At 39.3% G+C, this 270,000-nt stretch overlaps 14 protein-coding genes and 4 pseudogenes across 36 annotated transcripts in view; 1 reads left to right on the top strand and 17 right to left on the bottom strand.

Annotated features, from left to right (window-relative positions):
• LOC145478807 (uncharacterized) overlaps positions 1–10,136 on the bottom strand; it is a 17,773-nt gene extending 7,637 nt beyond the window's left edge. The window contains exons 1-5 of one of the 2 annotated variants that reach the window (XM_081456981.1): positions 9,808–10,136; positions 8,858–8,914; positions 1,245–1,622; positions 349–591; positions 1–85 (exon numbers count right to left, since the gene is read on the bottom strand). The exon at positions 1–85 is cut by the window's left edge and continues 179 nt beyond it. In XM_081456981.1, the coding sequence (XP_081313107.1) occupies positions 1–85; positions 349–591; positions 1,245–1,622; positions 8,858–8,914; positions 9,808–10,075 (1,031 nt within the window). In that variant the 5' untranslated portion in view covers positions 10,076–10,136. The remainder of the gene's footprint in view (positions 86–348; positions 592–1,244; positions 1,623–8,857; positions 8,915–9,807) is intronic. The other variant, XM_081456982.1, reaches the window with a different exon arrangement.
• Positions 10,137–14,278: 4,142 nt separating this feature from the next.
• LOC145480113 (uncharacterized) lies at positions 14,279–23,542 on the bottom strand (annotated as a pseudogene). The gene is made up of 8 exons (XR_014048509.1): positions 22,588–23,542; positions 19,906–20,052; positions 19,515–19,537; positions 19,088–19,279; positions 17,893–18,040; positions 16,907–17,707; positions 14,839–16,285; positions 14,279–14,552 (listed from the first exon to the last, which is right to left on the bottom strand). The product of XR_014048509.1 is annotated as an uncharacterized LOC145480113 (transcript).
• LOC145478846 (uncharacterized) lies at positions 19,934–20,986 on the bottom strand. Its single transcript, XM_081457029.1, has 2 exons — positions 20,915–20,986; positions 19,934–20,443 (listed from the first exon to the last, which is right to left on the bottom strand). Exons 1-2 carry the CDS (start codon positions 20,984–20,986, stop codon positions 20,069–20,071), a joined length of 447 nt encoding a protein of 148 aa, XP_081313155.1. The 3' UTR covers positions 19,934–20,068.
• A 7,601-nt stretch (positions 23,543–31,143) lies between the features above and the next one.
• On the bottom strand, positions 31,144–57,008 carry LOC145478793 (uncharacterized). Of its 2 annotated transcripts, none has more exons than XM_081456957.1 (8): positions 56,000–57,008; positions 54,809–54,856; positions 54,001–54,375; positions 53,400–53,603; positions 51,311–51,526; positions 50,309–50,518; positions 32,691–33,491; positions 31,144–31,701 (listed from the first exon to the last, which is right to left on the bottom strand). In XM_081456957.1, the coding sequence occupies exons 1-8, from the start codon at positions 56,574–56,576 to the stop codon at positions 31,313–31,315; spliced, it is 2,820 nt and encodes a 939-aa protein (XP_081313083.1). In that variant the 5' UTR covers positions 56,577–57,008; the 3' UTR covers positions 31,144–31,312. The 2 variants fall into 2 exon arrangements, with proteins under 2 accessions (XP_081313083.1, XP_081313082.1); XM_081456956.1 differs by lacking the exons at positions 31,144–31,701; positions 32,691–33,491 and adding exons at positions 47,136–48,520; positions 49,321–50,124.
• LOC145478823 (uncharacterized) lies at positions 35,611–43,757 on the bottom strand. Its single transcript, XM_081457001.1, has 5 exons — positions 43,180–43,757; positions 40,775–40,822; positions 38,614–38,976; positions 37,976–38,218; positions 35,611–35,837 (listed from the first exon to the last, which is right to left on the bottom strand). Exons 1-5 carry the CDS (start codon positions 43,733–43,735, stop codon positions 35,611–35,613), a joined length of 1,437 nt encoding a protein of 478 aa, XP_081313127.1. The 5' UTR covers positions 43,736–43,757.
• A 4,172-nt stretch (positions 57,009–61,180) lies between the features above and the next one.
• LOC145478797 (uncharacterized) lies at positions 61,181–75,587 on the bottom strand. Of its 2 annotated transcripts, XM_081456966.1 has the most exons (8): positions 75,513–75,587; positions 73,360–73,823; positions 71,212–71,259; positions 69,480–69,842; positions 66,387–66,602; positions 65,385–65,594; positions 63,908–64,729; positions 61,181–63,273 (listed from the first exon to the last, which is right to left on the bottom strand). In XM_081456966.1, the coding sequence occupies exons 2-8, from the start codon at positions 73,718–73,720 to the stop codon at positions 62,873–62,875; spliced, it is 2,421 nt and encodes an 806-aa protein (XP_081313092.1). In that variant the 5' UTR covers positions 73,721–73,823; positions 75,513–75,587; the 3' UTR covers positions 61,181–62,872. The 2 variants fall into 2 exon arrangements, with proteins under 2 accessions (XP_081313092.1, XP_081313091.1); XM_081456965.1 differs by lacking the exon at positions 75,513–75,587 and having other exon boundaries at positions 73,360–74,009.
• An 8,086-nt stretch (positions 75,588–83,673) lies between these two features.
• On the bottom strand, positions 83,674–121,073 carry LOC145478798 (uncharacterized). Of its 2 annotated transcripts, XM_081456968.1 has the most exons (8): positions 120,865–121,073; positions 118,177–118,224; positions 104,506–104,880; positions 103,905–104,108; positions 87,509–87,724; positions 86,513–86,722; positions 85,525–86,328; positions 83,674–84,721 (listed from the first exon to the last, which is right to left on the bottom strand). In XM_081456968.1, the coding sequence occupies exons 2-8, from the start codon at positions 118,181–118,183 to the stop codon at positions 84,336–84,338; spliced, it is 2,202 nt and encodes a 733-aa protein (XP_081313094.1). In that variant the 5' UTR covers positions 118,184–118,224; positions 120,865–121,073; the 3' UTR covers positions 83,674–84,335. The 2 variants fall into 2 exon arrangements, with proteins under 2 accessions (XP_081313094.1, XP_081313093.1); XM_081456967.1 differs by lacking the exons at positions 103,905–104,108; positions 104,506–104,880; positions 118,177–118,224; positions 120,865–121,073 and adding exons at positions 90,499–90,861; positions 92,655–92,702; positions 93,554–94,424.
• On the bottom strand, positions 105,986–106,865 carry LOC145480112 (uncharacterized; annotated as a pseudogene).
• On the bottom strand, positions 108,516–179,589 carry LOC145478788 (uncharacterized). 6 transcript variants are annotated; one of them, XM_081456949.1, is made up of 9 exons: positions 178,926–179,589; positions 177,733–177,780; positions 176,897–177,259; positions 176,229–176,468; positions 171,796–172,011; positions 170,802–171,011; positions 158,262–159,092; positions 154,246–154,419; positions 108,516–110,253 (listed from the first exon to the last, which is right to left on the bottom strand). In XM_081456949.1, the coding sequence occupies exons 1-9, from the start codon at positions 179,500–179,502 to the stop codon at positions 110,033–110,035; spliced, it is 2,880 nt and encodes a 959-aa protein (XP_081313075.1). In that variant the 5' UTR covers positions 179,503–179,589; the 3' UTR covers positions 108,516–110,032. The 6 variants fall into 6 exon arrangements, with proteins under 6 accessions (XP_081313075.1, XP_081313077.1, XP_081313076.1 ...); XM_081456951.1 differs by lacking the exon at positions 108,516–110,253 and adding an exon at positions 145,286–145,376 and having other exon boundaries at positions 154,117–154,419; XM_081456950.1 differs by lacking the exons at positions 108,516–110,253; positions 158,262–159,092 and adding an exon at positions 169,360–170,148 and having other exon boundaries at positions 153,138–154,419.
• Positions 111,064–117,533, bottom strand: LOC145480111 (uncharacterized). Its single transcript, XM_081458572.1, has 4 exons — positions 117,433–117,533; positions 113,504–113,648; positions 112,511–112,720; positions 111,064–111,857 (listed from the first exon to the last, which is right to left on the bottom strand). Exons 1-4 carry the CDS (start codon positions 117,442–117,444, stop codon positions 111,064–111,066), a joined length of 1,161 nt encoding a protein of 386 aa, XP_081314698.1. The 5' UTR covers positions 117,445–117,533.
• LOC145478790 (uncharacterized) lies at positions 124,968–167,391 on the bottom strand (annotated as a pseudogene). Its single transcript, XR_014048330.1, has 10 exons — positions 166,745–167,391; positions 134,381–138,927; positions 133,373–133,414; positions 132,569–132,943; positions 131,909–132,148; positions 128,667–128,882; positions 128,116–128,145; positions 127,449–127,637; positions 125,985–126,800; positions 124,968–125,368 (listed from the first exon to the last, which is right to left on the bottom strand). The product of XR_014048330.1 is annotated as an uncharacterized LOC145478790 (transcript).
• LOC145480110 (uncharacterized) lies at positions 142,844–145,062 on the bottom strand (annotated as a pseudogene).
• Positions 179,590–183,412: 3,823 nt separating the features above from the next.
• LOC145478819 (glutamate dehydrogenase, mitochondrial-like) lies at positions 183,413–216,168 on the bottom strand. Of its 2 annotated transcripts, none has more exons than XM_081456994.1 (16): positions 215,628–216,168; positions 213,282–213,416; positions 210,468–210,604; positions 209,883–210,033; positions 209,229–209,317; positions 208,972–209,008; positions 208,021–208,082; positions 207,379–207,516; positions 207,168–207,206; positions 206,693–206,794; positions 206,534–206,614; positions 206,231–206,354; positions 205,590–205,672; positions 204,984–205,046; positions 204,080–204,170; positions 183,413–183,788 (listed from the first exon to the last, which is right to left on the bottom strand). In XM_081456994.1, the coding sequence occupies exons 1-16, from the start codon at positions 215,875–215,877 to the stop codon at positions 183,760–183,762; spliced, it is 1,611 nt and encodes a 536-aa protein (XP_081313120.1). In that variant the 5' UTR covers positions 215,878–216,168; the 3' UTR covers positions 183,413–183,759. The 2 variants fall into 2 exon arrangements, with proteins under 2 accessions (XP_081313120.1, XP_081313121.1); XM_081456995.1 differs by lacking the exon at positions 183,413–183,788 and having other exon boundaries at positions 203,226–204,170; positions 215,628–215,829; positions 215,862–216,168.
• On the bottom strand, positions 183,779–189,689 carry LOC145478840 (glutamate dehydrogenase, mitochondrial-like). Of its 2 annotated transcripts, XM_081457022.1 has the most exons (8): positions 189,659–189,689; positions 187,980–188,018; positions 187,499–187,600; positions 186,665–186,745; positions 186,360–186,489; positions 185,695–185,777; positions 185,087–185,149; positions 183,779–184,011 (listed from the first exon to the last, which is right to left on the bottom strand). In XM_081457022.1, the coding sequence occupies exons 3-8, from the start codon at positions 187,598–187,600 to the stop codon at positions 183,838–183,840; spliced, it is 633 nt and encodes a 210-aa protein (XP_081313148.1). In that variant the 5' UTR covers positions 187,980–188,018; positions 189,659–189,689; the 3' UTR covers positions 183,779–183,837. The 2 variants fall into 2 exon arrangements, with proteins under 2 accessions (XP_081313148.1, XP_081313147.1); XM_081457021.1 differs by lacking the exon at positions 189,659–189,689 and having other exon boundaries at positions 187,980–188,982.
• LOC145478843 (uncharacterized) lies at positions 188,980–191,189 on the bottom strand. Its single transcript, XM_081457024.1, has 2 exons — positions 190,528–191,189; positions 188,980–189,706 (listed from the first exon to the last, which is right to left on the bottom strand). Exons 1-2 carry the CDS (start codon positions 190,997–190,999, stop codon positions 189,630–189,632), a joined length of 549 nt encoding a protein of 182 aa, XP_081313150.1. The 5' UTR covers positions 191,000–191,189; the 3' UTR covers positions 188,980–189,629.
• Positions 193,656–203,086, bottom strand: LOC145478796 (uncharacterized). The gene is made up of 7 exons (XM_081456963.1): positions 201,924–203,086; positions 200,724–200,771; positions 199,880–200,254; positions 199,215–199,454; positions 197,739–197,939; positions 196,749–197,567; positions 193,656–195,808 (listed from the first exon to the last, which is right to left on the bottom strand). The coding sequence occupies exons 1-7, from the start codon at positions 202,498–202,500 to the stop codon at positions 195,339–195,341; spliced, it is 2,730 nt and encodes a 909-aa protein (XP_081313089.1). The 5' UTR covers positions 202,501–203,086; the 3' UTR covers positions 193,656–195,338.
• Positions 216,169–218,111: 1,943 nt separating the features above from the next.
• Positions 218,112–260,559, bottom strand: LOC145478785 (zinc finger MIZ domain-containing protein 1-like). 8 transcript variants are annotated; one of them, XM_081456938.1, is made up of 20 exons: positions 255,567–260,559; positions 248,205–248,277; positions 233,877–234,061; positions 233,703–233,748; positions 233,195–233,254; positions 231,338–231,509; positions 229,874–230,103; positions 229,063–229,365; positions 228,524–228,843; positions 227,110–227,677; positions 225,453–225,600; positions 225,078–225,192; positions 224,563–224,661; positions 224,343–224,448; positions 224,073–224,221; positions 223,648–223,715; positions 223,210–223,278; positions 222,606–222,958; positions 221,391–221,671; positions 218,112–220,803 (listed from the first exon to the last, which is right to left on the bottom strand). In XM_081456938.1, exons 2-20 carry the CDS (start codon positions 248,251–248,253, stop codon positions 220,711–220,713), a joined length of 3,414 nt encoding a protein of 1,137 aa, XP_081313064.1. In that variant the 5' UTR covers positions 248,254–248,277; positions 255,567–260,559; the 3' UTR covers positions 218,112–220,710. The 8 variants fall into 8 exon arrangements, with proteins under 8 accessions (XP_081313064.1, XP_081313067.1, XP_081313066.1 ...); XM_081456941.1 differs by having other exon boundaries at positions 259,477–260,559; XM_081456940.1 differs by lacking the exon at positions 255,567–260,559 and adding an exon at positions 250,566–250,807.
• Positions 251,168–270,000, top strand: part of LOC145478803 (uncharacterized) — a 25,049-nt gene continuing 6,216 nt past the window's right edge. The window contains exons 1-3 of one of the 3 annotated variants that reach the window (XM_081456976.1): positions 251,168–253,551; positions 267,775–267,839; positions 269,857–269,998. In XM_081456976.1, coding sequence (XP_081313102.1) covers positions 269,868–269,998 — 131 coding nt within the window. In that variant the 5' untranslated portion in view covers positions 251,168–253,551; positions 267,775–267,839; positions 269,857–269,867. Of the gene's footprint in view, positions 253,552–260,559; positions 267,840–269,856; positions 269,999–270,000 lie in introns of those variants that run through there. The other 2 variants (XM_081456974.1, XM_081456975.1) reach the window with 2 other exon arrangements.

Genomic DNA, 270,000 nt, shown 5'->3' with positions numbered 1-270,000 from the left:
TCATCCCTCGCTTTGCAATACAAACTAGAATCAGAATTTCTTCGACGTCTTTTTCTGGGTCTTTCAAGGTCTTCAGTTGCTTGAGCTGTAAAAGATAACGGCATCCTGTTCCTTTTAATGTTGTAATTGATGTGTATGATAGTTAAGTTCAACCATGTTTTTATTCTTGTAGTGTTGTTCAACTATCATCATCCAAGTTCTCATTTTTTATGTCACAGGCAAAACTGATTCGGAGTTTTGTTGGAGGGGAACGTCTTGCCTTCAGCAATGTCAGAATTGACAATTGGGGCAACGTAGACTCCAGAGACCACATACAAATAAAACAGAGAAAATAATTCTTACACTTACCACTCTCTCCATCTTGACAGAACAATCTCCTCTGTACATTTTCTGCCACTGCAATCTCCGCTCTTAGTTTCTTGTTTTCTTCTTCTAGAAATTGCCTTCTCTGCCTTTCCAAATTCCATTTGTTTTCTGCGTGTTTCATTTTCATCAAAGTCACGTCATTCTCATTGGGCTTGAGGCAAAGAAAAGAGTCCGAGTTCCTGCGACGTCTTCCTCCAAGTCGTTCCTCTACTGCTACATCTGACTCTATAAGGAGTTAAATACATGTAAACAGTGATCAAATACGATTAGATTCTTCCTAGTTTACGGCTTACCAGACTTTCGCAGTTAATCGATCTTAGCAACACAGCAAAACCTTTCAGATGGGAATAATGATTACTTGTCGCAGAAGAAACCTGATTACAGCCCCGATAAATGAGCTTCCATCAACAACACTCGTAGGTAACGGATAGGAATAAGGAACTATTCGGCCATTCAGGGAGTGCAATTTCCTCTCGTATCCCCCACTTATGTCCAGGATTGAACGCAAGTATTGTTTAATTAGTACTTCATATTTTGCAAGGTTACTTGACATTTTCATATTACTTCATATTTGACAGAATTGGGTGTGTTTTGGTGACGTTTTACCAATGAGGACACTTTGTGATGCTTGTCATAAGGAATATGAATCTCATTAGCAATATGAATCTCATTAGCGTTCAATCCTGAACATATCTCGTATCCCCTCTCCCCGTCCATCTCTCCACTATCTGCAAACTCTTAATATGCATATACTTTTGACAATTCCACATATTTATGCACATTTCATTAAAATTCCCAGTAGGCATATCATTTACTTTCCCTCAAACTAGACTGATAGCGGCTGATAGCTGAAAGCTATTAGTGTTTTAACACTTAACCTTCTTTTTGTAGGAGCATTAGATCAACATAGGCTGCCTTATACTCCTGCTCATCAATATACACTGTCACCTCGACCTCGTCTCCGCTCGCCAGCTGTTTGATTTCATCAGTGACTAGGAATTCTTGAAGGTGATTCTGCAATGTTCCACTTTTGTACATGTCCCATAATTCCTTCAAGGCTGAGGATGTCTCTGCTTGCACTGTGAAGCAAAGGGAGCCCTCGCTGATCTCAATCAGTTTGGAATATGAAACCAAAACAACTTTGTTGAAGGCCTCTACGAATTCGTCGAGACTGGAGCATTTGCGTAGGGCCATACCACTGCTAACCACCAAAAGACCTCCAGCGATGGTACGTAAATTACAAACCAGCTTAATCGCTGCAAAAACAATTCCCACTATAGGTAAGTCTAAGGGTGCGCTTGATGGTACAACAGAGGAACCAATGAATCCACTCTGGGAAGAGATTCATAGGTTCCTAGCTTTGATGCACCATGAACTGGGTGATCTTGGATCATTCATCTTGATCCGGATCCCAAAGGAACTAATGCGCCATAAGAAATACAAGGTACAAATGACATAATTAACACTGTAGTTATTCCGAATGCTGAAAATAAACCATGAATTTCCTTATCCCTGGTTAAGGACTATACACCACTATATACAAGAGGGAAATTGGGAACCAACAAAGAGGGAGAGGCAAATCGAAGACATCACAAGGGGCGCTCAAAGCTAAATTTATAGTCATGTCACTCGAGATAGAGATAGGAGGAAGTCGCTTTATTTCAAATTTGTTCCCGGTCTAATAACGGCATATTAATTTGGAACATCGAGTCCGTCTAAATTCATTATATTTAACTGCTAGACTAAACACGGATACTATTGATACTCTAGGGTAAAATCAGGACAAAAATAATCAAAACAATAACCTGTAATACAGATTATAATATAATAGTAAAGTCCCTCGAGGTTTAAATATATAAACTTCACATTTACTAACGGAGATACTTGACATTTATTACAAATAGAAAACATGTGCCATGTTTCTATAGGAATACGAGTGGACATTTGGGAGGACGAGAAATGCTGTGGGAGAACGAGGCGACAGGCAAGTGTTTCCATAGAAGTTTCGAGTTCTCCCAAACTTCCACATGTGTTTCTATAACGCGACAGAAACACGCAGAACATGTTTGTTTACTTTGATCATCAAAATGTAAATTCTCTCTGCTCGCGCCATTATTACGTCAACAGCTCGTGCTAGTTCTGTGTTTCTATCGAGTATAAATCAACTAGCGTTCTATCACGAATGCTGCTCTCTGATTGCCTACGCTACCCACTATCTATTCTGTTGTAGATAGTGAGTAGCGTAACAGTGTATGCTTATTGACAAAATGACGGCCGATTCTTCGCGTTTTCGAGGTGTCTGTAAAGAGGATTTAGATAAAGTTTTAAACGGCTAGTAGATTTATACTGAAACAATTAGATTATTCACTCCCAATTTCATTGCGTGATAGTTGACGAGGGCGCAGCCCGAGTCAACTATCAAATATCGAGATCATAATCTAAATAGAAACACGATTTTCAACCAAGCAGCGCGCATATTTTCTTTGGGCTATTTCCTAATATCGTTTCATTCACGAGCCCTTTATTAAATGATTGATGGTTGTAAACAAATTAAAGCAGTCGAGTTTCAACTGACTTGCATGTTCAATCCATGGCAATGTTATTATGCAGTGCAATATAGTAAAGACTTGTTAAAATGAGGACACTTAAACTGTGGACACTTTGACCTATTTCGTACTTTTTTAGTGACTTTAGAATAAAGGCCTTTCCTATTAACAAGAATATTTTAAATCTTATACATTATATAAAGAGCCTTTATCCTATAGTCACCAAAAAAATATCCTTCACTTGCTGTGCATCTTCTCCAAAGCGAGCTCTCCATGCTGCAGATCATACAAACAATTTATGTCCCCTTTAGAGGCGAATTTCTCAAACTCATTAATAATTCATAAGGTTAAAACAAAGAACACCACAACCGTGAAAGAGGTTTGGATACCCGGTCTTAATTAGCATAGATTTTGACGATTTTAGTTCTCCCTTTACTCCTTAGTTTTTGTTTCGATTGAGAATATGTATAATATGCAAAAAAATGTGACCCCCTCTTTGTTGTATCAAATTTATGGTGACCCTCCCTTTTTTGGGTGGGTAGAGAATTAATATAATAACCCTCCCCTGAATTCCTCTAGCCCACCCCTCTTTCTAGAAAATGTATGCTCCCTATTTGAGACTAGTCACTTTCAAGGGGTCCTCCTCCCAAGAATCTAAAAACACATGCTTTTTTTCCTTCTCTCTTCTTCCAAAGATTCAAAGTAACATTCTCTTTTCTTCCTTCTATCTCCAGCTAACTTCTTCTTTCTAAGCTAGTGTGGATTTCCACTTTGAAATAACATTATAGATAATTTTTTAGTGTTCAGTGACTTAATTAATGTTCAGCTCAGCTTAGAAATTAACCCTCGGAAGGGGGAGGGGTGGATGCCCCCCCCCCCCCCAATAAGGTTTCTTCAAAGTTTTGAAAAGACGATTTACTCTAAGGAGCTGAAACTTTCAGTACCTGTTCATTCATTTTCTGCAGAAATTTTGATATGTCAATTGTGTGTCTGTCATTTTTGACATTGCCATGGCAACCACAAATTTCATGTACCTTAAGTCAAGAATCAACTTTTTTGACATAATTCTGTAGTTTTTTCTAGTTTTCTTCATCAAATTGCAGAAATTCATGAACCTAACCCGAACCCTAACCCAACAAAAATGGTATCTACTTGTAGAACAAGCTCAGGGCTGTCTAACCAATGTAAGGTTAGTTTCCTGTGTCTTAACAAAAGGAAAACCCAAGAGGGGTTCCATCAAACCCACCCCCCCCCCCCCTTGTATCATGGTGGGGGTATGAGTTAGCTTGTATGTCCGAGGGTTAAAAGGGACTTTGGTGGGACTCAAACCCACAATGTCATGTTCAGTTTGGCTTAGTTAAGAGCTTATAGAGTAATGATAATTGCCCCTCAGAGGACTCCCATACAAAAAGGATGGGGGTGTTTATCAGAAATTTTGACAAGAACCCCAAAGAGCTACCAAGATCCTGTTTTGTGGGTGTCGCTTAATTAATGTTCAGCTCAGCTTAGATATTAAAAGGGACCTAGGGACTCAAAACCACAATGTCTTCCTCCAGTATCTGGTCTCACAGGTCAGCTTAGTTTGAAGTTTTATAGAGCAATGGTCGTCCCCAGGGAGACTGCCATATACAAAGCATGGGGGTGCATGTCGGAAATTTTGACAAGAACCCCTAAGAGATACCAAGATCATGTTTTGTAGGTGTGGCTTGAAATTTTTTTCAACCCCAAGAGGAACCAATTCAAAAACAACACATCAATGGAAACTCTCATAATTGAAAATTGCTTCGAGTACCTTCTACTTCTAAACATAGGCTTGCAAGGCATGGAAGTAGCAGCACTTGGTGAACTCTTGACAGCTATGATGAAGGTAACTCATTCATGTATACTGGTCCCAGATTCCATGCAATGTCATTATAGGGTTTAATATCCTTGTCCAAACTTTGATGATTGTTATCCCTAAATATTCCACAACAATTCTTCAGAATGACTCTTTTCCTACACTTATTAAGCGTACTATGTGCCCTTTTTTCTTCTTCTTTTTCTCCTTTTTAGCCGATATCCCAATGAAATTCTTGAAACAGACGTGCTCCTTTTGAATACTACTTTTTCTGAACTTGTAACAACCTTGGAACAGCCCCGAACAATTTCTTGAAGGTTCTCAACATCTAAGCTTACGTCTTTCAGTCATCCTTTTGCATCCTCCGCTACACACGGAAATACAATATCTCGCTCTTACACCTTTTAAATCATTTGCAGAGCATCTTGTTCCCTCCAAATAATTATTGTAATCAATCGAACACGAACTTGAAATCCCTAGCTTTTGCACACAATCTTTCACTTGTTTCACATTTAGGAAACACTGCTCTTCCTCTAAATTTCAATTAACTAACGCTTCGAATCTTTGTTGATAAATCTTCGCACACATACTCATAAACAATAGTATCTGCAGCTCTATCAATATCCATGTCTCGCTGATCACCTACAATTGTTTCCTGTGATCCTCTTTCTTACATGCCACTACCATGGCAAAAATCTTGTATGACACCACACCTACCATACGAAATATTCCCAACCAACTTCGAGACAAAGTAAGCCATGATGAGATTTCTTACCATTTCTGCAACTCTTTGTAATAACCACAGATTGATATAACTTCATGGTAACAATAATATTGACGTGCACTTTCTATAATTTTCACTTCGGACAGCAAAACTAGCCCATCCAAAATGAACGCTCGAATGACAATTTCGTGTTGGGCCTTTTGCTGACAGCATGTGCATTGTAAGCAGCTGAGAGTCACACAAAATACTTTTCACATGCAATTCTCCCTCCATAAACCTAAATCGATGACATGTAAAATGTTTGACTGAACAAACTGCAGTAACCTGGTACATCTCCAGATTAATGTAGATACCATCATATTTTCTGGCAATTTGATTCTCTGTTTGATACAACCCACACTGTGATTGGTGTGACGTACACACAGGCATGACTGACCACATAGCCCTTCCAACCCCTAAGAGGAATTTTTGCTTAAAAATACTCAAGTAAAGAGAACTTTCCTTGTTTTAAAGGAGTTTAACTCTTACACAACGCAACAACACTATGCCACAAAAAATAGCAAGAAAGAGAAAGAACCTCTCTGACTGATTTAATTAATTTGTAGTTTAACTTGGCGCCATGCAGTCTTCAAAAAGACATTTGAACAGTTTTCGTACTCTTGTACCTAAAAAAACAGATCTCAGACTAAAATATCCTGGGAACAAGAGGCGATAAGTTGCCGGCTTTAATTAAATTTACTCCCATGTGAAAAACAAAGGTGTTGAGTTACCATTTGGAACTAAAAATAGCAATATCTTGTTTTGTTTGTTCAAACATCTTGTGGGAACAAGTGGTGACGATCTGTTAGCTCTAATTGAATTTAATCCCTTATGGAAAACAAGAGTGTCAAATTACCCTTTGTAGCTAAAAAATAGAAAAATCTCGTTATATGTGCATGCAACAAGAACAAAACAATTGTTTACTGAACTTACTATTATTAAAACGTTAGAACTGTTTCAAATCTAAATAGTCTCATTTCCTCTAAAACATGTCCTAACAACTAGAAGCATTGTTTAAATTTACTCTTTGTAAAAAACAAAAGTATCAAGGTACCCTTTGTAACTAAATATAGAAATATCTTGCCATTTGCATACTACTAAATCATGAACTGCTTCAAAACTCAAGACTCATCTCGTTCATAACTAGCCACCATTAGACTAAAAATAGTGCACCCTAAAACAACCCAAACTACTGGTATGTAACAGTCACACTCCCCTCCAAACCAGAATTCTGAACTGTATTCAGATCAAATCTTCTCACATACCATTTACCTTTACAACAAGAAATTTGATTGGCTGTTCATAGTAGATCCAGTCTGATTGGTGTGACATACATACATCTCTCACTCACTCACCTACTCACTCACTCACCTACTCACTCACTCACTCATCCATTGACCCGTCCATAACATACCCCAGACATGCCAACTAAGAGGTAATATTTTTTTACAAAAAAATAACTCAAAAATGATTGTCAAATACCTCCTGTCCTATTTTTTTGGCCAAATATCCTAAAAGGTAATGTGAAAGTTCCCACTGTAGGCCTTTTAAGGCTGAACACCCTAAGAAGTACCATAACTGCTTTTTTTCAACTCCTAACAGTTATGACAAGCACCCCTATCCTTATTATATGGGAGTTTCCCCCCTCCCCATCCCCCACATGAGTAGTTGTCTATATATGACAAAATCTGGAAGCTACAGTCTACAGATCAAAAGAACATCCCCTTATTCAGCTTTATGTGGAATCAATTCTTCCAGCTTGGTGTTTGACATTTGCAGACTGCAGACTGCAGACTGGAGAGACTGGAGAGACTCAAGAAGGCCCTGGACGAAACTCTACGAGAGGAGCAGGTAGGTTTTCGCCAAGACAGATCCTGCACAGACCACATCGCCACCCTGCGAATTATCATCAAGCAGGCCCTGGAATGGCAGACCCCACTGTACTCAGTATTCATCGACTTCCAAAAGGCATTTGACAGAGTGGATCGAGGCGTCATCTGGAGGCTCATGCAACATTACAGCTTCCCCCCCAAATTCATTTCCATCATACAGCAACTGTACGACAACTCCAGCTGCCAAGTCATACACGATGGGAAGTTGACGGATACATTCCAGGTACAGACCAGTGTTCGTCAAGGCTGCTTACTGTTGCCGACCATCTTCCTTTTGTTAGTCGACTGGATTATGAAGCAGGCAACATCAGACAAAAAGACCGGCATGCAGTGGACTTTCACCAAACAGCTGGAGGACCTGGACTTCGCTGATGACATTAGCCTCCTCTCACACAGACACCAGGACGCACAGGAGAGGCTGTCTTGCCTCGCCGAAGAAGCTGAGAAGACGGGCCTCAATATCAACACCAAGAAGACGGAGGTGATGCAAATAAACAACAAGAAACAAGACCCCATCACGCTCCACGACAAAAACCTGAATGAGGTGGAGAAGTTTGTCTACCTGGGCAGTGTCGTCAACAAAGATGGAGGAACAGACAAAGACACCAAGAGCCGGATCAACAAGGCCAGACATGCATTCAACACCCTCCGCCCCATTTGGAACTCTTCAGCCCTCTCCCTCGACAACAAGATCAGAATCTTCAACACCAGCATCAAGTCTGTCCTACTGTATGGCTGCGAAACATGGAGAACTACCAAGTCAAACACCCACAAGCTGCAGACCTTTATCAATAGATGCCTCAGAAACATCATCAACATCAGATGGCCAGACGTCATTTCCAACACCGACATCTAGGACAAGACTGGTCAAAGCCCCATTGAAGTGGAGATCAGAAAAAGGAAATGGGGGTGGATCGGCCACACACTCAGGAAGTCCCCTTCAAATGTCACCAAGCAAGCCCTTGACTGGAATCCACCAGGAAAGCAAAAAGTAGGAAGACTGAAACAGACTTGGCGCAGGAGCACTGACGCAGAGGTGAAGGCCATCAGAACGACATGGACACAGCTGAGTAAGACCTCACAGAACTGAGTGCATTGAAGGAGTGTTGTTGCGGTCCTATGTTCCTCAGGGAATCAAAAGGCTTAAGCAGACTGCAGACTACAGAGGTCTGAGGACTACATTTGGGCCAAAATAGTGCTCTTGTTAGCCTGCCAGAATATCAGTCAGGTTAGCCTGAATAGTGCTCAGGTTAGCCTGTTTACTCTTAGCTCTCGGGAATGGAAATGGGTATACTGTAGAATACGATATAAAGTTGATAATTCTGCATTCTGTGGTCTGCAGTCTGCAGATAGATCAACATTGTGTTGCGATTGTACCCTTCAAATCTAAAAGATCGCTAGTGATTTTAACTAAACATTGTCATCAATGTCGTACATTTTCTTTTTGACTCACCTCCTTTTATACATGTTGCCATGCGCTTCAACGAAGAAATTATACCAACTGACTGGGCTGAAATAAATGGCAATAATGATTAATAATCCCTTTCATCTAATTAAATGTCACATATCCTGTAAAGGGTTAGCATAAAAGCTCCTCTAGAACAGCCTTCAAGTTCTAATCTTTTACCACCACTTTAATAAAGGACATTTAAAAAGAAGCTTAAGGTGGGACTTAACCTAAAAACACACCATGTTTCAAACATTTTCTCGTGGCCAAGAGTTAACTCCAAACCATGGCAAAGTATACATTTTTAAAAAGCTCAAGGAGCAAAGATTATGAAAAAGATATTTGTGTACCCTATAACTGTATTGTAACCTGACACTGGCTGATTAAATCTGCCACCTGCTGGGGAATGCCAGGGCTTACTTGAGAAAAGATAACTCCTACAAGAACTGATCAAAAGGAATAATTTTTACATTTTTCAAAAGAAGACAAACAGCTTGCTGGGATAAGCATAGAGATTTTTGAAAAGTTAAAAACACGTGAAATGATGACCAGTTAAATCTGATACAGAAAATCTAGCATACGTTTCAATACATAACTTTGACAGAATGCACTGGATGGAAAAGTTCTATGCTTATCCCACAGAACGTACTCAAAACAACAAATCCTGAAAATTTTAGTTCAATTGAATGAATCCTTCTCAAGATATCTTTTCTAGAAGGCGAAAATAACACGTTTTGAGAAAACGAGCTTTAAACTTACAGTAACAGTACTTGTCAAAATAAAACTTCAATACCTTAAGATTCGAGTTCCGTAAATTCGAATTTCTTTCAGAGTTTTAGGTTAAGTCCCGCCAAAAAATGATATTTAAGACTCACTTCCGGCATCACTAGTTAAGATAATTTACATGAACGTAACCTTACGTTCTGTGATTGTAATAAACACATTAATTTGAATACCTTTTCTTCTTCTCTCGAACTCCTCCACTTTCTTAAGCAACGACCTCTTCTTCATCTGTTTCAATATTTCTTTTAAAGTGTCCAGCCGATCAATTCCAAGGCGATTCCGTTTTTCTAGTTCTTTAAATAACGCGAGCACGTCTCGAACGTTCTCCTCGCTACTTTCCGCTATCTCTTCTCTGCACATGAAAATCAGTCTTGGAAGTTCGTTTTCGTCAAGTTTCTTGCTGATCTCATAAAGAAGATCATTATACTCAATTTTTGACATGTTGGCTGTAGGAAGCTGTCCTTAGTGAAAGGAGGCCTTCACGTCAAGTAAGTGTCATAACTCAACATGTAAATCCAACATGGCGAATACTGAAGTTCGAAACATTGCGTGACAATAAAAGTGTGTCCTTGACGAAATGTCACGCGAACGAGCAAACAGGCAGAAAACCTGGAACTACCAGTCCCTGAAATCCGGAAATTTTCTGGGGTGAATGGAACTAAACTTTCCGGTAGACTGCACCAGAGTGGAAAGCGAGAACTCGCACTTTTGTTGACTTCGAGGTTTAAATCGCAAATATAGAAGCGAACAGAACGCAAGGGACTTTACGATATGGTACGGCTAGGCTGTGGTACGGCTGTAGTACGGCGGCAGATGGTGAAGATCGCTTCCGGTGACGTCATGACGCGCGTACTAGTGCGGCTTTCCTGCCGTAGCCTTGCTTTCTACTACGGGAAAGTGCCTGGTTTCACGTACTCTTCACTACAACCTGTCCGTGTTGAAATCGAGCTTTTTTATATCAGAGTTTATATTTTGTTGTGTGGTTAAAATTACAGGCGGTTCTATCAAGTTCTAAAAGGCAAATCTGAGTTCTGGGAGATGTAAGACGGATACAAGAGAAGAAAATCATTGTCATTTATCAAGCCTATTTCTTACGAAAGTAGAACAATCTCTGGTTTCCTTGAAAGTAGCATTATTGTAAAGACACGTAGAGACTGCACATACCGTTGCCGTAAAGCAAAATCTTAATCATTTGAGTTTGGCGGGTAAAACACCGTTGTCAGCCTAGTCCCTCACGGCCAAAGTAGCCGTAGTAGCACCTCACCGTAGCGTATCTTAAAGTCCCTACTGATACGTCTGTGACGGCAGGGACCTTATGCAAACCACAAAACGTCGCAAAACAAAGGGTTTAATGAGTGATACAATGGCTCTGCACGCATTACTAGTCTCTGTACATTTCATAGACAACCTATGCTAAACAAACAAGTACCCCACGGGGAAGTATTTATCGAGAGAAAAGTTACAAGTAAAATATTAACCCATTTTCGAATACACGTCGCCGTCATCTTTGTCTGGGATGATCGTGGTGATTGCGGGCAAAAGAACTAGCGAAGCGAAATTTCCGTTCCATTTGATTTTCATTATGGAATTTTCGATATTTTCGGTTGTATGGTTCGCTTTTTGGAAATTCAACAATTTCCGGATTTTCTGGAACTTCGGTGCCATCTGTCCCCGTTTCGGAATTTTTTGGTTAAGTGGAAGCGCCCCATCGACACAAAATGTCCGGAAATTCCGGTTGGAACGTCAATGGAACACGACTTTTTGGTTCGTTCCACTGCAGGAAAATTTCCGAAAGAGAAAGAATTTATTAAAAGGTAGTCCTGTTTTCCCCGTTGTAAACTTTCCCGATGGAAATTTGTTCCATCTACTATCCCAAGCCTTTCACGGTCATTTTCGCAGCCAGGCTCCTTCTGCAGGCCTGCAGACAATTCCTGACAATTTGTAGGAGTGTTCTGTTCGCCACTGTCTGGCATATGATTTGCAAAAATAATTTACTTTATCATGATTGTGCCACATATTTAAACGGTAGGTGAAATCTGTCTTTGAGCAAGTGTTTCCCATCGTAAAAATTCTGTCTCGCAAAAGGTGTCTGTTTAAGCTTGAATTTGCTCTGGTTTTTGTTGTAATTCTTTTATCTCAGCTATCATTTCAACCGTTTCAAGTGGGCTCCCGGCAGGTGCAACCAACCGCGATGATGCGGAGGGTCCACTAGAATCGTCTGCAATTCTAGAACGATGGGAAGATCGATAGAGAAGATACTGATGTAAGGAGTTCTCATAACAACATACGCAGATACCAAGCACGCGTTTCGCGGGAAATCGACGACGAAAGAGGTGTTCAAGAAAATAGCACTAGAGTTTCTTCTCTGCATAACGCTTTCACGGTGGCTCTTGCCATTCTGAAATGACTTTTAAATGCATGGATCGAATCGAATATGCCTGAGAAGAGAAGCCTGCGAACGAATAAGACTTGCATTCAATAAAACACGCTCCTTACGATGGAAATGTTTTGTAAATGGTTAACTTCCCCTTTGAATGCACTCGTGCAAATCTACCTCTTTTTAAGTAACATGCAACCCAGCCCCCTGCCCTCTCCCCTAATATACGTGTAGTTGTTCGAAACAACCAAACATCATTCATGCTGCTAGAGAAGCAAAGAAACATTCCCTCTCTCTCCTTTGACATTATTCCACAGATCCGGGTACTCATTGCGTGTGGTCAGCTTTATACCCAGCCAAGCATCCCAGAGCACCCTTAAAAACCGATAAACTTAAATTGTGATAAAAATACATTGTTTCTGGCGTAACAGTTTTTAAAGGTTCTAATTCTCAAATTGCAACATTTTGGGGGTGTTTCCCCGATTTATTCTGCAACCCTAAGGTATCAGGTACCAGCCACCCCCTTTGAAACTTCCTGTATCCACCCCTGCTCAAACTGTGACAGGATCAGCCAGGCCAGAGAAGCATTTTTTAATTTTGAAAGCAAAAAAACTTTAATCAATCTCTCATCTATATTTTTTTTTCCAACGGATATGCCTCCTTTTTTGTGCACAAAGACAAAAACAGACCCAAGAAGAGATCCCGTGGGAGAGTTTAAACGTCTCACCTTACGTCCAGGGAATATCTTATGTCCAGGGAGTCTCTCCGCTGCTCCTTGAACAGCAAGGAATTCGCACCGTCTTCAAGTCCGACACGACACTTCGGTCAGACATCTGGTGATCTTTGGTGCGACCAAAATACACCAGCTTAACAAGATGGTCTATCGACCGAGTTACGACGAAAACCATTATAAAGGGGGAACTTTCTTCAAGAGAACATCCTCTCCACTTTGATCGGTCATGTTTAAAACTCGTATAACTGCTGAAGATTGATTTTAAGTGTAGATTATATAGGTCTCTCCCTTTAGAAAGTTAAAATCAACTTGCCGTTTTCAAAACATATTTTCCTAGTCTTTGCCTGATGTACAATACCACCTAACCACCACATGCAAATCAAAAAATTAAAATCGATCTCTAACCCCTCGCTAAAAAAAACTCACAACAGTAATGGAGGTATAACAGCAGGGTGGCCAGGAACTTCTACCCATACATGTACAGTCGACCACGGCCACCTACACTATTAAGCGGTCACCCCCTATTAGGCGGCCAGATATCAAAGTCCCAAACTTATTGTCGGTAAAATCCTGTAAATAAAAACCACCTATACTGAGTCGCCGCGGCCATCGTTTGGCCGTCCCGATGAGGGTTTTTTATTGGCAACCCAAAATTTTATACGCATATAAAGCTCACATAGTTTGGCTTTGTTTTGGAAAAGGTAATGACTGATAACAGTCCGAAACTGAAAGTCAAGACTGATAAGAACATTGAAACACACGTTTATTATGATCATTTGGCGTGGTTCCATGTAAACAAAGCAATTAACCCAAAGATGAAAAAAAATAACTTCAGTGTAGAGTGCGTATGGTATTTTTTTGACAAGTGAATCAGGAAAAGAGTGATCGGTAGTCTTATCATGTGCAACAGTGGTCACAAGTCTTCAGGCATGTTTGTAATTGAATTAATTGACGCTTCAATTAAGTTTTGTGCCAATTCCTCACGAACCCAACTCAACCCCTATGTTAAGTGGCCACGTACCACGCATTTCCCCGAGAGTGGCCACTTAAATGGGGTTCGAAAAGAATTCCTCGCTCATTTAAATTTGAATTAACGAAACTTGGAAGAATGGTATAATTCGGAAGTACACGCACGGCAATTCAATCCTGGTGCACATATCACTCAATCAGCATTTCCCGCGTGATCTCTGCCGTTTCTGCTTGAATGTTAAGCAGCAAAGAGGAGCAGCAGCTCTGGGAGAGAGTCGTGCATTTACTTCGGTCTAAGTTCTCTTAATCCATCTGTGTTCATATTTTATGTTCTGAGTGTGAATATTCTCCAGAGTATCATCTAAAATGGGGCAATAAGAAAACGAAGTTTGCAAGAGTTGATACACCAATTCTTGATTTTCCATGTTGGAATGCATTATGTGTCTTCTAACATGGCCGCCACGCCTTTGTCATTTCACTCAAGTTCTTGGTTGCAAACTATCAATGTTAAATCATTTGTCTCCTTTATCAAATTCCGTTTTCAGAGAAATAACTAGCTAAAAAATAATAATTTCTATAACTTTGCACAGTGATAAAAAAAAGCCTGTCTGCTTTATGAAACGGGTTCCAAGTGAGGACTTCCAGGGAGAATATATGTTCCCCTAATCCCGTGACAATTTCGCATTTTCTACCATTAACAAATACATTGTTCGCCAAAATTTTTAGCCGAAGTTCCGATCAATATTAGATGAGTCCCTTGCTCCCTCAAATGAATCAAAACAATTTACTTGGTTCCCTTGAAATAATAAATGATCATGCTCATTTGTTTCGCAAAATCCCTGGGAGGCCCTCACTCATTCTCGTCCCCAGAGCCTCCGTTTCTTTTGGTCACGTGGTCGGAGAAACGGAGGGAGCTACTCGTCAACGACATTTTAAGACGAGTAGCACTGGGGACGAGAATGAGGTGCCGCCATCTGGGCCGGAAGTAAAATGGAATGCGTAGAGGTTTGTAATTTTCATTTCTGCTGCGCATTCATTTTTTGTCAGCCAATGAAAAAATTCGAATTTTTGGGTGCGTCCAGAGCTACTCGTCAACGACATTTTAAGACGAGTAGCACTGGGGACGAGAATGGCCCTCACTAAGAAAAGCGCGTGCTCAGAGGATTTAACTGAACGTAAGACAGGTAAGAAATAGCAGACTAAAAATGATCTAGAACATATCAATGGCATTGTTGGCTTCTACCCTGACTTGGAAAGACCGAAAAATTAAAAATTTGCGGGGACGGCAACAAAAAACGGGAAAGACCTAACCGCGAGGCATGTCACTATAAGAGGTCCAGTCAGCCGGTCAAGTGACAAACCGGTAAACATGGCCGTAAATGACCTGGATTTCTTTTTCCAAGTTTTCAAGCCTAACAAAGTAAACGCGCACGGAGTTCGAAAAAACCTAATTTATTTATCATAGACTCTCACAAAGGATAGGCTTAACTATAATTCACTCATTGTGCGTGTTACGAAAGCAAAAGTACACGTCACAGAATGCAGCTTGTTTGACTGAGTCTAACAACATGACAGTGAGCACTAAATATATAGTAATCCGCTCATAACAACTAAACCAGTATACTAAGAGCGGTTTTCAATTGAGAGTCAAACAACAAAACGAATCCAATAAACGATGCTAAGTGCAATCAGCACAAACAATGCAATGAACCACTGATAGCAAGAATCAAATACAAGTAACGCCAATGAAAACGCGGGAAATCTAATATATCCAAAATCGGCTTTGACCTTTCTCATGTCCGGTCCAGTAAAAACGAATTTTGTAAGCCAATCACAGGGCGAAGTGAGGCAAACAGAATTAATAAAAAAAAATTCTGAATAAGACTCAATTGAAAACCGTTCTGAATTCCGCTGTATTTAGATTACTGAAAATTAGACGACTAACTTTGTAAAGTGAAGGTTCACCGGGAGCTAAAAAACGCTTTGATAGCCTGTACTGTGGAAACGTGTAGGGTTTGCGTAAATTACTGACGAAAAATAAGAAAGAGGGCGCTGGCAGTGACTAAACCTGTAAACAATTGCAGAACTTGCTAGCTTAGAATCAGTCGGTAACCAAGCGCTAAACACACGGTACATGTCATTTAAGAGGAATGCTCCTCTTCTTTTTTCTGAAATGTCGGAAGGCTAGACAAACTATCGCCCTTGATAGACATGCAAGGACCCCCATAAAACCTACTCTGAAAATCCTTGACTCTGAAAATCTTTGACCGATAAGCTGTGGCTTCAGATCTTTTTAATTCTTGCATCATGGAAATAAGATCCAATGTTTGCCAACGCTTGTTGAAAATCTCAATCATCCGAGTGAGGACTGGTACTACTCCGCGATCACGATACACTACATGAAGAGTTTCAGGAACTTCAACACTGCTTTTCCATGTGGCGCGAGGGCTAACCACGAGTTTGGCATGATCTGGAATTAATGCCAACTTCTCAACAACACATTCTTCCAAAACTGCTCCAGTGTACAACTCGTCTTCACTGATTGTAAATACCGCAACACAGGTGAATTTCTCTATAGAAAAAAAAAATTAAAAAAAAATCAAAGGTCATCTTAGTCAAGCAAAAACACCAAGAACATAGGGAAGTAATAGATACATCACTATTGACCACGGCTAACAGATTGCAAAAAATGGTTCAATATAGAAGAAATGATAACAAACCTTAAATGAGATTGAACAATAATGAAACAGACTGTGGAAAGCACAACTTGATTTTCGTCGAGGCACAGATATCAAGTTTTACTCAGTTTGAATCAGTGGCTTTGTCATACTTGGAAATCATCTTTATTCGCTGCGTACGTTAAACATGCTCATGAAACTGATATGAACTTTCCTTTAAATCAACTAGAATCTACTGTTTTAAAGATTCGTTTTTCGTTAGAGTAACTGGTGATTGGAACAGTTTACCTAAGAGCATTGTTGAAGCGGGAAGCCTCGAACTCTTTAAATTAAGACTCGGATAATTTTTAAAATTGTAATTTACCAAACAGATTTTTTTTGCTCGGTCAATAACTTTTAATGTAATTTTAATTGTAACTTTTATTCTTTTTAGGAGAGTTATATTAAAACTCCCTTTTCGGATTAATTTGAATAAACATGTATGTCATGTATATATGTATATGAAGTCAACTAACCTTGATTGTGAATCCATTTGTTCATAGCCGTTGATATAGCTTTCGTATTCTCCTTCTCTAGCTCTTTCAGCTTTTCGATATCCCTTTTCACTTTTGCAACGTTTTCCAGTTCACCTCTAAGCCACAGCTCTTCCTCTTTAACCTCACTCAGTTCCAGTTCCGGTCTCCGCCTTTGTTTACGCCCTTTCTCCATCTGCATTACTTCCTCTAATTCCTTCTCTAAATGCGCCTGCCTTTGAAGTACACTCTCGAGGTTTTCCTCTCTCAAACGGTAGTATCTTATTCCGCGGTTTCTCTCTTTTAGCTCCCTCAGAAACTCACGGGTCTCTTGTGAACTAGCCAATGATATTATCGTTACTTCGTTCCGCGAATTCAGAAAAAATGTTTCAATCTTTTCTGCGTTTTCCCTGATATCCTCTTGGCCGACAGTATAATTGACAACCAAGACTGCCACATCACTGTGATACTTTGTGGGCCGCTCATCTGCTCTCCGCAATTTTCCTATTTGTTCTGGGGAAACAGCAGGACGAAGGGAACGTGGTTTCACTTTTTCCAGAATCTCAACGAGATCGTACAACCGCAGGACCTCAAAACACTCTTTCAACACGCTGACTGTAGTGTCGGGAAACATTTTTTTAATTTCTTTTAATAGGAATCTGCCTTTTAACGGATACTGGACTCCCATTTTGAGCCCAAAAAATTGATAGAATTTTTCCAACGCAGCCTCATCAGCTTGTAGCCTTTGAATCAATTTATGGGTGACATCATCGCTCAGATCTTTCAAGCAGAGTTTACTGCTAACTGCAAAGAAAATAATCAACATATTAAAATATAATTTAATTATTCCATAACTTGCAAAGTTTTCCATAATTGCAATTTTTACTCAATTCATGGTTCTAACACTAACGGGACAATTGGAAAAATTTCACATTAAAATATGAGTTTAACTTGAGTAAGTGAACAATAAAATAACATTACAAGTTTACCGTTTATCTCTTCGGTTCCAAGTTCAGATGCTGCAGTGTGTGTTGCCAAACCACTGTCACTTGCCTCTGTCGTCATGCTACGACCGTCTTGGACATCTTCTAATTACTTCTGAACAAAAGCAAGCTTTCCTGGATCCATTGATTTAACCTAATGCCGTTGAGATATTTCCAGCTCCTCAGTTCCTTCATCTGTCTCTGCACCTTCGAATGCTTTGTAAAATAATAATTACTAAATATCAAAATTCTTCTATGGAAGCATCATACGTGATTTATTTTTTTGGATGGATTCGGACGAAAGTAAGAGGAATAAGAGAGCCGCCCATTGTACAGGCTACTATCCAAAAATTTCTCCCGGCCTCCTCTTTTATCTTTGGTTAAAAATACAACAACAGTAAATATATAACAAATGTAACTACAACGTGTTTATAGGATCTGATTGTGTTGCAACTGAACTTATGACGGCAACTGAAGATTTAAAGGAGCCTTTAAAAGATAATGGAAGGACCAAACTTATATAATCATAAATGAAATTTACGTCACAGGCGAAATCATTTGCATCTTTACGCAGCGTCAATTTGCGATTTTATGCGAACTGGGGACCAGTTTAACTCACTGAATCCCTGTACAAATCTCGTACAGCTGTCGAAAACTCTGGGGCTGCCAACGAGCAGGCTCGCGTTTGAGCACACGCGCAAGTGTCTCAGCGACTTTGGCGCCACGCGTTCGCTGGTTCACCCCCAAGGCTTTGTCCCTTTCCCGTGTGACTCAAACGTAAGCCTGCCCACAGGGTTGCAAAAAAGGGTTCTGGAGCATGCAGATGAAAGTGAAGAATGATCATGGCAGTTAATTTTCCAATTTAAGCAATTGGAAAGAAGAAGCCTGAAAAAATCAGGGCTTCATCTACAACCGCAGTTCATATATGAATTATTTCATATAAACTTCACATCATTTCACTCCTCACGGGAAGATATGAACTCAACTAATTGACCTCGCTTCCAATATGTGGCTTCATAGCTCAGTTGGTAGAGCATCGCACAGGTATCGCGGAGGTCACGGGTTCGAATCCCGTTGAAGCCCTGATTTTTTCAGGCTTCTTCTTTCCAATTGCTTAAATTGGAAAATTAACTGCGATGATCATTCTTCACTTTCATCTACAACCGCAGTTCATATATGAATTATTTCATATAAACTTCACGTCATTAGTTGCTTTTTCTTCAGGACTGCAATCTTCTAGAATCTCAGGAGGCAATTGCTGGATTTTTCTCTCTAGAACTGCTATTCTCTCGTTCATGGTCTTTAACACTGGCGTTTCTCCCTTAGGTCGAAAAAATACAGCTGAATCAGAGTTTCCCACGTAGCCTTTCTCCGTCACCAATTCTTGCAGTTTCTAAAACAAAACAAAAAAACATAAAAAAGGTAAGAGATTGTATAGATTATATAAATCCTGCCAAGAAACCAGTGCGACAAGGAGACCAGGAGTCTTCTTTTGAAAACTATCGTTTCTCCGTTCTTTGACGTCAACGGTGAATATTAGGGAACAAAGAAATCTATCAGTTAAAAGCAAGAGAGAAAAAGCGACATTTTTGAGGGATCGCCCCACCCCCTCCACCCCGCACACACACACACACACACACACCCTGGAAAACTATTATACATACATACATGATATTTTTCAATAGCCAAATTGATACAGAAAATGTCTGGCAATTTCTTCAATTGATCGATAAACTGATCGATTGATCAAGTCAAGCAAGTACTTTTGAGGTAAATCTGTTTTTTCTTCTACATAGTCTCCTTCATGCTACCGCTACAACCATCAAACCCATCACAGTTCAAGTTAGGAAGTTCTGTGAGAGATTTCTGGGTTTTTAGGTTTCATCGTTAGAGTCTCTCAATTTTGCACTGTACTTCTCCTGCCGTTAGCTACAGGTTGACAGGTCCATAGATTATTTTAACCAAAAAAAGAACATAATTTCTTGCTGATTTAGTGGGAAGTTAACGAAATCGACTTACCTTGGACCTCACTGATCAACTCGTGACTGGCTTTATCGTATTCTTCTTCCTCGATGCTCACATTCACTTCAACTGTTTCTCCAGCTGCACGTTCTTTTACTTTACAGGTCGACAGGTGTTTTCGATCAATCGGAAGAAACGTTTTTGCTGATTTAATTTGAGGTTACAAAATTGACTTACCTTGAGCTTCACTGATCAACTCTAAACGAGCTTTGTTGTATTCTTCTTCCTCGATGCTCACATTCACTTCAACTATCTCTCCACCTGCTCGTTCTTTTACTTCGTCGGTCACAAAGAAGTCGTACAGCCTCCTCTCCAACGTCCCATCTTGGTATAAATTCCACAAGGCAGTAAGAGCTGATAGAGTTTCAGCTTGAACTGTGAGGCACACACAGCCATTAGTTAGATTCACCAGACGGGTTCCAGCAGGAAGAACGTGGGTATTTATGGCGGTGATTAGCTGGCGAAACGTGGACCAACGACTCATGAGCTCCACGAGAGAGACTACTACAACTTTGCATACTACCTTGATATCCAGCTCTGAGGAAAAGCAAAGAAAGGCCACGTGTAATCATGGAGTTCAAGATAGGATGGCCGACTACTATAAGTAGATCGGTAGCTTCAGCATCAGAAAACTCGAAAGGAAACGCCCACCACATTAGCAAATGTTTCCCTAAACTTGTCTCCCAATAAGTCACAGTTATGGTAAGGTGAGTGCCGTGATCCATTTATCCGTGTAATCATCAGGGGAAGCCACACTGAAATTATTCATAAAGGGAGCACGCTTTCGGATCATGTAAATGAATGATCTTTCATGTATGAAAGATCATATATTTATGACCAACACAGTTGACAGAATGCAAGTAAATATATGAAAGGTCACACATTTAGAAAGAAAGCGGCATACAAATTTAATATAATAAGCTGCAGTGTAAATCAGATCATATAGCTAGCCCAAAAATCAAACAGCCATTTTACAAGCAACAAAGAACAACTCTCACAGCTTAACACCTATCAACTTATGTCCAATGTATGAAGCAACAGCAATTGCTCGTGCTGAAACAAAAAGACAGAACGTCATGCACACAAACCTACTGTGTTACAAAGGTCAGAATGCTTTGGAGACAGTGCAATATGGTTCCCTACTGCCATATAGCGGGAGCTCAAACAAGCTCCCTCATATGCAAAGAATGATTAAATTTAAAGTAAAACTTATTACAGTCTGTATCTACTGGTAACAGTAACCAGCTGAAACCCGGCGGCTAAAAACGAATAAGCACAAGTTGCACTAACAGGAGATGGCCAAATAAACACAGCATGTTACCCTCTCGTTCCTATCAACAAACCAAACGGCTTCTTCAAATGAAGTCTGCTGGTTTATATTTTACTTTATTTAACTTTATTTTACTTTATTCTACTTTGACAGATCAATAATCCACTGTTTATTTTGTAATGCTTCTTTGTTGATATTACATAAATGCCTAGCCCTTCATGAACCAATTGTCATAATCTTTGTGGCCTAATAGGTTACCATAGCAAAGGTTAAACCTGTTAAACTGAATGCTTTAATTAATGGTTTATATCCCAATAACGAGCTCGGTGACCCCTATTTTTGTTATCGAAATATGCAAACCATGATAAGATGCAACTTCTTGCAAAGTTCACATAAATTATTCTACGGAGGGAGTTCAGAGCCCAAAATATGTGGTTAACTGAAAACTGAGCTGCTGGAAAAGAAATGCAAATTGTTGCCAGACACCTTAATTTTATTATTCAAGTTTAAGCCCTCTGAAAACAAATTAAGAAGTTAGGGAAGAGGGGAGAGGAATAAATAAGCTACCTGCAATTCTGAAGCCAATAGCATTTTTGTCACCCCTTATTACTGTTTGGACCTGGCGTTTGAGCACACACGAAAATCTCAGTTCAACTCCGATTACATGAGTGCCTTGCTTTCTATTTCCTATTCCGAGAAAAAAAAATGTATTCGTGCGGAGTGATGTAAGATTAGGAAGTTTAAGCAACGACAACGGCGACGCCGAGGACGACGCCTATTCAAAAATGAATTCATATTTTACCAGCGGATGGCAAAGAAATGTACAAAGATTTATAATGCACGGGCACAGCTAGCTATTGTTTTGCTCAGTGATTAAACCATTTGTCTGGTGACGCTCACGTTCCCGTCGTGGTGGTTTGGAAGTGGATTTTCATCAAGATCAGAAAGAAATTCAAATCCAGGAATCACAGCAAAGATCGCCATAGGCTTTGAGCATTTAGAGGCACAAAACCCGCTCCAACAAAAATAGTCAAGCTAGACAACATTCCGAAAAGCCGATTTGAGTTTCCTTTTAATGAAATCCAGCGGCCGAACATATAACTGCGCGAATTTGTAGAATTTGTTTATTAATGTTGTTCAGTTCTTCGAGTTTGCTGTTGTAGGAATGAATTGAAATGTCATTTGATCTTTCCAGTGATTTCTTTTGCTTCTAACCAGGGGCCACATAAATCCTGATGTACATTTTTCAAAAACGTTTACAAACTTTGCTTCAAAACTTTCAAAGACACGTTGTAGGGCGTACCGAATCATTTTGCTTGCATCTGTTTGAGTACAATATAAACACGGCAAAATTTCTCCCGCTCTTAAAGTCTGTCTCTGTGCCTGCTTCTATGGATAAAAAAACAAACAAACAAACAAACAAATACCTTTCGTCCTATTAAAACCTTCCTCTTTCCTTCTGAGTTCATCCTCATGCTTTCTTCGTTCTTCAAACTCCTTCACCTTCTTGAGGAGATCATGATTCTCTGTTTCTGTCAGAATCTCCTTCAAAATGGCCAAACGGTGAATTCCTAAGTTGCTTTTGCTTTCAAGTTCTTTAAATAAGGAGCGAACATCTCGAATTTGGTCTTCGCTTTCTTCCGATATCTTTCCTCTGCACATCGCGATGAGTCGTTCCAGTTCATTGAGCTCGTCGAGTACTGGAATGATCTGTTGAAGTAATCGGTTAAATTCTAGTTTTTTTTCTCTCGAACTTTTCAAATTTTCTGTTGAGAGACCATTCCTTGACACCTTTTAGCAACTCTTTCATTTCTTCCAGGTGATCAACTCCATGATTATCCTGATCTTCCAGTTCTTTGAACAACGACAGCGCATTCTGGATGTTGTCTTCGCTACCAGACGCAATCTTCCCTCTGCACATAAACAATAAACTACCGAGTATGTTCCGTTCGTCCAGTCTCTCACTTATTTCAAGGATTAGGCTCTTGTACTCGATTTCAGGCATTGTAACTGCGAATAAAAGGCCTCTCTTCACTCATTCGGATCAGCGTCATGTTAAAATGTCTCAATGTTTCAGTCCAACATGGCGGGCTGAAAGCAACAGCTCAGCTCGATGTTCGTTTCTCTCCACTGGTCACGCGAAGTGTTTCCGAGAAAAGTCGGGTTTCTTAGAATTTTGTCTCAACTTCAAGTTATAAAACAATAGGGCCGAATATGATAAAGGTTCTGTTTCCGAGGCCACCGTGAGTTTGCAAACTTGACAGGTCTTGGCAATGATTGACGAACACACACCAGCGGGGGAGGGAAAGTTACGGAGAAATCGATATGACACATAGCAGAAGCGACTTGACTTGACTGTGTGTTGCTCTGTCTATCACAATGCGAAGAGTAGGCGAACCGGAGTAGGAGTTATTCGGAATTTTAAGCACTTTCGTAGTAGTTATCAAGCCTTGAAATAACTTTAGACCACTGTATTTACAGTGGAAAGCCTCTGGTGTCTCATAGCCAGTGGGGATTGCGAATGCCAAATAAAGCTTGTTAGAGAAAACTTGCTTGTTTGTTGAAAAAGCATGTATTATAGCATCTAACGTACTTAAGGGAGGGTTTCACGGTTCGGCGCATGTCTGTATCATTTATGCGCCTGTACACGCTTTTTGGCACACGCCCAGTTTTTCATTGTTTATAAACCAATCGTAAGCAGGTTACCTAATTTCGCATTCAAATAGCTGTAAAATCATCTACATCTACATTATGGGGGTCTTGCAAAGGGAGGCATGTTCCCATCACTGCAAGACATCAATTTATTCTACGTCAACTGTAGAATAAATTGTACGGGTCAAAATTCAACGGTCGACGGCGTCGGTAACATGATCCACTGAAATCTCCTGAGAATTTTGGTCATCCGTCATTCTGCCACGACTAACCATGGCATGTGATTGCTGAACTACATCTGATCGAGTGGGGTTTTTACATGTGTAAAGTAATAACATTGATAAGAAGCGAACAACCATGCGCCGAACCTCGGAACCCTCCCTTTAAACAAGGACAGTGCATCTTGAATGATGTCTTCGCTTCCAGACGCTAACTTCCCTCTGAAAATAAAGAGTAAACGATCGAGAACGTTCTGCTCGTCAAGTCTCCGACTTACTTCAAAGAGTAAATCGTTGTACTCGATTTCAGACATTTTAAACAGAAAATTAAGTGTCTCTCTCCACTTATTTTGATCTCCACCTAATGCTGAAAGTGCTCAATTTGTCAGTCCAGCATGGCGGCTTGAAAAGAACGTTCCAAACGTCCAGACGTTCGTTTCACAAGTCACGGAAATGAAAAGTCACGCCAGAAAGGAGAAACATGATCATGAAAAAAATTGACTGAATACTTCAATAGGCCCTTTGCAGCTAAGCCATCACGTGACCTACTTTTCATAAAATTATGGGCTATAACTTAACGAATGCCAGAAATGGAACAAGCATGTCGAAAATATCAAAATGGCCAAGTTTGAGGCCCCCATCATCAGAGAATGAGATTTTATGATGGTCTGAATTTTTGCAAGAATAAGAAGATTTGTATGGGAAAATGTTGCTGGAGAGCAAGACCTTGCTCTCCAGCAACATTTTCCATACGAATCCTCTAAATTTTCCGAAAATTCAAACTAAGGTATAAACTTACTCGTTTTTTCCTGGGGCCGCAAACTTGGCCTCTTTGGTATTTTCGATGCGCTCTTTCCATTTCTGGCATTCTTTAAGTTATAGCCCATAATACAAAAATTTTTTAGGAAAAATTTGGTCACGTGACCCCAGCTGCAAAGGGCCTATTGCGGATGTCATCGTGAAGTTGCAAAAGAATGATAGCCCAGCTGACCCATTAAGCAACAGACCGACGAGGACAGTCAGATCTTTTGAAAGGTTTTGGATCATAGCAGTCACTCCTTACGTCAAATAGAAGGTAAAACAGAAACAACATGAAAAACGTAAAAAATAAGATAAAATAAAAGAAAGTTAAAACTTAAGGGTAAATAGACCATTTTGCAGCTGTCTGCTCAGTGACCTGGCCTTTGTATGGCAGCGAAGCTAGAGTTGACCTTGTTTTGATACAGACCTCACTGCTTCTGTTGTGTAAAACAAGTTGTTCTGATGCTAACTAGGTGCATTTACATGACAAACGCAGTGAGGTCTGTATCGAAACAAGGTCAGCTCTAGCCTCGCTGCCATACAAAGGCCAGGTCACTGAGCAGACAACTGTAAAATGGTCTATTATGGACATTTGCCCAACGCCACATTTCCCTTTGTAAAACAAGGAAGGGAATTGTTTTGGTCTTGTTTTGGGAAATGTAAGTCATGTTCCCACTCTTTATTCGTTTGTCTAACTTTTTTCGCAAGAGTGGAGAGGGAGGTTTCTGGTTTTAATAATGCTTTATTTACCTTCGAGCTTTACCCTGGAGCCCACCAATAAGCATGAAGCCTTGAAGCTTTGAAAGTGAGCAAGGTTCGTTACGGCTGTCTGCTCCAGCGCGATAAAGTATCGACGGGGTAGAGGCGGCATCAGAGTAAACTGGACTTTCTCTTGCCAGTAACTAAGCAATGAAATAGTTTTTAATTGTTTCTTTGTTTAGTTTCACATTGGGCGCAGGAAACGAAAGGGGAAACTCTCCAACACTAAATACGCGGTTGATCTGCAACCGTTTTCATTTGAACTTCTCTTTCCTCTCTTGTTCTTAGGGTTAAAGGAATTGTTCGTGTTCTTCATCTATTGCTTCGTTTGGCATTGCAAAAGGTGCAGGTCGCCCTTAAATAGTCAGATCGCGTATTTCGGTGTATTTTTGGTAGAGGCCAGTTTGACACATCCTTTGCCTTTTTCTAAGATCAAAATTTTCAAAGCTAATGTCATCTCGGTGTTGCTGTATGGTTGTGAATGCTGGCGAATGACCAAAACAAATGAGAAAAACTGGATACGTTCTTACATAAGAGCCTTCGTCGGATATTAAAGATCTACTGGCCAATGCGGATAACAAACGAGGAGATTAGAGCAAGAGCAGGAATGGAGACAATAAGCAAGCAAGTGGCAAGGAGGAGATGGACGTGGCTGGGTCACGTCCTCAGAATGGATCACCACTCACATCCACGAATTGCTCTCACATGGGTACCTGAAGGCAAACGGAAACGGGGTCGACCGCGCGAGACTTTGAGAAGGACTGTCGAAAGGGAGCTGGAAAAGGAAGGTTTAAGATCATGGGCAGCAGCAGCATCGGCTGCGGAGGACAGACCAGCCTGGAGGCAGAGAGCTTACGGCCCAATTCTCTCCACTTGGAGAACGGATAAATGATGATGAAACTCGCCGTCTTCGAATCAAGCATTTTTCGAGTCTTTGTTTGATGTACCATACCACTTCACTACTGCTTGCAAATCAAACAAAATTAATTTCCAACCGCTCGCAAAAAAAAAAAAAAAAACCCGCAACAACAAGCAGGTATATCGGCAGGGTAACCAAGAGCTTCTATTCATGCATAGTTCTCCATACAAGAAGAAATTCCTCACACATTTAAAGTGAGGTTAACGCAACTTGCATTTTGGATGGAAGGAATAATTCGGAAATACGAGTACGACTGTTTAATCCTGCTTTGCATACCCTAAAATCATCATTTGTCACGTGATCTCTGCTGTTTCTGCTTAGGTCTGATCGCAGGTTAAGCAGCAAAGATGAACAACAGCTCTGAAAGCAACATTGTACTCGTAATCATGCCTTCATTTCGATCAGAGTTCCCTTATTCCATTTGAGTTTGGTTTCAAGTCCGTGCGAGTGATTTTCAATGGTAATTAATTTGTCCTTGCTGGGCAATTACAAATTAACATTCACAGTTAAACAAACTTTTATTTGATGTATATTTTTAAAACAATTTATAACTTTCAGAAAAGTCCTTCGTCTTGTTATTCAGTACCCGCCAGTACCTCTCGCGACTTTGCCTCCAGCTCAAACTCATGAGGTCGACTTGTGACAAGCCTAAGACACGTCTAAGAACAATTCTACAATTTTCAAAATGGGAAACGTCCACTAACCTAATTTAAAACCCACTTGAATAAAAATTGCACCCAGTGCAATTTTTAAACATATAACATAACAACTGCTAATTATACCAGTGAAGTTACATGTAAATTACCTACGAAAAAGTTAAGCAATTTAAATACTTGTTTTTAGTTACCTTGCCCGAATGGGCCCTTTCGCAATACGTGAAAAAGTAATCTAAAAGAATAAATATTTTTTAGAATAACATTGTCTAAAATAGACCAACACACAAACGAAGCTTAGAAGAGGTAATGCGCCTATTCTTGGTTTTCCTGTGACGGTTCATCGCCGCCATTTTAGAATGCCTTGACAGAAGAATGCTTCCTCTGTTCTGTCGTTTGTGTCTCTCAACATGGCCGCCATGCCTTTGTCATATCAAGTTACTCAGGTTTATAGTTGCAAGCCATTTATGATACATTGTTTGGCTTCTTTATTTTTAATTGTACAAGAACTTCCTTTTGAGAGTAGCAACTAACTAAAAAGCTAAATTCCTATGACTTTGCACACTGAAAAAGAACACCTGTCTCCTTCATAAAACTGGCTGTTAAGAAGGCCTCTTTAGGGAAAAGGTGTAAGTTCCCCTCATTCCTTAAAAAAAAGTTTGCATTTTGTCCCTGTCCCTCATTAACAAATATATTGTCACCCTTAAAACAAATTTCGCCGAAAGTCCCGTCAACAATAGAGATATCTCTTGTTCCCCAAATTAATTTTAAAAATTTCCCTTATTCCCTTCAAATAAAATATCACGTTCTCTTGTCTCGCAAAATCCCAGGGAGGCGCTCACTAACAAAAGCGTGAACTGAACTTAAGACAAGTAAGCAACAGCTGACTAAAATTGATAATCCAAAACATATCAATCCTTGAATGTCATTAATAACTTTGCAAGGACAATAGAAACCAAGAAAAACCTAACCGTGAGGCACTGAAATCTGACGTTACTATATAAGAGATCCATTCAGTGAAGTGACCAACCAGTAAACATGACCGCAAATGACCTGCATATTTCTTTCTCCAGGTCTTCCAAAACCCTATGAAGTGACGAATTTTCTGCTGTCTGTTAGTTAAGAGGGGCACTAAAAATCGCATTGTTCTTTATTTTAACTTACAAAAGTTCACTGACCTTCACTGTCTTTCGACGAAACGGAATTTATTTATAGACCCTAATTAAAAACGGATAGTTACAACTATAATTGCACGCGTTACGATGGCAAAAGTACACGTCACAGAATGCAGCTTGTTTGACTGAGTCTAAGAACAAGAGAGTCAGCATTAAATATATAATCCGCTCATAACAATTAAACCAGTATACTAAGAACGGTTTTCAGCAATTGAGTGTCACAAAACGAAACGAAACCAATCACGATGCTAAGTGCAGTCAGCACAAAGCAACGAGCCGTTGATGGCAAAAAACCAAATACAAGTAAAGCCAATGGAAGCGCAGGAAATGGAATATGGCTTTACGCACGACTGGTTAAGCGGTTAAAGGAAATTTCGTAAGCCAAACACAGGGAGAAGTGAGGTAAAAAGAGATAATAAAACCAATTGTGAATCGATAGACTTACTTGAAAACCGTTCTAGTTTGCGTTGTATTTAGATTACTGAAAATTTGACGACTAACTTTGTAAAGTAAAAGCTCAGTGGACACTCTTTCTTCCTACAGCCTCTCAAAATAACGATTCGATGGCCTGTACTGTGGAAACGTGTAGGGTTTCCTTAAATTACGGACAAAAAAATAGGAAAGAGGGGGCTGGGCGTGACTAGTAAGTCACATTATCTATCACCTAAACCTGTAAACAATCAAAGAACTTGTTCAGACGACGATCGAATAGTATCCCATGATGCATCTGGTTTAGGCTTATATTATCACTGCGTACGTGACGTCATCATTTCTTCCACGCTCTCGCGATGAAGCCATGGCGTGCTTTCACAATTGTCTGGAATCCGTGGCTTCTGCTTTTAAGAATACCGAGTTAGTTTATATTCACTGCGTTTCAAAGGAGAATTTTGCCGTTACAGTGAAAGGTTTTACTTGTGTTTCGTTGGTCTGTCGAGAAATACACGTAAGCTATGTGGAAAGCATGGACGAACGAAGAAGAGCTCTCGTCCCTGTGGTTGTTGTGAATTCGCCTACGGACGAATTATTCGCCGGGGTAAGAAGCCCTGTGTTGATACGAATAAGTTACAACAGGTACATTCTCCGAAGAGAAGTAAAGGGGTTTTCTGATTTTTCTTTTGACATCTCTTGTCCGCTTCTTAGCAGGCTTGTTCTGTACGGGTCCGCAAATGATCCCAGGACCGCAAATGATCCCCAAATTGAACCGCAAATGATCCCGGATCGGAAATGATCCCCAAATTGGACTGCAAATGATCCCGATCAAAAAATAAGGAATGGCATGGATTTATATCAGAGGAAGGTGAGAACATGTACAAAAATTATGAACTGAAAAACATGTTTTATCATTTTACAAAAAAATATTCCACAGTTGCCGTTATATTCTTCGAACGGTACAGATCTCAAGTAGTCATTTCCGAGGAATTAAAGCCAAAATACGACCAAGGAAAAATTACAAAATAAATTTGTTCAAATTTCCAGTACTACACACCACGTGTTTTACAGAGTGATGAAGCGTTGTAGGCTTGTGGGTCTACTCAGGTGACCGCGACTTCCTTAATAGTTGCTTCATAGTTTTTAGTTTAAAACTTTAGACGGGTAGTGCGTTAATGGCTGATATAAGATACAACACCGACTGATAATTTTACTGAGAATTGCAAAGAAATGCAAGGCAAGTAGTGCTTTGATGATTGTGTGGTGATATTCATAACATCGTAGTTAGCAACAAAATTTAGTCGAAAGTATGAAAAAAAAAAGCAAGTTGTAAGCCATTATAATTATAAGATGGCTTTAATAAAAAACATCGATATTCCCTATCCACACTATCCCACCATCCATGCCATTCCTTATTTTTTAGTCGGGATCATTTGCGGTCCTTATCGGGGATCATTTCCGGTCCGGGATCATTTGCGGTCCTGGGATCATTTGCGGACCCGTACAGTTCCGTGTTGTGCCGTTTGCTGCATGACATCTCTTGATTACGGCTCCATTGAACTATTGAAATTTACGAAGTTAAACACTCCATTACTAAGGCTAGTTATCACTGCTGAACATTTTGCAGTTTCGGAAAGAATAGTAACCAAAACACTTTCGAAAATAATCATTTTGACTCTAAAAGATGACCAAGCTCGGGAATAAAGCGCCAAACGAACTGAGACTTGAAGCAGACATTCACACACGCAACACTGGTATGTTACGAAATTTCAGTCCACTTCGATCGCTTCAAAGGTCATAGAAATGTGGGTACTTCTCGGTACTTCTTTGCCAAAAATCATTATTATGTCTATATTTTGTGGCGTGATGCCCAAAAATCGAAGACATCAACATACTGTGCAAAGAAAAGCGAATATTCATGACCTTGTTACGGGTCAACGAACACTTTGTAATGCGAATAATCATATAACACAATCAAAGACAAGAATACTATAATAAGGCCGCGCTCTTAAACACTTACAAAACATTATAATCGTGTCAAAGATTTAAATAATGCACTTTTCTAACCTTTTACTGCAATAAATATAAGAAATAGACCGCGGAGAAAACCACGTTATTTCACGCTGAAATCCATGATAACTTCGATGTTGCGTCACGTACGTAGAAAATTGCATCGTGGGATACTATTCGATCGTCGTCTGAAACTTGCTACAATCTCCGACAAAAGTCTTGGCACACCTTCCCACTTTTGCAATATCTGTCAGGGCAATTTATCAGTTCGCCCCCTTCCCCCCAATTCAATGTTGTTCATCGTGATGAAGTTGTCATTGCCCGCTTACAACATTGTTGGGGGGGGGGGGGAGGGGGAAGGGGGTTCCCTATTCTAATGATGTCATTAGGTATTGTCCCCAAAATACCTTGTCAACGCATTTTCGTGCTATCTGATCCAGGTGTGCCAAGGACTTTTGTCGAGGATTGTAGCTTAGAATCAGTAGTAACCATGCGCTTAAACAGACAGTAAATGTCATTTAAGAGGAATGTTCCTCTTCCTTTTTCTGAAATGTCGGAAGCCCAGACAATCTGTTCTTGATAGAAATGAAACGCCCATAACACATACCATAATCTTTGACGGTAGTTCTTTTTAATTCTTGCATCATGGAAATAAGATCTAATGTTTGCCAACGCTTGTTGAAAATCTCAATCATCTGAGTGAAGAATGGCAAGGCAAAACGAGAATAACAACTTACATGAAGAGTTTCGGGAACTTCATCAATGCTTTTCCACCCGTAAGGGCTAAACACGAGTTTGGCATGATCTGGAATTAATGCCAGCTTCTCAACAACACGTTCCTCCAACACTGCTTCACTGTATAACTCGTCATTACTGATTATAAATACCGCAACACAAGTGAATTTCTCTATAGAAAGAAAAATTAAAAAATATCAATAGTCATCTTTATAGTGAGGCAAAAACGCCAAGTACAAAGGGAAGCAATAGATACATCACGAAAGTCACAAGCCCTCATATCGGGGTACAGGCCAACCTCTTCTACATCCGGCTACTATGGTTCCGTGACAGCAAAAAATGGTTCAATATGGCAGAAATGATTAGAACCCGAAAATGAGATTGAACAAAAAACAGATTGTAGATAGGTAAAGGTAAGGTTAAGTCTGTATACGGGCCAAGTGGCCCACCAGGCCGGAGGTTATCCTGGTTTTTGTAGCATGATGCGACTGGAAATATTTCTACTCCCCCCTGGATAGGGTTACAGTCCATTGCAGGGTTACCCCCAGTATTAAATTCGTCGGTACCCATTTGTACACCTGGGTTTACAGAGGCACTGTGAGAGTAAAGTGTCTTGCCCAAGAACACAACACAGTGTCCCCGGCCAGGGCTCGAACCCGGACCGCTTGATCTGGGGACGAGCGCACTAACCATGAGGATACCGCGTCTCTACAGATTATAGATAGCTTAACTTCATTTTCCTCGAGACATAGATATCAAGTTTTACTCAATTTGAATAAGTGGCTTCGTTATACTTGGAAATCATCTTTATTCGCTGCGTACGTTTTGAGCACGTTTCTTATGAAACTCATATAAACTTTTCTTTCAATCAACTAGAATCAACTGTTTTAAACATTCTTTTTTCATTAGAGTGACTGGTGACTGGAACAGTCTACCTAAGGACATTGTTGAAGCGGGAAGCCTCGAACTCTTTAAATTAATTAAGACTCGGATCATTTTTAAAATTGTAATTTACCAAATATAGTTTTTCCCTCGTTCAATAACTTTTAATGTAATTTTAATTGTAACTTTTATTCTTTTTTAGGAGAGTTATATTAAAACTCCCTTTTCGAATTTATTTGAATAAACATGTATGTATGTATATGAAGTCAGTCAACTAACCTTGATTGTGAATCCATTCGTCCATAGCCGTGGATATAGCTTTCGTATTCTCCTTCTCTAGCTCTTTCAGCTTTTCGCTATCCCTTTTCACGTTTTCCAGTTTACCTCTAAGCCGCAGCTCTTCCCTTTTAACCTCACTCAGGTCCAGTTCCAGTCTCAGTCTTTGTTTACGTCCTTTCTCCATCTGAATTACTTTCTCCAATTCCTTCTGTAAACGCGCCTTCTCTTGAAGTACACTCTCGAGACTTTCCTCTATGAAACGGTAGTATCCTATTCTGTGGTTTCTCTCTTTTAGCTCCATCAGAAGCTCACGGGTCTCTTGTGAACTAGCCAATGATAATATCGCCACTTCGTTCCGCGAATTTAGATCTTTAAAAAAAGTTTCAATCTTTTCGACGTCTTCCCTTTCAACAATGTCCTCTCCGACAGTGTGATTGACAACCAAGACTGCCACATTACTGTAATACTTTGTGGACCGATCATCTGTTCTTCGTAATTTTTCTATTTGTTCTGGGTAAACAGCAGGACGAAGGGAACGTGGTTTCACTTTTTCCATAAACTCAACGAGGTCGTACAACCGCAGGACCTCAAAACACTCTTTCAACACGCTGACTGTAGTGTCGGGAAACATTTTTTTAATTTCTTTTAATGGGTAACTGCCATACCGCTGATACCAGCCTCCCATTTTGAGCCCAAAAAATTGATAGAATTTTTCCAGTGCACCCTCATCAGCTTGAAGCCTTAGACTCAATTCTACGGTGATATCATCGCTCAGATCTTTCAAGCAAAGTTTACCACTCTCTGCAAAGAAAATATCAACATATTAAAGTATAATTTATGTTTCTTTAAAAGGCTGGTTTTCAGTAGCGACGGAGTCGGAATCGGAGCCGTAGTTGGAGTCATAAGAGCGCTTATAACCTAGTGAAAATCGAAAATCAGAGTCGTAAGGGAGGAATAAGCTCGACGGAATCGTCGGAAGAATCAGAACGTTTCCATTTCTTCCGATTTCGTTTACGACTCCGTCGTTTATGATCCAGTGGAAACTTCAACGTCAGAGTCGGAAGCAGAAACGGAAGAATCACAAGGCCCGGAAACGAACATTGTAATTGGTTTATTCTTCCGCTTCTGCTTCCGACTCCGACAATCTAGTTTTCACTAGCTGGATTGTAAGCGACGGAATCGTAGGAGGATGCTGTGTTCTGCTTCCGACTACGACTCCGTCGCTAGTAAAAACCAGCCTTATTACGTTGCAAAGTTTTCCATAATTACAATGTTTACTCAATTCATGGTTCTAACACTAACGGGACCGTTGGAAAAATTTCACTTTAAAATATGAGCTTAACTTGAGTAAGTGAACAATACGATAACATTACAAGTTTACCGTTTATTTCTTCAGTTCCAAGTTCAGATGCTGCAGTGTGTGTAGCCAGACCACTGTCACTTACTTCTGTCGTTATGCTACGAGTGTCTTGGACATCTTCTAAATACTTCTGAACAAAAGCAAGCTTTCCTGGATCCATTGATTTATCCTTATGCTGTTGAGATATTTCCAGCTCGTCAGTTCCTTCATCTCTCTCTGCAGCGTCGAGTGCTTTATAAAATAATAATTATTAAATATCAAAATTCTTCTATGGAAGCATCATACGTGATTTATTTTTTTGGATGAATTCGGACGAAAGTAAGAGGAATAAGAGAGCCACCCACTGTACAGGCTACTATCCAAACATTTTTCCCCTTCTCCTTCATGTTTGGTTAAAAACATAACAACAGAAAATATACAACAAATGTAACTACAACGTGTTTATAGGATCTGACTGTGTTGCAAACTTATGACTGCAACTGAAGAATTCATTGAGCCTTTGAAAGATAATGGAAGGACCAAACGGGTGTCGGGAAAACCCGAATAGCGAATAGCGAATAGTCGCGAATAGTCCCGAATAGCGAATAGCGAATAGTATGAATAGTCTCGAATAGTGCGAAAAGTGGCCAATAGTGGCAAATAGTGGCAAATCGTAACAAATAGGGTACCCAGTATCTCGAAATCAACCTCGCAGCAACATAGGATGGCATTTTCCCGCTAAAAAGCACAGACGCTTATCAGGACAAAAGGTGTTTCTAAACGTAATTTCTTCTGTTTTAACCGCTGCAAAAGCGTAAATACGTCTTTATTATGTTATCCTTGTGTTTTCTGTTTTCTTAATATCGGCGATGGACAGCCCTAGCCTGAGTCCGGAGAAGAAAAGGTAATAAATCCACTGAAATTCTGTTGGTTATTTGGATAATTAATTAACGCAGGATATTAGATCTAAAGCGGTGACTCATTGACGACTATTTGTCACTATTCGCCACTTTTCGCGACTGCTCGCCACTATTCGCACTATTCGAGACTATTCCCACTATTCGGGACTACTCGCTATTCGCTATTCGGGTTTTCCAGACACCCGGACCAAACTTATATAACCATCACAGGTGAAATCATTTGCACCTTTATGCAGCGTCAATTTGCGATTTTATGCGGACTGGGGACCAGTTTAACTCACTGAATCCCTGTGCAAATCTTGTCCAGCTTTCGAAAACTCTGGGGCAGTCAACGAACAGGCTCGCGTTTGAACACACGCGCAAGTGTCTTAGCGACTTCGGCGCCACGCGTTCGCTCATCCCCAAGGCTTTGTCCCTCTCCCGTGTGACTCAAACGTAAACCTGCCCGCAGGGTTGCAAGAAAGGGTTCTGGAGCATGCGTATTTCCATGAACGTTGTTTACTTTTAAGTGTACGACTAGTGTTAGGTGTTTAATTCTACGAGACCTTTTGAATGTCATAAAAACACAAGTTACGCCTAATGTTCTTCTTTCATTCTTGTATCGTAATAAAATACTCAGTCGAGGTTGACAGCAACGTTTACCGTCGTGTTCTGTAAAATATTAATTATTACCTTTCCAACTTTCCTGTTGTCTCGAAAATTTAGTAGCTTTTTCTACAGGACTGCAAGCTTGTAGAATCTCAGGAGGCAATTGCTCGATTTTTCTCTCTAGAACTGCTATTCTCTCGTTCATTATCTTCAACACTGGCGTTTCTTCCTTAGGTCGAAAAAATACAGCTGAGTCAGAGTTTCTCCGAAGCCTTTCTCCCTCAACGATGCTTGCAGTTTCTTAACAAAAAAAAACGTAAAAAAGGTAAGAGATTGTATGGATTATATTAATCCTGCCAAGAAACCAGCGCGGCAGGGAGACCAGGAGTCTCACTATGAAAATTATCGTTTTCCCGTTCTTTGACGTCGACGTTGAATATTAGGAAACAAAGAAATTAATCAGTTTAAAGCAAAGGTGAAGAACGCGACATTTTGGGGGGATCAGAGAAACATAGATTCCCCCGCTCCCCGCCCCCACTGGAAAACTATATGGTACGTATATGCATGATATTTGTCCATTGCGAAATTGATGTAGAAAATGTCTGGCAACTTGTTTTAGGCTGAATTTTAATATATCGAAATTGGTCTATTACAGATCGATACATGTATTGAATTAATTAAGAAGATATAACAAACTCCTTTGTTACTATACCACCCTTGCACTCTTGTTAATTAACTTGCAGCAGCACTTTCTACACACTACCCCTTCTCTAAGCTTTACATACGCGCTGTTAGAACGCATTTTTTGTATTTGCTGCGGAACATTTTTCCTCCCTACAACCAGCTACAAGAAGCCACGAGGGAAACAGTTGCTCGCCAGTAAAAGCGAAAACGGTAACCAGTGAAAAGTTTGAGCTTTCCCGCCCTACATTTTCCTGCCATTCTGAAAAAGAGGACAAATTAAAAAACTGCAATATTTACCTAAAACTCTAGAACAAGCGATGAAGCAAAGTAAACATGAAATTACATTGCTCTTTCGGATGCCATCTTTGTTTTTAAAATTTCGGCAGCGCGCGTTCAGTAACAGTCTGAGTAGCAGGGTAAATCAGCCAATCAGACAAAAGTCCCCTTTGTTTTTACTGTACAGATAAGTATTTTATTCACTGGATCGACAGTTAGGGAAGGATAAGATAGAGGGAATAAGATCGAGGATCTGCCACCCACGCAAGTAATTCGATTTATTCAGATCCACTTATCTTTCCTATCCTTCCTCTTTCTTTATAAACATTTCCACAAAAAGAAAAAAACAACAACAACAACAAACAAAATTATAACATGTCTACCGTACCCGTATGTACTACAAAGGAATGACGGAATTTTATATTTTTTAAATTTCATTTAATCTCGACAAGATAATGCACACCGTGCTCATACAACTCGACATTGCGCATGTTCCATTTTCCACCTCGCTTCCACCTCAAACCCCCTCCCCCCCTTTTACTTTTTCAAAACAAGTCCTCGTGCAAACGTTTCTTATGAACACGAGTTTGATTTGCACGAAAATGAAGTCGTAGATCAAACGCATTTTAATAACAATGGCCTCGCACGAAGACTCGTTTTGACGCAGAGGCAAAGGACAACTCGGAAATGGCTTACTCTGCGTTATGCTCAGCCAACATTCTACGTCATTTGACGTGATGACATCATACAGGCTTTCATCATCAGCGTGTTACGTCCACACTCGTTTCCAGTCACTAATGTATGATAATTGGCATCCTGAGTATCTTTTAACTCTCGTAATTACGCATTTTACTTGGTCTGCATACAAGTTCAATTAATGAGGGTTGTAAAATTCAGCCTCCGTATGTTCGGCAGACGCGATAAGTACTGCTCCTGATTACTATTCCTTTTCAATTTTGGATATCATAGTAAAACACACGGTCGCGTTTACAGGTGAAAACTCGTACCGGTGCGAGTTCCATACCGGTAGGACAATATGATTTCAAGCAGCGGTTACACGAAGGAACAATTTGTCTTCATTCCACGTTCAACGTTGCTAACGTGATCGTTGCTTCGATGACGAACACTACGCATGTGGTATCACCTGTTTCAGTCTACCAGGTGATAAACCAGGACACATAACGAAATGAGCGGCTGTTCTTCGTTTACGTGATTTGACACACATACATATCTTTATTTTTGCTCGGGCTGGTTAGGCCGCTTAGGCCTCTAGCAATAGAGTATGTTAATTTGCCAAAATAGAGGTAGGATATTTGTGGGCGTTTTTCGTACCAGAACGAAACTCTCGACCTGGTAGAGCGACGAACTCGCATCAGTAGGGAGATGGGACGAACTCGTACCGGTATGAAGTTCAAACATGTATCATGTAGCCAGCTCACCATTTTTGAAAACTTTAATTTATAATATTAGTTTCTCACCTTTCCATATTTCATTTCGTTTAAAAAAGGTAGCTTTCTCCTCAGGATCACATGCCTCTAGAATCTCTGGAGACAATTCCTCAGCAATTTCTCTCACTATGACTGCAATTCTCTCTTTGTGAAATTTCAGTTCGGTCTCAGCGTGTTTTAGCTTTAACAGTGGCAGTTCTTCTTTTGTTCCGGAATACACATCTGAATCGGAGTTTCTCCGAATCCTTTTTCCGTCACCAAGGCCAGCAGCTTCTAAATGAGTAAGTAGATAAAGGCAAAGCAGTTGCAAATATAATTATTTCAAGCTTGTCAAGAAAACAGGTTCCCTGATACTTCATAGAACATTTCGTAGCGAAATGATATAGAAAATGCTCTGAACTCTTGCACTCTCTCCGAAAGCTTGTATGCATTTTTTACATCTTTTTTAGCTTCTGCTATCGAGCCTATCATATTTTCTACTATGAATCTTTAAGTTTTTGGTCAAGACTTGCCCGGATTGTGGGGATCATTTTTTAAGAATCGCCAGATCTCTCCTTCTTGCTTGTTGATCAAGCTTGCTGATAGGTCAACAGCTGCTTTAGGCCAACCAAATGAAACGTTCGAAAACGTTTTTGCTGATTTAATTAGCGGTTACAAAATTGACTCACCTTGAGCTTCATTGATCAACTCTAAACGAGCTTTGTCGTATTCTTCTTCCTCGATGCTCACTTTCACTTCAACTGTCTCTCCACCTGCACGTTCTTTTACTTCGTCAGTCACAAAGAAGTTGTACAGCCGCCTCTCCAGCGTCCCATCTTGGTATAAATTCCACAAGGTAGTAAGAGCTGATAGAGTTTCAGCCTGAACTGTGAGGCACACACAGCCATCAGTTAGATTCAACAGACTGGTGCCAGCTGGAAGCACGCAGGTATTAACGGCGGTGACTAACTGGTCATACGTGGACCAACCAATCAACAGCTCAGCAGTAGAAACTACTGCAACCGCTCTGAATACTGTCTTGATGTTCAGCACTGAGGAAATACAAAGAAAGGGATGTAATCATGGAGTTGAAGAAAGAGTGGCGAACTACTATAAATAGATAACTAGTCCAAGCATCAGAAAAATCGAAAGGAAACGCCCACCATGTGAGGCAATGTTTCATGAAACTTGTCTCCCAATGAGTCGCAGAAACAGTCAAGTAAGTTTCGTTAAAGATTTCTCCGTGGAACAGGGGTTGAAGCGGCAGAATGACTGAGGTCTAATAATTTTGGTCTTTGTCGCTATCATTATAATGAGTAAAACGTGCTATGCGGGTGTGGTCTTCACCAGAATTCAGTGTCTCCTTATGGATGGCATCCTACAGTAGAAGTTCAAATTACATTTGATAAATCAACGTTCTGCAGAAACAAAAAGTTCTATGAGACTCAGTTCAGTATTTATCAGAGAGATGGTCTTGGGATTTGAAAAGTGACTGAAAGTAAGGCTTAAGAAGTTTGGCCTCCCCTTTTTCTGCCTAAAGCTTGAAGACACTCCCCCACCCCCCCCACCCCCCAACTCCCTTTGAAAAGAAAAACAAATAGTGAAACAGATAGAGTAGTCTCTTACATAAAGCTGGAAAAAAATAACTCCCTTATTGTGACAGTAATTCTATCATTTCATTAGTATTTTATTTATTGTTTTACGATTTCCATTAAGATATCAGATGGTCAGTTGCTTGTTGAAGCATTTTACAAGAAATATTAAAAGTAACACTATTTCAAGTTTCGATGCATTCAGCTGAAAGGGTGCATTTTCATGGAAACTTCTAAAAACACTCTTTTTAGGGTGTCTGGAAAACCTGAATAGCGAATAGCGAATAGTCGCGAATAGCAAACAGCGAATAGTTCTGAATAGCGAATAGTACGAATCGTGCAAATAGTGGCGAACAGTCTCGAATAATGGCGAATAGTGGCAAATAGTGGAAAATAGTAGCAAATAGGGTACCCAGTATCTCGCAATCAACCTCGAAGCAACTTAGGATGGGATTTTCCCGCTAAAAAGCACAGACGCTTATCAGGACAAAAGGTGTTTCTAAACGTAATTTCTTCTGTTTAAACCGCTGCAAAAGGGTAAATACGTCTTTATTAGGTTATCCTTCTGTTTTCTGTTTTCTTAAAGTCGGCGATGGACAGTCCTAGCCTGAGTCTGGAGAAGAAAAAGTAATAAATTCACTGAAACTCTGTTGCTTAGTTGGATAATTAATTAACGCAGGATATTAGATCTAAAGCGGTGACTATTGATGACTATTCGTCACTATTCACCACTTTTAGCAACAGTTCGCGACCATTTGCATCATTCGAGACTATTCGCACTATTCGGGACTATTCGCTATTCGCTATTTGCGACTATTCGCTATTCGCTATTCAGGTTTTCCAGACACCCCTCTTTTTAAAACAACTTTCATTGGTAGTAATAATTGGAAATTTAAAAGTTCAGGGCTCAGAAGGTCAGACCCCAGATCACATTTCTGAGTAATAACATTTCTCCCAAAATCAGTGCTCAAAACTAAATGGACTATTAAAGACATTACAAATTATGGTGGCCCCCCCAAAAAACGGATGACTGGTCTCTCACAAACTTTACTGCAAATCCATTCATTCGTCTAGTATCAATTTTTCTGCCTGTTTCATTTTTGCCTTTTGAAAGAAATGGGTTTAATGTGTGGAATATCATAATGAGCCCCACCTCTTAAAACATTGGCACACACCTGTACCAGCAAAAAATTAATTGATAAATCCTTACAAGCTATACAAAGAACAATTTATGTTTGACCATGTTTGAATGACTTACCACCTGTCAATGTATTTCCAACAGATGACACAAAAGCAGCTGCTTTTGCTGAAACAAAGCAGACAGAAACAAATTGAATTCGTAAGAACCGAATTTTGAACTCATGGCATGGGTTGATCATGCACTTCTGCCAATTTGAATGTTTCTTTCCCTAACGGAGGCAAATTTAGGGGGTTTCAATGGGAGTGCAACACTACTCCACTCATTTTGTCAACGATATTGAAAATGTTATTTTCCTCTTTCTGTTGCTCTCACAAAAATGTTGTCAAAATCTAGGAAATAGCATCTCAGAGAAAGAATAAATGAACTTTATTTAAGGTTACTTCCCACCTTCGCAGGTGCCCCTCGGGAAAAAAATCATACGCGCGCCAGTTTCAATAAAACCCCAACAAACTATATATCATAAGAAAGCTTAATAAATGTACTTTACGAAAAAAATACAATTTCAGCAATGTTTTCTTTTAGGAAGTGTCAGGAGGCGGTAAGGCGTGAAACGACCGAGGCTTCTTCTATTGAATTTATCGGGTATCGGATTCCGCAGTACGAGCAAAATGGCTGCACAGTCTTATTCACAAGGTATCAATCAACGAAAGTGTGTCGGGCTTTTTCGATATTCTGATTGGTTGTCTAGATATCCACTTCTAAAGTTGGAGTAGCTAAAAATATGCGAGACGTGTTGCGTAAATGGACGCCACGGGAAAAATATGTTAAATATCAAAATTTCCCGACACACTTTGGTTTGTCATTATCTCTGGAATGTTCTGGCAAAATTTCACGAAAATCCGTCAAATCTGCATACCCTATAAATTCGCTCAAAGTGGATGTATTCGTCCAAAAATCAAATGGGAGATTTTAGCTTGTAAAGGTTCGTAAACAACTCACGCCACGCCCGGAGATTATCACGCCTAATAAAACCGCAAGCCAATGGAACAACAGGACCTCCTAGTGCCTATGACAATAGATCAAGATTTCCCGGGAAAAGCATCGCATTGCAACATGGTTTTTTTATCACGCTCAGTGGAGTTCAATTCAGGACGGCGACGTAATATAATGTGCAAAGACGCCAAAGGCAAAGGCAAAGGCAAAGGCAAAACCCGCGCCAAAAAGGTTAAAGGAGGAAAATGTGCCGCTGAAAAACAAGACGTTAAGGAATCGACGGACAGCTTAAGAAATACCCTTATTGCTGAAATGAGTTCCCCTGGGTAGGTTTCATTTTCTTCATCACTTCCGCCAGATTCCGACGAAGAATCTTGTTCGCAGCCTGCACTGACGTTAACTTTGATTTTTAAGCTACTTGCTCCAAGGATATTCGAACGCTCCGGATCTTCAGCAGACGCCGAGATTGTCGAAGGCGTTTGGCCAAACCAAGGGCCTTTGTCGCTTTCAGCAAGGTTTTTTTTTTCTTTCCTTGACAATATGGAGCTTTTTCTTTCTTCTTTGGGCCGGTTCTTTTCGTTTTCTTTACCCAAGGCCTTTTTTCTGCTTTTGATTTTTCCATAGGAGTTAGCGTAAAGAGCTTCCAGGTGGGAATTTTTGTCAAGTGCGTGATGTAAATAAAAATATGCAAATGACATGAAATACGAGCGATGAGCGTTTGCCTCGAAAATTTCCCCAGGGTTCTCGCCCGTTGACAAGATTGTGACACCTTCCTAGTTTATTAACTTTATTTGAAAATACGTTTTTTTCTAAATAACTCGGCCGCTTTTTGAGATTTTTAATGTTTTTCTTTTGGAAACACTAGATAAAATGACGAACTTAAATTTTGTCAAATAAAAGAAAAAACGATTTTTTTGGCCTCTGAAGGTGGGAAGTAACCTTAAGTGTCAGAGTGTGTTAGAGGGAACCTGGGATTTAAAATTTACCAGGGTAGAGGACCCCTGCTGTTCTAAATGCTACATTTCCTGTTTCTGAATTACCTGGATCTGCCACTTTTTTTGCCATTAGACCTTGAAGATACTATTTCCCTAGCGAAATGTGGATATTTTTTATCAATTCGACTCTTCTTCATGGTTGAACAAGCAATACCGAGTCCTTGTGTCCCAATCCCAGTTTTCCTGTCTCCAATCCTTGGAGCAATTAATCAGGATCACAAATAAATTCAAATATACGTCCATGACTTCGAGCATAGCATTTTAGAGTTTCAAATTTACTCCAGCAAAATCAACGAGTGAAACCGCATCAACATCATTTTGTCGGACGCAGAAATGAGTCTGCTGTTTAAAAATAATATGAAATTAAATGATGTTTTGTAAATCTACCTCTGATTTCCCAAAGTGCAAACTTTGTTGATGAAAATTGCGGCCGTGAGATTGAAAACATATCATAGTTAGCTGAATTAGCTTTTGTGGACAGCTTTTATACTCCTGCGACTGCTACCAAGGTCTAAGAAAAACACAAAGACTTACCTTTCTTTCTTTTGATTGCAGCCTCTTGCTTTCTTCGTTCTTCGAACCTCTCCACTTTCTTAAGGAGCTCGTTATTCTCCATTTCAGTCAGAATCGTCTTTAAGATATCTAGATGATAAATTCCCAAATTGTTTTGGTTTTCAAGTTCTTTAAACAATGAGCGAACATCGTGAATATGGCCTTCTCTTTCTTCCGAAATCTTTCCTCTGCACATCGCAACGAGTCGTTCCAGTTCATTAAGCTCGTCTAGTGCAAGGATAATCTGTTTAAGCAGGTCGCGATATTCCTTCCTTTTGCTCTCAAACTTTTCAACTTTGTCCAAAAGAGACCATTCTTCCACATCACTTAACAGCTCTTTCATCTCCACCAGACTATCGGCTCCAAGAATATTCTGTTCCTCCAGTTCTTTAAACAAGGAGAGTGCATCGTGGATGTTGTCTTCGCTTCCAGACGCCAATTTCCCTCTGAACATAAATCGCAAATGACTCAGTACGTTCAGTTCGTCGACTCTCTGACTTATTTTAAACACTAAACTGTTGTACTCGATGGCAGACATTTTAAGCAGCGCATTAAGTGTCTTCTCCTCCACCTATTTTGAATTTGCGCGTGAAGTTGTAAGTTCTTATGTTTTCAATACAACATGGCGGGTCGAAAACAACGTTCCAGACATTCACGGGCATTCGTAGCCAAGGAAATAATTACAAAGTCACGCGAATTTAAAGTCACCCAAGAAGAAAGAAACAATGACGGCCAAGCTGACCAATTAGATGAGGGTTGTTTACAACACAACGACAAACCGACGAGGGCTGTCAGATCTGCTGACTGAAAGGTTTTGCAAACTTGGATCATAAAATAATAAGCAGTAGACAGTCACTCACTCCTCACGCCAAATAAAAAGCAAAACAGAAACGACATAACAAAAGAAAGTTAAAACCTATGGGTAAATGAATATAGACATTTGCCCAATACCACATTTCCCTTTGTAAAACAAAGAAGGTGTGAAAGTAATGGTTTTGTTCTGGTTTTCGGGAGATATAGGTCATGTTCCAAGTTAGTAGTTTCGTTTCTTTATTTGTTATTCTAACTTTTTTTCGCGAGGGTGGATAGGGAGGTTTCTTGTTTTAATAATGCTCTACCCTGGAGCCCACCAATAAGCGCCACCAATAAGCAATAAGTTTTGAAAGTGAGCGACACTCGTTTCAGCTGTCTACCACAGCGCGATAAGTTATTGACGGAGTAGAGGTGGTATTACAGTAAATTGGACTTTTTCATGCCAGCAACTAAGCCTTGAAATAGTTTTTGATTGTTTTCTTTTTTAGTTTCACACTGGACACAGGAAACGAAAAGAAAAATTCGCCACCATTAAATAGGCAGTTTATCTGCAACAGTTTTCATTTGAACCTTTCTGTCCTTTCTGTCCCCTCTTGTTCTTAGGGTTAGAGAAATTGTTTGTGTTCTTCATCTATTGCTTCGTTTGGCATTGTAAACGGTGTAGGTCGCCTTTCAATAGCAAGATCGCTTATTGCTGTTTTCTTGGGAGAGCAGTTTGACACATTTTTTGATTTTTCCGCATATTTCATTTTTTATCTTATTACAAATAAATACTGTATTATTTCAGACCATTACAGGTAACGTTGGCATCGCAATAAATACGCTATTTTGATTAGCCTTGACACTTTCTGAAGTTAGTTTTTCTGGTTGTCTTTTGCTGATCCTGATCTTCTTTGAAATCCAACTTTTTTTTTTCGTTATTTGTTACAATGATGATCAACTGAATTTTCTACCCCCCCCCCCCCCCCCAAAAAAAAAAAACTCTTTAGTAGAGAGCGTTCGAACTACGGGATGGGTGAATGGGTTAGAGGATCTGGAGGAGGCAGTCATTTTCTCTGGTAGCAATTAACTATTGAAAATGATTTTCGAAGCCCAAGACCTGGAAAGGACGAATTGTCAAGAAGCATCTGCTTGCATTAATCCGATATAACCCGTGCTTTTCTTCATCCACTTTTGGAGTCAGTGTGAATCTTATGGGTAAGTTAATAGATCACTGCGGTCCATTTCATTTCGCCATCACTGATTCCGCAACACGTACTTTCACTTTACAAATCACTTCATGTTTCAAACTGGATTTCTTAAGACTCTTCGGTTTCAGTTGCACTCTCCACTGGCTAAAGAAGGGCTTTCCCAGTAACTGGAAAGTAGAACTTACTCTAAAGTAAGTTGAAGAGCTGGAAACCAACCTAAATAATTTCCTTCTGAGCGTTAGTCCCACAAAGGAAATGGTGGAACTGCGTTTCTTCAGCCTCGGTAGGATTCGAACCCATAAGCTCCGGATATTAGATCACTATAACTCCATCGACTTAGCTACGACGAAACCCATGATAAAGGAGACATTCTCACGGTTAACACGCGCTTCGCCGCTGTTTCTCTTCGCGTAGTGATCATATATAGATCTCTTGTTTGAGGTAGTTAAACTCGCCGTTTTCAAAAAACGTATTTTCCGAGTCTTTGTCTGATGTACAATACCAGTTCAGCATTGCTTGCAAATCAAACAAAATTAATCTCCAGCCCTGGCAAAAAGAAAAAAAAAAGCAACAACAATGGAGGTATAACGGCAGGGTGACCGGGAACGTCAACTCATAATTCTCCATGCATTAAGAAGTTCCTCACTTATTTAAAGCACCTTGGGTGAACGGAATAATTCGGAAATACGAGTACGACTGTTCAATCCTGCTTTGCATAGCCTAAGATCATCATTTCTCACGTGATCTCTGCCGTTACTGGTCAGGCCTGATCGCAGGTTAAGCAGTAAAGAACAATTACAAATTGCTGAGTAATTACAAAGTGAAATTTAAAATCACTTACAGTTGAACAGAGCTCATTTCTTTGATATATATTTTTAAAACTATCCTACAATTTTCGTAATGGGAAACTTCCACTAATCTTATTTAAAATCCACTTGTAATAACTACTATTTATCTTCTGTTGCTTGTGTCATCGAACAGGGTTGGTTGCAAGCCATTAACGTACCATTCTTTTGCTCGTTTATTAGTTGAACAAGACCATCCTTTTTAAGAGTAGCTACTAACTAAAAACTAAATTTCTAGAGCTTTGTACCGTGAAAAAAAAAAAACGCCCTTTTGCCTTATAAAACAGATTCTAAGGGGGGCGTCTCAGGGAATAAGTGTTCCCCTTATCCCTCAACAATTTCGCATTACCTCTTGTCCCCCATTTACAAATATATTGCTACCAAAAATGTTTTAGGTGAAGTTCCCATTAGCAGTAGAGATATCCCTTGTTCCTCAAATTAATTAAAAGAATTCTCTTATTCCCTTAAAATAAAATATCATGTCCCCTTGTTTCGCAAAATCCCTGGGAGGCGCTCACTAAGAAAAACGAACTCGATTAAACTGAACTTAAGACAGGTAAGAAATAGCAGAATAAAACTGATAATCCAGAAAAGATCAATGTCCTTTAAAATAGCTAAATCTACCGCGACTTGGAAAGACAGGAACGAAAAATTTGCAGGGACAACAGAAACCGAGAAAAACTTAACCGTGAGGCACTGAAATCTGACGTTACTATATAAGAGATCCAGCCGGTCAAGTGACCAACCAGTAAACATGGCCGCAAATGACCTGCATTTCTTTTTCCAGGTTTTCAAAAACCTCATGAAGTGACGAGTTTTCTGCCGTCTGTTAGTTAAGAGGGGCACTGAAATTCGAACTGTTGTTCATTTTAACTTAGAAAGGTTCACTGTCTTTCGACGAATTTCAAACCTAACTTTTTTATGGACTCTAATTAATAATTAGATTATGAGTTCGAGATTTCTGTGAGGTGATAGTTGCTACTATCATAGAAATCGAGACCAAATAATCTAATTGTTTTAGTGGAATTCTGACTGAAATTGTCTTCAAATTACGATTTCAGTTATTTTTGATCTTAGTATTAAACTTCCGCGCTTTGGAGAATTCGCGCTGACGTCTGAATTAATTGTCAATTTGACAGTTGCAGTTGTGTACGCGCGCTTATCAGTTTCTTGCTAAAATTTCGATTTTTTTTAATTCAAGAAACAGTAAATTTCCTCCTTTTAGTCCTTTCAGGAATTTTGTTAGCTCATTTGTTTCAAAATGTTCTTTCAAAACTTCAGAGAAACGAGGAAACGTTGCAATTTTGTTGACCACACCAAGCCACTGAACACTAATGAGCTGATAGCGTGCAATGGCTCAGCCAATCAGATTAGCATACTAGTAGAACTCTACTAAAAACAGATAGTTACCACTATAATTGTACGCGTTACGATGACAAAAGTACACATCACAGAATGTATTTTGTTTGACCGTGTCTAACAACAAGGCAGTGAGCGCTAAATATATACTCCGCTCATAACAGCCAAACCAGTATACTAAGAGCGGTTATCAATTGAGTGTCAAACAACGAAACGAAACCAATCATGCTGTTAAGTACAATAAACACAAGCAATACAATAAACCGCTGATGGCGAAAAGCAGATACAAGAAACACCAATGGAAGCGCGGGAAATCTAAATTCGCTTTGACCTTTCTCATGACTGATTCAGTAGTTAAAGTGAATTACAAAGCCAATCACAGGGAGAAGCGAGGCAAACAAGGTTAATAAAAGCAATTCTGAATGAGACTCAATTGAAAACCGTTCTCAATTCCACTGTATTTAGACTACTGAAAATTTAACGACTAACTTTGTAAAGTGAAAGATCACTGGAAGTTCTTTCTTCGTACAGCCTTTCAAAATAACGTTGTGCAAGTCTGTACTGTGGCAACGTGTAGGGTTTGCTTAAATTACGGACGAAAAATAAGAAAGGGGGCACTGGGAGTGACTAGGAAGTTACATTATCTATCACCTAAACCTATAAACAATTACAGAACTTGCTACGTTAGAATCAGTAGTAACTAAGCGCTTAAACACACAGTACAAGTCACTTAAGAGGAATGTTCCTCTTCCTTTTTCTGAAATGTCGGAAGACTAGACAAACTGTCCTTGATAGACATGTAACTTCTACTCCGAAAATTTTTGTTTGTAGCTCTTTTTAATTCTTGCATCATGGAAATAAGATCCAATGTTTGCCAACGCTTGTTGAAAATCTCAATCATCCGAGTTAGGGCTGATAGGTCTTCGCGATCACGATACACTGTGACATGAAGAGTTTCGGGAACCTCAGCAATGCCTTTCAACCCGTAAGGGCTAACCACGAGTTTGGCATGATCTGGAATTAATGCCAACTTCTCATAAACACATTCCTCCAAATTTGCTTTAGTGTAGAACTCAGGTTTACTGATTAGAAATACCACAACACAGGTGAATTTCTCTATAGAAAAAAAAATTTTAAAAAAATCAAAGGTCATCTTAGTGAAGTAAAAACACCAAGAACATAGGGAAGCAATGGCAGTGGCGGATCTAGGGCAGGGGGACGAGGGGCCCGCCCCTTCCCCCCTTATTTTGGGTAAAAAGGAATCGCAGAAGAGAGAAAAGCCGGCAGGGCAAGCAAAAAAAGAATCGCCCCTCCCCTTAGCTCAAGGTCTGGTTCCGCCACTGAATAGATACATCACCGAAGTCACAAGCCCTCATATCGAGGTACATCCTCAACCGACTATGGCCAAATGATTTCAAAAAATGGTTCAATATAAAAGAAATGATGACAAACCCTAAATAAGATTGAACAATAATGAAACAGATTGTAGATAGCATAACTTGATTTTCGTCGAGGCACAGATATCAAGTTTTGTCAAGTTTTATTCAGTTTCAATTAGCGGCTTTTTCATACTTGCAAATTATCTTTATTCGCTGCGTACGTTATGAAACTCATATAAACTTTTCTTTAAATCAACTAGAATCAACTGTTTTAAAGATTCGTTTTTCATTAGAGTGACTGGTGATTGGAACAGTCTACTTTAGAACACTGTTGAAGCAGGAAGCTTCGAACTCTTAAAATTAAGACTCGGATCAATTTTAAAATTGTAATTTACCAAACAGATTTTTTTCTTCGTTCAGTAATTTTTAATGTAATTTTAATTGTAACTTTTATTCTTTTTTAGGGGAGTTATATTGAAACTCCCTTTTCGAGTTTATTTGAACAGACATGTATGTATGTATACGAAGTCAACTAACCTTGATTGTGAATCCATTTGTCCATAGCCGTTAATACACGTTTCGCACTCTCCTTCTCCAGCTCTTTCAGCTTCTCGACATCCCTCTCCGCTTTTGCAACGTTTTCCAGTTCAGCTCTAAGCCGCAGCTCTCGCTGTTTAACCTCACTAAGTTCCCGTTCCAGTTCCAGTCTCCGTCCTTTCTCCATCTGCATTACTTTCTCCAATTCCTTCTGTAAACAAGCCTTCGCTCGAAGTGCAATCTCGAAGTTTTCCTCTATGAAACGGTAGTATTCTATTTCGCGGTTTCTCTCTTTTATCTCCATCAAAAACTCACGGGTCTCTTGTGAACTAGCCAATGATATTATCGTCACTTCGTTCCGCGAATTTAGATCTTTAAAAAATGTTTGAATGTTTTCTGCGTTTTCCCTGACAACAATGTCCTCTTCGACAGTGTTACCGACAATCAAGACTGACACATCACTGTGATACTTTGTGGGCCGATCATCTGTTCTCCTTAATTTTTCTATTTGTTCTGGGGAAGCAGCAGGACGAAGGGAACGTGGTTTCACTTTTTCCAGAATCTCAACGAGATCGTACAGCCGCAGGACCTCAAAACACTCTTTCAACGCTCTGACTGTAGTGTCGGGAAACATTTTTTTAATTTCTTCTAATGGGAATCTGCCTTTTAACGGATACGGGCCTCCCAATTTGAGCCCAAAAAATTGATAGAATTTTTCCAACGCAGCCTCATCAACTTGTAGCCTTAGACTCAATTCTACGGTGACATCACTGCTCAGATCTTTCAAGCAAAGTTTACTACTCTCTGCAAAGAAAATAATCAACATATTAAAGCATAATTTATGTTTCCTTAGGTTGCAAAGTTTTCCATAATTACAATGTTTACTCAATTCATGGTTCTAACACTAACGGGACAATTGGAAAAATTTCACTTTAAAATATGAGCTTAACTTGAGTAAGTGAACAATAAGATAACATTACAAGTTTACCGTTTATTTCTTCGGTTCCAAGTTCAGATCCTGTAGTGTGTGTAGCCAAACCACTGTCACTTGCTTCTGTCGTCATGCTACGAGTGTCTTGGACATCCTCTAAATACTGCTGAACAAAAGCAAGCTTTCCTGGATCCATTGATTTAACCTTATGCCGTTGAGATATTCCCAGCTTGTCAGTTCCTTCATTTGTCTCTCCAGCTTCGAGTGCTTTGTAAAATAATAATTATTAAATATCAAAATTCGTCTATGGGAGCATCATACGTGATTTATTTTTTTGGATGAATTCGGACGAAAGTGAGAGGAATAAGAGAGCCACCCACTGTACAGGCTACTATCCAAAACTTCTCCTTCTCTTTCATCTTTGGTTAAAAACATAACAACAGAAAATATACAACAAATGTAACTACAACGTGTCAATAGGATCTGATTGTGTCGCAACTGAACTTATGACGGCAACTGAAGATTTCATTGAGCCTTTAAAGGATAATGGAAGGACCAAACTTATATAACCACAAATGAAATTCACGTCACAGGCGAAATCATTTGCATCTTTATGCAGCGTCAATTTGCGATTTTATGCGGACTGGGGACCAGTTTAGCTCACTTAATCCCTGTACAAATCTCGACCAGCTGTCGAAAACTCTGTGGCAGCCAACGAGCGGGCTCGCCTTTGAACACTCATGCAAGTGTCTTAGCGACTTCGGCGCCACGCGTTCGCTGGTCCATCCCCAAGGCTTTGTCCCTTTCCCGTGTGACTCAAACGTAAGCCCGCCCACAGGGTTGCAAGAAAGAGTTCTGGAGCATGCATATTTCTATGAACGTTGTTTACTTTTTAGTGTACGACTAGTGTTGGGTGTTTAATTCTACGAGACCTTTTGAATGTCATAAAAACACAAGTTACGCCTAATGTTCTTCTTTCATTCTTGTATCGTAATAAAATACTCAGTCGAGGTTGACAGCAACGTTTACCGTCGTGTTCTGTAAAATATTAATTATTACCTTTCCAACTTTCCTGTTGTCTCGAAAATTTAGTGGCTTTTCCTTCAGGACTGCAAGCTTGTAGAATCCCAGGAGGCAATTGCTCGATTTTTCTCTCTAGAACTGCTATTCTCTCGTTCATTATCTTCAACACTGGCGTTTCTTCCTTAGGTCGAAAAAATACAGCTGAATCAGAGTTTCTCCGAAGCCTTTCTCCCTCACCGATGCTTGCAGTTTCTTAACAAAAAAAAAAACGTAAAAAAGGTAAGAGATTGTATGGATTATATTAATCCTGCCAAGAAACCAGCGCGGCAGGGAGACCAGGAGTCTCGTTATGAAAATTATCGTTTTCCCGTTCTTTGACGTCGACGTTGAATATCAGGAAACAAAGAAATTAATCAGTTCAAAGCAAAGGAGAAGAAAGCGACATTTTTGGGGGATCAGAGAAACATAGATTCCCCCCCCTCTCCGCCCCCACTGGAAAACTATATGGTACGTACATGCATAATATTTGTCCATCGCGAAATTGATGTAGAAAATGTCTGGCAACTTGTTTTAGGCTGAATTTTAATATATCGAAATTGGTCTATTACAGATCGATACATGTATTGAATTAATTAAGAAGATATAACAAACTCCTTTGTTACTATACCACCCTTGCACTCTTGTTAATTAACTTGCAGCAGCACTTTCTACACACTACCCCTTCTCTAAGCTTTACATACGCGCTGTTAGAACGCATTTTTTGTATTTGTTGCGGAGCATTTTTCCTCCCTACAACCAGCTACAAGAAGCCACGAGGGAAACAGTTGCTCGCCAGTAAAAGGGAAAACGGTAACCAGTGAAAAGTTTGAGCTTTCCCGCACTACATTTTCCTGCCATTCTGATCATGAAAAAGAGGACAAATTAAAAAACTGCAATATTTACCTAAAACTCTAGAAGAAGCGATGAAGCAAAGTAAACATGAAATTACATTGCTCTTTCGGATGCCATCTTTGTTTTTAAAATTTCGGCAGCGCGCGTTCAGTAACAGTCTGAGTAGCAGGGTAAATCAGCCAATCAGACAAAAGTCCCCTTTGTTTTTACTGTACGGATAAGTATGTTATTCACTGGATCGACAGTTAGGGAAGGATAAGATAGAGGGAATAAGATCGAGGATCTGCCACCCACGCAAGTAATTCGATTTATTCAGATCCGCTTATCTTTCCTATCCTTCCTCTTTCTTTATAAACATTTCCACAAAAAGAAAAACAACAACAACAACAACCAAAATTATAACATATCTACCGTTTTGACGCAGAGGCAAAGGACAACTCGAAAATGGCTTACTCTGCGTTATGCTCAGTCAACATTCTACGTCATTTGACGTGATGACATCATACAGGCTTTCATCATCAGCGTGTTACGTCCACACTCGTTTCCAGTCACTAATGTATGATAATTGGCATCCTGAGTATCTTTTAACTCTCGTAATTACGCGATTTTACTTGGTCTGGGTACAAGTTCAATTAATGAGGGTTGTAACATTCAGCCTCCGTATGTTCGGCAGACGCGATAAATAGTGCTCCTGATTACAATTCCTTTTCAATTATGGATATCATAATAAAACACACTGTCGCGTTTACAGGTGAAAACTCGTACTGGTGCGAGTTCCATACCGGTAGGACAATATGATTTCAAGCCGCGGTTACACGAAGGGACAATTTGTCTTCATTCCACGTTCAACGCTGCTGACGTGACGTCATCTTTGCTTGGATGACGAACACTACGCATGTGGTATCACCTGTCTCAGTCTACCAGGTGATCAACCAGGACACATAACGAAATGAGCGGCTGTTCTTCGTTTACATGATTTAACACACTTACAGAACTTTATTTTCGCTTGGGCTGGTTTAGGCCGCTTAGGCAGCGTAGGCCTCTAGCAATAGAGTATGCGAAGTTGCCAAAATAGCGGCGGGATTTTTCTCAGGATAACTCTCGACCTGGTAGAGCGACGAACTCGCATCAGTAGGGAGATGGGACGAACACGTACCGGTATGAAATTCAAACTTGGATCATGTAGCCAGCTCATCATTTTTGAAAACTTTAATTTATAATATCAGTTCCTCACCTTTCCATATTTCGTTTTGTTCCAAAAAGGTAGCTTTCTTCTCAGGATCCTCCTCAGGATCACATGCCTCTAGAATCTCTGGAGACAATTCCTCGGTCTCGGCGTGTTTTAGCTTTAACAGTGGCACTTCTTCTTTTGTTCCGGAATACACATGTGAATCAGAGTTTCTCCGAATCCTTTTTCCGTCACCAAGGCTAGTAGCTTCTAAAAACGCAATAAAAAAAAGTAAAGCAGTTACAAATATAATTGTTTCAAGCTTGTCAAGAAAATACGTTCCCCAATACTTCATAGAACGTTTCGTAGCGAACTGACATAGAAAATGCTCTGAACTCTTGTACTCTCTCCGAAAGCTTTAATGTATCTTAATTATTTACATCTTTTTTAGCTTCTGCTATCAAGCCTATCATATTTTCTACCATGAATCTTTAAGTTTTTGGTCAAGACCTCCCCAGATTGTTGGGTTTATCTATTAAGAATCGCCAGATCTCTCCTTCTTGCTTGCTGATCATGATCAAGCTTGCTGACAGGTCAACAAATGTTTTTAGACTAACCAGGTGAAACGTTTTTGATGATTTAATTTGAGGTTACAAAATTGACTTACCTTGAGCTTCATTGATCAACTCTAAACGAGCTTTGTCGTATTCTTCTTCCTCGATGGTCACATTCAATTCAACTGTCTCTCCTCCTGCACGTTCTTGTACTTCGTCAGTCACAAAGAAGTCGTACAGCCGCCTCTCCAGCGTCCCATCTTGGTATAAATTCCACAAGGCAGTAAGAGCTGATAGAGTTTCAGCCTGAACTGTGAGACACACACAGCCATCAGTTAGATTCACCAGACTGGTGCCAGCGGGAAGAACGCAGGTATTAACGGCGGTAACTAGCTGGTCAAACGTGGACCAACGACTCAAGACTTCCATGGTAGACACTACTGTTATACCACCTGCAACCACTTTGAATACTGTCTTGATGTTTAGCACTGAGGAAATGCAAAGAACAAAAACAACATGTAGCATGCCACACAAGTTTCGTGACATAGTTGTCTGGGTACCACGGGTAGAATTCGCAAATAATAATATTACAAACCGGAGGGGGGGGGGGGGCACCCAACGGGGTCCTTGTCTAGTTGTAAATGTCGCCTCACTGTACAATTTACTGTTTATGTGGCAGAAACCACAATTACGAGTCTCCTTTCCATAAATACTCTTATGTAACTATATATAGTTGAAAATATAACTAACTCTTTTATCAAAATTTTTGCATACCGGAAATACATTGATCTTTGACCAACACAGTTTGAGAAAGCGGCCTACAAATTTAATGTAATAAGCTGCAGTTAACATAGCTAGCCCAAAAGTCAAACAGCTTTCAATCACAATAACAAGCGAAAGAGAACAACTCTCACAGCTTACCCCCCATCAATTTATTTCCAATGGATGAAACAACAGCAACTGCTTGTGCTGAAACAAAAAGACAGAACGTCACACTCACAAACTTACTGTGTTACAAGATTAAAGATTCTCTCATATCAGAATGTTTAGGAGACAATGTCATATGGTTTTGTAATGCTGTATTGCTCAAATAAGCTCCCTTATAGAATCATTGAATTTAAAGTAAAACCGATTATACCTCTCAACTGAAACCAGCAACCAGCTGAATCCACGAAAAAACGCCGAATCAACAAAAGTTGCAAATAGCCAAACAAACACAGCATAATGGTACCTTCCCATTCCTTTCGACAAACCCCAGCTTCTTCAGCTGGAAGTTTGCTAGTTTATATTGTACTTCATTTCCTCATTCAAGTTTCAGCCCTCTGAAATTGAAGTTAGGGGAAGAGGGGAGGGATATAAATAAGCTACTTGCAATTCTGACTCAATAGTATTCTATAATTATCTCCTTATTGTTCGGATCATACGAGCATACCCGAAAAGTACCTTGCACTTTGCTTTTTATTTCTGATTCAGTTAAGTCTATGAAGTGCACCTGCAGGGAATCATGGTAGTTGTATTCATCAATTGAAATTAATGATGAATACAACTACCATGATTCCCTGCAGGCACGTCTCATAGAGGAAATTGGCCATAAAAAATTACTATTATATTCGTGCAGTCTTATGTACGATTTTCAGATCAGGGTGGCCGTGTCAAAAGTGGATTTTAATCAGGATCTGAAATAAATTCAAACCTGGGAATTACAGGAAACATTGCCATGGCAAGGGAGGCTGAAATCCTGAAAAGCCGGTTTAAGTTTCCTTTAATTGAAACCCAGTGGAGCACATAAATCGTGAATTTGCACAATTTGGCTATTAATTTTTTTCTATCAGTTTGTCGAGTTTGCAGTTTAGAAACAAAATGAAATGCCATTTGATCTTTCCTTTGCTTTTACCTCTGAACTCTGAAATTTTCGAAAACGTTTGCAAACAAACTTTGCCTCGAAACTTTCAAAGTATATTAACTTCCGGGATTAAAACTGTCACAGGCACCTTAAAGGCCACCGAAACATTTAGCTCGCGTCTGCGTGGTTGAGTACAATATAAACACGGCATACAAAGTTTATCCTATTCCTGTGACTGTTTGTATGAACGAATTAGAGAAAACAAATACCTTTCCTCCTTTTAGAATCATCCTCCTTCCGTTTAAGCTCATCTTCTTGCTTTCTTCGTTCTTCGAACTCCTCCACTACCTTGAGGAGATCATGATTTTCCGTTTCAGTCAGAATCTCTTTCAAGATGCCCAGTCGGTGAATTCCTAAGTTGTTCTGGTTTTCAAGCTCTTTAAATAATGAGCGAACATCTTGAATATGGCCCTCACGTTCTTCCGATATCTTTCCTCGGCAAATGGCGACCAGTCTTTCCACATCATTGAGCTCGTCGAGAACCTGGATGGTCTGTTTAAGTAATCGATTATATTCCTTCTTTTTTCTCTCGAACGTTTCAACTTTTTCGTTGAAAGACCATTCCCCGACACCTTTTAGTAGCTCTTTCATTTCTTCCAGGCGATCAGCTCCTAGATTATTCTGTTCTTCCAATTCTTGAAACAACGACCGCACATCTTGGATGTTGTCTTCGCTACCAGACGCCAACTTCCCTCTGCACATAAACAACAAACGATCGAGCACGTTCAGCTCTTCGAATCTTTGACTTATTTCAAAGAGTAAATTGTTGTACTCGATGGAAGACATTTTAAGCAGCGAAATAAGTTCCTCTTTTCTCTTGATTTGATATCAGCTCGGCATGATGTTGAAAGTCCTCAATGTTTCAATCCAACATGGCGGATTGAAAGTACTCGAGTTTAGTTTCAAGAGTCACGGAAATAAGAGTCACGCGAATTTAAAGTCACGCGTCTCAACAACGTAACAAGCACGATCAGAATAAATTAATAAAAACGCGGCCTGAAAAAAGGGAATGATACCGTGAAGTTCCAAAACAATGCGGACACCAGTTCGTTCGTGTTCACTTGTTTCGGAGAAAGAAGAGTCTATCCTTTGAAATTTGTCTCAAGCCAAAACATTTAATATAAAGACGAGATTACATGGCGGCGCGAAGATATGAATGTTATTTGCGAGTGATAAAACGATATTTTAGGAACGGGCACAGTGAAAGATTGAAATGTTGCTTTTAACACGAGAAAGTAGAATTTAAATCTTCAAGTCACCGTGTAATTTTCTTTTTATTACTATATAGACAAACTGACTGATTGAAAAAACAAGTGAAAAAAAAGCGAGAAATGACGTCATCAATATCCTCAAAAGAAAACGCCTTTCGAGTCCCGGATGTAGTTCCGTCTGAATTTTACGATAGTGTATTTTGACACTCGTGTTATGTAATTAAGTAAAAGCGAAAAATTTCTTAATCACTAGGGATAAAGTTCTGTTTCCTTAGCCATCGTGATTTGCAAACTTGTTTCACCCCAGGAGGCTTGCCTAGGATAGGGTACCCGAGAAAAAGTTACAGCATTTAAAAGTTACAGCATCTAACCGTAGTTAGTAGCTAACTATGATTTAACGTAGGATGATGTTCATTGTCTTGTAAAAAGTTCTGTGAGCTCTTCTGAACGGATGTTTTCCCTTGGTTGAGGTCGAGTTTCCAAGTCGTTTGAAATTTTCGTTACTTTGTCGAAAAAGGATCGATGTACGATATTAGTGATGTGGCCAAGTTTCAGAATGAAATCTTGTATGGAATTGCAGGGACCATTGATAAAGATTATTCACGTTTCATAACGCACAGCGATACAATGATCGTGATAGGGATTGTGACGTCACCAGAAATATCATGCGAACTAAACCAAACAGAAAATCAATCGTACTTCAACTTTCTGGCGAGCTCTATTAGCGAACTCAATGGAACCCAATAGGGTTCAATTTGGCTTGAAAATAAAGAGTGCAGAAATATAGCTGGTTATTGTGATAACAATTTAAGTTGCTAAGATGTTGAAGAGCATTTGCATCATTTGCTTCATCATTTGGTTTCATTGGCCCTGAAAAGCCCCATTGGGGGAGTGGTCGATTAAGATATTTATTTTAATTAAGATATTTAATGCTGTACTACAAAATTGTTTCGAAATCTCATTTCTTGCCAACACATAACTTGGAAACCCGTTGAAACCGGTTTTGAAAGCCCGGCTTAGTCAATCGAACATAATCAAACTTCAAAAGTTCGATTGTGTTCGATAGGCCACTACCGAGTTACCTTGTCCCTCTGTTTCAAAACGACTCCTCTTGCAAAACCTTTCAGATGAAACTGATGAGTTTGATTTGCATGAAATTGAAAGGTAGGGAAAACACATTTTCATATGAATGGTTTTGCACGAAGACTCGTTTTGACACAGAGGCAAAACGCAACTCGGAAATGGCCCATTAAATAAGGGTTCCATAACCGAATGTTCGATTGTGTTTGATGGCTTTGGCAAGATTTTACCAAATTACCGAGTACTGAACGTTCGATTGACTAGGCCGGGTTTACACGATATCAAAAACAAGGCGGGCGTAATATTTTCAGAGGGCAGACGAGAGAGCGCTCCTATTTGATTCAAACTGGATTCAGACCATTCTGCAATAAAAAAGCCATTTTGATTAGTCTTGGCACTTTCTGAAGTTTGTTTTTCAGTATGTCTTTTACTGATCCTGGTCTTCTTAGAAATCCAACTCATTATTATCATTATTTTTCTTTTTTTGCTTCTTTGTTACGAGTCCTTAGCTTTTGTTGCGAGACAGCCATCATTAATTTTACGAATGTATATATGTATTTCAAACTGTTCAGTTTGTAATCTTCTTGTAAAGAATTTTAAATGATCAACTGAATTGTCTACCCCTCGAAACCCCTTTACTAGTGAGCGTTCGAATTACTGGGTGGGGAATGGGTAAGAGGATCTGGATTTCTCTTGTAGCAATTAACTATTGAAAATAATTTTCGAAGCCCAAGACCTGAAAAAGAGGGGTTGTCAAGAAGCATCTGCTTGCATTAACCCGATATAACCCGTGTTGGTCTTCATCCACTTTTGGTGCAGTGGGCATCTTACGGGTGAGTTAATAGATCATTGTCAATCTCATTTCGTCGTCACTGATTCCGTATCACGTACTTTCATTTTCAGGATCACGTCATGTTTCAAACTGGATTTCTTCAGACTCTTCGGTTTCATTTGCGCTCTCCACTGGCTAAAGAAGGGCTTTCCAAGTAACTGGAAAGTAAAAAACTTACTCTAAAGTAATTTGAAGTGGTAAAAATCAACCTGAATAATTTCCCTCTGAGCGTTAGTCCCACAAAAGAAATGAGGAACTGCGTTTCTTTAGACTTGGTAGGATTCGAACCCATAATTATAGCCTCCGGATATTTCATTACTGTAACTCTATCGACTTAGCTACGACGAAAACCATGACACGGGAGGGATTGTTCACAGAAACATCCTCGTATTTTTTATTGGTCACGCCGGTAAACACGCGTTCGCCACTGCAGGTTGCTTTTCACGTGATGATCAGAAAGGTACCTAGTCTTCGGTAGTTAAACTCGCCATTTGCGAAAATAGCATTTTCCGCGTCTTTGTCTGATGTACAATATCGCTTCTCTACTGCTTGCAAATCAAGCAAATCAAAATTCATCTCCAACCCCTCGCAAAAAAAACCGCAACAAAAATGCAGGTATGACGGCAGGGTAAAACGGGAGCTTCAACTCGGGAATTTCAAAGGAAGAAGAAATTCCTCACACATTTAAATCTAGGTTAACGCAACTTGGATGCGACTGTTCAATCCTGCTTTTATAGCCTAAGATCATCATTTGTCACGTGATCTCTATTAAATAAATAAACTAGTAGTAATCAGAGTGTGTTCGACGCTCTCACTTTGATATATACATATATCGTAAATAAATGATTTCACTAGCTGACTTTCAACCTTTGTCTATTGCTAAAATCAACATTTTTCAGCAGCAACCGAGGTTTTACAGTCAGATCTACATAGTGCCAAAGTCCATGCTAGTGAAGAGGTCACGATTTGTTGATGCGTTGGGTGACGCTGCCAGTTTCTGTAGTTTATATTACGTTCATTATTCTAAGCTAGCATTTGCAGTTGCGTGCTCGTTTCGCGCGGTCATTCATCGTAAACAAACTCCGTGCGACTAATTCGAGTATTTCCCCTGATGAATAAAGTAGTCTTATGGATCTTGCCTTCAGAGTACTTTTCCACCGATTCCAAACAATAGAATTTCGACCGGATAAAGACTGAGCTATCTGTCGCGACTGGAACTAATCAACAAATGCAATCAAAATGTAGCTGTTCCCACGGTTATCATCCCAAAGCCAAGTCGTGTTAATAAACAAGGACAATTACCTCACATTTCGATAAATGCTGCCGTCGAAGCGTTTAAATTCGCCAAAATCTATCGCTGAGAGCATATAATAGCGAGGCGTACGGCGACTGAATGGAGAGAAGTCAAAAAACGATCCATCGGAAAGACGAGCTCACATGGCCTGCTCAGATATTCACATGTTCGCCACATATCTTATCACATGTCTTAGCATTAAACGGTACCAGTTTACTGACCGTGACATACCCCTGCAAAAATCAAGCGGGGTGGCCATTTTAGTGTCCTTACAGGAATGTGTCTTTTTCGGCCTAGAACCGTGCACAGGGTCACCAACTCTGAAAAGCCACAGGTCAAAATTAGGTTTGCGTTCCACAAAGTCGAACGCAATAAATAAATATACATTTATATAGCGCCATTTTCCACTAATTGTCCATGGCGCTTTACAATACTTTAAAATTAAAATCCTAAGTTTAAAATCCTAAAATTAAAATCCTAATCCTTTAAAAACCTAAAATCATAAATCATAAAAGTTAAAATCCTAAGAATTAAATACGCTATATAATACAATTAGGCTACAAATAAAAAGTAAAAACTACAAATCAAATGCACGCTTAAAAAGATAAGTCTTAAGATTAGCCTTAAAAACTGCCTCTGATGATGAAAGTCTGATCTGGAGGGGTAGTTTGTCCCAGAGCCTTGGTGCCGCCACCGAAAAAGCCCTTTCACCATACGTTTTAAGATTTGCTTTAGACTCATCAAGCAACCTGTTGTTTGAGGATCTTAGTGTGCGACCAGAAATATTGTGATTGCTTAGGTCTGATCGTAGGTTAAACAGCAACGATGAACAACAGCTCTGAGAGCAACATTGTACTCGTAATCATGCCTTCATTTCGATCAGAGTTCCCTTATTCCGTCTGTGTTTTTTTTAAAGTTCCTGTGAGTGATTTTCAGTGGTAATTTGGTTGCTGGGCAATTACAAATTAACATCAACAGTTAAACAAACTTTTATTTAATACATATTTTTTAAAACTATTCTACAATTTTCATAATGAGAAACGTTCTCCAATCTAATTTAAAATCCGCTTGAATTAAAGTGTGCAAAGTGCAATATTTAAACATATGACATAACAAGGGCTAATTGTGCCAGAGAAGTTACATGTAATTACTTGCGAAAAAGATACGCAATTTAGTTTCTTGTGTAAGTTACCTTTCCCGAAAAGGCCCTTTTCACAATACGTGAAACAGTTATTCAAAAGAAAAAATCACTTTAGAATAACATCATCTAAAATAGGAAAATATACAAAGGATGTTTGCAAGAGGTAATACACCTATTCCTGGTTTTCCTGTGACGTCATCGCCGTCATTTTAGAATACATTGACAAAACGTTCTATTTAAAGGAGCTACGTCACGGTTTGCGCATCTTGAAAAGTTTAGCCTCATTTTTTCAAGTTCGTCGTTTATAATCCGGGTCAATCTTCTCCATCCTTTACCATCCTTGTTCCTTTATGGTTTATTATCATCTATTTGGTGTTTTTTCTATCTTAGTAAACTACTATTTTCAGGTTTCTTTTAACTTAACGGTAATATTGTACGCGGCCAATATAGCTCAAAATACCAAATGTTTTCAAAATGTTTTAGCCGACGTTGCCATCAACAGTAGAGAGATCCCTTGTTCCCTCGAATTAAGAACTGGATTTAACTAAACTTAAGACGGGTAAGAAATAGCAGACTAAAAATGATAATACAAGCTAATACAGAACATATCAATGGCATTGTTGGCTTCTACCTTAAGCATTTGCCAGGGCCAAAGAATCTGAGAAAACCAAAGAGCGAGGCACTGAAATCTGACGTTACTGTGATAAGAGGTCCAGTCAGCTGGTCACGTGACAAACTCGTAGAAAAGGGCGAAAATGACCTAGTTAAGAGGAGCATTAAAATTCCCACTGCTCCTCAGTTCCTCATTTTAACTTAGAGAGGTTCACCATCTATCGACCGAAACCTACTTTATATTTAGACTCTAACAAAGGATAGCTTCAACTCTATTTGCACGTGTTACGATGGCAAAAGTACACATCCCAGAATTCAGCTTGTTTGACTGAGTCTAACAACATGACAGTGAGAACAAAATATTTACTCCGCTCATGACAACTACACTAGTATACTAAGAGCGGTCTTCAATTGAGTGTCAAACAACGATAATAAACACAAACAATGCAGTGAACACACCACTGATGGCAAGAAGAAAATACAAGAAACGCCAATGGAAGCGCGGGAAATATGACTTTACGCATGACTGGTTGTTAAGTACATTTCTTAAGCCAAACACAAGGCGAAGTGGGGCAAAAAGAGTTAATAAAAGCAATTCTGAATTAGAAAGACTCAATTGAAAACCGTTCTGAATTCCGCTTTATCTAGATTACTGAAAATTAGACGACTAACTTTGTAAAGTGAAAGCTCACTGGGAGCTCTTTCTTCGTACAGCCTTTCAAAATAAGGTTTTGCAAGCCTGTACTGTGGAAACTTGTTGGGTTTCCTTAAATTACGGACGAAAAATAAGAAAGAGAGTGCTGGCCGTGTCTGGTAAGTTACATTATCAATCACCTAAACTCTAAACAATTATAGAACTTGTTAGCTTAGAATCAGTAGTAACTAACCGTTTAAACACACAGTACATGTCATTTAAGAGGAATGTTCCTCTTGCTTTTTCTGAAATGTCGGAAGACTAGACAAACTCTCCTTGATAGACATGCAAGGAACCCTATAACGCCTACTCGGAAACTCTCTATTGGTAGCTCTTTTTAATTCCTGCATCATGGAAATAAGATCCAATGTTTGCCAACGCTTGTTGAAAATCTCAATCATCCGAGTGACGACTGAGACGTCTCCGCGATCACGATACACTGTGACATGAAGAGTTTCGGGAACTTTAGCAATGCTTTTCCACCCGGTGAGAGGGCTAACCACGAGTTTGGCATGATCTGGAATTAATGCCAACTTCTCAAAAACAAATTCATCCAAATTAGCTTCAGTGAACAACTCGTCTTCATCGATTATAAATACCACAACACAGGTGAATCTCTCTATGGAAAAAAAAAAATCAAAAAAAAAAAAAAAAATCAAAGGTCATCCCAGTGAAGCAAAAACACCAAGAACATAGGGAAGTAATAGATACATCACTACTGACTATGGCTAACTGATTGCAAAAAATGGTTCAATATAGAAGAAATGATAACAAACCTTAAATGAAACTGAACCCATAATGAAACAGATTGTAGCTAGATAGCATAACTTGATTTTCATCGAGGCATTGACTCGGATATCAAGTTTTACTCAGTTTGAATTAGTGGCTTTGTAATACTTGGAAATCATCTTTATTCGCTGCGTACGTTAAACATGCTTATGAAACTCATATGAACTTTCCTTAAAATTAACTAGAATCAACTGTTTTAAAGATTCGTTTTTCATTAGAGTAACTGGTGATTGGAACAGTCTACCTAAGAACATTATTGAAGCGGGAAGCCTCGAACTCTTTAAATTAAGACTCGGATCATTTTTAAAATTGTAACTTACCAAATATATTTTTTTTCCTAGTTCAATAACTTTTAATGTAATTTTAATTGTAACTTTTATTCTTTTTTAGGAGAGTTATATTAAAACTCCCTTTTCGGATTAATTTGAATAAACATATATGTCATGTATATGAAGTCAACTAACCTTGACTGTGAATCCATTTGTGCATAGCCGTAGATAAAGGTTTCGTACACTCCTTCTCTAGTTCTTGCAGCTTTTCGATATCCCTTTCCGCTTTTGCAAGGTTTGACAGTTCGCCTCTAAGCAACAGCTCTTCCTTTTTAACCTCACTCAGTTCCAGTTCCAGTTCCAGTCTCCGTCTTTTTTTAGGCCCTTGCTCCATCTGCATTACTTTCTCCAATTCCTTCTGTAAACGCGCCTCTCGTTGAAGTAAACTATTGAGGTGTTTCACCATGGAACGGTAGAATCCTATTAGATGGTGTCTCTCTTTTAGCTCCATCAGAACCTCACGGGTCTCTTGTGAACTATCGAATGATATTATCGTCACTTCGTTCCGCGAATTCAGATCTTTCAAAAATGTTTCAATCTTTTCTGCGTTTTCCCTGACAACAATGCCCTCTTCGTGGCTGACAGTGAGATCGACAACCAAGACTGCCACATCACTGTGATACTTTGTGGGCCGATCATCTGCTCTCCGTAATTTTTCTATTTGTTCTGGGGAAACAGCAGGGCGAAGGGAACGTGGTTTCACCTTTTCCAGAATCTCAACGAGATCGTACAACCGCAGGACCTCAAAACACTCTTTCAACACGCTGACTGTAGTGTCGGGAAACATTTTTTTAATTTCTTCCAATGCGAATCTGCCTTTTAACGGATACCGGCCTCCCATTTTGAGCCCAAAAAATTGATAGAATTTTTCCAAAGCAGCCTCATCAGCCTGTAGCCTTAGATTCAATTCTACGGTGATATCATCGCTCAGATCTTTCAAGCAAAGTTTACTACTCTCTGCAAAGAAAATAATTAACATATTAAAGTATAATTTATGTTTCTTTAAAAGGCTGGTTTTCAGTAGCGAGGGAGTCGGAGTCCAAGCCGTAGTCGGAGTCATAAGAGCGCTCATAACCTAGTGAAAATCGAAAATCAGAGTCGTAAGCGGAATAATAAGCTCGACGGAATCGGAGTCGGAAGAATCTCAACGTTTCCATTTCTTCCGATTCCGTTTACGACTCCGTCGTTTATGATCCAGTGAAAACTTCATCCTCGGAGTCGGAAGCAAAAACGGAAGAACCAACCAATCACAAGGCCCGGAAACGAACATTGTGATAAGTTTATTCTTCCGCTTCTGCTTCCGACTCCGACAATCTAGTTTTCACTGGATCGTAAGCGACGGAGTCGTAAGCGGATGCGGTCTTCTGCTCCCGACTCCGTCAGTTTGATTTTCACTAGATCGTATCACTCTACGCTTCTGATTACGACTCCGACTACGACTCCGTCGCTAGTGAAAACCAGCGTTATTACGGTGCAAAGTTTTCCATAATTACAATGTTTACTCAATTCATGGTTCTAACACTAACGGGACAATTGGAAAAATTTCACTTTAAAATATGAGCTTAACTCACAAGTTGAGTAAGTGAACAACAAAATAACATTACAAGTTTACCGTTTACTTCTTCGGTTCCAAGTTCAGATGCTGTAGTGTGTGTAGCCAAACCACTGTCACTTACTTCTGTCGTCATGCTGCGAGTGTCTTGGACATCTTCTAAATACTGCTGAACAAAAGCAAGCTTTCCTGGATCCATTGATTTAACCTTATGCCGTTGAGATATTTCCAGCCCCTCAGTTCCTTCATCTGTCTCTCCAGCTTCGAGTGCTTTGTAAAATAATAATTATTCCATATCAAAGTTCTTCTATGGGAGCATCATACGTGATTTATTTTTTTGGATGGATACGGACGAAAGTAAGAGGAATAAGAGAGCCACCCACTGATTGTACAGGCTACTATCCAAAAATTTCTCCCGGCCTTCTTTGGTTAAAATTATAACAACAGAAAATATATAACAAATGTAACTACAACGTGTTTATAGGATCTGATTGTGTTACAACTGAACTTATGACGGCAACTGAAGATTTAATTGAGCCTTTAAAAGATAATGGAAGGACCAAACTTATATAATCATAAAGTTCACGTCACAGGCGAAATCATTTGCATCTTTACGCAGCGTCAATTTGGGATTTTATGCGGACTGGGGACCAGTTTAGCTCACTGAATCCGTGTACAAATCTCGTGCAGCTGTCGAACGAGCAGGCTCGTGTTTGAACACACGCGCAAGGGTCTTAGCGACTTTGGCGCCACGCGTTCGCTGATTCATCCCCAAGGCTTTCTCCCTCTCCCGTGTGACTCAAACGTAAGCCTAACCACAGGGTTGTAAGAAAGGGTTCTGGAGCATGCATATTTCTATGGACGTTATTTACCTTTTAGTGTACGACTAGTGTTGGGTGTTTTTAAGTCTCCAAGGCCTTTGGAATTTCATAAAAACACAAGTTACGCCGAATGCTTTTTATTTTGTTTTTCCTTCTTCTCTTTCTTGTAGCGTAATAAAAATACTCCGTCGAGATTGACAGCAACGTTTACCGCCGTGTTCTGTAAAATTTTTATTATTACCTTTCCAACTTTCCTGTTGTCTCGAAAATTTAGTAGCTTTTTCTTCAGGACTGCAATCTTCTAGAATCTCAGGAGGCAATTGCTGGATTTTTCTCTCTAGAACTGCTATTCTCTCGATGATGATCTTTAACACTGGCGTTTCTTCCTTAGGTCGAAAAAATAGAGCTGAATCAGAGTTTCTCCGTAGCCTTTCTCCGTCATCAATTCTTGCAGTTTCTAAAACAAGAAACATAAACAAATTAAGAGATTGTATAGATTATATTAATCCTGCCAAGAACTCAGTGTGACAAGGAGACCAGGATCCTAATGATATGTGGAGGAGGTGGAAAGAATTATTCCTGAATGTATGTGAAAAGCACGCACCGATGAAGACCAAACGGACACGAGATTCGAAATCACCATGGATAATCACTATTCTAAAAATGCGGATGAATTTCAGAGACCGCCTCAAAAGAAAGGCTATTAAGACGAAGGATCCATTTATTTCGAACCAATTTCGAAAGGTTAAAAATCAAGTGAACTGCGAAATTAATAGCGCTAAAAAAGCTTATTATGAAAATGCCTTCAACAATTGTTGTGGGGATCAAAGGAAAACTTGGCAAACAATTAATGAACTGACCTCGCGAAAGTCCAATAAAACTGTTATTAATGAGATGAAATATAATGGGGTAAATTCTGGAGGTCAAACAGATATAGCAGAAATGCTAAACTCCTTTTTTACTGAAATAGGGCCAAGCCTTGGTAGAGACCTGACAGAAGTTGATAAATCCTTCAAAGAATTTCTTACTGAAACTGATAAAAATTTTGTTTTTGAAAAAACAACACCAACACATGTTTTTGCACTACTATCAAAGCTTTGCAAGTCAAAGGCAACTGGATTAGATAATATTTCAGCGCAACTTCTAAGGGAATGTCCTGATTTACTAGCGGAATCTCTCACTCATATATTTAATCAATCCCTGATGATATCTTTCCAGATGAGTGGAAATCTGCCAGAGTCACTCCATTGTATAAAAATTCTGGGAAGCGCTCTGATCCGACGAATTATCGACCAATATCAGTAATTCCAGTCGTGGCCAAAGTCTGTGAACGGATAATCTACGATCAGCTACATCATTATTTAATTAAAAACAACTTTCTCTCGTACCATCAATCTGGTTTTCGGTCTTTGCATTCCACGTTCACGGCACTTATCGAAGCTACAGATAGCTGGGCCATGGATATAGACAGTGGTCTTGTTAATGCCGTCGTCTTTTTAGATCTCAAAAAGGCATTTGATACAGTAGATCACGATATGTTGGCACGAAAATTGCAATACTACGGGATTCGTTGGTCCAGCCATCAATGGTTTGCGTCTGATTTAGATAATCGAACTCAGATTTGTCATATTAATTCTTGTAAGTCAACTCCGAAATGTCTAAAATCTGGTTATCCCCAGGGTACAATTTTAGGACCTCTTCTGTTCTTGATATATATCAATGACTTACCACATTGTCTGACATATTCGGAACCCAGAATGTACGCGGATGATGTCGATACCAGCTTGACGCTTGCCAGCACTGATATTGAGCAAACAAATTATCGCCTTAATCACGACCTGAGCAATGTGTACGAATGGCTGTCTGCTAACAAGCTTACCCTAAATATGACAAAAACTGGGTTTATGCTTATTGCATCAAGGAAGAAGTTATCACAATTCATGGAAAGTCCCTCTCTTACTATAAACGAGAACGCAATAGAACAAGTAACCTATGCTAAATCCCTTGGAGTTTATGTCGATCAAAATATAAACTGGGAGTGTTATATTGAAAATATCTCTACGAAGATAGCTTGTGCCATTGGCGCAATTAAACGAATTCGGCATCTCACTCCATTTAATGTTCTAATTAAAGTTTATAATAGCCTTGTTCAACCACATTTTGATTATTGCAATGTAGTGTGGGGTAACTGTAACAAGGGCCTTTCTAAGAAACTGCAAAGGCTTCAAAATCGCGCAGCGCACACCCTAATGTCTACCAGCTATGATAGTAATTTGGATGATCTGTTTCGGGCACTAGGGTGGCCAAGACTCTACTAGAACGTAAGTCTATCTTAATGTATAAAACATTAAATGGTATGACACCTGATTATCTGAGATCAAGATTTGTATATCGTGACAACGTAAATGCTTATCGTTTAAGGAATACCGAAAATACTTATCGTTTAAGGAATACCGAAACCTCGAACTGACTATCTTAAGAGAAGTTTTTCGTACAGCGGAGCTCAGTTGTGGAACAACTTACCTATAGACCTAAGACAAGCATATTCACTGACTGATTTCAAATCTAAATTAAGTCGCCGCAGTTTAAAGTAGTATCTTAATTTTAAGTAAATTTTTAGACACGGTCTCCATGAAAAGCAGTTTTTTTTTCTTTTTTTTTTTTTAATTTTTACTGTAATTAGGCAGATAGGTAGATAGTCCAATAACTTAATTGACTGATGGAAAAACCGTGTATAAAAAAAGTTATCTTATCTTATCTTATCTCATCTTATCTTAGTCTTATTCTGAAAACTATCGTTTCCCGTTCTTTGACGTCGACGTTGAATGTTAGGGAACAAAGAAATCTATCAGTTAAAAGCAAGAGAGAAAAAGCGACATTTTTGAGGGATCAGAGTTGCGTGTCCCTCCCCCCCCCCCCCCCCCTCCACTCCGCACGCACACACACCCTGGAAAACTATTATGCATACATACATACATGATATTTTTCAATACCAAATTGATACAGAAAACGTATAGCAACTTCTTCAGTTGATCGATCAACTGATCGATTGATCAAGTCAAGCAAATAATTTTGAGGTAAATCTGTGTTTTTCTTTTTTTCAACATAGTCTCCTCGATGCTTCCGCTACAACCATCCAACCCACCACAGTTCACGTTAGCAAGCTCTGTGAGAAATTTCTGGGTTTTTAGGTTTCATCGTTGCAATCTCTCAATTTTGCACTGTACTTTCCCTGCTGTTAGTTTGAGGTTGACAGGTCGATAGACTATTTGAACCAAACAAAATTAATTAAACGTTTTTGCTGATTGAGCGGAAGTTAAAGAAATCGAGTTACCTCGAACTTCATTGATCAACTCCCGACAGGCTTTGTCGTATTCCTCTTCCTCGATGGTCACATTCACTTCAACTGTCTCTCCTCCTGCACGTTCTTTTACTTCGTCAGTCACAAAGAAGTTGTACAGCCGCTTCTCCAGCGTCCCATCTTGGTATAAATTCCACAAGGTAGTAAGAGCTGATAGAGTTTCAGCTTGAACTGTGAGGCACACACAGCCGTCAGTTAGATTCACCAGACTGGTGCCAGCAGGAAGAACGCAGGTGTTAACGGCGGTAACTAGCTGGTCATAGGTGGACCAACCAATCAAGAGCTCAGCGGTAGAAACTACTGCAACCGCTTTGAATACTGTCTTGATGTTCAACACTGAGGAAAAACAATGAAAGGATCGTAATCATGAAGTTGAAGAAAGAGTGGCGAACCACTATAAGTAGATCACTGGTCCAAGCATCAGAAAAATCGAAAGGAAACGCCCGCCACATTAGGCAATGTTTCATGAAACTTGTCTCCCAATGTGTCGCAGAAACAATCAAGTACTATTTAGATGTTAAAGTATAATAAGTAATGCACAGTGCTGTAAACTCGTAATTTTGTAAGTAATGTTAGTACTGTAAGTAGCATTAGTACAGTAAGAATTCTAGCTGTTGCAAGACAATTAAAAAAAAAACATTTGATAATTCTTAATTAATTTAATCTTGTAAATTAAATGTGCGGATCTCTGACCCACATGTAACTACGTAGGTTGGAGACCATGTGAAGGTGATGTGCAATTCCTGTTGGTGAGGATAACAATGGTACTGATGATGGCAACGAAAATGCAGAGGGAACAAAGACAACAGAATGAAGTTAGAGTAACATGCTGGCCATGGAAGGAGAACTCATTTATTACAACTTTATGTAAGTGGTGTTCCAAGCAACGTTCTGCCGAAACCTTGACAGTTCTATGGGACTGGTCATTATTTATCAGGGTGACGGTCCTGGGTTTTGAAAAAGTGAGCTTAAGAAGTTTGGCCCCCCCATTTTTCAGCCTAAAGCTGGAAGACACTCTCCCAGGCCAGGGACATGGTGTTGTGTTCCTAGGCCAACACACTTAACTCTCACAGCGCCTCTCTCCACCCAGGTGTATAAATGGGTACTGGCAACCGGTAATGCTGGGGTACCCCTGCAATGAGCTAGCATCCCATCCAGGGGAGAGTAGAAATACTCCTAGTCACTTCATACTACAGAAACCGAGATAAGCTCCAGCCTGATGGGCCACTTGGCTCGTATGCAGACTTAACCTTTACATTAAAGTAACATTATTCCATGTTTTGACGCATCCAGAAAGGGCGCATATCCACAGAAACTTCTGAAAACACTCTTTTTAAACATCTTTCATTATCTATTAATACTACATGACTACTAGTAATAAGGAAATATAAAAGTTCATGGCCCAGACCCCAAAAAACATTCTTAATCCCAAATCAGTGTTCAAAACTTAATGGACTATGAAAAACATAGTGGTCCCCCCAAATGATGACTGGTCTCTAATATACTTTACTCCAAGTCCATTCATTCATCTGGTATCAAATGAGTTAGTTTTGACATTTGGACTATTATTGAGCTGCACCTCTTAAAACATTGAAGCACACCTCTGCTGGCAGAAAAATAATCCCTTACAAGCTAAGTAAGTAAGGTAAGTAATTAAGAACTTTATTTAGCTATGCAAAAAACAATATATATTTGAATGACTTACCACCTGTCAACTTATTTCCAACAGATGACACAAAGGCAGCCGCTTTTGCTGAAACAAAGCAGACAAAACCTATGTTACAAAAATTTTACAAGTCTCATGAATCGAATTCCTCAGAACCTGTTTCTTAATAATTTTGAGCTCATGGGTTGATCATGTTCTCCTGCCATTTGGGATGTTTCTTCCCCACAGCCAGATTTAGGGGGTTTCAATGCGAGTGCAACACTACTATACTCACTTTGTCTGGGAAATTTAAAATGTTATTTCCATCCTTCTTTTGCTCTCACAATCAAAATGTAGGAAATGGCATCACAGGGAACCTGGACTTTAAAATTTACCAGAGGGAGGGGACCCCTGCTGTTCTAAATGCTACATTTCCTGTTTCTGAATTGCCTGGATCTGCAACTTTTTTGCCATTAGGACCTTGAAGATACTATTTCCATAGAGAAATGGGAAAAATTTATCAATTCAGCTTTTTCATGGTTAAGCAAGCAGTATTGTGTCCTTGCATCCCAATCCCTGTTCCCCTTGTTTCAAATCTTTGCAGCACTTAATCAGGATCAGAAATAAATTCAAATAAACATCCATGACTTCAAACATAGCATATTTAATGTTTTAGAGTTTAAAATGTGTGCCAGCAAATTCAATGAGTGAAACCATGTCCACATCATTTTGTCAGGTGCAGAAATGAGTCTGGCTGAGGTCAGTACAAAACATGGACCCCTCCATCTGGACTCTCTACTAGACCCTTTCTGGGCCCCCTTTTGGACCCCTTCTGGACCCCATCTGGACCCCCATCTGGACCACCAGCTGCACCACCATTTGGACCCCCATCTGGACCCCCTTCTGCCACATTTGGACCACCTATTTTTCTTCCAGAAAATATGGGCTTCTGATTTAAATAATTAAACTTAGAACACACCATGATGAAGTCTATTTAATCAGTGAACAAAATGTGAAGAAATTAATGAATTCACCCAGTGTTGTGTCTTAAGAATAATATATTGACAATTTTGTGGAAAGAATTGCAAAGCCATGATTGTATCATCATCTGTTTACAAAAGTACCCCTGATCAATTTTTCTTCAATTCTGTAAAAAAGAAAAAGTAGCTGAGTGTGTTCCCAATTTTCTTCAATTTATTTCCTATTTGACACGCAATCTGGTTTATTCTGAACCATCACTTCACAATCATGACAACACTTTAAAAACTAAATAAAAGCCATAAAAAAATACAGCACAATTATAAACATTATTAGGAAAATAAGGAGTATGTAATGAGCCTAAAGAACGTTTGTTCAGCAGATTTCATAGAAATAGTGCCTCGTAATATTTCGGACACTTCTGAACTATCTGTTGTGGTATTATCCACCAAATAATTCATTACGTCTTGTATTATTCTTTGATTATTATACAGCTTCATGCTCAAGTCATGTTCTGTGTTAAGATCATATTTTTGGATTCTCATTTTTGTCTGCTTATTTGCCACCATAAACCTATCTTTGTTGGCTGGTAATTTTATAACAATATTATTCTGCCAGAATAGGCCTAAATTTACCCTAATATAATGGATAAACCTGAAAAGCCTCCATTTTCAAGGTCCAAGAAAGTTGGTTATTGGTCAAGGTCAAGAGATGATGACACAGTTGTAATGCTGAGAAATGCAGCAATTTTCCTTTTTTCACTTTTTTTTCTGTGAAATTGTTATTTCAGGCCCAATGCTACATGAATTTTGTTCATTCTTCACATTTTTCCTGCACTTCACTGATTCAGAGTAGACCTCACCATCACAATTTCAATCAGGAGCCCATATTTTCTTGAAGGAAAAAGAGGGGTTCAGAAGGCGGTCCACTAGGGGGTCCACAAGGGGTAAACAACAGGGTCCAGATGGGATCCAAACGGGAGTCCAGTAGGGGGTCCAGATTGGGGGGGGGGGTCCACGTTTTGTACTGAACTCTGCAGTTTAAAAATAATATGAAATGAAATCATGTTTTGTAAATCTACCTTTGATTTCACAAAATGCAAACTGTGTCGATGAAATTGTGGCCATGAGATTGAAGACAAATTATAGTTAGCTGGATTAGCTTCTGTGGACAGCTTTTATACTCCTGCGACTGCTACCATGGTCTAGGAAAACACAAAGGGTTACACACCTTTCTTCCTTTTGATCGCAGCCTCTCGTTTTCTTCGTTCTTCGAACTTCTCCACTTCCTTGAGGAGCTCGTTGTTCCCCATTTCAGTCAGAATCGCCTTCAAGATATCTAGATGGTGAATTCCTAAATTGTTCTGGTTTTCAAGCTCTTTAAACAATGAGCGAACATCGTGAATATGGCCTTCGCTTTCTTCCGAAATCTTTCCTCTGCACATCGCGATGAGTCGTTCCAGTTCATTGAGCTCGTTGAGTGCACGGACAATCTGTTCAAGCAGGTCGTGATATTCCTTCCTTTTGCTCTCAAACTTTTCAACTTTCTCCAAAAGGGACCATTCTTCGACACCATTTAACAGCTCTTTCATTTCTACGAGACGATCAGCTCCAAGAATATTCTGTTCCTCCAGTTCTTTAAACAAGGACAGTGCATCTTGAATGATGTCTTCGCTTCCGGACGCTAACTTCCCTCTGAACATAAATAGTAAACGATCGAGAACATTCAGCTCGTTAAGTCTCCGACTTATTTCAAAGAGTAAATTGTTGTACTCGATAGCAGACATTTTAAACATAAAATTAAGTGTTCCTCTCCACTTATTTTGATCTCCACCTAATGTTGAAAGTTCTCAATTTGTCAGTCCAACATGGCGGCTTGAAAAGAACGTTCCAGACGTTCGTTTCACCAGTCACGGAAATGAAAAGTCACGCGAATTTTAAGTCACGCAAGAAGAAAGAAACACGATCATGAAAAAACCGACTGAATTTGTAAAAAAAAAAAAATGGTGAATTAATTCAATTGCTGTTGTCATCGTGAAGTTGCAAAACAATGACAGCCGAGCTGACCCATTGAGCAACAGACCGACGAGGACTGTCAGATCTATTGAAAGGTTTTGCAAACTTGGATCATAACATATTAAGGAGTTACTCCTAACGTCAAATACAGGGTAAAACAGAAACGACATGAAACAAAAAAAAAGAAAAAAGAAAGAAAAAGAAAGCAAGAAAGAAAAAAAGAAAAAAGAAGTTAAAACTGAAGGGTAAAATATAGACATTTGCCTAATACCATGTTTTCCTCTGTAAAACAAGGAAGGTAGGAAGGGAATTGTTTTGGTCTTGTTTTGGGGAGAGGTAAGTGATGTTCCAAGTTAGTATTCTGGTTTCTTTATTTGTTTGTCCAACATTTTTTCGCGAGGGTGGAGAGGGATGATTCCGGTATTAATAATGCTTAACCCTGGGGTCCACCAGTAAGCAGGAAGTTTTAAAAGTGAGCGAGGCTCGTGACCGCTGTTTGCTAAAGCGCGATAAGTTATTGACGGGGTGAAGGCGATATTACAGTGAATTGCACATTTTCTTGCCAGTAACTAAGCCATGAAACAGTTTTTTAATGTTTCTTTGTTTATTTTCTCATTGGACAAAGGAAACGAAACGGAAAATTCTCCACCATTAAATAGGCGGTTGATCTGCAACCGTTTTCATTTGAACCTTTCTGTCCTTTCTTGTTCTTAGGGCTAGAGAAATTGTCTGTGTTCTTCATCTATTGCTTCGTTTGACATTGTAAACGGTGCAGGTCGCTTTTCAATAGGAAGATGGCTTATTTCTGTTTTCTTGGGAGACCAGTTTGACACGGTTTTTTTTTTTTTTTTCATTTTTCCGCATATTTCATTTTTTTATCTTACTACTAATAAGTACTGTAGTCAGACCAGTACAGGCAACGTTGGCATCGCAGTAAATAAGCCCTTTTGATTAGTCGTGACAATTTCTGAAGTTTGTTTTTCAGGATGTCTTTTGCTGATCCTGATCGTCTTAGAAATCCAATCTTAATTTTTTTTTTTTTTTTTTTTTTTTTTTGCTTGTTTGTTACGAGTCCTTAGCTTTTGTTGCGAGACAGACATCACTAATTTTACGAATACGTATAGTACGTATTTCAAACTGTTCAGTTTATAATCTTCTCGGAACGAATTTTAAATGGTCGACTGAATTTTCTACCCTCCTTCCCCACCCCCCGGAAACCCCTTTACTAAAGAACATTCCAATTACGGGATGGGTGAATGGGTAAGAGGATCTGGAAGAGGCAGTCATTTTCTCCTGTAGCAATTAACTAATGAAAATAATTTTCGACGCCTAAGACCTGGAAAGGAGGAGTTGTCAAGAAGCACTGACCTGCTTGCAGTAATCCGATAAACCCCGTTTTGGTCTTCATCCACTTTTGGTGTCAGTGGGCATCTTACGGGTGATTCAATAGATCACTGTTTATTTCATTTCGCCATCACTGATTCCGCAACACGTACTTTCACTTTCAGGATCACGTCGTGTTCAAAATGGATTTCTTCAGACTCTTCGGTTTCAGCTGGACTCTCCGTGGGTAAATAAGGGCTTTCCCAGTAACTGGAGAGTAGAAAACTTAGTCTAAAGTAATTTGATGTGCTGAAAATCAACCTAAATAATTTCCTTCTGAGCGTTAGTCCCACAAAAGAAATGGTGGAACTGCGTTTCTTCAGCCTCGGTAGGATTCGAACCCATAACCTCCGGATATTAGATCATAATAACTCCATCGACTTAGCTACAACGAAAACCATGATAAAGGAGGGATTTTCCAAAAACCCTTCCTCGTAGTTTTGATTGGTCACAGTTACGCCGCTGTTTCTCTTCGCGTAGTGATCTCTTGTTTGAGTTGGTTAACCTCGCCGTTTTCAAAAAAGGTATTTTCCGAGTCTTTGTCTGATGTACAATATCAGTTCAGCACTGCTTGCAAATCAAACAACCCCTGGCAAAAAAGAAAAAAAAACGCAACAACAATGGAGGTATAACGGCAGGGTGACCGAGAACGTCAACTCATAATTCTCCATGGATTAAGAAATTCCTCACTTATTTAAAGCACCTTGGATGAAAGGAATAATTCGGAAATACGAATACGACTGTTCAATCCTGCTTTGCATAGCCTAAAATCATCATTTCTCACGTGATCTCTGCCGTTACTGATCAGGCCTGATCGCAGGTTAAGCAGTAAAGAACAATTGAAGGGGTGAGTGCAAAACCATGCTAAGTGACGATTTTGGTGAAAAAAAAAATTCGCGAAAGGGCTTGAATCTTTGCTTGTGGTCTTCAATGTAACAGAAAAACATGGTCCTGTATGTTTGTCGCTGGTTTTTGCTTTGTTTTCGAGTTAAAAGGTATGCAAAAATACTTGGCTTTTCCTAGCCATGTCTTTAGGAGTTTATTTGTTGAACAGCAAACAAGCGGACTGTTTATAGTGTGTGAAGTCAAAATCAAATCTCACAGCATATATAGAGCGGAAATCTGGGAACAGATTGTTTACATCGGTTATTGTGACGTGAACACAACACGTGAATCGATCGAGCGTCAAACGAGATACATCGAACAAAAAAGAGATGTGCCGCATTAGAGCTCTGTCAACTGATATCTTAAGCATATTGTTTTAAAGTACCTTGTATGCCTGCCTGGTGGTTGAGAGGCATCATAAAGCCTCGATTAACCCGTAAGTCAACAGCACGTTTTAAAGAATCAAAATGTGTTCTGAAACTTCGAAGGCAGCTGATATACCGTAATCGTGTGATCGGCGTTCGAAGTCAGATCGAGCCAGGCAGCAAAGTCCAAGAGTAGTTCTTGCCCAAGAAAAATACCCTCTCATGAGTTGTGGCCCATTTGCCAAGCGTTGCTAGCGACAAAGTTTGGAAAGCGAGAACTGGTTTTAGAGTGATAAAATTTGTCTTGTATCGACCGCCATGTTTTCCCGCGCACGAGGTGTAAAGACCCTTCCCGGTATGCATTGCGATCACGTTCTGCGGACGTTTCTCGAACTGGTAAATAGATTCTTTAAAGTGCCACTGAAACGAAATTTTCGTACTCTCTTTTATTATCCCAATCTATGGTTTCAAACGTGCTTAAAGTAATGGTGAACTTTATTTCTGTCAAATCGTAACGGAAAGTGCTTTTTTTAGCTGTTGAAATCGACTTTTTGGAGCAAAACTGTGTCCGGGCTCTGGAACCGAGTTTAAGGACCTTGTGACGTCACTGGTTGTATTCACGCAAGAAGCGCTATAGATTCTCTCTTGTTTTCACTTGATTTATTCAAGTTTATTCTTCATATTGTCGATACCTACTAGTTTTCTACCTTGTAATTTCTGTCCAGCCTTGACAGGAAATACACATCATAAACGTTGAAGGGCGCCAGAGAGTGTAGATTCACCACAATAAATGCTACAGATTAGAACAGCTCAGTATACTTTTCGAACATCTTGAGTACTCGATTGGAGATTTCGAAGACGAGTGTGGCATCTTTTATACCACGTCCTGAAGCCTAAACACGATATTTCGTCGTCTGTTTTCAGCCTGGTTCTGGAATTTGGATTCTCACGTTTATCTAAGGTCTATTAACAAGGTTCGAATATATCCTCGGCAACGTTACTGCATTAAAAGCCGTAAGCTCATCAGCCATCCGCACAATCACGAAGTAATTAACGGTCCACAAGCTTTGAGTCGAGTACTTCTTTGCACACAGAGGGCATCTTTTTATGATACTAATAAGTGAGAGTTCTTGTGGTAGACAAAATAAATCTTTGAAAATTGTGATCAGCAGCAGGGTATGCTTTATCGCCGCATACGTATCAGTGTAAACAAAGCGGGAATTTCGTTTCTGTTTTACACGTATCTCCCAATTGCAATATTTCACGGCCGATGGATTACTTTGAGTTCTTTAGCACATACTTATGTCTATGATCTTCATTTAATAGTATCCAAGTTCAAAACAATTCGTTAAAACGTCACTAGTTTACACTCCTTTCGAAGGTTCATTAAACAGAATTTGAACCAATTTGCATATATGACCTTTCGCCGCCGACATTGTCACGCTTTCTCTCGTTTCCTGAAAACATACCTGTGGGGTCATGCAGCTTAGTTTACCTTAATAGTTTAAATTCGCTCCCTCATATAAAAGAAGAGGGTTTCTTAAATTGTTGCTGTTGTGATAACTTGTAGGATGTAGCAGATACAACTGGACTAAAGGTCACTGTGGCACAATCCCATCTGCTGTGAAACTCACAAAGCGTCCGGTTTCCTCGAAGCGAAGCGACTCGAAAACTCGAAGCGTTGTTGATGCGATTCGTGCAGCAGCAGTCCGGATAATAGAAACCTTAAGCAAACACTTCAGGCGGTTAGGTGGAGGCGGCGATGGCCGCGCGGGAGTTGGGTTGAGACCGCCTCCTCTTGGCGCGAAATTAGAATATTAAGCTTTCGTAGAAGCGGCGGCGAGCAACGGCTGTTTTGCTTTCGTTTTCAGTGGTCCAATTTGACTTTGTTCGTGGATTTTACGAGCATAATGGCAACTTTTCGAGAAGTCCGAGACCTTCTAGCTGTTGCATGCTTTGAGGACATCATAGACGAGGATGAATTTCTGTTGCTGAGGGATCTACACACGTCAAAAAATCTTTACTTTCCTTACGAAGACTGAATCAGCCTTGTCTTTACTAGTGCAGCCAAGGTCACTGGCCTCTGTCTCCTCCCATTTTCCTGATATTTCTTCCATCAGAATATTCATCTCGCTATCTTCGATGTCAACTCCACTCAGTTTCGCCTTGAATTTGTCCAGTAGTAGTTTGAAATGTTCCTTTACGTTTTTCCGCTTCACCTGAAACTTCACGGAGGTTTCGTCATTCAGACGATCCGTGATGGCATTCCATACTTTTCCTCGATCTACAGTCCTTGGTTTGAAGATCCATGGTTCTGAAGCTCTGACTTCTTTCGCTAGGATCAAATCGTGTGCTTCTGTCCATTCCATGATCGAGCTAGAAGAGAGAAAACAAAAGCTTATTAAAAACAGGTCCTGTCTATCGATTCACCTTTCGGAAATATTCCAAAGTTCTGGAGACAAATTGGAAGAACAAAATAGCATTTTGTACCAGCAAGTACTTGCAATCTAAAGTTTTAAAGTCTACAAGACGTGAACATCACTCCGAACAATGTGAATCCAGGAAACTCACCCATTTCTTTTGCTTTTCTCTCCTTCGCTTGCCATCTTTCTTCTTCACTCACACCTCCAATGTGAAGTGAGATTTTCGCTGTAAAGCAAACGAAATATCAAATATTTGCAAAAAAAAAAAAATACAAAGAGAGGTGTCAAAAAACATTTTTTAACTTTATAAAAGAGTTTCTGTGTATTTTAGGTGCTACAAATGGGAAAATAAAGCGACCGTCTCTCGAGGCGGCCAAACCTACCTTTCTCGCCGCCGCCACTGTTGGAAGACGCGGGCAACACTCCACGTGATTATGCTAATTAGGTCGAGAGCGGGAAATTTTACTTCCGGTTGGCGTCCACCTCGCCGCGTCCAGTGTTTGCTTAAGGTCTCTAATATTTGCGAAAGCCGCTTTCTCTTGTTTTCATGTCTTTTTTACTTTATGAGTGTAGATATTGTTTAATTGAGTGCTGGCCATTTCACCAAGAGTCCCGATCATTTTGCGATCTAAGAACTCCCGCTCGTTTGCTTGCTTATATAAAATATCCCTGCAAATATCCAATTAAATAGACTGGAAAGCCCCAGGATCGACTCTAGACCTCTTCATGTCTAAGGCTACTGTTATTATCTGCTTTACAGCTCTGAGATGTCCTTAAGATGTTTTTTGGGGACCTTCGAACAGTAATCTCTTCTCCCATAATCACTCTAAATTTTCAGCGCGGCATGAGAGTAATACAACCACTAGGCTGTTTTGGCCGCGCCAAAATGGCCGCCAATTTTGGCTTAACCAGCCAACTTCGAACGGCTGAAAAAGTAGTTTTCGCTTACCCTATGCGAAAAAAAAGTTTGCAGTGTTTCCAAGTAAGGTTGAAACTTTATTACTAAGCAAAAATCTGACATACAAAAATTTCGTTTCAGTGGCACTTTAAACATAATAATGGCCAACTAGTAGCGATCGATTGTAACATAGATCTGTGGTCCAGGTTGCGTTGATTTTATTTCAAATCGGCATGATTTTTAGTGTTTTCAGCCTCTGGGATCAGCGGACATGCAGATGTATGGAGACCCGTACGTTGCGCAGAAGGGTTAATCTGCTAATCTGTCAGCCCCATTTATAGAGCGTTTTCACGTGAAGTAATCAAATTCTTAAATCCAAAACTAAACAGCCACCAAAGTTGTTATCCTCATCAGGCATAAGAGCTACCAGCGCATTTTGAACTTCGAAGTTACGGCGGTGCGTGACATAAAGCTACGATCGCGTTTGTCGAAAACTATGTATTTATCTCGCGATTTTTAGCCACTTAAGACGTTGCCGTATTTGGAAAAGTGCTTATTGAAATGTTATTCGTTTTGTTTTATTTTTATTTACACCTTTTTTTGACCTGAAATCAACATTTTTGAGCTTATACGTTGCGTGAAATTACCATTTTCAGGAGCCCATCATGGGCTCCTACCCCGGGGAAGGGGGGAAGGGGAGCACTGCCATATATGGGATATATAGGTATGTGCCGCTGTGAAGTTTACTCTAGGATAGGGTATATAAATCAGAGCGTTTGGGTCTAGAATAGGGTATAATTTTTGACAAAAATGACTAGTTGGTTGAAGATTTTATCTAGACTAAGGAAACCAGGAATTGCCACTCAAAAACATAAAAAAATCACATCAGCAAGTTTAAATTTACGCAAATCAGCCTCAACAGTGTCAAAAGATGGGGGGATTTGGGGAGTTTACTCTAGTATAGGGTAGCAAAATTCAGCTGAACTAGCTCTGGTATAGTCTAAGGGTTCCAGTGTCCCAGCGGCACATCCACCCTGAAATGCCCAAAGTAACCCCCCCCCCCGGGCTCCTGCCATTTTGCTGGTTTCTAAGTGAAACTAACATCCTTGCCGTCACGCGTTAACGTCAAATCAACATTTTAACCTATTTAGACCTGAAATCAACATCATTGAGCTTATACGTTGCGTGAAATTACCATTTTGCTGTTTTCTAAGTGAAATTAACATCCTTGCCGTCAAGCGTTCAGCGTTAACGTGAAATTAACATTTTAACCTATTTAGACCTGAAATCAACATCATCGAGCTTATGCGCTGCGTTAAATTGACATTTTGCTGGTTTCTAAGTGAAACCAACATCCTTGCCGTCAAGCGTTAACGTCAAATCAACATTTTAACCTATTTAGACCTGAAATCAACATCATTGAGCTTATGCGCTGAGCGAAATTGACATTTTGCTGGTTTCTAAGTGGAACCAACATCCTTGCCGTCACGCGTTAACGTCAAATCAACATTTAAACATTTTTTGACCTAAAATCAACATTTTTGAGCTTCTACGTTGCGTGAAATTGACATTTTGCTGCTTTCTAAGTGAAATCAAAGGCCTTGCGGTCGCGGCGGGCCGACCCTTTGTTATAATAAACCGAGGCGAGACTTCGACTTATAACAAAGGCTTGTCTTGGCTATTATAACAAAGGATCGGTTCTGTTTATCATAACAAAGGCCCGGCTTCGTTTATTTGAAGGACTCGGCGGGAAAAGGGCATTAGGTATTTTAATCAAAAGTCAACTTTGTCGAAAACGCTCCAAATTTCGCATGCACTTTTGTTTAGGTATGTTTAGCAATGTCTCGTAGGTTTTTCCGCTAAGCTTCCCTTCGTTTTCGAAATATTGCGTATGCAAAAAAACCACTCGGTTTTCCTAGCGGCGTCTTTATAAAACGAAGCAAAAACCAGCGGCAAAAATACAGGACCACGTTTTTCTATTACATTGAAGACCACATGCAAAGATTCAAGCCCTTTCGCGAAATTTTTTTTTTCACCCAAATCGTCACTTAGCATGGTTTTGCACTCATCCCTTCAATTACAAATTGCTGAGTAACTACAAATTGAAATTTAAAATCACTTACAGTTAAACAGAACTCAGTTCTTTGATATATTTAAAACTATTCTACAATTTTCGTGATGGGAAACTTCCTCTAATCTAATTTAAAATCAACTTGCAATAACTACTATTTATCTTCTATTGCTTGAGTCATCGAACATGGCCGCCATGCCTTGGTCATTTCAAGTTCTCTGGTTGGTTGAAAGCCATTAACGTAGCGTTATTTGGCTCGTTTATTAATTGAACAAGACCTTCCTCTTTGAGAGTAGCTACTAACTAAAAAAAACAAATTTATATAACTTTGTACAGTGAAAAAAGAAAACACCCTTTTGCCTTATAAAACGGATTCTAAGGAGGGCGTCTCAGGGAATAAGTGTTCCCTTATCATAACAATTTCGCATTACCCTCTTGTCTCCCATTTACAAATATATTGCCGCCAAAAATGTTTTGGGCGAAGTTGCCATTAGCCGTAGAGACATCCCTTGTTCCTCAGATTAATTAAAAGAATTCTCTTATTCTCTTCAAATAAAATACCAAGTCCCCTTGTTTCGCAAAATCCCTGGGAGGAGCTCATTAAGGAAAACGAACTGGATTTAACTAAACTTAAGACAGGTAAGGAATAGCAGACTAAAACTGATAATCCAGAAAATATCAGTCATTTTAAAATAGCTAATTCTACCCCGACTTGGAAAGACAGGAACAAAAAATTTGCGGGGACAACAGAAACCGAGAAAAACTTAACCGTGAGGCACTGAAATCTGACGTTACTATATAAGAGATCCATTCAGTGAAGTGACCAAGCAGTAAACATGGCCGCAAATGACCTGCATTTCTTTTTCCAGGTTTTCAAAAACCTCATGAAGTGACGAGTTTTCTGCCGTCTGTTAGTTAAGGGGGCACTGAAATTCGCACTGTTGTTCATTTTTACTTAGAAAGGTTCACTGTCTTTCGACGAAACCTAATTTTTTATGGACTCTAATTAATAATTAGATTATGAGTTCGAGATTTCTGTGAGGTGATAGTTGCTACTATCGCCTCATAGAAATCGAGAGCAAATAATCTAATTGTTTTAGTAGAATTCTGACTGAAATTGCCTTCAAATTACGATTCCAATTATTTTTGATCTTAGTATTAAACTTCCGCGCTTTGGAGAATTCGCGCTGACTGACTGAATTGTCAATTTGACAGTTGCAGTTGTGTACGCGCGCTTATCAGTTTCTTGCAAAAATTTCGAGCTTTTTCAATTCAAGAAACAGTAAATTTCCTCCTTTCAGTCCTCTCAGGAATTTTGTTAACTCATTTGTTTCTGAATGTTCTTTCAAAACTTCAGATTAACGAGGAAACTTTGCAATTTTGTCGACCACACGAAGCCACTGCACACTAATGAGCTGATAGTGTGCAATGGCTCAGCCAATAAGATTAGCATACTAGTAGAACTCTACTAAAAACAGATAGTTACCACTATAATTGTACGCGTTACGATGACAAAAGTACACATCACAGAATGTATTTTGTTTGACCGAGTCTAACAACAAGGCAGTGAGCGCTAAATATATACTCCGCTCATAACAGCCAAACCAGTATACTAAGAGCGGTTATCAATTGAGTGTCAAAGAACGAAACGAAACCAATCATGCTGCTAAGTACAATAAACACAAACAATACAATAAACCGCAGATGGAAAAAAAGCAGATACAAGAAACACCAATGGAAGCGCGGGAAATCTAGATTCCCTCTGACCTTTCTCATGACTGGTTCAGTAGTTAAAGTGAATTACAAAGCCAATCACAGGGAGAAGCGAGGCAAACAAGGTTAATAAAAGCAATTCTGAATGAGACTCAATTGAAAACCGTTCTCAATTCCACTGTATTGAGACTACTGAAAATTTAACGACTAACTTTGTAAAGTGAAAGATCACTGGGAGTTCTTTCTTCTTACAGCCTTTCAAAGTAACGTTGTGCAAGTCTGTACTGTGGCAACGTGTAGGGTTTGCTTAAATTACGGACGAAAAATAAGAAAGAGGACACTGGGAGTGACTAGTAAGTCACATTATCTATCACCTAAACCTGTAAACAATTATAGAACTTGCTAGGTTAGAATCAGTAGTAACTAAGCGCTTAAACAGACGGTACAAGTCACTTAAGAGGAATGTTCCTCTTCCTTTTTCTGAAATGTCGGAAGACTAGACAAACTGTCCTTGATAGACATGTAGCTTCTACTCTGTAAATTGTTGTTTGTAGCTCTTTTTAATTCTTGCATCATGGAAATAAGATCCAATGTTTGCCAACGCTTGCTGAAAATCTCAATCATCCGAGTTAGGGCTGATAGGTCTTCGCGATCACGATACACTGTGACATGAAGAGTTTCGGGAACTTCAGCAAAGCCTTTCAACCCGTAAGGGCTAACCACGAGTTTGGCATGATCTGGAATTAATGCCAACTTCTCATAAACACATTCCTCCAAATTTGCTTTAGTGTAGAACTCAGGTTTACTGATTAGAAATACCACAACACAGGTGAATTTCTCTATAGAAGAAAAAATTTAAAAAAATCAAAGGTCATCTTAGTGAAGTAAAAACACCAAGAACATAGGGAAGCAATGGCAGTGGCGGATCTAGGGCAGGGGGACGAGGGGCCCGCCCCCCCCCCCCCCTTATTTTGGGTAAAAAGGAATCGCAGAAGAGAGAAAAGCCGGCAGGGCAAGCAAAAAAAGAATCGCCCCCCCCCCCCTCCCTCCCCTTAGCTCAAGGTCTGGATCCGCCACTGAATAGATACATCACCGAAGTCACAAGCCCTCATATCGGGGTACATCCTCAACCGACTATGGCCAAATAATTGCAAACAATGGTTCAATATAGAAGAAATGATGACAAACCTTAAATAAGATTGAACAATAATGAAACAGATTGTAGATAGCATAACTTGATTTTCGTCGAGGCACAGATATCAAGTTTTATTCAGTTTGAATTAGCGGCTTTGTGATACTTGGAAATTATCTTTATTCGCTGCGTACGTTATGAAACTCATATAAACTTTTCTTTAAATCAACTAGAATCAACTGTTTTAAACATTCGTTTTTCATTAGAGTAACTGGTAATTGGAACAGTCTACTTAAGAACACTGTTGAAGCGGGAAGCTTCGAACTCTTTAAATTAAGACTCGGATCAATTTTAAAACTGTAATTTACCAAACAGATTTTTTTCTTCGTTCAGTAATTTTTAATGTAATTTTAACTGTAACTTTTATTCTTTTTTAGGAGAGTTACATTGAAACTCCCTTTTCGAGTTTATTTGAATAGACATGTATGTATGTATATGAAGTCAACTAACCTTGATTGTGAATCCATTTGTCCATGGCCGTTAGTACACGTTTCGTACTCTCCTTCTCTAGCTCTTTCAGCTTCTCGACATCCCTCTCCGCTTTTGCAACGTTTTCCAGTTCAGCTCTAAGCCGCAGCTCTCGCTGTTTAACCTCACTAAGTTCCCGTTCCAGTTCTAGTCTCCGTCCTTTCTCCATCTGCATTACTTTCTCCAATTCCTTCTGTAAACAAGCCTTCGCTTGAAGTGCAATCTCGAAGTTTTCCTCTATGAAACGATAGTATTCTATTTCGCGGTTTCTCTCTTTTATCTCCATCAGAAACTCACGGGTCTCTTGTGAACTAGCCAATGATATTATCGTCACTTCGTTCCGCGAATTCAGATCTTTAAAAAATGTTTCAATCTTTTCTGCGTTTTCCCTGACAACAATGTCCTCTTCGACAGTGTTACTGACAATCAAGACTGACACATCACTGTGATACTTTGTGGGCCGATCATCTGTTCTCCTTAATCTTTCTATTTGTTCTGGGAAAACAGCAGGACGAAGGGAACGTGGTTTCCCTTTTTCCAGAATCTCAACGAGATCGTACAGCCGCAGGACCTCAAAACACTCTTTCAACGCTCTGACTGTAGTGTCGGGAAACATTTGTTTAATTTCTTCTAATGGGAATCTGCCTTTTAACGGATACCGGCCTCTCATTTTGAGCCCAAAAAATTCATAGAATTTTTCCAACACAGCCTCATCAACTTGTAGCCTTAGACTCAATTCTACGGTGACATCACTGCTCAGATCTTTCAAGCAAAGTTTACTACTCTCTGCAAAGAAAATAATCAACACATTCAAGCATAATTTATGTTTCCTTAGGTTGCAAAGTTTTCCATAATTACAATGTTTACTCAATTTATGGTTCTAACACTAACGGGACAATTGAAAAAATTTCACTTTAAAATATGAGCTTAACTTGAGTAAGTGAACAATAAGATAACATTACAAGTTTACCGTTTATTTCTTCGGTTCCAAGTTCAGATCCTGTAGTGTGTGTAGCCAAACCACTGTCACTTACTTCTGTCGTCATGCTACGAGTGTCTTGGACATCTTCTAAATACTTCTGAACAAAAGCAAGCTTTCCTGGATCCATTGATTTAACCTTATGCCGTTGAGATATTTCCAGCTCGTCAGTTCCTTCATCTGTCTCTCCAGCTTCGAGTGCTTTGTAAAATAATAATTATTAAATATCAAAATTCGTCTATGGGAGCATCATACGTGATTTACTTTTTTGGATGAATTCGGACGAAAGTGAGAGGAATAAGAGACCCACCTACTGTGCAGGCTACTATCCAAAAATTTCCCCTTCTCTTTCATCTTTGGTTAAAAACATAACAACAGAAAATATACAACAAATGTAACTACAACGTGTTTATAGGATCTGATTGTGTTGCAAACTTGTGACGCCAACTGAAGATTTCATTGAGCCTTTGAAAGATAATGGAAGGACCAAACTTATATAACCATAAAATTCACATCACAGGTGAAATCATTTGCATCTTTATGCAGCGTCAATTTGCGATTTTATGCGGACTGGGGACCAGTTTAGCTCACTGAATCCCTGTACAAATCTCGTCCAGCTGTCGAAAACTCTGTGGCAGCCAACGAGCAGGCTCGCCTTTGAACACACACGCAAGTTTCTAAGCGACTTCGGCGCCACGCGTTCGCTGGTCCATCCCCAAGGCTTTGTCCCTCTCCCGTGTGACTCAAACGTAAGCCCTGCCAACAGGGTTGCAAGAAAGAGTTCTGGAGCATGCATATTTCCATGAACGTTGTTTACTTTTTAGTGTACGACTAGTGCTAGGTGTTTAATTCTACGAGACCTTTTGAATGTCATAAAAACATAAGTTACGCCTAATGTTCTTCTTTCATTCTTGTATCGTAATAAAATACTCAGTCGAGGTTGACGGCAACGTTTACCGTCGTGTTCTGTTAAATATTAATTATTACCTTTCCAACTTTCCTGTTGTCTCGAAAATTTAGTAGCTTTTCCTTCAGGACTGCAAGCTTGTAGAATCTCAGGAGGCAATTGCTCGATTTTTCTCTCTAGAACTGCTATTCTCTCGTTCATTATCTTCAACACTGGCGTTTCTTCCTTAGGTCGAAAAAATACAGCTGAATCAGAGTTTCTCCGAAGCCTTTCTCCCTCACCGATGCTTGCAGTTTCTTAACAAAAAAAAACGTAAAAAAGGTAAGAGATTGTATGGATTATGTTAATCCTGCCAAGAAACCAGCGCGGCAGGGAGACCAGGAGTCTCATTATGAAAATTATCGTTTTCCCGTTCTTTGACGTCGACGTTGAATATTAGGAAACAAAGAAATTAATCAGTTCAAAGCAAAGGAGAAGAAAGCGACATTTTTGGGAGATCAGAGAAACATAGATTCCCCCCCTCCCCGCTCCCACTGGAAAACTATATGGTACGTACATGCATGATATTTGTCCATTGCGAAATTGATGTAGAAATGTCTGGCAACTTGTTTTAGGCTGAATTTTAATATATCGAAATTGGTCTATTACAGATCGATACATGTATTGAATCAATTAAGAAGATATAACAAACTCCTTTGTTACTATACCACCCTTGCACTCTTGTTAATTAACTTACAGCAGCACTTTCTACACACTACCCCTTCGCTAAGCTTTACATACGCGCTGTTAGAACACATTTTTTGTATTTGTTGCGGAACATTTTTCCTCCCTACAACCAGCTACAAGAAGCCACGAGGGAAACAGTTGCTCGCCAGTAAAAGTGAAAACGGTAACCTGTGAAAAGTTTGAGCTTTCCCGCCCTACATTTTCCTGCCATTCTGAAAAAAAGGACAAATTAAAAAACTGCAATATTTACCTAAAACTCTAGAACAAGCGATGAAGCAAAGTAAACATGAAATTACATTGCTCTTTCGGACGCCATCTTTGTTTTTAAAATTTCGGCAGCGCGCGTTCAGTAACAGTCTGAGTAGCAGGGTAAATCAGCCAATCAGACAAAAGTTCCCTTTGTTTTTACTCTACGGATAAGTATTTTATTCACTGGATCGACAGTTAGGGAAGGATAAGATAGAGGGAATAAGATCGAGGATCTGCCACCCACGCAAGTAATTCGATTTATTCAGATCCGCTTATCTTTCCTATCCTTCCTCTTTCTTTATAAACATTTCCACAAAAAGAAAAACAACAACAACAACAACAAACAAAATTATAACATGTCTACCGTACCCGTATGTACTACAAAGGGATGACGGAATTTTATATTTTTTAAATTTCATTTAATCTCGACAAGATAATGCACACCGTGCTCATACAACTCGACATTGCGCATGTTCCATTTTCCACCTCGCTTCCACCTCAACCCCCTCCCTTTTACTTTTTCAAAACGAGTCCTCGTGCAAACGTTTCCTATGAACATGAGTTTGATTTGTATGAAAATGAAGTCATAGATCAAACGCATTTTAATAACAATGGCCTCGCACGAAGACTCGTTTTGACGCAGAGGTAAAGGACAACTCGGAAATGGCTTATTCTGCATTATGCTCAGCCAACATTCTACGTCATTTGACGTGATGACATCATATAGCCTTTCATCATCAGCGTGTTACGTCCACACTCGTTTCCAGTCACTAATGTATGATAATTGGCATCCTGAGTATCTTTTAACTCTCGTAATTACGCGATTTTACTTGGTTTGGATACAAGTTCAATTAATGAGGGTTGTAAAAATTCAGCCTCCGTATGTTCGGCAGACGCGATAAGTACCGCTCCTGATTACTATTCCTTTTCAATTTTGGATATCATAGTAAAACACAGGGTCGCGTTTACAGGTGAAAACTCGTACCGGTGGGAGTTCCATACCGGTAAGACAATATGATTTCAAGCAGCGGTTACACGAAGGAACAATCTGTCTTCATTCCACGTTCAACGTTGATAACGTGATCGTTGCTTCGATGACGAACACTACGCATGTGGTATCACCTGTTTCGGTCTACCAGGTGATAAACCAGGACACATAACGAAATGAGCGGCTGTTCTTCGTTTACATGATTTGACACACATACATATCTTTATTTTTGCTCGGGCTGGTTAGGCCGCTTAGGTCTCTAGCAATAGAGTATGCTAATTTGCCAAAATAGAGGTAGGATATTTGAGGGCGTTTTTCGTACCAGAACGAAACTCTCGACCTGGTAGAGCGACGAACTCGCATCAGTAGGGAGATGGGAGGAACTCGTACCGGTATGAAGTTCAAACATGTATCATGTAGCCAGCTCACCATTTTTGAAAACTTTAATTTCTAATATTAGTTTCTCACCTTTCCATATTTCATTTCGTTTCAAAAAGGTAGCTTTCTCCTCAGGATCACATGCCTCTAGAATCTCTGGAGACAATTCCTCAGCAATTTCTCTCACTATGACTGCAATTCTCTCTTTGTGAAATTTCAGTTCGGTCTCAGCGTGTTTTAGCTTTAACAGTGGCAGTTCTTCTTTTGTTCCGGAATACACATCTGAATCGGAGTTTCTCCGAATCCTTTTTCCGTCACCAAGGCCAGCAGCTTCTAAATGAGTAAGTAGATAAAGGCAAAGCAGTTACAAATATAATTATTTCAAGCTTGTAAAGAAAACAGGTTCCCCGATACTTCATAGAACTTTTCGTAGCAAAATGATATAGAAAATGCTCTGAACTCTTGCACTCTCTCCGAAAGCTTGTATGTATTTTTTACATCTTTTTTAGCTTCTGCTATCGAGCCTATCATATTTTCTACTATGAATCTTTAAGTTTTTGGTCTAGACTTGCCCGGATTGTGGGGATCATTTTTTTAAGAATCGCCAGATCTCTCCTTCTTGCTTGTTGATCAAGCTTGCTGATAGGTCAACAGCTGCTTTAGGCCAACCAAATGAAACGTTCGAAAACGTTTTTGCTGATTTCATTAGCAGTTACAAAATTGACTCACCTTGAGCTTCATTGATCAACTCTAAACGAGCTTTGTCGTATTCTTCTTCCTCAATGCTCACTTTCACTTCAACTGTCTCTCCACCTGCTCGTTCTTTTACTTCGTCAGTCACAAAGAAGTTGTACAACCGCCTCTCCAGCGTCCCATCTTGGTATAAATTCCACAAGGTAGTAAGAACTGATAGAGTTTCAGCCTGAACTGTGAGGCACACACAGCCGTCAGTTAGATTCACCAGACTGGTGCCAGCAGGAAGAACGCAGGTGTTAATGGCTGTGACTAGCTGGTCATAGGTGGACCAACCAATCAAGAGCTCAGCAGTAGAAACTACTGCAACCGCTTTGAATACTGTCTTGATGTTCAGCACTGAGGAAATACAAAGAAAGGGATGTAATCATGGAGTTGAAGAAAGAGTGGCAAATTACTATAAATAGATAACTAGTCCAAGCATCAGAAAAATCGAAAGGAAACGCCCACCACGTGAGGCAATGTTTCATGAAACTTGTCTTCCAATGAGTTGCAGAAACAGTCAAGTAAGTTTCGTTAAAGATTTCTCCGTGGAACAGGGGTTGAAGCGGCAGAATGACTGAGGTCCAATAATTTTGGTCTTTGTCGCTATCATTATAATGAGTAAAACGTGGTATGCGGGTGTGGTCTAGACCAGAATTTAGTGTCTCCTCATGGATGGCATCCTACAGTAGAAGTTCAAATTACATTCGATAAATCAACGTCCTGCAGAAACAAACAGTTCTATGGTACTCAGTTCAGTATTTATCAGAGAGATGGTCTTGGGATTTGAAAAGTGACTGAAAGTCAGGCTTAAGAAGTTTGGCCTCCCCTTTTTCAGCCTAAAGCTTGAAGACACTCCCCCGCCCCCCCCCCCCCCCCCCACTCCCTTTGAAAAGAAAAACAAATAGTGAAACAGATAGAGTAGTCTCTTACATAAAGCTGGAAAAAAATAACTCCCTTATTGTGACAGTAATTCTATCATTTCATTAGTATCTTATTTATTGTTTTACGATTTCCATTAAGATATCGGATGGTCAGTTGCTTGTTGAAGCATTTTAGAAGAAATATTAAAAGTAACACTATGCCAAGTTTCGACGCATTCAGCTGAAAGGGTGCATTTTCATGGAAACTTCTAAAAACACTCTTTTTAGGGTGTCTGGAAAACCCGAATAGTGAATAGCGAATAGTCGTGAATAGCGAACAGCGAATAGTTCTGAATACCAAATAGTACGAATAGTGCGAATAGTGGCGCACAGTCTCGAATAGTGGCGAATAGTGGCAAATAGTGGAAAATAGTAGCAAATAGGGTACCCAGTATCTTGCAGTCAACCTCAAAGCAACTTAGGATGAGATTTTCCCGCTAAAAAGCACAGACGCTTATCAGGACAAAAGGTGTTTCTAAACTTAATTTCTTCTATTTAAACCGCTGCAAAAGGGTAAACACTTCTTTATTAGGTTATCCTTGTGTTTTCTGTTTTCTTAAAGTCGGCAATGGACAGCCCTAGCCTGAGTCTGGAGAAGAAAAGGTAATAAATTCACTGAAACTCTGTTGCTTAGTTGGATAATTAATTAACGCTGGATATTAGATCTAAAGCGGTGACTATTGACAACTATTCGTCACAATTCATCACTTTTAGCAACTGTTCACCACTATTCGCATTATTCGAGACTATTCGCACTATTTGGGGCTAGTCGCTATTCGCTATTTGCGACTATTTGCTATTCACTATTCGGGTTTTCCAGACACCCCTCTTTTTAAAATAACTTTCATTGGTAGTAATAATTGGAAAGTTCAGGGCTCGGAAGGTCAGACCCCAGATCACATTTCTTAGTAATAACATTTCTCCCAAAATCAGTGCTCAAAACTAAATGGACTATTAAAGACATTACAAATTATGGTGGCCCCCCCAAAAAACTGATGACTGGTCTCTCACAAACTTTACTGCAAATCCATTCATTTGTCTAGTATCAATTTTTCTGCCTGTTTCATTTTTGCCTTTTGAAGGAAATGGGTCTAATGTGTGGAATATCATAATGAGCCCCACCTCTTAAAACATTGGCACACACCTGTACCGGCAAAAAATTAATTGATAAATCCTTACAAGCTATACAAAGAACAATTTATGTTTGACCATGTTTGAATGACTTACCACCTGTCAATGTATTTCCAACAGATGACACAAAAGCAGCTGCTTTTGCTGAAACAAAGCAGACAGAAACAAATTGAATTCGTAAGAACCGAATTTTGAGCTCATGGCATGGGTTGATCATGCACTTCTGCCAATTTGAATGTTTCTTTCCCTAACGGAGGCAAATTTAGGGGGTTTCAATGGGAGTGCAACACTACTCCACTCACTTTGTCAAGGATATTGAAAATGTTATTTTCCTCTTTCTGTTGCTCTCACAAAAATGTTGTCAAATTCTAGGAAATAGCATCTCAGAGAACGAATAAATGAACTTTATTTAAGTGTCAGAGTGTGTCAGAGGGAACCTGGGGTTTAAAATTTAACAGGGGAGAGGACCCCTGCTGTTCTAAATGCTACATTTCCTGTTTCTGAATTACTTGGATCTGCCACCTTTTTAGCCATTGGACCTTGAAGATACTATTTCCCTAGCGAAATGTGGATATTTTATCAATTCGACTCTTTTTCATGGTTGAACAAGCAAACCGAGTCCTTGTGTCCCAATCCCAGTTTTCCTGTCTCCAATCCTTGGAGCAATTAATCAGGATCAGAAATAAATTCAATTATACGTCCATGACCTCGAGCATAGCATTTTAGAGTTTAAAATTTACTCCAGCAAAATCAACGAGTGAAACCGCATCAACATCATTTTGTCAGACGCAGAAATGAGTCTGCTGTTTAAAAATAATATGAAATTAAATGATGTTTTGTAAATCTACCTCTGATTTCCCAAAATGCAAACTTTGTTGATGAAAATTGCGGCCGTGAGATTGAAAACATATTATAGTTAGCTGAATTAGCTTGTATGGACAGCTTTTATACTCCTGCGACTGCTACCAAGGTCTAAGAAAAGCACAAAGACTTACCTTTCTTCCTTATGATCGCAGCCTCTTGCTTTCTTCTTTCTTCGAACTTCTCCACTTTCTTAAGGAGCTCGTTATTCTCCATTTCAGTCAGAATCGTCTTCAAGATATCTAGATGATAAATTCCCAAATTGTTTTGGTTTTCAAGTTCTTTAAACAATGAGCGAACATCGTGAATATGACCTTCTCTTTCTTCCGAAATCTTTCCTCTGCACATCGCAACAAGTCGTTCCAGTTCGTTGAGCTCGTCTAGTGCAAGGATAATCTGTTTAAGCAGGTCGCGATATTCCTTCCTTTTGCTCTCAAACTTTTCAACTTTCTCTAAAAGAGACCATTCTTCCACATCACTTAACAGCTCTTTCATCTCCACCAGACGATCGGCTCCAAGAATATTCTGTTCCTCCAGTTCTTTAAACAAGGAGAGTGCATCGTGGATGTTGTCTTCGCTTCCAGGCGCCAATTTCCCTCTGAACATAAATCGCAAATGACTAAGTACGTTCAGTTCGTCGACTCTCTGACTTATTTTAAACACTAAACTGTTGTACTCGATGGCAGACATTTAAAGCAGCGCACTAAGTGTCTTCTCCTCCACCTATTTTGATTTGCGCGTGAAGTTGTAAGTTCTCATGTTTTCAATACAACATGGCGGGTCGAAAACAACGTTCCAGACATTCACGAGCATTTCTAGTCAAGGAAATAATTACAAAGTCACGCGAATTTAAAGTCACGCAAGAAGAAAGAAACAATGACGGCCAAGCTGACCAATTAGATGAGGGTTGTTTACAACATAACGACAAACCGACGAGGACTGTGAGATCTGCTGACTGAAAGGTTTTGCAAACTTGGATCATAAAATAATAAGCAGTAGACAGTCACTCACTCCTCACGCCAAATAACAAGCAAAACAGAAACGTCATAACAAAAGAGAGTTAAAACCAATGGGTAAATGAATACAGACATTTGCCCAATACCACATTTCCCTTTGTAAAACAAAGAAGGTGTGAAAGTAATGGTTTTGTTTTTGTTTCCGGGAGATATAGGTCATGTTCCAAGTTAGTAGTTTTGCTTCTTTATTTGTTATTCTAACTTTTTTTCGCGGGGGTGGAGAGGGAGGTTTCTAGTTTTAATAATGCTCTACCCTGGAGCCCACCAATAAGCACCACCAATAAGCAATAAGCTTTGAAAGTGAGCGACACTCGTTTCAGCTGTCTACCACAGAGCGATAAGTTATTGACGGAGTAGAGGTGGTATTACAGTAAATTGGACGTTTTCATGCCAGTAACTAAGCCTTGAAATAGTTTTTGATTGTTTTCTTTTTTAGTTTCACACTGGACACAGGAAACGAAAAGGAAAATTCTCCACCATTAAATAGGCAGTTTATCTGCAACAGTTTTCATTTGAACCTTTCTGTCCTTTCTGTCCCCTCTTGTTCTTAGGGTTAGAGGAATTGTTTGTGTTCTTCATCTGTTGCTTCGTTTGGCATTGTAAACGCAATAAATACGCTATTTTGATTAGCCTCGACACTTTCTGAAGTTAGTTTTTCTGGTTGTCTTTTGCTGATCCTGATCTTCTTTGAAATCCAACTTTTTTTTTCCTTATTTGTTACAATGATGATCAACTGAATTTTCTACCCCCCCCCCACCCCCCCACCCCCCCCAAAAAAAAACTCTTAAGTAGAGAGCGTTGGAACTACGGGATGGGTGAATGGGTTAGAGGATCTGGAGGAGGCAGTCATTTTCTCTGGTAGCAATTAACTATTTAAAATGATTTTCGAAGCCCAAGACCTGGAAAGGACGAATTGTCAAGAAGCATCTGCATGCATTAATCCGATATAACCCGTGCTTTTCTTCATCCACTTTTGGAGTCAGTGTGAATCTTATGGGTAAGTTAATCGATCACTGCGGTCCATTTCATTTCGCCATCACTGATTTCGCAACACGTACTTTCACTTTACAAATCACTTCATGTTTCAAACTGGATTTCTTAAGACTCTTCGGTTTCAGTTGCACTCTCCACTGGCTAAAGAAGGGCTTTCCCAGTAACTGGAAAGTGGAACTTACTCTAAAGTAAGTTGAAGAGCTGGAAACCAACCTAAATAATTTCCTTCTGAGCGTTAGTCCCACAAAGGAAATGGTGGAACTGCGTTTCTTCAGCCTCGGTAGGATTCGAACCCATAAGCTCCGGATATTAGATCACTATAACTCCATCGACTTAGCTACGACGAAACCCATGATAAAGGAGACATTCTCACGGTTAACACACGTTTCGCCGCTGTTTCTCTTCGCGTAGTGATCATATAGATCTCTTGTTTGAGGTAGTTAAACTCGCCGTTTTCAAAAAACGTATTTTCCGAGTCTTTGTCTGATGTACAATACCAGTTCAGCATTGCTTGCAAATCAAACAAAATTAATCTCCAGCCCTGGCAAAAAGAAAAAAAAAAGCAACAACAATGGAGGTATAACGGCAGGGTGACCGGGAACGTCAACTCATAATTCTCCATGCATTAAGAAATTCCTCACTTATTTAAAGCACCTTGGGTGAACGGAATAATTCGGAAATACGAGTCGACTGTTCAAGCCTCCTTTGCATACCCAAAGATCATCATTTCTCACGTGATCTCTGCCGTTACTGGTCAGGCCTGATCGCAGGTTAAGCAGTAAAGAACAATTACAAATTGCTGAGTAATTACAAATTGAAATTTAAAATCACTTACAGTTAAACAGAACCCAGTTCTTTGATATATATTTTTAAAACTATTCTACAATTTTCGTAATGGGAAACTTCCCCTAATCTAATTCAAAATCCACTTGCAATAACTACTAGTTATCTTCTATTGCTTGCGTCATCGAACATGGCCGCCATGCCTTGGTCATTTCAAGTTCTCTGGTTGGTTGCAAGCCATTAACGTAGCATTATTTGGCTCGTTTATTAATTGAACAAGACCTTCCTTTTTGAGAGTAGCTACTAACTAAAAAAGCAAATTTCTATAGCTTTGTACAGTGAAAAAGAAAACCACCCTTTTGCCTTATAAAACGGATTCTAAGGAGGGCGTCTCGGGGAATAAGTGTTCATCTTATCCCTTAACAATTTCGCATTACCCTCTTGTCCCCCATTTACAAATATATTGCTGCCAAAAATGTTTTAGGCGAAGTTCCCATTAGCAGTAGAGATATCCCTTGTGCCTCAAGTTAATTAAAAGAATTCTCTTATTCCCTTCAAATAAAATATCATGTCCCCTTGTTTCGCAAAATCCCTGGGAGGCGCTCACTAAGAAAAAACGAACTTGATTAAACTGAACTTAAGACAGGTAAGGAATAGCAGACTAAAACTAAAACTGATAATCCAGAAAATATCAATGTCATTTTAAAATAGCTAATTCTACCCCGACATGGAAAGACAGGAACGAAAAGTTTGAGGGACAACAGAAACCGAGAAAAACCTAACCGTGACGCACTGAAATCTAACGTTACTATATAAGAGATCCAGTTAGTGAAGTGACCCACCAGTAAACATGGCCGCAAATTACCTGCATTTCGTTTTCCAGGTTTTCAAAAACCTCATGAAGTGACGAGTTTTCTGCCGTCTGTTAGTTAAGAGGGGCGCTGAAATTCGCACTGTTGTTCATTTTAACTTAGAAAGGTTCACTGTCTTTCGACGAAACCTAATTTTTTATGGACTCTAATTAATAATTAGATTATGAGTTCGAGATTTCTATGAGGTGATAGTTGCTACTATCGCCTCATAGAAGTCGAGAGCAAATAATCTAATTGTTTTAGTAGAATTCTGACTGAAATTGTCTTCAAATTACGATTCCAGTTATGTTTGATCTTAGTATTAAACTTCCGCGCTTTGAAGAATTCGCGCTGACTGAATTAATTGTCAATTTGACAGTTGCAGTTGTGTACGCGCGCTTATCAGTTTCTTGCAAAAAATTTCGAGCTTTTTTAATTCAAGAAACGGTAAATGCCCTCCTTTCAGTCCTCTCAGGAATTTTGTTAACTCGTTTGTTTCTGAATGTTCTTTCCAAACTTCAGAGAAAGGAGGAAACGTTGCAATTTTGTCGACCACACCAAGCCACTGAACACTAATGAGCTGATAGTGTGCAATGGCTCAGCCAATCAGATTAGCATACTAGTAGAATTCTACTAAAAACAGATAGTTACCACTATAATTGTACGCGTTACGATGACAAAAGTACACATCACAGAATGTGCTTTTGTTTGACCGAGTCTAACAACAAGACAGTGAGCGCTAAATATATACTCCGCTCAAAACAGCCAAACCAGTATACTAAGAGCGGTTATGAATTGAGTGTCAAACAACGAAACGAAACCAATCACGCTGCTAAGTACAATAAAGAGGGGGGGGGGGGGCCTCAATAAACACAAAGAATACAATAAACCGCTGATGGCAAAAAGCAGATACAAGAAACACCAATGGAAGCGCGGGAAACCTAAATTCACTTTGACCTTTCTCATGATTGATTCAGTAGTTAGAGTGAATTACAAACCCAATCACAGGGAGACGCGAGGCAAACAGCGTTAATAAAAGCAATTCTGAATGAGACTCAGTTGAAAACCGTTCTGAATTCCACTGTATTTAAACTACTGAAAATTTAACGACTAACTTTGTAAAATGAAAGATCACTGGGAGTTCTTTCTTCGTACAGCCTTTCAAAATAACGTTGTGCAAGTCTGTACTGTGGCAACGTGTAGGGTTTGCTTAAATTACGGACGCAAAATAAGAAAGAGGGCACTGGGAGTGACTAGGAAGTTAAATTATCTATCTCCTAAACCTATAAACAATTACAGAACTTGCTAACTTAGAATCAGTGGTAACTAAGTGCTTAAACAGACAGTACAAGTCACTTAAGAGGAATGTTTCTCTTCCTTTTTCTGAAATGTCGGAAGACTAGACAAACTTTCCTTGATAGACATGTAACTTCTACTCCGAAAATTTTTGTTTGTAGCTCTTTTTAATTCTTGCATCATGGAAATAAGATCCAATGTTTGCCAACGCTTGTTGAAAATCTCAATCATCCGAGTGAGGGCTGATAGGTCTTCGCGATCACGATACACTGTGACATGAAGAGTTTCGGGAACTTCAGCAATGCCTTTCAACCCGTAAGAGCTCACCACGAGTTTGGCATGATCGGGAATTAATGCCAACTTCTCAACAACACATTCCTCCAAATTTGCTTTAGTGTAGAACTCAGGTTTACTGATTAGAAATACCACAACACAAGTGAATTTCTCTATAGAAAAAAAAATCCCAAAAAAAAATCAAAGGTCATCTTAGTGAAGTAAAAACACCAAGAACATTGGGAAGCAATGGCAGTGGCGGATCTAGGGCAGGGGGACGAGGGGCCCGCCCCCCTTATTTTGGGTAAAAAGGAATCGCAGAAGAGAGAAAAGCAGGCAGGGCAAGCAAAAAAAGAATCGTTCCCCCCCACCCTTAGCTCAAGGTCTGGATCCGCCACTGAATAGATACATCACCGAAGTCACAAGCCCTCATATCGGGGTACATCCTCAACCGACTATGGCAAAAAATGGTTCAGTATAGAAGAAATGATTGCAAACCTTAAATAAGATTGAACAATAATGAAACAGATTGTAGATAGCATAACTTGATTTTCGTCGAGGCACAGATATCAAGTTTTATTCAGTTTGAATTAGCGGCTTTGTAATACTTGGAAATTATCTTTATTCGCTGCGTACGTTATGAAACTGATATAAACTTTTCTTTAAATCAACTAGAATCAACTGTTTTAAAGATTCGCTTTTCATTAGAGTGACTGGTAATTGGAACAGTCTACTTAAGAACACTGTTGAAGCGGGAAGCTTCAACAGCAAATTACCTGCTCTTTAAATTAAGACTCGGATCATTTTTAAAATTGTAATTTACCAAATAGATTTTTTTTCTTCGTTCAGTAATTTTTAATGTAATTTTAATTGTAACTTTTATTCTTTTTTAGGAGAGTTATATTGAAACTCCCTTTTCGAGTTTATTTGAATAGACATGTATGTATGTATATGAGGTCAACTAACCTTGATTGTGAATCCATTTGTCCATGGCCGTTAGTACAGGTTTCGCACTCTCCTTCTCTAGCTCTTTCAGCTTCTCGACATCCCTCTCCGCTTTTGCAACGTTTTCCAGTTCAGCTCTAAGCCGCAGTTCTCGCTGTTTAACCTCACTAAGTTCCAGTTCCAGTTCCAGTCTCCGTCCTTTCTCCATCTGCATTATTTTCTCCAATTCCTTCTATAAACAAGCCTTCGTTTGAAGTACAATTTCGAATTTTTCCTCTATGAAACGGTAGTATTCTATTTCGCGGTTTCTCTCTTTTATATCCATCAGAAACTCACGGATCTCTTGTGAACTAGCCAATGATATTATCGTCACTTCGTTCCGCGAATTCAGATCTTTAAAAAATGTTTCAATCTTTTCTGCGTTTTCCCTGACAACAATGTCCTCTTCGACAGTGTTACCGACAATCAAGACTGACACATCACTGTGATACTTTGTGGGCCGATCATTTGTTCTCCTTAATTTTTCTATTTGTTCTGGGGAAACAGCAGGACGAAGGGAACGTGGTTTCACTTTTTCCAGAATCTCAACGAGATCGTACAACCGCAGGACCTCAAAACACTCTTTCAACACGCTGACTGTAGTGTCGGGAAACATTTGTTTAATTTCTTCTAATGGGAATCTGGCTATTAACGGATACCGGCCTCCCATTTTGAGCCCAAAAAATTGATAGAATTTTTCCAACGCAGCCTCATCAACTTGTAGCCTTAGACTCAATTCTACGGTGACATCACTGCTCAGATCTTTCAAGCAAAGTTTACTACTCTCTGCAAAGAAAATAATCAACACATTAAAGTATAATTTATGTTTCCTTAGGTTGCAAAGTTTTCCATAATTACAATGTTTACTCAATTCATGGTTCTAACGCTAACGGGACAATTGGAAAATTTTCACTTTAAAATATGAGCTTAACGTGAGTAAGTGAACAATAAGATAACATTGCAAGTTTACCGTTTATTTCTTCGGTTCCAAGTTCAGATGCTGTAGTGTGTGTAGCCAAACCACTGTCACTTACTTCTGTCGTCATGCTACGAGTGTCTTGGACATCTTCTAAATACTGCTGAACAAAAGCAAGCTTTCCTGGATCCATTGATTTAACCTTACGCCGTTGAGATATTTCCAGCTCGTCAGTTCCTTCATCTGTCTCTCCAGCTTCGAGTGCTTTGTAAAATAATAATTAATAAATATCAAAATTCGTCTATGGGAGCATCATACGTGATTTATTTTTTTGGATGAATTCGGACGAAAGTGAGAGGAATAAGAGAGCCACCCACTGTGCAGGTTACTATCCAAAATTTTTCCTTTCTCTTTCATCTTTGGTTAAAAACATAACAACAGAAAATATACAACAAATGTAACTACAACGTGTTTATAGGATCTGATTGTGTTGCAAACTTATGACGGCAATGAAGATTTCATTGAGCCTTTGAAAGGTAATAGAAGGACAAAACTTATATAACCATAAAATTCACATCACAGGTGAAATCATTTGCATATTTATGCAGCGTCAATTTCCGATTTTATGCGGACTGGGGACCAGTTTAACTCACTGAATCCCTGTACAAATCTCGTCCAGCTGTCGAAAACTCTGGGGCAGCCAACGAACAGGCTTGCCTTTGAACACACGCAAGTGTCTAAGCGACTTCGGCGCCACGCGTTCGCTGGTCCATCCCCAAGGCTTTGTCCCTCTCCCGTGTGACTCAAACGTAAGCCTGCCAACAGGGTTGCAAGAAAGAGTTCTGGAGCATGCATATTTCCATGAACGTTGTTTACTTTTTAGTGTACGACTAGTGCTAGGTGTTTAATTCTACGAGACCTTTTGAATGTCATAAAAACACAAGTTACGCCTAATGTTTTTCTTTCATTCTTGTATCGTAATAAAATACTCAGTCGAGGTTGACGGCAACGTTTACCGTCGTGTTCTGTAAAAAATTAATTATTACCTTTCCAACTTTCCTGTTGTCTCGAAAATTTAGTAGCTTTTTCTTCAGGACTGCAAGCTTGTAGAATCTCAGGAGGCAATTGCTCGATTTTTCTCTCTAGAACTGCTATTCTCTCGTTCATTATCTTCAACACTGGCGTTTCTTCCTTACGTCGAAAAAAAACAGCTGAATCAGAGTTTCTCCGAAGCCTTTCTCCCTCACCGATGCTTGCAGTTTCTTAACAAACAAAAAACGTAAAGAAGGTAAGAGATTGTATGGATTATATTAATCCTGCCCAGAAACCAGCGCGACAGGGAGACCAGGAGTCTCATTATGAGAATTATCGTTTTCCCGTTCTTTGACGTCGACGTTAAATATTAGGAAACAAAGAAATTAATCAGTTCAAAGCAAAGGAGAAGAAAGCGACATTTTTGGGGGATCAGAGAAACATAGATTCCCCCCCTCCCCACCCCCACTGGAAAACTATATGGTACGTATATACATGATATTTGTCCATTGCGAAATTGATGTAGAAAATGTCTGGCAACTTGTTTTAGGCTGAATTTTAATATACCGAAATTGGTCTATTACAGATCGATACATGTATTGAATTAATTAAGAAGATATAACAAACTCCTTTGTTACTATACCACCCTTGCACTCTTGTTAATTAACTTGCAGCAGCACTTTCTACACACTACCCCTTCTCTAAGCTTTACATACGCGCTGTTAGAACACATTTTTTTGTATTTGTTGCGGAGCATTTTTCCTCCCTACAACCAGCTACAAGAAGCCACGAGGGAAACAGTTGCTCGCCAGTAAAAGCGAAAACGGTAAACTGTGAAAAGTTTGAGCTTTCCCGCCCTACATTTTCCTGCCATTCTGAAAAAAAGGACAAATTAAAAAACTGCAATATTTATCTAAAACTCTAGAACAAGCGATGAAGGAAAGTAAACATGAAATTACATTGCTCTTTCGGACGCCATCTTTGTTTTTAAAATTTCGGCAGCGCGCGTTCAGTAATAGTCTGAGTAGCAGGGTAAATCAGCCAATCAGACAAAAGTTCCCTTTGTTTTTACTCTACGGATAAGTATTTTATTCACTGGATCGACAGTTAGGGAAGGATAAGATAGAGGGAATAAGATCGAGGATCTGCCACCCACGCAAGTAATTCGATTTATTCAGATCCGCTTATCTTTCCTATCCTTCCTCTTTCTTTATAAACATTTCCACAAAAAGAAAAACAACAACAACAACAACAACAAACAAAATTGTAACATGTCTACCGTACCCGTATGTACTACAAAGGAATGACGGAATTTTATATTTTTTAAATTTCATTTAATCTCGACAAGATAATGCACACCGTGCTCATACAACTCGACATTGCGCATGTTCCATTTTCCACCTCGCTTCCACCTCAACCCCCCCCCCCCTTTTACTTTTTCAAAACGAGTCCTCGTGCAAACGTTTCCTATGAACATGAGTTTGATTTGCATGAAAATGAAGTCATAGATCAAACGCATTTTAATAACAATGGCCTCGCACGAAGACTCGTTTTGACGCAGAGGCAAAGGACAACTCGGAAATGGCTTATTCTGCGTTATGCTCAGCCAACATTCTACGTCATTTGACGTGATGACATCATACAGCCTTTCATCATCAGCGTGTTACGTCCACACTCGTTTCCAGTCACTAATGTATGATAATTGGCATCCTGAGTATCTTTTAACTCTCGTAATTACGCGATTTTACTTGGTCTGGATACAAGTTCAATTAATGAGGGTTGTAAAAATTCAGCCTCCGTATGTTCGGCAGACGCGATAAATACTGCTCCTGATTACAATTCCTTTTCAATTATGGATATCATAATAAAACACTGGTGCGAGTTCCATACCGGTAGGACAATATGATTTCAAGCCGCGGTTACACGAAGGGACAATTTGTCTTCATTCCACGTTTAACGCTGCTAACGTGACGTCATCTTTGCTTGGATGACGAACACTACGCATGTGGTATAACCTGTCTCAGTCTACCAGGTGATAAACCAGGACACATAACGAAATGAGCGGCTGTTCTTCGTTTACATGATTTAACACACTTACAGAACTTTATTTTCGCTTGGGCTGGTTAGGCCGCTTAGGCCGCGTAGGCCTCTAGCAATAGAGTATGCGAAGTTGCCAAAATAGCGGCGGGATTTTTCTCAGGATAACGCTCGACCTGATAGAGCGACGAACTCGCATCAGTAGGGAGATGGGACGAACACGTACCGGTATGAAATTCAAACTTGGATCATGTAGCCAGCTCATCATTGTTGAAAACTTTAATTTATAATATCAGTTCCTCACCTTTCCATATTTCGTTTTGTTTCAAAAAGGTAGCTTTCTCCTCAGGATCCTCTTCAGGATCACATGCCTCTAGAATCTCTGGAGACAATTCCTCGGTCTCGGCGTGTTTTAGCTTTAACAGTGGCACTTCTTCTTTTGTTCCGGAATACACATGTGAATCAGAGTTTCTCCGAATCCTTTTTCCGTCACCAAGGCTAGTAGCTTCTAATAAAGCAATAAAAAAAAGCAAAGCAGTTACAAATATAATTATTTCAAGCTTGTCAAGAAAACACGTTCCCCAATACTTCATAGAACGTTTCGTAGCGAACTGATATAGAAAATGCTCTGCACTCTTGCACTCTCTGCGAAAGCTTGATTGTAGCTTAATTATTTACATCTCTTTTAGCTTCTGCTATCAAGCCTATCATATTTTCTACCATGAATCTTTAAGTTTTTGGTCAAGACCTCCCCAGATTGTTGGGTTTATCTATTAAGAATCGCCAGATCTCTCCTTCTTGCTTGCTGATCATGATCAAGCTTGCTGACAGGTCAACAAATGTTTTTAGACTAACCAGGTGAAACGTTTTTGCTGATTTAATTTGAGGTTACAAAATTGACTTACCTTGAGCTTCATTGATCAACTCTAAACGAGCTTTGTCGTATTCTTCTTCCTCGATGGTCACATTCAATTCAACTGTCTCTCCTCCTGCACGTTCTTGTACTTCGTCAGTCACAAAGAAGTCGTACAGCCGCCTCTCCAGCGTCCCATCTTGGTATAAATTCCACAAGGCAGTAAGAGCTGATAGAGTTTCAGCCTGAACTGTGAGACACACACAGCCATCAGTTAGATTCACCAGACTGGTGCCAGCGGGAAGAACGCAGGTATTAACGGCGGTAACTAGCTGGTCAAACGTGGACCAACGACTCAAGACTTCCATGGTAGACACTACTGTTATACCACCTGCAACCATTTTGAATACTGTCTTGATGTTTAGCACTGAGGAAATGCAAAGAACAAAAACAACATGTAGCGTGCCACACAAGTTTCGTGACATAGTTGTCTGGGTACCACGGGTAGAATTCGCAAATAATAATATTACAAACCGGGGGGGGGGGCACCCAACGGGGTCCTTGTCTAGTTGTAAATGTCGCCTCACTGTACAATTTACTGTTTATGTGGCAGAAACCACAATTATGAGTCTCCTTTCCATAAATACTCTTATGTAACTATATATAGTTGAAAATATAACTAACTCTTTTATCAAAATTTTTGCATACCGGAAATACATTTATCTCTGACCAACACAGTTTGAGAAAGTGGCCTACAAATTTAATGTAATAAGCTGCAGTTAACATAGCTAGCCCAAAAGCCAAACAGCTTTCAATCACAATAACAAGCGAAAGAGAACAACTCTCACAGCTTACCACCCATCAATTTATTTCCAATGGATGAAACAACAGCAACTGCTTGTGCTGAAACAAAAAGACAGAACGTCATACTCACAAACTTACTGTGTTACAAGATTAAAGATTCTCTCATATCAGAATGTTTAGGAGACAATGTCATATGGTTTTGTAATGCTGTATTGCTCAAATAAGCTCCCTTATAGAATCATTGAATTTAAAGTAAAACCGATTATACCTCTCAACTGAAACCAGCAACCAGCTGAATCCACGAAAAAACGCTGAATCAACAAAAGTTGCAAATAGCCAAACAAACACAGCATAATGGTACCTTCCCATTCCTTTCGACAAACCACAGCTTCTTCAGCTGGACGTTTGCTAGTTTATATTGTACTTCATTTCCTCATTCAAGTTTCAGCCCTCTGACATTGAAGTTAGGGGACGAGGGGAGGGATATAAATAAGCTACTTGCAATTCTGACTCGATAGTATTCTATAATTATCCCCTTATTGTTCGGATCATTCGAGCATACCCGAAAAGTACCTTGTACTTTGCTTTTTATTTCTGATTCAGTTAAGTCTATGAAGTGCACCTGCAGGGAATCATGGTAGTTGTATTCATCAATTGAAATTAATGATGAATACAACTACCATGATTCCCTGCAGGCACGTCTCATAGAGGAAATTGGCCGTAAAAAATTACTCCGTTTCAGTCAGAATCTCTTTCAAGATGCCCAGTCGGTGAATTCCTAAGTTGTTCTGGTTTTCAAGCTCTTTAAATAATGAGCAAACATCTTGAATATGGCCCTCACGTTCTTCCGATATCTTTCCTCGGCAAATGGCGACCAGTCTTTCCACATCATTGAGCTCGTCGAGTACCTGGATGATCTGTTTAAGTAATCGATTATATTCCTTCTTTTTTCTCTCGAACGTTTCAACTTTTTCGTTCAAAGACCATTCCCCGACACCTTTTAGTAGCTCTTTCATTTCTTTCAGGCGATCAGCTCCTAGATTATTCTGTTCTTCCAATTCTTGAAACAACGACCGCACATCTTGAATGTTGTCTTCGCTACCAAACGCCAACTACCCTCTGCACATAAACAACAAACGATCGAGTACGTTCAGCTCTTCGAGTCTCTGACTTATTTCAAAGAGTAAATTGTTGTACTCGATGGAAGACATTTTAAGCAGCGAAGTAAGTTTCTCTTTTCTCTTGATTTGATCTCAGCTCGGCATGATGTTGAAAGTCTTCAATGTTTCAATCCAACATGGCGGGTTGAAAGTACTCGAATTTAGTTTCAAGAGTCACGGAAATAAAAGTCACGCGAATTTAAAGTCACGCGTCTCAACAACGTAACAAGCACGATCAGAATAAATTAATAAAAACGCAGCCTGAAAAAAGGGAATGATACCGTGAAGTTGCAAAACAATGCGGACACCAGTTCGTTCGTGGTCACTTGTTTCGGAGAAAGAAGAGTCTATCCTTTGAAATTTGTCTCAGGCCAAAACATTTAATATATAGACGAGATCACATGGCGGCGCGAAGATACGAATGCTATTTGCGAGTGATAAAACGATATTTTACGAACGGGCACAGTGAAAGATTAAAATGTTGCTTTTAACACGAGAAAGTAGAATTTATATCTTCAAGTCACCGTCTAATTTTCTTTTTATTACTATATGGACAAACTGACTGATTGAAAAAAAAAAAAAAAAAAAAAAAAAAAAAAACAGGGAAAAAGCGAGAAATGACGTCTTCCGTATCCTCAAAAGAAAACGCCTTTCGGGTTCCGGATATAGTTCCGTCTGAATTTTACGAATGGTGTATTTTGACACTCGTGTTATGTAATTAAGTAAAAGCAAAAAATTTCTTAATCACTAGGGATAAAGTTCTGTTTCCTTAGCCATCGTGATTTGCAAACTTGCTTCACCCCAGGAGGCTTGCCTAGGCTAGGGTACCCGAGAAAAAGTTACAGCATTTAACCATAGTTAGTAGCTAACTATGATTTAACGTGGGATGATGTTCATTGTCTTGTAAAAAGTTATGTGAGCGCTTGTGAACAGATGTTTTCCCTTGGTTGAGGTCGAATTTCCAAGTCGTTTGAAATCTTCGTTACTTTGTCGAAAAATAATCGATGTACGATATTAGAGATGTGGCCAAGTTTCAGAATGAAATCTTGTATGGAATTGAAGGGACCATTGATGAAGATTATTCACGTTTCATAACGCACAGCGATACAATGATCGTGACAGGGGTTGTGACGTCACCAGAAATATCATGCGAACTAAACCAAACAGAAAATCAATCGCACTTCAACTTTCTGGCGAGCTCTATTAGCGAACTCAATGGAACCCAACAGGGTTCGATTTGGCTTGAAAATAAAGAGTGCAGAAATATAGCTGATTATTGTGATAACAATTTAAGTTGCTAAGATGTTGAAGATCATTTGCATCATTTGTTTCATCATTTGGTTTCATTGGCCCTGAAAAGCCCCATTAGGGGAGTGGTCAATTAAGATATTTATTTTAATTAAGATATGTAATACTGTACTACAAAATTGTTTCGAAATCTCATTTCTTGCTAACACATGACTTGGAAAGCCGTTGAAACCGGTTTTGAAAGCCCGGCTTAGTCAATCGAACATAATCGAACTTCAAGAGTTCAACTGTGCTCGATAGGCCATTACCGAGTTACCTTATGCCTCTGTTTCAAAACGAATCCTCTTGCAAAACCTTTCAGATGAAACTGGTGAGTTACGGGAAACACATTTCATAATGAATGGTTTTGCACGAAGACTCGTTTTGACACAGAGGCAAAAGGCAACTCGGAAATGGTCCATTAAATAAGGGTCAGTGATCTTAAGTTAAGCAGCAAAGATGAACAACAGCTCTGAGAGCGACATTGTACTCGTAATCATGCCTTCATTTCGATCAAAGTTCCCTTATTCCATCTGAGTTCTGTTTTAAGTTCCTGTGAGTGATTTTCAGTGGTAATTTGGTTGCTGGGCAATTACAAATTAACATCAACAGTTAAACAAACTTTTTTTAATACATATTTTTTTAAAACTATTCTACAATTTTCATAATGAGAAACGTCCACTAATCTAAAATCCGCTCGAATTAAACTGCGCATGGTGCAATGTTTAAACATATGACATAACAACGACTTATCATACCAGAGAAGTTATATATAATTACTTGCGAAAAAGGTAAGCAATTTAGTTACTTGTGTAAGTTACCTTTCCCGAAAAGGCCCTTTTCACAATACGTATAACAGTTATTCAAAAGAATAAAGCACTTTAGAATAACATCATCTAAAATAGGAAAATAAACAAAGGAAGCTTGCAAGAGGTAATACACCCAATCTTGGTTTTCCTGTGACGTCATCGCCGCCATTTTAGAATGCATTGACAGAAACGTTCTATTTAAAGGAGCTACGTCACGGTTTGCGCATCTTGAAAAGTTTAGCCTAAAGTTTTCAAGTTCGTCGTTTATAATCCGGGTCAACCTTCTCCATCCTTTACCATCCTTGTTCCTTTATGGTTTATGATCATCTATTTGGTGTTTTTTTTTTTTCCTATCTTAGTAAACTATTATTTCCAGGTATCCTTTAACTTAAAGGTAATTTTGTACGCGGCCAATGTAGCTCAAAATGCCGAATGTTTTCAAAATATTTTAGCTGAAGTTGCCATCAACAGTACAGAGATCCCTTGTTCCCTCAAATTAAGAGCTGGATTTAACTAAATTTACGACAGGTAAGAAAGAGCAGACTAAAACTGATAATACAAGCTAATACAGAACATATCAATGGCATGTTAGCTTCTACCTTAAACATTTTCCGGGACAAAGAAACCGAGAAAACCAAAGAGCGAGGCAATGAAATCTGACGTTACCGTGATAAGAGGTCAAGTCAGCTGGTCACGTGACGAACCCGTAGAAAAGGCCGCAAATGACCTGATTTTCTTTTCACAGGTTTTCAAACTCAATAAAATGACGAAATTCTGCTATTTGGTAGTTAAGAGGGGCATTAAAATTCCCACTGTTCTTCAGTTCCTCATTTTAACTTAGAGAGGTTCACCGTCTATTGACCGAAACCTACCTTATATTTAAACTCTAACGAAGGATAGCTTCGACTCTATTTGTACGTGTTACGATGGCAAAAGTACACATAACAGTGAGCACAGAATATGTACTCCGCTCATGACAACTAAACCAGTATATTACGAGCGGTCTTCAATTGAGTGTCAAACAACGATAACAAACACAAACAATGTAGTGAACCACACCACTGATGGCAAGAAGAAAATACAAGAAACGACAATGGAAGCGCGGGAAATAGAATATGACTTCACGCATGCCAGGTTGTACAGTAAATTACGTAAGCCAAACACAGGGCGAAGTGGGGCAAAAAGAGTTAATAAAAGCAATTCTGAACTATAAAGACTCAGTTGAAAACCGTTCTGAATTCCGCTGTATTTACATTACTGAAAATTTGACGACTAACTTTGTAAAGTGAAAGCTCACAGGGAGCTCTTTCTTCCTACAGCCTTTTCAAAGTAACGTTTTGCAAGCCTGTACTGTGGAAACGTGTAGGGTTTGCTTAAATTACGGACGAAAAATAAGAAAGAGGGCGCTGGGCGTGATTAGTAAGTTACATTATCTATCACCTAAACCTCTAAACAATTATAGAACTTGCTAGCTTAGAATCAGTGGTAACTAAACGCTTAAACACACAGTACATGTCATTTAAGAGGAATGTTCCTCTTGCTTTTTCTGAAATGTCGGAAGACTAGACAAACTGTCCTTGATATACATGCAAGGAATCCTATAATGCCTACCCTGAGAATCTCTATTGGTAGCTCTTTTTAATTCTTGCATCATGGAAATAAGATCCAATGTTTGCCAACGCTTGTTGAAAATCTCAATTATCCGAGTGAGGACTGATACGTCTCCGCGATCACGATACACTACATGGAGAGTTTCGGGAACTTTAGCGATGCTTTTCCACTCGACGTGAGAGCTAACCACGAGTTTGGCATGATCTGGAATTAATGCTAACTTCTCAACAACACATTCCTCCAAATTAGCTTCTGTGTTCAACTTGTCTTCACTGATTATAAATACCACAACACAGGTAAATTTCTCTGTAGAAAAAAATAAAAAACAAAACAAAACAAAGGTCATCTCAGTGAAGCAAAAACACCAAGAACATAGGGAAGCAATAGATGCATCACCACTGACTATGGCTGACTGATTGCAAAAAATGGTTCAATATAGAAGAAATGATAACAAACCTTAAATGAAATTGAACCCATAATGAAACAGATTGTAGCTAGATAGCATAACTTGATTTTCATCCAGGCATCGACTCGCATATCAAGTCAGTTTACTCAGTTTGAATTAGTGGCTTTGTAATACTTGGAAATCATCTTTATTCGCTGTGTACGTTAAACATGCTTATGAAACTCATATAAACTTTCCTTAAAATCAACTAGAATCAACTGTTTTAAAGATTCGTTTTTCATTAGAGTAACTGGTGATTGGAACAGTCTACCTAAGAATATTGTTGAAGCGGGAAGCCTCGAACTCTTTAAATTAAGACTCAGATCATTTTTAAAATTGTAATGTACCAAATAGATTTTTTTTCCTCCTTCAATAACTTTTAATGTAATTTTAATTGTAATTTTTATTCTTTTTTAGGAGAGTTATATTGAAATTCCCTTTTCGAATTAATTTGAATAAACATGTATGTCATGTATGTATGTATATGAAGTCAACTAACCTTGATTGTGAATCCATTTGTCCATAGCCGTTGATATAGCTTTGGTATTCTCCTTCTCTAGCTCTTGCAGCTTTTCCACATCCCTTTTTGCCGCTTTTTCAGCGTTTACCACTTCACCTCTAAACTGCAGTACCCGTTGCAGTCTCTGTCTTTGTTTACGCCCTATCTCCGTCTGTGTTACTTTCTCCAATTCCTCATGTAAACGCGCCCTCTGTTGAAGTATACTCTTGGGTCTTTCTTCTGAGAAACGGTGGTATCCTATTCTGCGGTTTCTCTCTTTTAGCTCCATCAGAAACTCACGGGTCTCTTGTGGACTAGCCAATGATATTATCGTCACTTCGTTCCGCGAATTCAGATCTTTAAGAAATGTTTCAATCTTTTCTGCGTTTTCCCTGACAACAAGGTCCTCTTCGTGGCCGACAGTGTGATTGACAACCAAGACTGCCACATCACTGTGATACTTTGTGGGCCGATCATCTGCTCTCCGCAATTTTTCAATTTGCTCTGGGGAAACAGCGGGGCGAAGGGAACGTGGTTTCACTTTTTCCAGAATCTCAACGAGATCGTACAACCGCAGGACCTCAAAACACTCTTTCAACACGCTGACTGTAGTGTCGGGAAACATTTTTTTAAATTCTTCTAATGGGAATCTTGACAGATACCGGCCTCTCGTTTTGAAACCGAAAAATTGATAGAATTTTCGTAACGCAGCCCCATCAGCTTGTAGCCTTAGACTCAATTCTACGGTGATATCATCGCTCAGATCTTTCAAGCAAAGTTTACTACACTCTGCAAAGAAAATAATCAACATATTAGAGTATAATTTATGTTTCCTTACAAGGCTGGTTTTCAGTAACGACGGAGTCGGCGTCGGAGTCGGAGTCGTAGTCGGAGTCGTAAGAGCGCTTTTAACTAGTGAAAATCAAAAATGAGAGTCGTAAGCGGAGTCATAAGCTCGACGGAATCGGAGTCGGAAGAATCAGAACGTTTCCATTGCGTCCGATTCCGTTTACGGCTCCGTCGTTTATGATCCAGTGAAAACTACATCGTCGGAGTCGGAAGCAGAAACGGAAGAACCAACCAATCACAAGGCCCGGAAACGAACATTGTGATTTGTTTATTCTTTCGCTCCTGCTTCCGACTCCGACAATCTAGTTTTCACTGGATCGTAAGCGACGGAGTCGTAGGCGGATGCGGTGTTCTGCTTCCGATTCCGTCAGTTTGATTTTCATTAGATCGTGTCACCCCACGCTTCTGATTACGGCTCCGATTACAACTCCGTCACTAGTGAAAACCAGCCTTATTACGATGCAAAGTTTTCCATAATTACAATGTTTACTCAATTCATGGTTTTAACACTAACGGGACAATTGGAAAAATTCCACTTTAAAATATGAGCTTAACTTGAGTAAGTGAACAACAAAATAACATTACAAGTTTACCGTTTATTTCTTCGGTTCCAACTTCAGATGCTGCAGTGTGTGTTGCCAAACCACTGTCACTTACTTCTGTCGTCATGCTACGAGTGTCTTGGACATCTTCTAAATACTTCTGAACAAAAGCAAGCTTTCCTGGATCCATTGATTTAACCTTATGCCGTTGAGATATTTCCAGCTCCTCAGTTCCTTCATCAGTCTCTCCAGCTTCGAGTGCTTGGTAAAATAATAATTATTCAATATCAAAATTCTTCTATGGGAGCATGATACGTGATTTATTTTTTTGGGTGGATACGGACGAAAGTAAGAGGAATAAGAGAGCGCCCACTGTACAGGCTACTATCCAAACATTTTTCCCGGCCTTCTTTGGTTAAAAATATAACAACAGAAAATATATAACAAATGTAACTACAACGTGTTTATAGGATCTGATTGTGTTGCAACTGAACTTATGACGGCAACTGAAGATTTAATTGAGCCTTTAAAAGATCATGGAAGGACAAACTTATATAACCATAAAATTCACGTCACAGGCGAAATGATTTGCATCTGTACGCAGCGTCAATTTGGGATTTTATGCGGACTGGGGACCAGTTTAGCTCACTGAATCCCTGTACAAGTCTCGACCAGCTGTCGAAAACTCTGGGGCACCCAACGAGCAGGTTTGCCTTTGAACACACACGCAAGTGTCTAAGCGACTTCGGCGCCACGCGTTCGCTGGTCCATCCCCAAGACTTTGTCCCTCTCCAGTGTGACTCAAACGTAACCCTGCCCACAGGGTTGCAAGAAAGAGTTCTGGAGCATGCATATTTCCAGGAACGTTGTTTACTTTTTAGTGTACGACTAGTGTTGGGTGTTTAATTCTACGAGACCTTTTGAATGTCATAAAAACACAAGTTACGCCTAATGTTTTTCTTTCATTCTTGTATCGTAATAAAACACTCCGTCGAGGTTGACAGCAACGTTTAGCGCCGCGTTCTGTAAAATATTAATTATTACCTTTCCAACTTTCCTGTTGTCTCGAAAATTTAGTAGCTTTTTCTTCAGGACTGCAAGCTTGTAGAATCTCAGGAGGCAATTGCTCGATTTTTCTCTCTAGAACTGCTATTCTCTCGTTCATTATCTTCAACACTGGTGTTTCTTCCTTAGGTCGAAAAAATAAAGCTGAATCAGAGTTTCTTCGAAGCCTTTCTCCCTCACCAATGCTTGAAGTTTCTTAAAAAAAAAAAAACATAATAAAGGTAAGAGATTGCATGGATTATGTTAATCCTGCCAGGTAACCAGCGCGGCAGGGAGACCAGAAGTCTCATTATGAAAATTATCGTTTTCCTGTTCTTTGACGTCGACGTTGAATATTAGGAAACAAAGAAATTAATCAGTTAAAAGCAAAGGAGAAGAAAGCGACATTTTGGGGGAATCAGAGGAACATAGATTCCCCTCTTCCCGGCCCCTACTGGAAAACTATATTGTACGTACATACATGATATTTGTCAATTGCCAAATTGATGTAGAAAATGTCTGCCAACTTGTTTTAGGCGGAATTTTAATATATTGAAATTGGTCTATTACAGATCGATACATGTATTGAATTAATTAAGAAGATATAACAAACTCCTTTGTTACTATACCACCCTTGCACTCTTGTTAATTAACTTGCAGCAGCACTTTCTACACACTACCCCTTCTCTAAGCTTTACATACGCGCTGTTAGAACACATTTTTTGTATTTGTTGCGGAACATTTTTCCTCCCTACAACCAGCTACAAGAAGCCACGAGGGAAACAGTTGCTCGTTAGTAAAAGCGGAAACGGTAACCTGTGAAAAGTTTGAGCTTTCCCGCCCTACATTTTCCTGCCATTCTGAAAAGAGGACAAAGTAAAAAAAACTGCACATTTACCTAAAACTCTACAACAAGCGATGAAGCAAAGTAAACGTGAAATTACATTGCCCTTTCGGACGCCATCTTTGGTTTTAAGATTTCGGCAACGCGCGCTCAGTAAGAGTCCGAGTAGCAGGGTAACAAATCAGCCAATCAGACAAAAGTCCCCTTTGTTTTTACTGTACGGATAAGTATTTTATTCACTGGATCGACAGTTAGGGAAGGATAAGATAGAGGGAATAAGATCGAGGATCTGCCACCCACGCAAGTAATTCGACTTATTCAGATCCGCTTATCTTTCCTATCCTTCCTCTTTCTTTATAAACATTTCCACAAAAAGAAAAAACAACAACAACAACAACAACAAACAAAATTATAACATGTCTACCGTACCCGTATGTACTACAAAGGAATGACGGAATTTTATATTTTTTAAATTTCATTTAATCTCGACAAGATAATGCACACCGTGCTCATACAACTCGACATTGCGCGTGTTCCATTTTCCGCCTCGCTTCCACCTCAAACCCCGCCTCCCCTTTTATTTTTTCAGGTAGCGAATAGTCCATTTCCGGGTTGCCTTTCGCCTCTGTTTCAAAACGAGTCCTCGTGCAAATTTTTCTTATGAAAATGAGTTTGATTTGCATGAAAATGAAGTTATAGATCAAACGCATTTTCATAACAATGGCTCCGCTCGAAGACTCGTTTTGACGCCGAGGCAAAGGACAACTCGGAAATGACTTCTTCTGCGTTATGCTCAGCCAACATTCTACGTCATTTGACGTGATGACATCACACAGCCTCTCGTCATCAGCGTGTTACGTCCACACTCGTTTCCAGTCACTAATGCATGATAATTGGCATCCTGAGTATCTTTTAACTCTCGTAATTACGCGAGTTTACTTGGCGAGTTCAATTAATGAGGGTTGTAAAATTCAGCCTCCGTATGTTCGTCAGACGCGATAAATACTGCTCCTGATTACAATTCCTTTTCAATTATGGATATCATAATAAAACACACTGTCTCGTTTACAGGTGAAAACTCGTACCGGTGCGAGTTCGATACCAGTAGGACAATATGATTTCAAGCCGCGGTTACACGAAGGGACAATTTGTCTCCATTCCACGTTCAACGTTGCTAACGCGACGTCATCGTTGCTTGAATGACGAACACTACGCATGTGGTATAACCTGTCTCAGTCTACCAGGTGATAAACCAGGACACATAACGAAATGAGCGGCTGTTCTTCGTTTACATGATTTAACACACACACAGAACTTTATTTTCGCTTGGGCTGGTTAGGCCGCTTAGGCCGCGTAGGCCTCTAGCAATAGAGTATGCTAATTTGTCAAAATAGCGGCGGGATATTTCTCAGGATAACTCTCGACCTGGCAGAGTGACGAACTCGCATCAGTAGGGAGATGGGACAAACACGTACCGGTATGAAATTCAAACTTGGATCATGTAGCCAGCTCATCATTGTTGAAAACTTTAATTTATAATATCAGTTCCTCACCTTTCCATATTTCGTTTTGTTTCAAAAAGGTAGCTTTCTCCTCCGGATCACATGCCTCTAGAATCTCTGGAAACAATTCCTCAGCAATTTCTCTCACTATGACAGCAATTCTCTCTTTGTAAAATTTCAGTTCGGTCTCAGCGTGTTTTAGCTTTAACAGTATTACCTCGCCCCGCGCCTGCTGAAAACTTTAGCATTGTGAGCAAGTCTCGAGAAGAAATTAATGCGCATCCAAGTTCTCTCCTAAATTTCCGCGCTGTCAGTTCGCTAACGAAATGGTTCAGTTCTTTCGAAAAGGAGTACGGCTATGTTAAGCATAAATTTATATGAAATACGGTTGACTATAATCAGGAGCCCATCACCATAGTGATGGGCCCCTGCTGTAATGTATCGCGATACAAAGAAGAGTCCAAAATTCTGTACTTTTTTATGATTATCAAATGATTAACTCTAGAAAAAACAAAGGACTAGAGACGTTTTAGAGTAAAAAAACGCGAATTCTCCTGCTTATAGGAAGAGCCCCCGTTAGGCAATCCTAAATAAATGCAGAAATAAATACGGTCCTGACGTTCTCCTGGTTCGAATGTCTACACTGTAGTTTGTTTCATGATTTTCATTCCTTTCCTATTAAAATAGCTTACGCAAGATCACATTCTGTTTTGATGAAATTCTCCACTATTTTACTACATGAAAATACTTTAGTTAGCCTTCGTTTCTGATTGCTTGAGTTCCTTAGGAAAATCCGCAAGTCAAATAGTTACTAAAACGGCCATCCATATTGGGAAAAAGACTTTTAATTTTTTTTCTTGGGGATTAAATCAATTAAGCATCACAGTTTTCCTTTATATACTTTAGAATATCAATTCCTCACCTTCAGATATCTCGAGCTGTTTATAAAAGGCAAATCTTTCTTCCGGACCACGTGCCTCTAGAATCTCTGACGAAAATTGCTTGATTTCTTTCTCTATAACTGCAATTCTCTCTTTGAGAAGTTTTAATTTGGTCTCAGCGTGTTTTAGCTTTAACAGAGGCACTTCTTCTTTTGTTCTGGAATACACATCTGAATCAGAGTTTCTTCGAATCCTTTCTCCGTCACCAATGCTAGCAGCTTCTAAAATAGCAATAAAAAAAGTAAAACAGTTACAAATATAATTATGTCAAGCTTGCCAAGAAAACAGGTTCCTCGATACTTCTTAGACCTTTTCGTTTCGAACAGATGTAGAAAATGCTCCGAACTCGTCCTCTCTCTGAAATCTTGTCCTTTTCCTGTTTTGGCTTCAATCCTGTTACATGTATCTTTTAAAGTTGTATTACATGTAGCTCAGGCTATCGAGTTTATCATATCTTCTTTTATGAATCCTTAAGTTTTTGTTCAAGACTTGCCCGGATTGTTGGGTTCATTTTTGAAGAATCGTTGGATATATACCTGTCGATCAAACTCGCTGACAGGTCAACAGATGTTTTAGGCCAACCAAATGAAACGTTTGAAAATGTTTTTGCTGATTTAATTCGCGATTACAAAATTGACTTACCTTGAGCTTCATTGATCAACTCTAAACGTGCTTTGTCGTATTCTTCTTCCTCGATTCTCACTTTCACTTCAACTGTCTCTCCACCTGCTCGTTCTTTTACTTCGTCAGTCACAAAGAAGTTGTACAGCCGCCTCTCCAGCGTCCCATCGTGGTATAAATTCCACAAGGTAGTGAGAGCCGATAGAGTTTCAGCCTGAACTGTGAGGCACACACAGCCGGTGTTAATGGCGGTGACTAGCTGGTCATAGGTGAACCAACCAATCAAGAGCTCAGCAGTAGAAACTACTGCAACCGCTTTGAATACTGTCTTGATGTTTAGCAATGAAGAAATGCAAATAACGAAAAAAAAACCGGAGTTATTAGACTACCAGACAAGTTTCGTGCAATATTTGTCTGGGTACCACGGGTAGAATTCGCAAATGATAATATTGCAAACGGTGGGGCACCCAACGGGGTCCTTGTCTAGTTGTATATGTCGCCTCACTGTACAATTTACTGTTTATGTGTGACAGAAACCACAATTATGTGTCCCCTTTTCAGAAGTACTCTTATGTAAGTATATATGGTTGAAAATATAAGTTACTCTTTTAATAAAAGTTTTGCATGCCGGAAATACATTGATCCCTGACCAACACAGTTTGAGAAAGCAATCTAAAATTTAATCCACCAAGCTGCAGCAAACATAGCTAACCCAAAATTCAAACAACCTTTTACAAGCGAAAGAGAACAACTCTCACGACTTACCACCCATCAATTTATTTCCAATGGATGAAGCAACAGCAACTGCTTGTGCTGAAAGACAGAACGTCATACACACAAACTTACTGTGTTACAAGATTAAAGATTCTCTCAAATCAGAATGTTTAGAAGACAATGTAATATGGTTTCGTACTGCTGTATTGCTCAAAGAAGCTCCTCAAAGAATCATTAAATCTAAAGTAAAACCTATTATACCTGAGGAGCAGGGCCGTACCTAGGATTTTTTGTCTACGGGGCAAACTCCGCGCACCTTTAAAGGGGTCTCCCGTATACAGGCAGGGTTTCTAGTTGGACGTTTTGTTTTCACCCCTACACAGATGGTTGCCTCTAAGACCTTTAAGGAAACAAACCACACTGATGCTTTTGTTTTAAATTGTCATGATTTATTATGGCATAAACACCTTGTTTAGTTTCAAATTGCCCCCGAGGTCTCTGCTACACAATGGTGATTTATATACCATCTTTAACTCAAGTTATACTATGAACAGCAGTTTAACACTTTGTATGGATGGTTTCAAAAATGGGTTGAAAGCCTTCGTTAGTTTGAACAGAGATTAGCTTAAAGGAACTGAGCTGAAATTGTTTCGGTATCAGGATACAAAGTCTCAAAAACGAGTCTATATTAGGCTGTTCTAGATTCTTCTCCAATTTGATTTCATGTCATATATTTCTTTTGGAGTGGGAATGAAGTCCGTTCTGCGTTGAAATAACTGCATAGCAAGGCCACTTAATCGATCTTCTGTCATTGATGACCGAGTCCATAGCTTAAGACGGCGTAGGGCTGAGAAGGAGCGTTCGCATCTGACGCTTCCGACAGGCGTGGTTAGAAAGATCGACAGCACCTTGTAAATGACGGGAAATTCTTGCGGACTGCAATAAGCCATTGCTCCCTCTTGTTCTGATTCTGGCTCCATTGCGTGTTTCATCCTCCACCTTGCCAGCTCTGCGTCAAAATTATCTCTCCGAGAACTCTAGATGCTTGCTGAAGTAGTTCTTGATCTCCTCGATATGCCTGTCAGTTAACTTGGGCAAGTACAAAGGGAACAGGTTTTGAGCGGTAATCAGGCCTTCGTGCTGGATTGAAAATCTCGTTTCAATTACGTTCACCGACAACGTGATCTATAAATGGATAGATGGCTGATCGTTGTGTGCCGCGTCTGCTCGATGGCGTTGAACAGTCGTTGTACGAGGCTTTACCAGGGTGACGTTAATACAAAACTGTGAAGGGGCTCACCGATTTTCATAATATAACGAGCTAAGAATTGAACACGGCAACCAAGGCAACTATTAGATGTATTAAGTAATACACGTTGTAGTTTGATACTTACCTTTTTTTGACGTCAAAGAAGTCCATTATACCTCGTTGAGCAGGAGCCGCGCGCTTTCTTCCCGACATTTTCCCAGCGTATTGAGAGAGAAACGTTTTACAAACGTTGGCAAGAAACATGTCAATTGTTTCCCGCCAAATTCTAAACCACAGGCGGCCCAAATTACACAATCATTATTGTCATAAGAAGACTCGTACTGGCGTTTGCCTCGAAAGATTTTCCAAAATAATTATTTGGAATTTACATTGAAGGAAGATTTTTCAGTAAATTAGTCGGTTTTTTTGAGATTTCGGACCGATATACCTACAAGAAAAAGCCCAGCAAAATCAAACACTATGTCAGAAAAAAAAACATTTAGTTTTCCTGGTGGGGGCAATTCCCCCCCTGCCCCCCCCCCCCCCGCTATGTACGGCCCTGACCCCTAAACTGAAACCAGCAACCAGCTGAATCCAGCAAAAAACGCCAAATCAACAAAAGTTGCAAATAGCCAAACAAACACAGCATAATGCCACCTTCTCATTCTTTTCAGCCAACCAAAGTTTCTTCAGCAGGAAGTTGGCTGGTTCAAATTGTAATCCATCTCGCTTAATTTGATCATTCAAGTCCTCTGAAATTGAATAGTTAGGGGAAGAAGAGAGGGGTATAAAAAAGCTACTTGCAATTCTGAGAAAAGTCCCTCGCTTTTTAATTTTCGATTTGAGAATGGCCAATTCCCTCCATGAAACGCGCCTGCAGGGAATCATGGTAGTTGTATTCATCAAAACAAATGATGAATACAACTACCATAATTCCGTGCAGGCACGTCTCACATCAGGGTGACAGTGTCAAAAGTAGATTTTAATCACGATCTGAATAAAAATTCAAACCTGGGAATCACAGAAAAGATTGCCATAGGTTTAAAAGCCTAAAAGTCGTTCCAAACAAAATCAGCCGGCGATAAATCCGGTTTAAGTTGGGTTTTATTGAAACCCAGCGAAGCACATATATCGTGAACTTACAGAATCTGTTTATGAATTTTTTCTATCAGTTTGTCGAGTTTGCAGTTTAGAAATAAAATGAAATGTCATTTGATCTTTACACTGATTTCCTTTGCTTTCACCTTCGTTAATCTGACTTTTTCAAAAACGTTTGCAAACAAACTTTGCTAACAAACTTTGCTTCGAAACTTTCAAAGTATATTAACTCCCGGGATTGAAACTGTCACAGACACCTTAAAGGCACTGAAACATTTAGCTCGCGTCTGCGTGGTTGAGTACAATATAAACACGGCATATTTTTCCAGCTCACAAAGTTTATCCTCAGTTCCTGTGACAGTTTGTAAGACAGAATTAAAAGAAACAAATACCTTTCCTTCTTTTAGAATCATCCTCCTTCCTTTTAAGCTCATCTTCTTGCTTTCTTCGTTCTTCAAACTACTCCACTACCTTGAGGAGATCATGATTCTCCGTTTCAGTCAGAATCTCTTTCAAGATGCCCAGTCGGTGAATTCCTAAGTTGTTCTGGTTTTCAAGCTCTTTAAATAATGAGCGAACATCTTGAATATGGCTCTCACGTTCTTCCGATATCTTTCCTCCGCAAATGGCGACCAGTCTTTCCACATCATTGAGCTCGTCGAGTGCCTGGATGATCGGTTTAAGTAATCGATTATATTCCTTCTTTTTTCTCTCGAACGTTTCGACTTTTTCGTTGAAAGACCATTCCCCGACACCTTTTAGTAGCTCTTTCAGTTCTTCCAGGCGATCAGCTCCTAGATTATTCTGTTCCTCCAATTCTTGAAACAACGACCGCACATCTTGGATGTTGTCTTCGCTACCAGACGCCAACTTTCCTCTGCACATAAACAGTAAACGATCGAGCACGTTTAGCTCTTCGAGTCTCTGACTTATTTCAGACAGTAAATTGTTGTACTCGATGGAAGACATTTTAAGCAGCGAAGTAAGTTTCTCTTTTCTCTTGACTTGATCTCAGCTCGGCATGATGTTGAAAGTCCTCAATGTTTCAATCCAACATGGCGGATTGAAAGTACTCGAGTTTAGTTTCAAGAGTCACGGAAATAAAAGTCACGCGAATTTAAAGTCACGCGTCTCAACAACGTAGCAAGCACGATCAGAATAAATTAATAAAAACGCGGCCTGAAAAAAGAGAATGATACCGTGAAGTTGCAAAACAATGCGGACACCAGTTCGTTCGTGGTCACTTCTTTTGGAGAAAGAAGAGTCTATCCTTTGAAATTTGTCTCAAGCCAAAACATGTAATATATAGACGAGATTACATGGCGGCGCGAAGATATGAATGTTATTTGCGAGTGATAAAACGATATTTTAGGAACGGGCACAGTGAAAGATTAAAATGTTGCTTTTAACACGAAAAAGTAGAATTTATATCTTCAAGTCACTGTGTAATTTTTTTTTTATTACTATATGGACAAACTGACTGATTGAAAAAACAAGTGAAAAAAAGCGAGAAATGACGTCATCAATATCCTCAAAAGAAAACGCTTTTCGGGTTCCGGATGTCGTTCCGTCTGAATTTTACGAATGGTGTATTTTGACACCCGTGTTATGTAATTAAGTAAAAGTGAAAAATTTCTTAATCACTAGGGATAAAGTTCTGTTTCCTTAGCCATCGAGATTTGCAAACTTGTTTCACTCCAGGAGGCTTGCCTAGGCTAGGGTACCCGAGAAAAAGTTACAGCATTTAAAAGTTACAGCATTTAACCATAGTTAGTAGCTATGATTTAACGTAGGATGATGTTCATTGTCTTGTAAAAAGTTCTGTGAGCTCTTGTGAACAGATGTTTTCCCTTGGTTGAGGTCGAATTTCCAAGTCGTTTGAAATTTTCGTTACTTTGTCGAAAAATAATCGATGTACGATATTAGTGATGTGGCCAAGTTTCAGAATGAAATCTTGTATGGAATTAAAGGGACCATTGATGAAGATTATTCACGTTTCATAACGCACAGCGATACAATGATCGTGATAGGGATTGCCACGTCACCAGAAATATCATGCGAACTAAACCAAACAGAAAATCAATCGCACTTCAACTTTCTGGCGAGCTCTATTAGCGAACTCAATGGAACCCAACAGGGTTTGATTTGGCTTGAAAATAAAGAGTGCAGAAATATAGCTGATTATTGTGATAACAATTTAAGTTGCTAAGATGTTGAAGATCATTTACATCATTTGTTTCATCATTTAATTTCATTGGCCCTGAAAAGCCCCATTGGGGGAGTGGTCAATTAAGATATTTATTTTAATTAAGATATGTAATACTGTACTACAAAATTGTTTCGAAATCTCATTTCTTGCTAACACATGACTTGGAAAGCCGTTGAAACCGGTTTTGAAAGCCCGGCTTAGTCAATCGAACATAATCGAACTTCAAGAGTTCAATTGTGCTTGATAGGCCATTACCGAGTTACCTTATGCCTCTGTTTCAAAACGAGTCCTCTTGCAAAACCTTTCAGATGAAACTGCTGAGTTACGGGAAACACATTTCATAATGAATGGTTTTGCACGAAGACTCGTTTTGACACAGAGGCAAAAGGCAACTCGAAAATGGTCCATTAAATAAGGGTCAGTGATCTTAAGTTAAGCAGCAAAGATGAACAACAGCTCTGAGAGCGACATTGTACTCGTAATCATGCCTTCATTTCGATCAAAGTTCCCTTATTCCATCTGAGTTCTGTTTTAAGTTCCTGTGAGTGATTTTCAGTGGTAATTTGGTTGCTGGGCAATTACAAATTAACATCAACAGTTAAACAAACTTTTTTTAATACATATTTTTTTAAAACTATTCTACAATTTTCATAATGAGAAACGTCCACTAATCTAAAATCCGCTCGAATTAAACTGCGCATGGTGCAATGTTTAAACATATGACATAACAACGACTTATCATACCAGAGAAGTTATATATAATTACTTGCGAAAAAGTTAAGCAATTTAGTTACTTGTGTAAGTTACCTTTCTCGAAAAGGCCCTTTTCACAATACGTATAACAGTTATTCAAAAGAATAAAGCACTTTAGAATAACATCATCTAAAATGGTAAAATATACAAAGGATGTTTGCAAGAGGTAATACACCTATTCCTAGTTTTCCTGTGACGTCATCGCCGTCATTTTAGAATACAATGACAAAAACGTTCTATTTAAAGGAGCTACGTCACGGTTTGCGCATCTTGAAAAGTTTAGCCTCATTTTTTCAAGTTCGTCGTTTATAATCCGGGTCAATCCTCTCCATCCTTTACCATCCTTGTTCCTTTATGGTTTATTATCATCTATTTGGTGTTTTTTTCTATCTTAGTAAACTACTATTTTCAGGTTTCTTTTAACTTAACAGTAATATTGTACGCGGCCAATATAGCTCAAAATACCAAATGTTTTCAAAATGTTTTAGCCGACATTGCCATCAACAGTAGAGAGATCCCTCGTTCCCTCGCATTAAGAACTGGATTTAACTAAACTTAAGACGGGTAAGAAATAGCAGACTAAAAATGATAATACAAGCTAATACAGAGCATATCAATGGCATTGTTGGCTTCTACCTTAAGCATTTGCCAGGGCCAAAGAATCTGAGAAAACCAAAGAGCGAGGCACTGAAATCTGACGTTACCGTGATAAGAGGTCTAGTCAGCTGGTCACGTGACAAACCCGTAGAAAAGGCCGAAATGACCTAGTTAAGAGGAGCATAAAAATTCCCACTGTTCCTCAGTTCCTCATTTTAACTTAGAGAGGTTCACCTTCTATCGACCGAAACCTACTTTATATTTAGACTCTAACAAAGGATAGCTTCAACTCTATTTGCACGTGTTACGATGGCAAAAGTACACATCCCAGAATTCAGCTTGTTTGACTGAGTCTAACAACATGACAGTGAGAACAAAATATTTACTCCGCTCATGACAACTACACTAGTATACTAAGAGCGGTCTTCAATTGAGTGTCAAACAACGATAATAAACACAAACAATGCAGTGAACACACCACTGATGGCAAGAAGAAAATACAAGAAACGCCAATGGAAGCGCGGAAAATCGAATGTGACTTTACGCATGACTGGTTGTTAAGCACATTTCTTAAGCCAAACACAGGGCGAAGTGGGGCAAAAAGAGTTAATAAAAGCAATTCTGAATTAGAAAGACTCAATTGAAAACCGTTCTGAATTCCGCTTTATCTAGATTACTGAAAATTAGACGACTAACTTTGTAAAGTGAAAGCTCACTGGGAGCTCTTTCTTCGTACAGCCTTTCAAAATAAGGTTTTGCAAGCCTGTACTGTGGAAACTTGTTGGGTTTCCTTAAATTACGGACGAAAAATAAGAAAGAGAGTGCTGGGCGCGTCTAGTAAGTTACATTATCAACCACCTAAACTCTAAACAATTATAGAACTTGCTAGCTTAGAATCAGTAGTAACTAAGCGTTTAAACACACAGTACATGTCATTTAAGAGGAATGTTCCTCTTGCTTTTTCTGAAATGTCGGAAGACTAGACAAACTCCCCTTGATAGACATGCAAGGAACCCTATAATGCCTACTCGGAAACTCTCTATTGGTAGCTCTTTTTAATTCTTGCATCATGGAAATAAGATCCAATGTTTGCCAACGCTTGTTGAAAATCTCAATCATCCGAGTGAGGACTGAGACGTCTTCGGGATCACGATACACTGTGACATGAAGAGTTTCGGGAACTTTAGCAATGCTTTTCCACCCGGCGAGAGGGCTAACCACGAGTTTGGCATGATCTGGAATTAATGCCAACTTCTCAAAAACACATTCCTCCAAATTAGTTCCAGTGAACAACACGTCTTCACCGATTATAAATACCACAACACAGGTGAATTTCTCTATGGAAAAAAAAAAAAATCAAAGGTCATCCAAGTGAAGCAAAAACACCAAGAACATAAGGAAGTAATAGATACATCACTACTGACTATGGCTAACTGATTACAAAAAATGGTTCAATATAGAAGAAATGATAACAAACCTTAAATGAAATTGAACCCATAATGAAACAGATTGTAGCTAGATAGCATAACTTGATTTGCATCGAGGCATTGACTCGGATATCAAGTTTTACTCAGTTTGAATTAGTGGCTTTGTAATACTTGGAAATCATCTTTATTCGCTGCGTACGTTAAACATGCTCGTGAAACTCATATGAACTTTCCTTAAAATCAACTAGAATCAACTGTTTTAAAGATTCGTTTTTCATTAGAGTAACTGGTGATTGGAACAGTCTACCTAAGAACATTGTTGAAGCGGGAAGCCTCGAACTCTTTAAATTAAGACTCGGATCATTTTTAAAATTGTAACTTACCAAATAGATTTTTTTTCCTAGTTCAATAACTTTTAATGTAATTTTAATTGTAATTTTTATTCTTTTTTAGGAGAGTTATATTAAAACTCCCTTTTCGGATTAATTTGAATAGACATGTATGTATGTATATGAGGTCAACTAACCTTGATTGTGAATCCATTTGTCCATGGCCGTTAATACACGTTTCGCACTCTCCTTCTCTAGTTCTTGCAGCTTTTCGATATCCCTTTCCGCTTTTGCAAGGTTTGACAGTTCGCCTCTAAGCAACAGCTCTTCCTGTTTAACCCCACTCAGTTCCAGTTCCAGTCTCCGTCTTTTTTTAGGCCCTTGCTCCATATGCATTACTTTCTCCAATTCCTTCTGTAAACGCGCCTCTCGTTGAAGTACACTATTGAGGTCTTTCACTATGGAACGGTAGAATCCTATTTGATGGTGCCTCTCTTTTAGCTTCCTCAGAACCTCACGGGTCTCTTGTGAACTATCGAATGATATTATCGTCACTTCGTTCCGCGAATTCAGATCTTTAAGAAATGTTTCAATCTTTTCTGCGTTTTCCCTGACAACAATGCCCTCTATGTGGCTGACAGTGAGATCGACAACCAAGACTGCCACATCACTGTGATACTTTGTGGGCCGATCATCTGCTCTCCGTAATTTTTCTATTTGTTCTAGGGAAACAGCAGGGCGAAGGGAACGTGGTTTCACCTTTTCCAGAATCTCAACGAGATCGTACAACCGCAGGACCTCAAAACACTCTTTCAACACGCTGACAGTAGTGTCGGGAAACATTTTTTTAATTTCTTCCAATGCGAATCTGCCTTCTAACGGATACCGGCCTCCCATTTTGAGCCCAAAAAATTGATAGAATTTTTCCAAAGCAGCCTCATCAGCCTGTAGCCTTAGACTCAATTCTACGGTGATATCATCGCTCAGATCTTTCAAGCAAAGTTTACTACTCTCTGCAAAGAAAATAATTAACATATTAAAGTATAATTTATGTTTCTTTAAAAGGCTGGTTTTCAGTAGCGAGGGAGTCGGAGTCCAAGCCGTAGTCGGAGTCATAAGAGCGCTCATAACCTAGTGAAAATCGAAAATCAGAGTCGTAAGCGGAATAATAAGCTCGACGGAATCGGAGTCGGAAGAATCTCAACGTTTCCATTTCTTCCGATTCCGTTTACGACTCCGTCGTTTATGATCCAGTGAAAACTTCATCGTCGGAGTCGGAAGCAGAAACGGAAGAACCAACCAATCACAAGGCCCGGAAACGAACATTGTGATGAGTTTATTCTTCCGCTTCTGCTTCCGACTCCGACAATCTAGTTTTCACTGGATCGTAAGCGACGGAGTCGTAAGCGGATGCGGTCTTCTGCTCCCGACTCCGTCAGTTTGATTTTCACTAGATCGTATCACTCTACGCTTCTGATTACGACTCCGACTACGACTCCGTCGCTAGTGAAAACCAGCGTTATTACGGTGCAAAGTTTTCCATAATTACAATGTTTACTCAATTCATGGTTCTAACACTAACGGGACAATTGGAAAAATTTCACTTTAAAATATGAGCTTAACTTGAGTAAGTGAACAACAAAATAACATTACAAGTTTACCGTTTACTTCTTCGGTTCCAAGTTCAGATGCTGTAGTGTGTGTAGCCAAACCACTGTCACTTACTTCTGTCGTCATGCTACGACTGTCTTGGACATCTTCTAAATACTGCTGAACAAAAGCAAGCTTTCCTGGATCCATTGATTTAACCTTATGCCGTTGAGATATTTCCAGCTCCTCAGTTCCTTCATCTGTCTCTCCAGCTTCGAGTGCTTTGTGAAATAATAATTATTCCATATCAAAATTCTTCTATGGGAGCATCATACGTGATTTATTTTTTTGGGTGGATACGGACGAAAGTAAGAGGAATAAGAGAGCGCCCACTGTACAGGCTACTATCCAAACATTTCTCCCGGCCTTCTTTGGTTAAAAATATAACAACAGAAAATATATAACAGATGTAACTACAACGTGTTTATAGGATCTGATTGTGTTGCAACTATAAATAATAATTATTCCATATCAAAATTCTTCCATGGGAGCATCATACGTGATTTATTTTTTTGGGTGGATACGGACGAAAGTAAGAGGAATAAGAGAGCGCCCACTGTACAGGCTACTATCCAAACATTTCTCCCGGCCTTCTTTGGTTAAAAATATAACAACAGAAAATATATAACAAATGTAACTACAACGTGTTTATAGGATCTGATTGTGTTGCAACTGAACTTATGACGGCAACTGAAGATTTAATTGAGCCTTTAAAAGATAATGGCAGGACCAAACTTATATAACCATAAAATTCACGTCACAGGTGAAATCATTTGCATCTTTACGCAGCGTCAATTTGGGATTTTATGCGGACTGGGGACCAGTTTAGCTCACTGAATCCCTGTACAAATCTCGACCAGCTGTCGAAAACTCTGGGGCACCCAACGAGCAGGTTTGCCTTTGAACACACACGCAAGTGTCTAAGCGACTTCGGCGCCACGCGTTCGCTGGTCCATCCCCAAGACTTTGTCCCTCTCCCGTTTGACTCAAACGTAAGCCTGCCCACAGGGTTGCAAGAAAGAGTTCTGGAGCATGCATATTTCCAGGAACGTTGTTTACTTTTTAGTGTACGACTAGTGTTGGGTGTTTAATTCTACGAGACCTTTTGAATGTCATAAAAACACAAGTTACGCCTAATGTTTTTCTTTCATTCTTGTATCGTAATAAAACACTCCGTCGGGGTTGACAGCAACGTTTAGCGCCGCGTTCTGTAAAATATTAATTATTACCTTTCCAACTTTCCTGTTGTCTCGAAAATTTAGTAGCTTTTTCTTCAGGACTGCAAGCTTGTAGAATCTCAGGGGGCAATTGCTCGATTTTTCTCTCTAGAACTGCTATTCTCTCGTTCATTATCTTCAACACTGGTGTTTCTTCCTTAGGTCGAAAAAATACAGCTGAATCAGAGTTTCTTCGAAGCCTTTCTCCCTCACCAATGCTTGAAGTTTCTTAAAAAAAAAAAAAAACATAATAAAGGTAAGAGATTGCATGGATTACGTTAATCCTGCCAGGTAACCAGCGCGGCAGGGAGACCAGGAGTCTCATTATGAAAATTATCGTTTTCCTGTTCTTTGACGTCGACGTTGAATATTAGGAAACAAAGAAATTTATCAGTTAAAAGCAAAGGAGAAGAAAGCGACATTTTGGGGGAATCAGAGGAACATAGATTCCCCTCTTCCCGCCCCCTACTGGAAAACTATATTGTACGTACATACATGATATTTGTCAATTGCCAAATTGATGTAGAAAATGTCTGCCAACTTGTTTTAGGCGGAATTTTAATATATCGAAATTGGTCTATTACAGATCGATACATGTATTGAATCAATTAAGAAGATATAACAAACTCCTTTGTTACTATACCACCCTTGCACTCTTATTAATTAACTTACAGCAGCACTTTCTACACACTACCCTTTCTCTAAGCTTTACATACGCGCTGTTAGAACACATTTTTTGTATTTGTTGCGGAACATTTTTCCTCCCTACAACTGGCTACAAGAAGCCACGAGGGAAACAGTTGCTCGTTAGTAAAAGCGAAAACGGTAACCTGTGAAAAGTTTGAGCTTTCCCGCCCTACATTTTCCTGCCATCCATGACAAAGTAAAAAAAACTGCACATTTACCTAAAACCCTACAACAAGCGATGAAGCAAAGTAAACGTGAAATTACATTGCCCTTTCGGACGCCATCTTTGGTTTTAAGATTTCGGCAACGCGCGCTCAGTAGGAGTCTGAGTACCAGGGTAACAAATCAGCCAATCAGACAAAAGTCCCCTTTGTTTTTACTCCACGGATAAGTATTTTATTGACTGGATCGACAGCTAGGGAAGGATAAAATAGAGGGAATAACATCGAGGATCTGCCACCCACGCAAGTAATTCGACTTATTCAGATCCACTTATCTTTCCTATCCTTCCTCTTTCTTTATAAACATTTCCACAAAAAGAAAAACAACAACAACAAACAAAACTATAACATGTCTACCGTACCCGTATGTACTACAAAGGGATGACGGAATTTTATATTTTTTAAATTTCATTTAATCTCGACAAGATAATGCACACCGTGCTCATACAACTCGACATTGCGCGTCCACCTCAAACCCCGCCTCCCCTTTTATTTTTTCAGGTAGCGAATAGTCCATTTCCGGGTTGCCTTTCGCCTCTGTTTCAAAACGAGTCCTCGTGCAAATTTTTCTTATGAAAATGAGTTTGATTTTCATGAAAATGAAGTTATAGATCAAACGCATTTTCATAACAATGGCTTCGCTCGAAGACTCGTTTTGACGCCGAGGCAAAGGACAACTCGGAAATGACTTCTTCCGCGTTATGCTCAGCCAACATTCTACGTCATTTGACGTGATGACATCACACAGCCTTTCGTCATCAGCGTGTTACGTCCACACTCGTTTCCAGTCACTAATGCATGATAATTGGCATCCTGAGTATCTTTTAACTCTCGTAATTACGCGAGTTTACTTGGCAAGTTCAATTAATGAGGGTTGTAAAATTCAGCCTCCGTATGTTCGTCAGACGCGATAAATACTGCTCCTGATTACAATTCCTTTTCAATTATGGATATCATAATAAAACACACTGTCGCGTTTACAGGTGAAAACTCGTACCGGTGCGAGTTCGATACCGGTAGGACAATATGATTTCAAGCCGCGGTTACACGAAGGGACAATTTGTCTCCATTCCACGTTCAACGTTGCTAACGCGACGTCATCGTTGCTTGAATGACGAACACTACGCATGTGGTATCACCTGTCTCAGTCTACCAGGTGATAAACCAGGACACATAACGAAATGAGCGGCTGTTCTTCGTTTACATGATTTAACACACACACAGAACTTTATTTTCGCTTGGGCTGGTTAGGCCGCTTAGGCCGCGTAGGCCGCGTAGACCTCTAGCAATAGAGTATGCTAATTTGTCAAAATAGCGGCGGGATATTTCTCAGGATAACTCTCGACCTGGCAGAGTGACGAACTCGCATCAGTAGGGAGATGGGACGAACACGTACCGGTATGAAATTCAAACTTGGATCATGTAGCCAGCTCATCATTGTTGAAAACTTTAATTTATAATATCAGTTCCTCACCTTTCCATATTTCGTTTTGTTTCAAAAAGGTAGCTTTCTCCTCCGGATCACATGCCTCTAGAATCTCTGGAAACAATTCCTCAGCAATTTCTCTCACTATGACAGCAATTCTCTCTTTGTAAAATTTCAGTTCGGTGTCAGCGTGTTTTAGCTTTAACAGTATTACCCCGCCCCGCGCCTGCTGAAAACTTTAGCATTGTGAGCAAGTCTCGAGAAGAAATTAATGCGCATCCAAGTTCTCTCCTAAATTTCCGCGCTGTCAGTTCGCAAACGAAATGGTTCAGTTCTTTCGAAAAGGAGTACGGCCATGTTAAGCATAAATTTATCTGAAAGACGGTTGACTATATTCAGGAGCCCATCACTATGGTGATGGGCTTCTGCTGTAATGTATCGCGATACAAAGAAGAGTCCAAAATTCTGTACTTTTTTTATGATTATCAAATGATTAACTCTTAGAAAAAACAAAGGACTAGAGACGTTTTAGAGTAAAAAACGCGAATTCTCCTGCTTATAAGAAGAGCCCCCGTTAGGCAATCCTAAATAAATGCAGAAATAAATACGTTCCTGACGTTCTCCTGGTTCTAGTGTGTACACTGTAGTTTGTTTCATGATTTTCATTCCTTTCCTATTAAAATAGCTTACGCAAGATCACATTCTGTTTTGATGAAATTCTCCACTATTTTACTACATGAAAATACTTTAGTTAGCCTTCGTTTCTGATTGCTTGAGTTCCTTAGGAAAATCCGCAAGTCAAATAGTTACTAAAACGGCCATCCATATTGGGAAAAAGACTTTTAATTTTTTTTCTTGGGGATTAAATCGATTAAGCATCACAGTTTTCCTTTATATACTTTAGAATATCAATTCCTCACCTTCAGATATCTCGAGCTGTTTATAAAAGGCAAATCTTTCTTCCGGACCACGTGCCTCTAGAATCTCTGACGAAAATTGCTTGATTTCTTTCTCTATAACTGCAATTCTCTCTTTGAGAAGTTTTAATTTGGTCTCAGCGTGTTTTAGCTTTAACAGAGGCACTTCTTCTTTTGTTCTGGAATACACATCTGAATCAGAGTTTCTTCGAATCCTTTCTCCGTCACCAATGCTAGCAGCTTCTAAAATAGCAATAAAAAAAGTAAAGCAGTTACAAATATAATTATGTCAAGCTTGCCAAGAAAACAGGTTCCTCGATACTTCTTAGACCTTTTCGTTTCGAACAGATGTAGAAAATGCTCCGAACTCGTCCTCTCTCTGAAATCTTGTCCTTTCCTGTTTTGGCTTCAATCCTGTTACATGTATCTTTTAAAGTTGTATTACATGTAGCTCAGGCTATCGAGTTTATCATATCTTCTTTTATGAATCCTTAAGTTTTTGTTCAAGACTTGCCCGGATTGTTGGGTTCATTTTTGAAGAATCGTTGGATATATACCTGTCGATCAAACTCGCTGACATGTCAACAGATGTTTTAGGCCAACCAAATGAAACGTTTGAAAATGTTTTTGCTGATTTAATTCGCGATTACAAAATTGACTTACCTTGAACTTCATTGATCAACTCTAAACGAGCTTTGTCGTATTCTTCTTCCTCGATGCTCACTTTCACTTCAACTGTCTCTCCACCTGCTCGTTCTTTTACTTCGTCAGTCACAAAGAAGTTGTACAGCCGCCTCTCCAGCGTCCCATCTTGGTATAAATTCCATAAGGTAGTAAGAGCTGATAGAGTTTCAGCCTGAACTGTGAGACACACACAGCCGTCAGTTAGATTCACCAGACTGGTGCCAGCAGGAAGAACGCAGGTATTAACGGCGGTGACCAGCTGGTCAAACGTGGACCAACGACTCAAGACTTCCATGGTAGAGACTACTGTTATACCACCTGCAACCACTTTGAATACTGTCTTGATGTTTAGCACTAAAGAAATGCAAAGAACAAAAGCAATATGGAGTTATATAGAGTGTCAGACAATATTTGCCTAGGTAGCACGGGTAGAATCCCCCAAAAATAATAATAGGAAGGGAGGGGAGGGGGTGGGGTGGGCACCTAGGCCTGATGGGGTTCTTGTCTAGTTGTAATGTTGACTTACTTTTTACAGGGTTAACAATTTACCGTTTATGTTGGAGAGACCACAACTGCGTCTGCTTTCGAGAAGTATTCTTATGTAAGTATAGTTGAACACATTAGTTACTTTTTGACCCGACTTTTGCTCGAAATAAATAGATCCCTGACCAATGCAGTTCAGAGAAAGCAGCCTATAAAATATTACAATAAGCTGCAGTAACAGCTAACCTAAAAGCCAAACAGCCATTTCACAAGCGACAGAGAACAACTTTCACAGCTTACCACCTATCAACGTATTCCCAATGGATGAAGCAACAGCAACTGCTTGTGCTGAAACAAAACACAGAACGTCATACACACAAACGCACTTTAGTTAAACTTGCCGTGTTACAAGATGCAAGATTCTCGCAAATCAGAATGCTTTGGAGATAGTGCAATATGGTTCCGTACTGCTGTAAAGCTCGAATAAGCTTCCTCATAAAACCAATAAAACAAACAAAAGATGGGGGAATTAGAAACCCAAAATGAGCTCCCGTGAAGGTATTTTTGCAATCAACGTTGATTCATATTGCACAATTTCACAGGGGGTGGCCAGATGAACACAGACTGTTTAATACCTCCTCATCCCTATCAACCAACACTGTGGTTTAAGCTATTCTTGTCATTTCTGAAGTCCTCTGAACAAAGGGAGAGGGTAAGAGTATAAATTAGCTATTTGAAATCCTGAACTCGTTTAATGAATTCCTATTACCCTTTATTATTGTTTGCACTGCACTCGATTAACACATAAATTAAAGTACCTTGCTTTTTATTTTCCAAATTTAACTAGAAATATTCGTGCGGAGTGATACATGATTTTCAGATCAAGAGGTGGATTTTAATCAGGATTAAAAATGATCAATTCAGCAAGCGAGGCCGCATTCTGAAAATACGATTTAAGTTTGCTTTTATTGCAAACCAGCGGAGCATAGAAACTGTTCGTGAATTGCAGAATCTCCCTTTCTTAAGTAAATTTTCCGGCCTTAATGTTTACGTAGGAATGAAAATGGCATCTGATCTTTAAAATGATTTCAACTGCTTCAGTTCAACACTGTAAATGTTACTTTCTGCCTCAAACTGGTGCAAACTTTGCTTTGAAACGTTCAGTGTATTTTAAATGTCGACGATACTTTGTTTGGCGCACCGAAACCCAATTACGTACGTATGTACTGGATATAAACACAGCGAATTTTTACTGGCTCACATAGTCTTCTACTGTGACTGATTCCATGGTTAAAGAGACAGAAAAACATATCCCTTTTCTCCTTTCAAAGTCATCCTCCTGCTTTCTTCTTTCTTCGAACTCCTTCAATTCCTTCAAGAGATCGTTTTTCTCCGTTTCAGTCAAAATGCCTTTCAAGACATCTAGTCGGTCATAGTCCAAATTGTTCTGGTTCTCAAGCTCTTTAAACAATGAGCGAACATCGTGAATTCGGCCTTCATTTTCTTCCGAAATCTTTCCTCTGCATATCGCGATGAGTCTTTCCACATCATGGAGCTCGTCGAGTGTACGAATAATCTGCTCCAGCAGGCCGTTGTAGTTCTTCCTTTTCTTCTCGAACTTTTCAACTTTTCCAAAAAAAAACCATTCCTTGAAACTTTTCAACAGTCCTTTAATTACCTCCATACGATCAGCTCCAAGGTTACTCTGTTCCTCCAGTTCTTTAAACAACGACAACACATCTTGAATGATGTCTTCGCTACCAACTTCCCTCTGCACATAAACAGTAAACGATCGAGCACGTTCAGCTCTTCGAGTCTCTGACTTATTTCAAAGAGTAAATCGTTGTACTCGAAGGCAGACATTTTAAACAGCGAATTTAAGTATCTCTCTCCATTTATTTTGATCTCCACATAAAGTTGAAAGTTCTCAAATTTTCAGTCCAACATGGCGGCTGGAGGAGAACGCTCAAGACTTTCGTATCACAAGTCACGGAAATGAAAAGTCACGCGAAATTTAAGTCACGCAAGAAGGAAGAAACACGATCAGGAACTGCTTCGTACCCAGTCGCCCGCGCGATAGTAAAAAATATAATAACTACCAGGTAACCATCGCTCCAAATAAGAAAGCCTATGGGGGAGGCAGATCATGGAAAAAACCGATTGAATTTGTAAAAAAATGGTAAATTATTCAATTGCCGTTTTGCATGTGACGTCATCCTAAATTTAAAAAAAAATACCAATCCTTCTGAAGGTTTAGTTTCATCAGATGTAATAAGGCTCTCGAGTAGGTCTAAATCAGGACTGTCAGATTGAATTTTTTTGCAAACTTGGATCATAAAATAATAAGCAGTAAACAGTCACCCACTCCTTACGTCAAATAGAAAGCAAAACAGTAACGACATGAAAACTGAAAATGAAAAAAAAAAAAAACCAAAAAAACTGAAGAATTAAACATAGCCATTAGACAATAGTACATTTCTCTCTGTAAAACAAGAAATGTGGGAAGGTAATAGTTTTGGTCTTGTTTTCGGGAGATGTAAGTCATGTTACAAGTTAGTAGTTTCTTTTCTTTATTTGTTGTTCTAACTTTGTTTCGCGAGGGTGGATAGGAAGGTTTCTGGTTTTAATTATGCTTTACCCTGGAGCCCACCAGTAAATAAATAAATAAATAAATAAATACATTAGTTAATTGACCACTGCCCATTGGGGCTTTTCAGGACCAATGTAAACAAACAATGATAAATAAATATTGAAATTAACATAACTAGGTTAAGAATCCCAACTGGCGGGGACAGACCAATTGGCTATTTACAAGCGTAGCCGAGGATTTGAACTCGGGGCTACCGAGAACAACATCAGCTAGCGGTCAGAACGGGATTTGAACCCGGGACCTACGGATTTCAAATCCGGCACTCTAAGCACTCGGCCACGCTGCCTCCTCCTTAACCAGTAAGCTCGATACTGCTGTTTGCTACAGCGCGATAAGCTATCGATGGAGTAGAGGCGGTATTACAGCAAATTGGACATTCTCTTACCAGTAACTAAGCCCCCCAAAAAACTAAGCCATGAAATAGTTTTTAATGCTTTCTTGTTTAGATTCACATTGAACACAGGATACGAAACAGGAAATTCTCCACCATTAACGACGGTGCCTACTAAATACAAAGATTTTTGCGCCAGGTTAGGACCTTGCGGAAAAAGTAGATCTTTGCAAGGGCTATCGGAATCCACAAAGAAAAAAGAGGGCAGCTACGCATTTTTTCGAGATAATTAGCCTTGAATCTCAACAAAAATGCTGACATCAGCATTTTTCTGAAAATAGAAAGAGAGGATATTTCTTCACAGCTTTCTTTAGAATTCGCCTTTACATACAGAGAAGCAAACACATTTATAAAGATCTGGAAACTACACGGTAAATGGTAATATAAAAACCATTTTTGGTATGTTTTTAATAAGAAAATCGTTGCAATAGCACTTTTAGCGTCTCTGACAGCCTTCCTCTGTTTCAGCTAAAATACAGTCTAAATATCTTTTGCTCACAACCAGAAACTAATCACCTGCTGAATAGGCTTGCCACTTCCATTTCATAACATAAAATATAGGCCGGATAACCACGCGTTTTTTAAAGTTATTGATCCTTTTTTAAACTCTTTACGGTGCCTGTTACATTTTTTCCTGTCACCTCCCCAGTAAGTAAAACATTTGCGTATCTCGCACTTGTTTTGCGCGCGCACTACGCCATCTGTAGGTACATGTTTACAGTTGGATTTTAGTATAAGTTTCGACAGATAACAGCTAGTGTTCCAGCTGGAAGACGTTAACAGTTAGTGGTTAGGGATATTCTACTGTTCTGGTGTTCTTGGTTCAAGTACAGGTTCATTAAACTTGATTTGGTCACAGTACGAAATTTTGCTTTCAATTTAGTCGTGTACTTGTTAGCGTAGTTGATTGCGTCATGTCAACCCAGCGCGCGCGTGTCGCTTAAACCGTGCCTTGCGTGATGCGCAGAACGTGTGCGCAGTAACAAAAGTAGGCTCCGTCTTTAAATAGGCAGTTGATCTGCAACCGTTTTCATTTGAATCTTTCTGTGCTCTCTTGTTCTTAAAAATTGTTTGTGTTCCTTATCTATTGGTTTGTTTGGCATTGTAAACGGTGTAGGTCGCTTATTGCTGTTTAACTGGGAGAGACCAGTTAGACATTTTTTTTTCCTTTTCCGCATATTTGATTGTTTATCTTATTATGAATAAACACTATAGTATTTCAGACCACTACAGGGAACGTTGGCATAGCAATAAATTAGCCATTCTGATTAGTCTTGTCGCGTTCTGAAGTTTGTTTCTCAGTAAGTCTTTTGCTGATCTCGTTCTTCTTAAATCCTTAGCTTTTGTTCCGTGACAGACATCTTTAATTTTACAAATGTATATATGTATTTCAAACTGTTCATTTTGTAATCCCCTTGAAAAGAATTTAAAATGATCGACTGAATTTTCTACCCCTCGAAAACCCTTTACTAGAGAGCGTTCGAATTACTGGGTGGGGGAATGGGTAAGAGGATTTGGATTTCTCTTTTATCAATTACCTATTGAAAACAATTTTCGAAGCCCAAGACCTGGAAAAGAGGAATTGTCAAGAAGCATTTGCTTGCAGTAATCCGATATAACCCGTGCAGGTCTTCATCCACTTTCGGTGTCTGGCCATATTACTGGTGAGTTAATAGATCACTGTCAATCTCATTTCGTCATCACTGATTCCGCAACACGTACGTTCACTTTCAGGATCACTTCATGTTTCAAACTGGATTTCTTCAGACTCTTCGGTTTCAGTTGCACTCTCCACTAGCTAAAGAAGGGCTTTCCCAGTAAATGGAAAGTAGAAAACTTACTCTAAAGTAATTTGAAGTGCTGAAAATCAACCTAAATAATTTCCTTCTGAGCGTCAATCCCACAAAAGAAATGGTGGAACTGCGTTTCTTTAGACTCGGTAGGATTCGAATCCATAATTATAACCTCCGGATATTTCATCACTATAACTCTATTGGCTTAGCTACGACGAAACCTATGACACAGGAGGGATTGTTCACAAAATCATCCTTGTAGTTTTGATTGGTCATGCCGGTAAACACGCGTTCACCACAGCAGGTTGCTTTTCACGTGATGATCAGAAAGGTTCCTTGTCTTAGGAAGTTAAACTCGCCGTTTTCGAAAATAGTATTTTCTGCGTCTTTGTCTGATGTACAATACCACTTCTCTACTCCTGGCAAATCAAACGAAATTCATCTCCAACCTCTCGCAAAAAACCGCAACAATGCAGGTATAACGGCAGGGTAAAATGGCATCTTCTACTCGTGATTTTCAAAAGAAGAAGAAATTCCTCAAACATTTAAATTAAGGTGAACGCAACTTGGATGAAAGGAATAATTCGGAAATACCAGTGCGACTGTTCAGTCCTGGTTTGTATAGCCTAAGATCATCATTTGTCACGTGATCACTATTGTAATTGCTTAGGCCTGATCTTAAGTTAAGCAGCAAAGATCAACAACAGCTCTGAGACCAACATTGTATTCGTAATCATGCCTTCAGTTCGATCAAAGATCCCTTATTCCGTCTGAGTTCTGTTTTAAGTTCCTGTGAGTGATTTTCAGTGGTAATTTGGTTGCTGGGCAATTACAAATTAACATCAACAGCTAAACAAACTTTTATTTTATACATATTTTTTAAATACTATTCTACAATTTCATAATGAGAAACGTCTACTAATCTAATTTAAAATCCGCTTGAATTAAAGGGCGCATAGTGCAATGTTTAAACATTTGACATAACAACGGCTAATTACAGCAGAGAAGTGACATGTAATTACTTGCGAAAAAGATACGCAATTTAGTTACTTATGTAAGTTACCTTTCCCGAAAAGGCCATTTTCACAATACGTAAAACAGTTATTCAAAAGAATAAATCACTTTAGAATAACATCATCTAAAATAGGAAAATAAACAAAGGAAGCTTGCAAGAGGTAATACACCTATTCTTGGTTTTCCTGTGACGTCATCGCGCCATTTTAGAATGCATTGACAGAAACGTTCCATTCAAATTAACTACGTCACGGTTTTCGTATCTTGAAAAGTTTAGCCTAAAATTTTCAAGTTCGTCGTTTATAATCCGGGTCAATCTTCTCCATCCTTTACCATCCTTGTTTTTTCATGGTTTATGATCATGTATTTGCTGTTTTTCTATCTTAGTAAACTACTATTTTCAGGTTTACTTTAACTTAAAGGTAATTTTATACGCGGCCAATAGAGCTCAAACCGCCGAATGTTTTCAAACTGTTTTAGCCGAATTTGCCATAAACGGTACAGAGATCCCTTGTTACCTCAAATTAAGAACTGGATTTAACTAAACTTAAGATGAACAAGATAAACAACAGCTCTGAAAGCCACATTGTACTCTTAATCATGCCTTCATGTCGCTCAGAGTTCCCTCATTCCATTTGAGTTTGGTTTCAAGTCCGTGTGAGTGATTTTCAACGGCAATTAATTTGTCCTTGCTGGGCAATACAGAAGTTGAACGAGACTTACCGGAAGTTGAAGTTCGACTGGGATTCCACCTTTGTCACCATACACAGAGAGATTACATGAGATAGCATTGCGCCTGCGTGAACTCAGTCTTTAAAGCACTAGCCATGTGCATCGTAGGAAGTAAGTAACAGGGTGGGTCCAAGGGAGGGCATGTAATCCCTCTGTGTATGGTGACAAAGGTGGAATCCCAGTCGAACTTCAACTTCCGGTAAGTCTCGTTCAACTTCTGTATTCCACCTTGTCACCCACAGAGGGATCACATGAGACTTCAAAGACAGATGCACAGGCTAGTAATAAATAATTTCACACAAGTGAACATATTACTGCAAAACTTTATCGGCAAACATGTCTTCCACAATCTTTTTGTCATAGAATTTAGCAAAGGGGGATTCTGACTTCCATCCAGCCTTGTCAAGAATATCTGCTAATGGAACATCACTCAGCTTTGCCTTAGAAGTTGAAGCTGACCTTGTGCTATGAGGCTTGAAAATGTTAACATCAATGCCTGAACTTTGTAATACAAGCTTAACCCAACGACTAATCGTGTCTCTAGACACTGGACCGTACGGTTTAACATAACTTAGCGACAGTTGACTACATGAACGAGTCTCCCTTGCAAACTTTGTTCTTGCCAAGTACTCCTTAAGAGTGGTCACAACACAAAGTCTTGGATCTGTGAATGATGTAAGTTCAATCACCATACCCTTGGACCCTGGTTTGGACTGTTTAACATGCTCTTGAAGTCTGAACACTATAGAGGAGCCAGAATCTATCATGCTGTCCACATTGAGAAAAAGAAGGGATTGCCCCCTTTGAGCAGTGACTAGAGCTAATAACATAGTGAGCTTCAGAGTTAAACTCTTAAGAGAAATCTTATTAACAGGGGACAAAGTCTTTAAGTAATCAAGAACTTGGTTTACATCCCAAACTGCTGTATAACGAGGCATCACTGGGCGAGATTCAAATACTCCCTTTAGAAACCTAATAACTAAAGGATGTTGCCCAACTGGGATACCATCTATTGAAGGGAGTATTGAAGAAAGTGCTGAACGAGCAGTATTAAGGCTACTATAACTAAGACCACTGTTAAATAAAGTCAGTAGAAACTCTATGACTTGGGCTAAAGAGGGACGAACTGTACTAATCTGTTCTCTATGACAGAAGTCAAGCCATTTTTTGTAGTAGGATTGGTACTGTTTAGATGTGCCTTTCCTCCACGACTTGAGGATAATCTTGGTAGCTTCTGCAGAAATGCCTTGCTCCGTAAGGGATTCCCCGATAACTTGCATGCAATTAGTTTCAGTCTGCCCTCCATGGGATGTGGTTGACTGGGCTTGCTTGGAAGATACAATGTCCCTCTTGTCACTGGTAACAGTCTGGGCTTGTCGACCAAAAGACTCATCAGCTTTGGATACCAAGGTTGGGTGGGCCAGACTGGAACAATTATGATCCCTTCCCCTTTCTCCATTTCGATTTTCTTTAAACAACGAAGTATCAGGCTAAAAGGAGGGAAAGCATAAAATTGTTCTTGAGACCAAGAGCAAGAGAAAGCATCCACAAATTGTGCCTCAGGGTCTGGCCTCCGTGACACATAACGTGAAACTTTTCTGTTAATTCTAGATGCGAAAAGATCAATGGATGGCATGCCATAGGTCTCAACAATGCTGTGGAAAATATTTTCACTGAGAGACCATTCTGTGTTATCATTAAATGTTCTAGATTCCCTATCAGCATCAACATTTTCTTTACCTGGTAATGAGATTGCTGTCACCCAGATATTTCTCTGCATGCACCAGGTCCAAATTTCACGTGCAATCTTATTACATTCCAAAGAATGAGTCCCACCCATAGCATTTATGTAAGAGACAGCAGTGGTATTATCTATGTAAATGTTAATATGACAATTTGTCATTGAGTGGCAGAATGATTTCAAAGCAAAAAAAGCAGCAAGTGTTTCTAACTCATTGATGTGACAGTTAGACTCAGTTACAGTCCATCGACCTCCTGCTTTATCTCCCTTGCACACTGCCCCCCACCCTTCTTTTGAGGCATCAGAATACAGGGAGAGTAATGGATCCCCATGGGATATCCACTTAAACGAGCTCTCAACATTTTTGATCCACCACTTGAGGTCTATGACTGATGTGACTGACAATGTCATTACGGAGTTGTAGTTTCCCCTACTTTCTTTCAGAGCTTTGATTTTGTCTATTTCTAGACTTCTATAGAAAAGCTGTGCATATTCAACACCAGGGAACATAGAAACCATTAAACCTATCACTTCTGAGACATCATGAATTGAAACATGAGTTTTTTGTCAATACAGTTAAACATTTTTGTTTCAGCTTTTCAGCTTTCTCTGGTGTTGGTCTCACTGTCATCGTGAGTGAGTTTAAGATAAAGCCCAAAAATGTTAACTCATGGCTGGGTACAAGAATTGATTTTTCTTGATTTAGAAGAAAACCCACTTTGGTGAAAAGGTGGACAGTGTCCTGAACATTATTACTGCAGTCATTAAATGAGGGTCCTTGTAAGTATGAATCATCAATGTAGCCCACATTTGTGTGTCCCATTTGCCTTAAGGTGGAGTAGACAGGCTTAAGCAATTTCGCAAAAAGTCGGGGAGCAGAAGCAAGACCATTAGGGAGGCAAGTAAACTGAAATAACTCCCCCTGCCAGGAGAACTTCAAATATTTTTGGCATTTCTCATTGATTGGAACCGAATAATATGCATCTTGCAAGTCTACAGATGCCATATAACATCCAGGTGTCATAAGCAAGATTGTTGAAGTTAAGCTTTCCATTTTAAAATGATGGTTGCTAATATATTGATTTAAGTTCTTCAAATTGAGAATGAACCTATACCCTCCAGTCTTCTTTTTACGAAGAAATATAGTAGAGAGAAATTCTCCATGACAGTGCTGTGATTTCACGATGACCCTTTGTCAGAAGTTTGTCTAATTCTGAACTGATAATCTGTGATTCTTCCGAATTAAAAGCGATTTCCTTTGGGGGAAGCATTTGTACAGGAGGGCAGTCAACAAAATCAACATTAAAACCCTTGAGGGTTTTGAGAATCTGCGGATCGGAAGTCAATTCTCTCCATTCAGGAAAATATAATTTCAATCTACCTGCCGTTTGTCCTGGTTCTACAAGACATAATTTTTGACTTACCTCCGGTAAGTCCTCAGAAGCTTTGTTTACTTGCTTTGACCCTTCGACTTGGGAAACTTGTCTGAATTCTGTGTGGCAGAACCGCGACTTGCGGTCTGTCGCCAGCCTAAAAAATGCTTCTGACTTCCTCTTGCTCGAAAAAATTTCCGTCTGCCACCAGACGATTGGCTTTTGTATCCAAAGTTAGAGTGGGTCGGGCCTTTATGACGAGTGACGGTGGAAGTAGTTACTTTCCGGCCAACACGGTTTACTTCGGAGATATCCTTGACTTGCTTCGACAAGTCGTCTCCGAAGAGTTCAGCTGTCACTGTTGTAGACGCTGAGCAAAGGTGTTTGTAATCCGTGTGTAGGTCCGGTTTTATGAGCTCTTTCCTTCTATTTACTAAGCTCGGTATTTGCATGTGCCAAAAGAGAAAGGCTGTCTATTGCCTCTTGGGCTAGCACTTTCCCGCCATTTATCTCATTAACTCGTTTCAAGATGGCGTCAGTGACGCGAGCAAGAGCTGTCATGCCCTTAACGACAGACGTTTGCACTTTTTGGAATTTCAAGTCTTGCGACCTGATGGTGGAGCTGAGGTTATCCCAAATCAGTTGGTTAACTCGAACTTTCGTCAAACCTTCACAGTTTTCCGGCTGCGGATATTTGTTTATCTTCTCTTGCAGCCGTTCTTCTAACATGCCGTCTCGCACGAGACGCGTCCCAATTTTAGCGAGCTCTTCATGGATGGGAGGTCCCGTCTCCTCCGACTTCAGGTCATTTTGAACAGTTTTGAGGAAGTCTCCAACTGATTCGTCGACTTCATGTTGCTTTCCATTGCCATGTTCTTTGGCATCAGACAAAAGGTCATTGACCGAGGCATCAACATCCATCTGCTCGTTCGGTGAAGACGATTTTCCCGCCCTCTGGCTGGGTTTGTCTTGTGAGGGGTTTGACAAGTTATTAGGGACTTTAAGCAGCGGGAACGCGGACGGCGACGGGGACGCCGAAACCTGTGAGAAGGCTGGGGAGAGAACGCCGTTGTCGCGGGAATTCACAAACATTAAGCAGCACCGTCGGAAACCGCGGTTTCCGCACTGAAAGCTTATTGACATTATCGATATTCGTCCTCTGTTTATCAGGATGAACTAGGATCACTTTATTGAAACAAGTTCGCAATCAACTCTTGATAATCCACGATGAAGGTGTGTTAAACGATCACGAACTTCTACTCTTGTACGATTTAAACCGGTCGAATGATCTCGACCAACCTTATGATTCCTTTCCTGATTTTAACTTCGATGGTTTGAAGACGACGAGTGCCGGTCTGAATTTCGCTTCCACAAACGCAACTTGCCCCTTCTCGCTGAGTTGTACAATGAAGTAAACGAACTTGTTATCAGCAGATGTTTAATCAGACTGGCGCGACAAAACAGTGTGCTGACTGATAAAGATCTAAGTAAACCACTGATTTTACGACTGAAAATGGAAACAGCTACGCACGTTTTAATGGTGTCTACCCTTTTAAATGTGTTAGAATTTCACCATCATGAGCCATTTGACATTTGAGTACTTCTCGAAAGGAAAAATTTCGATTGAAATTCATGTAAGTTGTCTTTATTTACATTAGCTTTCAAAAAGATATTTCACGGTACTCACATGTTCGCCGACTGGCTTGAGTTCGCTTCAGATTTCCCGACGTTTCTTTAAAATGAAATATCTCACATAACAAGAGAAAACAAGCATTAAAGTTCCTCGAAATTAGTAACACGGGTTATTTAGCGTTGACACAGCAGAGGAAACGAAAGCGAAAACTCACGTTTTCAGACAACGCGAAATGAGCTTCACTCACGTCGGGCTCGAACGCAGAACGTCAACTTGTTTCCCGCCAGTCATGCGCAGTGGACCTTTCGGCTTTTCCCTGATCTTATGGCGTTCCCGTCGCCGTCCGCGTTGTCTTTGCTTAAAGTCCCTATTGTCATTTAAGTCACCCTCGGTGACCTCCTCACACACATACCTCTCAAGGGTTTGTGTTAGGGCCGTGGTCAACGACTCGGCCATCCGGGAAAAGCCTTGTTCCATAGATTTTTGCAAAGCACTGATCTGAGCGCTTGCCATGTCTTCATCGTGTTGACGGGAGTCAATTATGACCTTTTTCCCGTCTTTGTCATTGCCGCGTCTCGAAGACTTGGAAGGTCTCTCTCCTGGTACCGGGTGTATCTCTACATGAATTTCTTTCGATGTTTTAGTAGGCGAATCAGGCGGCATTGTGTGTGGCAAAAACCAAGTTTTCGCAGGACAGAAAAGACAATCCGTTCACAACGAAGGCAACAACGCACTGAGTTCACGCAGGCGCAATGCTATCTCATGTGATCCCTCTGTGGGTGACAAGGTGGAATTACAAATTAACATTAACAGTTCAACAAACTTTTATTTGATATATATTTCTAAAACAATTTAGACTTTCAGAAAAGTCCTTCGTCTTGTTATTCAGTACCCACCAGTACCTCTCGCGACTTTGTCTCCAGCTCAAACTCATGAGGTCGACTTGTGACAAGTCTAAGACACGTCTAAGAAGAATTCTGCAATTTTCATAATGGGAAACGTCCACTAACCTAATTTAAAATCCACTTGAATAAAAATTGCACACAGTGCAATGTTTAAACATTTGACGTAACAACTGCTAATTATACCAGTGAAGTTACATGTAAATTACTTACGAAAAAGTTAAACAATTTAGATACTTGTTTTTAGTTACCTTTCCCGAATAGGCCCTTTCGCAATACGTGAAAAAGTAATCTAAAAGAATAACTATTCTTTAGAATAACATTGTCTAAAATAAACCAACACACAAACGAAGCTTACAAGAGGTAATGCGCCTATTCTTGGTTTTCCTGTGACGGTTCATCGCCGCCATTTTAGAATGCATTGACAAAACAATGCTTCTTCTGTTCTGTCGTTTGTGTCTTCCAACATGGTCCCCATGCCTTTGTCATATCAAGTTATTCGGGTTTATAGTTGCAAGCCATTTACGATACATTATTTGGCTTCTTTTTTAAATGTACAAGAACCTCCTTTTGAGAGTAGCAACTAACAAAAAAGCTAAATTCCTATAACTTTGTACACTGAAAAAGAAGAACACCCGTCTCCTTCATAAAACTGGCTGTTAAGGAATAGGGAATAGGTTTTCCCCATATTCCTTAAAAAAATTTTGTATTTTGTCCCTGTCCCTCATTAACAAATATATTGTTACCCCCAAGACAAATTTCGCCGAAAGTCCCGTCAACAATAGAGATATCCCTTGTTCCTCAAATGACATTTGTTGTTACCGTTTTATAGGGATTGCGTGACATCCGGGAGACTAAGTATGTATAACTTACACCATGTGACCTAGTTGGTTTTCGAAGTCGTCGATCGATTGTAATCGCAGGTTTTATCCTGTGTTTTACCGAGGAGTTTTGGTATTAAAATCGTTGAGTTTCACGAGTTTTGAGTCAAGTTGATAGTGGAATCAACATTTGGTCCATCGGACGCCGGATTATCGCTTCGGTGGAGACTGTGGATGTCTTGGAGTCGAAATATTTGGAATTTGCAGGAGTGAAATTTTGCCGCGTGTGCAACACCGAAGAGCAAGAAGTTTATTTGTATTGTCGGAAGTATGGAAAATGTGGAGAAGCTTAAAAAGGATAAACGGTCGCTTAAATCAAGTCGAGTTAGCCGTGGAATTATCAGTGGAAGCGCCGAAGAACGAAAGAATTGTGGATAGGTTGAATGACATCAAAAAGAGACGGGACGAATTGCTGGAATTACTGGAGAATCTTCAAGCCTTGTACAAAGAAAACAAAGAAACGGCGAATGTAGCGTCAATTGAGGAAGAAGCCGATGGTATAGTCGACCTTGTCGATAGCGAAACGAGGGGAGCTCGGTTGTTTTTAGCGAAAAGAGTGGCTAAGAGTAGCGAAGGAAATTCCAATGCTCAGAGCAAACGTGGGAATTTGGATAACGCGAGTGCGAAGGATAGTCACGTGGCCGACCCAAACAAACAGCTGGAGCGGATTCGAATTCCTAAATTTTCGGGCGATAAGATGAAATATCCTTCTTGGTGAGCAGCGTTTTCAAGTTGCGTTGATGAAACTTCTTTATCACCACAATTTAAAATGTTGTGGCTGGAAAGTTGTTCGGAAGGCGAAGCGGCGGCTACGGTGAAAGGTTTGGGTTATTCGTCGGCGGCTTATGAAACAGCAAAAACGAGATTGAATCGAAAGTATGGAGCAAATCGGCGACAGGTTCAGGCGCATATTGATGAGCTGAGAAAGATGAGACCTATTAATGCAGAAAACCCTCGAGAGTTGGAAAATTTTGCTGACCTCGTGGAGAGGACAGTGGTTACTATAAAGGAAAATAAACATACCTCTGATCTCGAAGGTGGAACTCTATATGCTATTGTGCTAGAGAAAATTCCCCAATCTCTACTCAGCCAGTACTACAGATGGGTTAAAGAAAAGGGAAAACTGGAGTCTCTTGAGGAATTACGAGAATGGGTCGCAGAGGAAGCGGAATACCAAGTGCAAGCATCAGAGGTAAAGAATGGTGCTTCTAGTGCAGGAGGAAGGCATGCCAAATAGCCACGGTCATATTTCGGGACTGGAGACAAGCGTGACCGCCCTTGCAAGGTGTGCAACCAAAAACACCCAATTTGGAAGTGCGAGGTGCTCAAAGGAATGGAAAATAAGAAGAAGTGGGAGACAGCGAAGAAGTTTGGCCTGTGTTATCGTTGCTTAGGAAAAGAGCACCTGGGTGAGGAATGTCGTTGGAGCAAAGAGTGTGGTATTGATCGGTGCAAGGAGCATCACCACCAGATACTTCATCCAAAGAAAAATCTGCCTGATTTCACGGAGAGGAATCCCGATGCATCTAGTGTGAATGGAAACGAGTCAAGTACTTATGAAACAGTAAAGGAACATGAACAACGAAGAATTGCCCTTCGCACTGTTTCAGTTATTCTGAAACATGGGGCCAAGCACTTGCAAGTTAATTGCTTTTTAGATGAGGGCAGTGATACGACTTACGTCAATGAAGATGTCGTGGAAGAATTAGGTTTGGAAGGTCCGAAAGAGAAAGTCACCATTAATGTTGCAAATGACCAGAAGGTAGATCTTATGTCAGCCACTATGGAGATTGGATTGGAGAGTTTAGATGGTCGAGTAGACACTGTTATCGTAGCGAAGACATCACACAGCATTTGTGGAGGCATGAAACCTACTAACTGGTTACAGATAAGAGATCAGTGGAAGCATATAAGGAACATTCCCTTCCCAAAACCTGGGAAGAGAAGCAAGATCGACGTCCTCATTGGCTCAGATTATTACAATCTGCTATTTCCCATGAAGGAAGTTCGTGGAGGCAGTGGTGAGCCTAGTGCCAGACTGTGTCCACTAGGGTGGACAGCTATTGGTACCATTGATGTGTGTGGACGAGATGAGCCATGTAGCACAGGATTCCTTCACACTTATCGGATGCAGAGGCCGGACAGTAATGACGTGGAGCTTAACAATCTGATGAAGCAATTTTGGAGCCTAGAGTCTATCGGCATCACGCCTCGAGTGGATCGACAACTGACCCCCGATGAGAGGCTCGCTGTCAACAAAGTCAGCGAATCCATGAGATTCACTGGAGAAAGATATGAAGTTGCAGTGTCTTGGAAACACGACAGACCGCATTTGGAGTCAAACCGGCAGATGGCTGAAGAGCGCCTTCGCTCAGTTGAAAAGAAATTGATGCAGGATGAGAGTCTTGCTCAGGCGTACCAATCAGTGATTAATGACTACATAAGCAAAGAATACATACGAGAAGTTCCTGATGTGGAGCCTAAACCATCATCAGAATGGTTCCTTCCGCACTTCCCGGTGGTTCGCCCAGAGAAGTCGACAACCAAAGTTCGGATCGTATTCGATGGCTCGGCTCAGCAAGGTGGAACGAGTTTGAACAGTGAATCGCTACCAGGTCCTAAGTTGCAAAGTGACATTGTGGATATTTTAGTGAAGTTCAGGAAGAAATCATTTGCCTTAGTTGGTGAAGTGACGCAAATGTACCATCAACGAATTCTCAGACCAGTTGACAGGCTCCTGCACAGGTTTCTGTATAGGAACTTACACTGTGATGATTCGCCCAGGGTGTAAGAATGTCAGAGGATTATTTTCGGAGGTTGTTATTGCCCATTTTGTGTTCAATATGTTTGGCAAAAACATGCAGAGCTTAACATGGAGACGTACCCATTGGCAGCCAAAGCAGTGTTGGAGCACTGCTACATGGATGATCTCATGCCTTCGGCACCTACAGTAGAAGAAGTTAAAGAAACGAGGAAGCAGCTGAGCGAATTAGGTGACAAGGCAGGATTCCACATTCGAAAGTGGGTATCAAACGATGTTGATGTAATTGCTGATATAAAGGAAGAAGACAGAGCTTCTGAGAGAGATTTGGAGAAGAGAGAGTTGCCGACAACCAAGACCCTAGGTGTACTGTGGAGGGCAACAGATGACAAATTCTTCTTTCGGCACTCCTTGCAGCTGGATGGATTTGAATTCACCAAAAGAACTGTTTTAAAGAAAACAGCTACCGTGTACGACCCACTAGGTTTCTTGTCACCTTACACGATCAGATCAAAGTTATTGATGCAGAAAGCATGGCTAGGAGTAGGGGCATGGGATGATTTGTTGCCAAAACATCACCAGCAAGAATGGATTAAGTGGTTTCAGGAGTTGAATGACCTTGAGTTAGTGAAAATCCCGAGGTGTTTGAAAGATCCTGGGGCTAGTGTGGTAGAGTTGCGCATCCATACATTCAACGACGCCTCCGAAAGCGCATATGCAGCTGCAGTCTACGCACGTCATGTCTATGAGAATGGTGATGTTACTGTTCGATTGATTGCATCAAAGTCCAGGCTTGCACCGTTGAAAGCTGTTAGCATCCCCAGACTGGAGCTCCTAGGTGCGCTCATCGGTACACGACTGACAATGCAAATTTGCTCAGCTCTCAAGATAGCCACACACGAAGTGACATACTGGGTGGACAGTGTAAACGTGGGATACTGGATCCGAAGTCAAAGCAGAGTGGGGGAGATCCACGAGTGTTCAGCTCCAAATCAGTGGCGCTATGTACCCACTAAGGTAAACCCAGCGGACCATGGAACGAGAGGCCTGACAGTGAAAGAATTAGCAGACACAAGTCAGTGGTGGAATGGACCTGAGTTCCTAAAGAGGTCAGAAGAAGAGTGGCCTGAGTGCAAGTTCGATGCGCCAACGTCTGAAGAGAGTCTTGAGTTGAAAAGAGGAAAGGACGTGTCAGCAAAGGAGACTTGTAGCTATGAAATTACCAGGGGAGGAGAAAAGAATCCTGGCGGCGACAATGCCAGAGAGGAAGGAGTTTGGCGGTTAAATCCCTCAAGATATTCAAAATGGTATCGGGTTAAACAGAAAGGAGAACTGGAACTTGGCTTGTCTCTCGTAAGAGTGAGAGCCTGGGTACACCGATTTACTGCAAACTGTAGGAGACCAGCCGATCAAAGATTGAAGGGCGAACTTACGCCACTGGAGCTTCAAGATGCCGAAGAAGCTATTATTAAGGAAGTGCAGACAGAGGCATATGCAGCAGAGATGGATGCGCTGAGAAGAAACACGCAGATCTCAAGACGAAGTACACTGGCACCGCTGAACCCGGTATTGGTTGATGGAATTGTGAGATCAAACACAAGATTGCAACATGCCGATAATCTTCCCTACAAGGTGAAGTGTCCAATCATTCTGCCGAAGAGGAATCAAGTAACAGGACTGATCGCAAGTACTACCATGAATCAGAAGGTCATCGGATGGGGCTTAACTATACCATCAATCACCTGCGCACGAAATATTTTGTGGTCCATGCACGGGAACAAGTTAAAAGGGTAATGAGAGAGTGTTTGGAGTGTGCAAAGCGATTTCGGTCGAGGCCAGCTTGTCAGCAGATGGCACCATTACCAAGGATCAGACTACAGCAGTCATCTAGACCCTTTACCAACTGTGCAGTTGATTTTGGGGGACCCTACTTGACCAAGCAAGGACGGGGCAGAGTACGAGCAAAGCGATATTTGTATTTATTCCTCTGTCTACAGACACACTGCTGCCACCTGGGCTAGCCTCGTCCTTGGACACTGACGCATTTCTCAATGCATTTGTACGTATGACAGCTAGGAGGGGATGGCCTCACCAGATGTTAAGTGATAGTGGGACAAACTTTGTAGGCGCGTCAAATGAGCTAAAGGACTTAGTCTCAACAATTGACCAAGACAAGATACAACGAATGACCTCCAACAAGGGTGTGACGTGGAAATGGAATCCACCAGATGGGCCGCATTTTGGCGGAGTTTTCGAGTCAATGATTAAGTCGGCTAAACGTGCAATAGCTGCTGTACTCGGTGACGCAGAAGTAAACGATGAAGAGTTAGAGACCATTTTCATCGGAGTGGAAAGCATACTTAATTCAAGACCTCTTACAACTGTAAGTGACGACCCAAATGACGACCTGGTATTGACTCCGAACCATTTCATAATTGGACAGATGGGGGGCGATTTTGTGCCTGAGGTTGTCGATGACGCACCTTTCAACCCAAGGAAGCGTTGGCGGATAGTCCAAGAGCTTACGAGACACGTTTGGCAACGGTGTATGCGAGAGTATTTGCCACATGTTGGATCGAGACCAAAGTGGTTCTTCTCTGCAGATAACATTAAAGTCGGAGAGGTTGTTGTCGTCATTGACCCTTCTGCTGCCAGACGGAATTGGAAAGTAGGACGCATCGAGCAGACGTATCCAGGTCCTGATGGACTTGTGCGAGTGGTGGATGTACGAGTCAAGGACAAGGTCTTAAAGCGACCTATCACCAGAATCTCTCCTCTTGAGATTCAAGACATTTAAGATGACATTTAAGACACAAAGAATCTTGTCGGTTGATTTCTAGTTTCGACCTAAGGACAATTTCAGAACAGTTGCATGTACAGTTTTGTAATTTTCGAATTACAGATCCCCTCTGCAATTCGGGAGGGGAAGAAATGTTGTTACCGTTTTATAGAGATTGCGTGACATCCGGGAGATTAAGTATGTATAACTTACACCATGTGACCTAGTTGGTTTTCGAAGTCGTCGATCGATTGTAATCGGAGGTTTTATCCTGTGTTTTACCCAGGAGTTTTAGTATTAAAATCGTTGAGTTTCAAGAGTTTTGAGTCAAGTTGATGGTGGAATCAACAACATTTAAAAATTTCCCTTATTCTCTTAAAATAAAATATCATGTTCTCTTGTTTCGCAAAACCCCTGGGGGGCGCTCGCTAACAAAAGCGTGAACTGAACTTAAGACAAGCAAGCAATAGCAGACTAAAATTGATAATCCAAAACATATCAATCCTTCAATGTCATAATAGCTAATTCTACGAGACAGAAAACTTGAAATAAAAATTTGCAGGGACTATAGAAACCGAGAAAAACCTAACCGTGAGGCACTGAAATCTGACGTTACTATATAAGAGATCCAGCCAGTCAAGTGACCAATCAGCAAACATGACCGCAAATGACCTGCATTTCCTTTTCCAGGTTTTCAAAAACCTCATGAAGTGACGAGTTTTCTGCCGTGTGTTTGTTAAGAGGGGTACAGAAATTCGCACTGTTCTTCATTTTAACTTAGAAAGGTGCACCGTCTTGACGATTTACGGACTCTAATTAATAATTAGATTATGAGTTCGAGATTTCTGTGAGGTGATAGTTGCCGCTATCGCCTCATAAAAATCGAGAGCGAATAATCTAATTGTTTTATTAGAATTCTGACTGAAATTTCCTTCAAATAACCATTCCAGTTATTTCTGATCTTCGTGTTTAACTTCACGCTTTGGAGAATTCGCGCTGACTGAATTAGTTGTCAATTTGACAGTTGAAGTTGTGTACGCGCCCTTATCAGTTTCTTTCAAAAATTTCGAGCTTTTTCAATTTAAGAAACCGTAAATGCCCTCCTTTTAGTCTTCTCAGGAATTTTCTCAACTCATTTGTTTCTAAATGTTCTTTCAAAACTCCAGAGAAACGAGGAAACGTTGCAATTTTGTCGACCACACCAAACCACTGAACACTAATGAGCTGATAGTGTGCAATGGCTCAGCCAATCACTGATTAGCATACTAGTAGAATTCTACTAATTAGTATCACCCAACTAGTGGACTAACGCAAATCCTGCATTTTAATTGGCTACGCTACTAGAGGTTTATTAGTAACAGTCCTCGAATAGCGAAATTGGCGCAATCGAGCGTGACGCTTTCTTTCGTTTTATTCCCAGATAAATATTTCTTCAACTTGCATTTGCTAACTTTATTATTGTCTTTTCTGTCCGACTAGTTCGGTTATACTAAAACAATTAGACCCTTCGCCCTCAAGGGCCACGGTTCAATAGCCCATTCGGCTTCGCCTCATGGGCTATTGACCCGTAGCCCTTGCGGGCTACGGGTCTAATTACAACGGATAGTTACAATTGTACGCGTTACGATGACAAAAGTACGTACAGATCACAGAATATACTTTGTTTGACCGAATCTAACAAAAAGACAGTGAGCGCTAAATATATACTCCGCTCATAACAGCCAAACCAGTATACTAAGAGCGGTTATCAATTGAGTGTCAAACAACGAAATGAAACTAATCATGCTGCTAAGTACAATAAACACAAACAATACAATGAACCGCTGATGGCAAGAAGAAAATACAAGTAACGCTAATGAAAGCGCGGGAAATCTAAATTCGCTTTGACCTTTCTTATGACTGGTTGAGTTAAAGCGAATTTTGCTAGCCAATCACAGGGCGAAGTGAGGCAAACAGAGTTAATAAAAATAATTCTGAATTATAAAGACTCAGTTGAAAACCGTTCTGAATTCCACTGTATTTAGATTACTGAAAATTTCAATTTCAATTTAATTTTACCTTGTAAAGTGAAAGTTCACTAGGGGCTCTTCTTCGTACAGCCTTTCAAAAAAACTGCTTTGATGGCCTGTACTGTGGAAACTTGTAGGGTTTGCTTAAATTACGGACGAAAAATAGCACAGAGGGCGCTGGCAGTGACTAAGAAGTTACATTATCTGTCACCTAAACCTGTAAACAATTAAAGAACTTCCTAGCTTAGAATCACTAACAACTCAGCGATCAAACACACAGTACATGTCATTCAAGAGGAATGTTCCTCTTGCTTTTTCTGAAATGTCGGAAGACTAGACAAACTATCGACCTTGATAGACATGGAAGGACCCCTATTATACCTACTCTGAAAATCTTTGAGTGTAGTTCTTTTTAACTCTTGCATCATGGAAATAAGATCCAATGTTTGCCGACGCTTGTTGAAAATCTCAATCATCCCAGTGAAGAATGGCAAGGCAGAACGAGAATAATAACTTACATGAAGAGTTTCGGGAACTTCAGCAATGCTTTTAAACTCGGAAGGGCTAAACACGAGTTTGGCATGATCTGGAATAAATGCTAACTTCTCAACAACACGTTCCTCCAACACTGCTTCACTGTACAACTCGTCATTGCTGATTATAAATACCGCAACACAGGTGAATTTCTCTATAGAAAAAAAAAAACATCAAAGGTCAAAGGTCGTTAGTGAAGTAAAAACAGCAAGATCCTATGCCAAGTACATAGGGAAGCAATAGGTACACCACGAAAGTCACAAGTCCTCATTTCGGGGTACATCCTCTTCTATGGTTGCTTGATTGCAAAAAATGGTTCAATATAGCAGATATGATAAGAACCCAAAAATGAGACTGAACAATAATGAAAAAGATTGTGGATAGCTTAACTTGATTTTCGTCGAGACGAAGATATCAAGTTTTACTCAATTTGAATTAGTGGCTTTGTAATACTTGGAAATCATGTTTATTCGATGCGTACGTTAAACATGCTTATGACACTGAATTGAGTGCTTATGACACGAATTGAGTAAGACAAACTACAGGCCGGTCACAGTTTTGCCAGCCATCAACAATATTTATGAGAGGATTTTAGTCGTACAGCTAAATGATTTTTATAGTTCTGTTTTGTCTGATTTTGTAAGCGCGTATAGAAAGTTCCACAGTTGTGAAAGTTCGTTATTAAGAATGACAGAAGAGTGGAGGTCAATGCGTGGTGATGGCAACTCGTGGGGATAGTGTCGATGGATTTGTCAAAGGCCTTTGATGTTATACAGCAACCCCTATTATTAGCCAAGCTCAAAGCCTACGGACTAGACGAGGACAGCTGTGCCCTGTTAAGAGACTATCTGTCAAATCAACAACAGAGGGTGAAGATTGGTGACACTTTCTCGTCATGGGAGACTAAAATAATAATAATAACAATAAAAACAATCTTTAAAGAGGAAGCGCCCGTCACGTAATACGTGGTTTTTAGGGAGGTCCTCCATAAAAATAAAAAGTATTAAAATCTAACATAAGACTGTTAAGCGAGGGGTGCCTCAGAGTAACGTTTTAGGCCCCATTCTTTTTAATATATTATAAACGATCTTTTCTATCATATAAAAAGAGCTGAGCTAAACGCGTATGCTGACGACCATCAAATTTATTACTCAGACAGGGCTCCGGTGGCACTAGAAGAAGGCTTTTTGTAAGGACGTTGAAGCAGAAAATCAATGGTACAATCACAACGGTATGATTGTCAACGAAACTAAACAACAGGCCTTGATCCTTGGTGATACGGAGTATATCTTCTCCTTTCCAGTGAAAGAGTCAATTGACATATTTGGTATGAACATTGACAACAAACTTCAGTTTGATAAACACGTATCTTCGGTTGGTAAAAAGATAAATAATCACTTAAATGTCATGATAAGATTTAGAAAAATCACTTTGGTTAAACTGTCTAAGGTCTTTATCTTACGGCACTGTCACTATTGTCCATCGGTGTGGAATTTCTGCGGCGCGCGAAATACTGAGAAACTAGATGCCCTCAATCAAAGGAGTCTTAGAATCGTTCTAGATGATTTTGAATGTACATATAATACCTCATTGGACCAAGTCACTGTGTTTCTCTACATAACAGAGCGGTATACACAATATGTTAATTTTACTCTACAAAAGTTTATTTCTAACTAACTATCCTATCTACATGAGGAATATGTTTACTCTCCGTACTACCTCGTATAATTTACGCGGTAACTACATTCTGACACTCCCTGTAGCAAAAACTACTACTTATGGCCTTCGCTCTTCTTCTTATCATGTCGTGCCGTTAAGCAAAGGAACTCACTGCCGGACAATGTTCGAACTTTAAACCTTAATGACTCTAAAAAAGCATTAGCTAACCTTAACTTAATGTAAATTTGGGACATTTTGTAAATTAAATTCAGTTTCTGCTTAATATAGTACAGTGAAACCTACATTAAGCGGACACCCTTGGGACCCTCATTAGTGTCCGCTTAATACAGGATGTCCTCTCAAAACAGGTTCTAATATGTTGTGCAATAATAGTTAATTATTAACCCTTTTGTAACACAGCGTAACACAGTGTGAGATCAAAGACTGCTCATAGCACAATGTCCAGTCAGTCAATGTATCAATCTGGAATAATCACTTAGCTTTAAAACGACATCGCTGAACAATGTTAAAAGGAGTCTCAGCTGAACCTTTAGAGGTAAAATGCGCTTGAAGTGTCCGCTTAATGCAGGTTTTGTGCAACAAAATGGCTTAATATTGGTGTCCGTGTCCGCTTATATAACAAAGGTGTCCGCTGAATGCAGGTTTCTTTTACAGTAAATGTAGGAAGCAAATTTTGGGACTCAAGCCGTTGTCCACTTACTGAGAGGGTGCCCGCTTAATACAGGTTTCACTGTATTTTAAAATATTCAGTATACTGAGATTTACTTCATTCTGGCCGTTAATTGTAAATATTATAGCTACTCTTAAATTCGTAGTAAATGGTTTGAACCCAGGAGTATCAGTAGTTCGTATAGTGTGATCGTCCTGGTGAGGGTAGTTCTGAAAAGAACTGTTCTTGGTGACTGACGTTTCGACAACCTGAGCGGAAGTCATCTTCAGAGTCAAGTGAATAGTTTTTGTCAGTCGATGATCTTATATGTGTGGTCCGTAGAACGTGATTGGCCAGTTTTCCGTTAAAATGTAATCTAACGTGGATACGAGGCAATTTCGGGCTAAAACTACAAAATAGCTAGATATGTATGTAGGTAGGTAGGTAGGTAGGTAGGTAGGTAGGTACACTCATATAAACTTTTCTTTAAATCGACTAGAATCAACTGTTTTAAGGACGGTGCCTACTAAATACAAAGGTTTTTGCGCCGGGTTAGGACCACGCCATGCAAGGGCCATTGGAATCCACAAAGAAAAATTGGGGTAACCACGTATTTTTTCCAGATAATCAGCCTTGAATCTCAACAAAAATGCTGACATCAGCATTTTCTGAAAAAAGAAGCAAAGGATATTTCTTCACAAATTTCCTTCGAAATCTCCTTTACAAACAGAAAAGCAAACACATTTATAAAGGTCTTAAAACTACATAGTAAATGGTGACATAAAAACCATTTTTGGTATGTTTTTAATAACAAAATCGTTGCAACAGCGCTTTTAGCGTCTCTGACAGCCTTCCTCTGGTTCAGCCAAAATACAGTCTAAATACCTTTTGGTCACAACCAGAAACTAATCACGTGTTGAATAGGCTTGCCACTTCCATTTCATAACATAAAATGTGGGGGTAACCGAGCGTTTTTTAAAGTTATTGACCTTTTTTTGAAAACTTTTACGGTGCCCGTTACATTTTTTCCTGTCACCTCCCCAGTAGGTAAAACATTTGCGTATTTCGCACTTGTTTTGCGCGCGCACTGCGCCATCTGCAGGTACTTGTTTACAGTTGGATTTCAGTATAATTTTCGCCAGATAACAGTTAGTTTTTCAGCTGGAAGACGTTAACAGTTAGTGGTTGGTGATATGCTGCTATTTTGGTGTTCCTGGTTTGAGTACGGGTTCATTAAACTTGATTTGGTCAAAGTAGGAAACTTTTGCTTTCTTTTAGTCGTGTACTTGGTAGCGTAGTTGATTGCGTCAATGTCAACCCCAGCGCGCGTGTGACACTTAAACCATGCCTTGCGCGATGCGCAGAAAATATGCGCACTAACAAAAGTAAGCACCGTCCTTAAACACTCGTTTTTCATTAGAGTGACTGGTGATTGGAACAGTCCACCTAAGAATATTGCTGTAGCGGGAAGCCTCGAACTCTTTAAATTACGACGCAGATCATTTTTAAAATTTCAATTTACCAAATAAATTTTTCTTCTTCGTTCTACAATTTTTCAGTAATTTAATTTTAATTCTAACTTTTATTTCTTTTAAGGGGAGTTTTATTAAAACTCCCTTTTCGAATTTATTTGAATAAACATATGTATGTATATGAAGTCAACTAACCTTGATTGTGAATCCATTTGTCCAGCGTCGTTGATATAGGTTTAGCACTCTCCTTCTCTAGCTCTTTCAGCTTTTCGAAATCCCTCTCTGCCTCCTTTTTCTCTTTTACAATGTTTTCCAGTTGAATTCTGCAGCCAAACTCTTGGTCTTCGAGCTGAAGCAGTTGCAGGTCCAGGTTACTCCATCTTTGTTTACGCCCTTTCTCCATTACTTCCTCCAATTTCTTCTCTAAACGCGCCTTCCGTTGAAGTATTCTCTCGTAATTTCCTCTTAAACTGCCCTCTCTCAAATGGTAGTATCTCATTCCGTGGTTTCTCTTTTTTATCTCCATCAGAACTTCACGCGTCTCTGGCGAACTAACCAATGATATTATGACCACTTCGTTCCGCGAATTCAGATCTTTAAAAAATGTTTCAATCTTTTCCGCGACTTCCCTTTCAACAATGTCCCCTTTGACACTGTGCTTGACAACCAAGACTGCCACATCACTGTGATACTTTGTGGGCCGATCACCTGCTCTCCATAATTTTTCTATTTGTTCTGGAGAAAGAGCAGGATGAAGCGAACGTGGTTTCACTTTATCCATAGTTTCAGCGAGATCGTACATCCGCAGGGCCTCAAAACACTCTTTCAACACGCTGACTGTAGTATCGGGAAAAAAATTTTTAATTCCTTCAAATGGGAATGTGCCTTTTAAAGGAGACCCGTCTCCAAGTATGAGCCCAAAAAATTGATAGAATTTTTCCAACGTAGCCTCATCAGCTTCTAGCTTTTGAATCAATTCATGGGTGACATCATCGCTCAGATCTTTCAAGCAAAGTTTACTACTCTCTGCAAAGAAAATAAACAACATATTCAAGTACAATTTATGTTTTGTTAGGTTGCAAAGTTTTCCATAATTACAATTTTCACTCAATTCATGGTTCTACCACTAACGAGACAATTAGAAAAATGTCTTTTTCAACTATGAGCGTAGAACAAAATAACATTACAAGTTTACCGTTTATTTCTTCGGTTCCCAGTTCAGATGCTGCAGTGTGTGTTGCCAGACCACTGTCACTTACTTCTGTCGTCACGCTACGAGTGTCTTGGACATCTTCTAAATACTTCTGAACAAAAGCAAGCTTTCCTGGACCCATTAATTTAACCTTACGACGTTGAGATATTTCCAGCTCGTCAGTTCCTTCATCTATCTCTCCAGCTTCAAGTGCTTTGTAAAATAATAATAAAATATCAAAGTTCTTCTATGGAAGCATAGTACGTGAATTTTTTGGATGAATTCTGGCAAAAGTAAGAGGAAAAAGAGAGCCACCCACTGCACAGGTTACTATCCAAAAATTTCTCCTTCTCTTTTATCTTTGGTTACAAATATAACAACAGAAAATATATAACAAATGTAACTACAACGTGTTTACAGGATCTGATTTTGTTACAAACTTATGACGGCAACCGAAGATTTCATTGAGCCTTTAAAAGATAATGGAAGGACTAAGCTTATATAACCATAAAATTCACATCACAGGCGAAATTATTTGCATCTTTATGCAGCGTCAATTTGCGATTTCATGCGGACTGGGGACCAGTTTAACTCACTGAATCCCTGTACAAATCTCGTCCAGCTGTCGAAAACTCTGGGGCAGCCAACGAGCAGGCTCGCCTTTGAACACACGCGCAAGTGTCTTAGCGACTTTGGCGCCACGCCTTCGCTGGCTCATCCCCAAGGCTTTATCCCTCTCCCACGTGACTCAAACGTAAGCATTCCCACATGGTTGCAAGAAAGGGTTCTGGAGCATGCATGTTACTACGGACGTTGTTTACTTTTTAGTGTACGACTAGTGTTGGGTGTTTAAGTCTTCGAGGCCTTTTGAGTGTCATAAAAACACAAGTTACGTGGAATGTTTTGCTTTCATTCTTTTATCGTAATGAAATACTCCGTCGAGGTTGACAGCAACGTTTACCGCCATGTTTTGTAAACTGTTAATTATTACCTTTCCAACTTTCCTGTTGTCTCGAAAAGTTAGTAGCTTCTTCTTCAGGATTGCCAGCTTGTAGAATCTCAGGAGGCAATTGCTGGATTTTTCTCTCTAGAACTGCTATTCTTTCGTTGATGATCTTTAACACCGGTGTTTCTTCTTTAGGTCGAAAAAATACAGCTGAATCAGAGTTTCTCCGTAGCCTTTCTCCGTCACCAATTCTTGCAGTTTCTAAAACAAAAAACATAAACAAAGTAAGAGATTGTATAGATTATGTTAATCCTGCCAAGAGACCAGCGCGATAAGGAGACCAGGACTATCGTTTCCATTCTTTGACGTCGACGTTGAACATTAGGGAACTGACAAAGGAATCTATCTGTTAAAAGCAAGAGAGAATAAGCGACATTTTTGAGGGATCAGAGGAACGAGTCCTGTGAGCGATTTCTGGGTTTTTAGGTTTCATTGTTAAAATCTCTCAATTTTGCACTGTACTTCTCCTACTGTTAGCTACAGGTTGACAAGTCAATAGATCATTTTAACCAAAAAAAAAAAAAGAAAAAAAACGTTTTTGCTGATTGAGTAGGAAGTTGAAGAAATCGAGTTATGTTACCTCGAGCTTCATTGATCAACTCGCGACAGGCTTTGTCGTATTCTTCTTCCTCGATGCTCACTTTCACTTCAACTGTCTCTCCACCTGCACGTTCTTTTACTTGGTCAGTCACAAAGAAGTTGTACAGCCTCCTCTCCAGCGTCCCATCTTGGTATAAATTCCACAAGGTAGTAAGAGCTGATAGAGTTTCAGCTTGAACTGTGAGACACACACAGCCGTCAGTTATATTCACCAGACTGGTGCCAGCAGGAAGAACGCAGCTATTAACGGCGGTGACTAGCTGGTCAAACGTGGACCAACGACTCAAGACTTCCATGGTAGAGACTACTGTTATACCACCTGCAACCACTTTGAATACTGTCTTGATGTTTAGCACTAAAGAAATGCAAAGAACAAAAACAATATGGAGTTATATAGAGTGTCAGACACGTTTCGTGAAACATTTGTTTAGGCACCACAAGTAGAATCCACAAAAGCAATTTAGAGTGGGAGTCAATTTATCTACTACCTATGATATGTGCATTAAGCACGAAATTAAGGAACTTCCAGTTCAAATTTCTCCACAGGAGAATAGCCACAAACTCTTCCTGTTTAAGATTAAACTTTCGGAATCAAATCTTTGTTGCTTTTGTCAAACAGCACAAGAAACGTTGCTTCATCTTTTCTGGGAATGCCCAGTCACAGAAGCCTTTTGTAATAGCGTTCAACAATTTTTCATGAAATAGTTGTCTGGGTACCACGGGTAGAATCCGCAAATAATAATATTACAAACGGGGGGCACCCAACGGGGTACAATTTACTGTTTATGTGTCAGAAACCACAATTATGGGTCTCCTTTTCAGAAGTACTCTTATGCAAATATATATAGATGAAAATACAAGTTACTTTTTATCAAGATTTGCATGCCGGAAATACATTGATCCCTGACCAACACAGTTTGAGAAAGTAGCCCACAAATTTAATTTGATAAGCTGCAGTAAACATAGTTAGCCCAAATGCCAAACAGCTTTCAATCACAATAACAAGTGAAAGAGGACAACTCTCACAGCTCACCACCCATCAATTTATTTCCAATGGATGAAGCAACAGCAACTGCTTGTGCTGAAACAAAAAGACAGAACGTCATACTCACAAACTTACTGTGTTACAAGATTAAAGATTCTCTTATATCAGAATGTTTAGGAGACAATGTAATATGGTTTTGTAATGCTGTATTGCTCAAATAAGCTCCCTCGTAGCATCATTAAATCTAAAGTAAAACCTTTTATACCTCTCAACTGAAACCAGTAACCAACTGAATCCAGCAAAAAACGCCGAATCAACAAAAGTTGCAAATAGCCAAACAAACACAGCATAACGCTAGCTACCTTCCCATTCCTTTCGACAAACCACAGCTTCTGCAGCTGAAAGTTTTCTAGTTTATTTTATACTTCATCTCCTCATTGAAGTTTCAACCCTCTGAAATTGAAGTTAGGGGAAGAGGGGAGGGATATAAGTAAGCTACCGTATTTTCTCAATTAAACGCCCCCGGCGTTTATTTCAAAATTGGCCTCGTGGACCCGGCGTTTATTTGAAGCCGGCGTTTAATCGGGGCCCCGCGTTTATTTATGAAGTGCAATATTCTGTCATTTTTTTCAGATTTATTTATTCACCCATCCTCCGAAACCTAGGGTAGTTTGTCAACACGAAATGACTTTTCCATTCGGTAAACTATCCCTGAGTCTTAGAGGATGATTATTGCTAAAAGAAGTGTCCGCATTTACGATCTTTATACGTATGGCTACTCAAGAAACCGAGGAAACATTTGAATTTGATTGCTGTGTGCGAGGGTACCACGTTACCAAAAAACACTGGAAAGATACTGCGATCGGCGAAGGTCTTATTGTAAGTCATGAAGAAAACAACAAGTACGATCCGTGTGCGATGGCTGTTTACCGTGTGCATGACCTTGATAATGTGAAGATAAATGTCGGACACATCCCAATCGAACTCTCTTCCGCTTTTTGCTTCTTTGTAAAACATGGAGGGAAAATTTCGGCTAAAGTGAGACAGGAAACCTACCGAGCTAGCAACTTGGAACAAGGCGGCCTTGAAGTCCCTATTTCTATTCAATGTGCGATTTCCTCTCGGAAAGGACAACTTATGACAAGATTGAAACAGCTCATAAACAAACGCTAAAGGGATCCTCGCGATTTTAATGACAGTGAGCACCATAACACACGAAAGAAAGTGCGTCATCAGTAATAAGACTTAATGACAACACGAACACGAAAATTTTGTTTTATTTTGTTGTACAGCTACTATTCTTGTTATGTTAAGCCGGACTTTTCCTTTTGAACGTTTATTAAGACTATCAAAACACCATAGCGTACTAGTATGTCGCAGTAGTGCTATTTAATAAGGGAAAAATCAAATTGTTGGTTCGAACGCAAATAAACGCCGGGACCTCGAACAAACGCCGGGGCCTCAATTAAACGCCCCCGGCGTTTATTTCAAAATTGGCCTCGTAGACCCGGCGTTTATACGAGGTCGGCGTTTAATCGGGGTCCGGCGTTTAATTGAGAAAATACGGTACTTGCAATTCTGACTTGATAGTGTTCTATAATTATCTCCTTATTTTTCGGATCATTCGAGCACACACGAAAAGTACCTTGCTTTTTATTTCCGATTTAAGTCTATGAAATGCTCCTGCAGGGAATCATGGTAGTTGTATTCATCAAAGTAAATTATGAATACAGCTACCATGATTCCCTGCAGGCACGTCCCATGAAGGAAATATTAATCGGCCATTAAAAAAGTACTATTTATTCGTGCAGCCTTATGTACGATTTTCAGATCAGGGTGGTCGTGCCAAAAGTGTATTTTAATTAGGATCTGAAATAAATTCAAACCTGGGAGTTATACAGGAAAGATTGCCATGGCAAGGGAGGCTGACATTCTGAAAAGCCGGTTTAAGGTTCCTTTAACTGAAACCGAATGGAGCACATAAATCGTGAATTTGTAGAATTTCTTTATTAATTTTCTTCTATCAGTTTGTCGAGTTTGCAGTTAAGAAATAAAATGAACTGTCATTTGATCTTTACAATGATTTCCTTTGCTTTCACTTTTGTAACTCAAAAACGTTTGCAAACAAACTTTGCCTCGAAACTTTCAAAGTATATTAACTACCGGGATTAAAACTGTCATAGACACCTTAAGGCCACCGAAACATTTAGCTCGCGTCTGCGTGGTTGAGTACAATATAAACACGGCATATTTTTCCAGCTCACAAAGTTTATCCTATTCCTGTGACTGTTTGTATGAAAGAATTAAAAGAAACAAATACCTTTCCTCCTTTTAGAATCATCCTCCTTCCTTTTAAGCTCATCCTCTTGCTTTCTTCGTTCTTCAAACTCCTCCACCTTCTTGAGGAGATCATGATTCTCCGTTTCAGTCAGAATCTCTTTCAAGATGCCCAGTCGGTGAATTCCTAAGTTGTTCTGATTTTCAAGCTCTTCAAATAATGAGGAAACATCTTGAATATGGTCCTCACTTTCTTCCGATATCTTTCCTCGGCACATGGCGACCAGTCTTTCCACATCATTGAGCTCGTCGAGTACCTGGATGATCTGTTTAAGTAATCGATTATATTCCTTCCTTTTTCTCTCGAACGTTTCAACTTTTTCGTTGAAAGACCATTCTCCGACACCTTTTAGTAGCTCTTTCATTTCTTCCAGGCGATCAGCTCCTAGATTATTCTGTTCTTCCAATTCTTGAAACAACGACCGCACATCTTGGATGTTGTCTTCGCTCCCAGACGCCAACTTCCCTCTGCACATAAACAGTAAACGATCGAGAACGTTCAGCTCTTCGAGTCTCTGACTTATTTCAAACAGTAAATTGTTGTACTCGATGGAAGACATTTTAAGCAGTGTCTCTTTTCCCTTGATTTGATTTCAGCTCGGCATGATCGATGTTAAAGTCCTCAAAGTTACAATCCAACATGGCGGGTTGAAAGTACTCCAGACGTTGGTTTCAAGAGTCACGGAAAAAAAAGTCACGCGAATTTAAAGTCACGCGTTTCGAAAAAGTAACAAGCACGATCAGAATAAATTTTAATAAAAACGCAGCCTGAAAAAGGCAATGATACCGTGAAGTTTCAAAACAATGCGGACACGGGTTCATTTCTCTCCAGTAGTCACGAAAATTCGTCTCACTTCAAGCCAAAACATTAAATATGGAAAGGATATTACATGGCAGCGTGAAGCTTTGAATGTTATTTTCGAGTGATAAAATAATTATTTTACGAACGAGCACAGTGAAAGATTAAAATGTTGATTTTAACACGAAGGAGTAGAATTTGTATCTTCAAGTCACCGTGTAAATGTTCTTTTTATTACAGTACTATATGGACAAACTGACTGATTGAGAAAACAAGTGAAAAAAGCGAGAAATGACGTCATCAATATCCTCAAAAGAAAACGCCTTTCGGGTCCCGGATGTAGTTCCGTCTGAATTTTACGATAGTGTATTTTGACACTCGTGTTATGTAATTAAGTAAAAACGAAAAATTTCTTAATCACCAGGGATAAAGTTCTGTTTCCTTAGCCATCGTGATTTGCAAACTTGTTTCACCCCAGGAGGCTTGCCTAGGCTAGGGTACCCGAGAAAAAGTTACAGCATTTAGAAGTTACAGCATTTAACCATAGTTAGTAGCTAACTATGATTTAACGTGGGATGGTGTTCATTGTCTTGTAAAAAGTTCTGTGAGCGCTTGTGAACAGATGTTTTCCCTTGGTTGAGGTCGAATTTCCGAGTCGTTTGAAATCTTCGTTACTTTGTCGAAAAATAATCGATGTACGATATTAGTGATGTGGCCAAGTTTCAGAATGAAATCTTGTATGGAATTGAAGGGACCATTGATGAAGATTATTCACGTTTCATAACGCACAGCGATACAATGATCGTGATAGGGATTGCCAAGTCACCAGAAATATCATGCGAACTAAACCAAACAGAAAATCGATCGCACTTCAACTTTCTGGCGAGCTCTATTAGCGAACTCAATGGAACCCAACAGGGTTCGATTTGGCTTGAAAATAAAGAGTGCAGAAATATAGCTGATTATTGTGATAACAATTTAAGTTGCTAAGATGTTGAAGATCATTTGCATCATTTGTTTCATCATTTGGTTTCATTGGCCCTGAAAAGCCCCATTTGGGAGTGGTCAATTAAGATATTTATTTTAATTAAGACATTTATTACTGTACTACAAAATTGTTTCGAAATTTCATTTCTTGCTAACACATGACTTGGAAAGCCGTTGAAACCGGTTTTGAAAGCCCGGCTTAGTCAATCGAACATAATCGAACTTCAAGAGTTCAACTGTGCTCGATAGGCCATTACCGAGTTACCTTATGCCTCTGTTTCGAAACGAATCCTCTTGCAAAACCTTTCAGATGAAACTGGTGAGTTACGGGAAACACATTTCATAATGAATGGTTTTGCACGAAGACTCGTTTTGACACAGAGGCAAAAGGCAACTCGGAAATGGTCCATTAAATAAGGGTCAGTGATCTTAAGTTAAGCAGCAAAGATGAACAACAGCTCTGAGAGCGACATTGTACTCGTAATCATGCCTTCATTTCGATCAAAGTTCCCTTATTCCATCTGAGTTCTGTTTTAAGTTCCTGTGAGTGATTTTCAGTGGTAATTTGGTTGCTGGGCAATTACAAATTAACATCAACAGTTAAACAAACTTTTTTTAATACATATTTTTTTAAACTATTCTACAATTTTCATAATGAGAAAGGTCCACTAATCTAATTTAAAATCCGCTCGAATTAAACTGCGCATAGTGCAATGTTTAAACATATGACATAACAACGGCTTATCATACCAGAGAAGTTACATATAATTACTTGCGAAAAAGGTAAGCAATTTAGTTACTTGTGTAAGTTACCTTTCCCGAAAAGGCCCTTTTCACAATACGTATAAAAGTTATTCAAAAGAATAAAGCACTTTAGAATAACATCATCTAAAATAGGAAAATAAACAAAGGAAGCTTGCAAGAGGTAATACACCCAATCTTGGTTTTCCTGTGACGTCATTGCCGCCATTTTAGAATGCATTGACAGAAACATTCTATTTAAAGGAGCTACGTCACGGTTTGCGCATCTTGAAAAGTTTAGCCTAAAGTTTTCAAGTTCGTCGTTTATAATCCGGGTCAATCTTCTCCATCCTTTACCATCCTTGTTCCTTTATGGTTTATGATCATCTATTTGGTGTTTTTTTTTCCCTATCTTAGTAAACTATTATTTCCAGGTATCCTTTAACTTAAAGGTAATTTTGTACGCGGCCAATGTAGCTCAAAATGCCGAATGTTTTCAAAATATTTTAGCTGAAGTTGCCATCAACAGTAGAGAGATCCCTTGTTCCCTCAAATTAAGAGCTGGATTTAACTAAATTTACGACAGGTAAGAAAGAGCAGACTAAAACTGATAATACAAGCTAATACAGAACATATCAATGGCATGTTAACTTCTACCTTAAACATTTTCCGGGACAAAGAAACCGAGAAAACCGAAGAGCGAGGCAATGAAATCTGACGTTACCGTGATAAGAGGTCAAGTCAGCTGGTCACGTGACGAACCCGTAGAAAAGGCCGCAAATGACCTGATTTTCTTTTCACAGGTTTTCAAACTCAATAAAATGACGAAATTCTGCTATTTGCTAGTTAAGAAGGGCATTAAAATTCCCACTGTTCTTCAGTTCCTCATTTTAACTTAGAGAGGTTCACCGTCTATTGACCGAAACCTACTTTATATTTAAACTCTGACGAAGGATAGCTTCGACTCTATTTGTACGTGTTACGATGGCAAAAGTACACATCACAGAATTCAGCTTGTTTGGCTGAGTCTAACAACAGTGAGCACAGAATATGTACTCCGCTCATGACAACTAAACCAGTATATTACGAGCGGTCTTCAATTGAGTGTCAAACAACGATAACAAACACAAACAATGCAGTGAACCACACCACTGATGGCAAGAAGAAAATACAAGAAACGACAATGGAAGCGCGGGAAATAGAATATGACTTCACGCATGCCAGGTTGTACAGTAAATTACGTAAGCCAAACACAGGGCGAAGTGGGGCAAAAAGAGTTAATAAAAGCAATTCTGAACTATAAAGACTCAGTTGAAAACCGTTCTGAATTCCGCTGTATTTACATTACTGAAAATTTGACGACTAACTTTGTAAAGTGAAAGCTCACAGGGAGCTCTTTCTTCCTACAGCCTTTTCAAAGTAACGTTTTGCAAGCCTGTACTGTGGAAACGTGTAGGGTTTGCTTAAATTACGGACGAAAAATAAGAAAGAGGGCGCTGGGCGTGATTAGTAAGTTACATTATCTATCACCTAAACCTTTAAACAATTATAGAACTTGCTAGCTTAGAATCAGTGGTAACTAAACGCTTAAACACACAGTACATGTCATTTAAGAGGAATGTTCCTCTTGCTTTTTCTGAAATGTCGGAAGACTAGACAAACTGTCCTTGATATACATGCAAGGAATCCTATAATGCCTACCCTGAGAATCTCTATTGGTAGCTCTTTTTAATTCTTGCATCATGGAAATAAGATCCAATGTTTGCCAACGCTTGCTGAAAATCTCAATTATCCGAGTGAGGACTGATACGTCTCCGCGATCACGATACACTACATGGAGAGTTTCGGGAACTTTAGCGATGCTTTTCCACTCGACGTGAGAGCTAACCACGAGTTTGGCATGATCTGGAATTAATGTTAACTTCTCAACAACACATTCCTCCAAATTAGTTTCTGTGTTCAACTTGTCTTCACTGATTATAAATACCACAACACAGGTAAATTTCTCTGTAGAAAAAAAATAAAAAACAAAACAAAACAAAGGTCATCTCAGTGAAGCAAAAACACCAAGAACATAGGGAAGCAATAGATGCATCACCACTGACTATGGCTGACTGATTGCAAAAAATGGTTCAATATAGAAGAAATGATAACAAACCTTAAATGAAATTGAACCCATAATGAAACAGATTGTAGCTAGATAGCATAACTTGATTTTCATCGAGGCATCGACTCGCATATCAAGTCAGTTTACTCAGTTTGAATTAGTGGCTTTGTAATACTTGGAAATCATCTTTATTCGCTGTGTACGTTAAACATGCTTATGAAACTCATATAAACTTTCCTTAAAATCAACTAGAATCAACTGTTTTAAAGATTCGTTTTTCATTAGAGTAACTGGTGATTGGAACAGTCTACCTAAGAACATTGTTGAAGCGGGAAGCCTCGAACTCTTTAAATTAAGACTCAGATCATTTTTAAAATTGTAATGTACCAAATAGATTTTTTTTCCTCCTTCAATAACTTTTAATGTAATTTTAATTGTAATTTTTATTCTTTTTTAGGAGAGTTATATTGAAATTCCCTTTTCGAATTAATTTGAATAAACATGTATGTCATGTATGTATGTATATGAAGTCAACTAACCTTGATTGTGAATCCATTTGTCCATAGCCGTTGATATAGCTTTGGTATTCTCCTTCTCTAGCTCTTGCAGCTTTTCCATATCCCTTTTTGCCGCTTTTTCAGCGTTTACCACTTCACCTCTAAACTGCAGTAGCCGTTGCAGTCTCTGTCTTTGTTTACGCCCTATCTCCGTCTGTGTTACTTTCTCCAATTCCTCATGTAAACGCGCCCTCTGTTGAAGTATACTCTTGGGTCTTTCTTCTGAGAAACGGTGGTATCCTATTCTGCGGTTTCTCTCTTTTAGCTCCATCAGAAACTCACGGGTCTCTTGTGGACTAGCCAATGATATTATCGTCACTTCGTTCCGCGAATTCAGATCTTTAAGAAATTTTTCAATCTTTTCTGCGTTTTCCTTGACAACAAGGTCCTCTTCGTGGCCGACAGTGTGATTGACAACCAAGACTGCTACATCACTGTGATACTTTGTGGGCCGATCATCTGCTCTCCGCAATTTTTCTATTTGCTCTGGGGAAACAGCGGGGCGGAGGGAACGTGGTTTCACTTTTTCCAGAATCTCAACGAGATCGTACAACCGCAGGACCTCAAAACACTCTTTCAACACGCTGACTGTAGTGTCGGGAAACATTTTTTTAAATTCTTCTAATGGGAATCTTGACAGATACCGGCCTCTCGTTTTGAAACCGAAAAATTGATAGAATTTTCGTAACGCAGCCCCATCAGCTTGTAGCCTTAGACTCAATTCTACGGTGATATCATCGCTCAGATCTTTCAAGCAAAGTTTACTACACTCTGCAAAGAAAATAATCAACATATTAGAGTATAATTTATGTTTCCTTACAAGGCTGGTTTTCAGTAACGACGGAGTCGGCGTCGGAGTCGGAGTCGTAGTCGGAGTCGTAAGAGCGTTTTTAATTAGTGAAAATCAAAAATGAGAGTCGTAAGCGGAGTCATAAGCTCGACGGAATCGGAGTCGGAAGAATCAGAACGTTTCCATTGCGTCCGATTCCGTTTACGGCTCCGTCGTTTATGATCCAGTGAAAACTACATCGTCGGAGTCGGAAGCAGAAACGGAAGAACCAACCAATCACAAGGCCCGGAAACGAACATTGTGATTTGTTTATTCTTTCGCTCCTGCTTCCGACTCCGACAATCTAGTTTTCACTGGATCGTAAGCGACGGAGTCGTAGGCGGATGCGGTGTTCTGCTTCCGATTCCGTCAGTTTGATTTTCATTAGATCGTGTCACCCCACGCTTCTGATTACAGCTCCGATTACGACTCCGTCACTAGTGAAAACCAGCCTTATTACGATGCAAAGTTTTCCATAATTACAATGTTTACTCAATTCATGGTTTTAACACTAACGGGACAATTGGAAAAATTCCACTTTAAAATATGAGCTTAACTTGAGTAAGTGAACAACAAAATAACATTACAAGTTTACCGTTTATTTCTTCGGTTCCAAGTTCAGAAGCTGCAGTGTGTGTAGCCAAACCACTGTCACTTACTTCTGTCGTCATGCTACGAGTGTCTTGGACATCTTCTAAATACTTCTGAACAAACGCAAGCTTTCCTGGATCCATTGATTTAACCTTATGCCGTTGAGATATTTCCAGCTCCTCAGTTCCTTCATCAGTCTCTCCAGCTTCGAGTGCTTGGTAAAATAATAATTATTCAATATCAAAATTCTTCTATGGGAGCATGATACGTGATTTATTTTTTTGGGTGGATACGGACGAAAGTAAGAGGAATAAGAGAGCGCCCACTGTACAGGCTACTATCCAAACATTTCTCCCGGCCTTCTTTGGTTAAAAATATAACAACAGAAAATATATAACAAATGTAACTACAACGTGCTTATAGGATCTGATTGTGTTGCAACTGAACTTATGACGGCAACTGAAGATTTAATTGAGCCTTTAAAAGATAATGGAAGGACCAAACTTATATAACCATAAAATTCACGTCACAGGCGAAATCATTTGCATCTTTACGCAGCGTCAATTTGGGATTTTATGCGGACTGGGAACCAGTTTAGCTCACTGAATCCCTGTACAAGTCTCGACCAGCTGTCGAAAACTCTGGGGCACCCAACGAGCAGGTTTGCCTTTGAACACACACGCAAGTGTCTAAGCGACTTCGGCGCCACGCGTTCGCTGGTCCATCCCCAAGGCTTTGTCCGTCTCCCGTGTGATTCAAACGTAAGCCTGCCCACAGGGTTGCAAGAAAGAGTTCTGGAGCATGCATATTTCCAGGAACGTTGTTTACTTTTTAGTGTACGACTAGTGTTGGGTGTTTAATTCTACGAGACCTTTTGAATGTCATAAAAACACAAGTTACGCCTAATGCTTTTCTTTCATTCTTGTATCGTAATAAAACACTCCGTCGAGGTTGACAGCAACGTTTAGCGCCGCGTTCTGTAAAATATTAATTATTACCTTTCCAACTTTCCTGTTGTCTCGAAAATTTAGTAGCTTTTTCTTCAGGACTGCAAGCTTGTAGAATCTCAGGAGGCAATTGCTCGATTCTTCTCTCTAGAACTGCTATTCTCTCGTTCATTATCTTCAACACTGGTGTTTCTTCCTTAGGTCGAAAAAATAAAGCTGAATCAGAGTTTCTTCGAAGCCTTTCTCCCTCACCAATGCTTGAAGTTTCTTAAAAAAAAAAAACATAATAAAGGTAAGAGATTGCATGGATTATGTTAATCCTGCCAGGTAACCAGCGCGGCAGGGAGACCAGAAGTCTCATTATGAAAATTATCGTTTTCCTGTTCTTTGACGTCGACGTTGAATATTAGGAAACAAAGAAATTTATCAGTTAAAAGCAAAGGAGAAGAAAGCGACATTTTGGGGGAATCAGAGGAACATAGATTCCCCTCTTCCCGCCCCCTACTGGAAAACTATATTGTACGTACATACATGATATTTGTCAATCGCCAAATTGATGTAGAAAATGTCTGGCAACTTGTTTTAGGCGGAATTTTAATATATCGAAATTGGTCTATTACAGATCGATACATGTATTGAATCAATTAAGAAGATATAACAAACTCCTTTGTTACTATACCACCCTTGCACTCTTATTAATTAACTTACAGCAGCACTTTCTACACACTACCCTTTCTCTAAGCTTTACATATGCGCTGTTAGAACACATTTTTTGTCTTTGTTGCGGAACATTTTTCCTCCCTACAACCAGCTACAAGAAGCCACGAGGGAAACAGTTGCTCGTTAGTAAAAGCGAAAACGGTAACCTGTGAAAAGTTTGAGCTTTCCCGCCCTACATTTTCCTGCCATTCTGAAAAAGAGGACAAAGTAAAAAAAACTGCACATTTACCTAAAACTCTACAACAAGCGATGAAGCAAAGTGAACGTGAAATTACATTGCCCTTTCGGACGCCATCTTTGGTTTTAAGATTTCGGCAACGCGCGCTCAGTAGGACTCTGAGTACCAGGGTAACAAATCAGCCAATCAGACAACAGTACCCTGTGTTTTTACTCTACGGATAAGTATTTTATTCACTGGATCGACAGTTAGGGAAGGATAAGATAGAGGGAATAAGATCGAGGATCTGCCACCCACGCAAGTAATTCGATTTATTCAGATCCGCTTATCTTTCCTATCCTTCCTCTTTCTTTATAAACATTTCCACAAAAAGAAAAACAACAACAACAACAACAAACAAAATTATAACATGTCTACCGTACCCGTATGTACTACAAAGGAATGACGGAATTTTATATTTTTTAAATTTCATTTAATCTCGACAAGATAATGCACACCGTGCTCATACAACTCGACATTGCGCGTGTTCCATTTTCCGCCTCGCTTCCACCTCAAACCCCCCCCCCCTCCCCTTTTATTTTTTCAGGTAGCGAATAGGCCATTTCCGGGTTGCCTTTCGCCTCTGTTTCAAAACGAGTCCTCGTGCAAATTTTTCTTATGAAAATGAGTTGATTTGATGAAAATGAAGTCATAGATCAAACGCATTTTCATAACAATGGCTTCGCTCGAAGACTCGTTTTGACGCCGAGGCAAAGGACAACTCGGAAATGACTTCTTCTGCGTTATGCTCAGCCAACATTCTACGTCATTTGACGTGATGACATCACACAGCCTTTCGTCATCAGCGTGTTACGTCCACACTCGTTTCCAGTCACTAATGCATGTTATTATATGGCTTGTGTTTGTAGGCGATATAACGCGCGCTCTGATTGGTTAATTGTCACTGAATTGTAGGGCATTATTCTCCCGTAATGCCCACGGGCCGATTACGGATTATGCAAATTAGGAAGCGCCCGGCTCGGAAAATTCAAGCGCATTGAAACGATGAAAGCCGATTAAAAATAGTAAGAGAAGTAAATTTAATTCCGAGTAGCTAAAAGTTTAGGGATTTTTCCTTAATAAAATTTACATAGAAGTCGTTTTTGACTTACCGGTAACCTTGGCGAGCACTAGTCAAAAACAATCAAAGTTTGCCGAGTGTCGAGTAAAGCTAAAATCGGTAAGTGAAAGACACCATCGGCAGATGTGTCACGTATCCTGAGCAGAAAACCACGAAGAAACTTATACGTTATCATCTTAGTCACAATAATTACCGAAATATTGAACTCCGTTTCAGTTCTCATCAAATAGATTCCCTCGCTTCAACACAAGCAAGTGAAAATCAGCTTCCAGGTTCATCAGGTGTAAACAATCGGGCGGTTTCTGTCGGTAGCAGTGTTTCTGATACCTGCAGGAAGTTTTAGACGCTCACAAGGTTTGAAAAGTTCATTCATAAGTCCCAGAATTAAGAAGGCCGAGATATGTTGTCGAAAGCTAATGCGAAGATCGAGTTATTCTGAGGAGTGCATTCTGAAGCATCAGTATTTTCTTTCACCGAAAGACCGTTGGTTTGGACCATTTTGAAGCACTTTCTGTCTTTTCTATATGCGTTGACGTTTCGCCACAAAAGTTGGAAAAACTCCCTCATCAAGTTGTGGCTCCACGGTACTAAAATACCTTTTTGAGGGCTGTGAAAATCATTTTTCCCGTAAAGAATTACAGTAGTGAAGTTCACTGACTGTGTAGTTTTGCCCTGGGTTTGAGACGATGAATGAATCGGTAAACGCGCGCATCGCCGGATGTACATTGACGACTTCCGCTGGAATAATTTTTTTTTCTTTAATTCGTGAGCCATATAATAAACAACTTAATAACCTCGACCGTTCGGTCGTTACGGGAAAATCTCAAACCTCGGCCTACCGTATTGACCTCGCTATCGCTCGGTCAATACGGCAAGGCCTCAGTTTGAGATTTTCCCGTAACGACCTCACTCTCGGTTATTAAGTAGTTAATAATTGGCATCCTGAGTATCTTTTAACTCTCGTAATTACGCGAGTTTACTTGGCAAGTTCAATTAATGAGGGTTGTAAAATTCAGCCTCCGTATGTTCGTCAGACGCGATAAATACTGCTCCTGATTACAATCCCTTTTCAATTATGGATATCATAATAAAACACACTGTCGCGTTTACAGGTGAAAACTCGTACTGGTGCGAGTTCGATACCGGTAGGACAATATAATTTCAAGCCGCGGTTACACGAAGGGACAATTTGTCTCCATTCCACGTTCAACGTTGCTAACGCGACGTCATCGTTGCTTGAATGACGAACACTACGCATGTGGTATCACCTGTCTCAGTCTACCAGGTGATAAACCAGGACACATAACGAAATGAGCCGCTGTTCTTCGTTTACATGATTTAAAACACACACAGAACTTTATTTTCGCTTGGGCTGGTTAGGCCGCTTAGGCTGCGTAGGCCTCTAGCAATAGAGTATGCTAATTTGTCAAAATAGCGGCGGGATATTTCTCAGGATAACTCTCGACCTGGCAGAGTGACGAACTCGCATCAGTAGGGAGATGGGACGAACACGTACCGGTATGAAATTCAAACTTGGATCATGTAGCCAGCTCATCATTGTTGAAAACTTTAATTTATAATATCAGTTCCTCACCTTTCCATATTTCGTTTTGTTTCAAAAAGGTAGCTTTCTCCTCCGGATCACATGCCTCTAGAATCTCTGGAAACAATTCCTCAGCAATTTCTCTCACTATGACAGCAATTCTCTCTTTGTAAAATTTCAGTTCGGTCTCAGCGTGTTTTAGCTTTAACAGTATTACCCCGCCCCGCGCCTGCTGAAAACTTTAGCATTGTGAGCAAGTCTCGAGAAGAAATTAATGCGCATCCAAGTTCTCTCCTAAATTTCCGCGCTGTCAGTTCGCTAACGAAATGGTTCAGTTCTTTCGAAAAGGAGTACGGCTATGTTAAGCATAAATTTATATGAAATACGGTTGACTATAATCAGGAGCCCATCACCATAGTGATGGGCCCCTGCTGTAATGTATCGCGATACAAAGAAGAGTCCAAAATTCTGTACTTTTTTATGAGTATCAAGTGATTAACTCTTAGAAAAAACAAAGGACTGGAGACGTTTTAGAGTAAAAAAACGCGAATTCTCCTGCTTATAAGAAGAGCCCCCGTTAGGCAATCCTAAATAAATGCAGAAATAAATACGGTCCTGACGTTCTCCTGGTTCGAGTGTCTACACTGTAGTTTGTTTCATGATTTTCATTCCTTTCCTATTAAAATAGCTTACGCAAGATCACATTCTGTTTTGATGAAATTCTCCACTATTTTACTACATGAAAATACTTTAGTTAGCCTTCGTTTCTGATTGCTTGAGTTCCTTAGGAAAATCCGCAAGTCAAATAGTTACTAAAACGGCCATCCATATTGGGAAAAAGACTTTTAATTTTTTTTCTTGGGGATTAAATCAATTAAGCATCACAGTTTTCCTTTATATACTTTAGAATATCAATTCCTCACCTTCAGATATCTCGTGCTGTTTATAAAAGGCAAATCTTTCTTCCGGACCACGTGCCTCTAGAATCTCTGGCGAAAATTGCTTGATTTCTTTCTCTATAACTGCAATTCTCTCTTTGAGAAATTTTAATTTGGTCTCAGCGTGTTTTAGCTTTAACAGAGGCACTTCTTCTTTTGTTCTGGAATACACATCTGAATCAGAGTTTCTTCGAATCCTTTCTCCGTCACCAATGCCAGCAGCTTCTAAAATAGCAATAAAAAAAGTAAAGCAGTTACAAATATAATTATGTCAAGCTTGCCAAGGAAACAGGTTCCTCGATACTTCTTAGACCTTTTCGTTTCGAACAGATGTAGAAAATGCTCCGAACTCGTCCTCTCTCTGAAATCTTGTCCTTTTCCTGTTTTGGCTTCAATCCTGTTACATGTATCTTTTAAAGTTGTATTACATGTAGCTCAGGCTATCGAGTTTATCATATCTTCTTTTATGAATCCTTAAGTTTTTGTTCAAGACTTGCCCGGATTGTTCGGTTCATTTTTTAAGAATCGTTAGATATATCCTTCTTACCTGTCGATCAAACTCGCTGACAGGTCAACAGATGTTTTAGGCCAACCAAATGAAACGTTTGAAAATGTTTTTGCTGATTTAATTCGCGATTACAAAATTGACTTACCTTGACCTCCATTGATCAACTCTAAACGAGCTTTGTCGTATTCTTCTTCCTCGATGCTCACTTTCACTTCTACTGTCTTTCCACCTGCTCGTTCTTTTACTTCGTCAGTCACAAAGAAGTTGTACAACCGCCTCTCCAGCGTCCCATCTTGGTATAAATTCCACAAGGTAGTGAGAGCTGATAGAGTTTCAGCTTGAACTGTGAGGCACACACAGCCGTCAGTTAGATTCACCAGACTGGTGCCAGCAGGAAGAACGCAGGTGTTAACGGCGGTGACTAGCTGGTCATAGGTGGACCAACCAATCAAGAGCTCAGCAGTAGAAACTACTGCAACCGCTTTGAATACTGTCTTGATGTTTAGCACTGAAGAAATGCAAACAACAACAACAACAAAAAACCAAAAACACACACACACACACACACACACAAAAACGGAGTTATGTAGAGTACCAGACAAGTTTCGTGAAATAGTTGTCTGGGTACCACGGGTAGAATTCGCAAATGATAATACTACAAACAGGGGGGCACCCAACGGGGTCCTTGTCTAGTTGTAAATGTCGCCTCACTGTGCAATTTACTGTTTATGTGTGACAGAAACCACAATTATGTGTCCCTTTCCAGAAGTACTCTTCTACAAGCATATGTAGTTGAAAATATAAGTTACTTTTTAAACAAAATTTTTGCATGCCGGAAATACATACATTGATCCCTGACCAACATAGTTTGAGAAAGCAGCCTAAAAATGTAATCCACCAAGCTGCAATAAACATAGCTAACCCAAAAGCCAAACAGCTTTTCACAATAACTAGCGAAAGAGGACAACTCTCACAACTTACCACCCATCAATTTATTTCCAATGGATGAAGCAACAGCAACTGCTTGTGCTGAAACAAAGAGACAGAACGTCATACTCACAAACGTACTGTGTTACAAGGTTAAAGATTCTCTCAAATCAGAATGCTTTCGAAAAAATGTAATATGCTGTATTGCTCAAATAAGCTTCCTCATAGAATCATTATTATTAAGTAAAACCCATTATACCTCTCAACTGAAACCAGCAATCAGCTGAAACCAGCGAAATATGCTGAATCAACAAAAGTAGCACATAGCTAAACAAACACAGCATAACCTTCTCATTCCTTTCAACAAACCACAGCTTCTTCAGCTGGAAGTTTGCTATTTTATATTGTACTTCATCTCCTCATTCAAGTTTTAGCCCTCTGAAATCGAAGTTAGGGGAAGAGGGGAGGGATATAAATAAGCTACTTGCAATTCTGACTCGATAGTATTCTATAATTATCTCCTTATTGTTCGAATCATTCGAGCATACCCGAAAAGTACCTTGTACCTTGCTTTTTATTTCTGATTCAGTTAGTCTATGAAATGCACCTGCAGGGGATCATGGTAGTTGTATTCATCAAAATAAATGATAAATACAACTACCATAATTCCCTGCAGGCACGTCTCATAGAGGAAATTGGCCATAAAAAATACTAATTTATTCGTGCGGTCTTATGTACGATTTTCAGATCAGGGTGGCCGTGTCAAAAGTGGATTTTAATCAGGATCTGAAATGAATTCAAACCTGGGAATTACAGGAAAGATTGCCATGGCAAGGGAGGCTGACATTCTGAAAAGCCGGTTTAAGTTTCCTTTAATTGAAACCCAGTGGAGCACATAAATCGTGAATTTGTAGAATTTGTTTATTAATTTTTTTTCCATCAGTTTGTCGAGTTTGCAGTTTAGAAATAAAATGAAATGTCATTTGATCTTTACAATGATTTCCTTTGCTTTTACGTCTGTAACTCTGAATTCTTCAAAAACGTTTGCAAACAAACTTTGCCTCGAAACTTTCAAAGTATATTAACTGCCGAGATTAAAATTGTCACATACACCTTTAAGGCCACCGAAACATTTAGCTCGCGTTTGCGTGGTTGAGTACAATATAAACACGGCATATTTTGCCAGCTCACAAAGTTTACCCTATTCCTGTGACTGTTTGTATGAAAGAATTAAAAGAAGCAAATACCTTTCCTCCTTTTAGAATCATCCTCCTTCCGTTTAAGTTCATCCTCTTGCTTTCTTCGTTCTTCGAACCCCTCCACTACCTTGAGGAGATCATGATTCTCCGTTTCAGTCAGAATCTCTTTCAAGATGCCCAGTCGGTGAATTCCTAAGTTGTTCTGGTTTTCAAGCTCTTCAAATAATGAGCAAACATCTCGAATATGGCCCTCACTTTCTTCCGATATCTTTCCTCGGCATATGGCGACCAGTCTTTCCACATCATTGAGCTCGTCGAGTACCTGAATGATCTGTGTAAGTAATCGATTATATTCCTTCCTTTTTCTCTCAAACTTTTCAACTTTTTCGTTGAAAGACCATTCCCCGACACCTTTTAGTAGCTCTTTCATTTCTTCCAGGCGATCAGCTCCTAGATTATTCTGTTCTTCCAATTCTTGAAACAACGACCGCACATCTTGGATGTCGTCTTCGCTCCCAGACGCCAACTTCCCTCTGCACATAAACAGTAAACGATCGAGAACGTTCAGCTCTTCGAGTCTCTGACTTATTTCAAACAGTAAATTGTTGTACTCGATGGAAGACATTTTAAGAAGTGAAGTAAGTGTCTCTTTTCTCTTGATTTGATCTCAGCTCGGCATGATATTTAAAGTCCTCAATGTTACAATCCAACACGGCGGGTTGAAAGTACTCCAGACGTTGGTTTCAAGAGTCACGGAAAAAAAAAAGTCACGCGTTTCGAAAAAGTAACAAGCACGATCAGAATAAATTATAATAAAAACGCAGCCTGTAAAAGGGAATGATACCGTGAAGTTGCAAAACAATGCGGACACGGTTTCATTTCTCTTCAGTAGTCACGAAAATTCGTGGTCACTTGTTTCGGAGAAAGAAGGGTCTATCCTTTGAAATTTGTCTCACTTCAAGCCAAAACATTAAATATGGAAAGGATATTACATGGCGTCGTGAAGATATGAATGTTATTTTGGAGTGATAAAAGAGGGTTCCCAATAGGTTTGGCGGGATGCGGGATTTGGCTTTTTTTCACGGTGATGTTCGGGATTTAAGCTGAAAGCAGGGGCGGGAAGCGGGAATTTCAGTTGCGTGTGGAAGCGGGATTTCGTGTTTTTATAGGGTTGGGATGCGAGATTGTCAAGGGAAACAGAGCGGGATATGGGATTTCAATTCCAACGTGACTTCATCATAAGTTGACCAGCGGAAAAACCGCAAGCTGGCGGAAATAAACCTTTCGTGCCTATAGCTGTGTCAGGTTTCAAGTAATGAATAGCAACGGCTCTGTGCCCATTTTAAAAATATTATCGCTTACCCTACGTATCAGACCGTATGAGGTCTTTGAGTCCTATTGTGGTCTTTTGTGTTGGCCTCTGACATAAATGACATTTGTCCATTTCCGACATTTGCGTCTGTATTCTTGACCTCAGTGTTCTCAGTCCTGATCTTTTCTAGTTTTTCTAGTCTTTGACGTCTTTCGACCTTTTTACGAGCGTTAAGTGGTTTGTTGTGGCCAGTATGGCCACGCCGGATAGCGATGACAGTAATTTACCGAACGAACCGGGAAACGAAGTATGCGACATTATATATTACGTCGCCATTTATTACGAAAAGGGTGCAAGCGGGAATACCTTCCACAGGTTTCACGGAAAGTGAGGACGCTCAAAGCTTTAAAAGAAACCGTCAGGTGTGTTTATTTTTTAAACCTTGGCTGCATTTGACTTTTAGACCTTGTAGGCCCTTTTATTGTGATGTATTCCCGTTGTGTCTGGTCTGATCAGGCATGACCTTCATGCCCTCTGCTTTGTGCTGTGATTGTTATGATCGTTCTGAAGTGGTCTCGTTAACAGAAGTGGTTAATAATAAACATTTATGTGTAAATAGATGCATTTAAAATACCTCTCGTTTGAATCGCACGTAAAGTTAGTGTCAACGGGTATGCTTTCCTCAAAGAGCGAAAAGAAGAATTAATATGAAAATATTATTTATATTTCCGGTTTCAAATTCTTCGCACGTGGACGGCACGTGAGACTTGCTATGACAAAACCAGCCTCATTCCCAGGGTCTCTCTTCGTCCCGACATGGGCTTAGGGACGGACGATCAGGCGGGAGTGGGAGTTTTTTTGTGGCGACTGTTTACGCAATAATTTATTTTACAAGATGAAATTCTCTGCACGATTTCTTGTCGGAATATGACAGGGAAACGAACTTCCTGTTAGGGAGTGTCTACATTCGGCCGTGCTGTTCGGTTCAATAGCAGGCTAATGTTCTGCTAAAATACTCAATTAACATTTTTTCTTTTTTTTTTTTCCCGACAATTTGATTGTGCATGTTTGTACAACTCGATGGATGGAGATGATACGGACAAAATCTTCCTTTCTGAATAAAAAACACGATACATAAGAACAGGATTAGGGCCCATTGAGCTAGCACCCGATCGAATGTCAGACGCACGAACTAACACACATCTTCAAATATTCAGCTGATTGTCTTCCAAAAATCCCGGACTAGGAATATGGGAGTGAACAATCTCTCTCTTACACTAATACGTCGAAAAAGAACAAAACAAAACAGTGAAACGTTTAAAGAAGGAAACGTAACAATCATTTCTGGTTTCTTATCTGCTACCCATTGCATACAGAAAGGCCTTTCATGATCGTTTCTGTAATGGTTATATTTGTAAAGTTTCTGCTTTAATTATTATTTAACAAATTAATAATTAACGGAAAAACGTTATTGAAAGGTGGGCAGGATCGGGATTCCCAAGTAAAAAAGGGCGGGATGGCGGGATTAACAGGACTGAAAAAATGGGCGGGAAAGCGGGATCTGAGAACCCTATTGTGGACCCTCGTAAAATAATTATTTTACGAACGAGCAGTGAAGGATTAAAATGTTGATTTTAACACGGAGGAGTAGAATTTGGATCTTCAAGTCACCTTGTAAATGTTCTTTTTATTACTATATGGACAAACTGACTGATTGAAAAAACAAGTGAAAAAAGCGAGAAATGACGTCATCAATATCCTCAAAAGAAAACGCTTTTCGGGTCCCGGATGTAGTTCCGTCTGAATTTTACGAATGGTGTATTTTGACACTCGTGTTATGTAATTAAGTAAAAGCGAAAAATTTCTTAATCACTAGGGATAAAGTTCTGTTTCCTTAGCCATCGTGATTTGCAAACTTGTTTCACTCCAGGAGGCTTGCCTAGGCTAGGGTACCCGAGAAAAAGTTGCAGCATTTAAAAGTTACAGCATTTAACCATAGTTAGCAGCTAACTATGATTTAACGTAGGATGATGTTCATTGTCTTGTAAAAAGTTCTGTGAGCGCTTGTGAACGGATGTTTTCCCTTGGTTGAGGTCGAATTTCCAAGTCGTTTGAAATCTTCGTTACTTTGTCGAAAAATAATCGATGCACGATTCTAGTGATGTGGCCAAGTTCCAGAATGAAGTCTTGTATGGAATTGAAGGGACCATTGATGAAGATTACTCACGTTTCATAACGCACAGCGATACAATGATCGTGATAGGGATTGCCACGTCACCAGAAATATCATGCGAACTAAACCAAACAGAAAATCAATTGCACTTCAACTTTTTGGCGAGCTCTATTAGCGAACTCAATGGAACCCAACAGGGTTCGATTTGGCTTGAAAATAAAGAGTGCAAAAATATAGCTGATTATTGTGATAACAATTTAAGTTGCTAAGATGTTAAAGATCATTTGCATCATTTGTTTCATCATTTAATTTCATTGGCCCTGAAAAGCCCCATTTGGGAGTGGTCAATTAAGATATTTATTTTAGTTAAGATATTCAATACTGCACTACAAAATTGTTTCGAAATCTCATTTCTTGCCAACAAATAACTTGGAAACCCGTTGAAACCTGTTTTGAAAGCACAGCCTAGTCAATCGAACATAATCGAACTTCAAAAGTTCGATTGTGCTCGATAGGCCATTACCGAGTTACCTTGTCCCTCTGTTTCAAAACGAGTCCTCTTGCAAAACCTTTCAGATGAAACTGATGAGTTTAATTTGCATGAAAATGAACCTGTAGGGGAGCACATTTCCATATGAATGGTTTTGCACGTAGACCCGTTTTGATTCAGAGGTAAAAGGCAACTAGGAAATGGCCCATTAAATGAGGGTTCCATAGCCGCATGTTCGATTGTGTTTGATGGATTTGGCTAGATTTTACCAAATTACCGAGTACTGAACGTTCGATCGACTAGGCCGGGTTTACACGCTATCAAAAACAAGGCCGGCGTAATATTTTCAGAGGGCAGACGAGATAGCGATCCTATTTGATTCAAACTGGATTCAGACCATTCTGCTCGACTAATCAGCGATAAATGAGTAGGGAAGGAAGCAGTAAGAGAAAATTCTCAGGAACAAACGGGAAGAGGAAGCATCAAGAGATGCAGTGCAAAGAGAATTAAAGGTAACGGGAAATTCCGCAACATGCATTTACACTGCAAATAACAGAATCGCTTACTGTTTTTTATTAGTAGCACAGTTTTAAAAATTTAACTCTCGCCTTGCATTTGACGTTTCATTTTATTTTAAATAACTATTGCTGCAGTGTTTCAGGCGACATTACCCTAGCAACACAGACCCAGTAATTCACGATTCAGAGAAGCCAATATTGTCAATCATCTCGTTCAGTCCTACACACGGGATTCACGTGACTAGCACATCACACTAACCGCTGACATGGCAGTGCTGACGCGAATAACCCGGTCACAATAAATATCATACAAACGATACAAACCCATTCATTCATTCACTTCATTTCAGTACAAAAAAAAAAATTATTGTTGAAATGTCCTTGCTTGACTATGTGAATGTGAATCCAGCCACAGTATGTGTTGTAGACTTTCTCCATGGACACAATATAAGCAGCTGTCCTGATGTCTAGTCCAAGGTTGTACTCCTCAGCACAGCGCATGATTTGCTGCAAGGGAAAAGTGCAATAAGTTCTGTCTGTTTGTTTGCTTGTTTGATCTGGAAGCCCGAAGTAAACACATGCCTCTTTTCGCGACATCCGTTCTTTGCCCGGTCAAAAAGACTAGACTTGCCTACAAGATCCTATAAGTTGAGCTGCGAAAGCCGAGCTCGGAAATTGAAAAATGTCTGCGACACTTCGAGTGCGAAGACCGCGAGTAAGAGGATCGCAAGCTCAACTCTCGGGCCGCCCTATTCAACAAGAAGCGAGCGACATTTTAGGAAAGTCAGTCAAAAGACCTACAGTTACAGGTTGGTGATCCGGGAATCGGCACGAAAATTTCCACACTGAATGGTTTAGTTCCAGTCGTTAGTGTTTTAAATGGTTCAGTGTTGCTCGTACATTTAAATTTTCGCGCGTAAGTAATAACCAATTAGACAAACTACGAGCAGTTCGTCTTTACCATTAGTTCGTCGAACGAGAAGCGAAAAAGAAGCGAAAAGGAAAAATGGCCGTGAAAACTCGAAGGGGTGTAAGTAGTAGCGGAGTAGCGTCCACCTCTCGCTTCTCTCGGGCTTCCTGGTTGTTTTCCGAGATATTTTTCTGAACTTTTCTGCAAAATCCTTGTCTCTGACGTAGCCGTTATTTGGGTTGTCACGGAACGGTCCTTATTGGGAGGAGCGTTGCGTGACAACCCAAATAACGACTGCGTAGGAGACTAGCACAATCCTTGCTAAGACTTCAGGGGCACCCAACGACCGTTTTCTCTCGAATGCTTTTAAACGCTGTTTTAGGCTATCTGGAGGACTTTTAAAGCTCTGTAGGTTTATTTTAGGTTGCGCTAAAAACATTTTATCTCTTCGGTTATTCTAGGGGAACTTGGGTATTCTCGAATTTATTAGGGCTTTTTTGTCCATTTCCCGAAAACCTTAGGTCTTATCGCCTTTCCGAAAATGATAGCTGACCTTTTTTCGGTACCCAAAACGACATTTTTAACAATCTGAAAAGAAAAAACATTAAATTTCTCATATCACGAAAGTTCGAGGTGACAATTCTCTTAAGAAAATCAGAGGGGATTAAAGGCCTTCCGAACAGATAATTTACCGAAACGATCCGTTGGGTGCCCCTGAGACTTCAGTGAAAGGCATAGCTTTCCGTAGACTGTAGTAGACTGAAAGAAAGAAACGCGCCTTATTTGACCGATATGGGACTACGTACCTTGGCTGATCGTTCCATTGTGAATTCTAATCCAGAGTGGACAATATCTCTTTCCGACGCGCCCTGGAAGAATACGAAAAACTTAGCAACTGCAGCTCAAAATGGGTAGGAGTGGAGAGGTGTAGAGAAAAGCACGGGCCGCATTTAAGCCGACTTTTCAGAACGGTAACTTGAGGTTTCGCACCCAGGCGAGTTCGCACCCACCGAGTTCGCACACACATCGACTCAACTAGTGTTCAAGTGCTTAAAATTGATCTTTCTATTACCGAACAAAAAATACAACATTGCGGGCATAATAAAACAAAATCAAACAAAGCATGTTAATTTCTCGTTCTTTAATCCACTGAGGGGGACCAAATACACCTTGGTAAAGACAGGCATAGACTGTAAGCAGTCTTTTCTCGCTCTAAATCAACGGGGAAGAACGCAAGAACTAAGCGAAGAGCACAATATTCGCGAGTAGCACACGGTGCCCGCTCCACTCTCTCCTCACAGCTTTGTCGCTCAACCCGCCAAAATCGTGCTCTTACATGTTCCCGCAATTTTTCTCCCCGTGCAGATTTTACTTGTCTATAAACTGTTGCAATTATTTTGAACGTTTAACTTACTGCAATCTTTTGAAGGAACCCCTCCGATGGTCTGATAGGAATATTTGATTTGAAATGAGTTTCCAAGCTTTCTTGGACGCTCGCTATTGAGTGAGAGAGAAAAGAACAATTTTTAAAAATGAACGTTAAAAAATTGTGTTTAAAGTGATTACGACATCAGAGTAAATGCAGTTTTAGCGTAAGACAGATCAGCCAAAAGACTGCATACGAGCCAAGTGGCCCATCAGGCCGGCGCTTCTCCCAGTTTCTGTAGCATGAAGCGACTAGGAGTATTTCTACTCCCCCCTGATAGGGTTAACCCCAGCATTTAAAGTTCGCCGGTACCCATTTATACACCTGGGTGGAGAGAGGCACTGTGAGAGCAAAGTGTCTTGACCAGGAACACAACACAATGATCCCGGCCAGGGCTGAGGAACCTGGACAGTTCAATCAGGAGGTGAGCACACTAACTATGACGCCACCACGCCACCTACACACCCTAACAGTTTTAGCGCAAAACAGAACAGCTACATGTAAAGGAGAAGGTCACCAAAAACAGGTTTAAAAGGCTAAATTATATATAAACTGATCTTGTGGCTATCGAGAAACCAGTAAAAACCCAATTATTTTAATTTTGCGATGGATTTTAACGTTTCAGCAAGCATGGAATACAAATCGCTTTATACCTAAAAGATTAAAGTTCAAGTTTGCTTCCTTCTCGTATTTCCAAGTCAGACGTCCAAAACTGACATGATTGATGTTCTTCAGCCACTCGAGGTAGGAAACAGTCACACCTCCTGCGTTCAAGTACATATCCTGTTGAACAAAACCAAAATCTTTAGGAACAAACGTTTCCAAAGTTCCGAACTTTTAATTAGTTTTCTCAAGATGTAAAACTATTATCTAGAATATGCGTTAGAAAAGACACTTTGTTAGACTGAAAAAATGGCAGTGGATAAGTCAACGCTAAATTATGATATTCAAAACTCACTGGAATGACAAGTTTATCATTTTCAATTAAAACATTTTCTGCCGCTGGTGTGGTTGGCCCATTTGCACCTTCAGCAATAACCTAGAAAGAAAAAAAATGCAAATATAAGTGGAAAACAAAAGTAAAACATTTTTAATGCCAAGTGGCCCATGCCAGCTTTAACTTATATGCCAATCTCCATAGCATTAAGTAGCTACAAGTATGATTGAATGCTGACAAGGGTTTCGGGCAAATTGACCAGCTGTAAGAGAATGGTTTTGCCTGTCTCAACTACTTTTCTATTCATAAAAAAAGTTCAGTTCAAAAGGTTTTGCTTGTCTATGAAAACCAATTGAAAACCTTCATAAAAGCCTTGTGCTAGATCATCACGGGGTTACCCTCTTGTTACCCATTTATCCAAATGGGTGGAGAGAGAGACTGCAAAAGTAGTGTCTTACCTTCCTATTTGTACCTCTATCTTTGTCCTTCTTGCAAAGCAAGAATTGTACAAACACACATTGAAATCGACTAAGGTCGAGCCACTGGAATTGAATGCAACACGCACAGCTGTATTGACTGTGTTGTAAGGCCAAACACAAGCAAGTTGTGGCTACAGTGTAGACAGATAGTATTTTAGTCGTTGACAGACTCTATTTTGTCTTGAGTTTGTTGAGATCTCAAGCACAATATTACACAAAAATGTAAGGGGATGTAACTAGGGAAAACCAAATTGATTTTTTCACCTGCTTTGCAGTTGTTCTTGTACTCTACATGTGTGCAGTTGTGCACTCAATGTAAAATACCTCCCCTCCCCCCAAAAAAGTACAGTATTTGTAAAGTAAAATAGTCACTTACCTTTGCTTTAATTTTGTGGGCATTTTTAATTGTAATCTGTTTCTCATTCGCAGCAGGAACTAATATGTCACATTCAGCTTCCAAAAGGTTTTCCTCAGTCATCTGAAACAAGAACACAAAAATACCCTTTGTTGCTCCAGTCTAGCACCAGAGGAGGTCTTTTTAAAAAAGAAAAGGCACATGCTCAAGAAACTATTTGGAGTGTTTAAATTTGAGTGAGTAGGGGAAACAAAAAAGGTTCAATGGAGTTTCTTAGAGTCAAATTTCAGTCAGATAACTTTCCTGTTGATTATGGATGGCATGTTTTCTTTTTATTTGTAGTCTTGAGTTTTATAGTTGTTTAATAGCTGGAGAAGTGTTGCATGAGAGCCAGAAACTTTCCCCAGTGCGCGTTTTCTTATATGGCAACTTAAATTAATAAGGGATCATTCAAAACTTTCTGTTGTTTTGAAGATGGCATTAATAACAAGTGTTTACACACCTTTGCCCCAGGAAAACCTTTAATTGAGCCATCATTGTCCTTGACACAAGTAAAAGAGAAATTACCTGTTAGGCCTACAAATATGTAATTCATAGACGAATAAAAATATCTGATCAGTGACGTGAAACAGAAGTAAATAAATTCAGTATAATTATATCTAAGTGTGCTCTGTTTGTCACATGTACAATGTACATACTATTTACATACTGCAATTGACTGTGTGGGTTTGAGGTAGAACCCCTACATAATCATGGAGTTGAAGAAAGAGTAGCGAACCACTATATAAGTAGATCACTAGTCCAAGCATCAGAAAAATTGAAAGGAAACGCCCACCACATTAGACAATGTTTCATGAAACTTGTCTCCCAAAGAGTCACAGAAACAGTCAAGTAAGTTTCGTTAAACATTGCTCCGTGTAACAGGGGTGTAACTAACAGAATCACTCACAAAGGGGACACACACCCTGGGGTCTATGTCTTATTTTAAGTATCACCACCATTATAATGAGTAAAACATGGTATGTGGGTGTGGTCTGGACCACAACTCAGTATCCCCTTATGGATGGCATCCTACAGTAGACGTTTAAATTACATTTCATAAAATTTATCTTAATAAATTCAGCCTTGTAAATGAAATGTGTGGATCTCTGGCCCACATATAATGACGTAGATTGGAGAGCACATAAAAAATAATGCTGCATTTCCTGTTGGGGAGAAATTAACAATGGTGCTGATAATGTTTACAACAATGCAAAGTGAACAAAGACAACAGAATAAAGCCAATATCAGTTATGTTCTCTAATGGAGTAACATGCTGGAAGGGGAACTAGTTTTATTACAACTTTATAAAAGTGGTGTTCCAACAATGTTCTGCCGAAACCGTGACAGTTCTATGGGACAGGCCCTTATTTATCAGGGGGATGGTCCTGGGTTTTGAAAAAGTGAGCATAAGAAGTTTTGCCTACCCTTTTTCATCCTAAAGCTTGCAGACACTCCCACCCCCCACCCACCCCCTTTGAAAAGAAAAACAAATAGTGAAACAGATAGAACAGTCTCTCACATAAAGTTGGTAAAAAAAATAATAACTCCCTCGTTGTGACAGTAATTTTATCATTTCATTAGTATTTTATTTATTGCTTTATGATTGCCATTAAGATATTGGATGGTCAGTTGCTTGTTGAAGCATTTACAAGAAATCTTAAAAGAAATATTATTCCATTAGTTTTGACGCATTTAGCTGAAAGGGTACACATCCATAGACACTTCTAAAAACACTCTTTTTAAAACAGCTTTCATAGGTAGTAATAATTGGAAATGTAAAAGTTCATGGCTCAGATTGTCAGACAATAAATCATATTCTTATTAATAACATTTCTCCCAAACTCAGTGCTCAAAACTAAATGGACTATTAAAGACGTTATAAATTATAGTGGTCCCCCCAGTAACTGATGACTGGTCTTTCACAAACTTTACTGCAAATCCATTCATTCATCTGGTATCAAATTTTCTCCCTGTTTCATTTTTGCCTTTTCAAGGGAATAGGTTTAATGTGTGGACTATCAGAATGAGCCCCACCTCTTAAAAAATTGGTGCACACCTGTACTAGCAAAAAATTAATTGAAAAATCCTTACAAGGTATGCAAAGAATGATTTATGTTTGACCACGTTTGAATGACTTACCACCTGTCAATGTATTTCTAACAGATGACACAAAAGCAGCTGCCTTTGCTGAAACAAAGCAGACAAAACCTATGTTACAAAAATTTTACAAGTTTCACAAATTGAATTTCTCAGAACCTTAATCAAAAGAATTTTAAGCTCATGGGTTGATCATGTTATTCTGTCATTTTGAATGTTTCTTTCCTGAGACGCAAATTTAGGGGGTTTCAATGGGAGTGCAACAATACTCCACTCACTTTCTCAGGGAAATTGAAAGTGCTATTGTCCTCTTTCTTTTGCTTTCACAAAAATGCTGTCAAAATGTAGGAAATGGCATCTCAGGGAACCTGGGCTTTAAAATTTACCAGGGAGAGAGGACCCCTGCTGTTCTAAATGCTTCATTTCCTGTTTCTGAATTGCCTGGATCTGTCACTTTTTTGCCACTGTACCTTGAAGACACTATTTCCCAAGCGAAATGTGGATATTTTACCAATTCGACTCTTTTTCATGGTTGAACAAGCAATACCGGGTCCTTGTGTTCCCTGTCTCCAATCTTTGGAGCGATTAATCAGGATCAGAAATAAATTAAAATACACGTCCATGACTTCGAGCATAGCATTTTAGAGTTTAAAATGTGCGCCAGCAAAATCAACAAGTGAAACCACATCAACATAATTTTTCAGGCGCAGAAATGAGTCTGCTGTTTAAAAATAATATGAAATGAAATAATGTTTTGTAAATCTACCTTTGATTTCCCAAAATGCAAACTTTGTTGATTAAAATTGCGGCCATGAGATTGAAAAAATATTATAGTTAGCTGGATTAGCTTGAGTGGACAGCTTTTACACTCCTGCGACTGATACCGTGGTCTAAGAAAAACACAGAGTTACCCTTCTTGCTTTTGATCGCAGCCTCTTGCTTTCTTCGTTCCTCGGACTTCTCAACTTCCTTGAGGAGCTCGCTGCGCTCCATTTCAGTCAGAATCGCCTTCAAGATATCTAGATGATAAATTCCCAAATTGTTTTGGTTTTCAAGTTCTTTAAACAATGAGCGAACATCGCGAATATGGCTTTCACTTTCTTCCGAGATCTTTCCCCTGCACATCGCGACGAGTCGTTCCAGTTCATTGAGCTCGTCGAGTGCACGGGTAATCTGTTCAAGCAGGTCGCGATATTCCTTCCTTTTGCTCTCAAACTTTTCAACTTTCTCCAAAAGAGACCATTCTTCCACATCATTTAACAGCTCTTTCATCTTCACCAGACGATCGGCTCCAAGAATATTCTGTTCGTCCAGTTCTTTAAACAAGGACAGTGCGTCGTGGATGTTGTCGTCGCTTCCAGACGCCAATTTCCTTCTGAACATAAATCGCAAATGACTAAGTACGTTCAGCTCGTCGATTCTCTAATTTATTTTTAACACTAAACTGTTGTACTCGATGGCAAACATTTTAGGCAGCACATTAAGTGTCTTTTCCTCCATCCATTTCGATTTCCGCGTGATGTTGAAAGTTCTCAAGTTTTTACTACAACATCGCTGGTCGAAAAGAACGTTTCAGACGTTTGAATGTTCATGGGCATATAATTACAAAGTAACGCGAAGTTAAAGTCACGCAAGACGGAAGAAACAATGACAGCCAAGCTGTCCTTAATAAGTTTAAAGCGTTGTTTACAACGTAGCGACAAACCGACGATGACTGTCAGATCTGTTGACTGAAAGGTTTTGCAAACTTGGATCAACAAAAAATAAGCAGCAAACAATCTCTCAATCCTCATGTCAATTAGAAAGCAAAACAGAAACGACATAACAAAAGAAAGTTAAAACTTAAGAGTGAATAAATATAGACATTTGCCCAATACCACATTTCCCTTTGTAACACAAAGAAAGTGTGAAGGGAATTGTTTTGGTCTTGTTTTTGGGAGATATAAGTCATGTTCCCAGTTAGTAGTTTCGTTTCTTTCAGAGTTTGTTATTCTAACTCTTTGACTCGAGGGTGGGGAGGGAAGTGTCTGGTTTTAATAATGCTTTACCCTGGAGCCCAGCAATAAGCATGAGAGCTTTGAAGGTGAGCGAGACTCATTTCAGCTGTCTACCACAGCGCGATAAGTTATTGACGGAGTAGAGGCGGTATTGCAGTAAATTGGACATTCTTTTTTAGTTTTACATTGGACGCAGGAAACGAGAGGGGAAATTCTCCACTTTTAAATAAATGGTTGATCTGGAACTGTTTTCATTTGAACCTCTCTGTCCTCTCTTGTTCTTAAGAATTGTTTTTGCTCTTCATCTATTGTTTGGCTTGGCATCGTAAACGGTGAAGGTCGGCCCTAAATAAGAAGAACGCTTATTGTTGTTTAATTGTTAGTCTATAAGCGACCAGTTTGACACATGTTTTTTTTTTTTTCCTTTTCCCGGAAATTGATTTTCTATCTTACTATAAATAAATACTGTAGTACTTGAGACCACTACAACCAACGTTGGCATAGCAATAAAAAAGCCATTTTGATTTTCTGAAGTTTGTTTTTCAGTATGTCTTTTACTGATCCTGGTCTTCTTAGAAACCCAAATCCTTATTTATTTTTTTTTCATTTTTTATCTTATTTCTTTTATTTCTTTTATTTATTTATTTATTTATTTATTTATTTATTTTGGCTTCTTTGTTACGAGTCCTTAGCTTTTGTTGCGAGACAGACATCATTAATTTTACGAATGTATACATGTATTTCAAATTGTTCAGTTTGTAATCCCCTTGTAAAGAATTTTAAATGATCGACTGAATTTTCTAACCCTCGAAATCCCTTTACTAGAGAGCGTTCGAATTACTGGGTGGGAAAATGAGTAAGAGGATCTCAATTTCTCTTGCAGCAATTACCTATTGAAAATAATTTTTGAAGCCCAACTGGAAAAGAGGGGTTGTCAAGAAGCATCTGCTTGCATTAATCCGATATAACCCGTGCTGGTCTTCATCCACTTTTGGTGTCAGTGGGCATCTTACGGGTGAGTTAATAGATCATTGTCAATCATTTCGTCATCACTGATTCCGCAGCACTTACTTCCACTTTCAGGATCACTTCATGTTTCAAACTGGATTTCATCAGACTCTTCGGTTTCAGTTGCACTCTCCACAGGCTAAAGAAGGGCTTTCCCAGTAAATGGAAAGTAGAAAATTTACTCTAAAGTAATTTGAAGTGCTGAAAATCAACCTAAATAATTTCCTTCTGAGCGTTAGTCCCACAAAAGAAATGGTGGCACTGCGTTTCTTTAGACTCGGTAGGATTCGAACCCATAATTATAACCTCCGGATATTTTATCATCATATCTCTATTGACTTAGCTACGACGAAAACTATGACACGGGAGGGATTGTTCACAAAATCATCCTCGTAGTTTTGATTGGTCACGCCGGTAAACACGCGTTCGCCACTGCAGGTTGCTTTTCACGTGATGATCAGAAAGGTCCGTTGTCTTAGGTAGTTAAACTCGCCGTTTTCGAAAACAATATTTTCCGCGTCTTTGTCTGCTGTACAATACCACTTCTCTACTGCTTGCAAATCAAACAAAGTTCATCTCCAACCCCTCGCAAAAAAATACCCGCAACAATGCGGGTATAACGGCAGGGTAAAACAAGAACTTCTACTCGTGATTTTCAAAAGAAGAAGAAATTCCTCAAACATTTAAATTGAGGTGAACGCAACTTGGATGACAGGAATAGTTCGGAAATACCAGTGCGACTGTTCAATCCTGGTTTGTATAGCCTGAGATCATCATTTGTCACGTGATCTCTATTGTAATTGCTTAGGCCTGATCTTAAGTTAAGCAGCAAAGATGAACAACAGCTCTGAAAGCGACATTGTATTCGTAATAATCATGCCTTCATGTCGATCAAAGTTCCCTTATTCCGTCTGAGTTCTGTTTTAAGTTCCTATGAAAGATTTTCAGTGGTAATTTGGTTGCTGGGCAATTGCAAATTAACATCAACAGTTAAACGAACTTTTATTCAATACTCATTATTTAAGACTATTCTACAATTTTCATAATGAGAAACGTCCACTAATCTAATTTGAAATCCGCTTGAATTAAAGTGCGCAAAGTGCAATGTTTAAACATATGACATAACAACAGCTAATTATACCAGAGAAGGTACATGTAATTGCTTGCGAAAAAGATACGCAATTTAGTCTCTTGTGTAAGTTGCCTTTCCCGAAAAGGCCCTTTTCACAATACGTGAAACAGTTATACAAAAGAATAAATCACTTTAGAATAACATCATCTAAAATAGGAAAATAAACAAGGGAAGCTTACAAGAGGTAATACACTTATTTTTGGTTTTCCTGTGACGTCATCGCCGCCATTTCAGAATGCATTGACAAAAACGTTCTATTTGAAGGAGCTACGTCGCGGTTTGCGCATCTTGAAAAGTTTAGCCTAAAGTTTTCAAGTTCGTCGTTTATAATCCGGGTCAATCTTTTCCATCCTTTACCATCCTTGTTCATTTATGGTTTATGATCATGCACTTGGTGTTTTTTTCTATCTTACTAAAGTACTATTTTCAGGTTTCCTTTACCTTAGGTGTAATTTTGTACACGGCCAATATAGCTCAAAATGCGGAATGGTTTCAAAATGTTTTAGCCGAAGTTGCCATCAACAGTAGAGAGATCCCTTTCGAATTAAGAACTGGATTTCACTCAACTTAAGACAGGTAAGAAATAGCAGACTAAAAATGATAATACAAGCTAATACAGAACATATCAATGGCATTGCTGGCTTCTACCTTAAACATTCGCCAGGGCCAAAGAATCCCAGAAAACCAAAGAGCGAGGCACTGAAATCTGACGGTACCGTGATAAGAGGTCCAGTCAACAACCCGTAGAAAAAGCCGCAAATGACCTGAGTTTCTCCTCCCAGGTTTTCAAACCCAATAAAGAGACGAATTTCTGCTATCTGCTATTTAAGAGGGGCATTAAAATTCCCACTGTTCCTCAGTTCCTCATTTTAACTTAGAGAGGTTAACCGTCTATCGACCAAAACCTACTTTATATTTGGACTCTAACAAAGGATAGCTTCAACTCTATTTGTACGTGTTATACGATGGCAAAAGTACACATCCCAGAATGCAGCTTGTTTGACTGAGTCTAACAACATGACATGCAGTGAGAACAAAATATTTACTCCGCTCATGACATCTAAGCCAGTATACTAAGAGCGGTCTTTAATTGAGTGTCAAACAACGATAATAAACAAAAAAATGCAATGAACCACACCACTGAAAGCAAGAAGAAAATACAAGAAATGCCAGTGGAAGTGCGGGAAATCGAATGACTTTACGCATGACTGGTTGTAAAGTAAATTTCGTGAGCCAAACACAGGGCGAAGTGGGGCAAAAAGAGTGAATAAAAGCAATTCTGAATTATATAGACTCAGTTGAAAACCGTTCTGAATTTCGCGGTATTTAGATTACTGAAAATGTGACGACTAACTTTGTAAACTAAAAGCTCACTGAGAGCTCTTTCTTCCACTGCCTTTCAAAATAACGTTGTGCAAGTCTGCACTGTGGAAACTTGTAGGGTTTCCTTAAATTATGGACGAAAACTAAGAAAGAGGGCGCTGGTCGAGCCAACGAGGAAGTCACATTATCTAACACCTAAACAAAGAACTTGCTAGCTTAGAATCAGTAGTAACTAAGCGCTTAAACAGCCAGTACATGCCAGTCAATAGGACTGTTCCTCTTCCTTTTTCTGAAATGTCGGAAGACTAGACAAACTGTCCTTGATAGAAATGAAGTCCCCATAGACGTCATACGCACGATCTGAGGCTGCCGTTCTTCTTAATTCTTGCATCATGGAAATAAGATCCAATGTTTGCCAACGCTTGTTGAAAATCTCAATCATCCGAGTGAAGAATGGCACGTCCATGTCATCACGATACACTACAGGAAGAGTTTGGGGAACTTTACGACGACGGTACTTGCCATGAATAGTTTCGGGAAGTTTACGAGCAGGGTACTTTACATGAAGAGTTTCGGGAACTTTATCAATGCTTCTAAACTCCGAAGGGCCAACCACGAGTTTGGCATGATCTGGAATTAATGCCAACTTCTCAATAACATGTTCCTCCAAAACTGCTTCACTGTACAACTCGTCATCGCTGATTATAAATACCGCAATACAGGTGAATTTCTCTATAGAGAAAGATATTTAAAAAAATATATCAAAGTTCATCTTAGTGAAGCAAAAACACCAAGAACATAGGCAAGAAACAGATACATCGCGAAAGTCACACGCCCTCGTATCGGGATACAGACCAACCTCGGTTACATCTTCTACCATGTAACTATGGTTATGTGATTGCAAAAAAAACTGGTTCAATATAGCGGAAATGAAAAGAACCCAAAAATGACATTGAACAACAATGAAACAGATTATAGAAAGCTTAACTTCATTTTCGTCGAGACACAGATATTAAGTTTCACTCAGTTTGTATTAGTGGCTTTGTAATTAATACTCATGGAAATCATCTTAATTCGCTGCGTACGTTAAACATTCTCATGACACTCGTATAAACTTTTCTTTATATCAACTAGAGTCAACTGTTTCAAACATTCTTATTTTAATTAGAGTAACTGGTGATTGGAACAGTCTACCTAAGAACATTGTTGAATCGGGAAGAGAACTCACAACGAAACTAGCTCTCAGATGGCTTGATAGCTCAGTTGTAAGAGCACGGCACCGGTATCGCAGAGGTCATGGGTTCGAATCCCGTTCAGGCCTGAATTTTTTCTTTTTTTTGCAGGCCTTAATTTTACAACTGCTTAAATTGTATACAACTGCGATGATCAATCATGTCTTCAAGCTTTTCTTTAAATCAACTAGAATCAACTGTTTTAAACATTCTTTTTTCATTAGAGTGACTGGTGATTGGAACAGTCTACCTAAGAACATTGTTGAAGCGGGAAAAATTGTAATTTACCAAATAGATTTCAGTTTTTCTTCGTTCTATAATTTTTCAGTAATGTAATTTTAATTGCAATTTTTATCCTTTCTTTTAGGAGAGTTTTATCAAAACTCCCCTTTCGAACTTATTTGAATAAACATGTGTGTATGTATATGGAGTCAACCAACCTTGATTGTGAATCCACTCGTCCAAAGCCGTTGATATAGGTTTCGTACTCTCCTTCTCTAGCTCTTTCAGCTTTTCGCTAACCCTCTCTGCATACGTTTTCTCTTTTGCAAGGTTTTCCAGTTGATCTCTGCATTTTCGCTCTCGCTGTTTGAGCTGCTTCAGTTCCAGTTCCAGTCTTCGTCTTTGCTCACGCCCTTTCTCCATCTGCACTGCCTCCTCTAGTTCCTTCTCTAGACGCGCCTCCCTTTGAAGCCAACTCTCGAGGTCTTTTTTCCAACGGTCCTCTCTCAATTGGCAGTATCTCATTTCGCGGGTTGTCGTGTTTATCTCCCTGAGAACCTCACGGGTCTCCTGTGTACTGCCCAATGCTATATTAGCCACTTCGTTTCGCGAATTTAGATCTTTAAAAAATGTTTCAATCTTTTCCGCGTCTTCCCTTTCAACAATGTCCTCTTGGCCGACAGTGTGATTAAAAATCAAGACTGCTAAATCAGTGTGATACTTTGTGGGCCGATCATCCGCTCTCCGCAATTTTCCTATTTGTTCCGGGGAAACAGCAGGACGAAGGGAACGTGGTTTCACTTTTTCCATTAACTCAACGAGGTCGTACAACCGTAGGGCCTCAAAACACTCTTTCAACACGCTGACAGCAGTGTCGGGAAACATTTGTTTAATTTCTTCCAGAAGATACCAACCTCCCATTTTGAGCCCAAAATAATGATGGAACTTTTCCAACGCAGCCTGGTCAGCTAGTAGCATTACCGTCCATTTTCTGGTGACATCATCGCTCAGATCTTTCAAGCAAAGTTTACTACTCTCTAAAAAGAAAATTAATAGATTTTAAGCTATAAGTATGTTTTCTTTGGTTGCAAAGTTTTCCATAATTACAATGGTTACTCAATTCATGGTTGTGACATTAACCGGACAATTGGAAAAAATTCACTTTAAAATATGAGTAAGCGTAGAATAAAATAACATTACAAGTTTACCGTTTATTTCTTCGGTTCCAAGTTCAGATGCTGCAGTGTGTGTAGCCAAACCACTGTCACTTGCTTCTGTCGTCATGCTACGAGTGTCTTGGACATCTTCTAAATACCGCTGAACAAAAGCAAGCTTTCCTGGATCCATTGATTTAGATTTATGCCGTTGAGACATTTCCGGCTCCTCAGTTTTTTCGTCCATTTCCCCGACTGCAATGAAAAAGAAAATTAAAATTATTCTATGGGAACGCCCGGCAAGAGTTTTTTAGCCATGGGAAGAAAGGTGGAGGGGGGTGGGGGGTGGGGGTGGGGAAATAAAATGGCGGGAGCAAAAGAATCTCCCGCTACACAGACTACGCGCGATTTATTTTGAATCAACTAATTCCTCTACCCTCATCCCCTACCTTTTCCTGTTCTTCTTTTTTACCACACAAAAATCATTTTAAAAGGAACATATAATTTTTTGGCGCCTTGCACTACCAACCTTTGAAAACACGAGTGAAAGTTTGGGAGAATTTTTGTTCCCACAGCATTTCTTGTTCTTCCAAACTTCCCCCCCCGCTTATCATATAACTCGAAAGCAGCGGAAAAAATGCACTTAAAGTTTCTTACACGATGGATTAAGCATTTAACAAGTCAGGAAGTTGGAGAGGGTGGGGGGGGGGGGAATGGCGCGTGCAGGTTGCATATTGGGGGAGTGTAATGGTTGTTGTATTTTGTAAAAAGTTACCGCAGTTGTAGGACATATTACTTTTGAGCCTTTGATGGTGATTCAGGTAGTACTTTTCACAAGTAATTACAATTATCGAGTTGCAGCTTTTCTACAAAGTATCGTTCATCTTTCTTGAAACTGATCTTCATTTGTGGTGACTATCTGACTGTAAACAACCGTCGCTATGGCCGTTGCTACGTACAAAAGCTTATACCACTGTGTACTTTCCTTGAATTTCACACTCATCTAGAGGCAAATTCAGCAACAACGTTTCAAACTGCTTTTTACAAGTGTTCAAGGGCTCTAAATATTATATTTTTTAAAACAATTGCATTTTTCCTGGGCTCCTGCTATAATATATCGCGATTCAAAGAAGAGTCTGAATTCTGTACTTTTTTATGATTATCAAATGATGAACTCTTAGGAAAAAAACAGAGGACTAGAGACGTTTTATAGTAAAAACGCGAATTCCCCTGCTTATAACAAGAGGCCTCATTAAGTAATCCTAAATAAACGCAAAAATAAATGCGTTCGAGTGTCTACACTGTAGTTTGGTTCATGATCTTCATTCCTTTCCTATTAAAATAGTTTACGTAAGAACAAAGTCTGTTTTGATGAAATTCTCCACTATTTTACTACATGAAAATACTTAGCCTTCGTTTCTGATTGCTTGAGGTCCTAAGGAAAACCTCGCGAGTCAAATAGATACTAAAACGGCCATCAATATTTTTCTTCGGATTTCTTTTGCATACTTTAGAATATCAATTTCTCACCTTCAGATATCTCGAGTTGTTCATAAAAGGCAGATCTTTCTTCAGGACCTCGTGCCTCTAGAATCTCTGGCGAAAATTGCTTGATTTCCTTCTCTATAGCTGCAATTCTCTCTTTAAGAAATTTCAATTTGGTCTCAGCATGTTTTAGCTTTAACAGTGGCACTTCTTCTTTTGTTCTGGAATACACATCTGAATCAGACTTTCTCCGAATCCTTTCTCCGTCACCAATACTTGCAGCTTCTAAAATAGCAACAAAAACAGAAGCAAAGTAGTTGCAAATATTATTATGTCAAGCTTGCCAAGAAAACAGGTTTCCCGATACTTCATAGACCTTTTCGTAGCGAAGTGATGTAGAAAATGCTCCAAACTCGTCCTCTCTCCGAAATCTTGTCCTTTTCATGTTTTGGCTTCAATCCTGTTACATGTATCTTTTAAATTTTATTACATCTAGCTCCTGCTATCTCAGCTAGGCTGTCATATCTTCTTTTATGAATCTTTACGTTTTTGTTCAAGACTTGCCCAGGTTGTTGGGTTCATTTTTTAAGAATCGTCAGATCTCTTCTTCTTGCTTGTCGATCAAGCTTGCTGACAAGTCAACAGATGTTTTAGACCAACCAGAGGAAACGTTTATGCTGATTTAATTCGCGGTTACAAAACTGAATTACTTTGAGCTTCATTAATCAACTCGTGACAGGCTTTGTCGTATTCTTCTTCCTCGATGGTCACATTCACTTCAACTGTCTCTCCACCTGCACGTTCTTTTACTTCGTCAGTCACAAAGAAGATGTACAGCCTCCTCTCCAGCGTCCCATCTTGGTATAAATTCCACAAGGTAGTAAGAGCTGATAGAGTTTCAGCTTGAACTGTGAGGCACACACAGCCATCAGTTAGATTCACCAGACTGGTGCCAGCAGGAAGAACGCAGGTATTAACGGCGGTGACTAGCTGGTCGAACGTGGACCAACGACTCAAGACTTCCATGGTAGAGACTACTGTTATACCACCTGCAACCACTTTGAATACTGTCTTGATGTTTAGCACTGAGGAAATGCAATGAAAAAAAACAAACAAACAAACAAAAAAATGGAGTTATATAGGGTGTCAGAAAAGTTTCGTGAAATATTTGTCTGGGTACCACGGCTAGAATTCGCAAATAATAATATTACAAACGGGGGACGGGGCTTGGGTGGGGCGGGGGGGGGACCTAACGGAGTCCTTGCCTAGTTGGAAATGTCGGCTCACTGTACAATTCACCGTTTATGTGTGACAGAAACCACAATTATGTGTCCCCTTTCCAGAAGTACTCCTATGTAAGTATATGTAGTTGAAAATATAAGTTACTTTTTTAACAAAATATTTGCACGCCGCAAATACATTGATCACTGACCAACACAGCTGGAGAAAGCAGGCTGAAAATTTAATCCACTAAGCTACAGTAAACATAGCTGGCCCAAAAGTCAAACGGTCTTTTATAACTTCAGGCGAAAGAGGACAACGCTCACAGCTTACCACCCATTAATTTATTTCCAATGGATGAAGCAACAGCAACTGCTTGCGCTGAAACAAAAACAGAGAACGTCATACACACAAACTTACTGTGTTACAAGATTAAAGATTCTCTCAAATCAGAATGCTTTGGAGAAAATGTAATATGGTTTCGTAATGCTGTATTGCTCAAATGAGCTCCCTTATAGAATCATTAAATCTAAAGTAAAACCTTTTATACCTCTCAACTGAAACCAGCAATCAGCTGAAACCAGTAAAATACGCCGATTCAACAAAAGTTGCAAATAGTCAAACAAACACAGCATAATGCTACCTTCTCATTCCTTTCAACCAACCAAAGTTTCTTCAGCTGGAAGTTTGCTAGTTCAAATCTCGCTTAATTTGATCATTCAAGTCCTCTGAAATTAAAGAGTTAGGGGAAGAAAGGAGGGGTATAAATAAGATACTTGCAAATCTGAGTTGATAGTATTCTATAAATCTCCTTATTGTTCGGATCATTCGAGCATACACAAAAAGTACCTTGCTTTTTATTTCATTACCCAGTCCAAGATCATGAATACTGACAACTACCATGATTTCCCGTGTAGGGGAAGCTCATCATCCTTCTAACACCTCAGAGGAGTGCGTGAGGCCGCCATAGAGGAAATTGGCCATTGAAAAATACTAATGTATTCGTGCGGACTGAGGTACGATTTTCAGATCAGGCTGACCGTGTCAAAAGTGGATTTTAATCAGGGTCTGAAATAAATTCAAACCTGGGAATAGATTGCCATGCCTAAAATACGCTCCAACAAAAATCAGCAAGCGAGATTGGCATTCAGAAAAGCCGGTTTGAGTTTGCTTTTATCGAAACCCAGTGGAACACATAAATCGTGAATTGGCAGAATTTATTTATTATAAATTATTTTCCATCAGTTTGTAGAGTTTGCAGTTTAGAAATAAAAAAAATTAATGCAATTTAATCTTTACACTGATTTCCTTTGCTTTGTAAATCTGACTTTTTCCAAAACGTTTCCAAACAAACTTTGCTTCAAAGCTTTCAGCGTATAAAAATATTAACTGTCAGACACCTTGAAGGCCACCGAAACATTTAGCTTGTCTGCGTGGTTAAAGCAAGTACTAAACACGGCATATATTTCCAGCTCACAAAGTTTATCCTATTCCTGTGACTGTTTGTATGAAAGAATTGAAAGAAACAAATACCTTTCCTCCTTTTAGAATCATCCTCCTTCCTCTTAAGCTCATCTTCTTGCTTTCTTCGTTCTTCAAACTCCTCCACTACCTTGAGGAGATCATGATTCTCCGTTTCAGTCAGAATCTCTTTCAAGATGTCCAGTCGGTGAATTCCTAAGTTGTTCTGGTTTTCAAGCTCTTTAAATAATGAGCGAACATCTTGAATATGGCCCTCACTTTCTTCCGATATCTTTCCTCGGCAAATGGCAATCAGTCTTTCCACATCATTGAGCTCGTCGAGTACCAGAATGATCTGTTTAAGTAGGCGGTTATATTCCTTCCTTTTTTTCTCAAACTTTTCAACTTTTTCGTTGAGAGACCACTCCCCGACACCTTTGAGCAACTCTTTCATATCTTCCAGGCGATCAGCTCCTAAATTATTCTGTTCTTCCAGTCTTTTAAACAACGACCAAGCATTCTGGATGTCGTGTTCGCTACCAGACGCAATCTTTCCTTCGCACAAACACAGTATGTCCCCGAGTATGTTCAGTTCGTCAAGTCTCTTACTTATTGCAAGTTTTAAGCTCTTGTACTCGATTTCAGACATTGTAACAGCGCATGAAAAGTAATTCTCCACTTATTCGGATCTGAGTGTTATTAAAATTCCTCAATGTTTCAGTCCAACATGGCGGGCAGAAAGTAACAGCTAGATGTTCGTTTCTCACCGCTGGTCACGCGAAATTGTGGTCAACATGATATGTTTAGTCGGGTTGTTAGAACTTTGTCCCACATTGAAGTTGCCTAACAATCGAACCGAATAACTAAATAAAGGTTCTGTTTCCGAGGCCACCGTTACTTTGCAAACTTGACGATGATTGACGAAAACACCCCAGCGGGAGAGGTAAAGTTACGGGGAAATCGATACGATACATAGCAGAAGCGAGTTGACAGTGTGTTGCCCTGGGATTGTGTTTCGGAGTTAGACTGTCTATTGTAGGAGAACCGGAGTAGGAGGTATTCGGAATTTTGAGCACTTTCTTGGTTGATATCAACCCTTGAAATAACTTTAGACCTCTGTATTTACAGCGGAAAGCCTCTGGTGTTTCATAGCCAGTAGGGATTGCGAATGCCAAACAAAGCTTGTCAGAGAAAACTTGCTTGTTTGTTGAAAAAGCACGTATGGCATCTAACGTACTATTAAAGGGAGGGTTTCACGGTTCGGCGCATGTCTGTTTCATTTATTCGCCTGTGCACGCTTTTTGGCACAGGACCAGTTTTTCATTGTTTGTGAACCAATCGTAAGCAAGTTACCTAATTTCGCATGCAAGTAGCCGTAAAATAATCAACTGTAGAATAAATTGTACGGGTCAAAACTAAATTCAACGGTCGACAGCGTCGGTAACATGATCCACTGAAATCTTCTGAGAATTTTGGTTATCCGTCATTCTGCCACGACTAACTATGGCATGTGATTACTGAACTACATATGAGTGGGCTTTTTAAAGCGATAACATTGGTAAGAAGCGAACAGAAGTATTTTGATTTAGAGACATGCACCGAACCTTGAAACCCTCCCTTTAACGACAAATGGAATACGTAATCATGCTATCAAAAACAGGGATGGCGTGGGTAGACAATAGCAGAGTCTACTGTTTTACAACTATAGATTCTGGTCGACTAGGGAACGATTACGTGTAAATTAAACGGGGAAAAAAAAGAAACTGTCAGACAAAAATGTTTGGCAAGAGAATTACAGTAAAGGCAACGAGAAATTATGCACCGTTAACATTGCAAATGGGAAGATCGCTTATTGTTTTTTAATAGTTGCACAGTTTCACAAATCTTACTTTCGCCTTGCATTTGACTTTTCATTTTATTATAAATAATTATTGCTACCCTAGCAACACAGACCCAGTAATTCGCGATTCAGAGAAGCGAATTGAAGGCTGTCAATCATCTCTTTCAGTCCTATACACAGGATTCACGTGACTAGCACCACATACTAACCGCTGACATGGCAGTGCTGACGCGAATAACCCGGTCGCAATAAATATCATAACAACGATACAAACGATACAAACCCATTCATTCATTTCATTTCAGTAAAAACAAAAAAGATATCTAGTAATTCATTGTTGTTGAAATGTCCTAGCTTGACTATGTGAATGTGAATCCAGCCACAGTATAAGTGTTGTAGACTTTCTCCATGGACACAATATAAGCAGCTGTCCTGATGTCTAGTCCAAGGTTGTACTCCTCAGCACAGCGCATGATTTGCTGCAAGGAAAAAGTGCAATAAGTTCTGTCTGTTTGCTTGTTTGATCTGGAAGCCCGAAGTAAACACATGCCTCTTTTCGCGACATCCGTTCTTTGCCTGGTCAAAAAGACTAGACTTGCCTACAAGATCCTATAAGTTGAGCTACGAAAGCCGAGCTCGGAAATTGAAAAACGTCTGCGACACTTCGAGTGCGAAGACCGCGAATAAGAGGATCACAAGCTCAACTCTCGGGCCGCCCTATTCAACAAGAAGCGAGCGACACTTCAGGAAAGTCAATCAAAAGACCTACAGTTACAGGTTGGTGATCCGGGAATCTGCACGGAAATTTCCACACTGAATGGTTCAGTTCCAGTCGTTAGTGTTTTAAATGATTCAGTGTTGCTCATACATTTCAATCTTCGCTTGCACGTAATAACCAATTAGACAAACTACGAGCAGTCCGTCTTTACCATTAGTTCGTCGAACGAGAAGCGAAAAAGAAGCGAAAAAGGAAAAATGGCCGTGAAAACTCGAGGGGGTGTAAGTAGTAACGGCGTAGCGTCCACCTCTCGCTTCCTTTAGGCTTCCTGATTGTTTTCCGAGATATTTTTCTAAACTTTTCTACAAAATCCTAGTCTCTGGCGTAGTCGTTATTTGGGTTGTCACGGAACGATCCTTATTGGGAGGAGCGTTGTGCGACAACCCAAATAACGGCTGCGTAGGAGACTAGCACAATCCTTGCTGAGACGTAAGTGAAACGCATAGCTTTACGTAGACTGTAGTAGACTAAAAGAAAGGAACGCGCCTTATTTGACCGGTATGGGACCACGTACCTTGGCTGATCGTTCCATTGTGAATTCTAATCCAGAGTGGACAATATCTCTTTCCGATGCGCCCTGGAAAAATAAGAAAAACTTAGCAACTGGAGCTCAAAATGGGTAGGAGTGGAGAGGTGTAGAGAAAAGCACGGGCCGCATTTAAGCCAACTTTTCAAAACGGTAGCTTGAGGTTTCGCACCCAGGCGAGTTCGCCCCCACCGAGTTCGCACACACATCTCAACTAGCGTTCAAGTGCTTAAAATTGATCTTTCTCTTACCGAGCAAAAAATACAACATTGCGGGCATAATGAAACAAAATCACACAAAACATGCTTATTTCTCGTTCTTTAATCCACTGAGGGGGACCAAATACACCTTGGTAAAGACAGGCATAGACTGTAAGCAGTCTTTTTTCGTTCTAATTCAACGGGAAAGAACGCAAGAACTAAGCGAAGAGCACAATATTCGCGAGTAGTACACGGTGTCCGCTCCACTCTCTCCTCACAGCTTTGCCGCTCAACCCGCCAAAATCGTGCTCTTACATGTTCGCCCAATTTTTCTCTATCCTGCGAATTTTACTTGTCTATAAACTGTTGCAATTATTTTGAACGTTTAACTTACTGCAATCTTTTGAAGGAACCCCTCCGATGGTCTGATAGGAATATTTGATTTGAAATGAGTTTCCAAGCTTTCTTGGACGCTCGCTGTTGAGGGAGAGAGAAAAGAACAATTTTTAAAAATGACAGTTAAAATATTGTGTTTATTGTGTTTTAGCGTACGACAGATTAGTCAAAAGGCTGCATACGAGCCAAGTGGCCCATCAGGCCGGCCCTTCTCCCAGTTTCTGTAGCATGATGAGCGACTAGGAGTATTTCTACTCCCCCCTGATAGGGTTAACCCCAGCATTAAGTTCGCCGGTACCCATTTATACACCTGGGTGTAGAGAGACACTGTGAGAGTAAAGTGTCTTGCCAAGGAACACAGCACAATGGTCCCGGCCAGGGCTGAGGAACCTGGACAGTTCAATCAGGAGGCGAGCGCACTAACCATGAGGCCACCGCGCCACCTACACAGCCTAACAGTTTGAGCGCAAAACAGAACAGCTACATGTAGAGGAGAAGGTCACCAAAAACAGGCTTAAAAGGCAAAATTATATATAAACTGATTTTGTGGCTATCGAGAGACCAGTAAAAACACAATTATTTTAATTTTGCGATGGATTTTAACGTTTCAGCAAACAAGGAACACAAATCGCTTTCTACCTAAAAGATTAAAGTTTGCTTCCTTCTCGTACTTCCAAGTCAGACGTCCAAAACTGACATGGTTGATGTTCTTCAGCCACTCGAAGTAGGAAACAGTCACACCTCCTGCGTTCAAGTACATATCCTGTTGAACAAAGCCAGAATCTTTAGGAACAAACGTTTCCAAAGTTCCGAACGTTTAATTAGTCTTTAATCTCAAGGTGTAAAACTATTATCTAGAATATGCGTTAGAAAAGACACTTTGTTAGACTGAATAAATGGCAAAGGATAAGTCAATGCTAAATTATGATATTTAAAACTCACTGGAATGACAAGTTTATTGTTTTCAATTAAAACTCTTTCTGCCGCTGGTGTGGTTGGCCCGTTTGCACCTTCAGCAATAACCTGAAAAGAAAAAAATGCAAATATAAATGGATAACAAAAGTAAAAAATAAAGTACAGTATTTGTAAATAATCACTTACCTTTGCTTTAATTTTGTGGGCATTTTTAATTGTAATCTGTTTCTCATTCGCAGCAGGAACTAATATGTCACATTCAGCTTCCAAAAGGTTTTCCTCGGTCATCTGAAACAAGAACACAAAACAACATTTTGTTGCTCCAGTCTAGCACCAAGGGGGGTCTTTTTAAAAAAGAAAAGGCACATACTGAAGAAAATATTTGGAGTGTTAAAATTTGAATGAGTAGGGGAAACAAAAAAGGTTCAATGGGGTTTCTTAGAGTCAAATTTTAGTAGGATAATTTTCCTGTTGAATCATCGATTGCTTGTTTTCTCTTTATTAGTAGTTTTATGGCTGTTTAATAGCTGGAGAGGTGTTGTGTGAGAGCCAGAACCTTTTCCTAGTGCGTGTTTTCTTATATGGCAACTTAAATTATTAAGTGATGATTCAAAACTTTCTGTTGTTTTGAAGATGACATTATTAACAATTGTTTACACACCTTTGCTCCAGGAAAACCTTTAATTGAGCCATCATTGTCCTTGACACAAGTAAAAGAGAAATTAATTGTTAAGCCTACAAGTATGTAATTCAAAGAAGAATAAAAAAATTTGACCAGCGCCATGAAACAGTAGTAGATAAATTCAGTATTTATCTAAGTGTGCTCTGGTTGTTGCATGTACAACATACATGTACATTTACTATTTTCCTACCAGTTTATAATCTTCAAGTTCTTTCGGATCAATTCCATCTTCATTGTAAAGATTTCCATCTCTCTCCATGATTCCAATGCACCTGGCTCCTGCACGGTGCAGATAACGGCAAGTATGGAGACCCACATTACCAAATCCCTGTTCATATGGACATCACAATTACATATTAACAATGTATTCAGTACAATACAGCCACAGCTGGACTAAAATTCTTTGACCACAGCAATACAATGCATGTATATTTTGTATTCACTAATTCATTATTTTTAATGCATTATAACCTCTTATGGGAACTTGAAATAAGTAAATATATTTATTAATAACTTTTTTACCGAGGCAAATGCCTCAAATCTCCTGTTACTAGCTTAACTACCCTGCATTACATAATTTTTATAAAGGTTTATGGATTCTACAACTGTAAAGCCCTATGAATCATCAATTAAGTAAATAAGTTAAGCAAAAATGAAACATAATGGCAACTGGCTTCAGCCCAACATAAAAATTCTGGCTCTCTGAGTACATGTGCTTAAATATATATTTTATACTTTCAAAAATAGCACTTTCTGAATGCACCTAGTCAGCAGTCCAAATTATTAAAGGTTCAATTAGTTTTTAATGTTCAAGATTAATTATTTTAATTACCTGAACTATAAATGTTTTTCCACGGAGTCCAGGTTCTAAGCCAACTAAGCCAGAATATTTTTCTGGAAAAAGAATAAAATACAACTGTTACAATAAAAACACAACAACAATAAGAATTAATTCACAATGGTCATGATACCCATGTCAATTGGATCAAAAGCATACATGTACTGTACAGCTCAAATATTAGCAAACTGTGAAAGTTACACTGAGCTCTTGAGATGTTGGTCTTATAACATCAGAAAGATGGCCATGGTGTTTAAGCCAGTAAAAAAATATTACTATTTAACATAATTATTATTAACAGTGTATCTGGCTGGGACCACTTATGGGGGAAAGGGAGTGGGTGTATACATGTACCTATGTCAAGGGTGTCCCAGTCAGAGTGGAGGTTGAACCAGGGGTGGGGGGTACTCCCTTATATGGGTTATATAGGTATGTGCAGCCCCAAAGGATAGGGTTTTTCAGCCGTTTTGGTCATAAATAGGGTACCGCTATCGATTTTGGCCATTTTGGTCTTAAATAGGGTATGGTTTTAGCACTCTAGTCTTTAATTGGGTATGTTTCTTGGAAGAAGCTCCTTTTTCATCATTATCAATGAGACCATCAACAAAAGTCCTTCATAACTTATGTTTAGGGCAACTCTGTCAGCCACAATGGTCATAAATAGGGTGTCAAATTTTTGGCTAGGTCATAAAAAGGGTAGCAAAAATCACAGATTCTGGTCATAAATAGGGTAAGAGTTTTGGGAAGTGAGCTGCACACCCTCACCCAACTTTTCTGAGAGTACCCACAACCCCTTCCCCCTTCCCCCCCCCCCCCCGGAGGTTGAACTGCACATGTATAACACAGAGCTGGATCAAAATTGACCACTGTCGACAACTACTGTATGAGAATGTCAGTTACTGATGGTTGCTCAAAATCTAAATGCTAACAAATAAAATTCAATACCTGAATTAAGAAAGTTGTCTATCCCATGGAAAACACCCTGAAAAAAAAAATGGACACAATATTTATTAATCTTAATGGTCTAATTTACAGTCATGTTACATGCATTAATACTGAACAATTTATGTTAGACAATGAAAAGAAAAAAAATCTTGCAAACCGAAAAGTTCACTTACAAAAAAAAGAAGTACGTGTATGTATTTATATCACCTGAAAATCACACTAAAACTACTGTAAAATCAATCCCAAATTCAAATTACCCTTCCTGTGGCTGATATTCTTCCATGAATTCCACCAAGATGAACCGGTTTTCCAGTGACACAAGCATATGCATTCATGTTACCATAACCTGACGAAATAAATAATAAAAAGAAAAGCAGGTTATTTACTTTTTAAAGTTTCTTTTTGGTTCTGGCCTTGCTACAAGGGTTTTTCTCATGGAACTTGGTTTTCATCCCACCACAAAATTTAAACCAACATCTCCAAATTCTAATTAGATCAGGATTAGGGGAACTGTATGAAAACCAGCTCAGGCTGAGCAGAAGTGGCTTCCAATATTGCAATCTATTTATTTTAATAGCACATTTAAGATAGTATGTGTGCCCTCACTGGTCAATAGGTTTGTTTAGATGAGAATATGTTAATGCAGTTTGTTTTCTAAAAGGAATAGAGTACTGATTTCCCTCTTTACATAATGTTCTAGTCTAAACACTCAAAAGTGTTGGGGGAATTCTTGAAAGTAGTGTTACTGTCTCGAATTCTCTTAACCCTCCTCCTGTTTACATATATGTAAAAGACGCTAGTACATGGAAGCAATCCTCTATTGCTTATTATAATTATATTACAAGTATTACATCAATTGAATGCAGATCCATCAAATGATTCTGCTCATGATTTAGGTAGAGGGTAGTTACCTAATGTCATGTCAAATGAGTCTGCAATCCAACTCATTTCTCTCTCCCCAGTCCCCATGTCTGGTGCTGGCACATCAAGGCCTGGTCCAATGAAATTTTTCTTTGCAAGCTCCACTGTGAATCTCCTTGTGATCTTTTCTAGTTCAGATTGCTGTCATGAAAGAAAATTCTTATTCTGAGAAACATAAATTACAAAACAAAACAAACAATACTAGCATTTACAAGGCCAAAAATATGCACAGAACTCACAACTGATCTTCTCCTTAAAATTAAGGGACAAATCTGTCGGTTTTGACACTTGACAAAAATTAATGTGGCCCGCTGATTATCTTTGGTACAGTAAATCTGAAAGCCGAGAATGTGATGCCCATCAGGGGGGATAGACTCTTATCAAAAAGAGAAATGAGGCAGGACAAGAGTGCTTTCAAAGTTTAATAGGGGTTGACAAAATTTGATACCTTAGACTATAAAAAAAGTCACCATCCTGATAATTGTAAAATGGAATTGATGGTATGCATATATTTTTGCAAAATAGACAAAAAGTTGCCTGATGTGGATGGGCTGTAATTTCTATCAATGACATACTGAGTATTCTGAAGGGTTGATCTTGATGCCTCCTTTAGCTCCACCAAAGGGAACATCAACCACAGCACATTTGTATGTCATAAGGGTGGCCAACGCCTGCACTTCATCAATATCAACGTCATCACTATACCTAATACCTACGAAAACGACACACAAAAAAAATGCAAACTGTCACAGTTGGCCTTTTGGCTTTAAGATCTGTAACCAGTTCATTAATTAAAACAAATAAAAATGCATGTCCTTGAAAGCTCCACACAATTTTTACATTAAAGTCTGCATCCAAGCCAAGCAGCCCATCAGGCCAGTACTAATATATCCCCGGTTTCAGAAGCATGAAGTGACTAGGGGCGTTTTCCATTTACCAAAAAATTCCAGAAATTCCCGTTGGGATGTAAATGGAACACGACTTTTGGTTCGTTCCACTGGAAATTTTCCAGAATAAACAAAATTCCTGAAAAGGTAGTCCCGTTTTCCTGGTGGAAACTTCCCAATGGAAAATTTGTGTTCCATTTACAGATTTCTCATCTTTATCACCAGTTCCATGCCTTTCGCGGTCTTTTAAGCGACCAGGCCTCCCTCAGCTCCCTCATTTTTCAACAAAAATGGTGGCTGATCAGGGTTGGTTTCTGGAAGCTTTTTGCAAACAAACTTTCAGGGCTACTACAAGTGCTCTGCCTGCCACGTTCTAGTGCCAGATCTAGAAAATTTATTGCAGCACAAATGTGCTGCATATAAAAGTGGTAGGTAGAAATTCTTGCTTGTTCTCAGCTTTTTTTGCTGCTGCACATTTCCTCTTGTCATTTGAAAATGAAGAATTACAGCGCGAAAAATGGAGCGAGTAAAAGAGGGGGGAGGGGGAGGGGAAGGAAGGAAGGAAACGCTTGCAGACAAACCCCTGGATATTGAAAACCGTCCACTTGGCCTTTCATGCCTGAGTTCGCACACCGAGATTTCGTGCTGTCATTGGCTGTCATAAATTAACCAATAAAATCTTCGGCCTTCCATGGTGGAAGTGAACTTTGAACCATAATAAATTTACTTGTCAAAATATGTCTGAAACAACGAGCTCACGGTGGGAACGGAGAAATCTCGATGAATTAAATTTGGTAATTTATAATCAAGCTCTATTTCTTCTCAACCCGTTTAAAAGGAAGGACTGCAAGGGTGAAGTTTTAGCACAAATCTGCCAGAAAGTTAAAATGTGAGAAGTATTCCACTTGCGTTAGTAATCCTTGTGCTTGCATGATTCGAAATCTTGGATCACTGTATTCATTCATTCAGGAATCGATACAAGGCAAAATTAGCAAGTCAACTCCCACAAAGGCAATTCCAGTAAAGAAACGTTTGCTGGAAACGCCAGATCCGCAAATCAGTTCAGGTGTTATCGCCTGCAGCAAAAACAAACAACAGAAAGTCTTCTTGGCAAACTTTGGAATTTGGGCAGGAGAGGCTTCAAACATCTGAGAGGGGAAATAACGATAATCTTGACCAGTATCTGAATAAAGATAATCTTCCCCTAGGCGGCCTCCAAGTCAAAGTTGTTTATAAAATGTCCTCGTAAGAATTCCCCGCGACAAGACCACTAAATTTTTGGTAAGGCAAATATGTGACAAAAACTGGCATGCCGCAGCTAACACTATAACAAATCATTCAGAATTGTACCCAGAGGTTCTAAATGCTGTCAACAAAAATGCTTCTAATGAAATGTCAGAGTACGTACGACAACATGTTGCCATGTAACAAGCCAGACGAAATCACTACGTTTTCCCACACAGTAGTGCGAATTTTCTGTCCCGTGGTTTATTATCTTGTCCTTGGCGCGTGTGGCATTCAAGAAAGTGATGTTAAAATTAAAGGAACAGCTGAAAATTGTGTCGCGCTTGCTTCTGCAATGATGTGCAGGCTTCGAAAAACCAAAGCGTCGGCATTGCACTACAGGATTTCTACCGTACTGTCGAAGCTGACGACTAAATCCTCGTTCAGTGAGAGAAGTTAATGAACAAGCTTCGAACGTGTCTTTCCCATTTGTCTGGCACTCAAAGGTACTAAAATACCTTTGATCGACACATGTCAATAATATTGGACTAGCCCAGCCAATCACGAGGTCCGTTCGCTGGCGAACAGAGGTTTTCAAAATCCAGGGGTTTGTCTGCAAGCGTTTCCTTCCTTCCCCTCTCCCACCCCCCTCTTTCTTTTTTTTTGTTCTCGCCCCATTTTCTGCGCAGACAATACACCGAAAATCCCGTTCCTCGGTCTTTCTTTGCTTCCAAACCCCACGGAAACGCTTGCTACACAGGCTAAGTGAATATCCTGGCAATGCTTGTTCAAAATAACCTTCAGTTTGTTGCAAATTCCATCTCATGAACATCGAGGCCACTGAAAAGATATCTACTGCATCGTCTTCTGAATTAATCAAACGTTCTCCCTCTATTGAGACTTGAAACATTCTGCACAAAAACAACATCTAATGGGCCTCATTGACCTCCATTTTGAATATTCATGGGAGATTCAGAGAAGCGAAAGAGAGGGGCCTGTGAATGAATGGGACTTGTGACAAATGATACGCGCTTTTCCCAAATGGAAATTCCCAATAGAAATTTTCCGAAATTTTTTGTAAATGGAAAATGCCCTAGGAGTATTTCTACTCCCCCTGGATGAGAGCAAAGTGTCTCGCCCAGGAACATAACACAATGTCCCTGACCAGGGCTCAAGTCTGGATTGTTCCATCCAGAGCTAAGCGCACTAACCAGAAGGCCACTGCACTTCAGGGTAATTTGTACCTTAGAAATCAATAAAATCAGTGTCATTACAAACCTCCTTTGCATGGTGTTCGATGATGACTGTGTTGTGCCCTATAACCCTGGATAAGTTTAAATTCACCATTATCTCTTTTGATTGGAAACATTACTGAAAGAACATCAGCACAGGGCTTCATAACATCTAGAGTTCCTGTAAAAATTAATAAGAAAGTTAGCATAGCCCAAACTTTGACTTCATTGAGCTGTTGTTCCTGTTCACAACAGAAATTACCATAGGACTAAAAGTGAACTCCAGTGTTTGGTGGCCAGTCAGGCAAGTTTCACTTAATTGATGGACTGACTCAGGACAAAACAAAGTGGCCTGATTACTGTATCATTACTGTATTATAATAATCAATAAATACCTCATTGAACACACTTCAATAACAAACCATGCCCTGACAACTTACTCAAAACTTGCTTGCAAATTTCATTTTAGAGCCAAAAGTTTGATGAAATTAAATCAGAGTTCAGTACAGAAAAAAGGCAATCCAATTATAAATAAACATACTGGCAATTTTATTGTTATTACAACTTCATGCTTGTGGTACACCGAAACTCCTCTTGTATGTGTGGGACACTCGCATATTCCTGGTTTTCAGTGTCACGCCATTCAAAATAGATCAAAATAATAATCAAAACCGTTCAAATTATAGATTAAGTCCAGAATCTGGGAAATGAAAGAAGGTAAATATGCAAAGACTCTCGCCAAGATTCTGGTCACAGCAATTTTTCTTCCCCAAGATATGTGGAGAAAGATTCTACACAAATTTATAGAGATTTGTAGGGAGACGCCACACTGGTGCCCATACAGATGGGCACCAACATGACGGCCAGAAACCAACAGAAACATCTGTCACTGAGTTTTGCCACAGAAGCTTGAATTTATCCCTCGAGGAACTCTAAAACATTAAAACAATACTTCTTCTTACACATGAACTGTTCAGATATCCAAATTTCCCAAAATAAGTCAATTTTTAAACCATGATGACAGCTCTCTAAGCCGTCATGTAAATGCCGCATCATGCAAAAGCTTAGAAATTCGAGTGTAGTACTGTATCACAAAACCAAGAACCCATTTGGAGCGAAAATTTGTTTGAATATTAGTTTTCAGCTGTTCTTATACATCACTAAAGTTAAATCTCAGGAAGATCAATAGTTTTGTAGTTTGAATTTTAGTCACATCATGTGAAAACCAGCTATTGATTAAACCTCAACTATTAGTATCACTGGCCCATTTTAAGTTGCTACTGGCTAACAGGCAACTGCCTGTATTGTAGTCCTGAACTACATGTATGGCTCAAAATTATAAATTACTGCACCTTCCAATAACAAACAAACTCTGTTCAATCTACAATTGCATTTCTCTTATCTCTTATTTCTCTTTGATTGCATTTCTCTTATGCTTTGCTCTACCTCGACCTTGATTATTCTGGATATCACAAAAACCTCATCCAATAATTGTTTATTATATAGCAACCAACGCTTCCACAACAGCGTTAGAGTTTTGCGCCCTGACCATATACAAATCTACTCTTAACTCTTACCAATTAAAACATTAAATGTCCATACAACAGTCACATCTCCACAACAGCCAGATAATTCTGCCACAGGATGGCTGTTGTGGGGAAGTTCAACTGTACAGCATGCATGTAAAAATACTAAGAATTAAGCCAAAGCAATGTTTTTGTTTACTGTCAGCAAACTACAGCCATTGGAGAAAACTTGGGAACACTTGCCTGAATGGCTCTAATCAATGTTTCCTGAATTTCTCTTGTGCTCTTAAGTTCCTGTTTTTATGACAGTATAATACATTGCTTTCACTTACACTGTACTTGGTAAATAAGACATTAGTCAGTTGATAGGAATGAATAAACATGAGATTGAAAGTACTGCCACGAGGACTGCCCATATTTGGATCAGACGGAGGTTTGGAGGGGGCGTAAACGATGTCGTAAGAGCGTCGTCTCCATTGAACCAAAAAGAACGCTTGAAAATAACAGTGAATAACGTTGTGATTTCTTTACGACAAAAACAACAACTTGTCGGAAGAGTAAAAGTAGCCCCGTGTTTCATTACATGGCTAAAATGTTCCAAGACGTGCGTTGGTCTCATGTCACAAGGTGAAGCGGATGACATACAGGCCGGTGTCAATAGGGGATTTGAAATTTTCAGACTTCTACTGATCGGTAGAGAAAGGAACTTCCAAACAAATCGATCTAGGCAAAACTGTTTTTGTTGAGCAAAGAAATTGTGTTAAGTTAACAAGTAGTTAACAGTCTACCATAAAGTTTTCGTTTGTATCAACTTCATTGATCCGATTCACCGGAAAAGAAAGAATGAAATTCATACGCAATCTTACCTTTTATTCTGTGTTTTTTGTCTTCAAACTTTTCTGTGCGGTAACCAGGGGGATCTGGCTTCGTCAGAAGCCTATGTTCCACGAAGCTTCTTGCATTTTCGAAGAAGCCTTCGCACATTTCTGTGAAGGACGGATCTTTGGGATCAGAACTGGTGGACATCTTCACCACAACATTTTGAACAGCAGGAAGGCATTTCGTGCTCTTAATGAAGACACCTCTTAAAGAGCTAACACTTTGAAGGCTAAACATTTCCAAATTTTGAGTACAGAAAGACTATTTTACGACCAAAACCCTCGTCATTCGAACACCACAATCGGGCCTTCCGCTTCTGTTGATTGTGAGGTGACCGCTCAGCCAATTACAGGCTAGCGCCAGGTTTTCAAAGGAAATCCCACGGCCATTTTTCTTCCAATCACGTGATTCTCTATAATTAGAAGGCTGAACAAATATTCTATAACAAAATGACGTCAGTTTTTCACGCGTCCGACTTGTTATTGATCATGAATTAAAAAAAGGAAAAAGGAAAAAAAGAAAGAACGCCTGATATTTATTATTACTGATAGCAGGTTAGTCATAACATGGTCAAAGTAGCTTTGGATCCACCAAGCCATAGCCGAGTGGTTTTAACAACAGTGATGACGAAATTCATTGTCAATAACAGGACAGACGATATAAAAATTGACGTCAATTTATTTTTTGCAATAACAAATTGTCAAATTGTCCGCTCTCGCTCGTTGACGCATCGCATAAATTATAAATTCATGTGTCTGTCTACTTATTGACTATGAAAACTAGCCAATGGGCACGCAAGAATTTCTGCAGTTATCGTAAAAGTGTAGCTCTCTACAGTTCTGTAGTCAATGCCTTTAATAAGACACTGGCACTGTATAAATGTAAAAAAAAAAAAAAAAAAAAACTCGGAAGAGCGGGAAAAAATTAACTATAGCAGGAAATTCAGGCCACTGAACGACCTCGTCGTTCATTGAACGAGAACCAATAAACGAGAGAGATATTAGGGAAGTTAAAGAATTAAAAAAGTTTTGGAAATGCAATTGAACGTGACCCGATGGCTTGTAATCCTTCTTATTTCAAACGGGCATAAACCAGAGCCTTCGTTCATTAAGACCGTATCATATATTAAGTACCTACCGTCTGATTGGAAGGAGGAAGGATGCCAAGATTAAAAGGATGGAGGTGTTCCATTCTCGACCATAGACCCTCGCATTCTGAACTTAGCAAGATACGAAGCTCTGGGGAACTCTGAGCAAACGGAGCTAAATCTTGGCTATGATGGCCGCACAGCACATGCTTGGTAGAAACCAAAATAAGTGCTGCTGGATTTACAATGGACTCCTTCAGGAACCCATCACATGTATTGTTCAATCTTATTTGTCTATATTATGAATTGGTGCTCACAAATTTGATTAATTTTCTAACATGTTTTAAAATTCGTCACATTTTCTCGAGCCTCCGTATTTTAACTCGAAATTCTTAAATTTTGGCTTTGTCCTAGTCTATTGTTTGAGCAATTGTTTTCTTTCAATAAGGGACTGCATGGATAATGAAGCGCTTTCATTGTTTCAATGGAAACTAGGACAGACTATATATTTTGCCGGGTTCCCCACTCCCTAGTACCCAGCGTCTGCATTCCCTTTGACCAGCGGTCGGGAACGAAAACTCGAGGAGTCGAGGTACGAGATTGGGTTCCCCAGAGCTATTCGCGCCATCAGCCATGCGCAAAAGAGAATGACTCTGGGGTCTAAAATGGGAAGTGTCAATCTCGTTCCCATAGTCCGCGTTACGGGACAAGGGAAACGCGGGCGGAGCGAGATTGGGGAAGTGTTCAAGTCTTTGTTCCCTACTAGGCATGATGGCTTGACGGAAGTTTCCGAATCGCTGGTCAAGGGTAACGAAGACGCTGGGTACGAGGGTGGAAGTGTCATTGCAAGCCCGAAAATATCAGACGTCCAGTTGAACCGTGCAAGCCCAACTAACAACGCTTGGCTCATTTTAAGACATTCTCGTCCCTAGAGCCTCCGCTTCTTTTGGTCACTTGGACATTATTTGTTCCTCAAAGTTCACAGTGCGCTCTCGGAAACCTGCTTGCTACCTAGAACAGATAATGTCCGCGGACAAATATCCGTACACATTTTCGCGCCAAGTGGAGGCCGTTGGTTATTTATCCGTTTTGGTGACGAAACTGAATCAGGGTTACGAGAACCGTGGAGATACGACCCTCCAAAAATCCCTAAAAATTCCCAGTACCACTTCTTTAGGGAAGTTCACTGCAGGCTTAATATCGAACCCAGATCCCCCAAGGCCAGGTGGAACAGAGTGACACCAGGGTACGAGATTTAAGGAGGGAAGAAGTGAAAGGATGCAGTTGTAACTCCAAAACGCGTCAACTTTCACTGGCTGAAATAAGTTCTGAACTGTAAATGTTTCCCACCCGACCCTATACACCACAAAACTAACCACGTCTCAGTTGACTGCATGGCCTTTATTTCTTATAAAATTTAGATATAGAATATCTACACATACAGGCGGCTTTAATAAGTCTATCATAGCCTTCTTCGTAAGAATTTGTTCTTCACTACAGAACTGTAGTTGTAAACTTCAGGTTATAAATAAGTATAAAATCTACTTTACTATCGATACTACACGAGAACAAGAGGGACGACGAATTGCTTAGCTTTTAACTCAAAGGGCTAACACACTACCCTGAACAGCGTACGGAACAACCTTCCTTCACGGTACAACGAACTTTGTATTAATACGATGGTAATTATCTTGCTACGCATTTACAGCTCGAGAATAACATATTAACGAAACCCAATCGATTCCCTTCAAAAGAAACATCAATTCAGACGACTGTTTCAAAGTGATGCTCATCTGGTAACTTTCACTAAATGTGATCCAAACTAACTTCACTTCTATAAATTAAACCGTTTACTAGCATAGCCAACGGGCTAAAACAACGGTCACAGGACAGTTTACTACTGATAATCTCATTTTTCCACATATACGCGCCTGTACTGTATTTACAGAGGCTAAATCATATTTTAGATATACAATATTTATAAGTATATAAATACATGTTAACTTTTATGTACACTATACGGTCTGCGGACCGTCCGACCTCTCCCTAAACCGTCTATCGGAAGTTCAAAACGGTGGCGCAATGTCTACTCTCGGGTTTCGTACAGGCACTTTCAAGACTTGATCACGACAAAGCCATGTTTTAAGCAATCACTGACCGCCTTTTAAAGCTGACGAATTTGGCTAACCTCTTCTAAAATCCACATTATTCGCGTGCATTTTAGCTAGAATGAAAAGTGGTCTCAAGAAGATCGAAACGTGCTTTCAAAAGTAGAACAAAAATACGAGAGGAGAGTGAAATCGAGATCGTGGTAGTTCGCGGTTGATATCAAAAGTCTTCTGGAGAAACGTCCACAAAGCTTGAAACCAGTTTGGAAGCAACAAGACATCCTAAAAAATAGCACTTCGCAGGAGGAAAAAGAGCTATTATTTTGCGAGTTCCCAGTGCTTTACACAGCTAAACCCGACTGAAAAAAGTTCTCAGAGAACAAGGACATTTTACAGATCTCAGAAAAAGTAAGACTTGATAAGAAATACAAAAAGTTTAAAAGAAACCACAAAACGTGTTAGTAAATCAGTAACTTATTTCAAAATATCGTCATACGTAGAAACGGGTTAATTTAGATTAGTAAAAGAAAATCAAGAACTAATTCACTCAGCTTATATTCTATATTCTAAAAGACATCATTGACATTTTTGTACTCTATTTCTATATTTACAATAATAAACGTTTCTTCTTTTGCACTTTCTTAGTTAGAATCAGGTACAGCACGAAATCGGAAACAAAAAGTGACGAGAGACCGAGACGCAGGATTTGATCTAAACCAAATCACAAATCTTCAAGACGCATTTCAGTGACAGGTGAATGATTCAAACATAAAGCAGTGAAAAACGTTTGGTATAAAAGAGCTTCCCAAATTCCAGCAGTGTTAATTCTGAGAGGCCAGGCAATAGAATTCAAAAGGAAACAGGTCAAACAACGAACGAGAGAGACAGAAAGACTGGATTTGTTAGCTTGGTTCTTCCTATGTGCCTAATGAAATATTTTGCCCCCGAGACTGCAAAAAAAGCTCTTACACATCTCTCTCTCTAATGATTATGCAACTGGAAATCATTTTTCCCATAATAGTTATAAGATATTACTGGCTCTTTTCAAATACAACTTTACGGCACTTATTGAACTAAAATTTATATATCCCTCTAATTAAAAACAAAAAGAAAGAATACTACTTTTATTAATCTATGCGTGTGTACAGTTAGGGATGCATGCCCCCTTTAATTTATTTATGCATATATTATAGCATTTACTAAATGTATTCCAAATGTTGGAATAATTAATAATTCCCTCTGTCCATCACACCTCGAGTGCATGGTATAAAAACAGTCTGTTTCGTACTATTCACATCAGGCAAAAGCTACTCTATTTAGTCCTTTGCATAATAAAATTATTGTTCTTGAGTTTGACCCAAAATCACAGCTTCTACATCACTATAATAAGATTACCTTTAGCTGCATCACTTGTAAAAACATGTCCGCGTTAACTCCAGGATAAAAATTGTGCCATTACTGAGAAATTTCTGCCATTGCTTAACAACATGACTTTTCTTATATAAAAACAAACACAAAATCATCGAAGAGGTATGAATCATAAAAAAAAAAACAAACAAAAGAATCATTCAAAAAAATCCTAAAATATCGCTACTAATTGCTGAAAACGATTTTTAGGTAGAACTATAATCTAAAACCGAACAAACCATTCTATAACATGATCTAATACTTTTGAATCCTAACTTATAATATGACAATAAAGTACTTTCTACTAAGAATAAGTTTATATATACTATGCGCGACAAAGACAATCAATGCATTGCGTACAGTAGACATAATATATTATCTAAATATGAATCATGCGTTTTATTTGCGAGAAGCAAAGTAAAAATTTCTAGTATGGCCTCTCCTGTCGACGACAACACCAGCACACCGTTACTCGAACATGGACAAGATGTCCTCGCTGGGAAGGTCGGACGGCGTCAGGTAGTTAAAAAGTTCTTCAGGGTCGAGAGTTCCTGGTAAAACCTGAAAAAGATCAGGAAGATCACTAAGTCAGAAAGGTAATACGAAAGGTCAACTAACGACTGAGATCCACACTACTGTTTGGGAAAACTACGGCACATTTATAACGTTTACCCCGCATAAAGAGACTGCGTAGCGGTGGTTTCCTTTTGTGGGCACATAAGAGGCATGCGAAAATACTTGCTCAATCTTGCACTGTAAGCTTTTATATGAAAACTTGCGCTCTGGGTAAGGAAACGAAAGCTACACGGTCAAATACTGTACCTTGAATTGATACAAAATAGATTGAGAAAATTACGACTAATTTGTCAAAGGTTGACTGTATATAGAGCGTTTTCACATGACGTCATGGCAGCCATACTAGTGATCCAGAACAATGAAACGACAGCCATGTTGGTTTACCAAACCAATCCTACAGGAGTTGAACCCTTTTTTTCTATGTTAAGACTTCCTTTTGTTCCAGTAAATTTGCATGTGTGCTAGTCACGTGAGCAAAACGCTTTGTGTTATTAACAAAGTCCTCTTATTATTTTCTCCTCATTTACTTTTAAGCCTTTCATTCTTGACTAAAGTGTATCGTATTAACTTACATCTAAAGCGCCTTCCACTCCATCTGTTCCCCCACTGTGATCTTCCAGGACACCAAAGTTAAACTCATCCGGAAGATTGTCGTGTTCAAGGTCAGCTGCAATACTGTCAGCATTGCCTGACACGGGAGCCTGGGATAGGACTGAGGGGTGCTGTGTTCTTTCTGCGGCCCCTTTTTGAGCGGGATGACTCCCTGGAGTTTGAGGTGTGGAAGGACCTCTGGGATGATTGCTGTTTTGGGTCGTGGCTTGACTTGTGACTGGACTCGGAGTCATCTTATCACCTGAGAGATAAAGTTTTACAATACCTGTCTTAGTTCAGCCTCTAGCTTCTCTAGATTTTGCGATCAATTCCCTGTCAGGTCCCTTTCAATCACTTCATAGATACAATATAAATCAAATAGCAAAGCATAAGCTCAATGTAACATTTCAAGGTGGCAATAGATATATTAAAGGGCCCTACTCAGCCACACCTTTGTTTTTGGTTACATGCAAGGGTTTGGCTATTAAATTTTATCTACTTACATACTTTCAGGAACACAACTTGCAGTAAAGCAATACGATTTCGCTTCACCATGCAATATCAATAATTTTGATGGCCTCGAAAATGGTAGAGGCTGACTAGGGTCCTTTCACTTACAGTGTACAGTGTATAATGACGTTAAGGGAAGTTCAAGAAAAGCTGAATGCAATGGGGTTGTTCATGTTAACATAACAGATGTTAACATTATGAGCAGCGAATAAGTGCAACATAAAATAGTCCATTCACTTCCACGATTAAATAAAATTAAATAGATGTTGATGACAATCACTATTAGCATAACAGAAAAAAGAGTTTGTTGAAAATTAATTTCCCACAAATAAATCCAAAGCCACAGTATTTAGTACGCAAGAAATTCCTCATTAATGCAAAAACTTGGAAATGTGGCCATTGGCTTTGTGCAGCATTTCCTTACACTACAATGTCTAAGGACATGAACGTTCATCACAGTTATGTACACAAACTAACTCAGCTGTGAAAGGTGCAGTGCTCTACCAACTAAGCTATCAAGCCAACTGGGAGCTGGTCACGTTATGAGTTCCTTATAATTATACCCTTAGATAGTGAAGTATACATGTACACCCGTAGATAGTGAAGTATCCATGTATACCTGTAGATAGAGAAGAATGCAAGTTAATATATACATGTATGGAAGATCACAATGTCTGTCCACTCACCACTGGGTGTGGTCGCCGCCTGTGTAGTTCCTGTGTTACTGGGGTTATGTTCTTGTAACTGACCTCCACCAGATGGACCATGCGTCTCCGGAGGTGTCCGTCCAGGTGGAGTGGGCACACCCATACCAGGATTCGACGGTGGTTGTGTTTGGTAAGGTGAGTAGTGTCCACTGCTACTGGACATTTGGGATGTGGGTGTCCTGACACCAGACAGAGGTAATGAATCAGGAGGTGAAGGACGCGCCTTCTTAGCCGGCTGTGGTCCTTGACACTCTTCATCTTTTGGTTCTTGTTTGACAGGAACAGGCTCCCACTGACTGTTAGGGTCGAACGTTACTTCTTCAACATCCGTACTGAAAGAAAAAGAAAATGACACTATGGTTAATGTGGAATATCCTTTATCCTTTTAGCCACAAAAGTGGAATTGTCAGAAAACATTCTACAGACTGGATTTCTGGCATTTAATCTTCAGATAACTGAAGAGCTTGTCACACATGTAAGCCAAACTCAACACAAATAAACTCAGGATCATTTTTTGGCCTTTATGTCACGTACAAAGAGTAAGGCAATTTGAATAGATTTGTAAAATGGTAACTATAGCAACCACCTGGAAGTTGTAAGGATTCCCCACATGTATTGATCCACTTCAAGTCCTTCCAAAAGGGCAACTTTACTGCAAAATGAAGGAATGAGAAATTCCATATTAACTTTACCTAGTACAAACTGGTTTACCAAGATTCAAGGTGGTCGATTGTAGTGAAAAATCCTCTAAGCATCAGCTTCAACTAGCCCAATCAGCAGTACCTCAAACAAATATACGTTTTGTGTGACTGAGAAACTGCTTAAGCTGTGTCAGAACTACAAAAACCTCTTTCCTTTCCATTCTTTTATTTATACATCCAAGTTACACTTTATTAATGCTAGTAAATACACTATCAAACATTATTTTGTAGCCTTTCTTCTTTCAACAAAGCCATCATCAGTGACCTAACTGTCAAATCAATAATTTACGGTCACCAACACTCTGTCTAGACAGACTCACCTACAGACTGGACACTTCCAGCTCCCTCTTTCACAGTTTAATCTCAAGTACGATTCCAAGTCGAAACACTATAGAAATAGATAAAAAATTGAACTTGTACATAAGAAAAACTGGACAATAATTTAAGTATTGCTTTCGAAGTCCCCCCCCCCCCCCCAAAAAAAAAAATTGTATTGTCAAATTTTAGACATTTCTCCTAATTAATCCTTGATAATCAGACAATCAGGCACAGACAAATAAGGATTAACTCAAGCGGTCATCCATAGCCTCCGCAGAAAAGTAGTTAAAAAGATGCTTGTCGAAATTTATTCATTTCAGTATCAATAAATGCATATTATTCTTGATTAATACAACATTGAGAGCTGTCAACTAAGGTGTGTCATCAGAGATCAGTCTTACAATGCATGTTCAGCAAAGTTACATACCTGGATATGTTTACAATCATGGCCTCTGGCTGGCAGAGTTATTCTTCTGAATGTGATAGGACATTTTAGGGATACTTTGATAGCTGTTTGTTCCACACTGTCATCAGTGCCGCCAACAGCAGATGAACATAACGAGAAGTTTCTTTTGACTGCCGATCAAAGTAAATGGCATAAATGTCAGCATATGTCACAGCTACTTGCAACAGATTGATGCTTCTTAAATTAATATGCAAGACATGCACATGTGCTGGTATGATTTGTGGGACTCACTTTTTGTGATGCAGTGTTCAGCTGGTAGTAGGCGTTTACGCAACAAGCTCTGTAAAACAGAACTGACTGAAGGTCTGTGAACCAGCTGAAGGACAAAGAGGTGGGACTGAAAGAAAGAAAGAAAACAACAATAACTTACTGCACTGTCATTGTACTATTACAATACTGAAAGTTTGCAAACAGTTTAAATTTTCTGTCAAAATTGTTAATTCCTACTCACACAGCAGCATGCTGTTACTGTTATCTGTATTGTATTCCTGCCAGGTTTACACACATTCTTCAAATGAAGAGGTTTATGCGAGGTTTTGTTGTCCCCTTGCTGCAATGTACATGAAAAGCACATTGTTAGTCACATACGTGTTATTAAATTAATAAAAAATGTCACATCACATGTAAAGATGAGTTGAAACTTTCTGCCTTGTGTAATTGCAGGGTTCTTGACACAGTAGGTTTTAGTGGGCACACAAGCTGATAAAATTATGTTCTTACAATTAACATAACCATTGCACAAACAAGGCAATAAAAATGGCTAATGCCATAATAGCTAAAACCAATTTCAGCTACTCATCTTGTTTGTTATGTTCCAAAACTGAACATCTACAAATGTCAAGAAATTAACTTTGAGGATAATGTGGTACACATACAATGATCATACAAAGGCAGCATTGTAAAAAAGACCTGTATAAGTGACAAATTTAAAATAAAATCAGTTCAATAGTGATACACTGCACTCACCCTTTCAATAATAAGTGGATTAGCATTCACACTGACAGTGACTGACGCTGGCCAGTTGGTGTACATTTGTTTATCCTCATGATGATAACACTTGAATTGGAGCTCAAGATCAGGTCTGAAAAACAACAACACTTCAAAATGAGTACGACCTTTCCAAGAGATCACATTTTGGTAGCTATCTGGCAAAAGGTATCTTTCATATATCTTAGCACCTACCATGTCATACTGTGAACTGTGCAGGGCATAAAAAACTGAACTTTCCAGTTAAGCTGGTGCAAATTTGAGCAAATTTTTGAGTGACCTGCCAACTAAACCCTAGCAAACAAACTTTTGTGCGCATGTTGCTGTGATGTTAAAAATTGCTCAAAACATTACCTCATCATAAGTGTCTGATGAACAGAGTCTCTAAGATGGAACACATGATTGCTGACAGCTAAATTGTGCTCCAGTCTGAATGGAGCTAGCACAATGCCATCTCGCACAGGGAAGGTTAATCTTATCACATCATTTTCACCTGATAAAGCTACAATAAAGAAATAACCAAGATAAGTAACTTGTGAAGGAAACCAGCCACCAAGAAAATAAAAGTGAGCTAAGCCAAGCTGAGTGGTGTGTGTTTTGAAAGTTAAAGCACAGATGGTCAGTGATCTTCATACAGACTAAAGTGATGAAGATAATGACAAAAAGCTACACAAGTATATGGAATTACACCTTGGGATAGTGAAACAAACCAGAAAACAGACAACAGTGTTGTTTGGGCTTAAGGCAAATCGTTTGTGATGTGTTAATTGTTCGGGCTTAAGGCAAATCATTTGTGATGTGTTAATTGTTCCGGCTTAAGGCAAATCATTTGTGATGTGTTAATTGTTCCGGCTTAAGGCAAATCATTTGTGATGCGTTTATTGTTCCGGCTTTTCTCTTCATATTTGAACCAAACAAATAATTGCTTTGAATCACTAAGGATGGCCACTCAGTCTTATTAGTCCATTAAGGTTATTTTAGGCAGCCATGTACTCTTCTTTTATTTTAAACTTATTTTTGTTCATTTAATTTTAGCTGAGTGTGTACAAATAAAGGTGCTGTTGTTGGTTGAAGTCATAAAAATTAGTACGAAAGAATAATTTTGCAATACAGAGACCTTTTCTTCCGTTGTATTTTTGCCAAGAGCAGGCTAGTAATGACTTACAGAAAACGCACAACCTTTTTTTTTACACAAAAGTTGACAAGACACCTTTCAAAAGTTACAAAGCATGTGCAAATTTAAATAATGTTAACTTTAACATTGTTTGGTGAGAATTAACACTTAATTTGTTCTTAAAGGAAACAGTTACTTTTGTCTCCTGAGACTCTAGAAACAATGAAATTCCAGAGAAACAAAATCAACTGGTTTTCCATGATACCAGTCATTAAGTTATCTGTTATAAAGTACAATAAAGACAAAAGAGGATGCAACATGACAACCAATCGTCTCACAGTGGTTAAAGGTTGAAATTTGCAGAAAACAGTTTTATTCTTAAATGTCATGTGACCTCAAAGTAGCCAATGAAAGCATGGGCTGTTCAGGAAGAACTCCAGCTATATAACAATAGTCACTGTTTTTGTACAATTGAATAACATAATATAAAACCGCAAAGGACATCAACTGCATGTAACAACTAAAGAACAACGACAACTGTGTACAAGTAGCATGGAAAGGAAATTGGAAAGAGAGAGAATCTAACAAAATGGAGGTCACCATTACTCAAAGTTAACACAGGTTTTGTAATTAACAGTGACAGGCATTTCTGTTGAAACATGTATTGCAAACATAAAAACATGTTTAAATTATATTTTGCGGTCTGGAATCATTTAATGATTTCATGTCATTTTGTAAGCTTTCAGCCCATGCTTGAGGGCATTTCTGTTTCAACATAGGGTGACCCATGCACTGAGCCCTAAGGCCCTACTATAAAACAAATCAATCTCTAAGAAGCCTACAACGTACCAAACAGTGGTCACCACCAAGCCTCCCTATTTACTACTACCTACTTACTATTTAGCCTTGGAGGCTTGATGTCCTCGTAACCCTGTGGCGGAGAAGTGTTAGGAACAATCTGAGGTTTAATGTCATAACAGTTTGAAGGATTACCGCTGGCGTCACTAATACTCATGTAGGGGCTAGGTATAGCTCCTGGTGTGACTGGTGGAGATAAAGCATTTGCCATTGAAGAGTTTTGGTACTGAAGCGTACTTTTGCGCCGTCTTGCCATGGGGCGTGGTCCTTGTTGTGGCATATGAGAACCATACATCCCTGGTTGGGGCACCTGGCCCATTGGTGGGACCTGCGGAGTCTGTGCTACTTGAGGCACTTGGCCCATGGGGCTGACTTGGGACATCTGGTTTACTGGCCCCATGGGTGGAATTTGGCCCATCTGTGCTCCCATTGGCTGGTTCAACTGTCCCATTGTTTGGTTGACTGAGTTTCCCTGCATCATGTGACCCATCTGTTGGTTAATTTGTGACATGGGACTCATGCTAGGCGTGTAAGGAGGGGGTGGTGTCGGCTGCTGTTGGTAGCCACTCTGTGCTGGGTAGGAAGGCATTTGATAGCCACCCTGTTGCTAGAGCAAAAAGAGAAAAGAAAGGGAGAAGTGAGCCATAAATTAGCGAGGCGTTCCACTGTATATTGTAAGTTTTGTATATGCCGCTTCCCAACAAAAAGAGGACTGATTTTAACATTAAACCACTCCTTTCTTCCCAAATCATTGCAGAAACACATTGGTCAAACTAAGTTCAACCTTTCTTTTTGTCTACAAATGACAAGTTGTAAACTTGAGAAATGAGAATGACCAACACCAATGCTGAGTTCAAGGACAATCTCATTGTATTAACAAACCAAGCCTGGTCAAGATAGTGCAAAGAATCAATTTTCACCATTTGGTTCAATACATTACACGCTAATTTTTTCATACTTTCATGATGGACTGTCAATCAAATTTTTTCAAAGTTTTGTCTTAGTTCCTGTAAGAACCTTTCTAAAAATCATTTGATTATTTGAAGCCAAAATACAAGCACTTGAAAGCAAGCACATTTTCAGTATTGCCTTCAGATGAGAAAGTAGACTTTATATTTCATTTGCCAGTATCAGTCTGTTTTAAAATGAATGTCGATGTATTTTAGAAGGGCCGCAGCTAAGATGAATTCTGGTAAAATCTAAAAATGTTCTCTAGCTAAAAGTATATAAAAACCCAGGCTAATGACTGTCTAAAGTCAAATGCCTGGGTTTTTATATACTTTTAGCCAGAGAATGTTTTTAGATTTTACTGTATTGAATATTACTTTTGATATGGGGGCGATTACAGAAGCACTCATTAGAAAAAGGGGGTGCTTATTGGAAGAAGGGTACTAAATCAAATCGATACTAACAGTATTCCTACTATTATCAAGCAGTCAACAAACCACCTTACCCCATACTGCCCAGGATATTGTTGCTTATAATGCTGCTGCATTTGCTGTTGTTGCTGCTGCTGCATTTGCTGTTGTTGCTGCTGTTGCTGTTTTCTTAACATAAACTCCTGCAAATATTGTGCCCTGCTCATGTTTGAGTTAGGTTTTTGCATTCCCTGTTGGGTTCCAGGTTGTTGTTGTTGCTGCTGCTGTTGTTGTGAAAATGGCTGTGGATATTGAGGAAAGCTGTTGCTACGCTGGTAAGGTGGTGGTGGATGTTGCGGGTGACCAGCTTGATTGGGAGGATACTGGTTTTGTCCTGGAGGGAATCCATACTCTCCTGCAAAACGAAATCATGAAAAACCAAAATTGAACTACATGTATACAAAGACATTCTGCCAGCTTGATCCAACCTTTTGAATTCATTTACACCAGTAAGTTGCCTTTTAAAATAAGGGCAATGTAGTCAAATGCTTATGTAATCATCACACATCCATGAAGCAATAGCTTCAAATAATAGGTTCACCAAGAGGAAATTACACATTAAGATAGCACTTACCCATTTGTTGCTGATCCTGAAGGGCAGCTGTGGCAGTTGCTGTAGCAGTTGCTGTTGCTGTAGCTGCTGCTGCTGCAACTGCAGCCGCTGCTGCAGCTGCTGCTGGATTAGCCGTGGGTTGTGGAAAGGGGGATGCATTGGGTGGAACAGAGTTTTGCTGGGAGTAATAATGGTTACTTCCTGGAGGCACACTGGGTGTGTTCGCAGTCGCAGGGTAACTGTTCTGCCTCTGCATGTAGTTTTGTGCTGCGGTGGGTGTTGTTTCTTGAGGTAACCTGCTTCCTGGTCTTGCTGGATACCCACCTGAAGAATGTAAACAATCAAGAATATGTCATTTTTCACTATTTATATTCTACCACACACTATGTTCAATTCAGACTGAAGATGGCAGAAGTATCTAACAAAACATGTTTGTTAAACTTAAGAGTGCTGTTTTTTCCCTTAAATTAACAAACGTATACTTTATGATGCTTGCTTGTTTGAAATTTGAGATTGCTTAAGGAAACCCACTGCCCTGTTGATGCATAATGATATAATGTTATTATCAAAGCTTCTTTCAATTCAAAAGCATGGAGCAAATTATTTGCCAAAACCTGGCCAAAATTGCAAGTGGGAAGTGAGTGCAAATATTAAATTGAGTCCATGTTTATTCCAAATTCAATGAGGAACATACATGCAAATTATACTTTAAATATAGCATAACACCTCACAGCTACTTTAAGACAGTAATGTGAACATTTTTCCTAACTACATGGCCTTTGCAATGTGTACTGTTATAAAGATGTACCAGAAAGATGACTTCAATCTTTACCTGATTGTGCATATTGTTTAGGATTTGCAGAGGTTGAAAGATATGGATGTCCCACAGAGTTGACAGTGTTTGTTGTTGGAATGCCTGGATTAGTTGGGTCATGCGTCATGTTGGCTGTTCCATTTGTCATAGATGATGTGACACCCCACACTGTCGTCACAACAGACAAGGAAGGCTGCTGTTGACCATGACCCTGTGTAGTCTGTGGCCACATGACGGTTGATGCATCACTGCAAAATAATGCATCGGCTAAGTCTGGAAGTCACCGACGATCAATATGACAGAAAATCTGACATAACTCACTCAAAACCTACAATGAAATGCTTCAATCTTTCAACTTTCTACTAAGAACAAAGATGTACACGTAAGGAAACTGCAAGATATGTTTTTACAATGCAATTCATAATGATGAGAGTTCAAAAGGAAATAGGGTGCTAAACTAATTTACTTGCACAACATCATTATACAAAATCACTGCAATTCATCCAATACTTCAATTGAAAGTCTCAAACAATATAAAAAAAAATTTGCTGCTTTGCATGGACAACATATGTAAGGAATTTATGATTACAGGATAAGGATTTAGATAAAATTTTTCCAAACTTTAGGTATATATGTACATAATTTAAAAACAATGTTCTTCATAACCATGCTAACAGAAAGAAAAGGTTGAAAACAAGTAGCATGGATTTTACTATCAATATCATTATTATTCACTTCAGAACTCTCTAGATATCACTAATAAATATTTATTATATCTGAAAGTTTAAAAAAGAGTGAAAATGTGTGACATTTAAGCCACACAGGCAAAACTTGGTGGTCACAAATTTCAAAGCATTTTATCTCCAAAACAATGCACAGTATCGACCTGAAATGAGCGCAATGATTTATAATAAACCGTTGTCTTAGGAGGGATTTTGTGACTGTAGTTATATAATTATGATCCAATGAATCAATGGCACTAATCTCTAAGGTTGTTGTCTACACTAACATAATCATGTATGTTCATTAAACTGTGTAATAAATGAAATTTCTTTAGCCTAACACAATAAAACCACAGGAAGCATTTCTCCGAATTAGTAAACCTATGTTTAATTCTATCTGTGTCTGCAAATTCTTATTTTTGGGAACCATGTTACATGCATAATGAAGCAGAATATTTTTCACAAGCCCCTCTGATGTAAGAGAACTCTTAGCATGTGTTATGGTAGTTACCTAGAAGGTAACCTTAACTATGTGGTTTATGGTGATTTGACTGTGTCCATTTCACAAGGAAAACAAAACAATTTGAGAGCAACCCCAAGATTGTTCCTACAATTCATGCTAGTAGCAAGTATGAAGGAGAAAAGGGAGTAAAGCACTGAGAAGGCAAAGAATGCAGTTATAAATTAATGCATGATCAATCTAACGCAACAAAAGTTGCAGAAAACAATTTGAAAAAAATGCTATAACTAGGTGACATACTTGTTGGCAAGCTGATTTAATTGATTCATCTGGTTCAACTGATTCATCTGTGTGAGCTTGTTCGCCGGCCCTGTGGGATAGCCTGTTGCCTTCTGCGTATCAACATTTCTTTGCTTTTGGTGTCGTAGGAGCAGAAGTCTGCCAAGATCTTCACACCACACGCCTAACATAGCTGTGAATAGCACAGAACCAATATTATATGTCAATATTAGGTTAAGAACTTTTACAGGGCAAATATAAATAATGTCATTTCTGGTTAATTAAGTGTTCATTTGAATAGTTTTTTCCTGTCACCAACATGCACTTTGATTCATTCAAACTCAACAAAGAACAAAATCAGTTCATAGAGTACATGTTATTGAAATGATCAGGACTGTTGATACTCTATGTATTAGACGAGGTCGTTTTCCTGTCACTCGAGACACTTGCATGACTGCATTTGTTAGCACTTTGTGTTGATGCACTCAACATAATTATTATGCTTTTAATGGCTTAGTACCTTAATGATACTACACAGAGAAAAAAAAACAAAATACAAGAACATTATATTAACATATACATGTAGTAGGGCATGTTAAACAATCAGAAAGATTATAACTATTTTGCACAATGCCATTTACAAGCTAACATACACTGTAAGTATTGTAATGCCAAACTATGCATGCTTTATACAATAATTTATGATGTGACCCAGACTTTTGAACTTTGTAAATTCACTGGCCCGTGTTGCCCACACACTTGTGATGCACTGGTCATGACTGATTGAGAGGTTTAATTGACAGACTGAAGGCATAACCACCTCTTGCTCTGATTTGCCAGAAAAAAAAACCTCAAAACAAGTTCCTGTTCCACTTTATATTAAAAGCAAAGAAGTTTGTTTCACTTCACATTTTGGAAGCACTAATCATTTTGCCAAAATGCTGATTCACATCAACAGTCAACCTCAATATGCTGATTTCACTTACTTAAAGAAAAAGCAAAATGTTGATTGCATGCCAATGCACAACCTTAAAGATTTTGATTTCACTTAAGAAACAATTAAATGTTGATTTCAAGAGAATCAGTAACATCAGAGATTTTCATTTAAGAAACAGTACAATGTTGATTTTGCCAAGGTCTTGAGGTTAGGGTCAAGGTTAGTATTGGAGAATGGTCCAGTGCCATTTAGTAGGGTTAGGGCTTCCATTACGGTTTGTGTAGGCATCTAGAAACAGTTACCATAGGCTGATTTCACTAATAAATAGCCAAGTTTGCTCGTGTAAAAAAAAAAAAAAAAAGAATTAATCCACATTCATTAAGCTCATAAACAGGGAAAGTAGCTTGTTTCACTAGTCAAATCAAACACAGTGATTAATATTGATGTCACTGCATCTGTCTCCATACATCTGGCCCATGATCCTAGACATTTGAAACACTAAAATCATGCCAATTTGAAATTAAATCAATGCAACCTGGATCAGAAATCTCTGTTACAATTAATCGCTACTTGGTAATGCCATTTTGTAACATTTTACATTTCACTGGTCTATTAACAATTGGATTATGAGCTCGAGATTTTATCACGCATAGAAATTGAGAGCATAGAAATTGAGTTTTAGTATAAATCTACTAGTTGTTCAAAACTTTATCCAAATCCTCTTCACAGGCACCTCAAAAATGCAAAGAAGCAGCCATCATTTTGTTAACAAGCACACACTGTTATGCTACTTACTATCTACCACAGAATAGATAGTGAGTAGCATAGCGTATCAGGAAACAACATTCGTGATAGAATGCTACTAGACTTATACTAAAAGAGTGTACACCATGAAAAAAATGAGATAAATTTGTTAACTAACAAATGGTCAAGTTACTCACTTGCTGACTTTGTTGAGAACTTGTCTCTATGTGCAGCACAAACTGCTAGAAGTCTGTAGCCTAAGTGATTTAAAACCAAAAATTAAAACATAATTATAATAGACCTCAAAAAAATAGCTCCTTACCAAAAGTATATATTTCCCTACAAGTAGGAAAAATTTCAAATCAATTCTCCTTACAGGTTACCATCAACTCGAAGAAATTTGGGCCCAACACTTCCAAGACTGCAATGTATACTACCTAATGATGATCTTTTTTAATTCTCATCACTTGTCCACTTGACAGTGTACTGATATTGTAAGGTGAATTCATATTTTGATCACTTGAGAATAATGTCATCAACGACAAGCCTAGAAACAGACTTTCAAGTACACACACTGGAATAATGGCTAGCAATAGGTCAAGTTTTACGAGCCAAACAATTTTTACCTAGAAGTCCGATTTCCCAGATTTTCATGAAACAATTTAGCTTAAGCACTTACAGTAATAACAAAAATATCACACATACCTAAATCCAAATCATAACCAGGATTTGCTGCAACTTGACTCACAACCTAAAAGACAATAAACCACATTACACTGGCAAATCTGCACAGGCTGTCATCAAGCCCTGCATGTCATAAGGTCAAGTAAACTGCATCAGAATTTCAAAATATCAAGGGAGTTATAAAGCAACACATACTGTGAGGCATCCCATCAAGTTGCTCTCAAATGCTCGCTGAAAGGCACGTACATCCCCACACCATTCCAGAAGTTCCCTTGCCGATGTCTGGAACCCTTGTGGTGAGGAGAGGTGCTGTTTTATGCATTGCAGTCTTTCATTGGTTTGTTGAATATGCCGCTCCATACTCAGGCTCATTCCAGCACCTACAAAGATCAATTATTATCAAATGTTTTAGACTTGAACATGTACTAATTCAACTTTGGTCTGTAGCTCCTATACTATGAAACCAAATGTCTTCTTTATTGTGAAATTTATTCCCTGCCTTCTAGAGAAAGTCGACTGTCAATTGACCACACTAGTTGTAAAACATCATGAAAAAAAAAAATTCTACTGCACAGAGAGAGAAAATGACTGCTGCTACAGTATGCTTTTCTTTGTACATCCATGTGGCTCATTGCACCACCAATCAAAACATGTTTAAGAACAGTCTTGCCCATTTCTGGTCATTCCGTAGAACCTCATTACTTCATCCACCATTGGCTATCAAAAGTGAGAGCTTTGTGGCTAAAGAAAAATGACTGCCCAGGCTCTTGATCAGGCCGAATGTAACAGACTGCAATGTGCTGGCTTACAAACAAGATGGCTCTCAGACAAGGTTCTACTATGTAGCTATGATCCAGAAAGTAGCAAGCTTCTAAAAGTAACAACCTTCCAAAAGTAATGACCCCTGAATGTAACTTCCTGAATTACATGGTAAACAATAGAAATAACAAATACAACAAGCTGCACCAGAATCATCTAGGAATATGTCTGCAATGACCCTTGTCTCAAAGGCCGTGCATCACAGTGTTGTTGTACATGTATATGTACAGTATCTACTCTTAGCAACAGGAATGACCATTTTGAACAATTTATACATTTCACATATTTTTATTCTTTAGTATTGGGTTGGCCAAAATAAGGTGTTTCAGCTGCTCAAAAGTAGTAAAATAGCAACAGAAAAAGGCTGCTAAACCTGAAAATAACAAGGGTCATTGCTGTCAAAATTTGAAAGTACTTGAATTTGAAAGAACTTGTCCAAACAGTTTCAAATACATTTTCAATGTAACATGCTGAGAAAGGATCAGTTAAATTAAAAAACAATTTTCTACAAAATTCTGCTCACTCAACAAATTTATAAAGCTTGAGTTTAACCTTGAGAATAAAAGCAACTTACAAGCCAAATTTTTCTTCATTTACAAAACAAAATAACAGACACAATACATTGCGGCTAACTTGTGAGGAGCAGATGTCTAGATGTGAACTTAAATTTAGGGCCCACGAAAATGAACAATGCACTATACAGCTGCCTAATAGATCTATAGAAAGCAGCATTTACAACTATTTTACAAGAAGCAATTTTAAACTTATGCAAGCAGATGTCTACATTTGAAATAAATTTAGAGCCCATGAAAGTGAACAATGTACCATACAGCTGCCTAATAGATTTATAGAAAGCCGCATATACAACTATTTAGTAAGACGTAATTCTTTTCTCCCATAAACAACACTTTCCCTCTCGTGGCAACATAATTACTTGGATAAACTCCACTCACAAAAGAGCCTCATTGTCCAGTGCAATTAAACACCTATCTTAAGTGTATGATCATTTTAATTTAACAAGAAAACAATTTAAAGCTGAAAATTACTTATTTGAACTGCTACTAACAGTGTAAGGAATGTGCACATGTATCACTAGCCACTGCTCCAAAATCTTCCTAGCTTAAGTCCACAAGCAGCATGAAAGCCGATTGGAATTATTTATCAACACACTACTTTGCATTTGATTCACTTCTATTGGTAAATTCAAAGCCAGCTTCACCTCATTTAACACCACCTAAGACGCCTTGTTGATGTGAAATCCACTCAAGAATCAATCAGAGGTAAATCTCGTATGTACCACATGAATTTACTATACAAATTAGCTTGCAGGCCTCACCAAATCAACCTCAACACAAAGTGCAAATTTGCATGAAATTTGAAGAGTTCACAATCCATGAAATATTATGCATACAAAACCAACCAAACTTGTTGAGATAAAGCTGAAATTTTCAAAGCGAAATGATCTTATGCCAAAATAAACTAAGCCAAATAATTACTAGGTGTTCATATTACCCCTAATGTGTACCTGTTTGAAGTGTAACTTTGTAACTTTGAAAATCAAGCCTTAATCTCCCATTTCAACAGAGTCAAAATAAAAGGCTAACCACAGAAAATAACACATGGTCTTTGTTTCCACTGTTTCAATGCTGGAGCTAAATTATTCAAAAGCCACAAGCAAACCTATTGTCTTTTATCCCCATTCAACACTTGTCTTCTAGGGAACACAAGTAGACACCCACATGTATCTCCAGTGAAATGATGAATTAATTAAGAACAATAAAGGTGCTATATACCCTACAGAACCCGGTTCACACTAAAACAAAAATGTTCTGACCCTTGAAGAAAGCTGTTTCCCTCTGGGCTGCCTATTTCATTCAAACAAAGGCTCTCTTGGCTTGCACTCCACACATTTTCCTCCTATGGTGCGACCTTGTCAAGCATATCAATCCTCTTGAAAACCATAACCAAAAACAAAAGCCGCTAAGAACACCACTGTTTTAGTTCCAGTTAGCAGACAGTTGTATTTGTGTGCAGAAAGTGAACTACAGGAAACATTCTACTTTGTACATATGCAAATGCAACATAGCATTTGGCAACTTAGCAAAATTTAAATACACCCAGTTACATCAGGATTTTAAGGTTGATGATAGTACAGGTATGAAATACAATATTTTTTTACTATTATGCATGAAGATGGTTAGAACCTTTTAATACTCTTTCTCTCCACTGCTTTCACAATTATGAAAACTCCATTTACTGTGTTTAATGTCATGTTTATGATTATCAGTTCGTCTATAAGATACAAGTACATGTTAAGTCAACTGGTGTCAGTAAACTGTTAACGCAGGTCATCTCACCCACTAAACTAGCTTTGCATTCATTTCTACTCAAGCTTCTTTTGCAGTTTTACTAATTGAAATTAAATTGACAAATACCTATACAACTTAACTCCCATTTAGAGCACATGTCTACGTGCAAAAAAACTCAGGTTAATTTCAAAATAATTGCACTTTTTTGACAGCATGTTTTTACACAAACAAAGCAACATATTGACTTTCACTTGAATGTATTTAGGTTAACAAGTTTAAATGCAGCTCTTGACTACAGTCATGTTTACTATAGTAGCATTCAAAACCCTCAAAGTTAATATTAAAAAGCTGAAACTGATCAAGATTAAAATGTCAAAAGAAAAGGTCTATTACTGTTCTGGGTGAGGTGCTGATTATCCAGCGGTTGACTCTGGGCTGTTGCTGTTCCATAAAAAAGCCCATCATCCAAGTCAGTCATGGCCTTGCCAGTGAAGTCGCCCAAACCATTCAGAGGGAAATCCCCCATATTGTAGAAAGAGTTTCCAAAATTACCACAGAGCCACGAGTCTTCAGTGTAACCAAAACGTGTTAAAACACCACTGTGTTATGAACTTTGGGATAGAGCTAACAGAGTAATGAGAACACTTGGTTAGGTTTAAAAATTTTATATTTAGAGTTTCAATGATTAATTATTTAACAGTTTAAATTTTGGTTTCTGACAAGGTTTACCATACTACCTAATCCATATGCCAGAATTTTTTTACAGTTTATCCAGAGATTACTCCTGTGGGCATATCACTCTAGAGAGAGCAGAGGTTTAGATGTTATTGCTGGTATTTATTTTCACCGCACATCGGCTTTAAGTATTGCACTGAGTTCTAGACATGCCATTAACATTTAATAACCAGAAGCCTGTGTCCTTGTTTGCAAATTCAGGTTCTTTCAATCTGATTAGTGAAAATAAGTACATGTCAAACCAACACAGGTACAATGAACAGGGAAACCACCTGTGAACAAAACCCAAGCCAGCACTTCAAAATAAACAAGTGCCTAATTATTATCACTGCTGGGCACAAACAACTCATCACTACATGGGTGTAAGTCAAAACGTATGGGAAGTCATGAGATTTGCCAAGAGGCATTGAAAAACATCCCATGTTTGCAAAGGTTTGCTTGAGTTCACAAGGTTTCAACCCAATGAGCGTAAAAGAGATTAAACAAAATCAAGTCAAAGGCATTGTTGATTCTTTACAGAAGCATGAAAAAGAACCTGCTTTAGCACATAGAATCAACTGTCTGGTTGGTTCTATGAGACCACCATGTAGTCTCCCCCCTCCCCCCCAGTCTGGGTCAACATGCCCTTTTAAACCAGGAGGGTGGAGTCAACTGGTATTGAACAATAGGTAGGCTCAAACCATCCAAAGGATCAATAACTCGATGTGCAAATTGTTACAGTTTATGATCATACAATGTAGTAGTAGCAAACATGCCATCTTTATCAACATGCAAATTATGTTTCTAATCATAAACTTTAGTTTTATTTTCAGTTTACAAATTACAAGAATTTTTTTAAAAAGTTACTCAATAAGCCACAGGTTTTCCTCAGTGTGACTTAGATGCAGCAGAGGACATGCATGTCTACATTATGCAAATGTATGCAGCATCTCATTTGAGAAACTGCACCTTACCTCTTTAGCTGACTAGTTTAAGAGCTACACATGCAGCGAGCAATTCCATGTATACATGTAAGCTTCAACAAAATTAATAAGACTTTTATCGATAAGGCTTCTTGATTGTTCCAAACAAGTTATACACAGGGTGGAATGTCTAGATTTATATTATAAATTTGTGTTCAAATCAACTTTCAGAAATTTTTAATTATTTCTCAGCAAAAAAAAAAAGATTCCTTGTCATTGCAGAAGATTTTGATGCCATGGGAGCAAGGTGCAAAGGGTACATGTAAATGTACATGTAAATAAACTGCGAGAGGAATGATGGCCTAATGATTACTGCACTGGACAGCAGATCGAGCAGTCTGGGTTTAAGCCCTGGGCGGCATCACTGTGTTGTGTTCATAGGCAAGACTCACAGTGCCTCTCTTCCCCAGCAGTATAAATTGGCAGCAATGAATATTTATTATTGGGGCAGCCTGATGTCCAAAATACTGGAGAGTAATCTGCAATGAACTAACATTCTACCCAGGGGGAGTAGAAACCAGAGTAAAGTACAAATAGCTATGAGCCAGTCGGGCTTAATAGGTTTTACTTTACTTTACTTCTGTAAATAAAGTGTTTACATTACATTACATTAACTAAAGAGTTATAATAGGCAATGCATTTAAAAGCATCTTTAAATTGCACTAACATATACACTGCACTTAAAATCCTTGAAAGAACTGATCTTTTTAACCCCATGATGCATGGCTTAATTCAAGGCTCAAGCCAAATGTAAAATGAATATTAAAGTTAGCATGTCACATAACTTCTGATCACTGACAGACCTGCCAGCAAAAACTAAACATTCACACCAAAAACAAATGGTTCTGACTAGATTCCTCAAACTGATTATTATTCATATCTGATCTTAACTAGAAGCAATCTAAGAAAAGCTACCACCTTCAAAAGATCAAGATAACTGCTGCTTTTTATTAGCCAAAAAAAAAGTACAAAAGCATTGGTGAGAAAGGATCATATAAAACCAAGTCAATCTCTGTTTCACATTTGGGTACAGATTACATGTATGTCTTCTTGATTTCCAAAGGAAACTCTCTGAATTCAAATTTGAATCTCTACAAAATGTTTGGACATTTGCTTAACAATTTTGCATAAAAACAATATAGCACTGACATGTTTATGTTGCCCACAGAAACATGGATGTTTTTCATTGGCTCACAATGACAACCAGCTGCTGTACAACTGAGGGCTGGGGAAATGACTGACTGGGCAAATATACAGGTGCTTTATGATTTATAAGTTGACTTAATAACCAAGCACAACCCAATTCTTTCCACATATAATACGTAAAAAGTCTGAAAATCAACCCTGACTTCCAAGAGGAGGTTACATCCATTAAATTCAACTTGGCTCCTAGATGTACAGTGTACAGATACATGTATGTACATTGTAAACTTGAATCATGGGGACCTTCAAATTACTTTAATGTTTAAATTACTAACCAACTGTTTTATATACATGTACTCATGTCCATGATTAGTATGAACTGACATCATGAAAATTAAGGGAACAAAATATCAGGCTTAACTTAAGAGATAACTTTAAAGAAAAATTAAAAACAACAAATAAAGCTGTACAATGGAAAAATAATACTTTGAGAAAATCAGAAGTAGATAGTCATGGTACTGGGACCAACCCAGATGAAACCATCTTGTAGATTTAATTTTGTTTTTGACCGAGATTGAACCATTTTCAGCAACCGTACACGTATAGATGCAAATGTACATGCATATGTATGTTGCACTATTTGCACAACAACAGACTCAGTTCTGAAAGGCCACAGCCTTTAGTGAGCTAATTTTATGACACTATTGAAGGACCACAGCAAATATCAATCACAGTGAAAAGGTAGTGGTGAAGAAGGATCTTAAATACAGTTGTGATAAAAAATATATATATATAAGTAACTTCTTTTTACACTGTTAGGATGAAGTGCACAAACATCAAACTAAGACCATCCCTCTCCTCAATCCCCCCCCCCCCTCCCAAATTACAAACAAAACTGGAAGAGAAATTCACAACTATCTGGTTGCACAGTACTAAAATACATCAAGATAACTGAGTGCACTTTAATATTATTTGCTCAACATGGGTGGCCTATTTACCAATACATGTAGATAGATAGATAGAAACTTTATTAAGAATGTCATCCACCAACTAGCTGGGGAAAAACTCCCCTACTAATACGGGGACATAACAAAAACGAGTTAAATTAGAAGAAAATACCTAAAAAAAAAAAAACCTATAACTATTTACAATAGTAAAATTTAAATCCAAGTTAAAATATGTTATGAGACTATGTACAGTGGATATGTATCATGAAACACTATATGTACTTTTTTCTACCATGGGTAAATGTTTAGTTCATGGTGTGGTTCAGCACACTGATCTTACAAAACAGGCTTTTCTCACAAAGAACTAAATTTAACTCCACCAAGACTAGGCAACACCACCAAGTACCAGTAACAATTTGTCATTTAAATATACAGCTTCTACTGTTGTTCAAGTATTACTAACTGATCAGATGACAAACATTCACAGCTGCAATCATACTGCAAAAACATAATAACTATCAGGGCACCTGGCTGAGGCAACGATTGTACTGTTATGACCTTTAAAATAAAATAAAAGGAATTACATGTCCTTCTTATGAAAATAATTCAAATTCAAACAATGACTAAAAGTGAAAGGTTATCACTGAATTCTAAACCACAATTCTTTCATGCAACTGGATTCATACAAAGGTCAAAGATCACAAGCAACTATTCTATAAAAAGTCAACAAAGTGACTAACTCCAGGCACGTCTTTTCTAAAATACATACACAGTTATCAGATCAAGATACAAATAAAGAACAAAACAGAAAAAGCACACTCACTGTAACAACCCTTCAAGTTTTGTACAAAATGAAATTAATTAATCAATAAGGTCTACCAACAGGGCTCAGACAAAACACTACTAACTGAACATTAATGTCATAGAATTTCACAAATTGCGTGCACGAACCCAATATATATTTTTCTTTTTATGTATTTGGCATGGGGAATGTTCATTGAAATCAAGCTTTAACCAGAAAGAACTTTAACTCTTTCTAAGAAAGGATAACTTGAAAACATGTAAGGAATGACAATATCAAAGCTCGTTAAGTCAGTCTTCAGCCAGGAAAAATTCCAAACTCCACATTTCTTCACAAAGACAACACAAAAAGACGGAATATACCCCAAAATACAAACCACCTTTAATAGTTGGTAAAAGTCTAGATACATACTTGTTTTTGTCTGAAAAAATAGCCTAACATCATCCAAACGAAATCTTCCTAATTTCAATTCCTTTTGAAAGAAGTGTAATTGGATTATCAAATATACAGAAAACGCCAAAAAACTGGTAACAGAAAATGAGTTTATTAAACAAAAAAAAATAAATTTCTTTCAACACCCTAATTTGAATAAGAATGTTTCATCTGCTCTGCTCAATGTAGCTGATAAAAAGATAGGATTTTGAAAATCCCCTCAACTAAAAGCATGTGCGAAGACTTTCTTTGAAAATGATATCCAGGTTGAAATATTACCACACTACAACATATACAGAACCACATAGCATGATAAAATATATGTATTATTGCAGCACTAAATTTGCCTGCTTGCCTTGAGCAAAACTAAGGAATTACCAGTGAAGTTTACTTAAAATCAGATGAGCAAGTTGTCAAGTCATGATTACTAAGCATTTGGTACAAAAGTATCCTTGATATCACAGTTGTGCGAGAACTACGACTTCCCTGTTTTCTGATGACGTGACTGACAATTTACAAACGTAGAACTGCACTAATCACCTCTACACCTAACAAACAATATGTAAACTTCATCCTTGTGTTTTATTTTTTTGGTTTTTTTTTTGTTTTTTTTTTTTGTCTGAGAATAAGACTACCTGAGATTGCCTCTGAATTTAGGGGTCTTTAAATTTTAGTTCCTAGTATTCGTAATTCGTATTTCTGTTTCTATTTCTGACAAATTTGATTAGATCGGCTACACTGTAATACGTACCACGGGGACTTCTAGAATTTCACCCACTTGCTAGCTATGACGAGCATTTTCAGAATTTGTAGGGACTGTTCGAATATTCAATTCCTGCAAGCAACAATAACCACGTATTGTTTTTCTTTCACACTCACTTGTTCTCTTAACTCGGGCACAACGTTCTAAACACTGATCTTCGATCGAAGAATAAGTCTAATCCAAAGGGAGAGAGATCGGCTTAGTACAAACAATAGCAAGTTCCCAGAAATTTAAAACCTGTACAGCAAAACGGATCAAACTACAGAGACGAGAGAAACTGCACTCTGATGACCTTATATACGAGATAAAACAAATACTTCACCAATTGCGACTGGAACACTTATGCGAAAATGCAAATCACGGAAAAAGTAAGCGTGTAATGCAAATCAAACCCAATTCTAAAACTTCGTTTTCGCTCTGTTTTTCTTTTTCCAAAACCAGTAGTTTTTGAATTTTTCAGCTTGGCAAACGAGAAGTCGACCCACAATGGAGTCGCTGAACATGATCAGCAAATTAGCATGAAAAAGCCGATACTAAAATAATTTCTCGTTGGAGCAAAGGAAAGTCTCGATATTTGCATAAGAAGCGGTTGATCAGTAAAATCCCTGGGCATAACTAGAAATTAAATTCAGCCTATTTTCGGTGGAATAAACCAACGAGAAACCACAAAATTCTTTAAATTATTTAGCTACAACCTTCTCAATGGTACATTTATGGTTCTTTACAATCCATTTCTACAGAGGACACACAATGGTTTATTTTAATAATATGAACTACTATGTATTCTGTGTATCATAGCGAAAATTGCAAACCATGAATCTATGATCACAATATTAAACTTCAATAAGACTGCTTCGGTAATGAAAGAGAACTAATCACCCGTGCAAAGAGGGATATTGAAAAGTCAATTTAAAACTCAGAACTCGGAGATTTTGTGCAGCACTTCAACGTAAAGCTGAAAATTCTCGACTAAATAGATCCCCGCGAGAACTGTTTACAACTATCTTCTGACCTAACACAAAGGCAAATTGAAATCCTATGTATGCCATCTTACACGGGCTTAAAGGCACAACTGAAACCCAATCCCGACCAATAAGCTCGCGAAATCCTACGAATAGCGTCGATGGAAAGAATAGCGAGGTCCAAAACGTCGGAATATTCGGCGGTTTGGATTTGTTCTGTAGCGGTTGAGGACAAGAGCTAAATGGACGTTTACCAACTTCGATTCTTTTCTTTAAATACAAGACACCGCTATGTTTATATGTCTTACTAACGGTATACACGGGTCAGAAACCTCTCGCAATGCTATAATAAAACCCGCCATCAGTACGTTTTGAGTTAATTTACAAAATAACTACAAGGAGGCAAGTTTGGAGTTCAAAGCTTCGCCGCCCGGCCGGGCTAAGCGGCGTTCGTACTCGACTTTCGCCGCAACAATATACCACTGGGTCTAACTCCCTGTAATTCAAAGCGCCAAAATCTTTCGAAACTACCTCTACACAATAAATTATTCACCTTAATTCTGTGATAAGTTATACATCATCAGACATAAAAAAGGAAGGGGGAAAACTTACTTTAACAACCATCACGTTGTAGGTGAAACGTCTCAATCCAATTTTCGAGCAAAATCCTTTCGAAAGCGAAGTTCCTATTTCGCAGAAGAATTCCTCTCCCCTCACATCATTATCGTCAAAAGAGCCTCCTGTTATTATCTTTTTTTCTCCTGAATCGCAAACTGTCTAGTAATTATCGAAATCTACGCTTGAAACCTTAAATTTGTACGATATACAGCGCCGAAGAGCTTCGCCCGGTCAGGCTTTCCCAGACAAAAAAGCGAAGTTTCATTGTAAACGACACACATGCAATCCAAGTGATTGGATGTCAGTTATCCACCAATCAAACGCGTCCCGAAATGTACCGCATTGTCAATCACCCGCCAACACAAAATCACCCGCGCTTTAGAATTTCCGGTCAAATCACCTAAAACACTTATAAAACACCGCGAAAATTGCAGCGACAAGCACCAACTCGCTCCGTGCTTAAGTGAACGAAGACTCTGGCGGTAAAACTGCCTGGAATTCTGAGCTGCCGCTGGCGTGAATTTTAAGAAGCGCATCGCAAAAATAGGACAAGTTGTGACAAGTTGACGTTGTTTTGTCATTATTTTTATTGACCACACGTGACGTGGTCCTTATTGGACAAGATGTATGCAGATTGGTAAACAATGGTGAACAAGGGGGCCATTGAGACGAACAAAGGTTGAAAACGGAACAACCAATCGAAAGATACGCCGGGGCTTATAATCTAAGGTGGCACACGCGTGATGCGAATTTTGATTTCTTGATTTGCGTGACAGTAAAGTACATCACACGCAAGATTTGTAATGTTTTACAATGATCATTTTAACAGGTTTCGTCAACTGATACACAATTTCTGAATTTCAAACATGAAACAGTCTTGAAAATGAAAACTAACCCGTTTTTATATTCCCCTTTTAGTTCCACCACGATCAAACAAAATATAATCTAGTGATGAATTGAAGCAAAGAAAAACTCGATCTCATCATGACTCACGCACCGAAAGAACTGATGGAAATCAACATTGTTTATATAAATATAGACATGATCACGCAACGCAAGTGTTTTGAAACATCGTGGGAATGGAATCTTTCACGCCTTTTCAGCGCCATCCCACAAGACAGGATGTTACGTGCACGTACGTAAAAATACTTCAAACAAGCAATACAATCTGATTCTACGTGACCGCGTTCCAGAGGTCCTTTACACACAGTAGAATTACAACCGTGGTTCTTTCTACGAGATACTTAGGTTAAAGAGGTATAAAATGCTCTATATGTAGTGAAAGACACCTTTTTTACTCATAACAAGAGGGTGCGGTACATAAGGTGCCGATGAGTGTCAAAACTCATGTACGGTCGTGCAATGATTCACGATGAGAAAAACAAACTGAAAAGCTAACATCGGCAGTTTTTGATCTCATTCCAATTCGCTGATGTTGTTTTCCTTTAATTTGCTACTCTTCTTAATTTGGGATCTCTAGTCGAAATCTGAAAGCAAGTGTTTTAATCCTGCGGCGAGAACGCAACTGATAAACATACAAAACCTTCACAACTGGTGTATTTCTCGGCTGTGGTTTTAAACTGTACAAGTGAACTTTGTCCCAAAAGTCAGAAGAATTTTTAAACCGTTTCAATTTTTTGTAAGGAAGCATGCTACGATATATTGAGTCACTTTTTGCCATAAATTTAAATCACCTCCTAAACTAAGGAAATATCAGAGCAAGTTTATTAAGATAGAAACCAACAGAGACATAGTCAAGACTGGATAAAGTACACTGTGAACGGATTTCAAACAATGATCAGTCTTAATAAAATTGGACTACCGTTCAGACATGCTCTGAAAATGCGCTGATCATGCTCCAGTCATGCAAAGAATGCATGACCATGTCTATGTTGTGCACTCGTTAGGAATTACCTTCGATTCCCGCCCTTTTGGTGTTTTGGACAGATCATCTCGAGAGCTAAGACCTGTTTCAAAAGCCACATTTATCGAACAGTGATCAGAAAGTACATCTATGACAGTTAGATGAGTTTTTTAAGGCTGCACCGGCATTCACCTTTTTAAATAATGGAAGCTAATTCAACTGAAAAGTTTGCTTTTATTAAACATCTTCCTGTTCGCATTAGGGCAATTCATTCCTCTCTCAAGTAGGCTTTCCTCCTAGGCGGTTATTTCTGGGTGCGCAAGGGTCCATATGGAATTTATCGACCAGTCTACAAAAATTTAAAGAAGCGGTTTCAAGTCCGTCGGTCGAATGTGGTAACTGATCCTTTACGCTCTGTTTCAAAGAGGGTTCAGTGTAAAAAAAAAAGTGCAGACGAGAGCTCCGTCAAAACAGTGGAGTGAAGAAAAATCTCGATGTTTTTATAAATTGTTCATGAGGCTACAGATGAAATTGTTTCCTGCAAGGCTAGGAAACGATTTTGTAACATATGAACTTTTTTCTGGAGTAGTAAAGAGGCGGCGAGATCTAAAACCAAAAAAAAAAACTGTTTACAGCATGAGTGGCAACGTCGAACTGAAAAACGTCATCATAAAGCAATTCAGTTTCAGCGTGCGAGGATGAAACTAATCACACATGTTCTTTGGGATAGAAATAGTGACTTTCCCGATCAAAGGTTTCCCGTTGACGCAATTGCGGAAGGCCCTTGCAAAAGTCGATAGACTTGACTAAAACGACGATCAGGAAAAAAAATGACGGTTACAAATGGGAAAATTTCGATCGAAGACTGTGAAGCAATAGATGTCATTTTCATGAAGACATTAATACAAAATAAGGTGTAGAAAGCTTAATTCAATGTGATCAGTGGATACATAATGTCAGGAGCACGGTCTGTGGGTTTATAACTGTAGAGAACCTCGATGTTTAATTTATAAGTCAAAAGAGTATATATCCATCAGAAAAAAACAAAACAGTAACGTTATTGTAACAAAAATTTCGCCTTCAGTCGACACCAAGAGGAAAACAGATCGTGAATAAAATCTCTGAGAATATCCAGCCGGCAAGACCTAGTATTATCGCTGAGTCATCAACGGAATTCAAATCTGAGCCCCATAAAAATTTAAATATTTAAAAAAGACTGCGACTTGTGATGCTGTATCATTTATTAGAGGTGTAGGTGCATTCAACACAACTGATTATACATACAACACAGCTTTTTGCTCAACGGTCAGACAATGGCTTGGTCATCACCGTCGCAGTTCCATTCATGTGATTCAATACAAACCAGCGGAACATGTACGAATACTCATTTCACAAACTGAGTGACTAACAGAACATTCGTTGATTGTCTTAAAAATCTTCTAGACAGTATATAAAGACCACCGAGATAGTCGACTGGCCCGCCCTGCTCGCGAGGTTTACAACTAATATTCTGCCTCACTTACCAGTTAGTCTGGCGTGAGTTTGGTAACAAGCAAGTCGTCAACTGAGCAAATCTAATTTCCCGCTAACAAGAAAGACAAACTCAAACTTTCGGCGGTGTTCTTGAATTCTAATGGCTTGCAAATCGCGTAGCCCTTCGTCATCTCTTTTGTCTTTTACTACTATTCAGAATCTTCTTCAGGGCCATGAAAAAGACTTATAGCACGCCTGCAAAAGACAAGCGAACTCGATGGACAAACGTTGCGAAGGATTTAGCCTTTTGACGCGAAAAGCAAAATAGTGCACACAAAACATACAATATCAGGTGAAAGTTAATTGCGACGAATTTCATTTAGCGACAAACTTTGCTTCTGTCGAACGTTGAATAATTGGTTGTGACTAAAATACCACGCACGGCATTTAACCGTATTCACTTTGATTTTTTTTTTTTCGAATAAGTAAAAGTGAACCGATTTCCTAGAGAATCCCCTCCACTGCCCTAAGTCTATTGACTAGCACTCCCCGAGGTTCGCGACAAGTCAATAAAGATTATTTCTATACCCGGACTCGCAAATAAGTCGAATATTTAAATTGTCATTCGGTTTCTTGTGGCGGGAAACAAACTGGTCATTTTTTAAGTGATTCAGTTGAAGTTTCGTTCGCTTACCTGTACTGGTAATTCCAGTAGTTTCCAAGTCTATGTATTCAAGCTCCATCCACAAGAAAATTCACTGACCTACCTACAAACAAAGTAAATTTGAAAATTTATCTTTAATGTTAATTAATTCAAAAATAGATTAGGTTGTCAGGCAGGGCATAAAATTTTCATGCATACATGTCATCAATTTAGCTAAGGAAAGCAGCTGAAATTTTCCTTTAAATTCGTTTCTTTTTTTTCCCAATGAGGTAAAATTTTCTGCACGCGTAGAATAAACGATAGCTTTTAAGCTGCCGGGTTCCTAAATGTAAAAATGTATTAGTCGTTTTTGATTAACAAAATATGATTGATATAGAAGGCTTCTTTATGACGTGGAAGTTATTATGCGTACCCAGTGGAGAGATTCATACGCGCATTTTATGTTTTCCAGCTACCGAAGAAAAATATCCCCTGCTAGAAATCCTTATTCGCAACTGTTAAATTTGTGCGATTAAATGACCAAGCGAAAAATCAATTCCGAAATGCACGAGCCTGTAACCAAATTAATGATATTTTGCGGCAACTGCTCGTTTGAAACTACAGCTAAACTCGAGATTTCACATTGGAGGATTTTCTCAGGTCACTTACATGAGTAAACACAGGGTCTCAAAGCGGGCCTTGCTGGTTTAAGGGGGCACTCTCGACGTAATCTAATATAGCAACCAGCAGTTTTTTTTTTTTTTCTGGTTAAGAAAAATAGATCTCATACAGTTAGTGAGCTTAACAATAACATACGATCAAAAAACCAAGGTATAACCTTCTAAGTCTTGTCCAGTTGACATTTGAGGCCGAGCGCCACAACATTCTATATTTTCGTGCGATAACTGTAAAAACACTGGCAGAATAAAGTTATTGTTCTTTTAGCAGTGGTTCTAAAAGCAAACAAAGAAGTCAGCTGTTCATAGCGGTAATTGAAAAACAACCCTGGAAGAATATGCAGTCTGATCTTCACTCTCATCCTGACTGAAATTATGGAGAATTTTCACCGCCAGCGTAAATTTGGACTTCGCATCAAGAAGCACAATCATACGCCATTTTCGGAGTACTTCCGTAGATATTTCGAGAAAGTGTATACACGTTATAAAAGCAAGCACACCTGAGAATAAAATAAGATGAAAAGAAAAATTCTTCCAGGACTTTGCTTCTGAAATTCTTTAGCTAATTGTTTAAGTAATACAAACAAAGTTTCACACCAAAAACATCTGCAGAATCTTGCAATATTCACTCACCGAGAATATCCTAACGTATCGAGACTTTCTTGCTTTCTGCCTAAAAAGCTGCTTAGCTAATTTCCAATTTACGCTAAATTTGTTTGTTCCAAACACATAAACAATACATTTTTTCCCGGGTAAACTAGAAGAAAAGAAAAAAATATTTATTAAGATAATGAATGGTACACTTATTTCAAGTCAAAAGAAATGAATTCATTTCACAAGCAGTTTCTTTCAATGTATGCGGATAATCCCTAATCATTCATCTTTGTGAAGAAGGCTGGCTTTATGCTGCCAACGACCAATAAGAAACGAGTTTTCAAGTAAACTCGTGCTTGATTGACATTGTAACCGTCAGTGTTTTGATTAATTCTAAAACTGAAATTGAGAATAATTCTTTTTTTTCTTTTGGCAAGTGTCCTTTATGTAGCTTTAGCTTCCTGTTGTATAGATACGGCAGTACTGTATTTTGATTTTAATGCCTTTAAAAAAATAAAATTTTCCGGCTACAAACAATAAAAAAATCTTTTCGACATCTGATAAAAACTTCGGGAGCGGCTGGAAATATTGCTATTACAAATAATATTCGTTGCCAAATTGTTGTTTCTATAAACGCAGTCATAGTTTGTACACAAGTCGCACTGCTGTTCTCTTTCGTATTAAACTACAGTTTACCTATGAATATTATTTTAAATGTGGTTCACAGTCAAAGGGAGCTGTTATCACAGTTAATACAACCAATTTACTTTTTTGTGAAATCTCGCTGCTATAACTCGCCAAGCGACTGTCAAGAGTCCATTTCGCTGCATGTAAACTTGGGCTGAAAACTGAATTCATGATCACATAGTTACAAGGTGGTTGTAAACGCCACGTACATATTATAATTTTTTTTTCAACAGCAAGTACACTATATGACAGCAGCAAAAGAATAAAAGCTATTCCTCTACCAAGACCGCGTATCTTGGCAACTGCACTATCATCATCAAGGCGAACATGAATTTCGAGTTTGCTGGCTTCATGTCGCTAGCCGTTTGATTTCGATTCAAAACTTTGTTGACATTACTCGGAAGACATAATTTCAAAATTAGCAAAACTATCATCACAAATAAAAATAACAAACTTGTTGTTTGGTGGACGTGATCACCGGCTTGGAAGTAGTGTGATTATCAGCTCTGGAAAAACCACCAAAACACTTCCTGAGTGCGAAAGAGCAATAATCCGCCGTATTTCACAGCTGTAAATGTCGACTAAGCGTGTTCTATGGATTCGCGTGGACGCTGTCAAACGGGTTAAGATTGTTCGTGTCGTAGTGACGAACTTCAGTATCATTTAAAAAGAAGGCGATTCTAACTTTGCATCGTTCAATTCAAGTTGAGCCACCCCCTTTATTTACATAAGAAGTGGACAGTCGCTGCAAGCAGCGAATGGTAGCTCGTCTTACACGCCTCATGATGTTTTATGCATTTGAAAAGAGGTCGTTTTCTCTTTTCAGAAAACAAAGTGGGCGGGTTTTATCGATTCTTGTTCGATGCAATTGACACGTAGATTTGTTCGTCCTCGGGTTATACAAAACGTGAATGCGAGACAATGAGGGACGTTTTTATTGTTTCTTTTAAGAAGATTTCATTGACATTAAATATACACATTAAATATACATGTATACATAAACAAATATCGCTTTCATAAAACGAAAGAGAAGTTATATTCCGTAATATAAATCGAAAAAAGAATTTATTCAGCCTTCGTGTTTTGATCCGAAGATGAACAATGCATGTTGCCATCTCCAATAATTGTCAGACCAAATGGACGCTTAGTCAATATAGTTGCTAATCAGAATAACTGAGATGGGACCACGTTATGATTTCTGAATTATAACATAAAAAAATATGTAACAAAGGCCCACTGAAGCACTACAACACCCTTTTTATATTGCGATATACTGTATAATGGGAACGTCTCTATAGTGGAGAGAACCTTAGATTAACTTTAATTTAACTAAAAGAGGCAGAGAACTAAAACGCATCCGTGAGAATGATTCCTACGAGAATGATTAACTGAAAAGATCTTGGTCTCTCGAGATTACCCGTTAACTCTGCTCAAACCTTCGGGCACAAGTTCTCTTCTTCAAGGTAAAATAATGAGTCTGCTTTCTACAGCACTCGTAAATTTGCTCATAGAAAAGACTGAATGCCAGTTTGGCCACCACTAGCGCGTGGGTAAATTTTCTATTTTCACATCTTAACTGCTGTATTATTCTTTTATCGTCTTGTGCAAAAAGCGAAACGATCGATGGCTTTTTACCTCGTTGGGTCGACGCTTCACATGTGTTTCGATAATTATTGCCGAGCTCTTCAACTGGTTTATAGAAATCATGCATCGTTGTTCAACCAATGGGAGCAAACTTGGTAGTTTTTCCACCAATCACGAGCCACTCTTGATTTTCTTTTCCGTCAGTATTTTCCCGCGCTTGCTTGATCGGTTCGTGTAACTGTTCACCAATCCTTTCTCGTCCTCGCCGGTAAGTGGGAGTGGAAATCACGACGGTCATAATCATGCTTTGAATTTGGGAAAAAGAGCGTGACTTGAGCAGTTTTATATTGCTTTGCTTTCGCACGTTCAAATGGAGTAAGAAGGCAATCAGAGAGAGCGGTGCATAGGCGCAAAGGTGGTCAATTCGAACTAAACATCAGCCAGCAATTTATCATTCAGGTTAACGAAATCGGTGAATTTTTCACTGCTTTGAAGAGACAGAGAAAACGACAAGTAAACAGCAATTCTATGATGAGCTCTTCAATCGATTTAAGGATGTGGACATTTCAATGTAATCTAAATGACGTGATGACATGAGAAAGAACCATTTGTGGCACGGTGTTTGTTGAGGCATGTACTAAACCCCGAAACAACGAAACGAAACCACCGAAACGAAACCACCGAAACGACCGAAACGAGCCAAACGAAACCACCGAAACGAAACCACCGAAACAAGCGAAACCACCGAAACGAGTAAAATAGTAAGTAAATAAATAAAAAAGTTTTAAAAAAGCCTTGATTTCTAGCATGTTACTATGGCAGCCGCATCTCGTACCCAGATCCTGCTCTTAAGCCACATGTGTGACATCGTGACATCACAAACCTGAAAGGTGGATGAGAGCAAGCGTGTCGAGCAGGAAGACATCGAGAAAAAGGTAGGTATTTTCACATTCTGAATGGTGTTCTAGCTAAAACAAGAAATCTAATTTCAAAGAAAGGTTTTCTGGTCGTATCGTGGATTCTTAGACGGTGGCGAATCGAATGGTCTTTTCGAGAATGACTTTGCAGCATTCTTCGTGCCAACCAGGACTTTCTTTAATATATATCTCTAAAGAAAAACGAGGGCGACTTGACAGGCTTTAATCATATTAACGTCAGGCCTTCGTGACTCCTGCAGTTCTCAAAGTAATTTCTTATTAGGCGCTTCAGCTCTTCACGGATACTCTTGAGATTGTGTTTCCGTACATCCTGGGCTCAGCGTTGTCGATTCGCCACTGCCTACGAATCCGCGATAAATTACATTTCTTGTTTCAGTTAGAATGCCATTCAAAATGTGAAAAATACTCACCTGTTTCTCGATGTCTTCGTGGTCGTCGTCGACACCCTTGTGCTCATCCATCTTTCAGGTTTGAGATGTAACGATGTCACACATGTGGATCTGGGTGCGAGATCAGGCTGCCATAGTAACGTGCCAGAGATCAAGGCTGTTTTTTTTTTTAACTTTTTTCATTTATTTACTTATTATTTTACTCGTTTCGGTCGTTTCGTTTCGGTGGTTTCGTTTCGTTGTTTCGGGTTTTAGTACATGCCGTTTGTTGAATGAAACGTGGAGAACTTAAAGCGAGCGAGGCAGAGGTTTTCGTCTGAAATATTCCTCGCTTGACTCGTCTATATTCTGGACAATTGCCACAAACGAGAAAAGTTAACCGGAAGAATCTGAAAATAATGGCATTGTTGAACGTACACGTCTTCTTCTAGTCAAATGAAGCAAGACTTATTCACGCCGGCCGCCGCTATCATCAAGACAGAATCGATCAAGTTCGCTGAAGTATAAAAAGAAAAGACCCAAATGCAAGGTAACAAACTTTACCGAAGTGCTAAGACTAATTTTAAGCCAAAAATCAGGTTTCACTCAGTTCCGTGAGAGAAATTGGGTCGATATTTGATCTTTATAATAATTTTGCTGCTTTTTTACTTCATCCAGTCGCTTCTGCTGCACATTTTATATACGTATTTTCTTTTAAACGTTTCAAGCTAAGCTCTATACTGTACGTAGTTGAGTTAATGACATTCTGTGCCGCCTTGTAGTTTCCCATTATTTCCTTGCACAATTTTGGGTTAGAAAACCCGGCAAGTCTGTTGGTTACAGCCATCTTTCCTGACGGAACTTTTGCAGATCGGCGGAAAAATGTTAAACTTAGCGAGCCTAGACGCACTCGTTTTCTGTCTATACGGTCAAAGTACAGGTATGATGGCTGATAACTGGGATTCAGTAAACCAATCAGAAAACTAGAAAGGTAGCGATTGCCAATATAATTTGCTCGTGGTATGTCGAGCATATTGTAGCCCCCCTTCCCCCCCCCCCCCCCAACTTGCCCCGTCACATTAGGTTATACAATCTCGGGGAAGGTTACTACATTACCCTGACACGTGTGTGTCAAAATCAAGTGGTCTAGGGTACATGTAGAAATATGTAACAGGGTGTAATTTGTTTGATAGTAAATTGATGCCGCGAACGAGGCCATCGTGAAGTATTAACATCAGAATATTGTCGTAAATATCTCTTCCAAACTGTACTTCAATTCTCATGATTGTAGCTGTAAAAGAGGGTGAAAAATGTGCCTAAGGGCCATGTTGAGACCAAACATAATTACACGGCCCTGCTATTGGGAAAAATGGAAAATTCTGTTCCTCAGTCAATTTTAGTGTCTTCATTTCAGTAAGCACTGTAAAGGAAGTATTCTTCGACTTGTTAGAAGGTCAAATATTAATAACATATGAACACAACCAATTTACCATTCACGGGCAGAAGCCAGACCTTAAGTGCTTACCGACTCGGAGGCAACATCAGAACAAACGTTTCTTTGATATAGATTTATTTTTCTTTAATGCGTAGTCTCTTATGGGAACTTGAAATAAACAAATAAATTCAAACTTGTTACCGAGGCAAGTTCCCTCGGTTCGCCTTTTGCTAGCTACGGGCCTGCCATCAAAGCACCATTTCAACTGTAGAACTCAATCTACCTTTTGAAGGAGTACAATAGATTCTAGTGGTGTTCTCACAGCGAGAAAAACGCTTCGAATTGCTTCGATTTTAATCTTACTGTCTTTAAAGGAATGACATAGATTTTCCTTACTATCCTGTATTTTTTAACGTCATTGACAAGGTGACCTTATGGTCAAGCCTTCTTTAAGTTGTTGAATACAGCATGGCTGCGAGACCAGTGAGAGAGGGACGAACTGGAAGGTCTTTCTCACCAAACTGATTCTTCGTACAGTTTAGTGATCCGAGCTTGTTAGCAATGTTGGCGACAAATTTCTCTTGAAATTTACGAAGTTTATTTGACATTGACTAAGAAACCAGAAAAGTCGCTTATAAATATGCGAAACAGGAAATAGTCCATTGTTCACATTGACTGATGCGTCAACCTGACTTTACCGTACAAATTCGCATTTAAATTAACGTGTTTCGTGAAAATGCGCTTGACCGAAGAAACGGATTTTGAATGAAAGATTGGCCATAAGATGGGGCGGTTTTTACACATTGGCGATAGCTCCAACACTGCCGTTAATCTGGCATTGATTTAGTGCGACGCTAGTCTTGAAGATTTGGTACAAGCTGAGTTAAATGTACGAAGACGGTCAATACGCACTTGATTCTCTACTCAGGCCTTTAAGGCAAAACATGGCAACATGGATTCGACCGGAGAGTCAAAACACACAATCTCTTAAAGATCTAACTGACTATGTTAGTTAACCACAACAATATTAGGAGAACGTAAACAATTTTTCCAGCGTGGAGGACTTCACAATGAACGTCAACTCGATTCACTTCATTGACTAAGTTACGTATTTATAAGGTCTACATTACCTGCCGTGCGCTTAGCAAGCATTTGAAAGGCATCAGCGGCGACTATGATCGTATTAATCTTGTAATAACCACATAAAATCAAAGTTCTCCTCCCCTTAGGTGGATACCAAACATTTGATTTCTGTGCTAATACACAAGGCATACCTTTTGTTTAGAGGCCACCATTCACAAATGTCGCCGCTGGAGCCAATGAACAAAGGCCCTAATCAAATAGCCTTTCAAGGTTTTTCAAAAGCCTAAAGAATCAACGCTTGGCCGATATTGTAATAGTGGTTGTAATAGTGCAATCTTCGTCCTAATGCAAATGAATTGAAATTTGGCTCGAACAGAGTGCTAAAACGGCTTTTCTTGTTGCTAACACGGTGGCGTACAGACAACTTTCCTATCGTATTGTGTTCGAATGCTTTTAGCCCCAAGTTGCGAGAACATGTACAATAAGACTTCTACGACATAACTGAAATGAACTCTTGTGAATTTCAATTTTCATGTGCACAAAGAGGTTAATTACAAAGCACTTATGCAATTACTTGAATTCTTTCCACCTTGTTAAGTTTTTTGACTTGGCAGTATTGTGCCCCTTTAGACCTCACATATACCTTTAGCTCGCTTTAAACTTGTTAGCTAAAAAAAAAAACGTTCTAGGACTCAAAGGAACACTAGCTGTCTGAGGCTGGATCTTTCAAAAAACAAGCCTGGTCAAAAACAGCGTGATTTCCAATATCGATGTTGTGGGCAATGTTGCGATGTTCTTTTTTGTTTTCAAGCAGACCGTGTAGGTGACAACTTTTCAAATACTATACTGGCAGATTTGACAGGAAACGCATAAGATGCAGGGTTTTTTTTTTTAGAGAAATTTTGAGTACAAGCCGGCATTAGTTCTCACCACTATATCGATACAATATCATGCCTTTGGCTAGCTGCAGTCTAACTCCCACACCCGACAACATCAGCAATAAAACACAATAACAAACAAGGTGAATTAAAATTAGTTCGTCAGAAACCTCTAATACTGATCAGGTACCGTGCTGCTAATCGATTTATCATGTTTGTAAATTAAATCATAATATTTACAGAGAAAGCCACATCAGCTATAGCTGGTCCCGTCTATCCTGATCGAATTGGAATTTGGAAATGTTGGTTTTTCCAGTACTCGGAGAAAACCCTCGGAGCAGGGCGAGAACCAACAACAAACTCAACCCACGTATGAGTTGTTACGGTTTCAAAAAATTGCTTTCCGCTCTCTGCAATGTCAACAGTTTAAAAGTCGGGGAAAAGTGCAATCCCATACACGCCGCTATTAACAGCAAACGTCATTTTGATTTGCCTAATACTTTCTTGAACAAATACCCGGAAAGAGACTGAACCAAGTCACACCGCCCCTTTATGCGCTGTTCGCGTCATCAACTTGTGATTGGCAGTTTTAACTAAATCAGAACCCACCCTCTTGCCTATATTTAGAAATTAAGGTATGCAGCCAGTCGCCAAAGCATAACCAGCTGGATCAGTATATATCTCTTACGTCTTTTGTATTATGGAGGGAAAGATAATACCTGGAATTAATCAATCGACTATCAGCACGCAAATGCGTTTTTTAAGGTTTAATAAGCTACTCGATTGCAACCGTCTCTTTCAAGTTTACTGTGTTTTTTACCTCCCACGAATAATATTAGTTACCTTGTAACCACAAAATCCGGCTGTTTGTTATTGACGGTAAAAACACACTTTGGGCTGGGCCACGCACGTTAAAAGCAGCGGGTTGTGTTGGTAATGATCAGTGGCAAGCAGCCTAGGTTCTCGTAAGGTATGCATGCAGATCGCCAGGCCCAGGGTAAACGTCTAGTAGACTTCTAGAGATTATGGGAAATTGCTTTAGTAATTTAACCGAACCACTTAGAGACAGACAACATGTTAGGACAGACAAGAAGAGAACCATTGTTTTGTTTGAAGTCAATATAAAATCCCATTCTTTTTACGTTGTACTCAGTTCCCTGTAAGGCAAATATGCTTGAGACTAGCGCCATGTGTCGCATTTTTTCGTTTTATCTCAGTTCACCTGCCCTGAGTTTCTAGTTTAGCTCTCAGAGACAGTCTTCATAAAAAATTACATAGACACATTCTAGCAGAGAGGAATTTAAAAGCAGAGGCCAGAAGTGTTTATTTCGGCTTGTGCGACTGGTAAATATAGAGTTCACTTAATTAACACTTTCCCGTACATTAACCTGCCTTGACCGTTAGAATCCTGTTAGTTCTCTTAACAAACGTTAAGAACAGCCAGAAATGGTCAGAAATCATAAACAAAAAAAAGTAAAGAAATAAAATAAATGCTCTGAGCCTTCCTTAATGTCCTTAAACAAAGATGAGTTAAATCTAGGATGCAATATTCGATAGTGTGTTTTGCTTCCGAAAAGTTCTATTCCTAGTCTCCCGGTGGTCTCAAGTTTCAATCAGGACTATTGGTGAAGAGTTAATAGTATAGTGTATGCTGATTAATTAACAAAAGCATGACTAACTCGGCTTCGCATGCTTCAACGTATAAGCCCCCTAATTCCAAGGGTGAATGTTGAAGGTTGCAATGTTAAAAATAATGTTAGCACAACAGAAATTTTCTTTACGGGGAGACACAAAGTGCAATAGGGTCAAGGCGAACTTCCGTTTTAGGCCGAGATATTGCCAGTTGCCATGGAGATCTGGCGATATGACGTCAAAGATCACGTGTAAAACAGGTTATTTGTATTGTTAGAAAGCTTTCTCGGCATTTCCTTTCAGGAAGTTCTCAGGAAGCAGACGAAATTTGTAATAAACCAGAGATGTCTGGTTAAATTGAAACATGCAATAGACAAAACTGAATGTTATAGCCTGCTAATTGTTTGCGACTGAAAATTAATTATGTCATCAGCTCTACTTTTGTTCGCAAGTTTGCGTTGTGTAAGATGGTGAAGGAAAAGTGCAAAACGAATGGTTAGGAGATTTGGCAAATTAAAACCTTAATGCCCGTTGTGATGGACAAAATGAAAGCTCGTTTCCGGTGGAATTCGACAAAGCAAGATGTGTACAGATTGAGACTGCTAACAACGAAGGATTCATTCGTTTGCGAAGGATATAAAACCGTCAGTTTTCTAACCTTAAGGCAACGTTTTAGGTGCAAAAAATGTTAGGAGAAGATTTTTTCTATTTTGAAAGAGAGTCCTTCTGATCTTTACTTTATCTACATAAAAACCTGTCATTCATCCTCTTGGATAATAATTTACTCCTTCTTACGTTTCCAATTTACCGATAAACCAATTTTTCACCGGCGCTCGCAACCATGCGCTCTCCATGTCAAAGATGGCTAATTCTGCTTGTAATGTGCAAATAAAACACGGCTTAAGTCCGTGTAGATGACTTTTTAGAGCGTCGTTACTCGCCCCAATTAATTGATAGCTTACTTCATTAATCTTAAATGCAAACATGACCATTAGTGCCATTTATAAAGATCTCAACAATGAAAAATTGCAACTGGTTATTCAAGCTTCAGATCATGCTGAATAGTTTGAGATCGTAGTATCAAATCCTACTGCTGTGTTGAAAAACGTGAGCCGAGTGAAGGGTTATTTTTACATTGCCAAGGGTGCTGCGAGATGTATTTTGACGCAAAACGAAGCCACTTGTGGGCAAATAGCTCGGTGACCCATTAAGGCGGGAATATTTTACTAAGGGCCGCCTGCTCACTGGCGTGAAATAAACACGATATACCACATGGTCAAAACATTCCACGACTGGCGTGTTTCTACACGAACTCAAACTGATATCGAGGGATGCGGCAACATTTGTAGGTTTGGCAAGTTCATTTATACCCTTATTAGGCAAGCGTTTGTTTGCCGGACTAGGGGTGTCACCGTGAATGTTACAGAATAGCGAATAAATTTCTTACCTATCGTCACTGGATTTTCCCTGACGCAAGGCTAAGGCCTTTCGATAATTGAAGACCACGTGGCGTGTTTGAAACTTCGGATTGAGGTGAATCACACACGCATGGAAGGAGATATACACAGAACTCAAGGCCTTCAGCGATGAGTGCTCGCCATGGCTCAGCGGCGATGTTTTGACCAACATCAAATGAATATCGACATCATTTCCTGTTGTGTTGTTCGCGTGACTCCCGGGGGACATGTGAGTCTCAAAACACCACCAAAAGCCAATGAAATGCGCTAGAACCAAACTTAGGCCGTTCTTGATGTGATTTTGCATTGAACTCGAGAGGGTTTTTATTGTTGTGTGTTGTAATGCGCTATAGGGTTACCGGAATCGACAAGTCGAAAGTACACGAAACAACGCTCTTTACAATTTAATATTAGTAAGTTCATTAGGAGCCGGCCAGAAGTGTTTAATGGAAGTCTAGGCGGTGTTCAAATCTAAACTGGTCTGGCCGGGTGTTTAACCAGTACATGTCCACAACGAACAGCTAAAATGAGCTAATTGAAACTCCACCAAAGTCTGCTGCTTTGGGAAAGCACTTTATTTTTTTTGCCTTTAACAACAACAGCGGCATAAACAGGTGGCACAACCAGCTGGACTCGACGGTTATCGATGATTCAGCACATTTAATTCGGTCTCTTTTGGCAAAAACAAGGTTATTTCAATTTATCATACTTAACAGAGGGGAGAGGTTATGAAACCCGACAAAGTTCTTTGTTGTATTATTTTGTTCACTTTTTTTGGCCTTGACCGTACACAAACTGACACAATAGTTGTTTACTCCGTACTGAGGAACTAACCAATAGAAACATGTTGGTTCCGTAATTCATGCGTAGTGTATGAGCGCAAAACAAAAGATTGTGCAGGGTCGTGGACCTTCAAACATAAATCTTGGCATCTTTGTTTGCTCCTCTGATGTTTGCCGGGCTTCATAACCAGTCCCCTCTATTAACCATGAATTTATGGATACCATTTTGTGCTTCTTATTAAGCCATGCATCGATCCAACACTTTTCCAGACTCAGCCCTATTTCCCCCCCCCCCCCTCCCCTTAACTTTCCCCGGATCGTCTTTAATAGCTAGCTCCCTTTTGCCCACAAAAAATGTAAAAGAAAATCGAAAGAGAAAGGGAGAGCCAGTGGTAAACTGGATGAGGAAAGGGGTAGCTGAAAGGTACCTACCGGGTTAAAGTAGTTGAATGACACGGAAAAGTCTGTAGGGGGAGGCAGACGGTGCCCACCCTGAAGGATAACGCTCGTCGTGTCAAGGGACAGCTGCATGTCCCGAAAATTTGTTTATAGATGCTCCGAAGGTGAAGATCGCAACGATCTGTGACGAATACAACAAACATGGACCATGCCGACAGACAGAGGGTTTTCATCACGCTTTCCGACAGGAGAAGTCTTGATATTTAGTCTGAAAATGTCTCGGCTCAGGCGATAGATCGCTTAGTTTGATCTTTGTGTTAATATACACTGCTTTGTCACTGTTTCTGTTTAAAAGATATATATGAAATCATATTATAAAAGACAGAAGCCAATACATGTAGTTCCAATATAATAGCGGTCAACAGTCAACAGAGAAGGCGCGAATAGCGATATTTTAAGGTTTTGTACTATTTATCATCATCATCATCATCATCATCATCATCGTCGTCGTCGTCATCATCGTCATCGTCATCGTCGTCGTCGTCATCGTCATCGTCATCGTCATTGTCGTCGTCGTCGTCGTCATCGTCATCGTCATCGTCATCGTCGTCGTCGTCGTCGTCATCGTCGTCGTCGTCGTCATCGTCATCGTCATCGTCATCGTCGTCGTCGTCGTCGTCGTTGTCATCGGCATCGTCATCGTCGTCGTCGTCGTCGTCGTCGTCATCGTCATCGTCATCTACGGTTTCTGGATGTCATATTGAATGTGACCGATAACGAGACTGCACATTTCACAAAACATACTTCAACTCAAGGTGCAGATTGGTCATTGTATGGTGGAATTGGTCTGCCATTTCCTCACCAGATGTCTGCTAGAGATAAGTGTCGTCAACATATCTTTAGTAGGGGCTGATAGATAGGTGTGAGGAGAGGGCGATGGTTTCCAGTCCGTCTATGAACAGGATGGCCAGAGTGCCTGAGATGTTAGAGCCCATAGGTAGGCCTTCTATCACGTGACACGAGATAATTTATCTCCTGAGTACGTTTGGTGCAAAATATATGCCAAATAAAGCCTGTAGAAAGCACTGAAAACACAAGATTTAGGCCCGGTTCATACGTCGCATTTCTGCCGTGTCGAACTCAATGAAGGGACGCACCATTAGCAAAGTGATGGGGGGCTGGGGTAAAACAAAAAAATTAATGCAAGGGGGCGGGGGTGACTGAAAAGATAAATTGTGCGAAGAAGAAGTGAAGAAAAAAATTTCTGCAGAATGAATTGCCCTGTCGGGCTTACAAACTGTAAGTCCAAGTTGTAAAACTCTGAAGGGAACCCTGGCAGCCACTTAATATGCAGTTTTAATTTCTTGGTCCTGGTGGAATCCCCATTCACCTGGTCTTCTGTACAATTAGAAAAACGGACGCAAGGGAGTTTTATTGGTCGATTTTGTCACATATTTCAGGGTGATTTCAACTAAAAAAACTTACTTTTTCGACTTATCGACATTGCCCAAATCCATTTGCAATAGAACAACGGCGAAAAAGCCTTGATCTCTTCCCGAAATGTTTTTTTTTTTGGACGTCGAAACAGCCTTTCGCTGTACATTTCCTTCTAGCAACTTGCAATGTTTGCCCCCTGACGATCCCAGAGTTCTTTGCGCAAACATGCTGACAACACATGATCTTTATCCACCATTTTCAAAGGGTCACTCTCAATTTCACGCTTCAGATGGTAACCGCGTGGCAAACACAAGACATATAGTCCAGGGGTGCAGTTTGGAAGATTTCGTCGAAACAGGGTAGGATCACATTGTTTATCGCACTTACTATCTCATCTAGACTTTCTAAAAGTTCTTTCCAATATTAACATTTTCTCAAAGATCTCCCTCTCGCTTCGCTCGAGGGCGATGATTAACCGAAGGTTCGCTCGGGGGCGAAGGTCGACTTGTGGGGGGACTTGAAGCAAGTCTATATCTCATTGAGATTTGCATGATATTTCGCAGAAATTTTGCAGAAATTTTGCAGTGGTTTTCTGTTGAACATTAACGGTGGAAATCCCGTGAAAGGTGTAATGAAGCACTAAGAAATTACCATATTTTTTTTTCCTCCTGAAAGCTGAGCTTGGGTTGCAATTGTTTCGCTGCAACTTGATATTAAGGAACAGCTTTAATTTGTGTATTCATAAGCTTCGTACAGAAATCTTAAGGAGTCTAAAGCAGTTTGGTGTAATTCGGTCAGTGCAAAGTGTTTTCTGCGGTCATCTTCCAGATTGGGAATTATTCTTGACCATATTCATCTTCTTTCTTTCATTAGCCTGCAAGCAGGCTCTCAGGCGTTGTGGCAGGAGCAAAGCCGACAAGCAAAATCGTGACAGATGCGTCAGCGAGCGAAGCAGGCCGGTGAGGGGCTCGCTTCGTTCGCCGACTCTCACTTCGTTCGGCGACGGCTTTGCTCGTGCCACCAACGAAGAGACCCTTCTCGCAGGCTATTAAAGCCTTAAGAGTCTTCACACTTGTTTAATATTTTAAAATAACAACACAGGTGTACCTATGATGATAATATTATCTAAGTAAAGAACAAGTGAATAAGAATCTTGTTGCAAATTAAAATATTAAAGAATGTCAAAGATTCCTACACGTGAAATGTCTCTTAAATACAAATGAAGAACAATCGACGAATTCTTACGGGAAAAGGTGAAGCTTCATTTTCGTGATCATTCGTTTACTTTTCTTGTCGCTTTTTGGTAACTGGTTAACCACACAGTAATAAATAATATGTAACAATCAGTCTTTGTTCACCCTTGAACATCGAAAATATATTAAGTCGAAGGAACAGTTTGACTTAGCGTCTTTTTCCCTTTTTCCTTTCCTTATATCTTGATTCCGTGAAGAGCCTGCTAATAGGCTATAAGTCTACATTTGGCTAAAATGAACACTGATTGATCATTGTTTACTGATTACAATTGTATTTTGGTGTTACTGCTACGACAGCTTCAAATTCTATTTAAGAACCAACATGACCTTGATGCTTTGTTAGAAACAAATTACATGAATAATCAGGCCTAGGGTAATCTCCAGCAATACAAATTTTCGTTGACTGATGACCGCGGAAAAGCGTACGCGTGACACTTGAAATGTTAACACGTATTCCAAGCGTATTTGAGGAAAACCAGTCTATAATTCTCGGTCTACGTTTTGTACCTAGTCTGCAGTTTGTACTCGGTCTGCAGTCTGCATTTTGTACTGACCGGTTTGCTATTTGTTTCCTCTTGCCATTTGACTCTCAGTATTTATTTTCCTGAACTCAAGGCAACTGACATGAACTGAATCGAACGGCGGTTACAACGTAACTGAATAATCTCTTCAAAGCTTAGAACACTCGCAGCTAAACTTATTCCTGGCGCTCCACACGAGGAATGCGCTGTACAAGCTCACGTTGATAGTTAGCCTGTGTACATCCACCCTCTCAAAAAAAAAAAAAGAAGAATCGTTGAGAGTGATGTTTGTATACATAACGGAGTCGCTAGTCGTGTTCTGCAATTATGAACAGGCTCCGGCTAAAAAGGGCCTAAAAGGAACTGGCATCGCTTCGCACTATCTCTTCGCCACATCCTCGACTAAAGAGCCTGTTAGGATCTGTTAGCCTGCGAGCACGCTCACCTTTGGGTCACGCGCGCAAGCGGCGAAGCAAAGCGATCCGGCGGAAAGGAGTCTGGTGAAGAGGCGCCACTTTCTCGTCTCGCGGCTTCGCCGTGTGCACTAGTGCTCCAATGTGGGGCCGTCGATAAAACCAGGAACATGTAACATTCCGGAACATTCCGGAACATTCCGGAACATCCCGGAACATCCCGGAACATCCCGGAACATTCCGGAACATCGCATAATTATAATAATATGGGAAAAATATGTAAAATTAAATTTTCAAAACTAAAATAAACAAAACTAAACTGGTATCAGCTCCAAAATGAAAAGATATTACTGGGATAGGGGAGTCGGTAGGGGAGGGGTAGGAAGCGTTGGGTTTTCTTTCAACTGACTTCAATGAGTGCAGGCTCCTCTTCTTTCCCGCCAATTGCTTCACGTCGCTTTACAGCACTCTGTTTTTCAACACAAACATGGACGATTCGGACGATGAATGCCAGGTAATTCATTGCGTCTTCTTTTTTGATCCCTGTTTTCTTCAACACCTGGGGTGTTCGTCTAAGCATCATACAGTTGCTTGTTAAGTCAGTAGCCATAGTTTTGTCACTGTTCGGTCTTCATGTTGCTTTTTATCATCCCTAGTTTTCGAGCCGCTCCGCTAGGAACGTCTGACACTATGACCCACCAAGCCTTTCCGGAAGCCCGAGTAACAAGCAAGTTATTATTACCTAGTAGCAATCAAAGATTAGGGTAGCGCGTTCACTCGCACGCACGTACTTCGCATGTCTAGTCTACTCTGGTGGCGATGAATAGATTATAGCCTACGGTAAAAGTAAGTATTGACTTGTACTGGACAAAACATTTTCCAGTTTCAGATCGCCAACACTTGTAACAAATATTTCTTGAGACAATAAAGTTTTGACCAGCGACCGTGCAAGACAGCGCGCGCGTCGCCAAATGTTTTTAAATTTTGTGTTTGTATTTGTTTACACTGTGATCAGAGCTCGAGCAGTCCGAACTAGTTTAGACAAGAAACTCAATGCCGAAGAGTTTCTATTTCTATCTAATTGAGAAACTATTTCTTCACGAGTAATCATGTATACGCATATCTTTGTATTGACGTAATGAATTGAATAAAGAAATCACACTCGTGTACCCATATTTTTAGGTCTGATTAAGGAGTTCGAACGCCACCACCTTGGTTTTCTGTGAAGAACGAAATCTGGGAATAAGGGACAGTCACATGATTAAACTGACGGCGAACGTTTGGAAGGAATGGATTACTCTTCTTAGTTGCTAGCCTTCACTAATTGCAGTCACTTTCATTTTTCTTTCTTTTTTCTGTTTTTTTGTTTTGTTTTGTTATGTTTTTGTTTTTATTTTCCGAGCTGATACCAGTTTATTTTTGTTTGATTTAATTTTTAAAAAAATTAATTTTGCATATTTTTCGCATAATTATTATAATTATTCGATGTTCCGGGATGTTCCGGAATGTTCCATGTTCCTGGTTTTATCGACGACCCCAATGTGAGCCTGGTCGCAGGCTGAGAGCTCGTTCACAGGCTATGCAACTATTTTGCATAGATTAAATGTCCCTACGGTTCGGGACATTTGCGCATTTGCCGCTCGGGGGCGCGGGCCTCTCATGTGAAAAGTCTGAAAAGGTCGAGGATGCTCGTTGTTCCTCTTAGGTGTACAAATCAAGGATTCTTGTCTCACTTAGGGTGTTCATGACGAAACGCCACTATTTTCAGCTGTCAAGTATCTTTTTGGGTAACTGTTTTGCGTGTTGTATATCTTATGCCATTGTTTGGCTTTGTTCAGCAAGACCATGGTTTTGATCCTCCATGCGGGTCTCATCAGTTGCCGGTATTTGATTTCAATCAGGAGATTGCATAGCAATCTATAGGGTTTTAGTTGTGGTGCAGATTATGCAAATGATATGCTAATGATGTCCTTTCATCATCTGTAAACTTTTTGGAATAATTCTGCTGATCAGTAGATAAAGCTCTTGAAATCACTGTATTAGTCAATATTGCAGGCACGTGTATCGTTTTGCATTTCTAGGCCAAAGTCTATGTGCTTGCATTTGTTGCACTAAAAATGGAAACTTGTTTTGTTTGCTTTCTGGATATGGTGAAATAACGCCGGCTGATTTGGGTAATGGGACGGTTCAAGTGCCCTGAAATAGACTGAATATGGTTAATTGGAGGCTGGTTAACTTTGGCCACAGGTTGTGTCTGAAAGCCATGTATATAAGTTTGTCTGAATTTGATGTGCGTGCGTGAATTTGCTGCTCAAGTGGTGCTTTGGATAAAGCTTTTTCCACTCCTTGAGATCAGCTTCTAAAAATGTCGTGGCCTGTTGAGCAGATTTTCAGATATTTTGACCGCGCTCCCCCGAACACTGATAATTACACGAGCACAACCATTCCGATTTAAGCGTGCGTGTTGTTTTCCTTTGCTTTTCCAGTCAGGGATCGGTCCTTTTGTCAGTACTGTTAATGAATTTTGTTCAAGTTGCTTAAGCTCCAATTTAATGTTCAGGCTATATTTTTTTGGATAAAGCCAATTGAAAGGCTGGCCGGACGGCTGAAAAGGGTAAATTTAATGCCCAATATATTGGTTAGAGAGGACAAACCTTCTTTAGGGGCTACACTGAAGCTAAGTAGATATGGAGAAAACGGTTACAAAATGTTAATGATACTGAAGGAAATATGTGACATGATTGGTTGACAAAAATAGAGAAAAATGAAACGTGTACTAAAGCTGATACATTAAAAAAAAATAGATTAACTTTTGAGAGGAACGAGTTCTGTGTTGTCCATAGAATGGGCAGGAAGGGTAAAGTGATCTGAAAAGGCGGTGGGTTGACCAATGTGTCGTTGTGTGATGGCTTTTTCGATTGCTCGTCTGTATTCACCAAATCTGTCGCTGAGATTTTTCTTACTGAACTTAAAGCAACTGACATGAACTGAATCGAACTGCGGTTAACAACTGAATAATGCATATTCAAACCCACGCAGCTTAATCATTCGTGGCGGTTTTGACAAAAAAAATAAAAATAAAATAAATATACCTAAAATGCTTTGTGCAAGCCCAGGCTAATATTATACAAATTATGCCGGAATGGCACGTATTCTGGTGTTACAATAGTTTAGCCGCAATTTATTCTTCGACAATTGAATATATAATTAGCTGTGCCGTGTTTTCAGTGTTTTACACGATAAGCAGTTCTTGTCCAGCGTACAGTCGATCCCAATCAAAATACAAGCGGAACGCTACATGTGCGATCACGTGACCTCAAAATTGTGGCCATCCGCACTATCTTCTGAGAAACGTCTCTAAACGTCGACAGAATCTTCCGAAACTCAGCTGCGAAACAGATCTCGTATATCCGTACCCAAGTGGATTGTTCATTCGCGTCAAGGATCGTAATTAACTGAGTCTGAATTTACTTTTCGTTTTAGGCTTGAGAGAGGTTCTCAACGGCAGTTAAAATTATATTTCATAGAAGGGATCGCATCAAGACAAGGTAAGTCAAACGTATCACTTCATTTCACGGTCGAACAAATTCATTTCGCCAGTAATTAGAATACATTTCCAAAACAAAACTAACAGCTTTTTATCGACTACACCGCGCGCCGAAAAGAAAAATTGCTATGCAGTCATGTTTGCCTGCATGTAATCTGTAGAAATTGTAAACTTGGAAAATTTTTAAATTGGGCGCAATGGGGTGCGAGGGAATGAATAAGAATTCAGTATCTGAATTTACATACAGAAGGAAAAAACATCCTTTATTATCACGGCTCAAGCAAGGGTCTGTAAAGCGGAGCTGTGGTGCTGAAAATAAGTTGAAGTGTTCTGATGTTATGTAGTTTAGAAAGTTAGACGGCAGGTGTTTGGGCACAGAAAATGACGCATGATAAAAAATTCATGGGTGCGCGTGATAGCTTCCTGAATTTCAGTGCGGGTCTATCTCATGGTCATAACTTGTTACACGGTCATTGTGCTCTATTAGAAGAGTTGTGATCCTCTTCAAACAAGTTTAGTAATAAACTGCCAAATAATTTCGTTCATCTAAGAAGTGCCAAAACTGTGGAAGATTTGTTGTTGTTTTTATTATTTAGCATCTCATCAAAGCGTTTAATTATAATTGGTTTACCTTTATTGTTGTTATCCCTATTGTTGTTATGCACAATTGAACATTTGTATGAAATTTGCGTAATATGAAGAGTATCATTATTATTAGGTACAACTTGTTGAAGCAACCTTTGGGGAAATTAGCAGACCACTCTAACACTCTCTTGTTTGGTTACTTCACTTTTAATTTCCAATGATCTCTCTAGTGCAGTTGTCACAACGTTTTTCTACTTCTGCTTTTGACTGATTACAACAACTATCACAACAACTAGGAGTTCACTCGTCACGTTCCCTTTAAAGGGACAAACACTTGATCCATCAAACCACTGTCAAACTTTCAATTAGGCTAACGTAATGTCATGCGCAGTTCGCATAAGGATCTATTGCGACTGCGCACAAAGCTACTTAGCATATTTTCCTTCGAGGTTATCGAGATTGACTGAAACATTTTCTACCTTGATTTTAACCGATTATTCCTAAGTGGTTGACCAAAATAAAGTAACGTGAGTAATATAAAAGTTACAATCTTGGTTTTTATTGATTAAAATTCTAGGATAACACTGTGTTTACAAGTAAAGGTTGTTGTCACAAGTGTCTTGCGACATAAGTGTTACTAACAAAACAATTGCACAATCTCAAGTTCGTGGGTTGGCCTTTGTCAAATTCTGAAGCCGTCTAGTCCATATCATTATCGTGCTCTCAAGTTTAAACATATTCAAAGAGACATCATAGTGCTATTTGCGGTAATGACACATTCTTTCCACTTTTGTGGGAAGTGTGAACGAGGTATGAATTTTAATTAAACGATCGTAGTTCGATGTCCTAAAAGGACTACTAAACGAACAAAATTTGGCTGAAAATTAGAGAACAAAATCCAGATGAGTTATGGAATCCCGAATGACTGTTTCCAGGAAGAGCGCTTCCAAAAACTAGACATCAATTTATTTCATTATCTCGATTGACGCCAAAAAGAAACTAACCATAGCAATGGTAGACACAAACACATAGTATAAGGGGAAAACATAATTTGATCAGTAATGAAATAAAAAAAATCAAGTAACCTTTTTTTTAATACCAGAAATATCCACGCTTATATTATCGTGCACCAAAAAACAAGTGCCCTTAATAATTTAATAACAAATAAGTAACATTATAGAATACATTCTGGCTTGCATTTTTATTCTTCAACAAACGGCGCAACATACACCAGGGAATGAGAACTCTGAAAAGAGCTGTTTTGAGAGGAAAGCACATCTTTGCTTCCAAAAAATCGGACAATAAGAATCTGGAGTACATATTAGTACCCTGCAAAAAGTATCGGAAGATGTCGCACGTCCCTCCACCTCAGCACACTTTCCAATGGTTAGCTGTGGAAACCAAACTCGTGTCTTTTTTATTTCGTTATTTAGTAACGTGAATCATGTCCCCGAAGAAGTTACATCTTAGCATCGATCTGGTCGAAGCTGCCCTTGAACACCGTCAGTTCTTACAGCTCGTTGACGCCTATCCAAGCCTGTATGCTGGACCACACGTTCAGAACGCAGTCAGGAGGT

Source organism: Orbicella franksi, chromosome 2 (genome assembly GCF_964199315.1).
Source record: "Orbicella franksi chromosome 2, jaOrbFran1.1, whole genome shotgun sequence".
Taxonomy (NCBI): Eukaryota; Metazoa; Cnidaria; class Anthozoa; order Scleractinia; family Merulinidae; genus Orbicella; species Orbicella franksi.
Note: the sequence above shows the minus strand (reverse complement) of the source record. Positions and strands in the feature narration are given on the sequence as shown.

Bases quoted from the DNA above. Each gene is read 5' to 3' on its own strand.
- LOC145478846 (XM_081457029.1), bottom strand. From the start codon at position 20,986: ATGACGTTCTGTCTTTTTGTTTCAGCACGAGCAATTGCTGTTGCTTCA. The intron at 20,444-20,914 runs GTTAAGCTGTGA...TTTTCCTCAGAG, and splicing joins TTGGACATAAGTTGATAGGT to CTGGATATCAAGGTAGTATG.
- LOC145478823 (XM_081457001.1), bottom strand. From the start codon at position 43,735: ATGTCTGCCATCGAGTACAACAGTTTAGTGTTTAAAATAAGTCAGAGA. The intron at 40,823-43,179 runs GTAAGTCTTTGT...GCTTTGTTTCAG, and splicing joins TGCAATCAAAAGAAAGAAAG to CAAAAGCAGCTGCTTTTGTG. The intron at 38,977-40,774 runs GTAAGTCATTCA...GTATTTCCTCAG, and splicing joins TGGAAATACATTGACAGGTG to TGCTGAACATCAAGACAGTA.
- LOC145478793 (XM_081456957.1), bottom strand. From the start codon at position 56,576: ATGTCTTCCATCGAGTACAACAATTTACTCTTTGAAATAAGTCAAAGA. The intron at 53,604-54,000 runs GTAAGTCAATTT...TTGCGTTTTTAG, and splicing joins GTTGATCAATGAAGCTCAAG to AAGCTACTAGCCTTGGTGAC. The intron at 31,702-32,690 runs GTTAGTTGACTG...TTCTTTCTATAG, and splicing joins CGAATGGATTCACAATCAAG to AGAAATTCACTTGTGTTGCG.
- LOC145478797 (XM_081456965.1), bottom strand. From the start codon at position 73,924: ATGTTTAAAATGTCTGCTATCGAGTACAACAATTTACTCTTTGAAATA. The intron at 71,260-73,359 runs GTGTGTAACCCT...GCTTTGTTTCAG, and splicing joins TGCGATCAAAAGGAAGAAAG to CAAAAGCGGCTGCCTTTGTG. The intron at 66,603-69,479 runs GTAACTCGATTT...TTCTTGTTTTAG, and splicing joins GTTGATCAATGAAGTTCGAG to AAACTGCAAGAATTGATGAC.
- LOC145478798 (XM_081456967.1), bottom strand. From the start codon at position 94,109: ATGTCTGCCATCGAGTACAACAGTTTAGTGTTTAAAATAAGTCAGAGA. The intron at 90,862-92,654 runs GTAAGTCATTCA...GTATTTCCTCAG, and splicing joins TGGAAATACATTGACAGGTG to TGCTGAACATCAAGACAGTA. The intron at 86,723-87,508 runs GTAATAATTAAT...TATTTTACAAAG, and splicing joins ACAACAGGAAAGTTGGAAAG to CACTCGAAGCTGGAGAGACA.
- LOC145480111 (XM_081458572.1), bottom strand. The intron at 112,721-113,503 runs GTAATAATTAAT...TATTTTACCAAG, and splicing joins ACAACAGGAAAGTTGGAAAG to CACTCGAAGCTGGAGAGACT. The intron at 111,858-112,510 runs GTAAACTTGTAA...TTTTCTTTGCAG, and splicing joins TGGAACCGAAGAAATAAACG to AGTGTAGTAAACTTTGCTTG.
- LOC145478788 (XM_081456948.1), bottom strand. From the start codon at position 179,502: ATGTCTTCCATCGAGTACAACAATTTACTGTTTGAAATAAGTCAGAGA. The intron at 177,260-177,732 runs GTAAGTTGTGAG...GCATTTCTTCAG, and splicing joins TGGAAATAAATTGATGGGTG to TGCTAAACATCAAGACAGTA. The intron at 171,012-171,795 runs GTAATAATTAAT...TATTTTACCAAG, and splicing joins ACAACAGGAAAGTTGGAAAG to CACTCGAAGCTGGAGAGACT.
- LOC145478840 (XM_081457021.1), bottom strand. From the start codon at position 188,072: ATGAATTACATATTTGTAGGCCTAACAGGTAATTTCTCTTTTACTTGT. The intron at 187,601-187,979 runs GTGTGTAAACAC...TTCTTGTTTCAG, and splicing joins AAGGTTTTCCTGGGGCAAAG to ATGACTGAGGAAAACCTTTT. The intron at 185,778-186,359 runs GTATAAAGCGAT...CTCACTCAATAG, and splicing joins CTTGAACTTTAATCTTTTAG to CGAGCGTCCAAGAAAGCTTG.
- LOC145478843 (XM_081457024.1), bottom strand. From the start codon at position 190,999: ATGTTCAGAAGGAAATTGGCGTCTGGAAGCGACGACAACATCCACGAC. The intron at 189,707-190,527 runs GTAACTCTGTGT...GCTTTGTTTCAG, and splicing joins TGCGATCAAAAGCAAGAAGG to CAAAGGCAGCTGCTTTTGTG.
- LOC145478796 (XM_081456963.1), bottom strand. From the start codon at position 202,500: ATGTCTGAAATCGAGTACAAGAGCTTAAAACTTGCAATAAGTAAGAGA. The intron at 200,772-201,923 runs GTATTTGTTTCT...TTTTTGTTTCAG, and splicing joins TGATTCTAAAAGGAGGAAAG to CGCAAGCAGTTGCTGTTGCT. The intron at 199,455-199,879 runs GTAATTCAGTTT...TTGCTATTTTAG, and splicing joins GTTGATTAATGAAGCTCAAA to AAGCTGCAAGTATTGGTGAC.
- LOC145478819 (XM_081456994.1), bottom strand. From the start codon at position 215,877: ATGTTTAGCCTTCAAAGTGTTAGCTCTTTAAGAGGTGTCTTCATTAAG. The intron at 213,417-215,627 runs GTAAGATTGCGT...TAATTTTTACAG, and splicing joins CAAAAAACACAGAATAAAAG to GAACTCTAGATGTTATGAAG. The intron at 204,171-204,983 runs GTACGTGGTCCC...TTTTCCTTGCAG, and splicing joins CAATGGAACGATCAGCCAAG to CAAATCATGCGCTGTGCTGA.
- LOC145478785 (XM_081456936.1), bottom strand. From the start codon at position 237,335: ATGGGGGATTTCCCTCTGAATGGTTTGGGCGACTTCACTGGCAAGGCC. The intron at 225,193-225,452 runs GTAATGTTTTGA...GTTGTTTTTCAG, and splicing joins CATCAGACACTTATGATGAG to ACCTGATCTTGAGCTCCAAT. The intron at 224,449-224,562 runs GTGAGTAGGAAT...TCTTTCTTTCAG, and splicing joins CAGTAACAGCATGCTGCTGT to TCCCACCTCTTTGTCCTTCA.